Here is a 288,358-nt window from a genome sequence, read left to right on the forward strand (position 1 = left end):
CACCACAGGAATTATGCCAACTACACTTGAGCTTGTTGGAGCCATCAATGTGTCCATGATCTTTGTGGGTCCCTTCCAACTCAGGATATTCTGATTCTACACGGCAAATCTCAAGGTGTGCAATGGCACTGCTGCAACGTGGACATCATGTCTCCCATGCTGCCATGCCCAGGCTTACAAGATGCATGTGTGTAACAGTTCCAGCCCATCCACTCACAGAGATGGATTCTAAATAATGATTTAGGATGATTTCCTAAATACTTCCTACAAAAACTACAGGAACTGAAACAGAGATTCATGACTTGACCAGATCACCAGCATGTGTGACTCACAGCATATAACAGACTTATACTTCAAGTACTTCCATCAGAACATTTTAAACTTGATTTACATTAATTGAAGGCACAAGCCAGATTATTTTGGTGGCAAATCATACCAAAAAGGTTTCTTCCACAACATTCAGGGCCACCTAACCAGGATGTACAAAAGATCAATGTCCTCATAGAAAGCAAGAAAAGGTTGCATGTTTATATCAGAAAGCAAGAAGGAAATAAAATTTATGAAACCAGTATGAAACCACAGTTAACAAGTTGCTGCCTGTTGGGGTCTCCCCCCCTGCCATGTGGTCCTGGGAGAGGGGCCCCGGGGGGGGGAGACACGGGGTTTCCCTGCCCCTGGTCAGCCTCGTTCCCCATGGGTTGTTTTGTGTTCCCCTGCGTGGGTAAGGACCCTCGGGTCCCGGGATTGCCTCAGTTCCTCAGCAGAGCTCCGGCCATGCAGCTGGAGAAATAAACATCTCTCTGAAACATCTATCAAGAATCACTCCATATATATTTCTTTTCCCTGGGCCTCATTGTCTGATACGCGTGTTGCAGTATCCCCACTGTAACAAATGGTGGTCAACGCGAGCAGAGCAATCCCCGATCCCGAAGGACAGCGATTGATTTGTGAGTAAACTCTGGATTTCTCCTCCTGTTTTTGTTTTGCTGTTCCATCTCTAAACTATGGAGAAACCGTGGAAAGACTCTTGGCTCTCCAAGCTGCAGATGGACATTTATCTTAAACTTGAAAAGATTCTTGAACAACGATTTGTAAATGTTAGCTTAATTCAAGCTCAAAAGGAACGGAACCATCTCCTTTCATGGTTAAGAACTTTTTCTACGTTTCTTGGGATTTGATTCTTACCAAAGACTTTTGGAAGACCGTGTGGACACAGTTGATTTCTGAGTCAAAATATATGCCAATGGAAGAATATTTTTGTGAATATTATTTAATTACTGTTGAGCAATGTCAGCTGTGTCCTGGTGAAGGGAAGCCTGGCTCAGGGACCGTGCAGCCTCGCCCACGTGCGCCGAGCGCTCTCCGAGCAGCAGCGAGGCAGTTCCCGCGCGCGGGTGGAGCGATGCAAGCTGCAGTGTCGGCAACGGAGGGAGGCACAGCGGGAGCCCGCCCGGCCCTGCACAGCACGTGGTGGAGCGAGCCCTGTGAGAGGAGCGGCGCACGGGCAGCGGCTGATGGCGGAGCTGAAACGCACGCTGGAGCAGGGCACGGGGGGGGCATCGCTCGGGGGCCCAGCCGAGACGTGGGCGCGGCCCCAGGCAGTGGCAGTGCAGCTGAGAGCAGAGGCAGCGGCATGTGGGGAGCTGAGCGGTGCTGCCCAGCCCAGCCCACGTGGCCCCAGGAAGAGCGCACAGGCACGTTCAGCCCCGATGGCCCCCGCAGCCCTGGCAGTTCCAACACGGGAGCAAGCAAAAGCAAAAGCAAAAACACAGTGAGACAGAAAACAGCAGCCACTCGGAAAAAGGAAAAAATCATCCTAGCTAAGGTTTTAGGAATAGTAAAATGGTATAATGTTAAACAAAATTACAGTTTTATAACAAGATGTGACAATCAAGCTATTAAAAGAATAACCCTGAAAAATCCAAGTTTAGGATTATAAACAGTCCCTACAGTCTCCCTTTCCTAATCCCACCTTTCCCTTTTACCCTATATCCTATTACCCCCAGTGTATTCCCAATCTGTTTTTTCACCCGTGGTTTCCCTCACAAAACCATGCCTTTGCCAATTGTTTCCCCAAAAATCCCTTTCCAATGCCGAGTGGGGGATGAAGAGGGGGAGGGAAGAATTTAATTATTGTTGTTTAGAGTTCCAACAGGTACAAATGGAAGAAACCCTCTCCTGCCTCAGTTTCCCCACAAAGCATGCTCAGAGAGTCCTGTCTCCCTTCTGTCAGCCTTAAGATGTTCCAGAGAATCTGTTTGGACATTTAAAGACTCAGGAGGGTGGCTTGTTTTGTTTTGAAACTGTCCTTGTTATCTCATATTTATCCAGTTGTTTTCAATATTAAGTTTTAAATCTATTTTTGTTAAAAATAAACAGGTGAAATGTTGGGGTCTCCCCCCCCCTGCCATGGGGTCCTGGGAGAGGGGCCCTGGGGGGGAGGCACGGGGTTTCCCTGCCCCTGGTCAGCCTCGTTCCCCATTGGTTGTTTTGTGTCCCCCCGGGGTCCCGGGATTGAGCAGTTCTTTGGCAGGGCCCCGGCCATGCAGCTGAGAAAATAAACATCTCTCTGAAACATCTATCAAGAATCGGTCCATTATATATTTCTTTTCCCTGGGCCTCGTTGATTGATACACGTGTTGCAGTATCCCCGCTGTAACAGCTGCCATTGTATCTTCCATCATGGCTGGAAAGGTCTTTTAAGGGAAACAGTCAAATCATAAAGCACACTAGTAATTGCCATCACCTACCTAATCAAAGTGAAGCACAGATTGCCATTAATGGAGAAAAGGAAGTACATCCTAACAACTATTCCCTTTTTAGATTCAGAGTGGTTTATGTGTGACACCATCTTAACAACATTTATCCAACTAGGAACCATACAACAATTTTTAAGTATGCTGGGTATTATGTTATCATATAGGGAAAAACCCTACCCTCTATTGTACCCAACAGTCATTTACAATACCAAGCACAAAGCAGAAATGGCAACTCTTACACTTTCACAGGCTGCTTTTACATATGAGAAGCATGCTAACTACATAATGTGAAAACAGAAGGATTTAAAAATAAACCATGCAAAATCCACAATTTCTCTTTACTAGAACTCAGTTTAAATCAGAATCAGGTCAATACAGGACCTGCAGCAAGGGGGTTTTCATCATCTAGAACTCTGAAACCTTCTACTTTTGCAACTATCAGTAGTAGCTGGTTTAGACTGAAACACTGCTAGTGTTGTTTTTTAAAGTATTTTAATGAAATTAATAATTTGTTTGCATTTCTTTGAAGGGAGGGTTTATTTCCTTTCTACGTTCTCTTCTTTTGCAATTATATTTTAATGTTTCATGATGTGCCTCCCATGCTAACATCAGAACCACAAGTCACTCAAGAAAAAAAAAGGAAACCCAGCACTTAGAGGGAACAGCTGCAGAATGTTAATGAAAATCACCGTAACTTTTTGTAGGACATAATTCTCTTAATGATTCATCAGTGACACTTTTTGATACATCACACCATTGGCCTACCTTGTGTTATACCAACTTTCAACAACACCAAGATGACAGATTTTAGCAGAAGGTTAATTGTAAGTAGACTTTAAGTTCCTTTTTGTTGGACAATCTGTTTATTTTAGCAGACTTCATTTTTCAAGCAGAGTAATTTCCTACAGAGATCCCTGCTGCTGCATTACACAGAACACTGGCATCACTTGTCACAGCAGCTGAAATGAAAACCAAAAAAAAATTGTAATTTGCTGCCGACACAGAGTGTCAGAGAGAACAGCCATCAAGAAAGGAGCAGCTCTTCCCCGCTGGAAAGTTTTAAAGAAGTAATTTGTTTCCCTGTCACCCCTCTTTGCTACCAAGCTGCTCCACTCACAAGGCTGGTTTGCTTTACAACAGTCAGCAGTTTCCATCCAATGAACCAGTTATTTCATGGGGAAATAAACTCTTCCACTTCATGGAACAAGCTAACTTGCACAATTCATAATTTCACTGACCAAAAGCAACATGGCACAGGTCAGGTCAATCAAAACCTGTACAAACTCTGGACAAAAGGCACAGCTGAAACTCCACTACACTCCACACACTCACCATGGCTTAAAGAATATTAGAAGACTGTAAAAATTAACATCAGCACTGTATTTTTGGTGCAGAGGCTGTAAGCCAGTACCCTCCTGCCAGCAGCACATAAGCAATCCCACCCTCAACTGCAACATCTATATCAGACAAAATACACCCTACAGGACTGGTTCTGCCATACACAAAGGGGTCATGAGGTGTGTAACACAGACGGAGTGGCCCAGTCGCAACATGGAAAGTCTACATTTAGGCAGGGAAATCCCATTTCAAGAATCTCCCAAACACGAAAACTGAGCCTTAAAGCCTCAAGGATATCCACATGTGACTGAGTTCACAAGTACCTAAACCCCTCACATGTCATCTTAGTGACCTGTAGAAAAATGACATGTAACTGCATTTTGGCTTTCCCAGGGCTTTATAATCTGCCAAAACATACAGCCAGGCCATTCATCTAGTGCAGAGGTAAGGAGAGGAGACGTTCAGGATTCCAATGGAGGTCAAGAGGAACCTCTTATTTTTTCAATATCCACATGAAGGACTGCCCTGTTCCTCAGCATGTCAGCACAATAACCCTTGCCATAAATGAATACAATCCAAGAAAAACATTTCTTTTCCCAGAGAAACTATTCCACTGTCTGCCTGCCTTTACAAGGCAAATGAGGACTACAAATGAAGATGAAACTGCCTATCACAGCATGGGCTCTTCTTGGGATGTTTTCCTACAAACAATGGCTCTGGTTGCAGACCCATCCCCAGTCCTGACATTCCTTACAGGTTGTGGGGCTCTCAGGGAACAAAGTGTGTAGAGGGAAAATGTTACCCTTCAGTGTTCCTACACAAAAGGGGGCAAGTAACTAACAGGGGAAACCATGCAGAGAAAAAAATCACTCACAGATCTGCATCAAAGCTTACCTGAAACTTCACCAAAATAAGTTGTTCCCTTTAATATCCAACTGGCTTTTGGTGTGGCCTTTGGTAGCCTGACACTTGTATTGCAAAGGTAAATCACCTGTAAACATTCTCCTCTTCCTGTTCAAGGACCCCTGTCCTTTTCTATCATTTTTCCTTTAATGGTTCCTTCTACGATTCAATAGCTGAAATATGCAGAGAAGCCAGTCTGGGGGAAGGAAACCTCATCAGCTCTTTGGAATCTTCCAATATTCCAGCATGTGTCAATTTGTGTTATGAGAGCTCTAGCTATTTTCTTAATATTTTAGACTGAAAAATTCCAGAGGCATAGGACTCTCAGAGCAGGGTGATAATTCCTCCTTTATTAAAGCCTTCCATTTATAAACTGCTGCTCTGTCAGCTTGTCACGCGACCATGTAAAACATCAGACCAAGAAGAGGGAAATCTTGGGTAGAAGTGTGACAGAGTCTCTGAACAGCATTAATGAAGAGTTCAAGTACACAATGCAACCAGAATAGAGTAAAATAACAGCCAACCTGTACAGATTCTCAAAATTAAATGAGACCATCCTTACAGTACAGATGTTCTACTCACAGCACTTCTTCTTGCACAGACATCCACAAAAGGGACTGACCAATGAGTAAAAAAAAATAACTGAAGATCTCCAAAGTCCAGGAAAGTTCAAAAAGGTTTAGCTTACATACAAAAAACCTCAGTTAATTCCAAAAGTTCAAGTGCAAGTGAACTTCTGATTAATATTAATCACAAACACCACCAGTTTACCATGCAAATATTTTAATTATTTAAATTGCTCTCTTCCAAGCATGAAGAGACAGAAGTACCACTCCATGGTGGTATTTCCTATGACAGTGACAAAGGACCACTTGCATATAACTTAACTATAATAAATTCCTGTTTTGTATAACTGAGGCTGAATACCCACAGGATATTATTAACATTTCCCCTCCAGCATCTGGTCTAATAAAGAAACACAGAACAGCTTTGCTGTAGTACAAAAGTTTACAGAAAGTTCAACAATTTAATTAAAGACAATACAAAATATGTTGTCTGAATTCAAATAATTTATGTAAAAGTACATGCATGAGAAAATACTGGCAAGAGGATTTGGGTAACCCTATTATCAGATGCATGTTCTTTGTTACTAGAGGTAACATACAGTCAAAAATACATTTATAATTTAAGTGACAACAGGAGACAGTATTTCAAAAACAATTTTGAGTCTACCAGTCCTTCAATGCAAAAAAAAAAAATTCCTGTTAACACAGGACAAACTGATAGAACACAAAAATAGAGCAATACTGAAGTCTCTGAACAAGCCTGCAGTGTTTTGGTTTTCCTTGTATCAAGGAGGGAGAAGATACCAGAAAATAAAAGGGACTCTGTCTTCTCATTTAAGTTTTTAGAAACTGTGATCAGAGCATCAGGGATTACTTTCATCCATACACCCCACAAAAACCCACTCTCCTTGTGGAGAGACAGGGCACCGATCAGGCACAAATCTTCCCTTCCACACGAAGCAGTGCCATGTCCACTCAAGTGTGGATCCTGTAGCCAAAGAAACTACCCCATGGTTCTCAGGGGGGCCGCTTGACCCCAATAAGCACCTTCTCTCAGCCTCCAGCAGCACTGGATTAGCACCACTAATCCTCTCAAATCACAAGCTATCCTTCACCTTTGTCAAATATTAAGACCCCAGAAGTCACCTTCTTCATTATGGTATCAGACTGAAATACCCAAGATTTCTTACCATGTGTCACTTGCCCTCCACATTTTTGTGGTCAGCTAAACATTTTAACAAGACGACACATGATTAACTTCTTTCAAGACATTTTAGTTCATTGATTCTCAATAAAAGCACTGGTTGCAGTACAATAGTTTGACATACAGCAACAAAAGGTACTCAATTTACATGCACAAGCTATTTAACAATAGTACACAGTCTTTCCTATTGCCATCATAAACAATCAGTACTGTGACAGCTGGCACAACCTTCCAGTTGTTCTCATGAGCTGTAAAAGAGTGATGAAAACAGTGTTCCAATGGTACAATGCCAAAGAACAGAGATTTGGCGACTGCTGGAAGATTCCAATTACAATGCCAGTATCATAGTGGTAAACAGTGTTGAAATCATTATAAAAACAGCTACAAAAGAAGCTATGCAAAATTGCTTTGACTTGTACTTCAGTTTAAGAAAAACATGGGAAATACATACAGCTTTGTATAGAAACAAAAGTGCATGCAGAGGCAGAACAGTTAAAAGTTTAAAGCAAGACAAATGTGTGGATGAGTAAAAAAACCTCTGAACACAGAAGTACTGTAAACCAGCAGCAGTGTGTTGGGGAAAGAGTGCATAATTGGTTTTCTGGATTGTTTTTGTGGCTTGGGGTTTTTTTTGGGTTTTTTTTTTTTTGTTAGAGTTGTGGGGTTTTTTGTTATTGTTGTTATTTTATTTAATTTTATTTCAATAAAGCTTCCATCTTTGAAGTGCAAGCAGAAACTCCCCTGCATTTGTATTTGATACTTGGCTGAACTTTCATTTAGTTTTATAGCTTGGTCCAGATTTTTAAGGTTTAATGTGCCAAGTACAGCACATACTACTAGAACTCCTCAGTCTAAGCTTCCCAAATCTGCTTTTCAAGAAACAGATACAACAGTATCACCTTCATTAAAGTCAAAGTTTCAGTATTGCTGTTGAAGGGCTTCTAGAAATCAGAACACAGAAGTCAGATTTATGACAATGAGATAAGTAATGAGCTTTGTAAAACACACATGTTACAGTAAGACTTTTCCTAGAGCAAATAAAAATCATCAGGGGACTTAATTTTTTTTTTTTTTAACATTTCTTTCTAGGTTTGTGAAGTGCTAGCAATTTCAGCAATAAAACTTTCAAAGTGCCCTGGCTGTGCCACTTTTTAGTGGCTTTTCCGAATAGTATTCAAACAAGTAAGAACCCTTCTCTAAGGGAAAATTAGAAGTTTAGCATTATGCTATTTGCAAGTCAGATCTTGAAATATTATGAATATTCAATACCTGTCATCATTTTATTCATAACCATATAAAAAAGCAGTTACATGATACTGCACTGTCAGGTCTATAATACATCAAGTAAGACTGCAAAAATAAAAGTCAGCAAAGTAAAAAGGCCTCAATTCTCATATTTTTCTTGCTTGGTTTTTTTTACTAATTGTCTCACACAAAAAAAAGTAGCAAAGGCTTAATCTTAAATACAAAGGTATTATCATCAAACCAGGTCCTCTAATCCAGACTGATGGTACGCTTATCATTTCAACTGAACCACTCATTACAAACTTGCAACACTAGCACTCATTCATACCCTGAACTACTCCCTGGCCTCATCCCAATCAACTATTCACACCTTATTTTAAGCAGAACAATTAAAAAATTTGTTTGTGGTTTTGAAACAGTCATTTTGAATTCTTCAATACCACACTCAAAATACAGGAAGACAAATTTAAGGATATTTCAACTGAATTCTCAAAACACTGTTTAGAAAGGAAAAAAGAGGCATGAATATGCAAAGACAGAAGGTGTTAAAACACTACTTTTAAAGTGGACTTGGTGGAGAGCCTACACTGGAAACACTTACCTTGTCAAAACATCAACATGATCATCTCAGAAGACAATTCAGAGACACTTAAGTCAGAATTGTGAAAAAAATGAAACTATACTGTCAAAGTTCACTGAAATATCTAATCTAAGGCAGTGCAAAATGATGGCTGGTGAGGGGCAACCAGTCACCTTGCAAAATGAGGGACTTCAAATTATTCATCACTGACCTTCTTAATAATCTGCACTGAAGGACCTGATGAACACCAGTGATATATATCTGTCATGCAATTACAACTGTTAAGCAACCAATATGCAACTCAAGAGTGATACTGTCATCCATGGTGGATTATTGAAGTAATAATCCATTAAAGAATAAGTTCAAAGGGGAAAGTGGTAAACATCTTGCCATAAGTGAAAACACTTTAAAAATTTACAATTAAATAAAAACCTAGATGGTATCTTATAAAAAGAAGTACTGAACACAACAAGGCCACAATAAATTAGTGTTTCCATAAAATGACATGCTGAAGGTTTTGTTCCCAAGTCTATACATTTTTTACTGTCTGTTAATTCCTAAATATTGACAGCATAATTGAATAATTGAGGTACAGTAGTTTACATTTGTATATGTCTTGTAAAAAGATTATTATTTTTCTTCCAGTTTTTCTTCCTCCTCGCCAAAGAACAACAAAGGAAACATTCCTAAAATGCAGCCAATGGTCACTCCAATAGCTTTACCCTAAAGAAAGGGGGGAAAAAAATTTAGGTTTTCAATGATCAGTTGTTACTCATTTCCCATGTACCACCACAACCAGGAACACACACCCCTCGTTCTAGTTTTCAGTTAGGAGTCGTATTTTTTCTTAGCATGCAGACTAGAAACACAGTCTATGAGAGAGACAGATATGACAAGGTTAGAAACAGTGTTTGCTGTGATAAAAGACAATTCTGAAGAAAGAGGAGAGCAATGCTCATGAAGAGCTGCACAAGTGGCAAGAGAGAAAACAGACACTCAAAGGATTAGCAAAATGGCCAGGAAGACAGGAAAGGAAAAAAAAACAAAACAACAAACCACTGAACAACACCTACACACATTTTAGGTTCAATTATAAATGTATTTGCTTGTATCTGCTGCAAATCATAGAAGTCAGAAATGAGTGGCTCCTTGCAAACATGATGGCTTTCAAAGGCACAAGGCAAAACCAATAAAAATTGAAAAACATTTCAGAGTTGACCTGAATGTATAAGTCAAGAGGAGAGGAAATAAAGACAAGCAGCCTCCAAACCACATCACCAGCAGTAGGTGGATAGTGCTGAAACACTTGAGACAGCAGGTAAAAAAGAAAAAATGCTACCATACAGGCAAAGGTGCACAGAAGTCTTCACAGAAAAAGGATGTGAACAAACTGAGTGCAATGAAAGGGTTTTTCCACAGGCTTAGCTTTTACTGAGAAGACTCTTAGAACGGACAGACCATAGGGCAATATGCCAACCCTTCACTGCTCAGTGCTTTGATCTATCACTGCTAAACCTAACTTTCTCCCACAGCTTTTCCTCAGTAAGTGCTATTTCTCTTCCCTTAAATCTGCGAAAGTATTTTTCCCAGTGAAGGCTCATTCTGACAAAGTGAAATAAGTATCTGTTTCTTTACTCAGTTTCTGATAATCTATTTCTTTAATCATTGCTCTCAGTGTTGAAGTGGGACCACTTCAAATGTTTAAATGTCAAGTAAGTAATCACAAGAAATGAAAATGAATCTGCAAGATGAGTATCCTGTAACCATAAACGCAGGCAGTGATTACTACGCAAATGCTAAAAGTTTGGCCAGAGTAAAGCTAATTTCATATCCAAGCTAATTATAGAATATTAGAAATTACTACATACCAGCACAGGTATATAAATAGCATGCACTTGACAAAGAATGTATAGGAGTAAACTACTAAGGAGTCACAACTTCCAAGTAAACTGTCACCATAGCCAGAGCTCAACCCAGGTATCTGCACAGCATACACAAAGTTACTGCAGAGACTATCCACGCCACTAGTTACTTGGGGCTTGCTACATACAAAAAACCACTCAAGCCCAAAAAAATCCAGTCTCATGATTCTCCCTGACATGGGATCATGACTAGATCTTCTGGGGAACAGGCACGATGTTGGTGGTCATTAAGGAATAAATAGAAAAAGTGACAAAAAGCATTTATCAGCTAGTTTAAACAGAAAACCCTCCATGCCAGCAGTGCCGCCCACAGGATACTCACCAAGTGTGCACTGAGACGCGTCTGCCACATGTCAGCTTGTTTGGGCGTCAGGTCAGGGATTGACAAACCCAGTCGTGAAGCCAAAGCTTCTACATAACCTGCAAGACTGGAAGAACCACAAGACAAGAACAAACTATTTTGAATCTCACAGTATCGTCTAGTGAGGGTTTTGAAATACTTGAACTTAAAATCAAGAGCTTTTCCTTCAGCATACCGATAAAGTGATTGAAAGAAAACTATGGCAGAGTTTAGACTTCCAAAGGTCACATTTTCCAATGTAAGTTAATTATCTCACTGATTTAATATACAGTATTTCCAGAAAAACTTTATGCAGTACAGCACAACTGGGACGAATGTTAATGCATTTTTGCAGAGCTTTTTAAGTAACCTTTACTGGAGGAAAGGTCACACACAGACTAGTTAGTGGTAAGCCTTGTAATTTGCAGAAAACAAAACAGAGGCAAAGTGGGAAAAACAGGCATAACAAACAGCTTTACTTTCTGCAGCTATGCAAAAATTTCCTTTATAAACTAAAATAAGCTGTATCTCTTTTTATCAGAAATAGGTGTGCCTAGACCTGAAGACATTGCCAAGATATTGTTTTAGCTGAGGAGAAAGAAAATCTCTTCAGATGTGGGGATAACAATCTGAGAACGTATATTAGGCAGAGCTGTATTATGTTACCAAAAAAATTATTTTCTCACTTTGCATCTCAATGAATGCACTTAATATTCCTACTAGAAGTTCATACATACCCCAGTCCAGCTAAATCTGAAACAAGGTTTCCCAAAGCTGCAGCTGGAGGGAGGAAGAGGGAAGAGAAAAAGGTATTATTCTAGTTACGAACAAAACCTACCAGCTCCCAGCCCCCAGTGACCCTCGCTTATTATCAATTTATATAGAATTAAAGACTAAGGAACTAAGTTCCTTTTATTATAATGTTTTTATTCTGACCTTATTACAGTTTAATAACAGTGGCAGACTAAAATAGGAGGTGCAAGTATTTTTCTCAATTTACACGGAGAAAACTTGACAAATACAAAAAGACAACACTAACACCTGGAAATCAACATAAGTTTCGAGATCAAGGTTAAGAACAGCTGTGCGTGGTTGCCAGCTCCATGCAGCTAATGCTGGACACCAAGCAAAGCCTTCCAGCGCCTGAAGAGGCACAGGAGCACTGGAAATAGAAGGAGCTGTCACTCAGATATGCAGCTTTGATAAACAATGTCAACATATCCATGAACTGTGTCAATTTAAGAAGAAATACTGTGAATGAAGTTACACACAAAATACATGATTTCACAGCAGGCCTTACTGAGATAAGCTTGCCTGTGACTCTCTCACATTGAACCAAGGACTGCAAATTCCCAAATCTTTAACTCGCTCTGCTGTAACATTTTCAGTTAAGCTCTCCCTCCATGTGCTTTCGAGCAATGCTGCACCTGCAGCTGGTGGATCCATGAGCAGCTTTGTACCCTCTGACACTGCAGAGGCACCAAAGCTGTCAAGCAGAGCTTATCAGTTTTGGCCCAGGGCAGGAGCAGGGTGGCTGCTTGGCCTTCCTGTGGTATCTCACCAAGGCAGAGGAGCCACCAAGAACTGCAGTAGAAAGACACCAACACTGATCTCCACTTAGCACTGCAAGCAAACAGCAACGTACAAATACATATATCCACAAACATCAATACTGGGCCCTGGGGAATTTAGAGCAGTTCCATTACAGAAATGCAAATATACTTTCCCAATTGACCCAGGATTTGAATTATTAGGTTGAAACCAACAACAAGCATTTCAAAAGCTATTTGAACTGAAATTCCATTTCTGGAAATGGAATATGTCCTTGCTTCACCCAGAGGTTGTTTCTTTATTAGGAAAGGCAGCTGCAAGACTGAGGAAGTGCCATTTCCAGCCCTGTGTGCTACTTTCAGCCTAAAATATAGGAATGTGCCGTATTAGTCTAAATGTGCTGCATTTTTAATACTTGCCTGCCATAGTTGAAATTCCTAAGACAACTCCAATTGACAATTCTATTTGGGTACCCTGAAAAATAAACAGTTTTCTCATTATTTGAGGGATCTGGAATTAAAATAAATTATAGTGATACAACTGACAGAATTATTGCTTACTGCTTGTCTATGTTAAAAGTGAAAGGATAAATGGACATTTAGGATCACACAGATCCTACCTTCCTGGCATATATATTTCCCCCTAAGGCAAGAGCCTACTTCTGAAATTCTTTTAATATTTCATACTCTTGTAAGCAGGCAGCTGGTGGACAAACCTGCAACCTCTATCCCTGCACACTACCTTCTCCACTCCAATTCTTAGCTGAATGTACAGCACTGAATGAAAACTTCTACAAATACTGAGCAAACAAATAAAACACAATATCACAGCTCCTTATGTTTTCAGCTGAAGAAACAAAATCACATGGACTGCACTATGAAACAGCACGACGTGGTCCGAAGATGAGAGACAATGTGCATGAACTAAAACAAGACGTGTTCCAGTCGGATAAAGCAAAACATGTTCCACCATGAGCACAACTGAGCCTTGGAACAAGTTGCTCAGACAGGCTGCCCTTGGATTTCTCAAGTCCCACAGGATAAAACCAGGAACAACTTGGTCTCATCTTACAGCTGGTTCTGCTTTGGGCAGGGAGTTAGACTAGAGATCCTGAGACAGTCCTGAGCAGGGGGACCTTCTAGACTAGACCTCACAGGCCAGTCTATTCTGTTCTCTTGAAAAACACTTGAAAATCACTTGAATCTTACAGACTCGATCACGGAATTAAACAATGAACTTACCGCAGCAATCATAATTGCGTTATCCAAAAATCCAAACCCTACAAAAGGTAATGCATTGTGGAAGAACACTAAAAGAAACAAGTAAAAGAGAAAATAAATAACTATAAGAGAGTTCACTCATGCACAGGAACAACTGAAATGTCTAATACTGGTTTTAAGAGAAACAAAGGCAACATACACAAAATTCATTTCCTACTAATTCTGCTGGTGACCTTTTTGTTGCTGGCAGGTGTGGTAAAACCCTTGGCTACAGAGAAATGTTACTAATGGCTTGTGAAGAACCAGCTAAACAATTTACTCTGCAAATAGTTATACAATTTCACATGGAAGCCTACTAGTTCACAAGAGAAATATTTAAAGCTACACAAACTCTGGTATTATTTAGAGACCTTCCAATGATGTTGCAGTATCACTGAAGATCACCAAACTGTCTCACCAGACTCCCCGCATGCTTCTCTTGCTTGAAATAAAGGCCCTTTCTCTGCAAGTCTCTCACTACTTCTGTGCAAGAGCTCCATCTTCTTCATACATTCCTAAAAATTTGTATTTTAAAAGCATTGTCTGGAGCTAGACAATTCTTGTGAACACTCCTTCAGCCAAATTGGCAAATGCTAAGGTAGTTTTCACTAGTGTGTCATATACTGTTAATTATCTCACTGATTCAACCCAAACTTGTGTCTTGATTTTGTTTGTGCACTGTCCTCAGAACAAGTTAGATTTGTAGCTGCTCCTTAATACAGTGCTTAAGAAACCAAGTTCCACCTTTTGTTTCATGCATTTTCTTCTTTTTTACTTCTGAAACCCATTAAATCCTTTTTGAAAATATTTTCTATTGCAGAAGCTTGGAACATGCTGCTCTGGTTAATTTCTAAGAATGAGTACAGTGCTACTGTATCATTCCTTTTTGTCCTGCTTCATTTTCTCTCCCAGGTTTTAGCTTGTAAGCTTCTGATGGGTGTGGGATTGAATTTGCACAGCGTCGCCTCCAGCTGAGTTTCAAGGCGCTCACTTCGTAAGACTAAACACAGCTCGAGGACATGCTACTTGACAAAAACACAGCTGAAAGTTGAAAATTTTCATTTTCTTTAACATTCATAATGCAGCAGATATTTATTTTGGATTTGGTTGGAGTTTGGGGGTTTTTTCCACTTCAGATTGGACTATAATTCCTACATTTTATAAACTTAAAGAGATGCAAACCTACGAAGAGGGAAGAAAGAAGAGTACATGACCCTCACAATCATGTGAAAAGAAACTGGTACCAGTACCTTTTGGGTTTCCTTCCTGCAGACAGTATGAATCCATGACCACACAAAAAACCAAACCCACACTCAAGATCTTTCATGTTTCGGTACTAGAATGTGAATGGACAGTTGCAACTACTTTGTGGGAATACACCTATCTTCCAAACTGCACAGGTAAAAGACAGCACAAAATGTATGAAACTTTCAATTTTTTTTTAAGCTATCACAAGACAAACCCACCAAAATATAAATAACAAAAAAAGCACACAGATATACCCAGTATTTTCAAATGTGTGTACCAAACTCCGGAGCTAAAAAGGGAGCTCAAATTCTTAGTGAAAAGGACAGAATTTTGGAATTCATGGAGCAAACAGAACCCCAGGGACAAAGGGAGGAAAAAAACCCCCAAATGAGAATAAATGTAGATACTTAGAAAAGGAGAATGTTTGCCTAAATAAATTGCCCACTGGAGAGTATAAAATCACAAAAATACACTAATTCGGAAACTAAATCAGAATTTGAATCATCACGGTATTATAAATATTCCAATTTCTCTGCAATTTTATACCACTTCTCAGTCCTTTTAAAACACAAAACCTCCACAAGGTACTGAAGCATCAACACTGCTTGGCTTAGAAAAACAGTGCTTTCAGCTGGCTTTGAACAGCATGCTCTCATTTGGGCTTTCTGTCCTACTTTCACTAAGTGCTGCACATTCTCCAGCCGAGGTGTTACGAAACAAAGGCAGCAGGGTGAGTGTTGGTGCTTGCTTTGGTTTTCTCTTACTCCATACAACAGGGATGAGGACAGACAAGCACTTGTACAACAAAGATGACACCAATTCAAAGAGAGACTCCACAAATACTGAACCATATTCAACATTCTTCTTTTACCATGTCTCAGTTGTCCTGGAGATGGTGGTGCAACCTCCAACTTCTCTAGAGAAGCCAAAATGAAATGAGAAAGTTAGCTGCTTCATCACAAATTTGGTTTACTATAAAGTCTTTACCAAATTACTAGCAGGCAAAAAAGCAGTTATGTTATTTAACAGCTTTCAAATTGGAAAGAAAAATACTTCACACCTACATTTTTACTATTTTTACAAAAGAAAACATGGTATTAAAGCCAAAAAATCTTAGAATATTACAAGCTTAAACTGGCACAAGTGATTATGCAAAGTAACAGCATACTTCAGAAGCAGTCCAACAGCCATCTTCATTTGAAAATTAAAAAAACACACTAAAATTAGAAAAATCAAATCTTCTAGAGACAATTGTATGCTATTAATTTTTAGAGGTCCTATAAACATGCAGCTGACAACCTTCTTTCCCCCATAGAGAGTATACAAAAAAAAAAAACCCTACCATTTATATTCTCACAAAAGGCATCTTTTCACAGCATTATAAGAATAAAAGGAAAAGAGAGACCACTGATTTCAGTAACAGCAGATTAAGTTTGGTCATTTGGTGCATGTTGCAGGTATCCTGGCCTCAAATCACTAAGAGTCTGCAAGGACCAGGACATCACTCCTGAACCTGACAGAGTACTTTCTGTACACAAAATCAATGCAGTCATGACTAGAGATGCTGTGCAGAATGCAGCAGCAAGTTACTCATTTAACAGCAAGGGAAAGAAACCTACCTACTTTTTTAGGTTTCTCTTGTTTTGTGTATTTTTTCGTGTCAATATTGAGAATAAGACCTCCTTTTTAAAACAAAAGAAGTCATTCCCGCAATATTTTCCAATATTATGAACCCTGAGATTCTGACAAGTTGCTTCCATACTTCTGCTGAAGTAACTTCTACAGAAGAAGCTTAAAAATGGTAAAATGCAGAACCTACAACACTCAAGTATTCAAATTTTACTTGGGGAAGCCAAGTACATGGAAAGACAATGCTGCAAACAGACTGTGATTCATTTGAGCACATATCTGAGCAGTAGAGACTAGAGTGAGTATTCTTGCATCCAAGTCACTCTTATATTCAATACTATTGTAAAGAAGAAACTAAAATACTCACTTAAAGTAGCTTTGAGGAAAAGAGTGAGATCATAATACCAGTATTCAGCCAACCAGGACACTGACTTCCAAAAAAGTTTCATTAATTGAAGGTCTTTAACAACTTTCAAGCTATAGCAGTTACTGAAGAGGTGCTTCTTCCCTCTGCCCGATGTAAACACTACCTAAGGTCTAGAAACAGCAGTTGTACTTACCATGCAAATGGGACAAGTACAGCCCAAATACTACAGAAATAAAGATTATTTTGCTTTCCCCTAGAAAATGCCAAGAAATTCACAGATTCAAAGCTCAGAGGAACATGGAAGAGGAACATGATAAATAGAGGGGAGCCCTGTGAGAGTCAATCTTCTGAAGCCTCGAGTATTGACAACAAGAAAACGCCAGACCAAAATTTTCAGCTTGTGTTCAAGAAGGATGAGATTGAGGATGGGACCCATTTTCATATGGTCTCCTTCTGTCCTCACAGGTTAAGCAAATCTTTTATAGAAGCATGGACAAAGAAAGATCTATATACACCAGTACTGCTCTTTGGGCAGCTTTTCTCAGAGACCGTAAATTCTTACAACACTGGGGAAAATCAGAACCACCTTGAAACAAAGAGAGTAGCTGAGGCCACGGTTTCCTAAAGCTACAGATGCCCTGAGGGTGGCCAAGCAACCTAAGTCAACACCCTCACATTCCTGATGAAGCTTCCCTAAACTCATCTGCTCCATCCTGCTGAATGCCAGGGAGAGAATAAAAACCCAAAACCGAACACAAGCACAGGAGGTCACAGAGTGCTGCCCTCCATGGCTTTCTGCTCTGATGGGAAGCCATCACACCAACCACTGTGGTTCCTAGGCTTCCTTTGGCACTGCCACTGAAACCATCCCTGCTACAGTGCCATCTAGTCTCTAGATCTAGGTCTCCATATGCAAGCATTTTGTGATAAGAAACTGTAACAACAAATTTCCAGGAAACACTCTACCTCTGAGGAAGACATCTTTTCATAGCTTTCCCTGGTTATGACAGCCAGTTAGGTTATATAGTTTCCATCTATTCTGGGTACCAATACAGAATACAAAAAACTATTCAGCTTGTCACAAAATAACTACAGTGCTCTAGAACATCAGTTCTCTGGATTTAACTACAAATGAGTTTGCTAGCACCCCTCAGCCTACACAATTACATTCTATTCAGTCTAGCTAGACAACTATTAAAAAAAGCTAAAAAAACCCAGTGCATAACTGACTTTAGAAACTTAGTACCAAAAGGAAGAATTAAAAGTGTTTGGTAGAAGGAAAAAGAAATAAAAATGTCTTGCGTCTAGGAATAATGGGAGTTCCGAGTCTAACTAAATAACTAAAAAGAACATAAACTTGTCCTTCAGAACATACATCAAGGACTACCTTGGGATGTTTCTAAAAGAAGGGAGGCTGGGGGACACAACTTTGAGGTTAGAGGAAAGACAAGTTAGTACAAGATAGAGGGAAATACCAGGGGATCAAATATAAGCAAAAATAACTTAATCATTGACATAATCTGTTTCAGTAGTGTGGGATTCCTCCTAAATAGGCATTTTATGAAGCAGTACTTCAACACTACCAGGACAAAAGTTGCAAGAGAGGCCACTAGGGACAGCATGGTGGCACCATGCTCTGGAGACCAGACTGCTCCTGATCAGCCACAGGGAGCTCATGTCAGTAATGGGTCTTTGTGCTGCACATGCAAGAACTTTATTTTATTAAAGGGAGTCTTGTCAACTCATCTGGAAGTGTGCCTAGCTTACAGCTTCCCTCATCATTAAGATAAAAATTAATCTGTGAACAAAATCAGTGGTTACACATATTAATGAGACAGGGATTGGACAAGTCTGCCAGATGAAGTTCAGATAACTGGGGCTGGTGAACCCTGCACACACGCCGGACAGGGAAGCTCCCTCTCTGTCTGAGCCAGGACAGAGCCTGAGAGAGCATCTCATCCCACCCCAGCACAAGCAGGGCCAAGTCAGACCAGGGGACTCAGCATTTTGTCACGTTGTACCTGCAGGACCAGGCTCATGGGAAAAGCTGTCCCCTATGGAGCACCAAAACAAGGCTTTAAAGCACAAAGGAGACTTCCCTGAAAACTGATGCTCTGCCTCTGCCAGGTGCAGAGCACTGCCTGCTGCAGGGAAAGGGCTGGTGCAGCTCAGCTCTACTTGCAGAGGCCAAAGATTAGTTTAATGCTGGGCCATGGAGAAGGAAAAAAAATTAAAGCAGAAAAAAAACCCCAACCACTGTGGCTGGAAAGCCAAAAACCTTTTTACAGAATCACTTCCAACACCACCTCTTTAAAGCATAACATACTTTAAAACTCCACAAGATATGCACGGACTGAGAGCCAAAAAAATTCTCTAAACCAATTTTTTAAAACTCTAGATAGAAAAATATATTTCAGAATAGGGTATTTATTCATAGGAAGTTGTTCTGACTATTTGAATTTTCAAGACTCAGCAAAAAACAAGAATAAAAATATTCAGAGAGTACAGCAAAGGAAACATGCCCTTTGCTTGTTTTACCAGAGGGAAAACAAGAATCCAAATTGCAAAACCCTCTTTGAAGAGCTCAATTCAGTCAGAATCAAACAATTCAGAGTTTAAATGTCTGGGGGAAAAAGAAAACAACTCTAAAGTACTCCAGAATTGCATTTCACGATGGCCATTCACCAGCTCATCCTGCGCCACAGTGCTCAGTAAGACACAGAATTCATCTTACTGCAGAAGGAATAAAATGAAATGGTGGAGTAAGGAATATTGCTACTTTCTGACATTCATTACCATAAGTGAGGTTATAAACCAAGGTTCAAGTGCAATACATGTCATGAGCCCTGAATTAGTAAAGTCTGGGAAGCAGAAAAACATTTACTGCTTCTTAAATATGTTCTTGAAATTTTTTAAATTTATAGTAATCATCTTTTTTTCTAACTATTTTAAGAAATAGTTAGAACCTGGGGGGAGCACAGGGGGTAAAGGAGTGAAATATAAAACCATCATCATAAATAATATCATCCACAACTTGGCCCAAACCCAGCAAGTTAAAGTCACTCTGCCAATTGTAGCCAAGTACTTGCAATTTAGTTTTAGAATTATTATTCTTAGCTGACAAACTCACCACAACTAACAGGTAATGGGAGTGCATTTATTTAAAAAAAACCCCAACCAAAACCTAGTAAGTTGTCATCACAGGTTTCTGAATTACCAATTTTTTAAGAACTGGCATACAAGAGAACTTGCAAGCCTAAAGGCATGTATTATGTTTTATTCGAATTGCAGCTAACATCACCATAAATTTTATAGCTGAATCTGTTACTGTCACCCAGGGGCAGGAAACACTAACACTGAATGCTGGTACTACTGCCAGAGCTACCCTAGGAAAATACTTGCTACTGCTGAGTGTTGTTAAATCTGAGACAAAAATATGACCAGTGTTTCATAGATTTTTAAATGGTGACTGAATTGTTTAATTATTAAACAACAAATATCAAGAAAGAAGAGGAGTATAAAAAATATTAATAATCTAGATCTATTATAACATCATTTTAGGCTCCGAAGGCATCTAATCTGGAAGTTACAGAGGGTGTTTTGTCTTGAATTCATCAATCTGTTTCCTCCAAAAAGCCTGTCCAGATCATTTCAGCAAATCATTCAGATATCTATCACTGAAACAGCAAAAGCATCACTAGCACAGAACAAGAAATCAGAGCAATTGTTTTGTCTACTAAAAAGAGGTACTCCTTTGCACGTGAGTTCACAAGAGGATCTTTACCCCCAAAATTCTGGATTGGAGCCTAAAAATGAGATGTGTTATTGCTTTGTTCAGAGGTGAATCCTCAAAAGCAAATTCTGACTCTGATGTATGAGTTCATTCATGGAATAAACTCGTAAGATGCTTCCTCATTGTCCTTTGTTCCTCCTCTGCTCTTCTTCAATGTTTTCACCAAAACTGCAATCTAGCAAAATTAAAAAACCTTGTCCCATTGATCTTCAGTTGGGTTCCCTTAATATTCCAGACGGGTAAACAACAATCCATGAGTTGACAGTAAAGAAAAATTCTCCATTATTTGTTATAACTCACAAATGGTTTCCTGTTACTACAGCAATTAAGGCATGAAAGGATGCTGACTCCTGCAATGCTAAATATAAACCTGGCTGTCGGCCCCTTCAGTCACACGCCCAGCAGAGGGAAAGCTGGGTGAAGCTCTGGTACAAACAGACAGAGGAAAATATAGAAAAATAGATAGAAAAATTCTCTACTGCTCTGGAAAAGGTAACTATGTCCAAAGAGATATTCTGCATAAATACAAGTAGAACAGTATTTTTTTAATATTCTCTGTAACACTGTAGAGAATTACACAGTGATCATGTTGCATCACCCTCCCTGAAAAACCTTGAAGTAGCAGGAGATTATCACCTCTATTTGAAACTTTTGCTACAACTACTGGACAAAGATCTGAACAAGCTTTGCAGGAATGCAGTGTGCTCCCTGGCCAATCAATTCCCTTCAGAACAAACCCCAGTAGTGACTTCAGGCTTAGGTTATTCCTGTGATCACCTGTAGTGAGTACAAAATACACTTATCCTATTATCCCTTCCAAAAATGTGACACAGCATTCATACCCTTTTAAGGATGTTTGACAAAACAGAGAGACCTAAGGTGGAAACACTGACTGGAAATCTAGGAGAAAGCATAAAATGCAAACAGGTATCCAGAGGCTCAAATCACTGTCCTCATCATTAAGAGGGTTTTATCCCTGATCTCTATCAATGCCTTATAAATGTAAAGGTCAGCATTTCCGCTCGAGCAAGTTCATGCCAAAATAGTAGTGGTTTGTTTAAAAAGGTCTCAAACCACAGCTGGAAAAAAAAATTATAAGTAAGATGCTTGCCTTGGGATTCAAGGGGGTTAATCACATAAAATGATGACAACACAGAAAGGACCTGCAGCTCGTAATAGAGATGCAGCATAAGGATAGAAATACAGAGTTCGAGCTGTCTCCTTCAGAAAGAAATGGAAAATGTCAGAAAAACAGCTGAAGTGTTTGTATAAAAGCACCAGCAACATAGTAACACTGACAGGAGAGCAAACAAGAACAATAATGAGATATTCTAATCTGTGTTCCACAAGTAAATGGTTGTATTATTATTTAATGAAAAAAAAAAAAAAAAAGAAGGTACTTGAGAGTTGCCAGGAAATAAACTTGCTATAGCAATTCCCTGACTGGAAAGAACTAATCTTCAGAGTTAAAATTCTCTGCCTTATAAAACCAAATACTAGTCCCCCAAGAGGAGGTTGGCTCTGCCTTCCCTCCTCATCCTCTCCATTTCAACGCCTGAGGACTGCAGGGAGTTCCCAGGAGCGACAGGAGGGACACCTCCCAGTGGCATAGCAAACTCTTCCATCTTTGGATGAATGAATCTTCCCCTGGGATTATTTGCAATGTCTCCACTAGATTTGGAAAAAGACCAGATGAGTCCTTCTGACTAACAAGAGTGGAATTAATTTCATCCAAATATATTCATTTAACTGTTTCGGCATTTCTCTGTCAGTACTGATCTTCTTGGGCCCCTCTCATTCGAGGCAGGGATCTATCCAACATTTCATGGGTTTGCAGTTGAACGGAGTAGCAGCACAGCAACAGTGCTGAACTGGAAACAAGACCGTGGTATCTGTGTATTATCAGGGCATGACATGTTCCTGTAAAAGGACAAGCAAAGCAATTCTGTGGGACACCACAGAAGATTTGTTAACAAAAATTATCAGCATTCTGTGCACAGAGATCTGATCTATTGGAGGACTTTCATCACCTTTAAATAGAGTTGTGTTAGACATCACTGATGTCTAAACATGAGAGCTCATGAAATATCTAGGGAGTTATATATACACAATTATAATATCGTTTATTCATTTACGTTCCCCCAGGCCCTGTTTTAACAAGAAATCTGAGAAGCTGGTGAGAGACAAGCTTGGTTTATTCCTGACCCTCCTCTCACTTATGCCCTTTCCCCTCCTGCACAAAACTATACTTGTTTCCCCAGGAAAGAAAGCAAGTGGGAAAATAGTTTTAAGAACAGGGAGCAGCACTGGCTTTCAGGCCCAGGTCTGGTACCTGCAGCCAGCAGCAGAACCCCTTAGAGGAGACAGCTCACTGACAACAGCCTGTGCAGAACCCAGGGGAACCAGGACACTCCTTCCTCCACTGCCCTGGCACGAAACTGAGAGTATTAACAACACAGGGGGCTTGTGCCTCGGGCAACAGCAACAGCCATGCTTCCCACAGCCCCCTGGTACCAGCAGCACCTGCACTCAGACAGCAACAACCCTTCCCACAGCCACCACCACCCGCAGGCAGCTGCAGCAGTGCACGAGCACCAGATGGGGGGCTGGCACATTAAATGTGTTTGGTGGGATTATCCTTTTCCTTTAAGAGAACTCGACTACAATCTTTACAGAGACCTGAAGAAAAACTGCTATTAAAACACACACCACTAAGTACCAGCCTTCTTGTAAGCAGAAAGTTCCATTCCCTGCCTGAGGACAACCTTGGAAGCAAGTACGACCACAAAAATAAGCTTCTGTCTGAAATAATTTTAAATGCATGTAGAGTTTAATGCTTTTCATCTGTCTCAGACTTTAATATAGCTACCCAAAATAAGACAGACAGAGAGGCCAGATAAACTGAATGATCATCAAACATTTTGTTACAGACTCATACTAAGTGTAATGACATTCCTTCTAATTTTTCATTGTATTGGGGCATTAAAGACAAAAGTATCAGCTGCCTTGAAGTTCTTAAGACTCTATTCAATCCTGTCAGCAAAAGGAACACCATAAGAAACCACTGACAATTTAAGTTCCAGCCATAAATTACACGCAAGTAATTTGTGCCTCTCTCTATAAATGCCTAATGAATACAGAATGCAGTAAGCAATGAAGCTATTCTTAACTCTTCACCTGCTGCTAGAGGTAATGCAGTAGATTCATGACTTTGATACTCCCTTCCCTTCCCCATGTAACTTAGCAAAGCCTCATTTGTGAAATTAGTCCTACTTCCCCATCTGACTCCCTGCATAATCAAATTCAAGCTGCAATGACAGTTTTCTCTGGAAAACAGCTGAAGGAATGATTATAATATAAAAACAGATAAAATCACTTCACATGCAACTGTACCTTAAAATATTTTCTTTTGGCTTTTATGTTACAAGAATATGGAATATCTACAGGGCTGTTATGCAGTTGCATTATGTAATAATTTATTCTGCACATGAATTTTAAGTTCTAATAAAAAATTCACTCTGTTCAAAATTATCTGAAATATTAAGATTGCTGGTTTTGTAAATAAAGTCATATAAATAAGGAGAAACAGAAGACAAAGGCTACTGTGCTCTTCTCTTCCTAAAAGTGAACAGTTCTGACTAAGCTCACTTTTAGTTCTTTCAACCAATTGCCTTTATTCTGCAAAACAAAAAAAAAACCAAGAACATCCTTCTCCTGGTCGGTGTTTCTCCAGCCTCTGGCAAGCATGAGGCCTCTCTCAGGAGGATTCAGTGCATCCCTGCAGCTTCTAGCTGCAGAGCCACTGCAAGCTTCGGTTCCTGTCACATCCCTGCAAGTGCCAGCTGCGCACACACTCCCTCTAAAGCTGCTTCAGGACCTCTGCTCTATGAAGAGCTGCACATCTGGTCCATCTATTTAATCCCAACGCTTCTTAACTTTCCCAGAAACTATCCAATGCCAGGTTATGAAACACACAGTTCTGCTACTTAAGAAAGTTTTGTTTTTCAACTTTATGCACTTTCCCTTTTCCACCATTATTTTTAACTTGTTCTTCTGTCATTGCTTTACTGTAAGCAGGCAGCAGACTCCTGTGAATGCTGAAATTACACCCTTCACCTCCAGTTCTCCTAATCATCTTGAAAATTAGTGAAATACAAACACAAATCCTCAGTTCAAAGTTTTCTGCATGCATAAGCCTGTTTTGTTTTCCACAGGGGAGGAAATATGGAATCTAATGTATTTAACACTTCTCCCCCTGGCAATGGAAAGTATGCTGTGGCACTGCCTGCATCAGTGACATACCCGCAACGCCACTGTTTACTGGAGATCTTAATGAAATATGCACCCCTATAGTTTTTCACGCTGTGCAATGGAGACTGATCACAGTCTGCCTCCAGCATCCTTCCCTCCCTCTGCTTCTCCAAAATCTGTGCAATGTTTACACAGCCCCTTTTCCAGCAGCAAGGAAGGGGATGGATTCAGGCTGAGGCTGCCTTTTGCAGTGCTGAAGCAAAGTACTGTGTGATGTGGGGGGGCAGCCACTCACACCACAATAAATAATCCTGAATAGAGAGCCAGAGGAAGGGAGAGGAGAGACAGCTCCCTTCCTAGCTACAAGACAATGTTGAGGTAAAAACTAAAATTGCAAGTAGTTGACAAAACTGCAAAGGTAACCTGGGAGATCAAGCCAGTATTGCTCACTAGTGCAAGTCACTGTGTGCTGTTAGCAACACAGAGATCCCAGAACAGACTCCTGCCTGAGGCACAAAAATGCTCCTGGCACTTCCCATCAGAAAACAGAAAGACAGAACCTTAGGTGAAACAGAAAACTGCACCTTGAAGTGATCTAAAGTCATGTTGTTACTGCAAGGGGTGATTTGATACTTTTCCTCTTGCCCCTAAATTCCCTCCTGATCATGTATTTGGGACTTGTCCTTTACTCTGGCACTTGTTCTTAGTCAGGTACACAGCCAGGCCCAGAGAAGAACAGCAGTGCTAGCATGGGAAGCAGAATTGAGACTTTCATACCCAGAGGTTCTGGGAGCAGGGAAAGAACAGAACACTGTTTACAACAACACAGGTGAAGCCAGCAGTAAATCCACACCCATATGGCCAAGTCACATCTACTACACATCACCTCATCCACAGCTCATGCGGGCCTGCCCTTACCCACTGTGGGAAACCCAGGAAAATGGTTTTCCTCTATGGCTGGGAAAAAGAAATTAAAGTGAGCTCTTTTTTTTAAGCTGAGCTTTTAACACAGGGTCAGATACAAACCACAGTAAAACTCAGCAATATTAGTGTGCAACTGCAAAAACTGATATAAGCATGGAAACCAGGTAGATACAATAGGTTCCTAGCATCCAACCCTGAGATGTAATCCAACAGTGAAAACTTTACAAATCCAAAGACTTTTTTTTTTGTTTTGATAAACCAGATCCAATAAATGAGTAAAAAACTTATACGAGGTCACATATAATTTCCCATGGGAGCAGTCTTTTTCAACCTGGGCCATTTGTCATTTATCAGAACTCAACTGCACCTTTGGTACATTTCTTCTGTTGAGAGAGAGGGACACTGAATCAGAATTTGTCTGTCAGATATTTGCAAGAGGAAAAGGTCACCAGGATGATTATTTGTAATAGCACTGTCACTTTTGCAGCTACCTATTTACTTTATTTACTTTACTCCATAAAATAATATAAGTAGATAATAAAACTGGGGAAGGAGCAGTGGATTTCAAGCTGTTCTCCCATCCCTTCTTTATGGCAAAAAACTTTATTAGGCAAGAAGGCTGTGAATCTAGCTAGAAATTCTTACATCTCACAATCTTGAGCAAAACAGTTAATTTTACATTTGTAACATCACAGCTTTACTTGCACTTTGTGAAAATCAGCCTGTTGCCAGAACTGAAGCAAAGAAACAACTGGATCAAAAAGGTTATCTGTAATCTGAAAACACAAGTTGATGGTATTTGAAAGAGCAGCTGGCTAAAGAAATTGGTTTGTTCCATGCACATTTTTCTCTAGTCTTCCACAAAATTAAACAAAGCCAATAAAACACAATTTCTACCAATTCAGGTTGTTATGGAAGATGGGATAATATCCTCATGGAGACCAATGATTCACACTCTTAGAATAAGATAAGTTACAGCAAACCTGACAGCACTAAGGGATAGATCACTGCACAAAGTCAAATGCCATCAAGTGCAAATAATTAAAAGCCATGGAAGAAAAGTTACTCTAACAGTAGAATAACCAGAAACTGATAATGCCTAAAAGAAAAATGTAGCAGGTGAAAGTGCAGCAGTTACTTGTTGGTTCCCAGTACGCATTTGGACCTGAGCTTTGTGGCAATACAACTTTACATACAACAACACAACCCAAAGCACAGACCTCTGTCCATGGCACAGATAAGAATCACATACCAGGGACTGTCCCCTCCTAAACCTGCCTCAAGGCTTCCCAGAAAGTTTTGAAAGAAGTGCTGGTGCCCAGACAACACATCCCAGACTATCTCCAAGAAGTGAGCTTTGGGAACCTAAGGCTGGGCCACTGTGGACCCTGTATCTGGCTCCTCTCAGTTGAAATTGGTCTCACTGTAGAAGCCTTTTTGTCTCAAACTTTTCAATTTTTCCTGAAATTAGAAAGATTTTTCAAAGCTGTGTTCTTTCCCCACATCATGCAGGAGCCTTTCACTAGGATCACTGCCAAACAGTAAGGCATGTTTTAATTCTGGAAATGCCTAAAAGCCATGAAGTATTTAAGAGCATTGAGGAAAGGTTTTAACCCTAGATACAGTAGGAGATAATAAAACAAACCACCTGCTTCTTATGACTGCTTTAAGCCAATAGGAGAGTTGATACAGAATATGATCCATCTCAAAATACAGAGTCTTAAATATGTTCCTATTTCCCCTTTTTATTATCTAGAGAAAATAATGTGATTTAAAAAAAAAGTATAGCAAGTATCACTAAGTATTATGGCTGCTAGGGAGGGTATTTTATTAACAATTAACATATAAATATCTAAGAATCCTAAGTAAATGAACACTGGAATAAAAAACCTATGGTTTCCTATTCCATAGTTTTGAACGAAACATGCACTCAGCTGGGTTGAAAAAAGGATTTTGTGGGCTTTGTCTTAAAATGCTCCCCAAGTTTCAGAGGAAGCATGTGTTTCAGGCATGGGTTAGTCACATCCCAGAAATTCCAAGGGGCTCATTCACTGTTAAAGGAACTTCTCACACACAGCAACAAAACAGAAACAAAAAGGCATGCTTTCAGATATTTGAAATATCACCATGCTAATTTAAGGATAAAGTAGAAGGGGGGCACAAGGCAGCTCACATATTCATGTCCAGCTTTCCCCAAAATGAGTCGTTTTTGTAGAAAAATCTAAACAACAGCACAGGGAGCCAAGACAGCTTCTTTAAGTACTCTGCTCGCATGATATCTTATTTTTCCACTTACTTGTTGTTTTTACAAAGGATTTTTTTCTGGAGACACCAGATACCTCTGTAGTTTCATATTTGGATTGATTTAATAATAAATAAGGCTGATTAAAGCTAAGAGTTTTCAGTTGAATGAGTCAGCTTTAAATAATTTCTTTCTTAGAGAAACTGGAAGACTTCCTTTTCTTTTCATTGAGGTTACACACTGGAACTTCTGTGTTCACAGAATGAACATGATCTATTTCATTCATGCCTGTTGCAGGGAGATCTGAGTGTTTTGAATCTATCACTCTCAAAGGTTTCAGCTGCACTCTAAGTAAAAGCTACATTTCAAGTGATCTTCCCTGAAAAGCCCTAAATCAAAAGCAGTCTTTGTACTGGACAAGAGTTATTGGGAGACAAATTTTCCTTTTAGCTCTAAAATGTGCTATTTTACAAAAGAAGCAGCTGAAGAACACTGGCTTAAGATTCAGGTATTTTTTCTGATTTGTGATTTAAAAGACATTTGTGCATGACACCTATTTTGTACTCATCACATGTTTAAACACATGCAAAAGACAAAACAAATTTTAATTGGAGAAATCTTATCTTACCTTTTGCAGGAAAAAGCAAAGGCAGCTAACTAAGTAATATTTTTCAACAATAGTATTATTTCTGCATTATATTTGGACCATGTGATTTTACGCACATCGCTTTCCGAGAAAAAAACATAAGGTAGCTGACACTGAGCTATTTCATAAAAATGTTGTTTCATAGTCTGAAATCTCTGGTCAAGTATTAACTAGAAATTATGGTATAGTGCAGCAGTTTCCACAAGACCTATGCTTGAATACCTTGGTCAAATTAAGAGTAAGTACCTGAAGATGCAGATCACTGAAATTCTTGAGACTGAAGGCTTTATATGAATATGAACAAAAACTGTGTACTTTTATTTCCTGCAGCAATACATGCCAAATGCATCAAAACAAGCATGCGGGAAGTCTGTCAAACCAGCAGCCTGCTGGCCTTCTGCAATGCACATCTCAGCAAACACACTCTTCTGTTCGGTTTTTTTTTACTGTACCAAAAGCACTGGTCGTCTCTGGTGACTCTACCTCCTCTGCTGGCTTCTCAAGTGGTACCAGTGGTTTAGGATACCGGCATGCTACAATGAGTTTTCAAAAGCAAAACAGCAATCAGTCATTATTTAAAATCTTTTTATCAATATTGGAGCATCCACCAGCAAGAAAAAGATCCTTTATAAATATTAAGACTGGATTTCTGTGGGTTTTACACCAATTCCACTTGATTGTTTCCAGGGTTTTCTCTGCAAAAACGTAAGACAAAGTTTCTGCATTTAAGCAGACTAGAACCTGCTTTAAGTTACATGAGAAGGTGAAATTTCAGAATATGGAAGCAAATCAAACCACCATAGCAAAAACAATATGAACTTCAGAAAACATTACCTTGCTGCAAGAGGTTCAAAGGCAGACAGATACAGCTGACATTTTCAGAGAGCAGTTTCAGAATTGTTTTACCATGAGTGACCATGCACGAATTTTCTTGTTTATGACATTAAACCTCATCCCCTAAATTACCTAGTAGTTTGGGTTCGAAGCAATTTAATGATCATCTAGCTCCAACACCATGGAACACCTTCCACTAGATCTGGTTGCTTAAAGCCCCATCCAACCTGGACTTGTAGGAAAGGGGCACTCACAGCTCCTCCAGACAACTTATGCCATTGTCTCACCAGTCTCATAGTAAAGAATTTCTTTCCAATAGCTAATCTAAACCTACCCTCCTCCACTTTAAAGCCATTCCCTCTTGACCTATGACTCTATGTCTTCATGAAAAGTCCTCTCCAGCGCACTTGTAAACCCTGCTAACATGCTGGAATGTACTGTAAGGCATCCCCAGAGCCTTCTCTTCTCCAGGCTGAATAGCCCAAACTTATTCAGCCTGGAGGAGACTGAGGGGAGACCTCACTGCAGTCTGCAGCTTCCTCACAAAGAGATGCAGAGGAGCAGACACTGATCTTTTGTCTGTTACAGGGCCCAAGGGAAAGGCCTGAAGTTTTGTCAGGGAAGGTTGAGGTTCGATATTAGGAAAAGGTTCTACACCCAGAGGGTGGTTGGGCCCTCAAACAGGCTCCCCAGGGAAGTGGTCACAGCACCAAGCCTCACAGAGTTCAAGAAGTGTCTGGAAAATGCTCTCAGGCACATGGTGAGGTTCTTGGGGATGTCCAGTGCAAGCGCAGGACTTGGTTTCGATGAATCTTGTGGGTCCCTTTAAATTCAGGATATTCTATGATTCTGCTTCATGGGGTTCAGATGTTAATGAAAAGGATCAGTAGAGCCTAAGTAGGACTTTTCCTTCTGCACTCTGTTTTCATGAGAGGGCTCCAAGACTCAGGGCAGGAGGTAGAGAGTATATTAAAAAAAAAGAAGTTTCAAAAGCAAGAAGTAGCACATCTTTGCATCTCAAACACAATATTCCTTTCACCACCTAGTATTTTTGAGTCAGCAGTGAGATTAGCAACAGTCCTGAGGTAGGCTGCAACAGTCTAAGAACACAAAGGGACTCACACAGGCTGGCAAGAGTTTGTTATTTTACCAGCTTGACAGGGCACTTCAAACTTGTGAATTAGACACTTGCCAGCAGTCTGCCAGAAAACCTTTTCTTAGAATAGCAATCAAACACTAGAGTTAAAAAAATTTATTGACCTAGGTCACAGCAAAGAAAACAGAAGTAGATGACATTGCTCCACCACACACAGCGTGACATTCACCTGTATATGCTGGGTCTGTAAAGGAGAGAGGAAGAGAGAACTGTCCCCACCAGGTGCCATGGTACCTGTCAAAGCACAACAGCATAAATAGTTCCTCTTCTCCCAGCTCAGTGGGATGAGGGCAGTCCTCACCACAAACCACACTTGCACCATGAAATCATCAATCTTCAAACAAGACAAGACTTCCAGAAGGATGGAATAACACTTTGTTGTGTTAACACTGGACACCTTATTCATCATTCCAAGGTTCAAAAGGGAAAAAAAATACTTTAATGCAGAAGGAAAACTAAATCCAGATGAGAAGGATTTGCAGCTGTTTTCAGAAAGAACAGCTCAGTGATGTTTGGACTAAATTTTAAAATGGTAAGATACAGATTATAGTCTAACCCAGGACAGTTTTCAAAATATTTTCTGAGAACTATTCTATCAAGATTCAGTCTCACAGTCTTCCCCAGCTTCTACTATGCAAAACACATCTATGAATTTAAACTCAGGCTTTTAGCTCTCAGCCATCACATGCTCACAGATAGAGCTCTGTCTACTGAAGCACTAAAACAAACAACAGAATTTCAGTCAGTGTTTATTCATAAGCTACACTGCTTAACCAACTGCTAGCACCCAGCATCTGGAAGCTCCATAGACCTCCAGGTAAGACAGGTGACAAGGTGATGGCAGGAACATATTCACAAACCTCTCCCCACCTACAGTTTTCGTGACTACAGCACAAGCAGATGTTTTAAGTTTCAAAAATGCTTCAGAGACTCACCTAACTTACAGGTAACAGCTACAACTCACCTACCTGAGGACCGTCCTTCAGCGTAGCAGCCGCAGGAAAGGATGGGCTTCCCCACAGCCTCTGCCATTAGCGGAGGCCACAGATAGTGTGTCCTGTCATATTTCGTGCTAGGGCAATTAGTTGGTGGAACTGCATCCTTCTGGTGGTAGGCCTGGGAATGGGCTGAGGAACTTGCCCCATTTGGTTCTTGATGTGCCCAGGTCTCCCCATATTGCTGACAGCCTCCCCTAGCTGATATGGGGTCTGTTAGGGCACAGAAGAGGTAGTGAAGGAAGAAGGTCAAAACTCAACCCAATAAGGACTGTGTTAAGAAGGGTATGGACTAACACCTCCCTTTCCATAAAGAATTAAGAAAAGATCACTGGCACAAAACAAGCTTAAGCACAGTGGCAAAATGCACAGGCATGTCATGATTTTTCAGACTCAAACAGAACACAATTACTCAGGCAGTAAAGAAGAGAATTTGAAGGCTGCATTTGGATCACTTTCATTGGAAATCAACACAAAAGTACAAACAACAACCTCAGCTAAAGAATCAGCTGCTGGAAGCTACAGCATGCTGCCAATGAATGAGAAGATTGATAAGAAACCCAACATCCCTAAAACAGTTTTGTCTTGACTAAACTCATGAGTTGTAAAAATCAAAAGTGACACTAGTCGGTCGGAGAAAGTACTTTAAAAGCAAGTATCTCTCCCCTCATTTGCTACTCACTCACAAACGTATTCAGGTCATTGCTACACCATTTCAACAGCAGGAAAGAGCAATCATACAAAGTATTTTCTAAACATAATAAAGCATTTTAAGTACAGAATACAAACATGTAGCTCAAAAAAGTCTCCAATTTTCTTTCCAGTGCAGCCCTTCTATCCACCTTGTCTTCTCCTTGCACTCCACAGTGTTGAGAGTGATAATACCTACCTGACACCCCTTCGCCCTTCTTCACGCAAAATTTGAATTCTTTCAATATCAATCCTCTGCAGAAAACAGCTATGGGTAATTGTGGATACAAATATGCAGCTAGCAAGAATTTCTCTTGCTTCTTTCCAGTCCCGTGAGATACGTTTCTCTCTCACAAAGATATTTGCAGAGTTCTATAAACTATGAACATCTGCAACCCTGCAGAGCTTTGTTTATGGTACAGTAGAAAAGTATTTTGACAATGATGTTTTAGGATTTTAGCCAATCACCCCAAGGGGTGGCTGATCCTTTGACCAATTAGACTATGAAGAAAAAAAGTCTATTAAAGAGTTGTAAAATAATTAAATAAATCAATCTTGCTGCACAATTCCTGCCTGCTGGATCTCTCTTCTCCTCCCTATTACTGCGGGATACCGTGATAGGCTTTTTCTCCAATTTCTATTTAACAGACTTACTAGAGGCCTTTTTCAGTTATGATTTTTCTTTTTTTGTAACACATGAAGAAACAGAATTTCTTATAGGTAAAAGCTGACCGCTGTTACCATGCTGCAGTCTGGTAAAAATATCACATCAACAGAACTAGCTAAAGGAAAAGGTTATCTACAAAAAAAGTCTTATCAAGCTACTAGGTCGGCAGATCAAGAATCTGACTCCAAGGATGAGGTCTGATGGCATTACAACACTTTATGCAGCCCTTACCTGTGAGACTACTAAGCCCACAAGTGAGATTTTGCTGAAATAATCTCTCCAGCAAGATTAATGATTACAGTTTCAGGCACAAGTGAACTGCAATTTCCAGCAGTGGAATAAATTTAAAACCAACTAATAATGTCCCATGCAGTAAAGTGTCTAAATTCAAACTAATGCTTTTGTTACTTTGCTTCTAAATCCCGAATCATCAGAAAGTCACACTATTTTACACAATAGACTTTCATATTATAACTAGCAGCATCTGAGCAACAAGATATTAAATACAACCATCTGTTGATTTATATCTGTGTAAACGCTGAGACACTATACTGAAATTTTAAAGTCTCACTTTGATATCCACCACATGATTCTCCAGGCACACAGCTCCATTATGTTTAACCTGCCCAATAAGTGATGGGATAGAAACTCACATAAAAACCTCGTGGCAAGAACCCTTCAGAAGCTGAGAAGGATTTATGTGGGAAGAGTATTAGTTGTTAGTATTCAAAAGTTAGTGTCAACTTCCAGTTCAAAGCATACTACCTTCTATGTTGTAAAACAAATACAACTGATTCACTGTCTGCAAAACAGAAGCACTGCTGCTCCTGAAATGAGGCGTATAAGTGCACTACTCTCACTCTGACTAGAAACACGAGAGTTTATATGCAAGTATGCTACAAACAAAACCAAAGAGACACCTGAAAGGGTTCTGTCTCTTCACAAAAGCAGCACTTCTACAGCTGACCCTCAAACTTGTTCTCTGCCCACCCAAAATTTTTCCAGACATCTACAGAGGAGCCACAAGGCACAGAAATGCCCTTTCCAAGGGCACGCTACTATCAAAGTCACAAAGAGGCCTAGATCAAATGCACACTGATCTCTTAAGCACCCGTTATCATCTTCGCTGCAATAGGGATTGTAAATTACAGCTGAGGATCAGAACTAGAAGTAAGGAGGTTGTAATTAAGAGGATTTGGTTTTGTCAGGTTTTGATTTGTTTAAGGAACAGTGTCAAGTTGGCAAGAACAGTTGGATCAGACGAGAAAAATCACTGTGAATTACTTTAATTAGCGTTGCACAGCCCTGTATTCAGAGATACATCTATAAACCTCCCCAACACATACACCTTCCCGAATGAGAACCAACCGGCAGCTCTCCGTGCAGGGAAGTGTAACTCATGAATGAGCTCCCAGAGCAGCAGCAGCCTGGCGTCTCTTAACAGGTCTGAAATCAATTTACTGCTGCCCTAGTGTCAGGAGGATTTTATGAGACACACTTTCCTACTCTCATTGGGAAAAATGGCCACCCGTGGCTGTCTGAAACACCCGGTGAGATGACAGACCCACCGAGAATTTGGCACACTGGGTCGATTTACGTTCCGAAGGTGCTGCGGATGCTTCTGGAAACTACATTTCAGGTCGTGTGCCTCATTTACACCCGATTACGCGAACACACAGGGACGAGCACCTCTCGATGCCTCGTCCTGCTGGAGTTTCCTACTCGCCCGAAGGAGTCGCTTGGGCGAGAGCGTGAGGACCCCCAAACTTCGGAGCCTCAGCCCCCGTTCCGGCCGGGCCCTCCCACCCCCAGCCGGGCTCGGGGCGGGTCGCGGCTCACCTTGGGCGATGGCGATGGACTCGAAGCGGTGGAGCTCCCGCAGCAGGCAGCTCCGCTCGGTGGAGTGCAGGCTGTAGATGAAGTCGCGGGCCCCCTGCGCCGTGTTCAGCGCCTCCATCGGCTCCTTCTTGGGGTGCGTGCCGAGCGCCCGCGACCCTCGCGGGAGGAGCAGCCCCTCGGCGCCGCCCCGCAGGCTGCCCAGGCGGCGACGGCAGCAGCACCGCGGGCCCCGCAGCGAGCCCAGGCAGGACGAAGGGACGGCGGCGGGGCCCCCCGGCCGCCCCAGCAGCAGCGCCGCCCGGCCGAGCCACGCCGACATGGAGCCGGGGAAGGGCGCGGCGCTCGGGCCGCCAGAACCGCCCGCGGCCGAGTCGCCCGGGCCGCGCTCCCACGGCTGCTCCGCCGGTGGGGCCGGGCGGTCCGCGCCAGGCACCGCCCCGCCGAGCTCCCGCCAACAGCGGCGGCAGCGCCGCCCCGCCCCGGCCCCAGCCCAGCCCCGCTCCGCTCCGCTCCGCTCGGGGAGCCTCGGCTGCAGGGCGGGGCGCAGGGGCCTGAGGGGCGGCCCCGCGCAGGCGCCCGCCCGGCCGCTCTGAGGGGAGCGGGTCGGCCGCGCCCGGCGACTCCGAGCCTCGGCCCTGAGGAGCGCTGCTTCCCAAATCCTTTACGTTACACCCACTGTTATGGTGCCTGAGAGCCCACAGGGCTTCTCGCAGCGCCAGGTTCCAGCAGCTCAGCAGGGCAACAGAAATGAGGTTTTGCTTGTCTTTCCCGTTTTCCAGGCCCTTGCTTTACAGTATTGTGGTGTTGCATCATCCAGTTTTAGGTTTAGTACACTTTGTTTGCATATAGCGTTTGTATTCTTTTTAATTAATTGGCAGGTATTCTACCCGACACACCCGGAACAGTTAAAAAAAAAAAAAAAAAACAAACCAAACACATTCAGGACAGAATTTATGTCTTGAGGGAACAGAGGATGCTTTAAAACCACGTTTGGTTTTAAACCTCACTTGGCTTCGCTGCTACAAATACCGTCCTTGTGGGATAATCCACAATTGTTCACTGTTTTGTGAAAACTGTATTCAAATTGTATTAGATACTGTAATTAGACTGCAAAGAACCTAAATAACCACAAGGGACTCACATATTTTATGCCTAGCTCATTTAATACTAGGGTAAGTGGCTTCAGAAGGTACTCAAAATTTACTGCTATATCTCTAGCTCTTTAACACCAAAGGTAGCAGACCTATTGATGTCCATCCAGGTGGTTTCTTCAGCCAGGGGGATCTGCTGCCTTCTTGGAGGAAGGTAAACAGAAAGTTTAAACTTTGCATGAAAAAGCAGCATTTTCTTTCCAGTTCCACTGCTGCAGAGTTAACATATGGTATAAAGACAAAGACCTCATGGTAAACAGAGGTGCCTGACCTAGATTATGCATTCAAAATTATGAGTATTTACATATAGTACATGTACAGTAGAGAGGGAGCAGAAAGTGAGTGCAGAAATGCAGAAAGTAAGTCATAAAGGCCTGAATATATAATATTTTAATTCTCACCCTGTTAATGAAACAGCAGAGATAGAGGAGTATAGGCTACTATTTTCATTTAAATGCATTTTTTCCATGCATCTAATAGAGCCTGCCTCTGAGAGATTTTTTTCAATTCTGTCTCTCTGCATACTCCTGATCCAGAGCTACTAAGCCTTTGATGGTGTTCAGAACTGTGCTTATCTTCCCAATTGTTTTATTTAAAAAGTGGAATCTTCTGCTACTCTTGGGGGGAAATGTGGAAATCAGTAATAGTTTTCAGAGAACTGTAACAACAATGTTTTTAAATCTGTTCAAAAATGCTGTTAAAATTTTGGTAACCAGATCACTTTTACAATAAAAATGCATGCTTCCACATGGAAAGGCAGGACATGCAATGGGGCTACAAAACCCTGAAAAAAATGCCACATTAAAAATATGGAAAAACCAGACTTTCCAGAGGCCAGACCTTTGATACTTCAGTTTGACATATTTCTGATTGTGGTATATATTCTATTTGATTTTACATTCACACAGCTGGATTGCACCAGACTACAGAGACAGAGCAAAGGAGGAACACTGGTATCTGGCAAGAAAGGAGACTTTCTCTCTTTCCCACCACCATAGCCCATGTCTCACTGTACAGATGTTACAAAAAGTGATTGCATCTGGAGTACCCTTGGGGTGTTTTGACAGAACTCAAAACATTGCAGGTCTTTTCAGACACTGAAGGACAATGAGCAGGAAGTTTCTAGCATAGCCTTTGGGTATTTGCTGTATAGGAATATTTGCTGTATAGAGAGGTACAAGGACATTATTTAAGTAGACAACATACAATACTGTTATGAAAATAAAAGTCATTACATGTCTGTCAAGATAGAGATCAGGGTTTAGCAGACAGTAACTTCTTCTGTGGCTATCAGCTGTGGTTTACACTTTCCAAGCCTTTAAACTGCATTGAACAAATTGGAATAAAAATGTCATTGGAGGGACTATTCTTCAAGGACAGGAAATTACCTAAATAATCGAATAGGTTTTTTCCATAATTTTTTGTTGGAGCTTTTATTTTGTGAAAAAGGGAAATTGGAACCATTGGCTGAACTGACACTTTAATTAATCAGACTATTTATTTAACTCTGTTCAGCAGGTGGTGTAGAATAACTTTCATTAGTCCCTGACACTCCAGCGGAGCTTGAGAACCTGCTGAAATTCATATTTCCCACAATGTTCTGAAAAATGGAGAAGTTTCACTGTATTTTCTTAGGCTTTTTGCTGATAGCCTAATTTTCTCCTAATATGATTTATCTTATGAGTGACCAAACTAATAGAGAATGCTTATACACAGACTGACAGAACTAGAAGGAAATTGTTAAAAATATTACACTGAAAGTTAGGTAAGTTCAGCCTTAAAAGCTGGAAGAAAGTTTATGTAGAAATCGGCAGAAAAATGCCATCCTTCTTTAAGAGAATTTCTGCAAGGCCTTCTAGGGACTGCAGGCTGAGAGACAAATATTTTTGTGGATATTGGCAGGAAATACTTTGCAGCCCTCATCCTATATAAATAATGGGTGCACATGTAATAATTATATTCTTATGTGGTCGAGTAATAGAATATTGATGAAGGAACTTTCTATTAAGGATGATTTCTCTGCCCAGTGTAAAGGCAAGTATTGTTACCTAAGGTGAGACCAAGATTTAAAGGTTGATAATTGATAACATAAATTCAAACTATGCCCAGTTCGTGCTTTACCAGTTAAGTACTATATTTTTATATGAAGTACTATATTTTGACCTATGCAGGTCAAAATTTCTAGGAGAGTTGCAGATAAATAGCCCCAGAGAGGACAAGCTACTTTTATTTTGCCTCACATTTCTGAAGAAGAAGTGGCTCTTCTGGTCCTGCTAGCCCAGCTAGGGGCTGACCCTACAACCCTTTGTGTGCTGGCAGGTGGAGGAATCCAGAGTATGAAACACAAAAGCTCACTCAGAAAAGGAGCCCTGAAATATATTGACCACTTGCTAAAATTCAAAATTCTATCTACAATCTAAAATATGAATGTAAGACAAGATCAGGAAGTTAAATTACTATTATTTATTGCAATAGTGCAAAAAAATGAGTAAGAGCTTATCATTTAGGGATAAAAGAAGAATTTACAGTAATCTTAGAATAGTAATCATAGAATCATAGGATCACAGAATATCTTGGGTTGAAGGGACCTGAAAGACATCTTATTCCAACTCCTCTGCCTTGGGCAGGGATGTCATTCACTAGACCAGGTTGCTCAAGGCTCCATCCAACTTGGCGTTGAACACTTCCAGGGATGGGGCATCCATAATTTTTCTGGGCAACCTGTGCCAGTTCCTCACCACCCTCTGAGTAAAGAACTTCTTCCTGACATCTAATCTAAATCTGTCCTCTTTTAAAAATTTAAAACCATTGCCCCTTTTACTATCCTGATCTGTCTGTGTAAAAAGTTGCTCTCCCAGCTTAAGAACTTGTAGGAGATCAAGTGCAACCAGAGGATCTTTCTGACCATCACCAATTCCCTCCTTGTAGAGCTGTGTACAATCATATGCATTATTATATTGATAAACACTTAAAATTTTTGGCTTGGACTCTACTGGCTTTGTTGGGGACAGTTAAAGTTCTTCACAGTAGCTGGTATGGGGAATTGTGTGGGGATTATTTGGCTCTGTTTGGGATTTGTACTGAAAACAGTGTTGATGACACAGGGATGTTTTAGTTACTGCTGAACAGTGCTTACACAGTGTCAGGGCCTTTTCTGCTTCTCATCTTGCTCATGTAAATTATTCCATGCTTTTAACATTCAGGAAGCAGAAGGCACAATGTGAGGTATGAACAAATCTGAAGATCATGGTAGGCAATCACTGAAGCAAGGTCCCCCTGGAACACTGTGCCTGAAAGGGATAGTAAGTGTTTTTGAATTATAAATATGGGGTTATCAAATACAAGATGTGATACATATTCTGTCTTTCAGGGTAAATGCTTTTAGAATATTGTATCCAGCTACAGTGTCCAGTCTAAGATAAATTGCACATAGTTCAAAAAAAATGTTGGGAAAATTATTAAAGATTTGGGAAAATGCTGGTTGAGACTTCAAAGATAATTTATTCACTTTATTAACTGGAAGTTTGTGAGTTTAACATAAACGTAGTATCTAAGACACTTTATAAAACAACATTTTCAGCACACAATAAAATTATACAGTACAGTCACAGCCATCAGTGTATATTGATGTATGGCAAATCTTGAAGCCAAAACTCGACAGAATTAGAGTTTTATTTTAGCAGTGAAAATAATAACAACTGGAACAACTTTCTGAAGGTTAATTTTCTAAAAGATGGGATCTGCTTCATATAATAATTAATTGAAGTCTTATCTTAGTCAAGCTCTTAGTTCTGCTTAGACAAGCTCTTAGTTCTTTTTTTTACTTTGAAGAGCCACATATAGGTGTTTACTGTAATTCCTCCCACAATTATAATATATGGTTCACAACATTTCTTCAAACTAGTCCTGGAGCTTTTCACACTAAACATGATAGAAAATTTTGCCCTTTGTTCTCCAGTATTGGTGTTCTACTTGGAAAAGATAAAGATCAGTACATTCTTTGAGATCAAAAAAATGATTCTGTTGGTAAATTGGGTAAGGTGAGAGCACTGAACTGTTTCATTTAGTGAACTGCATTAAAATGTGGCAGGAGGAATGTATGAAAGAAGAGAAATATTCCAAAAGAGGGTAGGGAATGTCAGAGGAAAGCAGCATATATAGCTTACATTTATTGGGCCAACTTAGCTGCTTTCTATTTTATCTCTCCCAAAAAAGGACTAGGTGGTCCAAAATTTTCTCTGGTAATTTCTGCTGTACAGAGGGTCTCCCACATCAGTGTAATGCTGTGACTGTCATCAGGGGGTGCTTAAGCATATTTCCAGTGTGTAAGATTGATTTTTGGGTCTATAAAAATGCTGAGCAGGGAGTGGGGTGGCTGATGTTCTGTGAGGAATGAGCAGCTCCTGCCCAGCTCTGGAGTCAGCTGAACACGTGGATGTTGTAAAGCACCTTTGCCCAGCACCTGCTTCTAGCTGCTAAGCCTTAGGGTGGTGTATCATGCCAAGGATATTGTACCATTGCCTTTCTTTGAAACATGAAAGAAAGACAAAGGTCTCAAAGGCTTACAACAAGCTGGGTTAGGGCCTTGGAGACACCCACCACTTTGTGGTGTAAAACGGCTGAGATGACCTATAGCGATCGCATCTTCATAATGTTTCGCTGTGTCTGAGGCTGCTGTTCCCTGACGCTTTATCAAACATCACCGCTACCATTATCCACATTGCCCCTTGATCCTGTTTACTTCTATTGAGCAAAGCTAATTAGTGACAAGAGATGAGAGTTAAGTACCACCGAAAGGGCAGCCCAAGCTGTTGTTCAGCCTGTTTACACATTCAGTGAAAGAGGTCATGAACAAAAGCTTTCTTACATCCCGCCAGAGGTTTTCAGGCAGTTTGACTTCACAGATTTCTCTGTTTTCCTTGTTTTTCCTTTTCATCAGTCTCTTACTTTCTTCTGCTCTCTCACTTTCTACTCTAGAAGTCTTCCACCCACACTACCCTGTTAACTCAGCCTGGCTGTGCCCAATCTGTTACTTTAGAAGGACCCATGGCTGCTTTTTGGAGGCTTTCTCCAGCCCAGTTGCTACTTGCTCGTCCCCTCTTTTTCCAGAAGTAACCATGACAGCTTGTGTTGAAGTCCTCAGTGCAATTTTCAATCTCTGTTCACTATTTTCTTCGTAATTAAGTTGCTGTTTGAAGCAAATACAATTATACACCAAGATAATGTGATGGCCCCTCTCAATAATTGTAAAATTTCATAGCGTAAACTCTTTTTTGAAAATTTCATTTAAAAAATCACATGGTGAGTTCTATGAGTAAAAATTAGGATGCCAATCAATTAACTGATTCTATCACATAGTTTTAAAGAAGGAAAGAAACAGGTGTGAGGTGCCAAAAAATCCAACGTCTTACTGTAAAATTATTTATATCCTCATTGTCTGGAAGCTTGAGAGTCATCACAGCAGTGAATGAACTCTTTTCTGAACAAGGTCACATGTGTATATACCCTCCAGTTAAAAAAATTACCAATACTCGAATAGAATCCACATTTAGAAGTTTCCTGTTGAATAGCTGCTGTGCGAATTTAACTGCTGGATTAATTCATTCTTAGAGTGGCAATGAATATTTAATTCCTATCTGTTTCAGTGAGATCATCAAAAGTTCTATTGCATACAAGATTTATTTAATTGTTTATAGAGGACATATAAATCTATTTAAAATAGAGAGATGTATGATCACAGAAAGATGAAAAGAGGAGCATAAACAGATGGTGTGTAAGATCATGATGATAGTTTGCACTAATATTTCATTCAGCAATGGAAAGAAAAAGCTATAGGCAGTTCATAATAACTACAGAGATAGAATCATCTCCAAATGTGCAAGTGACTGTCAGATGCTAAATCCACCATTAAATCAAATGGTGTTTTTAACATGTTATTTGTCATGGTGGTTTTGTTTTTAATTATCCACTTAATTTCTGTGGGGATTAATAAAGATAAAATTTTTCAAAGTCTTGATTCCTCTTGCCTTTAGCAAAAAGAAAATAACTTCTAGGGATAAGAGTTGCAAGGTAGAGAACTTTTATAGTAACTGGCCACTCAGAGCAAAGAATTGTAATATGCATGTTATGCCTGCATGACTGACTCCTGTGCAGGTAAATAATGATGAGTTACTCTGGCTAGCAGTTTCTAGTATTGTATTCAACCTAATATTGAAGTGGATATGAGAGGAGGCAAAGAGTTTGTTCGTAAAGAAAAACTTATTCACCCCCAGAAAACCAGATGCAAATGTAAAATAAATCAGTAATGACCAAAAGCCACTGGTTTGCAGTGTCTCAGGCAGTACAACACCCTGAGCTCCTTCCTGAACAACAGCATTTTGTGTCAAACTGGAAACAATCTTAATTGTCAGGGGCCGCTGACTGGGTACAAGGCACAGCCTGATGTGCTGCTTCACTGTCACTGAGGGTTCACTGCTGGCAACCCCTGAAGGTGCTTGCTGTACCAGGTGGGTGAATAGAGCTGTAGCACACGGAGAGAAGTCTTGCCTTGGCACTAAATTCCAAATGACCCAGTGAAGTTGACATCCAGCTGTTACAGGTAAGGAATGACTATTGCATGTAGGTTATAATATTAGCATGTATGCTGCAAAAGTTAGTATCTGTGATGGTTTAGTACTTTAGATGATAATTGTAACAAATTTTAGTATATTAAAAAAAAAAAGAAGAAGAAGAACCTGGTCATTCCCAAATTTTGGATACAGAGCCTTATCCAGGACACCTTGACAAGCAGCTGACAGAAGGAATTCTCCTAATCTCACAGGCAGGGGCAGAAAACTGTCCATATTCATTGTAACAAAGTATGAGGTTCTGGGCACTGTATCTTGGCTCCATTCTCTTTGATCTCTTGATGTCCTCACCCATTTTTTTCCAGGGCTGTTGCTGGGAGTGCTGTTATAAAACAAGATGCAGGGTATAAAATTTGTCCCGTGCAAACCCTTAAGAAAATGCTCTGAGCTAAAGAAGAGTCAGAACAATGGTTATCAAAATTAAATGTGAAAAGCTTGGAAAGAGAATGAACATTATCAGTCAGGAGTGAAGCCAAACTCTAGTTATGAGCCACTTTCTATGGAAAGCAGGTTATTCCATACTTACCCGCTGTGGGTTTCTTATATTCATGCAAAGGTTAGGTAGTAATCACTGTCAGAGGTGAGATTTGTGTAGAGGAGCAACAGGCTGCATGAACAATGTCAGAACCAATGCTTCTGGATTCTCTCACATCCTTAGCCATTTGTTTGGAAGATGTTAGAGTGGATACACAAGCAAACAGTTCTGTTAATAAAGGAGAATGCTCGCTGCCACTTGTGAAATCCAGGGATTTACCTTGCTTTTAAACTGCTTATATTTAATTTGAATTTTCCACCACCTTGGTAACCAATGGAAGAATACCTTGACCCATGTTCTCTCAAACAGAGCAGTCCCATTGTTAAGAGTGGCCAAATTGTTCATTGTGCTCTGATCTTTTTAAATGAAACAAAGGACAGTTCAGTCTTGAGTTTATTCATTACTAACACAATAGGCCACTACTGTACTCGTTTTTCTCTTTTGCTCTCAGTCTACAGCAAAGTCTCCTAGAATTAACTTCTTTACATATAGGGACAGAATAAATGTACAAAATTTGCATGTGGGCTTAAAAGATGCTAGAACAACTGAAAATATGTTTATTGATTTATTGACCTGTTTTCCTCAGGTTCTTTAATGCTATGCAGGAATTCTTTTCAAGATGATTTTTCTTCTAAAAGAAATAACAGATGGGGAGGGAATAAAGTGCCTATATGGAGATTTATGTACTACATAGATATTTGTATTCGATAAACAAACAGAGGATTTAAGCCAAACTTTTAGGTGCCCGGAGGTAAAGAGGGCCAGTGGAGCTATGACACTTCTATCACTCAATGTACCGCTCCATAACCATTCAGTTTATAGTCTAGTTTTAACAGCAAAATGAACTGCAAGTTTATATTTCTATTTTTATTTATTTGCTTTATTCCACTGTCTTTATATATGCTTGCACAACTACAAGAAATAAAGATCTTACGTTAAAAAAACTTTGCCCCCAACAATGCTCCTCTGTCGGCGATTGAATGACGGACTCAGGCCGGCAGGGAATCTGAGTCCTTTATTCAAAGGAGCGAGTTGGTTTTATACACTTTTCTAAGGCACAGTATTTCTTTATATGGCGTGACCTATCCCGTGTTGCCACATCAGTAACACACTTCCTTTTATGGGATGATCACTCGCTGTTCTCTCGTCTGTCAGTCTCCTCTCCGTAGGGGTCTGCCGTGTGACACCTCCTCCCCCCAGGGTCCGCTGGAGACAAGCTTCTCTGTGCCGCCAGGTGCTCCTTTGTTCTGTCATGTGCCTCTGCAGGCAGGTTTTACAGCTCACAACCTAATTCTCTCTTATAATTCCCCATACTCCTCAACATCTAAGACTGCTTGCCCATGGGAAGGATAGAGTCTGTCCTTCCTGGTTTCTTCACAACCGTGTAATCCAAGAAGCTATCGATTTTATTTTATTACTCTGCTTCAGTATTGCCTGACCTCAGTGATCTCTGCCAGGCACCTGTCTCTTGCGTTTCAGCTCTGTGCTGCCTCTTGGAAGTTCACCTCTTACTCCCTGCAGCCTACGTGATCTGGAGCAGCAACACAAATTTTTACAGTTTTGACCATGTGTCACCCTTGTATATTTTCTATCAGTCTCCTTTGTCTGGCCAATCTGCATTTCCCTCCTGGGCTTTACTGCCTGAACTTCAGGTTTCCACAGACTATAAAGAGAGAGTAGAGCAACCAGCTCAGATTTACACACCTAAATTTTCACCTAAATGTCCATGGTAGCATCTAAGTGCAGGTATCTGTGTGTAGGTGTCTGGCTTCCCAGTATTGGTGGGGAGGGATGCAGACACTTCGGGAAGACAATTCACTTGATTTAGTTTAGAGGCCTGTCCAATGAGGAGCTTAACCACCCTCTACTGGTGCCTGGTTATCTGCACAGACTGCAAAGAGAACTGCGAGTGACTGACTTAAATGCTTAACTTCCAGATGTATAAGCTTTAGCAGGTGAAGCTTATGCAAAACCACCTTTAAAGCACAAATACTACTTGTCCTCAGATGCTACTTTACTTTTATTTACTCTTTTTTTTTCTACTGCAAACCCTGGGTAGTAACCTGGTCAGCAGAGTGCTTGCTCTTCAGCAAGAAATAAACCCAAAGGACAACAGGACACGAGCTCAGTGCATGGAATCTCAGCTGGTCGGCTGATTTGTGCAGAATAAGGGATCCTGCATCTTCTACCAGATGTGTCAGAAGGTAAATCCCACAGTCTGGACTAACTTCATCCATATTTATGCCATTCTTTTACACTCTTCTCTCTCAAATTAATCCAGAATATAAACTTTTCTTGCCAGTACAAATTATTATCTGAAAAACAACTGATATTTTTCTAAAAACTATGTATTTTGGAGAGAAAAAAACCAAATAATCTTTGCACATGAACTGAGGGAGAAACAACTACTTTTCTAGAAGCTGCTTGTCATGATGCACCAGAGGAGCAATTTGTTGATACCAAGCATTGCTATTTTCTGATGTATTGCCAGTCATAAATGTGATTTTTAAGTGGTTTACAAAATTATTGCTGTGGAGGGCTCCAAAGCACATTGTCCTTGACAAATGTAAGTGGTAATTAGACACAGTGTTAAGGACTGGAGGTAAATGTTCATCTGTAGATGTATTGGGGATATGGTGTTCTCCAGAGAAGCAGACTCCAAACTGGAGATTGCAATGCCACTTAAAAGTACAAGTGGAATCATGAGCAGAAGTTTTTTTTGTGGAATTGCTACAAGCCAAGTAAATGATCAGTTACATAGCAGTGGTTATACCAAGTCACTGCAACACAATTTTTCCTGATTTCTGTCCCTCCCATATGCAAGATAATTGTGTGATTATATGAGGAGAAAGAACAAACTCTTCAATATGTATGACAGAAAGATGCACTGTCTTCACTTGTGTTGTGCATATTACCTCTTCCTCTTTGAAGTTCTATGAGCTTACTATACTCTCTTTTAAGTAAATATTTCCCAAGGCACAGAAACAAATGAACTTGCAATTTGAAAGTTTGCAGTTTAACATGGCATATAACCCATAAAACCAGGATATGAGATGATTTTTTAGAGTATGCAACCTGAGGTCTAGTAATAGAAAAGGCCCTTTTTTTGTTAAATTGACAGTGTATATCAGATGCTACGAAATGCATGTGAAGAGTTTCAGAACAGGAGAATGTTAGATTCTCAACAGTGGAAATTTCCTTTGGTTTTCCACAGCACAGAAAGTTGAAGTTGTTGCTTCCTTGGTTGTGTAGTTTCATTACCAAAGTGTGGTTGGCCAGAGCGATCCATAAAAAGAGATACAAGAAAAGCAATTTTTTAACACATCTATTAACTGGGAATAGCTTCAATTAGCATCAAAATAGTTCTATGGGTTTTTATTCCCATCCTGTCTCATTTTCTGCTTACCTATAGCTGTGCCTTACATTCACTAAATGGAAGACACTGGTCACTTTAAAATGAGCCTACAGACTGCAGAAGTCAGAAATTCCCTTAAAAAGCTGTACTGCTTCATCTTAACAAAACACCATTTAGGTTATGCTCCCACTTTTATTATTTCTGGGGAATTTGGGGCTGTTAAAGTACGTTCTTGTTGGGGTTTTAGGAGCTCTCCTGGTTTTTTTTTCTGTTAAAGGAATTTTCCCCATACATGTTGCTAGGGGGACAAATTGCTGGGTACTTCAGAAAAATAAAGACCTAGCCACTGAGGGTGGGGTGCATCTGGCTACTCTTTTGTTTCACCTGGGTGTGCGGTCAGTAGGTCCCGGCGGCATTTGGATGGAGAGAGAGGCTGCTTCTTCAGCTGCTTTTCCTTCTGCCAGACAAATCCCAGGATCCCCAGCCCGCCTTCCCTGCCCCACTGGGAGCCGGGCTGTGGCCGCGCTGCCCTCGCTGTTGCTTTGAGCCTTCACTACGTTGTAGCCGTGCTCACCCTGCCTGTCCAGACCTCTGGGGGTTCCCCGTTTGGATACATCTCGTCTGCCACCCGGGATTTGTGCTTGTCCCTGCCATTCCAGCCTGCTGTTCCTGAGGGTCCAGCCGGACACCGGGATCGGCTGCCCAGGGGTTTGTGAAGCTCCTTTGTTCCATCCCTTCCCGGGATCCCAGGGCACCGGTGCCGCGTGCTCCCCGAGCTCGCTCCGGAGCGCCCCCTGCAGCCGCGGGGGAACCATCGCACCTGCCCTGCCCACCGGGAGCCGCCAGCGCCCCTGCCGGCTGCGAGCGGAACTGCACCCGAGGGGAAAGGGCCCGACAGCCGAGAAGGCTGGGACTGGGTTTGTGATTGTTTGCTGTTACTGCCATAGTTATTGTTGTTTGTTTGACTGGTTATACACATATAGATATATAATAGTAAAGAACTGTTATTCCTATTTCCCACATCTTTGCCTAAAAGCCCCTTGATTTCAAAATTATAATAACTCGGAGGGAAGGGGGTTGCATCTGCCATTCCAAGGGAGGCTCCTGCCTTCCTTAGCAGACACCTGTCTTTCAAACCAAGACAATTCTGTCAATGTTTTAAAGGTTTTTATCATAGTCACAATGACAAGAAATTTACATGAAATGACAAAAAAAAAGAGAACTATTGTGTAAATTTTAGACTTGAGCTCTCAAAAGCCCCACTTGTTATCATGAGAATCATTGAAACTATTAATGATTGCCCAGATCAGAGTTTTACTATATGGAAGGGAGATTGAAACTGCTTGCGCATAGCTTTTAGGTTTGCTTACCTCATCAAATTAAATGACAGTAGGGGGATCCTCAGCACATCTAAGATCAGATGGCAACTGAGACACTGGAAATTTAGGGCTATGTGTACTGTAATTTGAAGGTCAGAGGTACTTACAGAGTAGCCTGGTGCCATGTGCCAATTTTGACTTTACATCTCTATTTGTAAATATTGTTTATAGTCAAATGAATAAATTAAGATTTCTAGGAGTGTTTTGAACAAACTGTGCCAGATTTCCAAACTGTCTAGATAATTAAACTTCCCATGTTAATGGATTTCTGCGTGCATTTAATCTAAAATACAGCTCTAAGACAGATCTAATGAAATCTCCATAAGCTCTTACAAGAGCTCTGTGCAACTGAAGCACAAGGAACCAAGATTATCCAGAAATTTGCATTTCTCATACAGAATATGAAATTATGCCTAAAATATGTTACAGAACTTGTTTCAAATTCTACTTGTGCATGCACTTTACCTCTGGGCGTGTTCTGTCTTGTTTTGAAAGATCTGATTGAAACTTCTCTTTTTCCATCATCTTCTCAGCAAATCATCAGGAAGGGAATAGCTCAATAGCAGACTTAACAATCAAAGAAAAATTACAGCCTGTGTAGGATTGCTTTATAGTCATAAAATGAAAGAGGAAAAACTTGGCTCAAGAAAAATATTCTATAAGGATCCAATTACACAGATGTATAGAATTAATGCAAAATAGGTAAAATTCTGTAGGCTGAAGTATTGGAGAACATACATATATCCATGAGTATTTAATACATAATCATCTGTGTGGATTAAATTACAAGAAGTGTTTTTCGTTTGTGTTACTAGTTCAAAGTCTCCACAGAGGTCTCCCTGCTGCAAATATTGTGAGGAAATAAGAGAATAGGGCCCTGAGTTGGAGAGCTTTGTGTCAAACCAGTCTGGCACTGACCATCCTATCAATAACCTCGATACCAAACCATTATGAAATGGTAGTGACAAGAATACACAGCAATCAAGGAGTCACAGGTAAATTCTCCTGCCATTCTGGCAACATATTTGTATAGCACTTTATACTTCTGAAGAGGCAGATAAACACCAGTGGATTAATTCTCTCTGGAACAAGGTTCCTCCACTTTATTTTACACACAGTGAAAACACATCACAGTGAGTCACTGATTTAAGACCTACCCAGTCTCATCCACTGCATGTGAGACTTGACTCATTTGATTCCCTTTCATCATCCTCTGCTGTGGCACTTCCAAGTCACGAGGTTGCTGTGCAGCCACATTGCTCACTCCTGCTCTCCATGCTGGGTGCTGTGGTCTGTTTGCCAGTGGCATCCTAGAGCCCTTTCCCAGCTGCAGCTGCTGTGAGGGGCAGGTGAGCTGCTCTCTGCAGCTGAGGGCTGTACCCAGCAGTGCCTGCTGCCATCCAGCCCTTCCAGAAGCCAAAGCCCTCAGCTGTAGATTTGCACTGTGATCTGTGATGCAGCCTGACCTTGTTGTGTGATCTGACACACAGGCATACAGCCCAGAGTGGGACAAGTTAATCGTGCTTTTAAAACCATTGAAGTCCCACTGTAGGTCATGTGCCAAGCAGCCTGAATTGGCTTTAAAACCTTTCTAGAAATGGCTGTTAAAAATTCAATTTAAAAAGTCCAAGGCACTAAAGCTTTGTCCATCCAATAGCCCCAGCTGAGTTTAAAATTGACAAAGCACCTCCCCAGTTTGCAGTAGGTTTTAAAAAGTTAATACTAGCAATTATATCTACCCTGAAGCCTCAGCTTTGCTGTAGTCCTATACAGAGTTCACTAGAGACCATCACCTCTCTGTACTAACAAAAAGAGATGTTGAGCACAAACATACAGCATCTTGTTTTGGGTAGATTTTAAAATATTTCCATTACTTAAGTGTGCTTGAAACTATGTATCAATATAAATGATGTAGGTTAGTAATGAATTGCTACACTATGCACATCTTCTTTTATCTTATTTATAGATATAATTATATATTTTATGTATTTACCAATTAAACTACTTCCTAAGATAATGATCAACTCACATAAAGGTTTTTTTTTACCATCCTTAGAGAAGGTCAGATTTCTTCTGGTCATGCAGACATTCTCTGTGCATGCTGAGTGTAGTCTTGTTAGCAATGTGATCTCTACCTCATTGCTGAAATCATCCCTTTCACCTGGTTACTCAGAATCCTGTAGCAAATTTAGTTCTAGCACCCATCTCCAGGCAGCCACCCAACTAAAACTCAGAGGGGATTTCCTCAAAACTGCTGCAGGTTACAGCACAGCTCCTTTTTGGAGGTGATAAAGGGCAGCTCTCCTGCAGAGCCTAGCAAGGGAAAGCAGAGTTGAATGTGTTTTAATGATTTCATTCATTTTTTGAGTCCTTATGGTTTCCATTGTGGAGTACACAAAATCAATCACATGCAAGACAGATACAGGCAAAGTAGAAGCACCTTCTGTAAGTGTTTTTCAGTACAGAAAAATCATGATCTTAAAAGCTGTCAACCCTGTCCAAAGAAAATACATATTCACAAACACAAACAAAAGGGGTGCAGCATGCCTTACAGTGACATGCAGAGCCAGGCCTTCTGATGAAAGTTTGGAAAATCCCCTCTTCTTTTCCCCATTTACTTTAAAAATCTTTTCTTTATCTGTCATATGCCTGTGATAATAATGAGGGAGATTTTGAGACAAAGAACATGTTCTCTTAACTCTTAATAGAGATTTTTCCACTGGTTATTTTTCTGCAGTCATGTGATGTTATTTGTAGACCATGAAGCTTGGAAGATCATATCCTCAACAAATGAGGGAGAAATCTGTATTATTTCACAAGGACCAAATGCTTCTACATGCTGATACTGGTATTTCACTACAACTAAAGAAGCGCAAGCTCAGAACTGTTTGTCGAATTTTGTTTCTAAACTAGCTTGTCTCTCTATTCCTCTTTAATTTCAAATAAAAGCAACATTTGACCATTAAACACCTAGACCTTTATGCAATCATTCAAAATAGAAAGTTTGAAAGTTGCATTACTTGATAAACTTGCAAAAATAAAAGTAATTTCAATGAAAAATCAGTTATATGAATTTAAAAAATTTCTTCTCGATCCCAAGAGAATTATCTTACCAAATTAGTCTATACCAGTCAGATACTTGATTAACTTGTCCAGCAAAAATATACTGATATCATATAATATACTATAATTGCAGTGGAATGGAAATTAACAAGTCCAAATGCAAGATTCTGCACATACGATGTAATAACACCAGATACAAGTATAGATGGGAGATCAGCCATGAAGAAAGGGATCCAGGGGTGCTGGTCAGCAGTAGCTCAAAAGGAGCAGTGTGCCCTGGCTGTCAAGAGGGCAAACCCCATGCTGTCGCAAACACAGCAGGACCAGCCAGGAAAAAAAGGTGATTATCCTGGTGTGTTCAGCCTTGGTGCAGCCTCAGCTGGAGCTCTATGTCCAGTGCTGAGACCTACCAGTTAAGAAAGAGTGAAGGTCCTTGAATGCATGCAGGGGAGGGTAACAAAGTTGGTGGAAGGGCTAGAGGGCATGTCCTGTGAGGTGTTACAGTGGGGATACTGCAACACACGTATCAGACAACGAGGCCCAGGCAAAAGAAATATCTATCGACCGATTCTTGATAGATGTTTCAGAGATGTTTATTTCTTCAGCCGGATGGCCGGGATCTGCCAAAGAACTGCTCAATCACAGGACCCGAGGGTCCTTGCCCGCACAGGGGAACACAAAACAACCAATGGGGAATGAGGCTGACCAGGAGCAGGGAAACCCCGTGCCTCCCCGCCCCGGGGCCCCTCTCCCAGGACCACATGGCAGGGGGGGACGAACCCCAACATTTCACCCGTTTATTTTTAACAAAAAGAGATTTTAAACTTAACATTGAAAACAACTGGATAAATATAACAAGAACAGTTTCAAAATAAAACAAGCCACCCTCCTGAGTCTTTAAATGTCCAAACAGATTCTGTGGAACATCTTAAGGCTGACAGAAGGGAGACAGGACTCTCTGAGCATGCTTTGTGGGGAAACTGAGGCAGGAGAGGGTTTCTTCCATTTGTATCTGTTGGAACTCTAAACAACAATAATTTAATTTCTTCCCTCCCCCTCTTCATCCCCCATTCGGCATTGGAAAGGGATTTTTGGGGAAACAATTGGCAAAGGCGTGGTTTTGTGAGGGAAACCACGGGTGAAAAAACAGATTGGGAATACACTGGGGGTAATAGGATATAGGGTAAAAGGGAAAGGTGGGATTAGGAAAGGGAGACTGTAGGGACTGTTTATAATGCAGATATTGTCTAACATGACTACGATTTTTAGCATATATACTGCCTTTCACAAAAAACACTATCAGGCCCAGTGACCTCTGTTGCTTGTGACCCTTTACTACCTTGCACAATTTTGAACTCTACTACTTCTCCATCTCCTAAGATTGGGATGTATTTTTCAGGATTATTCTTTTTAATAGCAGTTCTATGAACGAATATGTCTTCCTGGTTGTCACATCTTGTTACAAAACCATAATTTTGTTTAACATTATACCATTTTACTATTCCTAAAACCTTAGCTACGGTGATCTTTTCCTTTTTCCGAGTGGCTGCTGTTTTCTGTCTCGCTGTGTTTTTGCTTTCTCTTTCGTTTTCACTCGCTCCCGTGTTGGAACTGCCAGGGCTGCTGGGGCCATCGGGGCTGCTCGTGCCTGCGCGCTCTTCCTGGGGTCGCATTTGGGGCCGCGTGGGCTGGGCTGGGCAGCGCTGCTCAGCTCCCCGCATGCCGCCGCCTCTGCTCTCAGCTGCACTGCCACTGCCTGGGGCCACGCCCATGTCTTGGGTGGGCCCCTGAGCAATGGCCCCCCCGTGCCCTGCTCCAGTGTGTTTTGGCTAGGCTCCGCTCCACCGCCATCACTGCCAGCCACCGCCTGCACGCCGCTCTTCTCACGGGGCTTGCTGCACCATGCACTGTGTGGAGCCAGGTGGGCTCCCGCCAGGCCTCGCTCTGCTGCCGACACTGCAGCTCGCGTCGCTCTGCCCGCGCATGGGAACTGCCTTACTGCTGCTCGGAGAGCGCTCGGCGCACGTGGCCGAGGCCGCACGGTCCCTGAGGCAGTTTTAACTTTGCAAGGACACAGCTGACATTGTTCAACAGTCTCGGTAATTAAATAATATTCACAAAAATATTCTTCCATTGGCATATATTTTGACTCAGAAATTAACTGTGTCCACACGGTCTTCCAAAAGTCTTTGGTAAGAATCAAATCCCAAGAAACATAGAAAAAGTTCTTAAACAACCATGCCAGGAAGTGTTTCAGTTCCTTTTGAGCTTGAATTATGATAACATTTACAAATCGTTGTTCAAGAATCTTTTCAAGTTTAAGATAAATGTCCATCTGCAGCTTGGAGAGCCAAGAGTCTTTCCACGGTTTCTCCATAGTTTAGAGATGGAACAGCAAAACAAAAACAGGAAGAGAAATCCAGAGTTTACTCACAAATCAATCACTGTCCTTAGGGATCGGGGATTGTTCTGCTCGTGTTAACCACCATTTGTTACAGTGGGGATACTGCAACACGTGTATCAGACAATGAGGCCCAGGGAAAAGAAATATATATGGAGTGATTCTTGATAGATGTTTCAGAGAGATGTTTATTTCTCCAGCTGCATGGCCGGAGCTCTGCTGAGGAACTGAGGCAATCACGGGACCCGAGGGTCCTTACCCACGCAAGGGAACACAAAACAACCCATGGGGAACGAGGCTGACCAGGGGCTAGGGAAACCCCGTGTCTCCCCCCCGGGGCCCCTCTCCCAGGACCACATGGCAGGGGGAACAAACCCCAACAGTGAGGAGTGGCTGAAGGCTCTGGGTTTGTCTGATTTGGAGAAGTGGAGGCTGAGGAGCAACCTCATTGCTCCCTAACAGCTTCCTGAGGAAGGGAGGGGGTGAGGGAGCTGCTGAGCTCCTCTCCCTGGGATCAGGTGGTAGAATGCATGGCAGTGGCTCAAAGCTGCCTCACAGGAGGAAAAGACTGGATATTAGGAAGCCTCTCAACACCAAGAAAGTGGTCAAACACTGGAACAGACTTCCTGGGGAGGTGGTCAATGCCCCAAGCCTGTCAGTCTTAAAGAGGTATCTGGATAAAGCCCTTAACAGGCCTTAACTCTTGGTCAGCCCTGACATGGTCAGGCAGTTGGACTAGATGAACATTCTAGGTCCTTTCCAAATGAAATGGTCTATTCTACCCTATTCTACTCTGCTCTACTCTACTTTATTCTTCAATATGATATAATGTAATATTTACTTTTCTTTGGCCTTATCCCAGATTCATCTGTTCCTATGTAACTGCTATGTAACTCCATCTCGCACGTATAAACAATAGGGAAACTTTTTTCCAAAACCTCTGAAGTCTATGAATGAAGACAGTTATCTCTCCTTGACATACAAGAAGATCCTTTCACTGACTGGTTTTTACACAACTGCACAGTCGCAGTGCAGTAGTGTTTGAACTCAGCATCTTTCTTAGCATTCCTGTCCCCTCACTTCTTTTATCTGTGACTAATGGTGTCACTGTTCTTCCTGCCACCCACACTTTCTAAACTGGGTGTCATTTGTTTCTTCCTTTTTTGAGTACTTCTTTTCGCCATCAACTTCATTAATATAACATTTCTCATTCTCAGTTTCACACTCTTGCAGGAAGCCCCATTAGCTTCCTTTTCCCCTTCTTCCTGCATTCACTGCCTTTGCCAATTATCTTGTGTCTTTTCATTCTCACAATTCAAGCCTCAGTATTGAATATGAAGAAAATAACTCTACCAGCACACCAGGTCCTTTCTCTGATGACCCCCTCCATTCACACTTCTGGCCCGCAGCATCAAGAGAAACAGCTGGATTTAGGAATATGCTTTGGCTTGCATTGTCTTGCATTGTCACCCCAAGACAGCATTCACAGTTAGCCAGATACATGTGCGGGCAATAATATGTAAATTGATGGTTTATGTGGCTACAAATATTTTAGGAACAGCAAATCACCCTTGAATTATTTTGATGTTGTGCTTGACATTTCATGTTATTTTTGCCAGTTCTGGAGGAGGGAAAATGGTGAGGGGGAGTGAAACCTACTGTCAATATTTTTCCTGTGAAGATTCATGGTATCTTTACCATTAACTGTCTTAAAAGAGCCTTAATTTTAAAATAATCACTTTACTGTGCATATATCTTTATGCAGATTTGATTAGTTATTATGAATCTCTGAAGTTTATTATTTATTGTGTGGTGGATTCAAACTTGCTACGTTCTAAATTTCCTTGCCCTGGAATATATTCTAACTTTGGACTGACATTGCCAATTTTTTTGCTTTCTCTCATCAGAGTCAGAAAGATCCCACTCAAATGCAGTTGTTCAGACTTAATTTTTGATGTTATGGAGGAATTCGTTAGTGCCTCAGGTGCATTAAATCCCAGAAGAGGAATTTTGGTTATACGTGAAAATGATACTGTTACTTTTCATCATAGTTATGTTAGTTTTTAGGACACCCTTGTGGGGAAAGAAGAAAGCAGTTTTCTCAGCCTTTGCTGTAGACATTCAGTTTTACAAATTATAAATTGGTGGAATGTTCTTCTGCTTGTTTACTGACAGAAACATCCCATACTAAATTAGTTCACTCCAAATTTCTTTTCTATTACCAGCAATGAAGTTCATGTCCAAGTTATGTCCATATCATATTAGCAACTCAGATGGTTTAAAAGCAATCTGAAAATGTGGGATTTTATACAAATTCATTCTTACTTCTTAAAGTGGTTTCCACTTAAGCAGTGTTTCTGGGAAAGCAACAGAGGAACTGAAATACGTTACATTAAAGAGGTTAATGTCTGTGGCAGAGATGAAGCTGTCGGGTGATTTTCTGTAACAGCTTTATCCACAGTGTTAAGGTCAGCCACGTGTTACTGGGGAGAAAGACCAACCTCCTCTGTTCAGTCATCTCAGGAGGCTGAGGCTCTTGTGTTCAATTGCTTCAGTTCTGATCCTGGATGGGCACTGGAGAAACAAGAGCAAAGAGGATTCCAGCCAGAGGCCTTTCAGATCTCAGTCCAAGCCTGCAGGAGCTGAGACAAAGAGGCTGGGCAAGGACTATGATGCAGAGGCTTGTGTGGGACATATCTAAAGGTGACCAGTGCAGGCAGGTGACTGCTCTTCAGAAGCCATCCAACAGAGCAGTGTGGACACAATTCATGACATGACTCTCACATGTGCTTCTCTCCCCAGCCTCCAAAGCCCACACAGTTGGTGCAGCTGCTGTGCCTGTACCTGCACCCATTAACAGCTGGAGACAGCACCTTGCAGCCTCAGTACCCACCACTTGGGAGCCACTGGGCATGTTCCCCTGCCTTTGTTTTACTTTAAATCAAGTAAAGCCTCAGTAGGAGCTTGGTTTTCTCTCATGTCAACAATCCTCAGCCATCACAGTTTTTGAAACACCTGAGAAGTTAACAAAGACAATCGATGAGAGGCATTAGAATCATAGATTAATCTGATTTGGAAGGGACCCACAAGGATCATTGTGTCCAGCTCCTGGCCCTTCACAGGACAACCTCAAGAGTCCCACCATGTATCCAAGGGTATTGTCCAAAGGCTTCTTGAACTCAGACAAGCTTGGTGCTGTGACCAAGGGGAGCCTGTTCCAGTGCCCAAGCACCTGCTGGGTTAAGAACCTTTTCCTGATATCCAGCCTAAACCTCCCCTGACACTGATCTGTGTGCAGCCATTATGCTGTGGAGAAGAGGAGCAGGGCTCTGGAGACCCGCATCCATCAAGTGACATGGAACCACACTGCAGGAGTCAGCACTACAGGAGAACCACCATCCCAGAAAATACGTGCCATCCTGGAGCTGGCTCCAGCAGGCAAAACAAGTGGTAGGAATGGAGACATTAACACAAAGTCCTTCCCCAGTGAATTCAGTTGCAAAATTGTCATAACTTCAAGGGACCAAGATGTCATACATTGCACTTGACTATGGGACCATGTCTTTTTCAAGTGATTAGGAGAGGCCCAGCATTTGCTTTGAACAGCCCATTATGGGATAAGTTAATCCTAAAACTCTGCTGGCTCCCATCTCTTGCTGTAACTGCTTGCTTAAGGTAATCTTCCACCTTTACATGTGAAGATTGAAGATGTTGGTAAAAAGCAGCTAATAGGACAGGAAGGAGGCTTTCTTTCTCTTCCTGGTTACAGTTCAGCTTATTTCATTACATTATTTTCCATCTCTATTGATGTCTAAGCACATAGGGAAGTGGGGGACATTTAGAAAACAGCAAATTCGTCCTTGCTCCAACCACCTCTCTGTGTACACAGCAGCAGAGGTGATAATGTGTCCCAGAATGGGGACTTAATGGGCTTGTCTGGTGGAATATTGTATTTTGGGACCAGAGAACTGAGAACAAGATGTTTCATATGGTTAATTGCTTAAGTAATGTGAAAACTAGATGAGTTTGAAAACAGCCTGAATGAGAAAATGTGCAGTCAAGGAGAGTAAATGACTCACTTTGCTGCTGTCACATCATAGTGAAAAGCTGCCAGGTATTTGGTGCTAGTGAAAGTAACATTGTATTAAACTTTGTCGCAGTGGTTGATTAGAGCTAAAACCAAGTCTGTGTAACACAACATTTACTGTTGTATTCTGAATTCTTGCACAGAGTGTTTGGCTGTGTAGAGAACAAATTCATACTTATCCTGTATTTATCATATAAAGCAGGTATCTTTCTGGGAAATGAAGGGTGAAATATCTCTCCATATAAACCACTAGGAATTTTTCTTTCAACTTCAGTGAAGAAATCCAAAGACATTAGGAGATGAAGAAAATTAGCATAATCAGCTCATGTTGTTTAATCCTCCTAGTCCAACCCAGGAATGTTCTCTATGTGCTACTGGTTAACAGTTTTATCCCAGCCAGGTTTAGCTGACCCGTAATTCCCCACTCCGCTGCCTCTTGTAACTGTCAGAGAGCTCACAAAGTGCCTCTTGGACCTCACAGAAGGACATCCTGCACATAATTTATTTCAAAAGTGTAGTTATATTAAGTATAATAAGAAGGAGCACAGGGAAATATGGGAGCTACAAAAGAAAATGCTTTCAAATCTGATTCTTTTATATGGCATGATACATGAATATTTTTGATTTCTTCCTTTAAAAGAGCTTTTAAGATTTGATAGCGACTGGAATTATGAATGCAACAAGAGAAGAAGGGGTTGTAGTAGGAGATTTCCCAGAAAATGGAGGAATCTGTTGAAAGCTGTGGAGTTTCCATTGGACAGCACAAGCACTGGGGTCTCAGACCTGCCACAGGTAAGAAAAACAGCTTCTGTTAAGCACATATTTGTATCTCTCTAAAGTAATGCTTGTCACCTGTCTCTATAATGTTTATACTAGAAACATAAAGTCCTGTCAGGCTTCATTTCAAATAAAAGAGCTTCAAATCCTATCCCTCGGATCACTCAATTTTCATCAACTAAGGTGAAATCACCCCCAAGTACCTTCCATCCAAAATGAACTGAATATGCACTGATTGCAGACCATGAAGTGCTTGCCTCAGTATTGCTGGAATTTATACAAATTGCTGTTATTAATGCAATGCCTGCTGTTACAGTAGAAGAAACAAGGTAAATGGCTGTAGTTCTAATCATTTTCTCTTGAGAGTTGAAGAAAAACATTTAGATTTAGACACCTCTGCTTGATTTTTTGTGTCATTAAACAGAAATAATGCCAGTTCTGTAGGAACTTTCCCCATTTTTCACAAACTCAGCTGGTTTCCATAATTCCACTGAGCCCAATAATCTGAGAATAGTTGACAAATTGTCCTTATGGCTAAATGTTATTCCATTATATAAATCCTGGGTGTTATTCCAATACACAGAATCTAAAAGAAGAAAAGTTAAACACCAGTGTATTAGGTTGGTTGCTGAGACAAAAATCTTGACAGAAATGAAATGATTGATTAAATCTGGCAACATAACTTGGTGGGAACAGGAATGGGTGGTTCAATATGTCTTTAAAAACGTTTAACAAAGATGAAACTATACCAACACTTATAGGTGGTCCCTGTATAACAGACTTTGGGCAACAGCCACAATTATTTTGTATTTTCTAGAGATTAATTTGACTTTGGAAAATGCAAAGTTCATAAACACACATACCTATAAATCATTTTCCAGTGCCACATTTATAATTCTTACAGTTGTTGTCTTCCAACACAAGAAGAAAAGCATTCCAGTTATGACAGTTTCTATTTTTAAAATGGCTTAAGAATAAACAAAGAGACAAAGTGCTACAATACTCTGCAGCAAGAGAGGGAATAATAATGGGATGGACCACTCAGCCCTGATAGTTAGAAGCATTACTTTGAGGTCTAATGTACTAAGCTCTTCCCATGGCTTTCTCCTCCCTCCCACAATTACCACAGGCCACTTACTTTTTCCTGTGAAGAGCCTCAGCAAAAGAGATTACTGGGGATTTTCAGGGTTGGGTTTGGTTTTGTTTTTTGTTTTTTTTTTAATTTATTTCAATCTTTTGCTTTTGTTAAAAAGTCCAGTTCTGACTCCCAAGAGATATTCCTTCCAGTCCAGGAATGATAATGAAAAAGCTACTGAAGCTGTTAGTTCCTCTAGTTACAATCTTTACCATATGTGAACTGCAAGGTTTTGGGACACTGATGATGATAAAGAGTATAAACAGGTTTTCAAAGGGTGTTCACTCATATTCAGTGAGGTAGATCTGTCATAGATGGATCTGTCCTTATCCCTTCTTTTTGTGTGTGATCCCATCCGCTTCCTCAGGCCAGAATTGCAGTCGCGTGTTCATGGGATAATGCAAATCAGGGAACTAATCTGGGGCTGGGAAAAAAGAATGCTCAGTCCATAGTCTGGTTCATTGTGGGGCCACATAAGCTCCATGCTGGGATGAAGGGAGGACAGGGATTAAACCAGGGACCACCCATTTCACCAGCGACACAGAAGTCCATTGGTTCAAAAAGATCAACAAAGTTTAGCCAGATGGCCTGATCCAAATCCTGCTAAAGCCACTGTGAGCCCTCCACATTATCTCCTCTTGGAAGGATTTCAGAGATGGGTGAGCAGAGAGAGAGCGACTCATAGCAGCACTATGGACACCCTGGCCAAAACATCTGGGAATCATCCATTGCAACTTTGCAAAGGTTTCTCACAGCACTGAGCTGTAGGGAGTGAATCCTGTCTAATAAGATCCTGTGTAAAGACCAAGAATTTGGCTCTCAGAAAGCAGAATATACCATACTTTTTTGTTGACAGTGCAAATAAATCCTTTTGTAAGAATTGCCAGACTGGGGAAAACTAATGCAGTTCTTGTGCTCGAGGCATGAGCTCTGGCGTGCCCCAGGTCAGAGAGAGTCCAGCTGCGTTACGTCTGTGCATCACTGAAGTGACTTCAGCATCAGGAAAAGAGCTGCTGGCTGAGCTAGCTAGCTGGCTTCTTTGCAGAGGGAACATGGCAGGAGCCGATGGTATCAGCTCACGTTAGCTCGGAGACAAAGGAAGAGAGAGGCTGTTCTGGTCTGGCTCCTGACAGGTTTTATTGTTAGAAGTTTCACAACCCGAACAAGCTTGGAAGGGATGGAATGCGATGGGATCCTCCCCCGAGGCTTGTCCTCAGTTTTATAGAGAATTTGAAAACCGTGGTGAAAGGGGAAAACCACCAATGAGTTACAAGCCAGGGGAGGATACAATTTAACAAGAACCACTGGAGGAAACTGAGAGGCGGGAGTTATAACAGAGAACCAATGAACAACCGAGTTAACTGAGAATTTTCCCGAACCGGGGGAGGTGGCTTGTACCCGGGCACAGCCCAGGGGGTGCAGTTTAGGCTTCTGAGCCGCCCCTCGACCCACCCTCTGAGTCTGCCTCTTCGGGAAACTCGATCCAGAGGATGGGCTGGGATTGATTGGCATCATGCTGCCCCAGCCCCGCAGTGAGCTGGGTCACCGCAACAGAAAACTACGAGTTCAATTCCAGGAACATTTCTTCAAAAGCAGTCCTGGAATTTGGCTTGTGTGGAAACACTGAGCTGGACAGAGGAACTGCCCAGCCAGTAGAAGAGAAGAATTTTTTCCTTCCAAATTTTTTCTTCCCAGCAGGATGCCTTTTAAAGTTCAGTGCACCTTAAAGTGATGCTGTGAAGCTAAATAGAATAGAATAGAACAGAGCACATCACCGTGGCACAATGCAGACAGTAGAAACATTCCAACATTTACTATATAGATGTTAATTATGAATGTTCTGTAAATCAATACACTGATAGGAGGCATTAAAATAAATCTTCATAGCTACTTCTCTGCCCTCCTGTTATAAAACCCATCAATAGTAGAATTTCCACAGCTCACTAGGAAGCTCAGCATTGTGCTGAACTGCCTTTGGAGATGGAAAGCTTTCTGTAATACCTAATTGAATAATCTTTTGGTGCATATTATGCCATCCACTTTTTTTCTGCCCTCAAAAGTGATGCAGAGGATGTGATCACCACTGGACATTTTGTCCTCAAAAAATCAACTGGCGTATGGATATGTTTTGGTTTTAAGGCTGCAATGCTTTTAACTAGAAGAAATACATCTTATCTAGAAGAAATACATCTTATCTTAAATGAAATAATGGAGATGAGGGGGTAACTCCTTCTTCCTCAACTTCATATATAACATCATCCTTGGCAGGAATATTTGAAATTTCTGGCAAAGCTACAGTATTTTCAAATAAGGAGAAGAAATCTATCTTTCCTGTATCATTTCCAAATGATTTCCACTTTTGATTACTGAAACATCTAAAATTTCTGTTTCATTCCTTGTTCATGACATTCCTAGCTGCTCAGAATGTGCATATGGAAATCAGCTTAACAAAAGTCAACCATAATGGAAATGCATGGGGGAAAAGCCTTCTCCTCTTTGTGGTATGTTCTATTTTGTTTGCATCAGCCTTCTTTCCCAAAAATTCTTTTCCACTCCTTAGGTCCACTGCAAGCAAAGTCATAGAATCATAGAATTGTAAAGGTAGGATCATTGAGTCCATCTGTGTCCAAAGTGACTGGACTGCTTGGACAGCATTAGTGTTTGAACCCATCCTGTGCAATGACAGAAAATAGAACATTTTACAGAGGATTCATTTTCTCTCTGGTTCATAAGTGAATTCAGCCCCTCATGACCCGGTCTAAGGAATCCAATTCAAGTATTATCAATACTCAAACCCCACCTGTCTGAGCCATCATGTCCAGCCACTTCTGTGGACTAAAATGTTGTCTGAGGCCCCCAATAGCACCCCTAAAACAGACTGTAGCAGTGGGAAACATTTTTTGCCTTTGCATCAGCTGGACCACAGCAATACAACACATCTGGCCCTAAAACTTTTGACAAATGTCTATGTAACATTGCCCTATCTCTTCACAACCCAGTCCTTTGCTCCCTATGACAGTTCATATTACAAAGTGTAATTAAGTTCAAGGCCTCTGTCCTGACCCCTAGGGGAACCAGTGACCTGTGCCCTGGATATCTGATAGATTAGCTAAAGGCTACAAATGAAAATTAGTGTCAGCAATTCGGCCCTCTACTAGAGCAGAGTATCTTACAGCTACACTAAAGCTCCTTGGTCTAGAAAGTCACACTTCTTGCAGTCCTGGTCCAAAACTGTGACATGATCTCCCCTAAGTTCAGGGGCATTATGAGCATCATGACATTTTGCCCTAAGTGGTAAATGTATCCCTTCAATTTAGTCTTCCCTATTTCCACACTGGGAAATGCCAGGTCAATGAATAGGAGCTTTGTAGAAACTGAATGTTCAGCCCCTAATGGGAGGCACGTACTTTGCTTTCTCCAATTTGCACTTCCAGCCAACTCAAAAATGAGTTGATAAACAAAGAGCTTTATCCAGTTACCAGTGGCTGGAACACTAGACAGAATTATTCTACTTCTAAGGAGGTAAAGGACTGCTTGCCATTCTGGAAAGGATTCAGGAATTGCCAGTCTTTGATAGCTGAAAGAGAGAAGTGCCAGGCTGTAAAGCAGTATCTAAATTCACTGCATGCCTGTCCTTGCCATTCCCCATGCCAAAGGTATAGAAGAAAGAAACAGCCGAACAAAGCAAATAATTAACTGAGGATTGTAGTTCACTGTCATTTCATAAGGCAAGAAAAGACATCTCCTGTCTGTTGCGAGGGCAGATGCTGGGTCAGAAAGCCCAGAGCTGGGAGGAGATGCTGGGTACTATTTGTAACCTGTGTGGGATTCTTCCATGGCTGCTTCAAAACTGCTTGTACAGAGACACACTAAATGGGGGGTAGCAGAGGTGCAAGACTGGCACCTGCTGCATCCCTCGGGAGCACATCCCATGTCAGTGGGGTCGGAGGTATTTGCCTCCCCAAGCACTTCCTCACTCCCCCTGTGCATATGCAGCTGTAAATTATCACAGGTTTTGTCTCTTTTATTATCTCACAGTTCAAGCATTACAAGGATCATGTAAATAATGTTAACATTTCTAGTCTTGACTGTGAATTGTTTGATTCTTATACCACCAGAACTGTGTCTGCCTGGCACAGTTCTCTTCTCCCACAAAACACGCTTGCCATCTTCTGGCCAGGCCACCAAGCATCACGAAGACAGCTGGAAGTGCACTCTCAAGTGTCTGTACCATGGGTTTTCCCAGCTGTTAACAAAATCAACCAAGCAAAGAGTTTGAAGTTAAATTTTGTTTTGGAAAGTTCCCCTATAACAGAAGTATTTATCTTTCAAGCTGTGCAAAACTCATCTTTCTTGGTTCATAAAGATTTGCATGAGTTTTTTGCTTTTGTCTTCATACCTGCAAATATCCTGAGTTTCATTTACTCAGAGCCTAAAAGAGACATTTGGCCAAAAGTCTGGATTATTATGCTGCTTTTACATTTAAACCACAGGTTTCAGAGGCTTTTATAGGAAACTAGTGTTTCTCAAAACTGGAATTACAGTTTTCATTAACAGTTACTAAACACCAACCTTGCAGTGGAAGGTGAGTCTGAACAAAGTTCATATGGTATCAGGTTCCAACACAAATATTTGATGTGGCTGTAATTAATGCCAATGCCAGAGTTTGATATCACCTTGATATCCTCCTCAGCTAGGGAGGATCTTTCAGGAAGATCACATCTTCTGCCATGGCAGATCTACTTTCCTGTATAACTCTGTATTCTCTCTACTTTTGTGTCTCTCATGTTTTCTGTGAACACATATCTCCCAGATCAACTCTTCTGAAGACTGAAATCATCCTGAGAAGTGTATAATTTCAGACAAAAGTATAAAAAACATTCTTTCCATTATATAATAATAATAATAATAATAATAATAATAATAATAATATTACCATTACTATTATTTTAATGCTACAATAGAGAGCAGCTGACACAGTCGATTGTTTTCACCTAGTTTTATATCAGCTAGCTGGTGTTATCTGGCTACAGGTGCTGGTGACCAGCAGTACAATCCAGTCTGTGAGCTGTTTTCAGCTATCAGGAACCAGCTAAATTTAGTAGCCCACGGATCAGCAAACAGCTCCTGTTTGGGACTGCATAGGCAGAGGACAGGGGAACTAGGGACAGCGTTGTCCTGTATGCGACTTTGGAAAGTTGAGGTTTTCCGCTATGATTTTTTCTGCCAAGTCTTTGTACTGACAGTGGAGTTCAGCAAGACTTTGCAGCATGAACATCAAGGCAGAGGCAAGCTCTGGCAGGCAAGGCTCAGCTCGGGGGTGACAGGGAGACTGGTGTCATTTCCAGATGACATTTCCTCTACAAGGCAGGATTTTTCAGCAAGACCACATTTTCTGCTGTGGTATGGCTAGTTTCCAGTAAAAAACAGATCCTGTCCACTTCTGTCTTTCACAAAACAAGTAGCACAAATGGTAAAATGAATGTCGAACCCCAAGCTAAAGGAACTTGCCTTGCCCTCTGTTACTTTACTTTGTAACTCAGGAGTTCTGTAACTGCATTCCAGATGTTACTAAATAACTGAGCACATATTGAATGGGAATAGTCAGATCTTGCCTTTCAGTGGTACAATCTCCCCACATGCAGCCACGCATCACCTTGTAAGGGGAAAAAATGTTGAGTGTAATGCATAATTAATTTCCTTAATTACAAAAACCGACATATAGTGCAAGGTTCTATATGTGCAGCTGTTATTTAATTTGTCATTTCAAAGGAAAAATTTTCATTAATGAATTTTAAAATTAACACTAGATCTGCATTTTATTTCTTACATGTACAGCTGCCTAACACAAAGCATGGCTGAGGTCAGAGAAACTGCTATGATGGCAGCATGTGCTTTTCCATGTGCTCCACACAAAATATCCCAATCATTTCCATTTCTCCCTCTCAGGCACACCATTTCTGAGCTGCTGTCTGACAATTGAAAAAATGAGCTGCACCAGCTGTCTGGGTGTTCCAGCTTCCTGTCAGTTTTAGCAGACACATTTTTCTTTGAACAAATAGATACTGAACTTCTATAAGAAGTAATAGCCAAGAACAGCTACAGAACAGAAATTAATATTAAAATACAGAAATATTAGAATTATAATGAATATTAATTCCTAGGACAAATTTCTAGCATCTAGTCTGATATACTTTTAATATATTTTACTACTTTAACATTCTAGACTTGTTTTTACTGAGCATGCAATTTGTAGGAAAGCATGCTGTCTGTGGATTAATAACAGGATTAGGGGGCTGGGAAAACCACTAAGAAAGGGGATGATACCCAACAGGCAAGCACATAATACTGCCTGTCTCAAGCAAGATGCACTCAAACACTCAAAAACCATGGCAGAAGACAAAGGAATACATGACAATAATGAAAAAAATAAAAAGGATCTTCATTTATTCTTTTGTTTTTTGCTTGCTTAGTTATGCCTTCAAATCAGGCCTGGAATAGGGAGTCAGCAGCTCTCGGAAGGAAGGCAAATCTCTGCAGCAGGAGCTGCAATGTGTGTGTGTAAACTTAGGAAAGACAGACATTTCTCCATTTAGTGCTTGGAAAACAAAAGAACAACGACAACACGGATCAGGAGGGATCTGGGAGGAACGATCTTAAGTGGTGCATCTCCCAGAGCCCCAGCAGAGAGGGGACGTGGAGCCGAGGAAGCCAGAGGGGAGTGCTGCCCTGAGCATGGTGCCTCGGGCAGGAGCTGAGCAAAGCCCTGAGCAATGTCCACCAGTACATCCCTTCCAGAGTAGGACAGATGCGGGAAGGGGGCTGCAGTCCTGAGACATATTCCTTGTCTCTCTCTTTCTTGTCTCCTTGCTAAGTATGCTGGTCAGAGTTAGGAAATGAGACAAATGTGCCAACGAGCAACAGTTAATACAATTTGTTCTCTTAGCCCCTTTTTATTTTCACAGAAGGTAAAAGCCAAAGGCTCTTTGTCTGTGCAGTTCTGTTCAGTAAAAAATTGTAAAGCCATAACCAGCAAGGTCTAACACATTTCTTAGCAATCATTTACTTTAATGAGAATGAAAAATTTGTTATTCTAGGACTATGAGAAAATTACAGAATTAAGAGGTTCTTCACATTGGCTTGCAGATAATGCACTTGTAGGTTATTCTTTTCTCCTGTCAGCAATGACCCAAGGCTTGTCCATGTACTTTGACTCTCCAGCACCCGCCTTGCTTTGTCAAGGCAGAAAAATCTTTGGGCACTTCGAGCTTTCCAAATGAGCACTCTCTTCAAATAACATACATAATAACACCATGCTCCACTAAGGGGAATAGAGTCATAGAATCATGGAATCACAGAATGGCCTGAGTTGGAAGGGACCTTAAAGCTCACCCGAGTTCCAATTTCCCTGCTGCAGACAGGAATACCTTTCACTAGGCCAGGTTGCTCAGAGCCCCAACCAACCTGGCCTTGAACACTTCCAGGGATGGGGCATCCACAATTTCTCTGGGCAACCTGTGCCAGTGCCTCACCACCCTCAAAGTAGAGAATTTCTTCCTATTACCTTATCTAAACCCACCTTCTTTCAGATTGAAGCCACTCCCCTTTGTCCTGTCACTGGATGCCCTTTCAAAAAGTCCCTCTCCATCTTTTCTGTAGTTCCTTTCAGGTATTGCAAGGCCACAGTCAGGTCACCCCAAAGCCTTCTTTTTTCCAGACTGAACAAAACCAACTCCCTCAAGCTTTCCTCGTAGGAGAGGTACTCCATGCCTTGGATCATCTTGGTGGCCTCCTCTGGACTCACTCCAACAGGTCCATGTCATTCTTGTGTTGCAGACCCCAGAGCCTGATGCAGTGCTCATATGTTACAGACATTGTCACATCACACAGATGAGAAATTAAAATCAATCCTTCACACAAACAAGTTATTACAATTTGGTTAGCTAAATATTAACTATAAGTAAATTTCTTTCTTCTTAGCATCTTTTAAGAAATGCTATCTAAGCCCATGGCATTTAGCTGTAGAGAAGGAATAAAACCTAAACTTAATAACTACTCCTAACCATGTTAATTTTTGCAGGGAAATTATTAATATATTCAAAAGGTCCCTAAGTCAATAACTATATTTACAGGTTTTAGCTTAGCTTTTCACATGCTACCTTGATTTGCTTTTTTCTCTTCAGAAGAAGACACAGATATAGACTATTCTTGGGTAAAGACTATTGGTGTCTCCAATAATAATATTAAAAATACTCACATGAGTGTAAATCATTTCCATTGAACTTTAATATGTTACAGCAATATGTTAATCTTTAAATGTTTTGCCATTACTGCATTGGCAGTGCCACACATGCAAGTCTGTCTACACCGAACACGAGATGCAGGAGAGCCTGTGCATCTTTATGCCTGAGCTGGCACTTTGCTGTCCCAGTGCTCACGTCGACAGTGCCAGGACGCTGCTGCAGCCGGGCAGAGCTGAGGGCATGGCTGTTCTCTGTCAGAGACAAAGAGCTGCTCCACCAAGGCACAGCTGCCTGCTGAATCCACCAAAGCCTACATTAATAAAACATTGATATTTGGCTTTTAAAAAATGCAGATCAGTCTATTTAATGCAAGAATATCATCCTAGGAGAAGAAAATCCACATTATGTTCCTTTCATGAGTCTCTGGGTTTTGTTTCAGTCCAAAATACAGACATTCTTAGTGATGGTAATGAAAAACTATTACAACAAAATGAAAGATACATTGTACAGGGCTTTATTCTTACATGAGGAATCCAGTATGATATCAGGGAATTCACCACAAAAGGTCTCTGGGAAGGAGAAATGGAATTTGGGAATAGTTAATGGATTGCTACACACACTGTAAACTAAAACACAGTTTTGACATGCATGTTTGCACTGTTTTCCTTAGGAGCCAACTGTTTTCATTCTTACAAAAATTACAGTTACTAAATCAGGCTAAATTTACACAGGGTATTTCAAGGCAAAGGTATCATGTGTATTTAGCTTTTCAGGATCTTGTAGTTAGAAAAAAAGCGCCAATCCTCTTAAAACCTTCCCTGCATTTTTATTCTTTTTTAATTATGAAAATGTGATTTTTGCAAGACCATGTGATTTTTCACTATCTGATGTGAGCTGTTGCACTAATCCAATAAAACCTTCGGCTCGAAGGGATAAGGAGAGCATTTAAGCAAATGGGGGAGTTTTAAGAAATCTAAAGTTTAGCTAAAAGATGGGTTTAGATTTGGCCATAATATATGGGCACAGCCCCTAAGCATGGTCTCAGCACACTGATATAGAAAATAGGCTGTTCTACCATTCCTGAAGATAATAAAGATTCTTTTATGTCCAGTTAATTCAAGGCATGTGACATATGCAGCTGATAATCTGTATTTATGCAGTTCCTCTTGTTCTAAAAATCTCAGACGGAAAAATGTTAACAGCTTTTGAAAAAAATCATAGGAATTCTGACCTATCAAAAATGCCCCAAAAATAATTTTTACATGACAGAGTAAAATCCAGCCTTCTGCCACATACGGTAAAGAAGGTCAAAGAATTCCAGTGACTTGTTATTGAAATAGAATGATCTGCATCTGTCTGACTCAGCCTCATACAGGAAGTGTATTAAGTTATTCTGAAAATATTTTTGAATTTTAAGTTCTAATTTATTATGAAACAGCTCCCCAGGGCTTGTTCTTTTGTGCTGCCATGTCGTGGGTGTGGGCCTCATGCCTGACACCAAGTCAGGGCAGGTACCCCCGGTCCCGGTGATACTAGGGGGAACAACCTTCATCTGGAGCCAGGACTATTTCCCCTTAGCAATTCACATATACAGACAAATAAAGCAGCTTTCTTCTTAATTTGTATGGTAGTTATGAATGAGAAATTGAAGAATTCCTCAACCAAGGAATTGTTTTTGTGTGCGTGAATTAATATAAATGTACTGGGAACAGTATTTCACCCCCAAATATACAAAGAAGTTGAGACTGCATTTAACTCTCAAAATGTTTTGCCAAATTTTCCTGCACTTGTGTCTTTGAAGTGAATTCAGGAGAGGTTCGCTTGTGTAACAACGCTGAATTTGGTTTATTATTCCACATTTGAAACTAGGTAGCACAAATTGCAAAATGAAACATATCCAGTAGATGTCATCATCCTGCATCCCATGTGCCTGATAATCAAGTTTAGATTTATTTTTTAAAACTGAACTGAAATCAAAAGTAGGAGTCCTAACAGAAAGAAGTTTTCTGAAAAACTTGTGTAAAACATGTACTCATTTGATCTGATACACCTTATTAACACTCGGATTTCTGGAATGTTTGCAACCTGGAAGTGTTCGTGCACAAAGTAATTTGCAGATATCTGTGCCCAAATAATATCTGTAAAATATGCCAGTAAATGCATGTATTTAAACCTGAAAATCCACTTAATGGGTTCCATTTAATCCACATGTCCTTAAAGCAATATAAATATGTACTACAGCATTGCCTCTGATCCTGAAGCCTGTACTGCAAAAATAGATTTAAGATCCTCTTTACAGATGAGAATATTAAATGAAGTTGAAAGGGCTTTGGGAGGTCAGGGAATTCCATTTCCATAAGTATTGCTTTAAGTTGTTTATTTCTTGACATAACACCTCACATAAATTAATATTTTCATATGGATTACTGGGAATTATCAAGTACTCTGATGTGCTTGATTTACATTGCTTTTCATTTCAAATCAAATATTGTTATTTGCATTCAGCAGCTTTATACTTAGTTGAGCAGTAAAATGATTCAGGCAAGTCTGAATTACTGTGATTCAGCCATATTCAAATGTTTTCACATTTTAAAACCTGACCTCTATTATTTGGCGTGGGGAGACTTACTAGGTCAGAGTTATGCCTTTCAGCATGTGATTAAAACATGCACTTCGTCAATGTCCATGGATTTTGTAATACAATCCTTTAGCAATCTGGCCACATTTCTGGCTTTGTTAGCTGGGGCATTGCTTAGAAAATTCCTGTGCAATACAGTTATGGTCTGATCCAAACCCTTTTGGAAACAATAGAAAGGCTTCCAAGGGCTTAAGCCATGGATGAATGAGGTTCATGCAAATGCTGAGCCCCAGCAGGTGAAGCAGGAGGCAGACACTGGTGGGAAATTGCAGCGTGGCAGATGCCAACAGGTTCACAAGCCCATCTTGGTTGTGTCCTGGAACTTGCTTTTAATTCCCACAGGGGGATGAAGTGGGAAATGTCCCAGTTTCAGACAGGCTAACTCTGTTACACATTGCTTTCAGTTTAGTAATCTTTTTTTTATTTTGTAAAAATCATGCAATCATAGAATGTTAAGGGGTTGGAATGGACCTTAAAGATCATCTAGTTCCAACCTGCCCTGCCATGGACAGGGACACCTTCCACTAGACCAGGTTGCTCAGAGCCCCAACCAACCTGGCTTTGAACACTGACAGGGTTGGGGCAGCCACAACCTCCCTGGGAAACCTGTTCCAGTGTTTCACCCTCACAGTGAAAAATTTCTTCTTAATGTCTACCCTAAATTGTTCCTCTTTCAATTCGTACCCATTACTCCTTGTCCCATTGCTACAGTTCTTGATGAAAAATCAAGGCAGATCGAAGTTTCCAAATGTCCTTGTATCTGTGGCTTCTGTGATAATGCATGAGGAAGGAGAAAGCATTTGAAAGGAAAATGCCTTTTTTCCTCTGACCCTTACCTCTGGTTATGCGTTGGCTAAGACAGGTCTTGTGCATCTCACTCAAGAGAACTGGGAATTCTGATTAAAGCCCATTAGTCCTTCAGGCTGCACAACTCCCTGACAGCCCTGGACAGTACCGAGTGCTCCAACATCCCCAGAGAGCACAGGGCAAAGCTGCAGTCATGAGAAGTGCTGCGGGATGGGGGACACGGAGCTGACCCCTCCCGAGGGGCTGCAGCACGAATGCAGCTCTTTGTGGCTGGCAGAGGATTCCAGTGATGCGGTTGGGCTTTAGGGGCACTTTGGGGAAATGAGGGACCAAAGCGCTCATGGGACCAGGCCCACTGCCATCCCACCATTTGAGCCAGCGTGTGCCCAGGTGGGCAAGGAGGCCAATGGCATCCTGGATTGTATCAGGAACAGTGTGACCAGCAGGACCAGGGCAGTGACTGTCCTTTGGTACTCAGTGGTGCAGTCACAACATCACTGCTGTGTCCAGCTCTGGCCCCTCAATTCAAGAAGGACATTGCGGGGCTGGAGTGTGTCCAGATCAGGGCAACAGAGCTGGTGAAGGGTCCGGAGCACCAGGAGCAGCTGAGGTTGCTGCGGGTGTTTAGCCTGGAGAAAAGGAGATCCCAGGGGGATCTTATAGCTTTCTAAAACTCCCTAAAAGGAGGTTACAGCCAGGTGCGGGTCGGTCTTTTCTCCGTGGCAACCAGCGACAGGATGAGAGGAAATGGCCTCAAGCTGCGCCAGGGGAGGTTTAGGTTGGACATTAGTTTTTCAGAGACAGGTTGATTAGGCGTTGGAATGGGCTGCTCAGGGAGGTGCTGGCGTCCCTGGCGGTGCTTAAGGAAAGACTGGACGCGGCCCTCAGTGCCGTGCTGCAGCGGACGCGGCGCTGTCCAGCCCCGGCCTGGCCTCCGCGCTTTTCCCGAACCCAATCGATCCTGGAACTCCCAGGGCGGGGCCGCGCGCCCGCGCGGGGCAGGGGTGGGGCTGCGCATGCGCCTCCCTCGGCGTGGCCCCGCCCCCGGGCCGGCGGGTGGCGCTGCCGCGGGCGCGCGCAGGATCATGGAGGCGGCGGCGCGGGAGAGCCGGGCGGGCCGGGCGGCGGGCGCGGGGCGGTAGCGGCTCCCGGCCCGCCCTCCCTCCCTTCCTTCATCCCTCCCTCCCTCCCTTCCTTCGCTCCCGCCCCTCCGCTCCTCCAGCGGCGGGAGAGGCGGCCCGCCTGCCCCTCCCGCGCAGGGCATGGCGGCCCCGGGCCCTCCGCGGCTGCCCCGGCTGCGGCTTGGGCCCGCGGCTGCGGGCCGGGCTGGAGGTCGCGCTGCGGGTGCCGAGCTTGTTCCTCATCGACGCCATTTTCAACTCGGCCCCGCTGCCGGGCGGCTCCGTGAGCGCCGCGCTGCTGGGCGCGCTGCTGCGGCTGCTGGGTGAGACACCTTCCCTTCCTCCCCCTCCCGAGAGACACGGACCGTGCCCCGCCGGCCCCGCTCACAGCCGCGGGCACGGCGCGGCCGCCGCCGCCCCCGCCCCTCACCCGCCGCCTGGCTGTTGCTACTGTCGCGGCCCGTCTCTCCCCTTCCCCCGTCCCTGATTTCCGTCCGCACTGGTTCTTCTCTGCCACCCCCGAGCCCCTGCTCGACTGCCCGGGCTGGATCGTCACCTCGCTCCCTCTCCGGTCCCGATTCACCCACCCGATCCATCCCCGGCTCCTTCCGCCTCTTCCCGTCCCCGTAACGGTGCAAGGACCCGGAGAGGGCTCGGGGCTGTGACTCCCCCTCCTACTCTGGGGGCTTCCAAGGCGGAAAACATGTAACTTAGTGGGTATAGGGGGTTTATGTGTTTTTTTAAAAACACTTTGTATAGTGTGATGTCTTCCTGAAATACGTTGTTAAAGCCTTATTTTTGCAACAGCAGTTCAGAAATGCAGGGAATTTGGTTCCCAGGGGAAAGGGAAGCCTTCTGAACCTTGCCAATGGTTAATTTCAAGCTTTATTTTGTTTCCCGGCATGAAGGATGAAAGTGACAGGTATAACTAGGCGATACTGTTTTCAATATCGTTTTCTTGGGTTCTTACATAGCCTCGGCTTAGTGGGAGTCCCGTTTCTGAACTGTTGTACAGGTGATATTGTGCTGTGTTTCACATTTTGGAGCTGGCGATCCTGAGGCAGGAAGGAAAACACAAAACACATCAAGTTGTTGTTTTGTTTGGGTTTTTTTGCAGGCCTAAGACAGATGGATTTTAAGTTCTATTTGATGTTTATAGTAGAAGAAAAACAGGAAGGAAATAGGCGGTACAGCTTTTGAGGCAGGAAGCAGAGGAGAGCAGGTTAAAGGAAATGTGCATAGTGAGAAGTGTGGTGTGACTGCATCAAACAAGTCGAGGAGCAGAGGGGAAAAAGTAAAAAATAATCTATAGCAAGACAACAGGTCAGAGTAGAACAAAGGGAGGAGGTAACAAAACGCAGTGTTTTATTTTGGTTTTTTACATTTATTATATTTTTATGTTTTTTATTTTTATTGCTTTGGTAAAGAGTGCCAGGAGAAGTCGCTGCTCACATGAGAAGCAAAGCTGAGGAGGCCCTAAGTTGTCTTCTTTGCCTGCCGTGCCACGGGTATCGGCAGCTCCGGGATGGGGAGCAGGGGTTCTTCCTCCCTGCTTCCCATTTTCTTGACCTTTTGTTCAACACTTACGGAATTGCTAAGAGTAATTAATCCCACTGATAATTCCTTTTTTAAAAAATGACATTGCAGTGCCTCACCAACTTCATTTTAGGAGTTCTTCATCATATGATCCAGGTGCTGTAGGAAGAGCCTTAAATTTAATCCCACCTGTGTAAATGAGTGGTGGATGTGTTATTCAATGATGTCCCTTAAGTGTGCGATACTGGGATTAACAGATTAAGCCACTTTTGAGGTTTGCATTTATATGAACACTTTTCTAAGAAGTGGGTAATTTTTGCCTTCTGCAAAAAAGCTTTGGGAATGTTTTATGCCAAGAAACTTACCTTGAACATTTAGAAAACGGGTTGGTGGTTCTTGGCTTTCCAAAACTGAAGAAAAGATAAAAATGTAGCCACTTGAAGATGATCTTAAACACCTTCCATGTGGTTCAGATAACAGTGCTTTTGCATCTATTTTTTTTCTCATCTGAATTTAAGGATTGCAGGGTTGGGTTTTTGCTGCTGTTAGGAAAGTGATAGTTATTTTGGATCATTCTGTGTTTAAATAGTGGGAAAATGTCCTTTGACTTACCATTTGCAGACTTTGAAGTACGGTTCCAAACTTTTCCCATAGCACAGGAGAAATGGACAACCTGTCCACCAGATATGAAGATTGGAGCTCTGGAGAGACTGATGACTTTTGGGGGTGATGTTAAACAATTCTGAAATATTCTGGAAGTACAGCTCTTCAGGAATGTTAATACAGATCTGTGTGGGTGTTACAAAGTTTTACAGCAGGATTCCTTGGTCTGGTTCTTCCATCACTTTCTACAGAAGTAAATAGTTATACAGAGCACAGAACCAACTTCCACAGCTGGAGCATGTTTTCCCTTTCATCTTTTTGATTAACCTCGCTTTGTCCCCAGTGCAATGTTTACTTTTCGTATCTTTGCATTGGGTTTAAGTATCTCAATTCCAGCAGAACTACCACCCCCAGGAGTGACTGTCACCTCAGACAGCAGTCCCTCCTCATTGAGGACACTGAGTTTTGAGAAGGGTACTATAAATACTTGAGTCTGCAGAAAGATGTGGAAGTAAATAGAATTACTGGAGCTAGGGAGCAATAGTTTGGCAGTTCCACATGAATGAAATGCTGATGTGTAAAAGTGATTGTTCCCTGCAAGGGATTGAAAGTCAAATCCTTAGTAGTGGGTTACTATAAAGATACTGACAAAACTCAGGATTTAAAGGAAAAAAAATGAGAGGGAGACATTCATTTTAACACAATAAATTATTTTAAAAGTAAGCGCAGCATGGTTTGGTTCAGTGCTGTGTTTGGAGGCCATACTGGGACAGTTGGCAATGGGGTGGCACAGGTGGAAACAGTAAAGATGAGTGGAAAGACAAACCTTACCAAACGAGGAACTGCAGCATTTCCTAGCAGAGAGAAAATGGAAAAAGACTTACTGTTTTGGAGGGAAAGGGGGGATGGGCAGGGGGCAAGGGCAAAGTCTTCTGTTGAGGTGGACTAAGTGACATAAATGGAGATGGGGGAAAGGAGTGGTCACTGCCCCTTCTGAGATTTGTTACCTCTTACAGTCTTTTGAGACTCCTTCAGTGAGTCTTGACTTTTCCCCACAAGTGTTAACAGAGGTATGATGTACTTTTTGTTAGTCCCTCTTCAGAGGAACCAGTAGGACAAGCTCTATTGACTCACTGTTGTACTGTTTTTAGAGATGTGTCTTGCATGTGAAACGTCAGTGTTTTAAGATGACCTGCAGTATCTAAATACAGGCCTGTTACTGCCACTGCAAGACACAAAAATAGGTTTTGTTAAGGCGTGTTTCAGAGCAGCCTGCTTAGTGCAAAATGCATCTCCTTTGGCTCAAATGATCAGAATTACATAAATAACGTCCTTGTACAGGCATGTGAGCCTTTTCTGTGACTTCTGAGAAAAGACAACGGCTACAAACTCGTCAGCAGTACTGGCTCTCCTAAAGATGTTTGTGGTGGTTAAGATGACAAGGCAACTGTCAAGCTTATTTTTTAAGAAGTGCTGCATGTAACAAATACTCAGCTTTTCCTAGAAGAACTGAGCTACAATGCAAGGGGATTTCTGAAAACTGACAGAGGCTTTTCCTCAGTCCATTTCACAAGGTTACCAGATTAATGATTAATCAGGGAGAATGTGTTTGTATCAGCCAGTGCTGCTGGCAAGGAATATTGTTAAGGTGTATTAATAACTTTATTTGTAGCCTGCCTTTTGTAGTTGATTCATGTTGATCCTCTCTCTTCTTCTCAGTTCTCCAGGCTTTGGAGGGGTTTTTTTGTATATTTGTGTGTGTTTAGTTGCTGTTGTTGTTTTTCGTTATACAAGCAGTGGTCACACTATTGGTAGAATCAAATGCTGTTTCAAAGAATTTATTCTCATGATCAAGAGACTATGGCTTAAATATTTTTTAAACACTTGATTATGGTGGATTTAGAACAACCTAAACTACAATCATCAGAAAAGACCAATGCTGTCCTCCAGCAGAAAGAGGATTACTGGTGATTGCACTGGTTTTAGTACAGAGACTGAAAGCAACTTAGAATCAAATATAAATTGTAGAGATTGAAATGTCTCCAATCTGGTTTGGATAAGAAAGCAGTTGAATAGAGTGGAAACTGATTGAGAAGGCCAAAATAAAGGCAGTGTGTTTCCTGAAAAAGAAACTGTTTAAGGAAATGGATCTAGTGCTAAGTGCCATTTAATTTAACACCTCTTAGGGTACAGCCCTTACCTATGTAGGACACAGCGATGGGATTCATAAATTACACTACAGAAGTTTACTGCAGGGACATATAATCCCAAACTCCCAGTACTGCAGTTGCTCTGATAGGATTTCTCATAGGAAGGTGCAAACTTCCCAGTCACGGTCAAGATGTGGTCATGGTCAGTATGAGGGAGAGGTTAGCAAACAGGAATTTCAAGGCCTAAATCTGACTTCTAACAAGACAGACAAGTTTGCACTGGCATTGGCAAAGAGGCAGTTGGTGCAGTTTTGGATTCTGTGCACAAAAGGTGTATGCTGTGGAAGGTCTTCCCCGTGTGACCTTTGTTGCCACTGTGACCAGAAATAAAAGCAAACTGAAGGGAAATAGAAGGAATGCCTTCCCCACAGCAAACTACAGCAATTTTTCACTATTTTCCCATTGAAGAGTGTAACTGAAGTGTTTTGGTTACTTATCTTTAGTACTCCATCTTGGAGAGCTGTAGTTGAGTGCCTTGTTCAAGTGAATTAGGGGACTTACAAAATTTTACTCATTTATTTTTTATTAGCTTTGCTTATAAAGGTGATGCTGTATCTGTCGGGGGTTTATTTTTAGAACTTGTCTACCCTTGGATTTCAGGACTAAGGCTGAAAGGCTGGGAGTTGTCACTGTTCTAGTCTGAAACTGCAACAAACTTCATAGTAATTGTGACTTAGGGCTTGCACTGGCTTTGCATCACAGCTGTAGTGCACAGCTATTAAATGCAGAGATTAACTTGTCCTCTTGCCTGTTCTCTGAAAAGGGCACCATTGGTAATGCAAAGTTACAAGTGACTAATGGGGAAGTGATACATTAAATAAATGTAGCTCCAAAGCTAATAGGTTAAAATCTGTTGTTGAACTTCTGTTGAGAACTAAATGATTTCAATCTGGTTTTAGGTGTCTTTGTATCCAGTGTTGTTCTGGTCTTACAACAGCGAGCACTTTTCAAGTTCTACATGATCGCCTCGGCATTTCTGCTGGCTGCAACTTCAGTGTTGGTGAATTACTATGCTGCTTTGCACATAAACTTCTACAGTGCCTACTACACAGCTGCATTTGGAATTCAGATCTTCCCACATAAAGGACCTTCGCTATGGATGGCACTTTCCATCCTTCAGCTTACCTTTGGAATCGGATATGTTACATTGCTAAACATGCAGTCCATATACTCTCAACTCATCATCCTGGATATACTGATTCCTGTAATTGGCTTGGTTGTTGAATTACCTTTAAATGTCCGGCAAGTACTTGTTTTTATTTCAGGCCTAGTTCTGACACTAAATACCACAGCCATTTTAGTTACGAAAATTAAGTGGTTCTATTATTCGGTACGATACGTTTATCTGCTGGTGAGGCACATGTATCGTATTTACGGATTACAGCTATTGATGGAAGATACATGGAAAAGGATCCGGTTTCCAGCTGTACTGCGTGTCTTCTGGCTAACAAGACTTACAGCACAAGCTGTGGTATTAACATATGTTGTAAAGATGGCTGAAAATAACACGGAAGAAAAATTCTTCTTGATATCGTGGGATAACTGTTGGGAACTGATTTGCAGCCTGATCATAAGTGGGTGTGACTCTACTTTAACTGTGTTGGGCATGAGTGCTGTCATTTCTTCAATAGCGCATTATCTGGGACTTGGTATCCTGGCCTTCATTGGATCAACTGATGAGGATGACAAAAGGCTTGGGTTTGTAGCACCCGTCTTGTTTTTCATTTTGGCTCTGCAGACTGGTTTAAGTGGACTGAAACCAGAGGAACGATTAGTTCGCCTGAGTCGAAACATGTGCCTTTTGTTGACTGCAGTCCTGCATTTTATCCATGGAATGACAGACCCTGTGCTGATGTCTCTCAGTGCCTCCCATGTGTCATCGTTCCGCAGACACTTTCCTGTACTGTTTGTCTCCGCTTGCCTTTTCATTCTTCCGGTTCTGCTCAGTTACATCCTCTGGCACCACTATGCACTAAATACTTGGCTTTTTGCAGTCACAGCATTCTGTGTAGAGCTTTGCCTAAAAGTAATAGTTTCTATCACTGTTTATATATTGTTTATGATTGATGGCTACTATAATGTGCTATGGGAAAAACTTGATGATTATGTCTATTATGTTCGCTCAACTGGCAATATTATTGAATTTATATTTGGAGTAATCATGTTTGGAAATGGAGCTTACACAATGGTTTTTGAATCGGGAAGCAAGATTCGTGCTTGCATGATGTGTCTGCACGCATACTTCAACATCTACCTGCAAGCCAAGAATGGCTGGAAGACTTTTATAAACCGCCGAACTGCTGTGAAGAAAATCAACTCACTTCCAGAGGTAAAAGGAGCTCGGTTACATGAAATCGATGATGTCTGTGCAATTTGCTACCACGAGTTCACCACCTCTGCGCGCATTACTCCATGCAACCATTATTTTCATGCACTTTGTCTTCGGAAGTGGCTGTACATTCAGGACACATGCCCGATGTGCCATCAGAAAGTGTACATTGAGGACAAAGAAAATGCCAATATCTCTAACAACAACGGGTTTGTAGCACCAAATGAAAATCCTGTACGGGTTGCAGAAGAAGCTGCTGATGCTGAAAATGAATTAAATGAAGATAATGACAGTTCTGATAGTGATGAGGAAGATGGCGACTGTGTGGCACAGCACTTGAATGAGACTCTTAATGTTGACTCTAACTCTCTTGGTGATTAAGATGTCCTTTACTAAGCCGTGAGGTATTTGTTTAAGATTGACTTCAACAGAATAAAAGTATCACTTTGTAGTTATTGTACTTAAGCACAACAGCAGTATCTCAGTGTTGAGTCTGTGAATGGTGGTTGTTTACTGTGGTGTGTGCTACTGTAAATATACCTCTAATTTTTGCTGGTCTCTTTCATGACCACCTTAAAATTATGTACATTATTGTACATGGAATAAAATGTTTTCACATTTTTAAGATGGTTGGAAAAACACTCTTTAATTGATGTAGTGATAATGTTGTGCCAAAGACTGTAATACCAGTAATCCCCAATCAATGTCTTCTGGATGCAAATGAAAAATACTGGTGAAAACAGACTCTTCAGCCGGTCAACTCGGAAACGAACGCCTGAGCCAAAGCAGCTTTACTTACAAATTCAGTATTAGCAGAGCTTTATCGCAAAAAAATAGTGAGTTGCGTTTTTAAAAAATAAATAAAAATTTAGGTTGGTAGGCTTAATGCTACAGCATTTGCGTATGTGGAACAAAAGGCGACACTGCTCAGCTTTCTGGTGAAGCAGCAAGGCGCATGCCATGGATGTGTCCCACCCTCCTGAACTGCCAGCAGTAGCTTGAAGTGCTTTACATGTGAATGCAGCAGCCTGGTGCTCATCCTGTGCCTCCACTGCTCACTGGAGTTACAGGTGTGGGCTGGCCTTGAAGTCGATCTTGAATCTTGATGAAAGGGGAACAGGGCTGAGAAACTGCACAAATGCAGACCACCTTTTCAAAAGCAGCTTTAATCTTGTACCATAAAAAACCCAAAACCCACTACATACTGGCTTCCATTGATTAGAACTTGCAGGTATGATGATTTTAAAGTTTTTGCAATATATTTACTGAAGTTATGCTGAATAAATGTAAGAAAAACAACTTTACATATTTGGAAAGAAGACTTTAATGGTGTTGTTATATAGAGTATTGGCCAACTCAAGTGGGTCATCTTCTCTTACTGCCGCCATTATTTCCAGAATTTGACTAAAAAAGAAAGATTTATATTAGAAGACTGAAACCCAGTACTTCAGAATGTACTTCAGATTGCTGCATGTGTATGTACAAGTCACTAAGATTAGCCTGGAATAAAAACCTATGCTAAGAGCAATAGGGCAGGGTGCTCAAATATGCAAATAGCTTCACTTTTAATTTACTAACTGCCATTTTCTTTACACTGAACACTGGTTTGCTCACTGGTACAGATTCATCTTTGGTCTTTCAACTCTTGTTTGGAGGTAATTAAACAGCTTTCTGATTTGAAGGAAGTGTCATTTTGTGGGTGTCTTTATCAATGATCTTCATTTTTCAAACTAAAACTCATTAGCCTTTCAAGGCTAAAGCTGCACTATGAATAGACTGGTCTATGGGAAGCTTAAATTCCAGATACAGCTTTATCTGAGCACAGTGCTGTCAAAGTAACTTGCTCCTACTTCCCAGTTCTTTAGCTTAATTGTGATTAATGTGGTTGGATATTTGCAATAAATATTAAATGAGCAATTTCAAAAGGCCCAGGGTCTTGATACAAGCCAGGAAAAGGAGGCAAAAGAAATGGGATAGACATGATTAAAATCAAGCCACAACCTTTTCTCTGCACTTGCTTTCTTGATTTTGTATCAGTCATTCTTAAAAAAAAAAAAAAAAGTAATATTCTGTACACTTCCTGAGATGTGTCATACTTTGATTTTTCCACTAGTAGCATAAAACTTCACCATGAAGAGTAAGAAGCTTAAGCTTGGTGGTAGGGTTTGGTGGATTTTGGATCTTGCCTTTAAACTGAGGCAATAGCTAAACTTCTTTTTGAGAAAGAGTAGGAAATTAATAATTACTGTATAATTACTTAATTACTGTATTGCAAATATTTTCCTAGATGCAGAATCAGCCAAACACCTTCTTGATTTAAGAGGATATTCCAGATGAGATGGGGTGAGATCAGGCCTACAGAGAAAGAAGTAACAAATACCAAAGAATTTCACCCTTGAAGACTTAGGGCTTACTTCTCTCTCCTCACTTGGATGCAGTAGAAGGCTCTATGTTACTGTAACACTGTGTATGTGAAACTGAAGGAGAAAAAAGAAGCCTCTGGTGGCTAAATTTTTTAAAAATAGCTTCAAAGGGGAGTAGTTCCTAAATTATATATATATGAAGCAGAAATATCACCATCAAAACTGAAAGGTGTCCAGTACCACCAAAAACAAACAAATGGAGACCTCCTCCTGCCAATTGAGCTGTATTAAACAGTATATATACCCTAAACATTAAAACCACTTTGTGGAGTAACATTCCCTCACACCAGATTTTGCTACTTGAGAAGTCACAAAATACCAATTCTCAATTACCATTCTTCATTTTTCTTAAACCTTAAGAGGTTCTCAAATTACAACTGGTTATAATGAACATTATTGGGATGATAATTTTGAAATAAGGTAGAGCCAAGAAAAATTTTGTTTTATAAAAGAAGGCAAAAGCCAAAGCGCAGCATTTGTGTAATGACCTAGAACAGACTGTGCATTTTGAGTTTGGGGGGTTTCTGAAACATTTCTGTAAACTACAATTAAACCAGCAGACAAAGATGTGGGGGTGTTGTTAACATACAGGCTGGTTGAAATAGTAACAGTAGAGGCCCTTCACTTGTGATCAGAAAACTTTTCAGTTGATCTCTTCCCTACTCCAAAATTATAGAAAGTCTTAAAATACTGAAGGAACCCTTCTGTGCTAATGTGTCCACTTCACATTTAAAATGAAAAAAAAAAAAAAAAAAAGAACTTCAAAGAGTATTACAATTGACCCAATTGCATAAGATATATCCGAACACTAGGAGATGTCACCATCTAAGCTCTAAGCTGCAACTGTACTTTTAGCATCATCAGTGGTTTTCTAAGTTCCTTCATGTCTCAAAAAGCAGCAGAATTCCCTTTAGTTCTCAAATAAATTCTTGTTTAGACACCTTGCTGCATACCTGGATCTTTAGTACTATCTTGAGCAGTGTTTCTAAATCTAGACAGGGCATTCTGAAAACTCGGCTTTTCATCTATTAGTGGTATTTAATGCAAATAACATTTTCACTAAAACAATTACACATTTTCCTGCTTTTTACACTTCTGTGAGGGACTGTGTGTAAAAGAGGCAGAAAACAGTGTCTGTGCTTACCAATTCTGTCCATAAGCCCCTGGAGTTTTCTTTCACTACTCTGTATCTTGGCTGCTGTCATTCATATCTAAATTTCATAGGATCAGATTCTTTGAAGCACAACAGCAGAAGGAAGACATGTCCCTGACAAAATGCATTTTGTGGCAGTTCATGTCACAGGCCTGTGACAGGAGCAATGTCACAGGCACTGCTGGTGTCTCGGCACTGTCCCAGCTGTGGGGCTGTCCCCTGATCCCCAGGGCTGGATCAGTTTTAAAAACTACCTGAACAACAACTGAGTGAAATGAATATTCAAGTCAGGTTACTTTACAGGGTTTAACCTCTTCTACAATGTATCAAGTGAAAAAATAAAAACAGTACTTGTTTCAGGGAGCATTGTACATCCAGAATTGCTGATGTAGGAAAATTAGGACTTCTAATTTTTTCCACAGCCTATAAAGCAAAACCTTGCACAAGTTTCAGTACAATTAGAATTAATTTCTATTTTATACATTACTAGTGAACTGGGATTTTTCTATTTTTTTTCATGTGAGATTTGAAGTATTTAAAATAAGAGTACAGTGGTACACTTACATTATATGGCAGGGTTCATTTCTGTCCTTCAAGCAGTGCCCTTTTTCCCATTTCTTTTTTGTAGGAAATGTAGTTTTAATATATTTTGATCCAGCATGAGTATTTTTCACTCCACACCAAGGTGCATCTAGTTTAATTAAAAAAAATAGGAGTGCAATTGTTTGAGAATAGCATGAGATAGTTTAATCAACTACTTCTACAGACGAAAGTTCCTGCAGTCTCTTTCTAGCAGTGACCTCCAACTCAAAAGGAAATTTAAGAGGTCTGGGCAATTTAACATCTTGGATTTTTATGCCATTTTCTTCAGGATTTTACACTTGAAAAAATCAGCAGTAATACACAACACTAATTTCTTCTGACATGATAAAGACAGCCAGATATACTGCATGCATTCCACAGAAACTTCCTGTGTAACAGGTCTGTAGTTCATGTGCAAGTAAATTTAAGGATTTAGCAGTTTGTGATTTCCTTTCTCAGATTCAGAAATTAAAGTAAATACTGTATTTGTGACTGTCAGTTATTGATAATTGAACATGAAAAAGAAAACATCCCTAGTCAGTCTATTAAAATGACTGCTCAGTGGGCTAAGGGAATTCAAGCATTCTTCCACCTATTCCATTTAAAGAGCAGTTGTTGCCAAATGCCATTACTGCTGCCAGCAGCTAACTCATAGCCATTGCCCGGTGCTTGGCACATCTCCAGCAAGCTACATTTTAAAAGATACTCAAGCAGGATTCTGGTACATTTAAAAATCTGGGTTGTCAATTTGTGCTTTTCATCTTCCCCTGCAATGTCAGGAACTGACACAGCAGCTTATTTCTTCCAGCAGAAAGCTGGAAAGGAATATTTCTGTACACTGCTTTCTCAAGTGGAGAAAACAGCCAGTCCTTTTCCTGGTCTGAATTCTTTAGGTCTTGATTCTGCTTTATGACTGTCACACCAGCAGATCTCATTGCCCATTGTCACAAACTGACCAAGATATAAAATCTTACCAGTCTCTATCATTAATCGTTCACTGGGAATTGACTTCAGTGTCTCCAAGTTAGCTTCTGTTTTCAGTGAACTAGAAAATTTAGAGTTTGTTTAGTTAAAAAACCAACATAAAAAGTGTATAAGAGTAATTACTGTGCCTGTTGAAGTGTTTTGTACCAAAGGCAGCTTCCTAAATAATGTTATTAATGAATAAAATTTGCTTCCTTTTTTAACAATACTGCCTGCAAATTAAAATTTTGCAGAAAACAGCAAATTCAGAGTTACTGGGAGAAGCCATCTCACCCCAGTAAGCTGCAGAACCCCTCTCTGGCTGCCCTTGCTTGCCTGGTAACAGGCTCTGTGCCTTACAAAGTGGTGCTGGCTGGCATTTGGCCAGGTGACTGCTGAGAATTCAGACTGCATAACCAGGAGATGAGGTACTCAGGTTACATTTGCATTACTCCAGCATTTGACAGGCAGCTTAAAATGAGGCTGTTTTTTAAACACTCCTCAAAAGGAATCTTTCCACGCTCAACAGCCTTATTTATTTACAAACAAGGATTGACCTGTGGGTAGTAGAGTGGACCTAGATTAGCTCACTGAGCTGCATGGCAAGAACTTTGATGGCTAACAGACAGAGAGCAGTTCTAAATCTGTCAGATGATTAAGGGTCTAGCAAGCTTTGAAAACTTGACCTCATTGTTTAAAAGAAAGCAATGAGTTCACTACAGCTGCCATTTTAAAGCAGTTACATTTCTTGTAAAGAACTTACCAGCCATTTATTCCAATATAAAGATCCAAATCTATTAGTGCTGCTGCTTGTTCCTTTGTGCCATCAAAAGAATGTACCTAGAACACAAATAAAAATATAAATGTATTTTTATTAAAACCCCAATCATTCAAAAGTATGTATTATCTTTTATTAGCATCACATACCTTTGACAGTATGCATTACACATCATTACAAACATCAGGACAGGACACGGCTCAGTTGATTCTGAATTTGAGCAAAGTTCAGGCTGAAGTCACCTGAATGCTGCACTACAACTGGTTACCACACTTTAACAGTGATAAATACGTGTAGAAAAGGCCTATCCAGTGATACTCTTCTGGCCCTGGAACTCCCTCTAAGTGATAGCTGGGAGATCATACTCAGGAAGTAATCCTGTGCACACTGAATTTTTGTATTCTTTCCTCAGTATTCCCTACAGGGCACTGTCAGGGACACCACAGGAGTAGCATTCTCTCCACAGATGTTAGGCCAATGGAACTAGCAAGACAGACTGCTTGGTCATTCCAGGGACCGGAGAGGAAGCGGAGGGTCGCAAGTTACAAACAGTGTAATGCAGCTGGGAACTGCATCTTCTCAGCCTGAGTGGAGTAAAGAGACTGCTCTGCTTCCCTGTGCTGGGACAGGCACAGGCAGTTGCAGAGGATACCTGCTTGTTTCTCCCCTGGTTCCTGGCTGTGCAGGAAAAAAGAAAGGGAGGAAAGAAGAAGAGCCTTCACAGCATTACATAAGAGTGGAACATGCAAAGCACTGAGTGTGGGGAAGGGTTTTGTGGTAACAAAGGACAAACCTGGGGACTGCAATATTCTTGTAGGAGGTGTGGTCTCATGTTAGAATAATCTGAGTATTCATCCCTTTTGAAAAATCCAGTCATAATCAAAACCTGAAAAAGCAATGCTGGACTTCTCCAACCATTTCACCCACAGCTTTTCCTGTTAGGCTTTTGAATTTAAAATGTGATCTGAGTATCTAAAGACATAAAGTAATCAAAAATTCCATCTGGATCTAATTTGAAAACGACGTCTTAACATCAGAAGCAAATGTCTGAGGTTATGGCTTCCATTGGGAACATGCATCTAAATTATTTGCGGTCTGAATGCATTGCAGTTACAGACACTGACGAATTGGGAAAAGGCCAATGGCAATGATGAGGTGCTTTAACTGTCCTTCTAGCAGGCCAAGAAAAACTCTTCACATCAGCTGCAGAGCTTTTTCTCAGCCTATCTTCTTACCTTACAAAAATTCTGTCAAATAAGCAATGAAAATAAAAATAATAAAAGCGACTGGAAAACGCACTGATTAATAACAGCTTAAATCATATAACAGGAAGCCTACCCAGATTCCATGACAAACAAGAAATTGCATATTAAGCAACAATATTCACACACATGCATGGAAAAATGAATGCTACACTGAAGTCCACACTTACCACCCCTCCTACAACTCTATCTCGGTTTCTTCTCATTATGTCTATGAAATGAAATAAATAAAAATGTAAGATAGCTTTATAACAGACAAATATGAAAGATTATCATATTCAGAATTTACTCTGGATATGAAATTCTCAAACAAAACCCACCTAAAAATTCAGTGTGTGAATTTCTACAGTGGAGAAACATGGGCAGCTGCATCTGTTCTGACAAGTCAAACTGTTTTTCAAAATACCTGTAAAATAAAATTCACCTTTAGAGAAACTCAGTGTAAGAACAAATAAAGACAGTAAAAGATTTTTTTCCCCAAGCTTCTGTCCTCCAGAGCTAAAGAGAGAATTAATGGATTTGCCATGGAAAAGTTCTTATTTGTGCAAGGATTTAAAAGAACCTCGTTCCCATGTGTATTGCCATAGCCGTCATCTATGCTTGAAGACAGGTAAGTGGCCAAGAGCATCAGTACTGCAGAATGTATATATGTATATGCTGAGCATGTACTCCTATGTAGTGTGGGTGCTGGAGTTCATTTGTATTTATTTATTTATTTTTAATGGAAGAGGAACTGACTGTTCTTTCCACAAAGTTCTGAAATGTCAGGAATGGAGAGTGTGGATGACACAGAGGCCACTATTTCAAGAAGCACTCATAAACAGTGAGGGTGAGCAGCGGAGCGTTGTACAGGCTTCTACAGCCTCCAATGGCCAAACTGCATCAGAGCTGCTGACCTGTGAATAACAATCCATGGAGGTCAGCCTTGCCTCTCTTGGGATGGAACAAATACCAGATTAGACATCATACTTCTGCCCCATTCTGCCCATTGTCTTCACCTGTTTTTCCTCCCCTCCTCTATGTTCCTTCATCCTTTCCTTTTCACTCATTTTTATCCCTCTCCTACTTTGTACTCCCAGAGTTGCCCTCGATGGGGCGGTAACAGCGAGGCTGCACCCTGTGAAGAGACACTGGAATGTGGACAGAGGGAAGGTAAGGAGGTAGCCAGGTTCCCCAATGCAATTGAATGCAAAGGAAACTACTTAGCACTGAACTAACGTGCGCTTGTCATTAGCAGCGAGCTCTGCAATTACCATTCCACATCTCTGCTGCCCCACTCCACCCAGGCAGGGAAATCATGCTCAGGGAACACAGCAGAGGAACCTAAGCATGGCGGAAGGCCAGCAGTGCATGGATGACTCAGTGTCCACCCACAGTTTGAAAGGTGACGTTATTTGGGCGAAACAGGAGAACAACACTGCCCATCCCAACAGGCTGGGGCTCTATGCACATACTGGATTTCTTGAGGTGTTGCTGTTAAAAAACAGACCAGGGCACTGTGAAATTCCCATCAGTTATCATGCCATTTCAAAGGCAAACTCCAGTGATCACATGCTGTTGTGTATGAGTCATATATCAATCAGGGGAAAGTGGCAGCAAACCATCAGTTTGATTTACATTTTCCTAAAAAAATCAACCAAACAAAAACCCCAAAACAAATATGCAACTGATAATTTAATTTCATGTAATTTTCACTATTTTCTGTATATTACAGGTTGATATTTCTCAGATCAAAGTTACCTTCCCTGTTAATCAGTGCAAATCTTTGCTATAAAACAGGTTAAACAAATCAGCTGTAACATTGAAAACTGACATGAAAATTCATGAGAATGCATTAGACCTACTCTGAATCTTCTTTGTCTAGATATTGTGCTTAGTTTAGCTTGTTTGACTCAATATAAATTAATTGCAACTCATGATTGCTCTTGTGGTTAAATAGCCACAATTGCTTGATTTTTGGTCTGGGTTTTTTTTTTAACAGAATACTTGTTTCATATGGGAAAGAGGTTTTAGAGACAGAACTGCAAATAAGCTCCCTAAGTAACCTACTGGCCAAGTTCAATTTAATTTTGAGAAGGGTAGTGCCTTGAAAGTACAAAGTTTACTGCCTCTACAAATGGAAATGTAACTCAAGCTTCTTCCATTTCTAGCAACAATGAAGCCAAACACGTTGCTCCTTGGCCTGTCAAAGAGAAAGGGGAGCTGGATGGGGAAGTTATTGAAAAGAAAAAAAAATAATTAAAAAAAATTTTAAAAACCCAAACCATGGAAAAGCATGAAGAAACCAGACATACAGTGATTGGAATGGTAACAAAATAACTCAGTAGGAAACTAACCCTAATGAGTTCCAGTGCTTAAGGAACAACCTGTTCCTTTGAGCAAGCAGACTGTCATTCAATATATGCCAATTTTGTGTTACTTCACCATTTCCCTCATAGTCTGAAAATACTTCTGCATGGTTGTTTGCAGGCTTAGTTTTGACCATCATACTTTTGACCATCATGTTCAAATGCTACAGGATCAAGACACTAAAGGAGCTAAAGCAAACTGGCCTTGCTCAGGTGGATCTCCAGATAAACTCTTCTGAATTAATTTGAGTAATGGTGCATGTGATATTGTTCACTTCACCCAGTTTGGCTGAGAAAACTCCTGGCTTTGTGTTGCTACACCCCACAAACCCCTCCCAGTAGTACAGCAGATATGAAACTTCTACATGCTTACCAGTGCATTTATAATACAACTTTCACCATAATATGAAGGCAGTACCTTCATCTTACTACCATTCAAATCACCACTTTCTGTTGGAAAAGTTTTGAGAATGGGGAAAATTTTTGAAATAAAAAGTTCTTAGGAATGCTACAACAAAGGAATTTAATTTTTATTAGATTCTCATCTTTATTAACTTTTTTTTTTTTTAACTGAAGAAAAAGGGTCAAAAATAATGTTCATTTTTTACAGGTGAAAATTATCCAAAAGAAAACACAGCATAACTAACCAGAAAAATAATGATTAAATAATGAAACAGAGGTCATGCTCTGATACTGCCTGGGAAACAAACATGCTGCTCTTCTGCGGGGGAACTGTGCAGCTGCTTGCCAGCCCTCCCTGTGAGTGCTGCACCTGAACTATAGAGCAGCTGAAAACCAGTGAACTGTCTCCATGTATTTCACACTCTGCCTTCCTTTGTTTAGTTCACTGATCAGGCCTGTCATCTCTTTCCTCACAATTCAATTTCAGTGCACCCAATTAGAAGCCACTGCAGCTCTTCAGCTGCAGTCCATTGGACAGTGAAATGAGATATGTATTTTTTTCTCTCTATAACACCAAGGCAGTTAAGGATCTTAAAATCTGATACTCCATCAGTGTTTTAGTTTGCCACAGAAAAGAAACAGCTTCTGCTCCAAGGTGTGCTTTGCTGAACTTCATGTACACTGAATTCTACTGGGAAAAAAAGTCCTGTCCCCTTTGCTGAGTATTTAACTGCAGGTCTGTAGCATTATGAAGAAATTCACTCCTCCTACTGCTAACATGTAGCAATTAGAAAAAACGCATCCAACCACTGCCCCCCAGTGACTAATTTACTCAAAACAGTAACATGCAAGCATAAGTCATAGATCACCCATCTTATTTGAATTTATCACCTGTATCTTTCAGTCAGTTCCCTCTGCAGAGGTAAGTTCTCAATGCAAGAATGCAGGCTGATTTTAGGGACTGTAGTAGCTTCTTTCCATTCTTAGCATCTATGCTGCACGTTACTTCTCCACCTGCTGAGATTACCTTTACCATCAGCTCTCCATCATTGGCTCCCAGCTAACACCTTCCTTACTAAAAGCTCTTTTTTCCCCACTGCTGATAGTTCTGTTCCCTTCCCCATGACTTTCACTCAACAACCCAATTCTTTCACATACTACATTTATGTTATTTTCCCCATGAGCCTCTTAGAGCACTTAACTAAGCTCTAACTCAAGAATGAACATCTGTCACACCAGAAATTGACAATTTCTGATCAATTTTACAGAAAAAGACATGCTGACATAACACATGTTGACATAAGTCAACACCAGGCAGGTAGCAAAATATAGCACATTGCACTACTTGAATGTAGGCATGTTTCCTTAAATTCCCATTTCTGCCAAAAAAACCCTGGGCCCAATCCTGCAAATTTTAGGGCTGGACCTGACAGTATGTTATACGGCAGAACACAAATAGATAGGAAACACTCCTGTAAATTGCTACAAGTCAATTCACAGTCATCAAAAGTTTCTTACTTGAGTTGGATGTCCTTTGGGCAAAATTCTAACCTATCGAAATCTACAAACAGAAAGAACAAAAAACCCATTTAGTATTTTAGGAGTTTTTCAGTACATGTCTAGAAAAAGTAAATATTGAAGTACTAAGAGAACACTTACCTAAGCCACATTCTCCAACTGCTATTACCTTTGTCCTATTTTTTTCAATCAGATTTTTTAATTCAGATAAATACTGTTCAGGGCTACTCTGCTCAAATTCTCCACAGCGAGTAGGATGACAGCCAACTGTACTGAAAAACATGTCTAAAGCAAGAGAGTATTAGGAGGTTTTAAGAAAAACAAAAAGAAAATTTATTCAAGGTATAGACAGTATCTGCCTCTGGAGGATTATTTTTAGTTGGTCATAATTTTAAAAGAAAACTACCTTTGAACATCTTTATCTTAGTGATAATTTCATTAGACAGACATTTTCTGCCTTAAAAATATCAGACAATATCTCCAATGGGGGCTTGTGCACGTGTCTCTTTTTAGTACACTTTATTTGGTGTCCTCCAAAACTGCAACTCAGAGCTGAACTGTTCTGGTGGAGCAGCCCTCAATAAATCATACAACTGCTGAGGCTAGAAGAGACCACTTGAGATCATTTAGAAATACATCTTGTTCAAAGTGCATCAGGTTAGCCCAGCTGTAAGATCTGCAGAGAGCATTCCCCCATGTGCCCCTGTGTAAGCTGTCAAAGAATTTCACAGGTCAAATCTGCCTGATTTCCCAAGTATCTAATCTAAATTACCTTGCCAAAATTAACATTTCTGCTAAGTGTAAAAGCACTGGGGAAGGAAAAAAAACAGATAAGGCCCTGAGCAACTTGCCCTAATGTTCAAGCCAGTCCTCCTTCAATGGGAACTGGGGAGGTGGACTGGGTCAAACCAAATTACCTCCCTGGGTTCGTTCAAACCAAAATTATTTTATATTTCTGTTAGCAAATAGTATAATGTGTTTTAGTTCAAATACATATTTAAATAATTAGTAGATTGAAATTTGCTTAAAGATAAAAGAAGAGCCATTTTTCTTTCACAGAAAGAAAGGCAAAGCCAGGAGAAGGATCAAAAGAAAGATACCTCTCTTGATTAAGCTAGTCATGACAGATTGGTGAGTAAAAAACAAACAAAAAGTCAGAAAAACCCCATATATTTCTCAACATATTAGCATTTTACCTTATTTCTAGAACAGAAACTTGTATCAATATCTTTATTCCAGAAATTTCTTATAATTTTAATTTTTATTTAGAAATAGAACACCCAGGAAAAGAGTGATTCCTTCCAACATCAGGGATCTAAAGAGCAACACACAGAAACTCATACACAATGCACTCATCCCACTCTGAAATGTAATTTCTCATTTTAATCTGGGATTCTGTAAACACCTCTGGGGCAGGTCCTTTTGAACTCAATTCTGAGAGCAGAGAATGTTACATTTTTGACTGACAATGTAAATTTAAAGTGAAAATACCATTTGTCTGTGCCAGCTGCAATGCATCTTTACTATCTTCTAGACTCGCACCTGTAATCAAAAACTTGAAACAAGAAAAGTACTGTCAGTTGGATGTTCTTTGAACATCAAACAGGATGTTTAAGAAAACAGATATGAGAAAGAATCTCAACAGAAAACATCAGAATACAATTACTAATATATATAAAACAAGATTTCATAAATCAGCAATAAACCTTGATGGTCCTCAGGAGCTAGTAAATACACTAGGCAGCAAAACATGATTTTTTTTCCCTTCATCAAGTATCTTTTATGCTAAGCATTTAAATCACTACAGGAATAAAATACTTCTATTTGCAGCAATATTCACTTCATTAGACAGTGACTAAAGACACTGTATTAGCACTCAAGAAACAATACTTGGAAACATTCTCCTTGTCTTAGAGCTGGGGAAAGTAAAGAATCCCAAAGATCCAAAACAAGATAAGAATAAGTAGTTAAACCAAAAAAAGTCTGTATATCAGAGCTGGGATTATAAATTTAAGAATTTCCATCTCTGATCTTTTATTTTACCTTAAACTCAAAGTCACCACACCAGAATTGTTGCCTACAGTGTACTTTTTTGAACTACCACTTGCAGAATATTTCACCCTAGGTTGTAACATCCATGACTACAGTGCTTTTGGACAACTCTTCTCTCTACAGGTGCTATCCACCAGGCTCTGTCAGCACCAGCTCAGACATTCCTGCAGTGAGCTCATGACAGACAGGCACATCCCAACGATACCATTAAGAAATGTTAAGCTGAAAATGGCTCAGTGTGTACACAACACAGGGCAAAACTTCACAAAAAATTACCATAAAGCAGCAGCTATACAGAAAAATAAAAGTATTTTCTAATAAGCAGATTCAGCTTCTATGCAAGTAGGAACAATCTGTGATGGAATAGGTTTCTGACACTGTACAGGCCAGTAGAAAGACTGAGAACAGCTAAGGACAGGAACTCCTGATTAACATGTCTCAATCCACTGTGCATCTTGAAAAAGTTATGCAGCTAATCTATTTTTGGTGATAAGATAAAAAAATGCTACTTATTTTCAGAGGCTGGTATAAAGATTAAATAGCACTTCTATAGCACATATAAATGTGACCTCAATCCTGTATTTGCTGCAGTAGGGTAACTTCTCCATCACTAGTTTTCTTTTTTTGTCTCCCGGTGCATTTCACACTCTTTTCAGATGAGAGTTTTTCAACAAACTCTGAAGATGCCTGTTCCTCTAGCTGCTAGAGGAGCGTTTATTTCTTTATTTCTAATCTGGTAGCCTTATGAGTGCAGTAGAACAGTTTGTACCAGTATACATTGTATTCTATGTTAATTCATATTTTTGTCAAAAATGTATTAGTTTAAAGAGAGAGAGGCAAGTTAAACTACTGTATCTAAAGGAATGTGATGCACTGCTGAAAACATCAATTTCAAGTTCAGTTACAAATTCTCTCATAATGATGCTGTTTTAATACATGTAAGCCAGTATTTACCAGCAAACATTCAGATGTCTCAACTCTAAGAGTTTGTGGGCACTCCCAGCTCTTCTGTAGTTACCAATTTCCTTTACATATAGAAATATCTGAAGAGCCTCAGTCAGGAGAGTTTGATCTTCAGCAGTAATTGTTAATTACTAATCACAGAATCATTAAAGTTGGAAAAGACCTCCAATATCACTGAGTCCCACCTCTGACAGATCACTATTACCTTGTCAACTAAACCATAGTACTGAGTGCCACATCCAGTCATTTCTTGAACACTCCCATGGAACGATGACCACCACTTCCCTGAGCAGCCTGTTCCAATGCCTGACCACCCCTTCCATGAAGATACTCTTCCTTGATGTCCAGCCTGAACCTCCACTGGCAGAGCCTGAGGCCATTTCCTCTTGTCCTGTCACTGGTTGCCTGGGAAAAGAGACCAACCCCCACCTGGCTACAGTCTCCTTTCAGGAGTTGTAGAGAGTGATAAGGTCTCCTCTGAGCCTCCTTTTCTTCAGGTTAAAAAACCCCCAGCCCCCTCAGCTGCTCCTCATAGGATTTATTCTCTAAGAGCCTCACAAGATACAAGAAGAAAGGAATGGTTGCCTATAATACAACATCGAAAATTATGTACCACTTCACTGCAGCAGGTCAGAGAATCTCTTTCTGTCAAAACTGTACAAAATAACTTCTACATCCACATCACCTACAATATCACTGAACTTCAATAATCATCTGTCCAAAAGGAAAGACAATGCTCTGCACAGAATACTTTTATTTTGTGCTATTGAAGGAAGTTACTGCATTTTCCATTGCAAGTCCCAGAAACATTGTTTTAGTAGGAGAGCACTAAAAACCCCAAATATTAGAAAGCAGCTTAAAATTTTAAAGCAATTTCATTGTAAGAAATTACCTTTTTAATGCCAACTTTGACTGCTCTCTCTATTACATCCAGAAAGTCATCTGCAAAAGTTCGTAAGAATGTCATAAATTGAACTTGAGATTTTACAGCATAATTTAACTACTTTTCAATTTTCATGCAGTCAAAATTCTTATCATTAAATCTTTAAACCATACTTAATTAATTTTTATAAGACAGTAACAAAATACAATAACTGAAGATCCAATTTAAATCCAAGAAGTCAATGGAAGTTTTTGCACATACTTTAGGAGGCTCTCCATTTTTACATCCATATCTCAAGGCCATAAGAGTAAAAAAAAGCCCCACATTATAATTAGTAACTATGATTCAGCAATGCAATACTTTTGACAGACTACTGTTCATAACTCTCATATCAGTTTTTCAATGTAGATCAGCAATTGTCCATTTTGCTCTAGATGCAGAGTTACCTGCATGACAACAGCAATTAAGACAATGCATTTGGTTAGGGTATCCAACTTATTTAGTCAGGTTTTCTTCTTTAAGCCTAAATACATAAGGAGGATGTCTCGGTTTTTGACACAAAACTTCAGGAGGAAACACTCTGGAGTGAGGGTCTCCTCTAAAGGGGAAAGGGCCTCCCATTTTCCTCTGTCAATGAGACAAATGGGTCACAAGAAGTGAAAGTGGGAAAAAGAAACCAAACTGTTTATTAACACGCTAACAAAACAGGGTAGAACAGGATTAAAAAAACCCCTCAAAATACAACAAATTCCCGGAGAGGGAACAGACACGCAGGCTCGGACAAGCCGGGGCCACCCCGCGGGCCAGCTGGGGCCACTGGCCCTGCAGGCTCCGAAGACCGGCGAGGAGGGAAGGAAGGCAGCGAGGCAAGGGGACGGGGAAAAAGAACAAGAAAAAAACCAACAGAACCTTTTCCCAGCTAGCTGGAACACGCAGGAAACCCAGAAAAGCAGCACAGTGCTCCCAGCGCTCCCTCCCGAGCCCCACCGAGCTCCCCAAGCCCCCGAGCTGAGCCGCTGAACCGCCCCGCACTCGGGTCCTGCGGCTCCGGCCCCGCCCCCGGGTCCATCCTGAAGGCACAGCGTCCTTGGGCATTGAGCGGATGGTTAAGGAATGAAGGGACTTCATAACATCACCCCAGGACAGAGGAGAAGAAAGACACTCTAACATCATGTTCTGACATGCATGAGGGTTCTAATTTAGACAAAGGGATACTGTCTTCCAGCAGATACAAAGAAACATTTACCTTGATGTTTCTGTGTTCCCCTGTAGATTCCTCTGAACATAGGATCTGTCAGGTTAATACCAATATCTATGGAAAACCAAAGTAAAAATTAGAAGTTATAGTTGTTTTACATTTTATTCTGAGCATTAGTTAACTAGAGAAGACAAGAGAAACCCTAAATTAATAGCCACTGGACCAGCACATTGGTAAATCATAAAATGCTTAAGCATAAGTTTATTTGCATAACTTGAGAACTTACTCCTTACTAGAAGTGACAGAAAATTTAAACTTTTGCCTCTGTGCAACTTCAGACTTTCTGTGAGTGTATTATGCACACCCTCATAGCTGCCAAAGCAAATACACATACACTTTTTATTGCAAGCAAATCCGCTTTTCACATGAAAACACAAATTTATGCAAACAACCATAAAGGAAGGGAAAATGCGGCATTTTCCACACAGCCTTTACACGGGTGGGAGCAGCAGCAGCAGAATGCCTCCCAAGAGCTGCCTGTTCTCCCTCCTGCTGCCATCCCTGGGCTATCCCACCCGCCCGGCAGCACTGACAGGACGCTGACAGGACACCTGCAATGCAGGTACCGGCCGGAGCTGCCCAGCCCAGCCCTCCTCACTCGGCTCCCACGGCTTTCCCTGCGCCGCAGCCTTGCAGCCAAGGCCTGAAGCACCGGCTGCAGGAACAGCAGCGCTGCAGCTGCCAGACCCCGCGCTTCCAGCGGGGATTCTAGCGGGAAGGGAGATTTTCCAAGGAAATATTAAGCTGCTCTACCACACACAGGGTTTCCATATGAACCGACCTTTTAAAGTTATTTACATGCTTTCCGTTGAATTTCCTAAAAATACTAACATTTTCATCCAAGCCAGGTCCATACAATCAGAAACAACCACGACTAATGCGCCAATGCAGGACAGGGAACGAGAGGCGGCCGAACCCCCTGAGCTGGGGGGTAACTGAGGAACAGCAGCCCCAGTGCCAGACACAGCACAAACATTCCCAAACGCTTCCTGGGGGCTCCGAGGCCGCCAAACCTCGGCCCGGGACACCGAGACGCACCGCAGGAGGCGACAAGCCCTGGCAGAGGGGCTGGGGCGGGACGTGACAAGCCCTAGCAGAGGAGCTGGGACGAGCCCAAGAGACTGTAACAAGCCTAAGAGCCTGTGACAAGCCTGAGGAACTGGGAGAAGCCCTGGATGAGGGACTGCAGCAGGAGGCGATAAACACTGGATGAAGAGCTAGGACAAGCCCTACTACAGCACAGCCCGAGCCTCCGTCTGCTGCGCACGGACCCTCAAGGAGCGGGGTAGCGGCGGTCGCCTCGGCCCGGCACCGGGCGAGGAGCAGGGAGCCTAGGTCGGGGACACGGGGACAGAAACCCCCCGCCCGCCCCGCCACCTCCTCACCGATGAACTTGGCGCGGCTCATGGCGGCTCCCGGCGCGCTCCGGCGGCAGCGCGGGCGGGGCCGCGCCGCCCTCCCGACATCCCCCGCGCGGAGGGGAAGGTGCCGTGAGGGCCGGGCGCCATGGCCGCGTACTTGACTCACCAGCAGAAGGTGCTGCGGCTGTACAAGAAATCCCTGCGGCACCTCGAGTCCTGGTGCATCCAGCGGTGAGGGCGAGGGGAGTTGGGCGTGGGGAGCGCTGGCCGCTCTCACATCGGGGCGCTTAGCCCCGCGCTTTGCTGGGCCTGGGGTGTGGTGGGGGGGTGGTTGTTTTCCTCCTTACTGTGCATGACCTCTGTCTGTAGGGACAAGTACCGCTACTTCGCCTGCCTCCTGAGGGACCGGTTCGATAAGAACAAGGATGTGAAGGACATGGTGAAAGCCACCGCGCTGCTGAAGGCCGGCGAGGAAGAGTTCTGGGCCAGCCAGCACCCGCAGCCGTACATCTTGCCCGACTCCCCCGGGGGCACTTCCTACGAGAGATACGAGTGCTACAAGGTGAGGAGCCGGTAGTGCTGTGGATTGCTGCGCTTGCTTTGCGCTTGTTTTGCGCTTGTTTTATGTAACATTGACTTGGACAGGGCCGCAGCTTGGCTCAGCAGTGTCACTTCATAGCTCGCTGAACATCTTGCCGCTTGTGTGGGAGGAGCTGCTGTGGTCCTTGAAAATGGAGTTTCTTGATCAGTCTGAACACCGCTAGTTGGTTTGTTGGGCTTTTTTCCCCCGGGATAATAATCTGCTCTTTTGCCAAACGCAGTCCGCCCGCTGACAGTGGCGGGTCAGGCTGGAAAAGGGGAGGCCTGAGCTGAGCTGGGGGAGTGAGCAGCGCCGAGGAAGCTCTGCTGCCTCCCGAGCACAGCCTTGGTTCCTCTGGTGAGGTCAGGTGTCACCTTGGCTGTCGAGGACTTCCCTTCACTCCGTCCTATGGTGCTTCCATCATTTTGAGTAATGGTACAAGTTATCATTTCACTTCATATGCTGCAGTGCCAGATTGTGTAGATTGTGCCACTGTGTGAAAGGAGCAGTGCCTGGAAATAGAAGCCTTATTTTTAGACTTTTTAAGGCACTTCTACAGGCTTTGACCATCGAGATTGCTTTATTTAGGAGCAAAAGTTTTCATCGAAAAGCATGGAAAAACACAGGGACTTTGCTTTCTTGGCATCATCTTTTTCATGCATTAGAAGTTAATACTGACCTAGAGACTGCATGCAGCCATTTTCTGATGAGTTTGAAAAAAGTGCTGGCACAAGACTGGATCTGATTGGATCTTTTTGCATAATTATCCACAGAAAAGGAAAAATATGACATAGATTTATCAGGGGCAGAATAAAGAACATAGGAGTGAAAGGAGAAGGACTTAAGCTTATGCTAAGGTCAAGGGCCTGAGCAGTAGTGGAGATAATAGTGACAGAGAATCTGAACAGAAAAAAGGCCAGCTGAGCAATCAAATGGTCAAGATTAGTGTTCATACAGAAACACAAACTGGGTTATGCTCTCTTTTCCCAGTTAGGCTAAAACTGTGCTCACAAAATGGCTGTCACCAGGATTTGGCTGGTTTGTGTATCAGTGACTGTCCATTGTGGAATGCTGCTGCAAAATGTAATTTTTAGATCTCAGACTGTGTGGTGGTTTTAACTGGAGTTTGCTGTGTGTAGATATTTTTTTACTTCATCAGCTGTGCTATTTCTGTTCAATCAAAGGTTTGTTCTGTGATCAGAATCACAGCAGGAAACCAAAAGTGTGAGTATCTCTGAATGAATGATGGTACTGGAGCAACTTTTTCTTTTTTTCTTTTTTTTTAAGGATTGGGAGCTTTGGTGTGATTTTTTCAGTGTTCCTCTCTTTAAAATGTAAACAATTAATTATTCTTAAATGGCTGCAAAATTTTAAATTTTGGTTTTTTCTCTTGTCAGAAGGTCTTAGAGGTCAGACCATCCTCAAGATCTTAAAGGCCTAAGAAACTGCTCATTTCTTGGTAGTTGTAAATAAGAAGAAATGAGCTGTTATGCTCTGTCTCTGTCAAGTAAAATAAATTAGTAATTGGAGAGAAGGATTCCTTGAACCTGCTGCCTTTGAGAGAAGGAAGGGAAGAAATCAGATCTTCTCCTCCACCAGATGGAATTATTTTGAGAAGTTTAGAATAATCTAAGATGACCTGGGACTTGTTTTGGAATGCTGTGATTTAAGCAAGTCACTGTGATATCTTCCTATGGGTTAGGATAATGTGTGAAAAGTCCTGACCTCTGTCACTTGCCTTGAGATAGTCAGGCAGCTCTTAAATGTTGTTTTTATGTAGTACTTCAAAATAGAAAAAAACCTAGGGAGTAACACTGGCTTCAGCCTTTGTGTTTTGTTCTTCTGTGTACAAATGTGATTTCATATATAAAAATAGTATTTTAAATTATATTTTTCTTCAACAGCATCCTGAATGGTGCTTGGATTTCTGGCACCCTTCTGAGAAGGCAATGTATCCTGATTACTTTGCCAAACGAGAGCAATGGAAGAAGCTGCAGCAGGAAAGCTGGGAAAGAGAGGTCAGTGCTTGCTCTATGCGAAGGAAAGTCTCTTTAGCACACAGGTATCCTGTGTGACACAGATGTGTTCTTGGAAGAATTACTGAATATTTACTGCAGTCTCAGTTAGACTCTTCAGTACTGGAGCCCTTGCCAGTGTGAAACACTGACTTGACCTAAAATGCCTACACATTTGTTACAGCTTCTGAAAGGTTGTGAAGGGAATTTGAAGTTAAAGCTGAACCTGCAGCCTTGTGTCAGTTAGTGAGATCTGTTGTAGCAGTTTTGTGAAAAAAAAATTCCAAAGTGGGATGAAAGGAGACTAATGACCAGAGAATTCCTGTTCTGCTGCTGTGGAGCTCTGACACTTCCTGGTTACACCTTTGAAAGTGATTTGCTGCAGTGGTCATCAGTTGGGCATTGAGACTTAATTTCTGGCCATCCTAAACGGAGAGTTGGTTGGAAGAAGTTGGTGTTCCTAGAACAGTTCTTTGATTCAGTTGGATTGTATGGAGTGTGGCACTGAGCAGAATTAACACAGGGGCAGCCGGCACTTGTGCTGCTTCAAGGAGTGGGTACTGAAAGCATGTGAGGGGCTGTTGGTGACATGCAGGAACAGAAGTCTCCTACTGACTGCAGGGAAACTTGGTCTGGACTTGGAATTATCTGGCAGCTTCCACAGCAGCACAATTCAGCCTTTTTAATATAGTAATGGTAGACATGAATTACATGGAAATAATGACCTTTTAAGTGAAATTTCCCTTGTAATTCACTTCTTGCTCTTAGAAATTCCTTCTTAATTAGGTAATATGAACCTACAGTGGTTACTGAGTAGAAGTTAATGTTAGGAAACATGAAACCTGTCAGCCAAAGGTGTTACCACTGGTTCTTCCCTGTGGAAGTAGGGCTCATTTTGCTCACTGCCCGGGCACTGAAAATCACATTATGGCAAAGTATGTTAATATGTTAAAGCAGTTCTTTGTCTTGTCTTCTAGATTAAGCAGTTAAAAGATGAAACTCCAGCTGATGGCCCAAGAACTGAAGCTTTGCCTCCAGCTCGTAAGGAAGGGCATCTGCCCCCCATGTGGTGGCATCACGTCACTCGACCTCGTGAACAGCCCATGTGAGAGCACGTCGGGTGTGAAGGGCAGCAGTCTGTGCTGCAGGCAGGTGGCACCTCAGTGACCACTTGCTTCTCAAAATAATACAGAATAAAGCCAAATAAAGTAACAGAGAAGGTGTTTTACTGGCATACTGCTCTTCTCTGGCACACTCACACTTAAGTGCCAGCTTGTGCAGGCAGTTCATATCAGCCCCATAACTTGGAATGTGGTACTAAATACAGGCAAGGTGTTAAAACTGGAGTTAAAGATACTGACAGCAGCAGAGATGGGCTTTGGGTGCTCCTGTAATGAGGGTATTTCTGACCTTGCTGCAGGATCAAGACATCTTCCCTCCCTTCCCTCCTTGTTAGGCTCTTTGCTGAATTTTTCACTTTGGTAACAAATCTCACAAGACACAAACCTTCCTTACACCATGGTGTGTTCCTCATGGCACGGATAGCAGTGCTGTAGAGCACCAGAGGAAAGCTGACCCCCATATAAACTGAATCCCAGATAACCACTGAGCTGCATCAGGTAACACGGGTGGGCTGCTGAGGATTGTGGCTGTTGTGTCCCCATTCATGGGTAACAAAGGGCTCTGGTAGTGTGACACACTGAACTGGGGACAAAAAGCTGTTTGTTTCTGGCCAAGTTCCCAGAGTATTGGTACAAGACACAGAAAGTTCTGCTAACACTTTCACCAACTGCCTTGTGAGAGAACAGATGGGATACAGCCACTGAACAAAAGCTCATAGGAAAACCTGCCTCTTCAGCTGATTTCCTATTTTTAGGGCTAGAAGAGGAGATGTAGGTTGCCTAATCTTACTTCCATTCTACAGAAGTTTCTTGACTGTGCCCATATTTTAACCTAAGGCTTAGTATTTCTGTGAACCCCAATTGAACAAAAGATGGCAAGGCATGAACTTCAGCTCTTTTAAGGACTAAACATATTTAGCTCAGGAATCAGGCTTTAATCTGGCTGATTTTTAGAAAGTTTTAATGTGCTCCTTTTCAGTAAGTCTACATGCTAAAATAGGTCTGAATTTTGGAAAAAAAAAAGAAAAAGCCAGAAAAACGGCTTTACATATTCCATAGCTGAAATTTTCAATCCTGCCAGGAAGCAGGATCTGTTCTCTGTGCTCACTTAGTCCAAAGGTAGTGGGAGAACTGAGGCATGCCCTCTGCCAGCACGGCTGTTCAGCACATGCCACACCTCGGGTTGGAGCTCTCCCTCGGAACAAGTGCCTTCCGTATTGAAACAGCTGAGCAAAAGCCCTGACACCCAAGTGAGACAAGATGCTCAGCAGTACTTGAGGTACAGCCATAGAGAGATGGGGCAATGAAACCATGATGCTTTTGGAGACATTTCCAGCCAGACCACCTTGGCTTTTCCTTTAACATCTTCCTGACTGTATTGGGACAGGATGGATAGGAGTTTACTTTCTCCATAGCAGCCCTCATAGTCCTGGGAAGGTGTTAAGAGCACACCAGTGCTCTGGCTACTGCTGAGCAGTGCTCCACAGCATCCAGGGTGTCCGCTTGGCATTCCCCCTCACCAGTGGACTGGGGGTGGGAAAGATCTTGGGAGGGGCCATAGTCAGGACTCAGGATAGCTGACCCAAACTGACCTAAGGGCATGGGCTCCTGTCTCCACGGGTCCACAGGTTCTGCCAGGGGTGTGCCCCAGCACAGGCTTCCCACAGGCTCTCAGCCTCCTTTGAGCATGCACCTGTTCCAGCATAGGCTGCAGGTGGATCTCTGTTCCTCCGTGGACCTCCATGAGCTGCAGGGGCACAGCTGCATCAGCTGCAGGGAAATGTCTGCTCTGGCACCTGGAGCACCTCCTGCCCCTCCTTCCTCACTGACCACGGTGTCTGCAGGGCTGTTTCCCTCCCATATTCTCACTCCTCTCTCCGCCTGCTATTGCTGTCACACAGCAACTTTTTCCCCTTCTTAAATTTTCTATCCCAGAGGCATTACCACCATCACTGTTGGGCTCGGCTGTGGCCAGTGGTGGGTCTGTCCTGGAGCCAGCTGGCATTGGCTCTGTTGGACATGGGGGAAGCTTCTCGCAGCTTCTCAGAGAAGCCACCCCTGTAGCCCCCAGCTACCTAAACCTGGCCTCATAAACCCAGGGCAGTGACAAATGGAAACCTTTAGACAAAAATGCAATCATTGCAGCAGCAAGCAAATAAACGGAGCTATTGTATGGCAGCTCCAAGAGGGAGCAGTATCTCCCCCCTCTGCCTTCAATGCTGAGAAAGCTGAAAGTCTTCAGTCACCTGGGGAACTGTGGGAGATGGTGCTGGTGTTGTGCTTGATATATTCTGGCTGTAGCACGAGCAGTGTTGACAGCAGCAATTTTCCTCCTCTGGCCTAAGGAACTGTGGTCCAGCACTGAGGTAGATGCACAAAAATGCAGTTACCAGTGCTTCCTGGCCAGGTAACAGCGAGGTGCAGGGAAATGTCATCAGTTACTATTTAATGGGAATTTCCATCGTTAGCAGTGCACTTCTGCTCCACTGCTACCCTGCTGGTGCCCATCAGTAAAACACAGCTATATGCAATTTTATTTACTTGCTTTTTAATTCTCTCTTGCTTCTATTACACACAGATGAAACCTGCATGATCTTGAGATGTCTGATGAAGGCCACCATTGATATCCAATGCTCTGGAAGCAGAAAGTCTTTAAGAAGCAAAATACAGAAGTTTTTCAGCAGTTCTTTATTTATAATGTAGGCTTAAGCAATCATTACAATGTAGAAGGGAGACACACTTACAGCAATTATTTATACCAGTTTAGAACAAAAAACTGCACAGGGAGAGATCAACTCTCAGTACAAACTAGCAACTAAACCACAATAATTTACCATTAGAAACATTTTATTTTTCAGCTGTGACACTGCTTTTACAATATGCAAAAACACAAACAATAGAACTATCCAAAGTGTTTTGTCACATTCTTTCTACATTGAATTTGGCAACATTTTATATTAAATTTTACTGATTATACTAACGTTTAAGAACTAAACAAGTGAAAAGCTGTACTTGGGTACAGTTACATCCATTTATTTCAAAGGTTTAAATAACACTTTTAACTATTGAGATTATCTCCTAGCGGTTTTTGTTTATGCAAAAACCATCTCAAAGCCTCATTTGCACAATGCATCAGCTACTGTATCAAGATTGGTGGGCTACACCACAGGCACTACTGTTTATTATATTCTGTAATAAGGAGCTTGTTTTTCAAAGAAAGGTTTAATATTTTCTAAGGATCATGCTTTTTTTTTTCTTTTTGCTTTTAAGCCATAACAAAAAAAAAAGTTTAGCAAGCACAGCAGTGTAAAATGTCATATAGAACACAGTGACTACACAGTTACTAGAAGTTTCACATCCAATGCAGTTATGTATTAAAGGATAAGAGGTCATGTAGGCAAGTCTGGAGCCAACAGAAATCTGCAGTGTGTGGTAGAAACCAGCCCCTTATGTGTGTTATTTGGTGCATTTTTAGACAATCCTGGATCCACAAGTCTGGTGTCCCTCCACATGTGGGTCTGCAGTAGGTGGGCAGACAGCATCCTTCTGGACTGTGTGATTGGAACACGTGTCATGCCAAGGGGTCTGCACATTCCTGTCAGCTTTAGGAGACGGGTATTGCAGCAACAATTTACTTTAAGGAAAAAATCCAACTCTTAATGATTCTATCAATAGCGTGCCAAAAAACATTACTTAAAAGTACAAAAAAAGATTACAGTGATCAGACTCCCGGTATTATCAAAAAACCAGTATCTCCCCCCACCCCCCACCCACCCCTCACCCCTTTCTTTTCGGTATTTAAGAAAAGCCAATCAACTGCCATTTAAAAGAAGTTAAGAAAAACAAGCCCCTGTATTGGAAAGAAACATTCGCAGTTTATTGGATCACAAGCTGGTTTCATCGGTCAAATTTTTAAGTGTTTTCTCAAAATAGTTGGGCTTTCTAAGGTGCCCAGCCTGCTGGGCACAGTCAGAAAAAGGCATTTTGATAACATCTAAGAACTCCCTGCTTGCATTTTAAGAACGTTTTCACATTTATAACTGCCTTAAGCCTGTTGTCCTTGTTTGCATTCAGCGGAAGGATGAGCGGAACAAAACGTGAAGGTGGAAGAACCAAGCCTACACAGTTAAGGCTGCATGCATGTGACTGAGAGTTGGTGCTGTGCAGTCAAAAAAGAAATGTGGAAAAACCCAGTTTTTAAAACACCCTACAGAAACAAAACACTGCAATCCAATATGGCTTATTCTGATATCCTACTAGGCTACTTTTGTGCAACAGCATCTGCTATTTTGATGGCATCTCCCTCCCCCCACTACCCCCAATAACTCTACTGACTGCAGGTTTCTTCCTTGCATTATATATTGCTTTATTGTCAATTTTTATTCCTGCTTTTCAAACTTTTTTTTAATACTTAAATGAGGATCTGTTCCATATCGCTTGACTTAAACTGTAGTAAGTCCCATTGTTCTATTTTTTAATCTCACTATTACAAGGCGCACTACAAAAGCTTGCAAAAAAGCCAAATTTTCATTAAATCCCTTTGCTGAAGTTAACTACTCGACATTTTTTTTTCTCCTATGATTTAAAACTTTACAAAGAGAGTTATAAAAAAGGTAAATGGGATTTGGCACCTTCAGAAAAAATTAAAAGTGTAACTTAGATCAAAAAAATGCAGAAACAAAATCATTGATATTTACAAATTAAAACACCACTGAAGATTATGTCTTACTATGCTCTTTCATTTGTTTTCTCTTTCGGAGTACTTTCAGACTGTCTGTTACCGAGTATCTTAAAAAAATCATTGATTACAGATTGGAATGGATAGAGACAGATTAGTTTTCTCACAGTTCCTTCTCGGTGTTCAGCAGTCTGGCAGCTCCTCTGCTCCTAGGAAATACGAGGTGCTGAGCGATCATTCGTGGTCGTCTTCTTCAGCTTGACCCCGCGCCGGATGGCGTTGAGCATATCCTCCCCCTGTGGGACATCGCTGGGGCTCAGCTCACTGGGCTCCAGCTCCGCCTGCCCCGCGGGTGCCAGGCTGCCGACCCCATCCCGCTCGCTCTCCTCCCCCTCGCTCTCGGGGACCGCCTGCCTCTGCTCCTCGGCAGCACCCAGTTTCTGGCCTGGCGCCGGAGGGTTGACAGACGCTTGCCCGCTCCATGAGGGCATGCTGGTGACACCTTGCCCACCATCTCCTGCTGCTGGAGATTCCGGATTTTGCTCGGGACACTCTTCTGTGCCAGCAAGGGCACCAGGCAGCCCCCCTGGTATGTCAGGGACAGTCGGTGTTTTGACAGGAATCACCGGTGTCTTGATGGGAATCGGGCCTCCGCCGATGGTCCCGCGCCGGACGGAAGGCTTGGTCGAAGGGGTCCGTCGGATGGTGGCGACGCCCGGGGTGACGATGACTGGTCCCAGTGTGGTTGGCAGACCTGCAGTGGAAGCAGGACGCTTGGTTTGAAACATTCTGCGATAGGACTGGCTAATGTCACTGTTTCTTGGGATGGTGGAAGATTTGTCAAACTCCTGTTGTTCTGCCTCCTGGTCACCACTCACAGAGAAATAATCATAGTCTGAAACTGATGCCAAAAGACAGAGTTAGGATCAAGTTGGAGCAGACAGCTGAGTCACATCGGTAAGTCTGAAGTATGTACAGATAACCTAAAATCCTGGGAGTCCGTAAGAATTAAGGGAGTTTCCACCTTCAGAAGGAAGAAAGTCCGAGGTTCTGTGACCAAGATTTGAGGACTGCGTGGTTGAAGGCATCACAGCAGACCAATCCTACAGCTGCAGGGGGCCCATGGCTCTTGTGAAAGAGAATGAGCTCAATATTTGTCATCAATGTGAAGATACCAAAACTGGCATCCTACAAGCCATATGCCATGACTTGTAGATAGGAACACTTGAAAAATGTACTTTAGATTAGGTAAGTGGGTTCAGGGGACCATGTACCAGTGATTTCAGCAGCAAATCTGCTTATTTTGTAAACAAAGTAAAACCCAGCTGTCAGCTCTGAAAACTCAGCCTCAGCTTTAGTAATTGCACTGGGTTCCTTCCTCTCCACCTAAGTGCTGAGCCAAGCTTGGCCCACCACAAGCCCTGCTGCCTCCTGTGACTGCAGAACACAACCACCCCAGCTGAGCAAACAAGGCTTGAACTGCAAATACCAAACTTGGTCCCTCCCAGCTTGCTGCTGGTTCTGAAACAGGGTACAAAACCCAACACCTCATTGCAGCTTCCCAGATATGCCCAAGTTGAAGTCTCCAATGGATTCTTTTTCCAATTACAAAGTTTCTGCTTAGGCAGGAAATAAAAGATCACCAAGGGAAACCAAGAGCAGACTGAGAGTGCTGATGGAACACAGCAAAGCTTGTGAGTGTGTATTTGCTGAGACAATAGCTCAGAAAGGACCCAAGAAGTACTGGATGCAATACCAGTGTCATTTATAATTCCAGGATGATGCCTTGAGAGCCTAAGGTATCAGGACCCTCTTCAAAATGGTGGCCTCCTTAAGGTGAAACTCATTGGAGTGATGCACACAAAAATACAATTGTTCAGTACACTACACAGCAATGCAGATTTCTACGTAGTTAAAAAATCCAGGCTGCATTCCAAGCTGGAAAAAGCTTCCCAACAGCAATGCCAGTCTTCCTCCCCAGCTGACTACAAAGCCAGCAAGCAATAGCTGCTCCTTGGCACCATGGTGTGAATGTGGCCAGGGTGGGAATGTTCTAAAAAGGAACATCTCCTGGATGCATACCTTGAGATGGAATCGTGTCCTCTGAACAGCACGGAGTTGTTGTCTGGGTGCTGTAGCCACTGGAGCACTGCAAGGAATCCCGACTGCTCCTCTGGGTGTCCAACTGCAGCCCTCGGGACAGAGCGAGCGCCAGCTCCTCGCAGGCCTCCATCTCCTCACCCTGCTGCTTACACACAGGAAAGAGACTTGTTACACCTGCAAGGGTCAGTCACCTTCACCCACTTTTAGCTGTCTCTCCTCCCCAGCAGAGCTTGTCACCATCATAATCCAACAGGATTGTGCCCGACCATTTACTTGGGCTTAGGAACAGATGCTTCTTTGGAGTCCATTGCTCTATAAAAGTCAATACCCAATGGTGCATTCCCTCCTGCCCACACGATTCCCACTGACCACAGCACCACCACACCAGTAGCACTTCCCAGATGAACACAACATAAAGTGCATCAGAAGTACTGGCAGGAGACAGCATGGCCATCTCCTTTACACCAAACAGCGTGTTTGAAATGAGAGCTTCACCCGTGTGGCAGCTGACACCGTCATGCTCCGAGGCCTCTGGGTGTCCTCGGGGGGCGCGGGGGGTCCGCTCTGAGCTGCTCCATTGAGATCTGGCTCACGCTTTTCTTTGCGACGTTGCAATGTGTTCACCATGGGCTGATCGTACGGGCCTGGCTTGGCCCAGTCCTAAGGAAATGAGCTTGTTAGGGACAGCTTTCATCAGGAACTGTGCTTTAATTACAGGCAAACTATGCAAAAGGGCAATTTTAATGCAACAGATCGTGTATCAAACTGGATATGCCTTTCTGAATAAGGCGAGAAATAAATTAATTTTGAAGATATTAAAAATCTGCACTTATTAAACCTATTTCCTTTATTAAAAGGAATCTACATTTCCCATTCTACCCAAGCATTCTTATATGAAGGTATTTAACATTTTGATACTATAGGTTATCTAAATGAAATTCCATGGTGTTAAAGCCTATATTTTCAGAATTTCAAGCACAAAAATCACTGTCACACAGCAGAAGATATGCATAAATGTCCAATCAGTGATGTAACTGTTCCAGATGTACACAGGTTCTAGTATTATGTGCTGTTACAGATGTCCTCAGTTCTGAAAAATTAGGCTTGAACAGATTTTTCATACACATTAGTGGAGCAAGTTACTCTGAGTAATCTCTCAGTTTACTTACTAATTGAAGTCTAGTTTATAATGATAATCTGTACTGCACAAAGACTAACCTCACTCTGAATTACTGGTGCTAAATTTGAAACAGAAATTCCTCAGGCCCTGAGGGCTGTATTCACTAGGGGCTCTATTAAGGAAAATCCTGAGGGTGTCTAGAACCCACACACTGCACACAAAGAGCTGGACTGATCTGTGACCTGTGCTGGGATGCAGAACCAGTGCTAAGCAGCAGCTCCCCCAGTGCCAGCTGCTTCAGGGGCAATCCCAGTCCTAAAACAGTTTTCCTTCACTGAGACAAAGGCTGCTTTAAAAATGAAAGAAAAAATTTGTACATGAGAATGGGCCCCACACCCTCCCAGCTGCCTGCTGGGCAGCCTCCCATAGCCTTCTGATAGACAATTAATGACGGGCTAAAACCACACTGTGGGCTCTTGATGTGTCTCAGTCCAAGGAACGAGAAGTGCAAGGCAGTTGAACTGACATACCCCCTTGTACGGACAGGTATTTTGGTTTTTTTAACACATCTGAAACTCTGCTTTGCCTTGACAACTGTGTCTCTGCTCTAAGTGTTTTGCTGTGAAATATATTGGGAAAGTGCTTCTAACAGAGACACAACAAATGACTCTGAAGCCCCAGGACCACTGTGGCCACCCTGTGTGTGTGTACCGCAACAGTCTCCAGCTGCTGGAGAGAGAGATTAGGGGGATCTGTAACAAGGTATCTCAATTCAGACATATATACATGGGTCCCGTGGTGCATAAGCAGTATTATATAACCATCCACAGGCACTTAAAATCTGCACAGCTACGGCTGACTGCACATCAGCCTTGCTGAAGATGCAAAGCAACAGACAAGAAGACCTTTTCCCTTGCTCTAGGGCAGAGTCTCCCAGGGGAACCTCCTGGCAGGGATGAACTTTGAGGCTCTAGTAGAGCAGACGTGTTCTGATGCCAAGTAAGATCCCTGCAGATCCAGCTGGAGCAACTGGAAGATGTTACTGCACTCTTTTTTGGTGGTCTCCCCAAGAGAGCAAAACGAGCTGGGTGAGCACTTCTAGTCTGTGGCAGTAAATCATCAGTCACCACTTGGGTTCACCTGGTGCTGAGCACCTTCTTAAACCACTCCAGCTGGATCTAGGAGATTGTGCCTGCCTATAGCCATGGGCCCAGCCACAGGGAGAAGGTTGGGGCGTCCAATGTATGGTCCTACTAAGACAACTGGATGCCCCTCCCTGCTCAAGTGAGTGCTTTGATAGTGCTAAATAAGCTCTTTTCCCCCTGAACAGAGCACAAGAGTGCTTTCACCAGTGTTCCCAATCTAAACTATTCCTTCCTACCTAGGTGTTGTCAGCTTTGATATCTTTTAATTGGTGCCAGAACACACAAGGTCATTCAGAAATACCCACAACCGGATTTTAGGTCTGATTTTCACCATGCAGTGCCCATTCAGAGTGATACCAAACAGAGCAAATCAACCAGTAATTACATGGACTGAAAGGGAGCAACAACTGCCGTTGTGCATGCTGTTGGTATGAGAAGGTGAGGACTGCCGCAACAAAAGGAACACAAACCTTCCAGCTAGGGATCTTAGATGATGGTAACATGCCTGGCCCAATGGTGTAATAATGAACGTAGTCTGGAAGGAGGGCTGAGGGAGCCCGAGTCCACGCGCGGGAGACAGGCGGGAAATGAGGGAAAGGACCTGCACCAACTGAAGCTACGGATGGGTCACTTGATAAACTACAGTGATAAAACCCATTAGACAACTGGAAATGAAACAAATAAAAACAAAAACAGAGAAATTAATATAAACAGAATGAATACGAAAATACACTGTGACTGATGTTCTAGGGAGAAAATCTCTATCTTAAAACAAAAGAAAGGAAGCTCTTCAATTCACTGTGAATAAAAACCAGAAAATTGATACAACGTTTGGTTCAGAAGTGAGATTGCCTGAAAATTGTTATCTATAACAAATTTCAGGCATCAATCTAGCGGTCATTGTTTCCAGGCTGAGCAGCTTTGCCTTCTGTCCATGAAAGCAGCACACTGTGAAAAAGCCTTTGTAATTTAGGTACCCTGCAGACTGCTGAAATAAAACCAGAACTTTTCCAATCCTGAAGGCATTTGCATTAGTGGTATTTAGTCTGTGTAGCTGGACAGAGGGGAAAAGCATACAGCCTTCAAACATGACGTGTTCTGGCTGTGTGATGATATGGAAGAAAAAAAACAACTAAAACCAACAGCAAGGATTTATCAGATGAGAAAGGAGACTGCTATCACTTCCTCCCCCAATTCAGTGTATCCCATGTAATTTGTTCCAACCATGTGTATTTTGCTTTCCTTTTTGGCCAAAAAACAACCTCCCATTACTCAGTGTAACGTGTGCTACCTAAGGGGAGAGAGGGGAGAAGCCACAAACAGCACAACCTGGGGAAGGTGCTTTTTGTCAGGCAAACAGCTGGGTCTGGGCAGCATTCCACAATCTCTCTGAGTAGAAAAAGTGGAGAATGAGCTTTTCTTAGAAAATTACTTCTGTAAAATGCCCAATTTGTAGCTTCTCCTAGTAGCTAGTTTAAAGGCAATTGTGGTTTTTATTCAAACAGATTAATTTCCAAGGGAGTGTGCAACAGTTCCTATTCTCATCTTCACCAAGAGGAATCCTGACTGCAACCCATGCACAGAGTTTTTTTTTGTCCAAATGTTGCAGAGTTTGGATAATGAGCTAATAGGTTTGTACGTCTTGGAGATGAAGTTTTTCACCTTATCTGTGGAGGCCCAAGCCCCCATGGTGGAGCCTGAGCTGACTGAGGTGGGGGAACTGCACTCGCTCACTGACTGGCAGGTTTCAGAGGCTTCTGAAGAGGCAGAGCTGGACGAATTCTGCAGCATAAAACAGCACCGCAACGCAGGGAAAGGTATACACAAGCCACCAGAAAAGAAAAAAAAAATCACAAACAAAAAGACAAAAAGCACATACACAGAGACACACAGGAGAGAGGGAAGGATGAGAAAAGCAAAGGGTTAGGATTTAAAAATCAATTAGAAACTGCTCAAAACTATTGCTAATGTTCAGGAAATCTACGAAAAAAAATAAGCCATTTGTTTAATGCGAGAACTTGCCACACTACTTAGGAATGAGGGAATTGAGGCAGTGATCTCAACTCCTCATTACAATTTCAGTGTCTCAATTCTGCTGCTGTCTCAGAGCGAGAAGCTGGGGGAGCTTAGGGCACCTGTGGTCCAAACATGCAATGTACTGAGACAACTGATTTATACAGAAAAGCAGATCATCAGTACGTCAAAGACACAAACTTTAGATTTAAAACATGGAGTAGCAAATGTCACTTATATTCACAAGTTCTCATATATTCTGATCTGCCAAGTGCTTGTGAAAAGCTCGTCTGAGTTCAAGTATTATGGAACAGAGAAAGAAGTGATACTTACCAAAACTGGAGGTTTCCAAAGTGCATGACCTGTATGCATGTGCCTCTGCAGGTAGGATGCATACACCAAAAGCACTCTGACTAAAACCCTCCTACCCAGCAGCCAGCAGGAAGGCACATGCACTCTGCTGAGTGCAGAAGTGGTGACATGTGCTTGCCACCTGCTTTCTCCTAGCAGCAGAGACAGAAAATACCAGGGGCTTCGATGGAGAGTGAAGGAAAATGCAGGACATAAAATGTCCACTGAACACATCAAACATTTTGCTCCTATCTAGGAACTTCTCCAATTTTCAGTGCACACCTTTATGTACCTTTGCTGCTGCCAGACCTCTACAACAGCATCTAATCCAACTACACAAAGGCCAAGTGGAATAACCACATGGACCATTTTACCAGCTACAATGCTCTTCCACATCTCCCCCTTGGAAGTGGCATCCTACTCTGTAGGGATGTGCATCCAGGTCTCATCGAGACCTTGGAAATGGTCAAGAATACTGGCCAAGTTGTCAGCGCAGTACTGAGCTCTGTTCACTGTCAGAAATTCAATAGTAGCAAGACCAATTCACCGTTTAGTACCCAAGGACCTGTGAAACAAGTCTATCCAAGGTGTTTTATGACAGCAGAGAGAATGTGCTCTTTTATCAAGTTTGTGTAGCAAAGACAGAGATTTCAAGGAATAACATGTTGAAAAGGAAGGGAAATCTCACCTGAAATAAAATTTCACGAGTTAACCTTAGGTAAAATCTGGGGTGAGTTTGCAATGGAAGGACAGCTGGATATGAGGCAGTGCAGAGAAGCAAATACTCCTAACACCCACAAATTGTCTCACTGCTCACCAGGAGCTACATATGGGTAATGTACAGCCAAGCTGCCTGAGTAAAAGGAGATGTAGGTCTCGCAGGATAGAACACTGTCACCATAAGGATTTTGGTGAAGAGTACTGGGGCAGCTGAGAAGTCAACATGGTATCAGCATCTTGAGCTTACTGATAAACTGATTTAAGTGAAATTTTTCAAAGGCTGTTAAAATTTTTTAAAGCATGTAGAGTGACAGAGTATTTTATATAAATAACACTGATCCCACCCTATGCTGACATGAGATCAGATCTGCAGGTGACCTGTCAAACATGTTTAGGGTACAAGTATGTCACCTAACAAGGCTTATATTCAAAGTGCAGTAAGAGTTGAGGTAAAGGTAAGAACAGAGGGAACAGCAACAAATGACACATGGCTGTTAAGGAGAGCACTGAAAGTGGGGTACCTGATGAGGCAGTGGCTTGATATCTAGAGGAACTTGTCACATTCTTGATTTATCCAAGTCCTTTTACAGGAGAAAAGCCTCTAAAAATAACAATACTGACAAAGATGAGCTGCAGAGGACTGCCATCAGACATAAGCAAGGTGCACTAAATGGAGATGAGACTATTGCCTCTGTCCCTAGAGAAAAATTCATTATAGAAAACTAGCTTTTACACTAAATTCCAGAGTTCTGCCTGACATTCCAGGTACCTCAGCAAAAGAAGCCTCATGAGAATACTCACACTAGTGTTATGGTCTGGCCAGGAAAAAACCAAGAGAGAAAAATGTAATTACAGAAAATGCTGTCTGAAACCTCCTACTTACGGCTCAAATGACCCTCCTGGGTCTGCATACTCTGCACATGGCAGGACGGACAGTTAAGGGTCTGAGTTCCAAGCATGGCATCTCCCATGCTACCTTGTTTTCTACAGATGCCCCAAGGGCGACAACTAAGAACTTGGGAGTTTGCATCTAATACACTATTTGTGTCTACAAGACAGAAATTTCACAAGATTGTGTCAAGTAATGGTAGAAATAGCTCACAGATGGGGTTTATTACCAAGATGCATGTAGCAAATAGATAAAAAAGGTCAAAAATGCAGATTCTAAAGATGCAAAGAATTGTTCCATTTACTTGGTGTACGGGGAAAAAAACACTGGAATTGATGAACTTATTTTTGCAATAAAGTGACTCCTCCAAAGCAAAAGAAGATGACAAAAAGGACTCTCCCATTAATTCAGTGTGTCCATTTTCAGCAAGAAAAGCTAGAAAAAGGCGGAACCAAGATGTCATGGGGAAAACATCCTGAAAGGTGAAGGAAATGCAAGAGGTCATGGTACAGAAACAGGCTCTCCTTGTCTTCAGACACTTGCAAAGCACAGAGAAAGGGAACCCCTGGTCTTGCTACAAAAGGATTCCAACAGCGAGAAAACAATGGAGAGGGAGGCAGAAGAAACTGAACTCCTGAAGGAAAAGCATAAGGAAAACATGACTGGCAGCAGGTCAAAGGATGCTTGGATCAGACTGGAGAGGCAGTCCTGAATGGCTGGACCCAGGTGTGGGAAGCACAGACCACCCATCACTTCTTAGCATAAAGTACATGAGGGAGTGAAAACAGAAACTGCACAGCTACTGCTTGGACAAAGAATCCTTAGACTCTGCAGTGCTTGTTCTAGATGCACATTCCCTGGCACAACCTCTCCTGGGACCACACACACAGAGCAGAGCAATTTCTGCTCTACAGAGTAATTTCTACAAATTCTGCAATTTCCCCACCCCATGGTGAGAGAAATTTGACAAGCAGATGTTTTCAACTTGTTTTAGTAGATTCCTTTTTAAAAATTTTGTTTGAATAGTTTTTAAAATCAGTTCTTCCACTTTAGCCATTTTTTTCCCACAGCTGAAATAATGGCAGTCCTGCTCTGTTCTAAAACCATCTCTTCTGCGAAAAGCTTAAAGTTAACACTATAAAGCTAAAACTGTGCTTTGCAGTGACAAGCAGTGTCCCAAATGTACATTTGTACAAGTGCAGCTTGGTGTCTGGTCTCTCAGATGAGCCATGGCTTGGTCTTGGATAGTGGCCTGCTACTTGGTGTGGTATGCATGAGTTCCAGCAGGGATATAAAAGATTTTTTGGGCTACTGGACTGTACAATTACATTTTCCATCTGCTGTCCAACTAACCTATAAAAGGACCATGGTTATCTTGGATTACTTGCATCTTTTGTTTGCTATGTTTTCCATTCAAACATAGCACTGCTTTCTTAACCCTCTCCCTTTCTCAAATAGGAGAAAGAGCTTCCTGGACAAGGGTTTCCAGGGAGACCAAATCCTAATGATGAGCATGGTCCAATGTCCCTCTAGAGTCACTGGAAGATGGTCTCAGCTACTTTTCAAAAAGCTCTGGGTAGTAACTCAAGGTCACCTCCTCAAATTGTCTCATTTCCAGGAATCTGTCTCTACTGACCCTTCTTTCTAGTCAGGGACAAACTGTGGGGAAACAACTTGGAATTTTAGGAGAAACTAATATCTGGTGGTAACTTACAGATGCATTTCAGTTTGGAGTTGATTTTGGTTTTTGTTCTGTTTGTTTGCTTTTGGTGGGGTTTTTTTTAATTTGTTTGTTTTTGGGAGTGGTTTTTTTAAGGTCTGATCTGGAAGCATTTCTTAATTTAAATGGAAAACAGAATAGCTGTAACAATTTATTTCCCCTATTCTAACTTGCAGCTATTTCAAGCAATGGAATCTCCTCAAAAGCAAAATTTTTCCAGCTTTGTAACCTGTACATGCAGAAGCAACTTCACACTCAGTTTCCCCCTACTTCACTGTTTAGTGAAAGTGCTTTCCAGAGCATTCTAACAATACTTATCTCTCTGCTGTCTGACAGCACATCTACTTTTTTATCTTCACCTGCTTCTTTGTCTCCCTTTGGTTTCATCTCCATGAAGTCACAAGCAGCCTATAAAATCCAACTGTTCACTTCAAATCCAGCGGATCCTACTACTATCATCCCCAGAATCAAACATCACTATACTACTATCACATCATTTGATCACAGATACTCCCAGGCCTCAGTTTGTCTACTACACAGGGCATGAGTGGGTTTAGCAGCACCAGTCACATCCAGCATCCATCCAAAAGCCACTCTGTGCTCCCAGCAGGTCTGTCAGAAGGGCTTTGCATGAGGTCACTGCGTGCCAAGGGCAATGTTGGCCATGGCTGACCTTACATCTGGCACTTAAAGAAACTGCTCCACTCCTGAAAGAGACCTGTGATGCTTTTCCAGCTGTTCAGCTAAGCCCAAATGTCCCTCTTTAATTATGATTAAAGCCTTTTACAGTGACCTTCCCACAGGTACAGCCACATGCTACAGGATAACACTTTTATTCCCAGCAATGCTGCAGAAAGGTGATCCTCACACACCAGTGAAAGGGCAGAGTCTGTTTTTATAACTGCTTTTTTTCCTATCTTCTATGCAAAGTGTGATAATTGTAAAGACTTACTACTCTTACTAACAACTACAGGCTGGAAAGCAGTCTTCATTTTGTCAGAGATCTCTCCTCTGGTATAGTCTGTATCTTGTTTCAATCGCCAGTTACTCTTTGTTTGAGATTCCCACCAACTCCCCACCCCCCAATACGTGATTTTGAGGAAATTCAGTTTAATTTTCAGTAACGCTTGTCTAAAATGTAGGTGAGCTTATATATGTAATAGCTTCACATAGCTCATATACTCACATTCCTATAATATGGGAATTTTACATAGCCCCCTTCTACTTTTTTTTTTCTAGAATTCATTATTAAACAAAAAGGGCTTTGTTGATCCAGCATATGCCACAGCATGTAGCTAGGAAACATCATCAAAGTGTCCACCTGCACAAGATATACAGCTTTTAATTTCCTTTGTTGGTTCCAGAGCTTGCTTTTCTGCCTCCTCAGTGTCACTACTAGAAACAACAACATCAGTGTTTGAGACAGAGCAGCAGCCTCCTCCCCACCCAGCACCGATGCTCCAAGCACAGCCCCACAGGGAGATCTGTCAGTTGGTTAGAGACACACAACACGGGGTAACGCTGCCTACTGAACAGCTGCTGGTCAGCTCACAGTCACAGTTATCTGTCAGCACAACACACACAATTTACTTAGTGCTGAACATAGAAAGCAAGACACTTAAGCAAAGATGAAGCGGCCAGGCAATGATCTGTTACCTTTTCCTCTGCGTAAAGGTAAACAGAACCAGAGACATACAGAGCACATACCCATTTGTTATACCAACACACTACACTTGTCACACTGCTGCAGCCTTCCACAGCTCATGAATAGCTCAAGTGATGCTTGGATCAGTTTGCAACCTTATGGACAGCTTCTAAAATGAAGTGAAAGCATATGAACTTAGCTGGTGTAAATCAGCATGACTCCCATCAACTTTCAGGATGTTCTGCCACCTGATACCAGCCTAAGTTCTCTCCTCTGCTTAACAAGGGAATTTGCAAAGAGAGGTGTTGGTTTTTTTCATGCTAAGAGCAATTGCAAAGTTACATCCTTGTCTGCAAACACAGCATCATCATGTGGATTACTGCCCTTTTATGCAGTGAATATTATGAAAACCAAAGATGATGCTAGCACGTGTAACTGATGTATCTATCTTAAAAGTCAACTTCCTTACCTTGTTACTATTCCAGTTTACTTTATTATTGCTCATTTACTTTTTTGCATTTCACTTAGGTTAGCCATAGCCAATCTAAACAAAACATTCATTTTATTAGTGTGCACAAAGTTCTTCAGGATGTAATCTATAAAAAAAAGCTGATGTGTCCAGACTGGGGACAGAAAAGGTATCATTTGAAAAGAAAGCATTTCTATTAAAATGAGTAAAGTAAATGTATTTAAAAACCATTGAACTTCCCTTGAGAATGTCTTCCAAGCCTACATGAACCAGTGTTGTTTTGGATGATACCTTAAAAATTTCTCTAAGGGTACTACTTATTAAATGTTCTGCAGAAGGCAAGGATCTGTGTGCTATCAAAGGTGGTCTAGGGTAGTTTACGCGGGCAGGTGACACTTGATAACCACTAACACTTGCTGACTATGAGGATTAACACTCCCCAACCATGCCTACAGAACTACCTACTCTCTAACATGTGAAAAGGAGTGCAACTACATTTTAAAAGTAAAAGACAATCTTCTCCAGTGACCTCAGGGTGTATTAAAGTGAGTAACACCCAGGACATTAGGTTCACTTCAGTTTGCAGCTAAGATTTTCAAAGGGATTTATAATGTGAGAAGGCAATTCAGCCTTGTTTAAAAATATTACAGTCGCTGTGTGATTTCTTAAAAAAAAAAAAAAAGCAGCAAAGAGAATTCAGGTGCTGGAAGATACAGGCCATGGAGCATTGCAAACCTCTGCCTGCAGATGGCCAGCGAGTTTTTAGAGGAACGATGTAATGAACAAATAGAGTGGCAATTTCCTTCTGCAGACCCAAAAATGCTCAGGAGAAGTTTTGCTTATATTTGTAGTGAAATCCTCTTAGTTTGACTGGCTTCAGGATGTTATCATATATTACTATACAAATACTCCTTTCTTGTGAGTTCCAAAAAGAATTAAGAACACCTCTCATTTTCATGCAGAAACCTTATTTCTGCAAGGTGCTTAACTGAGAGTCCAAAATGCAAGTCTATCCATAGAAATGGGTGTCATAAAAAATGGCAAAACCAATTCCATATGATAATGCTGGTAGCATTTAGAGTATCCCAGATCCTCTGCAGGGGAGGAATGAAGTTAAGTCTCTCTGACACCAAAGCCACCAGTATCAGTACTATGGCTGTCAAAAGGCTGTTCTGACATCAGTATGTCCCCATTAAAGAGCAAAGAGCCACCAGATATCAACCACTTGCAACCTGTGCAGCATATTAAGTGGTAATCTCAGTGGGTAAAGTGAATATTATTCCCTCCTACAAGGTGGGACTTCTTGCCCTTTGTTGCCTGTATTTATCTAAAAGTTAGGCATCGAGGCTCCCTCCAGGGCCAGAGAGAAAACTACATCATCCAAGAGTGACTCATCCCTTTCTTCAGTGCTAACTGCAAAAGCAGCGTAAATCACTCCTGCTAGAGGCCCAGCTTTTGGATAAATGAAATGCACTGAGACAAACCTTACCCTCAATGTTTAAACTGACTCCAAGGTACCCCAAAACCACATCAGATCCTGTTTCTGAAAGGTGAGCCAAGTTACAGAGTCCAGCTCACACTCAGGTTTTTGTTCTCATGCTTGCACGTACCTGGTTAGGTGCTTCTGGTGGCATGGGGGATGGCGATTTGGACTGGAAAGCATCCTGGGACATGAATCCAGAATCATGGGAGGACACACTGGACAGCCTCATGGGTGCCTGCTGAGGCAGATTGGAGCTGCGATAGCGATAGTGTGAACTAGGTGAGTGCGAGTGCGAGCCACTGGACCGGGAATCACTACTGTTAACGCTGTTCAGACTGCTGTGAGAGACAAAAGGAACAGAGAAAGGAAAGGGGAGAGGAAAAGACACAAGGGAGGGGTGGGGAGAGACCCATATACAGTACAATTAACATTCCACATGTCTCTAGCAACAGGCAGCATAAACCAGAAAAGAAAAATGTTGACAAATTAAAAAAATATATATATATGCACATATATATCAGTAAAGAACCATAAGCAGCTGCAGTATCCCTGGCGACCAGAGAGAAAATGGCATTTTATCTTCAGTGTCACTCAAATGATCAAATCTTAATCACTTAGACTTCAAACTCAGGCTAGGGATGAAGGAATCACTACATGCCCTCCCTACGATTCGCACAGCACTTGCTCAAAAACTGTCTGCTGATGGTTCTCTCCTGTTCCTGACTTACATTTGGCCCAGATATCCAATGTGATTTCTAGCAGGAGGACCAAAGACACTGGAGTGCATCTAAAAGTCTGCCCCTAGACATGCTGCTGGAGACAGCCAGCAGGACAAAGTGTGAGACTTCTGAAAGTATCACCAACCCCCCACACTTCAGAGTACCTGGGACTCATTTTGCTCACTTGAAGGCTTCCTACCAGATAAAAACATGTGACAGCACACAGAATGAAGCCAAGCTGCTGGGTATGGAGCTTTAGTTAATAGGACAACCATAGAATTAAACCCCCAAATTAATAACCATGAAAAAAAACCAATGTGATTTTTCAAAGAAAGAGATTGATTTTTAATCCTCAGAATCCATTCATGACAGTAAGGACATGCCAGCCACACTGTGGGAGCTTTTGGAATCTCCTGCCGGGGTGGCTGAGCAGGACTAGCAGGATGCACCAACCTGAAGGCAGCTTCCTGCTCCATTGGCAGGAGCCTGGCCTGAGGGATGGCTCTGAAGGATACATGGGTAAGGCCTGCACCTCCTGTACACAAATGGCACATACAAAGGAGATGCACAAGGAAGCGTGGAGCAGAGGAAGAGGAGCTCTGCTGTATTTTACCCACACACACCAGTCTGTGCCATACAGGTTTTTACCATACGAAAAGATTAAATTGATTAGGAAGACATGATGAATTTTTGAGGTATTTTTTGCCATTTTCTTTTACAGCTTCAGGATATTGCATCTTTAAGCCTGTGCTCATTGCTCTAAATATGCACATTTTCACATATATATATATATAAAAGTTCTGACTTTTTTATATATATCTGCATGCAGAGACAAGTAGGTACATGGAACTTGTGTTCACTTGCTCTGACATGCTGTAGGTAACTTTGCTCATACACAGGGAACCTGTAGTACATTATTCATAAAGCAAACTGAAAGGTAATCATTTGAGAGCAGCTAGAGACGTGTTGAGCAGAATACACAACAGGGCATCTTCCTTTTCAGTAAAAGGAAAGAGTAAATGTAGACACCAGGATATGGGGGCAACATGCTAATAAACTGTTTTTATGAGAGAAAACAGTTTTTACAGAGAAAGCACAGACAGAATCCAGTGTTTCAACATATTTCAGGACAGCATTAGACAGCATTAAACAGTCAAAAAAACTTGTATCAAAAAAGCATTTCCATCTACCAGACTGATAGGGCAATTGCCAAGGATGTTTTCCCTTTCTAACAGTTTAACTTACTGACTAGTAACAGCTACTTAGAATAATCTAAAAAGCCATCACATGAAAAACAGAAAAGGAAATTATGAATGAACAATCTCAGAGTTTAGATCAGTACAGTCTGCTCGTTGACCCAAAATGGATTCAAGAGAACTGAATCAAAAGCATCTTCGAGTTGTTTTGAGTTCAAAAGTTGTTCAGTCATGCCCATCCTTTTTAATATTCCCAGCACACACTTAAATGAATAAAGACCATGAGGGACTGTTTCAGTAAGACTTGTTATTTAAGATTTAAGAATGTATACAAATCCGTATCACAGTCTGAACCTGCCTCCCTTTGCCCCCAAACAGGTTAAAAACCAGGTATTACCAATTGACTTACCTGCAAACACTAGATTTTCTGGACATGGTAGTACTGGGAGAGGATGGAGGAGTCTGGTAAGACCAGCTGTAATCAGAACCTTTCAAATCTAAAATTACCTGATGAAAGATAATCAATAGCATCAAGGATGTGGAAATATTTTCCCTCTATTAATAGAAAGCATCTGTTTGTCATACAACATTCATCCTTGCTACAAACGATCAGTGCCAATTGACTCAATCTCAGTTCTCTCGCAAAATTACGCTGTATCACACTGGAGAGTCGGTTTCATCCTTGGCCCTCCTGGTACTACGATAATTCAATACTAAGCCTTCTGCCACCACAGAGGGAAAGTTCAGGTTTGAATGGAAAAAAATCTTTAAAAAGTAAATTGGAGATTTATTTTTTGCATTAAGGAAGTTTTTCTGGTTTTTGTCTGTTTTGTTTGTTTTGACTTAAAAAATTATTACAGCCTTTGAGTTGAAGTACTGTAACATTTTAAACAATTAATTGAAGATCTAGTATTCAACCACAACACTTTGCACTTCTAGGTCAATGACAAGGTGATTAAAGTATGACAAAAAAGCTGAGTTCACACAGCAGGGTTGGAGAAAAATGTCCTATTTGGATTCATTTAATGACACACATTTTCCTATCCATTTTAAGGACAGCATGGAAAAATGCTCATATGTCAGACTCCATCAAGCTACACAACCCCACCAATTTTGTGACTACAAAAAGACAGGGATGCTCAAACGTAGGACAAGGAGATGACACTCATTTCTCATACACTCTCCGCAGAAATCAGGCATCCTCATACCTTCAGAGTGTTACTGCTACCACTTCATTCTGGTCTCACCAAGTATTTCAGGGGCACTCAGCCCCTAAACACAAATTTTCAAAACAAAATGGTTTTTAAAAAATTGCTCATGTTAAAAATGACCTTGCTGCAGTAAAGCTTCTACAAAACATCACATTAAGCCACTAAACACTAGTAGTCAATATTCCTCACAACACAAAAGGAAAAGTGGTGCAAGCCACAAATAAAATGTTTGCCAGGTAACAAGAGCTAACCTGTTCACTCGAGGATGGCAATTTGTGTGGATCCATGGTGAGACTTTTCAGGTCATCTGATATGGTTTGTAAATGGGTTATTTCTCCTAACATTGATATTTCTTCTTCCTGAAAAGAAAAAATGAGCAAGGCTAACCAGAGCCTTGGTTTTAAAAATCAGACCTGTAACACAATGTATGACCTTTTTCATTTTGCTGATGACTGGGGAGATGCCCAGTGGAGCTGCTTTTTCTTTGCATATTAAGAAATTACAAAAGGTTGAAATATTAATTTAGGATTCTGTAACTACTTTAAGATTGCTATAAATTCTGAGGCCCAGAAATTTTTTCTCTTATTAACAAGATAAGTAAGTCTCAGCCTTCTTTTTGTGACATCTTCAGAAAAAGTGTCAGTTTTGCTGCACTTGACAAATATGTATCTCTTCTATGTATACTCACTAACGTGCCCTAACAATTTTAAGCTTGAGTGTAAACAGGGGTTAAATTCATAGTTTTTGATAAAGGAATTATACAGGTACAGAGCATTAATACAGAGATTGATTATGGATCAAATTATATCGACAGCTAACTCAGATGATGATTTCTGCACTGTAAACTACCACAGTAATTCCTTAGTTACCATTTCTTCCAGGTCCTCTGAGTCTGGAATCCACCTCCTCCTGCTCAGCCATGACTTTCCTACTTCTCTAACTATGGTTTTCTGTTGAGACTGATGCTCTTTGTAAACAAGCACTGGGAACATTTTCCCAGTACACTGGTGACCCTTCAGAAATGCACCTCGCTTGTGCAGAGCCACGAATAATTCCTTGTCAGGCTTCAGACAACCTGAGATGATGAAAATTTACTCAAACCTTTCCAACGAGCTGAAAAACAGTCATGTAGAAGGAAAGGAGCTATCAGAAAACTGCATGGAAGCAGCCTGCAATTTGTCAGGTAATGTCATTATATACACAGGGGAGGTCTTGAAACATTTATCAGTCCTAGCACTGGAGTAGGAGTAAGAAGGATTTATATTAAAATGTGATGTTAGAAGAAAAACAGTGGAAAAAACTGCATTTGCAATGTCTCAGGCTGGAATGCATAGAGAACACAAACTGACTTCAGTCTTTGTGCCCATTGTTTACCCGTCAGTCACCTTGAAGGTATTCAGTGTTTCCCATTGCTGAATTACTCCGAGTGCCTACACGAAAGGTCCCAACTCTCACCACTTGCTAGACAGAGACACAGGCTAAATTTTGGCTCTAGAAACTCATTCCTAAGACACAATGAGATGCTCTCTTCAGAGGCTTTTGGCCACTTATCTAATCTGTGAATTGTACTGACTGAAAATGAAGAGCTCTTACGATCACAGGGCGCAGCATCGAGATGAAAGCACAGAATCGACCACGCTCCTCGATCAGAGCCTTTCTGACAGCTTGCTTCTCGGTTTCTTCAAGCAGCAGGTACTTATCATTGACATCTTGTAAAGCACTATCCAGCTGGGGCTGAATGTCACCCCGTCCTGTATGCAGGAAACAATCAAGAGTACATTTTGTCAAAACTGTGCCTCTCCACAGAAGATGACATTATTTTCAGCCAGCACTGCTGCTGGATTGTGCTTCTGCAATTCAAATCTTAACCAGCATTTTCCCTTAATTCAAATTAGTAAGGATTCCCCCCCCAATTAAATCAAGCATTTCAAAGCATTTATTACTTCTCCTTTTACATAGAATAGAAATCCAGCTCAATTCAAAAGGTTTCAACAAGCCAAAGACAGCATTTTAAGTAAGGACTTTCTCAAAGCATTAGCTGTAGAAACTCTTCACATCCTCCTTGCTGAAAACCAACATCTTACTAACTGGGAGAGTATTAATCACTCATCCAGATGTGTTCCTCTTCCTTCTTGCATTTGTGCTTAACAAGGTCCTAATGAGAATTTTGTGGAGCCACTAAATGAATGAATCAATCTCCTATACAAGATGCTATTAAGGACATGTTACTGATCATTGGACCACTGAGTCCAGTACTCTGCACAAACCAACTGCTGAAACAGTTTTCTTCATTCCAGAGTCCAACTAAACCAAACCTCTCAACACAGGTTATTAATATATATATATATAAATGTCCAATATATGTCAATGGAAATAATAAAATTTCAGTGTTTTGAAATTAAAAAGCTTCACTGTGCTAATTACAGTCAACTCATAATACCAAAACTTTCTGTGACAGCTAAGTAACCTTATTCTGCATTGACTGCTTACACTGCATCATGCCAAAAAAAATATTCCTCTAGGAATGAAGAGCTGCTGCTTAGACATACTAAAACCAATAATGTTGCAGTTGCAAGATGTTTTCATGCAGCTTACGCCCCTAAATATTTTAAAGGACCTCAGTTGTATAAATTTGTTGCAAATCTCCCAGAAATCCCATCACATGCAATTTAACTACCAGGAAGATAACACTGAAAAAATGGTGGGTGAGTTACAAGCAGCTACCCAAAATCAATCTTTTTGGACAATAACCTTTCTGCATGGAGAATTTAAAGCTATGAGCAAGAGGAAGAAAAATGTCTCTTGATGTGTGTAGTACACAATGCAGATGACTCAATGTCAGGGTTACAAAGGAAAAACCTTTGCCTTACTATCACATGTATTTCCTTAATACTCCAGAGCAAGGCAAAGCCATCACCTCCCCTGCACAGCCAAGAGCCGCAGGAAAAGAGAGCAGTGATGGAAGCAAAGAGAATCACGCTGGCTTAGTGGCATTACAGGCTGGATATACCCAAATCTCCTCTGTACAGAGTTAGACACAGTCGAGATAAAACTGCACTGACACCCACATGCAGAGCTCTACACTGGATTCTGGAAGAATCACATGCAGTGCAACATGGACACGGCCACCGCCAAGGCCACTGGTACCAAACTTCCAGCAGTGTCTGATCCTGCAGATCAGTCTGGCTGCTCTAATGTGGTCATAAAACTGTTTGGAAGTAAATAATTTTAAGAATAACAGACTCTGAAGGTCCAGTCATCTGCCTCCTCCATCAAAATTAGCATCTACCAGAAACAAGTTATAGGAGAGCCTTGAGGTCTTGTGCCTTTTTGTCTGCCACCCTCAGGAGACAAACTGGGCCTTCCTGCTTCAAGGCCATTCTGTACATTTCAGGCCCTCCCCACACTCTGCCATATCAGATGCAGTGGTTAAACATTTTATACTTCTCTGGAGTTCTTCTTTCAAATACTTTATGAGATAGAAACTTGCATCATTGCTCAGCCCCTTTTTGAGTGCTGCCTGGAACTACAGTGGGTAAAATAATCTCCTGTTGTTCAAGCCTAGATACTGGCTCACTACCATGGATGTACCAAATGCAAACTATATTAGCTGCAAACTAAATCACATACTCATTAGTTCAGCACTGGAGAACTGCTATAAACATTCAGCTGCTCCACCATACGATCATGCACATAATGCAATAAATCCTTGTTAAATGCATTTGCCTATGCAGTGAGAGAACACACACTTTAAAAGCAACTGGACTCCATTGACAAAGTGGGTTCAATTACAGTGAGTTTTGGTACTTTATGTAGACCTCAGAACACCACATCTTGGACCAGAGAAACAAGAGCAGCCAAAACCTGGGGCAAGAATAAAACACATTTGCACCTGTGTAATCCACTCAATTCAACAAAGTTATGAGGGTAAGGTTCAGGGCTGCTATTTTAACCCTTTGGCCAAAGCAAGTGTAAAACTGCACCACTCTCCAGCATCCTCTGTACCTCTACAAAATTCCCATTTTACTTCTTCCAGTGAGTCAGTACAGTAACAGACACACCACCTCCTCACCAGTATTTTCACAGACCCGTTTTTATACTCAGGGGCATTGGGGTAGTCTGTGAAAACACAGAAGCTGTCTTGGGTATAATTCAGAGCAGGAAACAAGCTCAGGTGAATCATTTAGATGAGGCTCTGAAGTCAGATGTTTACAGATGAATACAGCTCTCTCCTGGTGACTTCTCATAACTCATCTTTTAGGAGGAGGAAAGCTTTATCAACATCCTTTGAAAGCTCCACAATGCAGACATCAATCTAGCAAATTGTTTGAAAGTAGGCATAGCTCTTCCCACTCCCTGAATCACCAGCTGCACTCAACTCAGGAATTTGAGGGATGAGAACTCTCTGTCAGTTTCTTTTGCTAAGCAGAGCAGAGCATAACCCCCCTCGACAGCACTGCTACACCCAGAGAACACCAAAGGTGTGAAGGCCAACTGCTGACCACCTTTCCACCTCAGCCACCTTGGGTCTCCACTGATTTGAATCTGCTACTTATCTCAGAAGGGAATATTGACCACGGGAGAGCAATGCAGTTCTTTTCCCCTTGAACCATAAGGAGAAGGTTAATTGGCCAAGGCAGTATTTCTGATTGCAGCATTTTTGCTGTGCTCGTAAGGCACATTTTCATAAGGAACATCAGCAAGTGATTATTTCCTCCAGCCCACATTCTCTGGCCTTTAGGTTATATATTCCAAAACACTTCCAAACCAACACAACTACTACAATGATATAAGATAGTTCCAGAACAATCTTATCATGGAGCAGCTGTAAAAGTGCACCTGGAAGGACACTCCTACTCCAGCTGCAGGCAGGTTTGAGTGACCCACCACAGCAATCAGCAACAGCTGACTGATGTCAAAAGCATCCATTGTAGTCACAGGTCGCTGGTCTGCAACCAGCCAGACATGAACAGGATGTAGGGATGGTTCTGCAGAGCATGTCTGGCTGCACCCAGAACAAGTCAACAATCTGAACACTGAAAAGGAATTCAAATCCAGCCTTTCTCAAAGTGGAGCTCTGGTGATGTAGAAAGGAGCAGAAATGCAAGATCAGAAGTTGTGGACTGAATTCTCCAACAGCACCCATGCTCCAACAGCCTGGTGACCTGCTGTTGGATACAGGCAAGTGAGAGCTAATCATGTGCAGGGAGCTGAACTGCTTCCCATCAAAAATAACATGAATCTGCTGCTACTTCAAGGACAGGCTTATTAATATGTTACCCTCAGAGCAGGTGCTTTACATCATTACCATGACATGCAAGGGCTTTAAAGGACCAACATGCAATAGAATTTGCATTTTAATTTTACAGTGTTTTGCGTGAATCCTGGCTGAAAGCCTCATACAATTCCTTAAATAACTATTGTTCAAACAGAACTTTAGTAAAGGAAAAATATTAGGGGAAAAAGGAAAAGGCAAATCTAATTTTCAACCCTATTTCATGCCTGTATTTTAAAAGACAATGTAAACTAGCAAAACTCTCAGCAACACCAAAGTAGAATAATTTTTAAATTCTCTCTGTGCAACTCAGACTGGTGAAGCTATTGTTGTTATTGACAATGCAGTGCAGCAAATATTGGTGAAATTACTATTTTCCATATTCTCACATAAAGACTTTTTTAAGCATCTGCACAGAACTTGAATATTCAATACTGGACACTTGACAGTGGCAGAATTTACACTGTATGAGACAATGCTGAGTACACCTCTACTTGTACAAACCAAAGCAGGCTCCGAGTCAGTCATTCCCAAACCACCTTCCTTACAAGAGCACACCTGCTTCAGCTGCCAGGATGAACAACTCCTTTAAGCTCTGCATAGTAAAGCTAACAAATTAACTGATATGGATTTGTGCTGAGAACAGAAGAATTCTGCCACCATTTATGGAAAGGTGAAAAACCTCATAACTGGGATTTAACTTCTGACTCCTTCAGAAACCAAATCTGAGCCTTTCTGTTGGCTACTGGAGATCTGAGTCAGCTGCTCATGTTCGAAAGTACAAAGTTTTGCCTTAACAGAAAAGCTACAAGTTGCCAAATGACATTTCTTGACTGAATTACAAACCAGGAAAACTACAATATGTGGTTTCAAAAACTGGGGACAAGCAGCAGGGCTCAACAAGGCCCAGCTCCAGGAGCCCAGCGGAGGTGCCTCGTTTGAGAGCTTCCCAATTTAATCAATCCAGGCTTCTCCCAAAGGCAACACCTACATCACTACACTTACAAGTGCAGGTATGAGTACTTTGCTCAGATTCAGAAACACCATGCTTCATTCACAATGAGATCTCAAGGCAGCCACTTTAAACTTGCAAAACAGCTGAAACAGCACCCCCCCAATTTAAACACATTTGAGATGTGATGAGGCAACAGGAGATAACTGTGATGCTGAATTCCAACCCTTTCCCCAGCATGAAGTAAATACAGTGTTTTCTTATCTATCAGGTAAGAAAGATGCATGCGATTTTCAAAAAAAAGGGAGTTTGGATCACAAGTTGCAAAAACCAACATTAAGGACTTCAGGCTCTAGACTTTAAAAGTCATATTAACAATAAGATACTCAATTATTTGAACATCACCTTGATGACATGTCTATTCCATTTAACTTCTCTCCCAACTGTGACAAGACTTATCTGTCCACGTTAATCCCTTTCTAAAATAAACCAGAGGTTTATCCACAATACTGTTTTTCTTCTTTTATAGTGTTCCAATTAGATACCAAAAGAAAATAAATCAAAAAATGGTTTGTTCATTAGGATTAGGCAATATTTTAGTTCCATTAGAAATTAAAGTCTAGGCAGTTAGTGGAGACCAGACACCATAAAAAGGCCACAGCAAGGGCTACAATAAACCAGCCACCAGGGTCACAGCATGGCAGAGACTTACCCAGAGCCTCAGCTGTCAGGCAGGTGCGCATGGTGAGAAATTGCAGGACACAAAATTGACACAGAAAGGAAAATAAAAAAAGTCAAACTGGTATTCCAGCATTCCTAGAATTTAGACATTATCATCAGCGCCAAGACAAGAGTGAGCAGTTTGGACTAGACTATTTTGACTTCTTCCGTTGCTGATAAAGACAAACGCATTAGTTTTGCATCCTGGTGAGCTGTCGCAAATTAAACCCCTGGTTATTAACCATACAGTTTTACTTTAAGAGACTTAAACCAGTTTAGACTCCTCAGTGAGAACACGTTAACCCGTGCTTCAGAAAAAGTGCACAACACAGACAACCAGACCCTGGTCAAGTGGCACAAAGCTCATTCCCTTGAAGGGAAGAGGGAACTCAAACCTGCAGAACTCTAGGCGGGTGCTGTATGAGTAACCACAGCACTTTTTGATGTCCTCTGCTGCAATTACATTAATAGATTGTTAATTAAATGAAAAGCTAATTGCTGATGCAATGTGGAAGAACATCAAAAAGATTAACTATGATACGTGTGTTTTAATTAAAAAAATTTATGTAATAAAGTTTTGTAATAAAACTGGCTTGCTGTCAAAAAGAGGGGAACTACCAAGAGGCCTTCAAAACTCAAGGAATGAAAGTGAATCGAAGAAATGTCTTCAGTCACCAAGTTACCAACATGTCTTCACTGCATTTTTATTAAGGAAAGCTTGCATTATAAACTTGCAGGGAAAAAAACCCCAAAACGCACCAAAAGAGCCCTGCAGGCATCATGGCCTCATCCACACAGGATTCTTTCCCTGCAACAGATAAGGATAATTTGCTCATTAGCTTTCCTCCTTCTGAGCTGTATCTTATTGACTCAACAGAGCTTTGGCTCTCACTTCAGTCACTGTGCCACACTTGATCAATTTAGAGGAATGAGGCTCCCTCCTGGGGGAGGAAGGCTCTGGCCAGGGATTCTCCCTCTCCAGCCTGCCACTATAGATGGGGAAAGTGCCACGTACAGAAAGAGTGCAAAGTGCTTGAATGAGAAGGTCAGCACTTGCTTTAAGAACTGAGACATTCTTCAGTTATAATTACATTGAAGAGCTTTATGCTTTTTAATTTAGAGTCACGGGGTTTGCATGACCATCCTTGAGAGCAGTAATACAATATTACAAAGACCAGAGGATAACACAAAAATAGCTAAAAAGGCTCTAAAACACAAAGAGGTCATATCTTTGCTAACCAGGAGGAGGAAGAAAATGCACTTTTGGCAGTATTACAGTAAATTAATAATCATGTTCTACAGTAAAATAAAAATCATGTTCTATTATCTCAATTTCATTAGAATCACAGAACACTTTCCAAAACTGCTGCATACTCAAAAGGAGAAAATGTCAGTTTGGTTACTCAACATTGATGGGACACAAGAAGAAATGTTGTACTGAATGTTAATGGAACTGCAGAAATTTCTACACATGTCTGACAGATAAAACTCAGTTTTCATATTAACATGTGTTATATTATTGGGAGCGTTACATTCAACAACTTCTTACATATCCACTTGGATTTAAACATTTTCCTCAAAGCTCACCCAGTGTCACATGAAGAACCTGAAAATGAAACCTACCAGTCATGTTATTATATGCAGAAGGGAAACCTGTCTATTTTTTCATTAATAGCCAAGCTGAAATACAGAAAATAGACCAAACGTGCACTCTGGATTTTATACATACATTTAGATATATTTTAATTTAGTCACTTGATCCTTTTTTCTTCAAGAATCATGCACTTTGTTAACCTTGCCAAATGGTTACGTGCAGAGCCACAGCTGCTGACTCTCTCCTGATTCAAGATAGCAACAACAGCTTCTAGCAGCTATGGATCCATGTATGAGGCCCTGACTCAGCAGAAACCTAAACATGGAATTTATTTTAAGTATATGCATAATAATTCTGCTGAGTCAGGTTAGCTGGGCTGACTTCTGATGGCCAATGTTTGCCTAAAGACAAAGAGAAATTTAGAAGGTGTCTGCAATCCCATGCACTACACAACTTCATCTGTTCAGCAAGAGATAAGTTTCAGTGCTGGGGTGGGCAACAAGCCCTAGGGGCCTGTTCCACATGGGAACAAGGGTGTAAGGAGAATGATGAACCTTGAAGATCACCATGACACCTTCAGGGACTGCATGGATCTGGGAGGTGCACCAGGATCTTATTTAAGACTACACAGATTTAGCTTCAGGTGGATTTTTTTTTTGGATATTTAAAGACAACAAATAGAGTGAAAATTTTCTCTGTGAGGTCTTTTGAAATGTAAGACCTTCATTTCACAGTCGTGTCACTTTACTAAAAATACCCTAGCAAACTTCCAAAAAGGACCCTGGACTTCCTTTTGTTTTGTTTGGAAAGCTTGGTGTTTTCCCCATCACTTCAAGCTTTGGAAACACCGTTATTCAATTAACATACTCCGCAAACGTAATTTCTAATACATGATCTTAAATTCCCAGCCTGAACTTTCAACTGGGCCACATGGTACAAGAACAAACAGACCACACACAAGCCACGGAAGAGGCAAACCCCCGTGTATTTGGCCCCTCAGACCAAGGTGGGGAGCCCAGCCTGCAGCACTCTTGCCAGGACAAGCCACGCAGCCCACAACCCTCCTTCCTAAATGTCCTCAGGATGCAGACAAGGAGCAAGGAGCTGCTGTGCATGCTGCAGCATCAGCTGTGAGATACAGCCTCTGCAGCCCAACATGTCAGGGCCAGGGGACACCACTTCCATGACACAAATGAGGAAAGTGGAGGGTTGTATTTGTTTCCTTCTGCCCAAAACAGAAGAAAAGCACTTTCCTGTAAGGTCAGATGGGAAATAGCAGAATAAGCCTAAAGGACCTTTTTAGTAGCATGCACAGTATTGAAGCAAATCCAGAATTTAGCAAACATCCTGTTTGCCCACAGATAATCATAAAGTTATTTCAAAAGTATTCTTACAAGAGCTAGGAAGGGGATGAATTGGTTGTTTTAGAGTTCCCATAGGTGAGTCAGTAACTTTACAGAAAAATCAAAGGGACAGGTCCTGATTGAAGAAGAACAGAACAAAAAAAGTATGTCTGAAAAACAGAGAAACAGGAGAGTTGAAGACACAGGAAGACATTCATGCACTCAGCCACATGCCTGCCAGCACAGTTGTCCCATAGTTCAAACCTCATTTGTGTCCTAAAGCAGAATCACTTCTGCAGCTTTATCATGATTTTTTTATTCCGCAGTAGCAGCAAGAACAACATACTTCACCTCACAGGACACTGAACAGATCTGTCAAGATGGGTACATACAAAAACATTTTCACAACAACATTTGACACTGCAGTCAGACCAAAGCTTTATTTCTTCAAGACAGGGATCAAAACAACAAAGAGGGGAAAAGGCATCTGCTCCTGTTTTTTCCTTCTACATTTAAGTGTTGTAGATAACTTGCAAGAAGGCAGGGAGACCCTCCTCCCACCTCCTGTCCACTCGTGCTGGGGCCAACAGCTTTGGGCATTCACATGCACAGCCATATGAGCGAAGGCCTCCCTGCATCTCTCCTCCCCAGTGGACATGAGAACAACTCTCAGCTCCTCAAAAATACTGCAGCTCCTGCTTTTCCCTGTACTGGCTACCTGTGAGACCTCAGCTCTTCCACCTGCCCCATACACTCAAACCCCTCCTGACTCCTATTGGTTTTGTGATCTGGACCAAACACCATGAGTCTGACAGCAATTCCAAGGGGGACAGCACAGAAATAAAGCACCTTCACCACAACTCCAAAAGAATATCCTAACAGCAAAATTAAGCAAGGGAATTACATAAAAAAAAAAAAAAAAAGAAACAAAACGTCAACTACATTATGACTGCTGTAATGATGGCAAAATGAGGCCTGTTCCACTCCTTGCTCAAGGATGTTTAATCCCGAAGGAGGACAAAACACCAGTTTCCTGACTCTCATCATGAGACTTGGCTCATATTTGAGGAGGGGGTATGAAACTAGAAAATCCAAGGACCAAGTCTGCTTGCTTTAACCACTGCTGACAGATGCAGGTGGCATCTGCAGTATGAGAACAGCGGGTTCGTTTTTTTCCAGCAGCTTTTAAGTACTTCTCCTTCCTCTTCACACTTTACAGAAAATGATGTCTCCTCCTTCAATACTGCAGACTGATTTACTGAACACTCAGAAGCAGAATAAAGAGGAGAGGGAGCCAGACAGCTGTCAATCCATAGAAACATGCTAAAAAATGGCTCGTTCTTCACAGATCCCAGACATCTACCCAAACCATTCCATGCTTTTTTCGCAGTGCTCACCTTCCCTGCACTGATGGGTTGTCTGTACCACACAAGGACAAGAAATAAGACTAGAAAAGGTGGGGAGACAGGAGGAGACATGGAAGGAATATCACAAACTCTCTAAACCTGTTGGTCTCAAGTCAGACATTTCATCACACAAAACGAGAAACATATTTATGCATTACCCAAAAATAAAATCTTATCTCAAAAAGTCATGTTCCCCTAATGATCACCATTCTGATTTTGAACACTAAACTGACAGACACACAGAACCTACTGAGCTAAGCTCCCTCTTGCTGGCTTTCATCTCTTCTCATCTCTTATCTAAAGTCAGCTAAAATTCAAGAGCAGTTTTCCAGTCATGTCGCTTTCTACCAGTGTAATTATTGACTCACCTATTAGGAGGGAAAGTTAGACAGCTCACCTGTTCTGGGTAACACTTATACAATTTCAAAATGTCAAGAAACTCCCCACCCCAGCGTTTATTTTGCTTGTCCCTGGGTTCAGTTTTTAGGCAGGAGGGGAAGGACAAGTTGCAACCTGCAGACTGAGAGCTGCTCAAACACTTCTGACCCAGCTGGGAAGAGCCCAGCGCAGGAAAGGGAACCAGGAAGTCTTTTGTACAAGCTCCCTATCATTCCAAAGCCTGGTGGGGTTTGCACATGGCCAAGTAAAACTCTTAGTGATGGCAAAGCTGCAGCTAGCAGTGCCGCATGTTTCCATCAAAACAGTGATGAAACCCCTGTGACAAGGTGGTGGTGGGAGAGCAACAGAGCTGCCAAAAGAAACAAACTGCCTTTCAGGAAAAGTCCCTTTCTCTTCTCACTCATCTTTAGTTTTCTATGATTGCCAAGTGCTCTCCCGCCCAGTAACAACCCATGCTTCTTCTCACACTCTGATCAATAAGGTAAGGTGTAGAAGATTACAGGCTGTTAAAAAAAAAGAAAAAAGAAGAAAAGTGGCAAAAAGGGAGAACAGTGAGAAATGTTAATAGTTAGGGAACATTTACATAATGGCTTTTTTAATATTATTCCAAAAGATTCTAGAAAATTTCACAAGTATCTGCACAAGTCATGTTAAGAGTGTCAATGTTCCTAAAAAGAAAAAGTTAGCAGTAAGGGCTCTATTTTAAAACATGATTGACTTTGCACAAACAGTTTTAAGGCTTTTGTGTAAGAACATTAGAGGCAGCTTCAGAACATGATTTAAATGACACATAGTAATTGTATCCTGGTACCCAAGTACGTACCAGGAATACATTAGAGTGGCAGAATTATTGCAGTAGAAAGTCCTATCACTGTTCAGTCTCTGTCAATGAGCACAGCTCAGAAGCTTGTTAACAGTAGAGTATGAAGCAAGTTACCTTTCTTTGCTTTCTTCTGTAGCTTCAGTGTATCAGACGATTTCTTTTTTATCTCTTGGCGGGCTTTTTTGTATTCTAAAAAAGACACAATCTCTATTATCAATATAATCAATTTCAGAATTAATGTTTTTCACAGAAAAGGCTACATTTAAAGACGTTAGACTACAAACTTTCAGAGAACAGCTACTGTTAAACAAAGCAGCTTAGAACTCACATTTTGTAAAGCCTATACATTTGGCTTAATGCAACATTTTAGGGTGTGAGCACATTCACATACTAAAATCTTTCCCAAATAAACAAAGCCTTTACAGAAATAACAACTGAGAACACAGTACAAAATCAGAGTGCTTTTCATTTCAAAGACTCATCCACTCTCAGGAATGGAAAACAGAGATGACAGGTTTCTCGAAACATCTGTGTTCAAAAAACAAGTATCCAGAAATGGCAAGGCTGAGAATATCCTGTGATCCCTCTCCAGCATGAGCGTCAGGCAGAGGAAGAGGGTGCTAAAACTCTGCCCAAGGAAGGGTCACATTGCCAGATCCTTCTGATGAAGTGGAGCACACTGCACTTGTCCTCATTTTCAGATGAGGTACAAATCCCAGGAGAATTAAAATCCCAGGACAAAATATTCAACTTCTAGTGCAGGAACACTAAAGGTACCAGATATGAAAACTCGTACTTAAAAAAAAAAGATAAAAGGCATGTATGCATGTATATACATATACACGTACACTTTAACAAAGGAGGTCAGTGTTACTACTTTTCTGTAGATGGAAAAACAGAAGCAGATTGATGGCAGGCACAGGAGCTGTACCGAGGCCAACTGCACTCCCAACACCCAAGTCTGCCCAGCAAACTCTAAATCTCACTGCCACTTTGGCCTGGGTCACCCCTACCTGCATGACCCCATGTGATTCCCCTCCCCTGCTCACTACATGCTTAACACTCTCTGCAGCACAAGGCAGGAAGTTTTTCAAGAGCTGCTGATTCAACTGCTTCTATCTGACCCCAGTAATAATGGGGGAAGAAGGAAATCCTCTTTTGGAGGTCAAGCCCACTCCTTCCCATCAGTTCTCACCCTCCCCAATATAAATTATGCTGCTGCTGCTTCTTTCAGATGTAACAAAAGTCTGAAATTTTCAAGGGTCAGTCAGTGGCAAACTGCAATCTGCTTTCAGTACCTGTGCTAGAAGGCCACCATTCCCAGTACAAATTTTACAAAGCCAAAGGCATCTACCAACATGCACCTGCTGTGCAAGACTTGGCTGCCTGATGCTCATTCCCCCGGGAAAGCCTCTGGAGCCATCATCACCACTGCAGCCCTGGGCATCCCATGTCCAACATCAGAGCTCTCCCGTTCCCCAGGTGCACTTTCTATATGGCATCAGGCATAAAATAACGATGCTCAATGTTTTACAGGGCTGTGCAGTCTCTGGAGGATGCTATGGCTGAGGCATAACATGATCTTACAAGCTGCTTTTAAATGACACCCCAGGGCTCTGCAGGGATACATGTGGCATCTCCAATCCTCAGCACATACAGGCAGAGTGGGCTAACAGAGTTAGACCCAGTCACTGCTTACCAGTCTAGAAAAACAACCCATCCCCAGGAGTCCTGCAAACTAAACCTTCAAAATGCATATGGGAAGGGTTAACACTTTGTTAAGCATTTTGGGAGAGGAGTGTTCTAAAAGAGAAAAACTGCTATACATATTTAAGCATGTCATTCAGTTCCCCAGTACAAACATAAAAAGAGGAAGAAAAACTGATATTACAATCTTACTCCTATTAAAGAATTCTTCCTCCGTAACTACCTTTTGCATGGTCTTTATCCAGCTGATTGGCCACTTTCTTCCACTCTTCCATCTGTTCTTGAAGTGGGTTTATCAGACAGTCAATTAAAGCACTAATTTTGTTGAAAAAACACAAAGAGCAATCAAATCCTGCAGATGCCCCTATTCTTACAGAGAGAGCCAAGGTCAATATTGGAGTATTTTTACTTTTTGCTGTGACAGCTACCAGTGTCATAATGTAAATATCAGAACATAAAACTGTTTACACTAGAGAAAGCAAAAGAAAGAAGTAGATTTAAAAAAAAAATCAAAAATCCACATCACAAGATAACCAGAATTACAGAAGGTCAGGACACTGAGGAACAGAGCGTAAAGCAAAGGAGTGACCCGAAACAATTCAGTGTAAACAGATCCTACTCAACCATCACACAATTTAAATGGATACTCTGGAGACCAGAAAGGTTCATGCAGCCATGGAGATTATAAACTTAAATAGCACATGTATGTACACAAGAAGACAGAGCAGTTGTACAAGAGAACAAAATCCTGCCCACTGATGTGCCTCACCTCACATTGGTGGAGTCCATGATACAGAACCAGTAATGCTCCACTAATTAATGAGACTGGGATCAAACCATTTAAACAGCTAATTCTGTGGTAACTGGAGACTAAAATTGTCTCCTCACAACCAATTTCATAAATAATTTTACTTTAAAATAATCACAGAATTATAACAGAATGTTTTGGATTGGAAGGGACCTTAAAGGTCATCTGGTTCCAGCCACCTTGCCGTGGTCAAGAATATCTTCCACTAGACCAGGCCGCGTATAGCCCCATCCAACCTGGCTTTGAAAACTTCCGAGGATGGGGGAAAAAGGGAAAAAACAAAGCAGGACATCAGGCAAGTGGTGAAGCATAGTTTCTGTTCCCCAAAGGTCAAATATAACTTTCAGGTCTGATTAAAAAAGGCATACATGCAAACTACTACTTACTACATAAGTAGGTTGTTTTTGTACAGCTCAGGTTTCACATGAGTTAATTCTCTCTCATTACCTCTACAGTCTAACTTCAATTTCAAAAACAGGATGTGAGAATTTGCATTTTGTATACTGCTCTGCTAAAGGTTTTTCTCTGAGCTGCAAGCTATTTGGGCTGTGCAGTAAGCTGAGGAAGCAGCACAACGCTGCTGCTGCTGCTGCTGCTTGTTTAAAACTTAAGAGACAAAGCTTAAAGGCCTGAAACAAAGACAGGTCAGTTGGTCACATCAGCAGCCGCCTGCTCAGCACTGAGCAACAGGAACTGACAGTGAGAATCTGCAGCATTTAGAGGTGATTTGAGGTGAACTGGCCCAGCCCCATGAATGTGCAGTGAAACCCTGCATGGTCACAGCACTGAACATGCTGCAGGGAGAAAACAACTCCTGCTCTCAGTGACATGGGCAGAAGCAACCAGAGAAGACAATGCTGGTGAACAGCTTTAGATGCTCCCTAGAAGCACATGAAGGAGGAACCTCCAGTGCTGGCCCAGGTACGGAGCCACTCACCTTGAGAACTGCCGGAGTTTGGACTCTATACTTCTGTGCCTCATACACATTCTGGTGAGAGCAGACCCAATCTCTCTGGTACCACCTGAAAAACAAAAAGGCAGGTGAGACCACTGATGAGATTCCTGCCTGTGGTGTAGAGGCATAACAACCAGGATGGAGGTGCCAAGTCTTCCACAGCAACTGTAAAACAAAGTAACTGTAGAATCAACCAGACTATTAACAGGGCAGATCTAAGTGGTATCTGTCGTCCCAGGAAGAGACTAATTCCTGCTCACCTGGAGACCAGAATCAAGCAACCAAACATGATTAAAAAGACAGTTCTTCCAGGCAGCTTTCTGTGCCATGAGGCCCAAGCCTGTGGCAGAAGACTTGAAAGAAAAGGGGTTGAGATGTCAAAAGCCAAGCAGCACAGCTGTCAAGGGAGCGGGCATTATTTCCACACCTAGGGGATTCGATGCAACTTTCCCATCCCCAGATTCTTTAGGCCCAATGCCTCAAACGCGTTTTGCTGCTCCAGGGCCGGGCCCGGCGTGCTCCCGGCATCGCCAGCAGGTGGCGCCGTTCGCCGCCACCACGGCCCGTCCCAGGGCGGCACAAACCCCCCGCTCCCCCCGGGCTCTCCCTCCTCACAACACACATCCCTTCCTTCCCCGCTTCAATCAGCAATACCAGCTCCCATCAGCCTATTAAATTTCCATATAAGTTGGTTTCGGTTAGCGTTAGTTTTGGTACTTGCTTAGTTCCCATTGGCAAATTAAATCTACTATTTCAGGATACAAACATCAACCTTCTTACGAAGCGTTTCCAAACTGTATTTGATTATTAAAATAACCTTAGACTTGTATCATAGAGCAAAATCTTCCCTAGGCTTTAAAAATAGCATTGCTCAAGTAGGAAAAAAAAAAATCTTCCTAAGAAACTGTAATATTTTGATTTTTTAAACATGGAAACAAGTCACCATCTTCCTGCATTCCTGCAGAATTAAGTCCTGTGCCCACGAAATGGCTCTGGAACAAAGACACCAAATAACTGGAACAAATTGTGGCTATTTGGTATTGTTCAAAAAGATAAACAGAAAGTCCTTTGTCACTTGCCTGATTACTCATGTTTTTATAAGGAGCTTTTGAAATAATATTATTTGGTAACATCAAAGAGCTGTAGACTCATTGCATACAGGTGGGAAAAGCACACAGACTCCAGGCTGGGTCTGGACCCATCTCTTCTGGCGATGCTGCACTTGCACAAGCTGAGACTGACTCCAGTAACTCAAAAAGCAGTACAGAAGATGGGGAGAGGTGTAACAGAGAGAAAGCAAGTGGAGAAAGGACAACATCCACAAGAAAGAGTGGATCTCTGTCCCAAAACATGGACATTTTTCTCTGGATCCACTGCCAAATAAAAGCAATTTTATTTCAGAGCCTAATGTGGCACAACTGCAATGGCAGAGAAGAACAAATGAACCAAAAATTTCCCTGGCTACCAGCAGAGCAATTCTGAATCAAGTTTAGGGAAAAGGTAGGTTTTTCAGGTTGAAAACTCACTGAAATGCTGGAATATTAAGGACCATCAATGGTTAAGTGACACTGCTTTCCTAAGTCTGTTATATGAAAAAAGGAAGGGTCGTATCAGAACAGTAAGAAGGAAATAAGGCACCATGTGTTTGGGGAGACTAGGAAATAAGGGTCAGTTACTATTAATATTAAATTCCAAGGTAACAGATTTTTACCTGAAACACAACCAACCAAAGTATAAACATATCCCCTCAACACATAATACAGATGGACGGGCAAGGTCAGCAGAACAGCCAAACAAAGTTCAGAGAAAAAAAAAACAAAATGACAAGCCACAACAGAATAAATTAAGCCTGGAATAAAGACACTTTCTCATGGAAAAAAACCAAATGCAACTGGTTGGTGATGAGTGGGCTACTGGTTCTTCCCACCTTTTGAAACCTCATGTTATCCGTAGTTTACAAGAATATCAAAGGATGAGGTGTTTATTTTGTTCTGCGAATGAAGACTACTCTAATGAAGTCAAGGTAAAAGGAAAACAAATGGTTTTGAGAAATTTTTGATGTCCCTTCTGGAAACAAGGTATTGCAAAAGATGGGTTTAGGATTCTGCTCAGGAAGAAGAAGGAGGGGTGCTGCTGAAAACTTTGGGAGGGCTGAGCCAGCACCTCTGCTTGGTCAGCATGGACCCAGGGAGGGATGCAGGGAGTGGGTTGAGGCTGGCAAGGCTCACCAGACTGAACAAAGGGCAGTGTCAGCGCATCTTCTCCCACACCTGAATCCCACTGCTTCTCCTCAATGTATGAAAGACTCCAACAGCACTGGAGTTAAAGAGAGCTTTACTTCCCTGTTGCCAACTATATTAACAGTCAAGAATACAAATGCTTCCTGAGAAAGAAAAAAAAAAATACAAGCCTCTCACCACCCCCTGATTTATTGAGCTGGAGGACCATGGCCATCACCAATGCATTCAGCTGTTCTTCCAGGAACACCCGCAGTGTAAAGGGTTTATCTCAGCTTTCGGCAGGTTATTGTAAAGGCTGGTTCCCACCAGCAGAACTGCACTGATGCTCCTGTTTCCAAAGGGTTGGGTTCAGCTGGCTACACAAACTGGCAGAAGGGAATCATTTTGTACCACTGCAGTGGTTTGAAAATATCCAAATGTAACAAGGGATGGTAATTCGGATTTCTTTTATCCAATCTCAGCTGCAGCGAACACGACCAACATATGTTTTATATAAATTACAGTTTGATGAGTGGTTTACTCACAGCCGGAGCGGGCGGCCAACACGTGCGCTCTGCACACAGAGATGGACCTTACAAGCAGCATTAATGTGTGTGCAAGTCCTGGTACTGGCTATGCACCTGAGTAATCAAAATCTAGTAAAAAGTTTATTGCAGTGAATGCCACAGTCATACAAAACCTGCTTCAGCTTCCAAATTAATTTATGGTTTATCTTTTCAAAAACCTGCTCTGTAAGTGACCAATTGCCTACTGACTCAAAGACAGAGCCATGAGCCAGGTAGGCAGAAGATCAGTGGAGATAGTTTCTTTTTCAGTGCTATCAACCCACAGATGTGGTGGCAAAAAGAGCATCTGACAGAGAACATGCTGAATGCACTGTCCCTCTCCACACTTCACTTACAAGCAGGTCCCTGGAAAAAATCCCTGACATGCTACAGCAGCTGTAATTTCCCAAACAGAAATACTGAGGCCCAACTAGCAAACTTTTCACCAAACCATAAGTATGTTGGGTGGGTGACCTGGGCTCCATTCACTGCCCTACAGTTATGCAAGTCAAACTGCTGTGCCTTGGGCTCTCAGTTTATAAAATGAGGCCGTGAATTATCTGCTTCTCTGACACACTATAATAACTCATCCATTAAGGGAAACAATGCCTGGGAACAGTTTAAAGTAATACTTTGAAACTGGAGACGAGAGGTGTATTCACCAGAATTCCCACTCAGAGAAAGTGGCTTAACAAAATGCTCCTGTTGAATTTGATTAGAAAGTGGGTGATAACATCAGCCTTATTTCTCGTAAGTAAAAGGCAACTCTGCAAGGCAAAATGTGCCTTTACTCTCACCTTCCCTGCTTTTCCCTTTCCTGCCTAAGCCTGTAAAAGACCACAAACTTTCTTCATGTGAGATAATTAAACAGAAGTCTGTGGACCATGACACTACAATGAGTCCACTATAAAGGCATAAATGATTTCTTTTGATGCTTGCTTGTCATTCAGCATCACAGAGAGACAACAGGGAGAGACTGTAGGAAAGAGACTCAATTGTTTTATGGGAGTCATGATGTTTGTATTTAGTGATGATCATATATCAAGGAAATGATTATTTGATGAAATGTGCAGCTGTACAACTGCATGGCCCTATATACTCAAAACAACTCACTACAATCAACCTCGTATCTTCCTTTTCTCAGTTCACTGTTGAGCAACCCCAGCAGGCTCAGAAGATGCTGCCTTTCAGGAAGTGCCTTTAAGGTTCCAACTTATTAACAAGCTCGTATTTTATCTTCAAGGACATAGTTCAAATGTGCAAGCCACTTTCCTCTTTCTCAAAAGGGAGAGAATGATGAAAAATGAGTGTAATATTTTTGTAATTTCAAAGTTATCAGAACAGGCTTCAAGCAGGAGCAGAATGGAGGCTGGATTATTAAATGAAGTTCTGAACATGGAGGCTATGACAAACGACTAACAGTAGGACATTTTAAGTTAATGGCCATTACTCAACCCTTATCCAAATTCATGCTGCTAGAAGAGCAAGCAGTTTCCATCACTGATTACCTGGGGCACGGACCTTGGTCTTGCCAAACTTTTTATGTGGATGTCTCCATGAAACTCAAGGATGATGGGATCAGTTCCAGGGTGTTACAGCAGACAGAGAAAAAAGGACAGATTTGCTTAGAAGTGACTAGCACAGGTATTACTACTGGGACAGAAACCTAAAAGTGGAGCTATGGCAGCTCTCTATGTTCAGGGTGTCAACAGTCTCCAGGTAAAGCTTGTAAGTTGGAAAAACACATCAAAAACTGCAGACAACAGACAAATGTTTTTCAGCATCCACCAGGCAGGAAAAGAGAACAGGACACCCTTACTCCTACAGCTGCTGTGAGCCTTTCTGAGCAGCACTTGGTAAAGTCTCTGAAAGCTGCTGCTCAAAACCAGAGAAAAAAATTCCTGAGGTTTTTTTTTTTTTTTAGATTTAATTTAGACATCTTTCAGTGAAGACTGGATCAACAAATGCAGATTCAAGGCCAAACTCACCTATGAATTTTGGATTAACCAAATTTAATAAAACAGCTCTGGCAGGCCATTGTCATATACCTCACCTCTGCAGTTGTCATCATTGCAAAGGAACAGATTGCTTGTAATGTTTGATCAGGTGCCCTTTTGGGCAAATTACTTAGAAAACACATTCACAGAGGCCTGCTATGAAGTTTTCTGTCCCATTTGCCAGAGCCCTCCACAGTCCAGCTGAGAGGAAAATGCAGTGGGTGGTTTATTTTCTCATTTGCAGAAGAAACTAGCATTTGTTTCTGGATGGAACTAGCAGGATCTCAAATTGCATTTTCACTGAACTTAGATGATGAAGGAGTTGAGGAGAAGAGTGGCAGTGGCAGCTAGTTAAAGCAGCAAAGAAGCCAAAGGAAGAGGAGACCTTAGACACCCCTAGCCCACAGCCTGCCCTGGCAACCACCAGCTTTCAGAAGTCCTTGGAACAGACTATGACCATGTTCCAGTCAGTTTGTTAAAGAATATGCAAGAAAGCTCTTGTGACTTCCTCTGATCTTGCTTATTCCTTCAGTGAGCAGCATTTTTGCTTACTTTAGCTGTTCTTCTAGTTTAGCACTGGGCAAAATCCTCACCCCATGGGAGTCAACACGAGCATTGCCATTAAAGCAACAGGGTCAGAAATTAACCCGTGCACACAGAGGTCTCTACACAGCCCATGCAATGTATAAATTCAGTCATGAACCAGTCCTGCTATGATCTCTGGACAGTTTGGGTTTAGTCAGCCTTCAGTGCATGAATGCAAAGTTCACCTGTGGCCCTCTGATTTGAAAGAGGATGTCACACACAGGTGGATAAAAGCGTTTTAATGTTTAAGTTATCACAGGATGCATCGGTTCATTCTGAGAACCTAAGTCTGTCATTAATTCATGAACTTGTAAAGAGACACAAAATGCATCACTGAACCACAATCCTGTCAGAGAGCAGCCAAAGTCCAGGCAGAAGTCTTTCCCAGGAACAAAATCCTTTAGTCTGAGGTGTTTGTGTCAGGAGTGCAAGCTGGCTTGCTCCCTCCTCCTCTTCCTTTCACAAACGGTGCTGCCAGCACAGACAGAATTTTGCTTCTGGTGATTTCCTGCAAGAATTAATATCCATCTCTCCTCACAGGTGCCTGTTGTTCATTTTTATGAACCTAGAATTCTGCATCAAGTTTTTAATGCCACAAAACCAAAGCATGATTAGAAACAGATTTGTTGAAAAGAGCAAATGCCACAATAGCGTTTTCCATTATTTATGTTTTATTCTATAGAATACAAAAAGTTTCAGTACTGAAAACACACAGGGTCTGCTAAATATCTGTACTCACAGTCAAGCTGTCCACTAACATTGCCCATACCTTCTCCCCATTTCTTTTCAGATTTATAGCAAAATATAGTTCCAGAAACAGTCTGTGCATAGCTCAGTAAACCTAACAGTCTTAAGCTGAGCAGATCCAACTGCTTTGCTCCAACTGCTACACCCATCAATGGCTCAAGGAAAGCAGGTGACAAGAGTCACCAAGCTCATGCTCTCAGTAAAAGTTGGAACATGCTAATAAAATGAACGCTGTAAGGAAAACAGAATTCCTGAAGCTGAAGAACGCCAGGCCAAGCCTGTGTGCTAATCTGGAGTAACCACTCACCTGTGCAGAATCCCAGAGCCAAGCTGCCAGCCAACACATATGTAAAGGCCAGCTCCACCAGCCAGGGACAGTTGCTGCACTGAGGACCACACTCCATTGCATGCTCCAGAGGGTGGAAAGATGGAGATCTGGTTCAGGCCTATTTAGATAGCCAGACTCATTGATCTCCATATCTCCATGAATCTGGCTCTAAATGAACACTTAACGTCAGCCCGATGTGTGAAGAGGCAGTAACTCAAGATACTTATGTTCTTCTGAAGTACCGCTCTTTATTTTGCCTGGGCCCAGCAATGAACTGCAATGTAATCTGATTAGATTACAGCAATATTCAATGAGGAGAAGGGATAATACACTTACAGCAAATGGCTTGGAACACCAACTGCAATTCCACTGCACGCTTGGCAAAACATACTTATTTTGAATTGACAACTTCCACAGAGGCTCTAAAAAGCCTACAAGGTCTTTCTCCTCTTTATGTTTAGATACTGGCCTTATGAACACCTCTGGCCCGAAAAGTCAAAAGCCCCTCAACTCAGGTCTCCCAATCACCTCGGCTGCTGATCCCAATCCAGCAAGGATTTCAGCTACTACTAAACGGCTGCTGCCTCCGAAGCACAAAATCAAGCACCGCCAGGACAAGCAGGTGCAAAAATCAGAAGAAAAGTTTATTTTTAAATCCAAGTCAGCAGATCTAACTGAAACCTCACAGCAAGCAGATCTGCAAAATAAGGCAGTGCTATTTTTACAGGCTGTCACTTCTTCCAGCAGAGCACACTTCCTCAGTGAACCAAGGCAAAGATCATGAAGGGACAAAGGGAAGTAAAATCATTCAAACCACCTTAAGAAATTACCAGTTCAAGAAATTTTGGATAATGTCTGTTATTTTTCAGTTAGTTATACAGAGATACATCATCATCAACCCACCAAAAAGGCTCCATGCACACCTAAACATTGAATGCAACATCTCAGGCCCTGGGCGCAAGGGAAAGCTCTGTCCCCGCCCCGGGGATTCAGGGACATGGTTTCTTCTCCTGGGGCAATCTCATGCCTTTGCTCAGGGTTAACAATCTCTAACTGCAACTCATCCATATGGGGGGATGCTGGTGGTGCTTCAAAAGGCAGTACATCCTCTTTTTGGTACTTTCTCAAGGCAGCTGCTCTGTGTGCTCCAAATGCCACTTAAAAATTGTCTCAAGTATGTATTGAAATACCCATTACTCAACTGCATCCCCACTGATTTATTTACTCTGACTCCAGACTCATTTCAACATGGCTTGGTAGAAGAGATTAGAAACACACTGACTATGCAGACTTCTCCTCTAAACCCCTAGAGAGTCTCTAGAGAGGAGACTCTGTGGCAGCCACATGGAGAACCTGTACACCTCTTTAACAAAGCAGCAGATAGCAAAAGTGTAGCAGGAATCCAGGCCAGTAGTATTTAGTTATCCAGATTGCCTCAAAGCTCATATTACCTGGTATGAAGACAGTTGCGCTGTTTATCAGGTCAGCTCTCAAACAGTTAACCAGTTTTGTCCTCACTGATAGGCTGCCTTTTTTTTTTTAAATTTGGCTGCATCCCACTCATTTTCAACTTCAGCTTCCTCAGCCTTACTAAAATATAATGAATTTTCAGAAAGGCAAATGAGAATGTGACTGCATAGGTTTGACACCAGCTGGCTGTTTGCGCCTGCATGTACAAAGGAATTTGATACACAACAGTGAACCCTGCTTAAAAAAAAGATACACTCCACCTGTTACAGAAAGTGAAATGAGGACAGCCATCTCCAAGCAGAGGAACTGGAGGTCTTTGTGCTTTTGGCCTGAAACTCAATAAACACACGCTCTTAAAAACACAGCAAACTCTGAACTTTTGAATTTAGAAAAGGTACAGACGCTTTCTCCTTGTAAGCAGCAAGTGAAGTTCATAGAAGGCTGCATGCAGATCAGGTGAGACATCTTACAAGCACAGGGCTGGGCTCACTAGATCTTTGGCTGCTTTGAATGCACAGATTCACATGCTCTGCAGGCAAACTCCTGTTTATCCCATGAACCCTTCCAAACAATCCACACTATCAGGCTGCATTTAAAGTGTGCCTGCTTAAACCATGAAGAGTGCAGCAGGAGAAAAGCTTCAATTCTCTGAGTCACAGAAAGAAAAAGGCACATCTTGCAGAAAAGATCAAATGAAGCTGTCTTGGTGTACGGCATTACAAGCACAGCGTACAGCATGACACTCAGCAACGCTGACTGGAATTCAAACACCAAGGATGTGCTTATCTCTTTCTGTGAGGACAGAATAACTGCATTTCTTCTTGCAAACAAGCTCTGTTGAACTGTATGCATCTAATCTGGCTGGACTTGCCTGCTGTGACCCACACACACGCAGTTCACACCAGGTTTGTAAGACCTGGACAGGAAGGCCAAGCTTTGAAGTATCACTCCACCACCCTGAGTAGTGAGAACAACTGCAAGAAGCCAGGATTTGAATCAAGGAGAAAGACTAGAAATCAAAAGGCAGAAAGAAAGCAATGATTAATTAAGAACAGGGCTTTGCAAATCCTGAAATTTAAACCTTGAAAGAGGAGCAGAAGCTATCCCTCTCCATCGCTTTATCCATTCTCTCACTGCAGTACAGAACACCTTTAGAACCTCCTCTCACTGACCAGCCCTCGGGTAGAGGAGCAGCACACCTTACACTCCACACAGGACAAATCTTCAGAGCACTGTTACTATTCTAGCCAAGTGCTGCTCATTTTATAATCCTTGATCAGCAAACCAGCTGGGGCTGGGCAGCTTTAAACAAGGCTACAATCCATATACAGAGTGCTGCTAAGGCTTTTGTAGCACTAACATGCAAAACTATGTTAATACCCTTCCTAGGGGATGCCTCTCTCTCCACAGGAGGGAAGTCTCTGCTCCCCTCCAAACACTGATGTAACACATTTGGTTATTAGTCCTTCCTTTCAGTATCTTACTCAGCAAAAACCAGAAAGACAAGACTGGAAGTGACCACAGGAGGCTGTTTGGTCTGCTCACTGCCCACTAAGGCAGGGCCAACTTTCATGAGGGTCCTGGGGGTCTGTCCAGTCCAGCTTTGAGTGTCTCTGGGGGTGGAGATTCCTTGGCTTCTCTTCCAGTTGCTGATTAGTGCCACTGTGAAAATTGTTTTCCTTACCTAAAATCCAGAGTCCACTGTCCCAGCAGTGCAAACATACAGTTTTCCAAGCACCGCTGGCACTGCTTTGTCAACATAACACAGCAAATACATGTGGAAAGTGTTTGTTTTATGCAAGTAAAAGCTTTGATATCAAAGGAATTTGAACATGCACCATATGTACAAAAACCAGCATTCTCCCAACCCAATCTATGAAAAAAGAAGTCTGTGGCATTTTGAAAATTACACAAAACCAATTACAGTTTACCTACATAAAGCAGCCAGACCAATTGCTAACTTGTTTCATTTCTTCAGGTTTCTCAAAGAAATAATGAACAGTGCTTTACAATTAAGTTGGTTTTAGCAAAGAAACATTCATCTGGTCATTTGACATCTCTGGTATTGCAGGAAATCCATCTAAACCTCACAGCTCCTCACATGCTCTGATGCTCCCTTGTTCTTCTAACAGACCTCATCAACCTGCACCTACAGAACAGCTGGCTGTGACCTACTGCTATTAATTTGGCCATTAAAGACAAGAGTAGGTGCCAAATTAGAATGGAGGACTTCTGACCTAGGCTTTAGGCATTGTAATACACAGGACTAGCATATAAATTACAAGTTTAGAGAAAGTGCTCAGAAAAGGTCACCTCCTATTTAGAATTTATTAACTATGTTAGCCCAGAGACTACCTTGATTTAGCACCATGTAACCAACATTCCAATATTTCACAGTGATATTGTTACATGAAAGGTTTCCCCTTCCTTGCATGCTGCTCAGCCATGTGAAGCAGGATCAATTCAACCAGCTATTCCCCCAAAGACAGTCAGCCTGAGGACAGGTCACTCAGAAATTACACACACAAACGTGCACATAGTCACACAGAGTCTGAGGAAACCCACATTTATATTACTGTGCTGGACATGCTGCGAAAAGTCTTGGATCACACAACTCTTGCCATGTGGTCTCAAATGCAGTTTGTAACACAGAGAGCCAACAGAGATGACGACATTTTATTTTGCTAACTGAAGTGAGAACTCCCAGGTTTTGAAAGCTTTAAGTCTTGGGCTCTAGTCCCAAATTACCAAGTGTAAGCTTGACTCAAATCCACCTGCTGCTTGCCAGTTCTGTCCTAAACTGAAAGGCTGAAATCTTGCAAGACAATGAAAAATACAGGCTGCAGAATAAGGATGCAGCTACTCTGAAAAGGTGTGCAGGAAAGAGGGAGTTACTGAATTGCCCACCCTCCCCTCATGGGCAGCAATGCCTTAAGGCACTGATTCATGAGCAGTGTTTTTCAAGACAATGGTGTGCACCCTACCACAAGTCCACAGGCCATGCAAAGCCCAGGCTGCAACACAACTGTGTCGAAATCATTGCAACCAAATGCTGTAGAGAGTAAAGCAATTTCGTGTGCCCAGCAACCTCCATGTGAGCTGCTCAACAACACTCCTGTGCCTGTATTCAGCATCTGCATTGAGAAGTAATTTATGGTTTTAGTTAAGGAGAGCTTCTCAAACAGGGCAAAGGTGCCTCAAATTGTTTTCCCCAGAGCGAAGTGCATTAGCAGACAGTTCTTGAGGAGCAGCTAACACCCGGGTGTCTAATAACACAATGCTGTTCTGGTTTCTCAACAGTCTTCTGGGCATTGCAGGGTCAACACAGGCCAAAACTTTTGCAGATTTAAAATTGCAGTTAAAAAGAAAAGCACACACACTTTTCACATCATTTATAGACTAGACACAACTTGTTCCAGAAAGAATCAGTCTGTTTCTCCTGCTTGTACAAATACTCACCAGCTTAACCATGCTGGACAGCCAAACACTTGTACTAGTAACTAGTTTTGTTACCACAACATGCCAAAGTGAAAAGAAACCTTAATAATGTGACAGAAGCAAGATTTAAAATATATATATATTTAATGTGCTTGTTTTTCATGTGGTCAACTTCTGCAGTTATGCTCTGGTAAGCATGTCGTATCATCAGTCTTAACAGACTTCCAATGCAACAGCAGTTTCTGATTTATTCGTCTCCATCCCACATCCTCTTCAGAGTCCATTTCTATTTCAAGCATCAGTACCCAATGCCTGCAACATCTGCAGGTTGCCAAGCCAGTTTAGCTATGGAAAAATGGTTACAAACTACTTGCCAACAGAAGAAAATACACTCTGCATGGCAAACTGGCTAGCTTGGGCTTTTTCCATCTATCTATAAATAGGGCAATGCCAACTGCTAATTAAAACAGGTTCAAATGGTGCAATGCTGTAATCACAGTATGACATGTGTAAGACTCTAAATATATATTAAAAAATGAGGCTAAAAAGCCCTCCAACCCAAATGCTGTAAATGGTAAGCACTCACAGCTTTTTACACTGCATTAAGGAGAAAAGCGAGCTGCTGATAGAGGCTTCCCTGCACAGAAGACACAAGATACGCACCAAGAAGCACAGAAAACACAGACCATGAGATCTGTTGTTACATGGTACTAAAGCCACGCTCTCCTCAGTCTCCCGACGAGCCCTTGGGCTGCCTGAGTATTACTCGTGACGTAAGCTGACAGCAACTGCAATGCAGCACTCACACGGGCCACGAGCATCTCTGAATTCCTCTTCTGCAGCAGCAGCACTGCCACTCATCCTGAGTGAACTCAAGGGCATGCCTTCCACAGAAGTAACTGCCACAGTTAATCTGTCCAGCTGCAATTCATTTCAGATACAACCACTTGCAATAGGCATTAGCCTAGATTTTTTGAACAGTTTGTTTAAAGTAGGTAAAATAAATGATTCAATTAAAAAGACAGACCCCAAAGAACTGGTTTTTGAAACTGGAATAAGGACAGTGTAACTGGGTCTTGATGGAAGGAGTGTTTCTCTACTTAAGAAAAAATTCTGTCCAAAGAAAGTAGTTAATCTCATTAATCTGCCATTCCCAACAGGATCAAAGGCCATGAAAGGCATCACTTGCAGGTCAGATAATAATAAAACAAGAAAAAGGTACCTCAGTTGTCAACCCAAGATAAACCACCAATACTCACAGGGCATGCAGTATTTTCCTCTATGGAAGATATGGCAAAACCCTACAGCAGCAGAGGTGGGAAGCACTAAAAAATTCTCTGGCAGACTCCTGAACCATAAACATTAGTAAGAACAGAATCACACTGAAGGAGGTCTGGTTTATCTATTAACAAAGCTTTATACCAGGTCTGCTAAAATGCAGGTGAGCTAAGGGCAGATCTAGGCATGAAGCAATTAAAATACGTATTGAGTTCCAAAGAGAGACATGGCCAGTTATCTATGAAAACAAAAGCAAACCTAATAACTATTTTTAAAGCACTTAAGAATGTGACTTAAGAGAAAACAGGTATAAATCAGCATCAGCAATTACCCATCCAATGACTGCCCGTTACTACAGGCAGCACTTGCAAGTCAAATCAGCAGTCACAATGGGCAGGAAGAGGGAGAGGATACCCATGGACACTTTTTTCTAGCTGTAACCAAATGTGTGAAGACTCCATTTTAAACCTAAAGTGCATGCAGAACATGGTATGATATGGTTTCCTTTGAAGTTTGACTGCCTTTTACAAAAGGAAAAAAAAAAACAACATCAAAAGAAATCAGTTTGCAAAAAAAGGGTGAAGAAACTTTTCAGCAGAAGCTATTTTCCAAGAAGGCACCACCTTCCTTCAGCATGATCCATGTCTGGAGTCACCTCCACAGAGTAATATGGACAGGTGCCCCTCAGCCAAATGTAGCTGTTGACTATTAAAAATGCATCTTTCCTTCAAGGTGCTGTTACCAGAGTTGCACTGGACACATTTCAAACAACTTTAATGCTCCCAGGCTTTGTCAGTGTGAAACACTGACCTATTTCTGAATTGGGGGTACCTTAAATGCTTGAGGCAGAGGTAAGCACCTACCTCAGTCATCTCTCTGCCAAGGCACACCTCAAGAAAAAATATCCTGACAAGCAGGCAAAGACCGAAAGTACAATCTGCTTATTTAAAAATACATCCACCATCAATTTATTCTGCCATCTGTTAGTGAGGTCAAAGGTCAACCCAAAATCTGCACAAGCCAGCAGCCCTCAAAAGTGAGGGGGCCTTTTCCCTGCAGCCAGCAGCACACATATTTCATGGGCTCGGGACCTCAGACAGCTCTTTGGCTAAAGTGACATGGTACATTTCAAGCAAGGCTGGCCAGGGACAGCCTCAGGCACAAATGAGGATCTCTGGATGTACAGCAGCATGCTGTTATCCACCCTATTCCTTTGGAAGTTTTGGGCCCTTCCGTCTCTTCGTTACTTGCATCAATGTCTCCCAACAGCAGTTCTGCAACCCTGGAAAAGGCCACTAGGGCATCCAAGGATCCCTCCTAAAAATAAGAACCACTATAGATGTGGACATGCACTAGAAAGATGGGCATAAAGACAGAAATCAACACAGAGTATCTCCCAACACCTCACCAGATGTCAGACCAAGGTCCATCTTCCCTCAGTTCACAAGACTGCTTCATATTGTTGTTGGCCACCAAGGCACCACAGAATCTTAGGTTGGAGAAGACCTCCAAGATCAAGTCCACCCTTAGACAAAACACCAAATTGGCAACAAAACCATAGCACTAAGTGCCATGTGCAGTTGTTTCTTGAACATTTCCAGGGATGGTAACTCCACTGGGCAGCCTGTATCAATGTTTAACCATCCTGATTCTTCCTGATGTCCAACCTGAACCTCCCCTGGCACAATCTGAGGTCATTTCCTCTTGTCCTTTCACTTGTTTGCTGGGAGAAGAAACCAGGAAGAAACCAAACCCCCACCTGGTTACAGCCACCTTTCAGTGAGCTCTCCTTTTAGAGAGCTATAAAGTCCCCCCAAGCCTCCTTTTCTCCAGGCTAAACACCACCTGCTCCCTCAGCCGCTCCTCTTAGGACTTGTGCTCCAGTCCCTTCCCCAGCTCCACTACCCTTCTCTGGACATGTTCCAGCACCTCAGTGTCTTTCTTGTAGTGAGGAGCCCAAAACTGGATACAGAACTCCAGGTGGGGCCTCACCAGTGCTAAGTACAAGGGGATGATCACTGCCCTGGTCCATAATCCCTAGGTCCATTTCTGCTGGGCAGCTTTCCAGCCACTCTTTTTCAAGCCTGTAGTGTTGCAAGGGGTTGTTGTGACCAAAACACAGGACCCAGCACTTCACCTTGTTGAACCTCATACCACTGGCATTGGCCCATTGATTCAGCTTGTCCAGATCATTCTACAAGAACAAAAACTTGGCAGCTGATAGGAAACATGTTTTTCTGACACCATGCTCTCCAGCCCAGTCCAAAAGTAAGGCAACGGTCAAGCTTAAAACATGCCAGTGGTCTATCAATTTAGTACAGCCAACAGTTCTGAAAGGAAAAACTTCCAGGCTTAAGTCACACACAATCTTTAATGCAGCCTCTCAAACAGAGTAATTTACAGCAGGATACGCTTCCTGCCATAAAACATCCATATGCAGAAAATATTACAAACTTCCTTCAAAATCTGTATTTAAATTGGAGTGCTAATATCGCTGGTGATAAAATAGCTGATATCGCTGGTGATATCCACTGCACTCACTGACTTTTGAAGTGACCTAGAGGTTTAGATTCTTCAGCATGGTTTGCTGTTATTTTATCTGCAAGATTTCCTCTACCACCATCTCAATGCTTCTCCAGGAGAGCCACCAAGGCAGACACCACCTGTCCTGGTGATTCATAGCAGTGAACTGGAAGCGATCTAAGGAGCATGAATCACTTAGAAGAGCTAGACCAGCATTTTGATAGAAAAGTGTACCACCTTCATCAACCTGAAAGGCTCTTTTACAGCAGAGAGTATTGGAAGATTCACTAGGCAAAGAGCCAAGTCCTCTCTCTACAGAACCTTCCTGACAATTGCTTCAATGACTGCTGCAACTGGGGACAACTGCAGGGAGAGTAATGACAGTTCTGTCCAAGAGACACAGTTCCTCTGCTCACCCACACAGACAAGTTAATGCCAGAAATAAACAGTCTGTTCTTTTCTCAGCCGACTAGAGAGGTCTACAGCCTCTTTAGGGAGAACCAAGAAAACTGTCTCCTTTAAGATGCTCTTGGTCCAATGAACAATAAAGCACTATTAATTTGAAAACACTGAACTTGCCTGGCTGTGGGAATAGAGACCTGAGCTCCAGTTTCACTCCTGGAATTCCCCATGATGAAGAAGAATGAACCCCATAATATCTATGATTTAAAATTTAGGGTAATTTCATTCTCCACAGAGCACCAATGCCATACTGGTGATGCTTTGGGAAATTTGTGGAGAGAAAATGTAATGTGTTCCAGCATGGCCTCTCTCATAAATGAATGCATAGAGGTTGTCAGCATGAGCCTGAAAGATAAGAATGCCAAGTCTCATCTTCAGAACACACATCTCCAGAGTATCTGCTTGATTTCCCGTAGTAAATCCAGGCATTACGGGGTTGGGGGAGCAAAGAGGGAAAGCAACACTAATACAGCTTCTAAGGCTATGACCTTTAAATGTTTAACTAGCAATCTATTCTTTGCAGTCAAGACAAAGCAGCAGGTGATTAGCTTCACTATGAGTCACTATGCTCCTGTAGCACCATAATTCAATGAGACTTTAACAGCCTTGAATTTTGTTTGGGATCTGCTTATTAGAGCTGTAGTCCCCTAGCTACAATTTTGTTTTGTCTCACAAGCTAAACAGGGTCAGTCCAGCTCAGTGCTGGATTGAAGAAGATGTCTTGTAGAAAATCCCAGATGCTCCAAGAAATGGGCCTGTTTCCGGAGGAGGCACTGTGAATCTGGGAGAAGGTCTTGAGCTTGTGCCTGGATACAAGCTGCAAACTTTCAGCAAGCAACAACTAAGAGCCTGACCTCTCTTCTTCACTGATCTCAGGATGCACCGTACTTCACTTGCTCAGGCTATCCAATATCCTCCAGATACATCGGACACACCATTCTTCCTTTTCTACTGTAGCTGCTGCAAGCAAATATACTCCTAAGGAGCTCTCTCACGTCTCCAGAAATGACTTCAGTGTGGCTGTGTAGGAACACCTACCCACCCTCACCTTCTGCCTGATCCTTTCCTCAGCTGCTGTTATGGTATCAGGAAATTGCTGGAGAAGCTGAATGAAAGTTTCCCATAGAATATGTAACACAGAACTTCACTGTCTTTCAATCACACCTGGATTTTAGAAATTAAACAGGAAAGGATCTGCAAGCTCAAACTGCCTTCTTGACAGACAAAGCTTTTTCCACTTCTCCAGAGTAGTTTCTTTTTCCCCACCAGCTTGATAAGCAATTCTGAAAACAAAAAACATACATCCCTCCTCCCCACAGCTGAGTCAGCAATGGCAACAGCAAACTCCCAAAGCATGCATGTACCCTGCTGGCCTCTGGGCCCTAGAATTGTTTCACTTTCCCTCAGCACCTGAGTTCACCACGCCCAAGCACAGCAGAGTGTGCTCGAGTTGCACTCATGCTTGCAGCCCCTATTTCTGCTCATAGTCCAGAGGGTTACCAAAACACAAATATAAATTAATGGGAAGGGTAAATGTTTCTTTCATCAACCTATGGTCGAACATGATTACCAAGAATTGAACTACACACAGTAGCTCCTGTTCCAAGCCTGTGCCACTGGGCACACAGGTTAAGCTTTTACTTAAAAACTACCTTTGGTCACCTGTTACTGAGCATAAGGCTTAAGAATCTCTTCTGGCTACAAACTAATACTAAGTGCTTAACCTTACAAAACATCTGCTCATGGGTCTTGATCCAGAAATCCTGGGTTCAAACCTCACTGCTGTGGTCTGTTCATTTGGGTTGTACAGTTGTAACAATTAAAAAAAAAACAAATTACAAGCTTTCACAGAGATCAATGAAATATTTTTGTTCCACAGCACATAGTTCAATCAAAGCCTGTTACTAAATATTCCTCCATTTCTTAAACCAAGTGTTCTGCATTATGGAAAGGTTTATTTTTACCTCATACCTACCCTGGTTGTATTTCTAAGGCCATACTGAATACGGTATGTTTTTTAAATCCAGGATTAGACTCACCAAGACTCTTACCAGCATATCACTCAGGGGTTTTGCACGGAAAATATCTGTACCATAAGCTCCAGCACGTATGAACATAGCTTCATTAACATAAACATTTTCATCCCAGGAAAACTGCATTTTCATCAGGCATTGCACTGCTATTCACAGAGGTGTCAAAGCAGGGTTACTGCTTAAAGGGCATAATATTACTGTGACACAGGGAAGCCCTAATGAGACTTTTGCAACACACTATTGCAAAAGAGCTCCAGAACCAGTTACAGCAGGAAGATTTATGTCTAAGACATCTATACCTACAGGAATGGGAGATGTTTAATTTTACAGGGGTAAAAAACTAACACTATGTCCCTCTAACAGAAAGTGAATCAAGAGAAAAGAAATTCATCTTACATAGCAAGAAAATAAGCTGGCAAAAAAAAAAAGCAGGTGAAGAGTGAAGTCATGTATCAACCTCATGACTAGAAAGCAAGAAAGATGCAATCTGTTTGGCTTATACTTAAATCCAAAATCTCGTATTTCTTTCTAAGAAGGCCTTGAACCGTGTCTCTGATGTGCCCTTATAATCTTGTACTTTGGTTCACACAGTAACTGTAAAGGTGCAGTATGTAGGCACCACGATCTTTGCTTTCAACTATTCTAAGATCACTTTCAGTGCTTCAACCCCTCAGCACTCCTCCAAGAAAAATCTTATGAGTCACCACAAGGAACCAAAATGCCCAAATACCTGCAACCTGTACAGAGCTGTGAAGCTCTTGTACCTATGAGATTTCATCTCCCCAACAGACCCTGGCCAATTCTGAGATGGTATAAATGCCTTCAAAACTTGAACTGGTGACTTAGAGAGCTTTCTGCTGAAACAAGGCATGCCATAAGCATCACAAGTGGAGGTTTAAGGGGGAAAATGCCTGGATAAAGCATATGCTTGGCAGCTAGGCTATGGAGGCCCTAAACCTTTCCATTTTAAAAGCAGTGCAATCTCTACACCACATCCCATGTCCCAGGAGCATGGGAGCAGATATATCCCTGGCCTGGCAGTCTGGGCTCTGCACACTATAACTTGAGCAGCTCCTGTCGCTTGTGGGTAAAACATAAAAAACACCATCAGCCTGAGAACAGGCATGGGTTGTGCTCATGTATGCCCAGCACAGGGAAGATGGTCCTTCCCTTCAAGGAGCACAAGTGACTGACATTTGGTCAATTAGTTCTCTATGAACATGCAGCCAGGGACCTGGTAACAAAAACATTATTTTTTTTCTTCTTGATTTGGTAGAAAAGACATTGAAACGTTTTAATCTGCAACACAGACTGATAAAACCAGCTGCCCAACAGACAGGCTTTATTCTCCTTGGAGGGCTTGAGAGCAACTTTACTGCCTGCCGGGTAAGTCATGTTTACAGCAGATCTTCTGAGCTGCTCAGCCTTCTGGATGAATTTAAAAATCAGACCAGAGGGTAGATTTGCAGAGCAGTAATTAGCACAGGAGATGGTGGAGAAGCGATTGAGAAGAATAATTTAGTCTGTGTCAACATGGAGGGCTTGTCCAAACTTCTGGGTTGCTCATGGAAGAAAGGCAGAGAAGGGGGATCTGCACTCCACAACTGCTTCCCACAGATCACCTTGAGAAGCCTTAATCAGCCTTGCAACATTTCCTCCTTCCCATTTCAGGGCTTTTAATTTTTTTTTTTAATATTAAAAAAAAAAAAAAAAAAAAAAAAAAAAAAAAAAAAAAAAAAAAGGCAGGCCATGGGTATCCCTGACAGACAGCACCACCATGTTGCCACAGTGACTGTAACAGTACACGGTCAGTTGGCAGGCAGAGGATTTCCTCACCACTGTACTTCTGCTAATGAGTCAGCAAGTGCCTTAACGTAAACACGCCACCAGCTTGACCAGGCTTGTTACTGTGCAACTGCACCCCAGAGCAGAGCAGATGGAAGAGCTCCTGCTGTACCAGCTGGATTTAACCCCACTACCCTCTAAACCACTTCCACAAAAAGCCAGCTTAATAGGGAACTTCAGCCACCATTTTCACAGAACTCAGCATCACTGTTTCCATCTCAGATGCACTGCATCAGCATCAAAACAAAACAGTCATCAGAAGTTAAAAAGACAATTATGAGCTCAAAACCAAAACTCAGGTCAGAGGAGGACCAGGAATCACCAGGCAGTGCACCTCCTTCTGGGTTCTCCTGATACAAAACTGAGCCATGGCAGCAAAACTCATACATTGCCTCTCATGCACAAAGAGAGCAGAGAACACATCAAACAAGCTTCTAAAGGAAGGGTTGGTTTATTTGTGCCTCTCTCCATTCTCAGGAACTACCAACCTTTTTTTCAAGCCAGTAAGAACCTGTCACTGACATTTCAGCAACAGCCAAAAGCAGTACCAGTAGTGTCAATCCCAACACATACTCCTCCAGTTACTCCTAATATGTTCGTTCTCCTGGAATTAAATTTGTGAACATGGGTCCCAGAGTACACACAATCACTGCAAACTCAAAAGCACAGAAACTAACAAAAACATTAATTTACCTTATGTAAATGGTTTAAGTACTCATATCCCTTAGACTTCAATATGTAAAACACCACAAGCAGATTCATACAAGAGTTAAATATGGAGTCATGGACAGATCAAGTAGGAGGTGGACAGGTCTTCTTGCCAAGGGGTATTTATTGACTTTCTTAAAATGGCAAATGGGCATTACCTCGGGAAGTAAAAAAGTGCTTCAAGAAGAGAAATAACACCACAAGTAAAATGAGATCAAATCCAGCCCTTTCCAACTTTCAACCCGACTCTGCCCTCTCTCTCATTTTCCAAGGCATTTCCCATCTCTATCTGTGCCTGGTCGAGAGAAACAAGTCTGACACAGCAGACAGTCTGCTCCTGTTTCATAAAGGAACAGCAATTCCTGAAAAAAAAAGCAGGGCTAAGAATAAATCCCAGTGGTCAGAATAAGTACATGAACTAAGTACAAGGCACTCATAAGAAGATTTATTAGGTCTCACGCTGTAACAGCACTATGAATCTTAGTGGTGCCCTATTTGCTATCCGTGTATGCCTTTAAATCAATGATAGAAGTTCACTTGGCACAGAACACATATCGTGAAGAGTTTCACCTGCAATGGTTTACTTCTAGCCCTTCCCAATTCATTTGTGTTAAGCCAAAAACTGGTGGCAAAAGATGGAGAAGTCCCACAGTGTCTACAAGCTGGTGAGCACATAGGGTTGCCAAGCAATTTGGCAGGATGGGACTGCTGCACTACAACCAGTAAGCTCAGAATGCACATTAGACATGTGAGTCAGTCAGTGATCATGGAACACTAACAGCAGGTAATTTTACCTCCAAGGACGGACTCCTTTTTATCTGGAACCTGTGATCTGAACCCTGAAAAATCAAGGTATTATGGAAATGGATGCTGGTGTTGCTGTTAGAGCCAGCCTGCAAATGTGGCTGGACAAGGTGCCTTGGAGGGAAACATGGGCTGTTCCAGGCGGTCCTGTTTGCAGGTGGGCCAAAAGGGCCATCAAAGAAGCCCACAGAGATGATGCCATGAAGGGCAGGACTGTTACCACTGATGGTTACTGACCAACAGAAACAACATGGAGCAAAAGGGGCAGTGAAAGAGGGGAAGGAAGAGCCTCCAGAGTACAAAGCCACCAATGGCAGGTCTCTTTTTCCTCCTGTTCTCCACATGAAATCACTACACATCTGCCATCACAACCAGACTCCTCTACATGGCAGGATCACCACCTCTTCTCTTGCGACTACGGAAGATTTTCGCATCTTACATCACAAAGCACATACGAGCCCTCTGGTGCTCAGTACATTCAGCACAGGGGACAGTGACCTTCTATGGAGGTCCCATAACCACTGCCCCACATCCTTTTGTACAACCTGGTTTTCAAGACTAAATCCAGGCAGTAGCACAAGCTTGTTTGCTGTGGTCCACAAACCTCTGTATTGCTCATTTGAACCAACACCACCAGATCATTTGACCTAAAATGATATCAACACCTTCAGTTCACAAGCAGACACTTCCATCTAACACTAACTTTGGTGGTGGCTTCTCTCCTGGGAGCATGTTTCCAGTGCAAAAAGCATAGTAAACAAATTTATTTGCAAAAGCCTTTGGAGAGCTTTGAAGGTAAAGAAATATTCAGTCACAACCAGCGTGCTCCCAGTTAAAGCACAGCTAAATGGCCCTGCAGCCACACATCATCTCTTAAATCACTAATTTCCTGATACATCGTTAATGTGAATACAACAAAAGAGAAGACATGAAGTCATAAAAATCCTGCCCTTTTAAACACACCCAGTATTTGCTGGTCCTGCATCCCAACTGCAGAAACTTGCCTGGGATTACTGGGGAAACAAATGGATGGAAATGTTAGTTCCAAGGTCTACGTATTTTTTCCAGGATGAAAAGGGTCCCTCCAGGGCTGGTTCAGACACAAACTACAGGAGATGAGGAACGTCCTGGCTAATGCCCAGGGGTCTGTTCACATTCACTGCATGCTCCTTAGTACGTTTGCCTACAGTATCTCTTATTTCACAATAGGTTATTCTATTTGTACAAACCTCACTCAACCTTCGTTTGCTAAGGACAAACAAAACTTAAAGGAACCCCTCAGTGTTCCCAACAAGCTACAGCACAGCTCTTCCTTTATTTCTCTTGTTGTACAAGAGACTTAAGGTGACCAGCTCACATGAGCTGTCTGGGAAAACAGTGATCTGCTCTGGCATGCAGTGCAGGCTGCAGGTCTTGGAGGGACCATTTCTGCCAGAAATCTCACAATCAACAGCGAGAGGCCTCATGGTGAGAGGCTGGAAGGTGGCAATGGGATTTTGCAGCAGCTCTGAGCCCTCACCACCAACAGTGGCTCTGCTGTGCATTGAGGATTATTGATTATCCTCTCCTAATCCCATGCTTGAATGCTCAGGGCAAAAGAAAAAAAAAAAATTGTATTATATATAGATAGATAGCTATTTAAAATCATTAACAGAGATTTATATCTCTGAGCTAGTCTTCTGTTCTCTGGGGAAACCAGACAGCTGCATAGTAAGAGACTGAATGTTACAATAAAATGAAAAAATGGGCTTCAGTAAATCATTAGGCTAAAGCTTATAATATTTATCTGTAATGTCACGTCCTCACAATCTACAAAAGCAAATGCATAACTTTTTGTTTTTCTTTTATCAACTGTTAAACTTTCATGTTACTACAGAAGATTGAAGCTTTTTTTTTTTAAAGCCCTGAACATCAGGGACTGCAGTTTCTTGTCATGGAAGTGATGGATACTTGAATGCCAATACATATTTTGCAAAAGGAACTGGAGATAAAATATATGCAAATAAAGTTTTGAGGGTGAGGCTGTTCACCTTTTGCTGATGATCCGGCAGCCAGATGTGCCCAAAACTTCATTAACAAGGCAGTTTTATGAGATTATTTTTACCAATTCTGCTCCATCTTCCCTCATCTAGTCTTCTACTGGTACACTCCATCCCTACATTTCCAAGTATATGATATATACAACAAGGTTAAGGCAGCAGCAGAGCCAGTTTGAGGCTCCTCCTGTGAGCTGTGGCACTCCTGCAATGGGAGGGGAGGACAGGCAGAAAGCCTGGAAGAAGGCAGACTCATTTCAAGAGCAGAAGGAGCTTTTTGGGGTCAGCAGTCGCTCTCCTACCCTCTCCCTTGTACGGTGCACTGCTCCTCCCCCAGCCAGCCTTGCTCTACCTCCCCAGCCCCAGAATGGGGAGATGGGAAGCCCAGGGCTGGGCACTGCTATGCAGGCACAACGGGTGGAGGAGGAAAAGGATGGCCCTGTAGACATCCCTCTGGGACACCAGCTGATGGCAGATACAGACAGCTGTGTCCCAATGTCCTCCCCAACAGGCTGGGGCAGGTGCACAGAGAGGGGCAGCTGCAGCCCAAGGGGACGTGTGGCCATGTCCCCAAGACTCAGTAGTGACCAAGACAAGGGGCAGCCAGTGTTGCATCAAGAGCAATGTGTCTGCATGATCTCTCTGTTAAAAGCTCAGCTCTTCCCGCTGTGGGTACAGCTGTCATTTTCCAGCCTTGCACTCTCACAATCTACAGGCACAGACACTTCACCTCTCCCTCTACGGCCTTCACCTCCCCTACTACGGCCACCAGCACAGGAAGGACTGTTGGGGAAGTGGGACGAATCAGTCTCAGGCATTTTAGGGATCCAAGTAATTACATGAAATCTTGTTTCCATTTTTTAGAAGAAGAATAGAGCAGTAAAGCTCTCTGCTCCCTCAGGCTTGACATTCAAAAATTAGCATTTGTTTGTTTTACAGAACAGAACTTGCTTTATCCAATTTAGACCCAATCCGTTAATCTAGAAACAAAAGCAAAAAAATAGTGAAATTACTACTAAGGGGGATTTCAAGAAGTCTACACTTTGCTGTGTTTTTCTGAGATATTAAGAATAGGGTCTTACATTTATTCTACTGTATTTCCTGCTGGCACAAATGCAAAATTCAAAGCTGCTGTGCTGCTTTTGTCTGCTGCTGCTGATGTACAGTGTAACTATGTGTTCAATCCAGCCTGGGAGGGCTGCTCTTTAAACTCTAATTTGAAGCATGATTTCCAAAATCTTGATCATACGAATCCATGAACAGATCTCTCAACTGCTCTATGCAAACCCTCAAATTACTGCTATGCTCAAGTCCTTGAAGTCCACCAAATTAGCAAGCTCTAGCCCACAGGACTAAGGTTCACAGAAGTTCAGCCCCAGCTTATATAAGGGACAGAATTGGTGTGTTTGCCTTTAAAAAAATTCACTAAGATAAATACTAAGGTCGGCAAACACGCTGTGCAATATTTAACAAGAAAAAGCTGTGACCTTAACAGGATTTGCAGCCTAAAACTGTTCCTGAAGGCAACAAACATGACATGATCATTCTGACAGCTGTGACAAATTAGGTTTCATTTGCCTGAGAGCCAGCCATGTTCATTTAACTGCAATTACGGGCACATCATGATCCCCATGCTGGGGAAATGCACCCAGCCATCCAGTCAGACAGCGGAACAAAGCATCTTCTACAGATCAACCTCTTCAAATGCTTCTTCTGTAACAACACCAAGTCTTCAAAAACAACCACTTGTTAACATGCACCAGTAGCTTCCCCAGGTGTTTATCATAGTCCCTCAGCTCTTTTTCAACTGGTGGAACAACAAAATCTGCTTCAGATGCATTAAATTCTGCATCCCTTCCCTGTATGCCTGGTTGTCAAATGCAGTGCTTGCAGGAGAACATGCTATTTATAGCTTTTTACTGTCTGGTCCAATCCAGGAGATTTGAAAATTGTCTCATCCAGCCTGAAATGCTATTTTGAAAGACTAAAAATATAAATTACTTCATTTTTAGTTTTGGTAACTTGCCTTTATGCCTGAGAACATATCTGGACCTTGTGATCTTAAGAGCAAAATTCTCCATACTTATCTATAATTTCATAAAAACCCTTTCCTTATCTGCTTATACTTCAGCCCCACCAAAGAAGAAAGCTTCAATCTATTATAGATTTTACCATATTTAGTTGGTAAGTTAATTTAAACGAAGAAAAAAAACCACCTCTGGGATGTGTCCATCAGCTTCCTTGAGAATTCCTAGATAAGACATCCACAGTGAGTCTAATCCATTTAGACTCAGAAAACATCATTAATTTTTTCTGTAAGACAACATTTCTTTATTCCCAAGCAGGACTTTACAAGCCTATGCATTCGGTAGGCAGGAATGCAGGAGCCCTGGTCTGTCTATCTGTTCGCTGTTAAGCACCAGCTGCCAACAGTAACAGGTGTTTTCTGGTTTTCTTCTCAAGAGAAAGTCCTAGGCGCTATCTCCAGTGGAATGCAAAACACCAGCGTGGCACGTAGGGCCCGGCACGGAGCCGCATTCCTCTCGGAACATGCAGGCAACACAACCTCCACTGCAGCACCACTATCTCAGATGCTTTCCTGGGGAGTGAGCCGAGTTTGGGTATATGCACTCAAAACATTCAGCCAAATCATCACCTCAAGACCACTTTTTTTTGCAAGGAAAAGCTTACTTATCAACAGCTGTGGAGCTGTACATTTGCACAGTACAACATTAATTAACAGGACACAGTCGGCTGTTAGTTCTCCGAGGCTGAAGGCTCTGTCCTGGCAGTACCTAGCTTCTATTCAATGTTTCTGTGCAGGGAAAATCTTCAGAATTTATTTTCAGTAGCAATTTGTTTCCCTTTCAAAGTCTTCAGTGAGGCAACTGAGCGAAAATTTCTGTAAATAAGATACGCAGGAGAAAAATGAAAACAGCAGAATTAAGAAAAACAAGTGGTAAAGATGAGGAAAAACGTGGAAATTGATTTGTGATAAAAAACTGCAAAATAACCCATGACCAAAACAAACAGCCATGCAACATGCCACCGGCATCTTCTGACAAATACTCAGCAGTGAGGCATCACACAATGTAACGCAAATTTCAAATTAAATCAAGTTTTCTTCTGGTCTTCAAAGTCTTGTAAATGCATTAACCTTTACTCACTCTGTGTAGTCCTACATATCTACAGCGAATTAAGCTAAATGTGGGCTTAAATAACTGTAAGATTCCATCTTAGACTGCATGTAGGAGTGATTTTTCTCATCCTGTTGTACACTGCGCATTTTTAGACAGCAGTTTTCTCATGGTAGAGACAGATGACAGCACCTAACATACTCCAAATGAGAATGTGAAACAAGCAATAAAGCAGCCACCCAAAATCTAGTCATGCTGCTCATGTTTACGATGTACAAAGTTATGTTTATACTGATAAACACAGCTTTTGAAAAGGTTATTTCCCTCCTCCTCTGCAAACAGAAAAGGTTAACTTCATCATCTGCTACACACACGTCAAACTATCATGCAAAGGAAGGAGCTGCATAGCAGAGCTTCACGTTCCTCTGCACCAAAACACCTCTCAGACGACCCCAGAAAAACACCCAGAAAACTATCCTAGTGTTGTACTAACCTGCCTCAAACTCCTCTGCCACAGACTGCTTCTTCAGTAGACTCAACTTTAACATCAAGCCTCCAAGTTACATTTTATGGACAACTCCTCAGACCAGTAAATTCAGAGGTAAAACCCAGCTTACCTTTTTGCTTAGTGGAGTCATTAAAAGTGAAATGAAAGGAGAGTTCCTTCCTCTGCCTGCTTTCAGATTAACCCCACTGACACAGTAAATCACAAAAATGTAGTTATTCAGTCATAAATGAGTGCTATACTGTTGAGAGCTGAGTCCAGCTCGGCTTTACCCCAATTCCTTGAATAACTTTTATATCTTTTTTAAAAATTATTATTATTTTTATTGATAACACAGGGACATCAGCACTGTAACAGTAAATACAGCAGCACTCACAAGCTCAACTGCTGCCTGTGAGGTGTATCAGCAAAGTTCAGAACAACCATTTCATCCAAGGGCAGGCAAGATGCTCAAAATGTAAGAGGTCATTTCAGCAAAGTCCAGAGATGCAGCAGCCACAGCTCCTTTGACAGTTGCCTGGGAACACTCTGTTATCTTTTATTAATTTATATTATTTTTAATACTTACCCCCAGGTCTCACCAAGGATTCACTCCAAAGTGAGTTCAGCATTTTCAGTCATTGGGGGCATCTGTTTGTTTACTACAGATTTTCTGGAAACAACTGAGTTCTGCCGAAAAGAGCACAGAATACGAGGGCTTTCCAAGGACAGATTCTGGAAAGGGCTGTTTGCTCCTTCCGGCCTCAGTTTTGCATCACATCATGCACTTTGTCAGGATGTTTCTCAACAAGTACCTCTTAGTACTGCTACCATTTGTCAGCATCCAGCCAGCCATTCAGTGCATGTCATGAAGACATGAGCTGCACAGATTCTGTGAGCTAAAAATACCAGTTAATGGGAAGCTACTGCAACATTAAAAGCATTTTTATTCTTAAAAAAATTCAAGTTTATTCCCTTGTCAATAAAAACAAGGCAAACATAGAATTCAAGAGGACCTTGATTTGCCACTAGGTTTTCCAAATGAAAGAAAAAAATAGTTCAATTATTTATTTCTGGAGAGAGAGATCTCCCCTTGTCCCACTTCCTCACTTAAAGAAAAAGAAAACATGACCAGTGTCCACACAGAAAACACCCTAAAGCCCTTTGGGCATGTTTTGAAGAAGCTATTTAGAGTAAGGAACATGGGCATTCTCTATCCTTCTATTAATAATGAAGCTCCACCATCCCCCAGGACCTAAAGCAGAATGAAAATGGGTCACATACCTAATTAGCACTACTGAAGCGTGATGCCTAAACATCCCTGAAATGTAATAGATTTCGGTTTTTTTAATAACTTCAGATTCATTAGAATATCCCACAGTAACCTATGTCAGAAGCCAAAAGCTTTAAGAAAGGGTACCATAAAGCAGGCACATACCGGGCATCATGCTGCTTTACTGCTGGGGGAGACACAGCTTTAGACAAAATCTAATCTGTTAACTAAAAAAATGAAGCAGTCAGTCAGTCTAGCACAGACTGTTCTTTAATCACTTTTTATTGTAAAAAAACCCCAAACAAAACAAACAAAATAACACAATCCTCTTGACTACAAAAACTATGCAGAACCACTAGCATGGATGTGGATGAAGCACATTCAAGGAGAGCAGCTTCTAAGGCAGCCAAATGGACAGAAACTGGTGGCTTCCAACTCTTTCTCCTACCAAAGATGCCATGCTGCCCCAAGCTTTGCCCCCTCCTGCATGTTTATGAGGAAGCCAGGGAGGGCTCCACAGCAAGTCCTCCCCAGCTCTGCTCTGGGCTCTGTTCCTCATCCACACCTCTCTGCCACATGGCACCGAGCGTCAGACAGCACCAGGCACATGGGGCTGTCACAGACAGCATGTTTGAAATACAGGTGTGTGCACTGGCAGAGAGCATTGGGGAGCTGCTCCTCCTGCTCGCCCAGAGCAGACACAGGGGATTGCATGGGTGGGTGGAGGGGAAGAGAAGCTAGCTGCAAACTTTTCCTCCATGTGTTCACAGCACATGCGGCTCAAACCGGCAACTGGGCTGTCATACTTTGCTTTCCCCTCTGCTTCCATATCCAGCTCCTTGGTTTCACCTCCCAGGGCTCACTTTAACTCCAGGCAGGCTCAGCTTCCTGCACTCAGCACCCAAAATTTCATTTGCTTTGGGCAAGACGGATGCCAGTGAAGCGGTGGGTACCCAGCAGCTCAGGCCATCCACCCGGAAAGACATCCAGTGAAGACTTTCACATGCAAACTCACTCTCATTGTGAACAGCACTCTGCACTTCAATCAAAGTCAACAAGCCATAAACACCACTCACCCGTGAGGGTTTGGAAGTCACTACAGCCTCCTGGGAAAAAAAAATACTATGAAAAAAAATCAGAGGGGTGAATTAATTGAGCCTGCAGCTGTCTGCTCTACATATCAGACGTCACAAAGTTCATGTTGCTGCACAGGAATTTCTTTTTTTTTTTTAAAGGGATGAGCAGGCGAGAGCAGTGCAAAAACCAGAACAAAGTGTATACTCTGCTCATCCATGACTATGCTTTCACCCCACAGGCAAGTATGTCTTTCACAGGACTTGGCACATGAACACTGTAATGCATCTTTTGCACCAATTCCGCAATTCTGTTCATTACAATAAAAAGTTTTTTCCTTTTATTCTTTTTGTTTAACTTCTTTTGTTGCAGTGGAGAACAAGGGACGCCACTGCATGGGATTGAAACACACAGTATATTATCTGGTTTTATCAAGTAACTTCTTGATCTACAAATGGAAACAAAATAGACTCAGATATAGAGACATATATACAAATGTGTATTTTTTTAATTGCGCGACATGTCATTCACAAACCACCAAGCTCTCCAAAAGTGCCCAGGTGCAACAGAAGTTATAGGTAAAGCGGAGCAAACAGTAATGGATGATCAGTATCAATGGTGGAGATCAGTAAAGGCTGGAGAACACGGGTCCAGTGTCTCCAGACCAGACCTTACATTATCACTTCTGGGGTAATAATCATCGTTTTTATCACTTGTTGTTGGTACAATTTCAATTACATTAGGAAAAATACAGCTTATACCAAAAGTTATTCTTCACAATTTCTTATAAAATGAGAACTTGCTCTGGCTGCAAGGAGACTCAGCCACTAGAAATCTCTAAGTGGTTCAAATTGCATAATGTTTGCTGTATCTTATTTTTTGCCCCAAAGTAAGTTGTCCAGCAATTTCCTCACATAGCTCCAGAAGTCCTGACACCGTTTTTTGTGAAGCTCAGCTTCCACCGAGGCTCTCCCTCAGCAGCCTCAGCAGCTCACTCCATACACAGTTCCCAAAATGTGGCCTTCTCCTTTAATAGCCAACTGGAAGACAACTGTGATGAGCTTCTCACTATGTTTGATACTGGGATCCCCAGGCTGTTACAAGTGCCTTTCAGGGGATCAAATCTATGCACCAAACCAGCCTCCCGCAGCCTGAATTGCACGTTTGAGGTTTCCCACACACGGCAATGGACACAGCCTGTGAGGAGCCAGGAACAGCATCCAGAGCCTCCACCACCAGAAAGCCCCATTTACTATGGAACTAGAAAGAGCAGAGAGGAGGCTTTCAGTGGAAAATGTGATGAGAATAGAAAGCAAGAGAGTAACAGCCCTGTCAGCACATTTCATAGACAGTCTTTTAAATGAGGAGATAAACAGATAAAGCTTTCAATCCATGTATGGAAGGGTTTTTTTTAATTTGAAAAGAAGCTAACCAAGCACACAGGATTCAATATAAAACAAAGGCAGAACAAAACATTTTTTCACAAGGCCTAAACAATATAAAAATTGTCAATTCTAGTGCCACAGAGGAACCAAAGGTCTCCTTCACTCCCTGCCCACTCTATTTATTTCCTTTAATTATCTTTTCCTTTCAGGTAGGTGACTGTGCAGTGAAGTTAACAAACACATTAAAAAAAAAATCTTCCAGTCCTGTGTGGGCCCCCCAGCTTTACTGCAGCAGCACTGGAAGTCAGGGCAAAGATTAGGAGGAAGCTAAGCTTCCCTGCTGGAGTCAGCTCCATACCACACAGTGTGGATCCAGACCTCCCCAGATGTCAGAGCTCCACCAGTGTGACAAAACTTTGTTCCTCTTACACAGTTCCCAACTACAGTATCTGCCACCCTCTACAAACATTTGATGTGCAAAGAAGCTGCCCTGTCAATAACATGCTAACTGTTCCTTAATCTGATGCAACACACTGAAATCTGGTGTGTAAGCAGAAAGTCAATGCTCAAAAACCAGCCTGAAGCTATTAAGAAACAAGAGAGATTTCTTCACATGAAGATGATTTTAAACACAGAATTTAAAAAACATGAGATGAGACCCAAAAAAGCAACTTTGCAAAGGAAAACCTTCTCTTTTCATGCCATGCAGCAAAAGCAGAATTCTCTCCCACCATGGTTTCTTCCATCATAACCTGGAATAGTAACCTCATACTGGAAAAGAGGGTCCGTGTGGCAGCTGCTCTCCAGTGGCCCCTTGAATGTCCCCTCCCCTTGCTGCTGACACTCATCCTTCAGGTGGAGTCTTCAAATGAGTTCTCTCCCATGCGCAGAGACATTGAAAGCCAGCAGCCTTCAGTGAAAGGCTTTATATCCTCTTTATATCTTCTATGCTGTTCTTTCCTGGGTAGCTTCCAATAACTTCACATTTCATACGTGGCATCTCCGAAGATAAATGATTAGAGGGGCTTTCTGCACAACCTGCAAGTATCACCACAGCTTTATCCCTGCCCTTCTAAGAAACTCCATGAAAACACATAGCTAAGGACTTTTCCCTAGACAGGTTATATATACCTACCCAAACCCCAAACTTAAAAACGGAAACAAACCAGTTTAATATACAAAATCCAACTGACAGTCATACTCAACAGAAGATAAATATTCTTTGGGGGGGTTATGTTTCAGAGACTGTATTTCAGGTTAGCAGAAGATGACTTCATCCTAAAGAATCAACCACAGAAACCCATTACAAACACATACACATTTAAATATGAGACTCTGCTCCCAGATAGTTTCAACAAACTGCAAATTTACTGCATATTCAGCCATCCTGAATAGTCCCTAGGGACCATTTTCTGTGTTAATATTCAGGATTTGGAAGCGTCAGCCTGTAGGAAGCAGCACAATCCTGTAACCTGTTACCCAGGTTGTACACAACATGCAATTTAAAGCATGTAGGTTTTTATTTTGAAGCAGTAAAGTAGGGCTAGAAACTGCGTCCTGCAGATAGCTATTAAAATAGAAAAGTAAAATTTAATCATTGACTACATTACAGATGAAATAAAGTCTAATGTGGTTTCTAATTTATAACAGCTGGGCCAAAATTATCTCCAGACATTAAGGGTCATGATCAGAGCAGTGACTACACCACTGCAGCCCTCCAGAGGGGTATTTCAGACTTCTGCACTGCAAGGCTGGTGGTCCCTGTCTCCCTGTACAGCAGAGCCTGTTTTCAGAGCTGCAGGTACAACAGTCTAACACAGTGCTGTGCCTGCAGCCTCAGTGTGCAGGAAGCCTGGGTTGCTCCTTGCTCTCCTGAATGAAGATGCCGTGGTACGTGACTTTGTGTGTCCTCCTCACTGTGCAGTGCAGTCTGAAGACATCCATCCCAACTCTCCCCCTCTCATCTGAGTTTGTTCAAATAGCTTGCTAGAACTGTGTTCTTCCCAAATGACAGTGTAAACAATCATCTGAGTTTGTTTTACAAATTCTTGCTTTCTCACTTCTATTTAGCAGAAGTGAGCCGGGTCAGATTAACCAGTGTAGCAAAGAAAGCAATAAATTCATCGCCACTCAGGCTTCCAAATCTGAGATTTGAACAGCCTGCCCAAATGTTCTAGGCACAAAAGCTTCCCATTCAAATCAGGGAGACCTCATTACAGGAATTCCTATGTGAAATTCTGGTTTGAAATGAGTAAGAGTTCAGGTAAGATAAAGAGACTGTGTGTTTTCAAAAACCTCCTCAAAATACACATGCTCTCTGAATAGATGCTAAAGTTAATATATCTACTTAGGACTATGGATGGATACATCCAGTGATTGCTCTTGAGATCCTGGAGTAAGCCCAGATGAAGACAAAACTGAAAAATGAAATAGAGCAAGGTCAACCATCCTAATTTATTGTAATAGCAGCCCAATCCAACATGAAGTATGATTGCTCCTTTTCTTGCATCTGAACCCTAACTTTCAAAATACACCCCGTTGCCTTCCTCCAACACCTTTTTTTAATTTGTACACTGACTTTCATATTGAAAGATCTGCATGCTACTTAATTTTTTAGGAAAGGAATTCAGCAGTTAAGCACATTTTTGAACTGCGTATTTCAACTGGTCCAGAGCATTCACCTCTTACTCCCATCAACAGAGGAATTTTTTAATGGACTTTGCTTCAGTCCCACTCACTTTCATGGTATACATCCACAGCAAAGAAGTTTCTACACAGATGGCAAATTTCCAGCATTTGCTTTCAGGCTGCTTATCATGAAAAATACAGATATATTCCTTAAATATTATGTGAATCAGAGCCAGAACTCAAAGTCAGAAATAATTACCTTCTCTGGACAACATTCAGCAACCCATTCCCTTCTTCCCCAGCCTTCCAGCTGTCTTCAGCACAAGCAGCCAAACTCCTTTTAATTACCCATTTGTTTGTTTCTTGTGGTTTAGTCTTTTCCCATTTTTCTCCTCATCTCTCCTGCTCCAGCTGTTTCCAGAAGTCATACATGGCTCCATCCCCCAGGCTTTTTGCTCTCTGCACTCTGCTCAGCTTCCTCCTGGGGGACCAAACTCCCACTGAAATACTTTTGTTGTGATCCGCTGGAGTGAAGCATCCTCAACCACTGAAGAAAGTATCTGTGTTTTCAGTATTCTCAAATGTAAACATAAAATAAACAACTTCATGTGGATGACTCGAATTAGCTCTTCTTTTCAGTCTTGTTTAACATCTTGGATTGCTTCCATTTTTTAATGAGGTTCAGGCATTACTTTAAGTGAACCACTGCTGAAAAAAGGTCACGAAGCCCCCTCTAGCCCCATTTCCTGATCACTGGAGACACGACCACCCAACTGAAAGACCCAGCCATAGGGGGGCTGCTTTCTGCTTCTCAAATCTTTCTCCAGATCCTTACTTTCCTTCTGCAAGCAGCAAAGATGGCTCTTCCCATCCGCCTTAGCACTGAAGCTCGTGACTAAGTTTGGGTTTTGGTAATGCTAATAGCTCCCTATTTGACATATGTGTCCTGTTGCTTTGTTCAGACTTTGCTTTCCTTCCACTAGTCTAACATCACCAATGACTCTTAAAATCATTGTTGGCATTCTGGTTTTCGACTTCTTCTTTCCTTTCATCAGGCTTACGCTATTTCAGCCTTCACAGACTGACTACACTGAGCTACTGAAGTGTCAGCTACGGTCTCAGGTTGTCCTGTCCAGCTGTCACAGCTAACCTGGTAAACCACAACATATACCATCATGATTTTTCTCTAATGAACTCACTGTTCATCTGTCACATACAAACACATATCTGTCTGTCCTCACAGCTTTTGCTGTGCTCAAGTCAGCTGTGGCCTATCATATTGATACTGTTATCATGGTTATATATATTGTATATATGGACTATTTCCACCATATACACTGCAAGTCTGTGGGGAAAAAAAGCTATTACTGGGTTCAGCTCTGTACAGTCTTGACTCAATACCAGCCACAAAGTAACCTTACATTTATTAAAAACTAGCCACAAAATAGCTCAAAATTATTCCCAAATATTATTATAACTGAGAATACTCCCAACTATTTCATAGAAAACAATCCCTAATTGCTGCTTTTTCTTTGGAAGGCAGTCACTAATAGCAACACTGATACTAGCATATGGAGCAGACTGCAGCATTTCAAAGCTGCCAGCAAGTTTAAACAAACAAATTGCAGAAATTAAAGTTTAAGCAGAACTTTCTTCCCAGAAACAAATACTGACACTGGATACAAAATATATACCAAGCCAATACAAACACCAAAGGAGACAAAACAAAACCAGGCAGGAATTCCATTTTGGCGTAAGTGACAGCAGTTTTGTGCCTGGATCACAAAGGAGCAGTTTCACTTCTGAAAAATTAAGTGTCTGTACCCTCAGGTAGGCAGTGAAGCACCTGGCAAGGCTGGGGAGGATGATGCAGAGCCCTGAGCTCCCTCTGCCCAGTGACTCACTAGGGAGACACTCGCCAGATCTTTTCAGTTTCTTAATTGTTTCACACAGGGCAGACTGGCAGCTCCCGGAGGTAGCTTTTCCTAGTAAATATTATGCCAGGAGATCACAGACTCCACGAGTGGACAAGCCTTGGAGGCAAAAACCTGGATATGCAACCTCAGTGACAGAGATTTCTTCTGATGTGACCTACAGGATTAACCATTATCCTGGTGTGACTATGTATGTTACTTGCCATCCCTACTGCCCAGGAAGGAAAATTTAAGGACACCCCTACTTGTTTCACTATTTCAGGCCAGCAAAAGACTGGACTGGAGATAATACACAATACATTTAGGCCCAATTTCACATTTTTTTCCCTTCTCTGGACAGATGCTGAAGTAAGTAACTGTCAAGACATTAATAAAAAGAGTAATCAAATTATCAAAAAATTAATAAAAAGCAATCCAGGCATCCTTAGTATTTCCTCCCAACAAAAGGCATTCTGTAGCCCTCAGCTCCAAGTGAACTGCTGCCACAGACTTAAAAAGTGTCTCCATTTGCTGATGCAGACACTGCATAGGCAGAAGGGAGCCCTCATTGCAAGGAGCCCTTTCAGTTACCTAACAGGAGCCATTCAAATTAAAGCACCCATAACGAAAGCACCCCAATCTCAAAACATTGTCATTAACGTTCCAAAAAAACGCGAAACAGCAGGTTCAGACTGAAGCAAACTATTGCTACAAAAGGCTGCTTTGAGAGCATGCTGAATATAACAGCAAATTTTTTGAAGTTATTTTGCTACAGGATACAATCACTTCAGACAGACATTAAATTTGACCACTGCAAATAAAGAAGCAAGCAATAACGCAGATCACAAATAACCAAATCTTATTGCATGACCTTTTCAATCAGATGCTACACAGCAACTTATCTCTGTGACAGATCATTGGTATCACCACGGTTGCTCCATCAGACACTTCCTACAGTCCAGTCTAATATTACATCAGCAAGTCAAGTGAGGACACAGACATTTGACTCTCTCCTTTAATTGAGATTTTGCAAAAGAGGAGCAATTCCTTAGGGCTTTTTTTCCCTGCTCAAAGGAGGCCACCATATTCACACTTAACTATCTGAAGCACTTAGAGCCCTAAGTGGTCCAGGACCAGGTTGTCTCAAAGACATTCCCTATGGGCAGTTCTATACTACCTGTGCAGAGTAGGGCCTGGGTATTCAGTGTGGAACCAGCAGCACCTCACCCAGATGTTTTCATTCTAACAGTCGGTACACAACAGTTTGGCTTCAGTTCCTTCCAGCCATATTTTCTAGAAGTAACTTTCCAGAACTTTACATGTACCCTGGCTCGGCCTCAGCCCGAATGCTACCGCCGAGAAGCTTTGGTTGCACGCAGCTAAGTGGTGGATGTGAAGCCAATCACTTCAGGCAGCACTCCACCATCCTGAGAAGCCATCCAGATAGCAGTGGAAACCAGGCTCCCGAGCCTGGGCAGATGCTTTTCAACTTAATTGCTTTCCCTGTTCTTCGCATTGCCCCAAAGCCATCTGTCCCAGCCTGCATTCCTTCAACTGCTTGCTCACGTTAAGTACCTGCTTACTTAGCTGTCCTCAGTCACGTATACAGCTTGCACAGCTCCCTGCCCACGCTCCGCCTTGCCTGAAAATAAAGCAGCTCCTTCTCGAGGTGAGTTTAGTAACATTACACTTCACCTCAGAGCTGAAAACAAACTCACACAGAAGGCCTGACAGGCCACAAGACAGTTAGTGGAGGGGAAAAGAGCACCCAGGGTAAAAAGGCTAAACTGCCCTATAAAACCACTTTGCAAACTTGTAGGAGGAAACTTCTGTTAAGTATTAGAGGATTTAAGCAATGAGAAGTCACATGCCTAAATAACCCTGTGGAGTTTTACCCTCATGCCGAGGCTTGATGGTTTTAGCCTTACACTGCAGCATAGTTGTCTTCTTGCATAACTGCAGGCTGAACCTGGGAAGGAAAATCAGCTGTGCTCTACCCATACCTAAAAGGACGAGATGCTGTGTTTACTCAGTTGGGTCCAAACAGCCTCATAGAAGTCCACATTGGTAGCTCCTATCAGAAGCCATAGGATTTCCTCAGTATACACTGGTCTATTATCTGTTATAATCAGTAACATCAAATTGGACACTCTGCTTACAGGACAGACACTGGCTGCACAGCAGGCTGCTCTCCAGTGTTCCCAGCGGTCTGAGCAAGGTATAAAGTATCAACTGCTACCCATTTCCGTCCCTGATAAAGCTCCCAAGGCAGGAAATCAGAGCATCCATGCCTTTGCACTTGAGGATGGTGGAGGAACGAAACATTCAAACACATGAGAAAAATTTTTTTTTTTTTTAATTATTAGCCTCACATGGCCATTTCTGCCAGAGAGACTGGAATAACCCAGATGCAGGAATTAAATGCAGTTTCACTTCTTCCTTGCTGTTACTCAACATTAAGTCCTGCTATTAGTCCTATGTAGAAACTTTATTTTTCGTAGAAATGCCTGGATCTCCATGGCCTTTCGTAGCACCCTAGTGGCCACAGCAGCTAAACAAAGGACCACCAAAGCAGAGAGAACATAAAACCTTGGTACTGCTAACATAGAGCACATCAGGCATTTTAACAAGACTAAACAATAGCTACAGCAAAACCCAATCTCGTGCCCATTCATCACTGCCTGCATTTAAGTCTGTTGCAGCCTGTCAAGTATCTGGAAGCTCTTCCTGCCATCTGTTTCCTTCTTCCAAGGGTGCTGCAGTTTTCCATGATTGCTCACTCCCTCTCTCTCTCTCTCACACACACACACACACACACACACACGTGTCTTTATTTCTGTGAATCATAACAATCATTTTTTAAGAGGGCTATGAATTTTGAACCTGCCTGTGCAAAGTGTCATTTGCTTGGATTGATAAAATTCATGGCTGCCTGTCTCCACCTCCTCAGAGTAACACCAAAATCTCTTTTCCCCACCCTTTCTCTGTGGACTGGTAAAGCCAGCCAGTTAAAATGGCAAGAACTTACCAAGCTGTTTCCAGAATGCAGTGGCTTGCTGCTCCCACAGAAAGCTGTCACAGCAATTACCAAACCAATTAACAACAACTAAGCAAAGGGACAGATTTGTAGAAAGACTTGCTTGAGTTTCAGTGCTGAGTGGGTGTCTTACTGCTGCTCTTTGAACACCAGAGTTTACAACAGATTGTAAATGGTACCTTTTCTGCAGCGCTGAGATTCCAGCAGATGAGCATCTGCCTCCTTTCTGTATGTAAATACTGCCCTTTTCCTCACTTCCTACAGAAGGCACCTATGGATTTTACTGTCTCAGGAAAAAGGTTGCCCTAAATATTTAAGGATCCTTTCAGAGTTTTACAGCAAATAGCCCTAAGTGTTCATAAACATCTATTTGTACTTCTAACAAAGTCTAGTTTTACCATAATGCAGAAGTTACATTACATAGTTATCTGTCCTTACACCAACAAAAAACCTAAGGACTTTAAATTGTAAGAAATACTCTAGCCAGAAACAGTGAATTACAATTAAAAATCCTTTAAACAATTTACTTTCTGCAGCTACTAGCTTTGATAACCACAAACCAGGGATGGGCTGGCTACCTAGCATTAATTTTACTTCTTGTTTTATACTGCAGCTCTCTTGCAGAAGGAGGGTGGGATTTCCCACAGGAAAGCATTTTCATTTTGAACCTGAGCCTAAACTTGGAGTGGAACAGTTACATTAAGAATACCACTGAAAAAGAGTCAGAAGAAATACTCCGGTGTTAATATCAAGTTTGGAAGTAAAGAGTAAAAATCTCTTTAGAGTATACTTTGCAATAGAACTTCAGGAAGCAAAGAGGAACACACACAAAAAATGTCCTGCACCAGGTGCATCTCCTGCACTTGAGAGTTTTAACAGTAATAATAATGTCTTTACATAATCGCACTGGAAAATACCACACCAATCTGACCTACATGTCTTAAATAACCGGTTGCTTCTACTTTATGAAGAAGCTGGTATTAAACCATTAAGCTAATAGTCAGAGCTGGCTACTGTTTGGGTTCTTCTAAGATCTGGTGCAGCTGATAAAACAAGTGAGAGAGTTTTGTAAATGGAAGCTTTGCATGAAAGCCTGGTCATGGTAACACCAACTCAATTTCCCCTCAGAAAAGAGCAGCCATAAAGCCAGCACATTAAGCTGATTTCCTCTATCTACAAAAAGATACCAATATCCATCTGTATTCCAACAGGTTGTGGGAGCAAAGGCATTTACTGAACAAAGATGTTTCTCAGAAGGGTGTATGCTTTGCTGTTCATTTAGAGATGAACCTTATCCCAATTCCGTATGTTTTGAATATTGAAGACCTATTCAGCATGAAGGACGATGGGCCATGCTAAAGTAAAAAACCAGCAACAGAATTCAGCACATCTGCCTCCAGAAACTGCAGAAGTGCATGTAGAAGCCAGTGCTGAAACATTTCTAATTGTGAAATTGTGCAGGAAAACTGGGACGAGGCTCTGTTGTCAGACAAAAGGGAAAAACAAAATCCAAGCATTCTCTGAATTAACTCCAAACTGCGAGGCACTGCTTGCCTCCCTTTTTTCCACCCTTACAAGCTCCCCACTACGAAAGAGTAGCTCCCATGCAGCCATCCCTCTGTGCCTCCCCTCATAGCAGTACCAAGGGTGTTTGTATCCTCCAGGCCATCACTCCAGCATTACTTCTTTCCCAAGAACAGAAAATAGCAGCAATTCACAAGATCACTAAATAGAACACTGGGATACGTTGGACAAATGAGCACTGTGAGACTGGGAGTGCTACAGAGTGCAAGATGACCCTCACAACTTGATCTGCAACCATGGGTCTGGCTGAAGCTACTGCCTCTGCTTATTCGAGGAAAGGGCTCTGTCTGCTCTGTTCTCAAATTCCCATCCATCTTCTAGCTGGTCTTTCTCCAAAGCCAACACAATTCTTTCTGGACAGCAATGCCTAAGATGCTTCCCAAGGGATTTGTTCCATAGCAATTCCTGTGTGCTGCATCTACCCAGAGAGAGCAAGGCCCAACCTTGCTTAATCCATCATTTCTACAGCAAAGGCTTACCTGTCTACCATGACAGCAGTACAGCCAACATCAATAGTAAAAAGGTACTACAAGTAAAGAAATTGAGCTATCTTCTAGCTTTTCAGTGTTTACAGCACATTCAGTTCATGTTTTCACGTTCTCCTGTACTGGAATTCTTTTAACCACTAATTTAATAAGATTCACCAAAAAAAATTGAAAAATGTGGAATACATGATTTGAATACAAGCCCAGTAACACTCCACATTTGCTACATCCCACAAAGGCCCCTTTAAAAAAAAGGACTCTCTAAAATAACAACCAAGTAGCATAGCACTTTTAACTCCTTCATTCTACATTTGCTTTGGGTTCAGATGTTTGGTGTGAGCTATGCTCTCTGCACAACCCTAACCATTGCTTGCTGCCTGCATTTCCCTTGAGGAATGTAATTAACATCAAGTTAAAACCCCGCCTCCAGCATCAGGGAGATAATTGAAACCTAGGCAGTCCCAAGACTCTTCTCAAATTGAGAAGTTGCTAAACCAAAATGTAAAGCTGCAGCAAGATGCTTATATTAATTATACTAACCAACCACCAAGGGGCTCCTATCTAAGGGCCGTTTTCCATGGATAATTCATGGCAGCTTTTGAATGATGGTCCATTCCTCAGCAACACAAACACACTGTTACAGCTACTTCAGGCTTCCAGTATGAAAGTGCAGTGGCTGCTGAACTCCCTGAAGGAACTAATCTCTCAAATACTATCTTTCAGTGACTCCTTTGTCAAGACGGGGGCATTTCATGGGTTAGTTTCCAGCAAAGTATTGCCGTGTAACACCCTTGAACTTCCACCATTCAATGAAGATACCTGTGAGCTGACAGTCTGAAATTTCAGGCAAAAACATTTCTGAACTTGTTTTTAAAAGACACCTGCTTTTTGCAATGCCTTCCCTATGAGGTTTTGAGTTTTCCCCTTGAGGTTCTGCCCAGCAAAGCTTTTCACAATTCCTCAACACAGAACTACACAGTGAGTTACACTGATACGACTAAATCAATTTAACTGACTAGCTACAAAGTTAATCAATTAGATTAATGGTTGACCTACTTAAAGAGAGGGAAAAGTATTTGATAGTTATCTTCTGGAAAATAACATGCAATAGAGCATCACGATCTAAACACTCAGTCCAGATAAAGCACGCTGAAGGCATGTGAAGGACATGCACAATACTGGAAGAACACTGGGCTCAATGGGAGGCAAAGGACTCCATTTTATATTGATGCATTTTCTTGATGTTTGCAGTCTTGGGGGAGAAGCAGCAGGACAAAGCTTCTCTGTGATTGATATACAAAAAGCTATCTTCTCAACAGACTGCAATTTTCCCAACAGGCGCAGCTCAATGATCAAAATGTCTCCTTTTGGACTTTTTCAGCCCTCTTCAAAGTAGAGAAGACAGGAAGAAAATGCTACAACTCCCTTTTCCATGGTACCTCTATCAGACAACTATATGAACTTCTGCAAGCCCACATTTCACACTGCTGCATCTATGCCCTAACAAGCCATTTATCCTGCAGAAAGCTACAGCAGGAGAGGTCTATCTGCATTCACCCTTAACTGCAGCCAGCAGTTATCTCACTGCATGTGCTCCTAAGAGCTCTTAGATCTATTCTGTCTAGAGATCAATTTACTGGACGTCTGATTTTTTAACACACTTCTTCCTGTTCAACTGATAGCATTTTGGGGACATACTTCATGAACAGCTGATTCACACCACTACTACAAACCACTGCTGTGGGGGAAAGGTGTGGAGCTTTCATTGTTGCCTTTTTTGGGTTTGGAATAAATAGCTTCACTGGGAAAAGCTTCACAGTGTTCAGATAAAGGTTACAAGTTCATGTTCCACAGTGGAGTGAGCAACAGCAGCTTAGTGGAATCAGCCTTCTCACAACACTAGAGCTCCTCAGCCTGCAGCGTGGTTTCACACCTGCATCACTGGATTAAGGCAGTGACTACAGAACAGAAAGCCCGTTCAAATAATTTGATGAAAGACTCCTGTGGCAGTGCCATGCTACTCAAAAAGACCTATTTGTACTGAATGCTGGAGCCACAGCAAACCTAGTAAGTAATTCCTTCAGCTATTCGTCAATCAATAGACGGGTACATTGACGAAGGCTGCACTGTCTCCTAATGAAATGTGCTTTCTTTCTGTGCAGCCAATCTGAAAGTTGTAATTCTAGCTCATATCAGACTGTGTGTAATGTCACTTACAATCAACAAACCTGAAAAGCAGAAAATAATTCTGAGAGAAAACTGAACAAATGATGTCAGGTTCTATGACAAGATGGTTGCAGCAGAGGCAATGCATCAAACAGCTACATAACATTAAACTTCCTTCTGAAGAAACGCTCACCTGCTCCCTATTAATTCACTTACTTGATATTTAAGGACTGACAGTGCTGAAAAACGTGTCATTCCATTAGATAGATAGCCTTCCTGCCTCAGGGGAAATGCCAATAGTGTAATGGAAAGAGTTCCAAGGCTGGTGTGTCATCAGCCCGGGTCTGCCCTGAGCAGCTGTTCAGAAACCCCACATAACCATTCCTCGGGCAACCACAGACACAACAGTACAGCCGTAAGTTTCCAAAAAACGAAAAGCATCTCTCATCCCTCAAGAGAACCTGGGTAAATGGAGAGAAGGACAAACAAGGAGGAGAGGCAGAGGGAGTAGCTGGGAGTCAAGGCCTGCTTCTGCTGAAATGTCCCTTGAATGAGGCAATTCCAGGCAGAGGACATAGGGAAAACAACTCTGCTTTGCAAGGTAAATTAGGAGAATTCACTCATTGTTCTTGCTTTGAAGGTAGTCCAACGTATTTCATTCAATATCTAATACACACAGAAAAAAAAAAAGTATTATTTGTATTCTTTCTTTCTTATTTTCTCACAAGAATATCCTTTCCTTCCAGTTATGCTGTGCTTTGCACTGGTAGCTGGAAAGGTGCTGATAACATACCAGTGTGTCATTTTGGTGACTTATTTTATTCTTTTTTTTTCCCACTTTTCCCAGAGGCTTTTCCTGAGAGACAGTCTTAAATGGCTCCAGCTGCATACTTGCTCTTCAGTCCTGATCTCCTTAGTAAGTTTTAGGGTCTCTTCATGAAATGTTGCCACACAATTAAGTTCCCAGTCATCTGAACAGCAGCATTGTGTAAGGACAGCAGCAGTCCTTGGGATGGATTAATTTCACCCTCCACCAACAGCAATTTTAATACTACAATGCAACATGAAAGGTAAGCAGCAGAAAAACAAACACTTAGGGAACCTGATTACAGAAGAGTCCAGCAGTAAAGGGAGTCTCCTGCCACTTCCCTTTGTCAGTATATTCAGTGATGGCAGATCTCCTCTCCTCCACAGCAAGGGTACTGCTACTCCCTGCTGAATGGGAAGCATGCAAGATACGAGATCCTGACTATTGGGTTGCAGGCTGTACATTACTCCCTAATCCTTTCAGACCAGGTCGCTGTTTTTCTGCTGCCTGGATATGTTTCCTGGCACATACCTATTTCCTAGCTTAGAGGCGTAAAGAAAGCTGGGTTTGATATCTTGAAAGCAGCATGCCAGTACTTCTCAGCCCTTCCCGACCCCTCTATCTCAAAAGCAGAGCATTGCTGGTGGAGTGCCATCCCAACCAGCTGGCCCTCTCAGCACTCTTTACAACTGTCTATTGTCTTTGTGTGACCTTCACAGCATTAACCAAGTGCAGAGAGGACCAGGCAAACAACTCAAGGAAGAACACTAAAAATATCCCAAACTTGCATAAGTCACAGGACTGAGGCCCTGCTGAGAGCACCAGTCACTGCTCAGTTGAGCCGCAGCCCTGCTTTTCCGGCTCAAACGGATCTGCACATCAAGTAAGCTCAAACTCTCATTTGGGTTATTTTAAAATGGCAGTGAAGAAACACAGATCTCTACTGCTGAGTTTTGTCCCATGACCAAACCAGAGTATTAGGAGGCAGCTCACTGATCCCAATCAGCAGTGGCATAATTTAATGTTCAATAGCTTCCTTGTGCCAGTGCACCACCACATCAAAGCTCTGTCACTGTGGGTCATTCTCCTGTGATTTAGTGAAACTAGCCTTCCTCTCACCAGTTTGTCAGAAGACTTGGCAGAGGAAACTGCTTGTTCAGTCCTTAACATGGAAAGAAATTCCCCGCAGACCCAGGAATCAAGCCTAGAACCTCAACACTGAGCTAGGGAATACCAGGAGCTATTGGGAACAGCCCTCATCAAGTGGATTCAGCTACTTAATTCCCACCTGGCTAAAATAAAATGCAGTATTTAGGATGGTTGGGGGTAAAAGGAACTTAAAAAAAAAAATTGTAAGTTCCCGGGTCAGGCAGGGTTCCAGGGATTAAAGAGCAAGCAAAGCATCTAAGACAGGCAGAATTTGACAAATGGATATGAAAGACAGCGTGAAAAACAGCTTTTCCACTAATGTGAATGGTCACCTGCAAATGAAACCCTTTCATCAGAAAAACACTCACAGAAAAGCTGGCTGTAATAAATAACGCATCTGTATTTTCTCCTCAATTTTAAAGCAACCACTCACAGAAACACCAGTGAATTTTGGGTGCTCTTTTAATAACCTGCAGCAAAGACTCCCAGCTGGCCAGCGACCCACAGGCAGTTCAGAAGAACAGGAATGTGTGGGTGCAGAGGCTTTTCTCTGTGGCTTCCCCACCAGCTGGTGCTGTGGAAGGGAGGGCTGAGGGCAGCTGCTGTAGGACGTAAATAGGCAACAGCTGTTTGGCCATATGCTCAGTGGGTTCCAAAGGGTTAAACTCTGTCACCACCCAGAATTACACAGGCCCAAAGCAATACCCTTGCCGCTGTCTGCAGGATCACTGCTTCCACCCTTTGGGGTATGGGAGGGGGAATGAGAAGGAGAAGCGCTGTGTCTCAATTTCTTAATATTTTATTTTGAAGAAAAAGGGAAACCTCTAAGGGAAGCGAAAACTATTAACCATTGCTCCATGCCATTTGTCATGTGAAGGCACTGATGCGATGCTGCTCACATCAGTACTCACGTCAGGAATTTGTTGCTATTTCAGACCAAATTCAAGTGCATTTCAGTGCACAGTGACAGTCATCTTCAAATACAAGAGACACTTTTTCTTGCCTATCACTGCACAGCTGTAAGCAGCTCCAAACCCCAGAGCAGCTTGCCGCTCCACTGCATGTTTACAGCACACAACTGAGCCTTGCAGGCTCAGCTACCCCACAGAGGTTTGGAGTTTTCCTTGGCACCCTTTTCCTTTCGGGGGGCTGGCAATGACCTTCCTCTGCCTCCCACCACTGTCCACAACACTCCAGTTTTGGTGGAAACAATCTCCTGACTGGGGCACACAAAGGCAGCAGCTCTTTTTGGAAACAAGCTGCTCAAGAGGAGTTGAGAGCAACCACAAACTGCAGCTTTACAACAAAACCTAAATCTCAGCCTGGCCTTCCTGTCAGCCACAAGCACAAAGAAAGAAGCATTTTGGGGGAATCCTCTCAGACTGGGATGAGACAGTCTGACCCACTGAGTACACAACTGTAGCACTGTATAGAGTGTTACACAGGGGCAGAATGGAGCCTAAAGTGGTTTTTAAACTGTGAACTTTAATCACTCTTCAAATCCTTCTAACCCTGTTGCAAGGATGGCTTATTTGCTGCTGTTTGTTGAAGGAACTTGTGAGCTTTGCCGTTCCCATGGGGCTGGAACAGGGCAGACTGAGCTGCTGCCACAGCACCCTGCATCCAGCCAAGGTCACTTAACTATCCCACATAATTTGCATTCTGCCTCTAATGCCAGGAACTCATTTCTCTCATCACAGCACTCATGCAAGATTTAATGAAGACACACATGACACCTGAAAAGAAGTGACTGAAAGAAAAGGATGAATTATTTAAACTCACAGTGTCTCCCTTTTCCCCATCAAGTGCAATCATACAAATGTCCTCCTCTGATACAAACCCTTACCAGTTAACGAAGTACCACCTTTCTGGAGCATAGACCAAGAGTGAATTCTGCTTCTCCCAAAACCAGTTCTGCTACAAACATTAAAAAAACAATCAACACAACCAGCTGCCTCCCAGAGTACTGGAGCAAGAGACACAGGCACAACAAACCACTGCACATTAACAAGAGCTGCTATTTCTGGTACAAGCCTGGGCCCCTCGTTTCCTTTGGCCAATTATGATAATAGTATTTGGCAACAATACCAGGACTAATACAAAAACAAGACCAAAATGTTTATATAGAGAATCTGCAGCACATTTGTAACCTCTGCAGATACTGATCTCACCAAGCCAGTAGCATCCCCACCAGGGCTGAGAAACACAGAGCACAGAAGAAAGGGAAGCAAAGTTAAGGGCTTGCTGGGGCAATGGGCATCACACCATAGGTTTACACCCAAGCAAAGCAACTTCATCCTGACATTCCCTTACATGCCAACTTCAGCTGCAGTGAAAATCTTAAGGATAAAACACCATGCAAAGAAGCACCTTGAATAACCAGGTGGGAAGTCTATTTTCCCTGTTTATCACCCCACTTTAACATAAACTCGGGTTTGTGGACCAAAACTTCCATTAAAAAAAGTGATGGTAAATAGTACTGTGATGTTTCTGTGAAAGAGGCCATGGGAAAATGGCACGTGTAATGGTTAGGATTTGACTAGGATTTTCCCATTTATTCCAATGATTTCACCTCTGTGAACAGGGATCCCATTTATTTCTTTGGGCTATATAGGGAACATCGTATCTTGTCATTTCTTATGACAAGTCATTTCTTATGACAAGCTGTAGTTATAGCGTTGAAGACCACAGAAGCCAAAATGGTGGTTCCTCCAGGAAAGATATAAGCAAGCTCCTATTTTCCAGGTACTGTATAGGAGATTTTAAAGTCACTGGTACAGAGAAACCGTTTGCTAAATCTGGTCAAGACAAACTACATCATTCATAAGTGTGGCTACAAGACAACTTTCAGTCTCAAAATTAATGCCTGGATGCAAATAAATGAATAAATGAATGAATGAAAACACATACTATAGCATGAGATGGGGTTCTCATGCAGCAAGTGCAGTAGTTGGGAGAAGAACAAGGGTAGTATTGTAGAAATCACCTAATTACATAAATACTCACTTCCCCATCACTACTCTTTCACACTACTTGCTGTGTTAGCACAACAAACAGAACACAAAGTTCTCCAATAAACACTGGTGCTATTTATTCTGGTGCTTTCTCTATTTTGGATGTAAATACATCCATGATAGCATGATCACATGAGAACTGTCCAGCTTTCTAAGCCTTTTCCCTGTCCCACTGAGGTTACGGGTACCTAGCACAAATCATTTTGAAAAAACTGGATTGTCAGTAAAGCCATGGCACCGAATCTGTTTATCTATAGCCAGGCACTCCATGGGTATTTTTCCCAAAGCCATATCCTTAATCAAGCGCAGCTCCTTTTTTTATCTTTTTCAACGTTAAAGGCAATGAAATTAACTGCTGTAAGTGCAAGCACCGGGCACACTCACCATCCCTGACAGAGCAGACAATTATCTTCAGCAAGCAAGTTAAGCAGTGCAAGAAAGAATACTGGGATACATAAATCTGTGTAAATCGCACCCTGCCAGTCTGTAGGAAGCAAACAAGATGGTTAGATACCAAAGCTGTACTTTTGCTATAATAGTGTGAGTTCATGCTCTCTCCAGTTTCACTACTCATGGTGTTGCTATATTTAAAAGAACTGGGAACTGTTTCACCAGCTAAGAGCCTCCCAGGAGGGGACAAGCCAGGCTGCAGACAGCTGGCATCAGCCACTTGGCAACTGCATATATGCATTTGGGGGAACCAAAGCTGAGCTTCTTGGAGATAGGCACAGATTTTCTATGGATTCTTCATAAAGTCATCAGTCTCAGCAAGTCAAGGATGATACACTTTCATGGAAGCCATACAGCCTATTTTAATCCTATTTTAAGAATCCAACAGTATTTCCTTACAGTTGGTTGACATCAACAGGATGCAGCTTTCTGCTAGCAAGTACAGGTTACTTCTATCTGAGGGATATGTTCCAGAACACGTTTTATGCCATTTATGCACTCACATTTAGATTAATGTATTCCGTGTGTCTCATTGTTTCTCCACAGCTTCCTTCCCAGGATTTCATTTTCCTCTTGGAAATAGTCACAGGAAAATAAATGGCTCTTTCAGAACTTTAGGGATATTCAGCCATTAATTCATTGAACAGGAGACCTATTTGAACCCTCCCTTTTCAGTTTCTGAAAATAGTTCCTTTCCTTTCACAAATTAACTAACTCAGCAGCAAAAAATAAATGGGGGGGTGTTTTGGTTTTTTTTCAGTAAACTACTACTAGAATAGTTAAAACTGTATCAATGGTTATCAAGTCTACCTTTTTAGGGCAGTAAAAAAACAGTTCGAAATTCCAGAATTAATGCTGTTATTAGACACTTGTTTGGCTTGAGAATTAAATAAGAAAATTTAAGCTTCCAAGTGGCTTTCTATTTGAGGCTTGGGTGACCAACTATGTATTCAGATGCTGCTTGTTTTAATATCTACTCGATTCCCATTCTCTTTCTGTGGGAAGAGATGCAAAATACTTTGGAAGAAAGTTTTCCTGACTGTGAAACAGAACTTTCTGATGCAGTATTTAAAAAGGAAAATTTAATTCCACAATTGGAGCAACATAAACTAATCTGCTTCTTTGCAGAGAAAGCCAAAACATTTCTGGTTGCAACATGTGAAAATGGACAATGACAGCAAAACCTCAACTGCACCCTAACCCCACCCCCCCTTCTTAATACCAACTATGCCACCTCAGCATTACCTCAGTTCTGATAAAGTGTGTATGAAGATCAGCAACTGAAAATCAGGTACCTCAAACGCCAAAGTTCCCCTTCACTGAAATATCAAGGATTTCAGATCCAACAGAATATTGAGGGGGAGGTTGGGAAGAGACGAAGTTCCATGGGAACCTTTAAATTAATCTGAGTTTACAACAAAGTAGAAGGATTGAACATTCCTTTTACGTGCCTGGGAAGCCTCCAAAGTAATCCCCCAAATTCTGATTCTTTGTCATACAGTATGGTAACAAATACACTCTGCCCTGCATGACTGATGTGAACCTTGGCCCCCACTTCAAGCTCTGGTTTTCAGACGTGTCAGAGGCTCCAAAAACCTATTTCTGGTTGTTCAACAAGTATTCGAAACTAAAAGCAGACAGCTATTATACCTATGTGGGTGTGCAAATATAGCAAATGCATTTTTTTGCAGAGACTTGTCTCTGGAAAAAATATAACTTAAACATGTCTGTTACTGGTTATTTCACTGCAAATAACTTTAATACACTGCTGTAATTAAATGAGTAAGGCAGAATAAACAAGCCGTTTAATTTTTTAAAAAACCTCTTACCACTAATTCACGTATCTGTTTAACCCTTAATTCTTCCATCCACACATGAGGGTACATGAAACTTTGCAATTCCTCTTTTCCTCCTGTTTAAAATGTTGATAGTTTTGAGCTTTTACTGTTGTGTGGATGTAGGGAATGAGAAGTCAAAAGAATTTGTGTAGTTTTAATTATGGAGTTACAGATCTACATTTTACTTCCACAAAGACTAAATTACAGCATTTCCTCCAAGACTAAAGATACAGGATGTTATACTGGGCATTCATGCTGCTTTACGGACTGTCATTTATTCTAAAAATGGCACCAGCAAACCCGGCTGTGGCACCAAGGCACGCTCTCAAGGGTCGCTTACTACAGCCACATCTCACATACAGTGAACTGCATCCACCGGCGACAGCTGGTGCTTAACCCAGGAAAAGGCAGGTTAAGGCTTCAATTTTAAATCTTTACTTGTAAACTTTTTAAAAACACATGTGAACCAATCGAGCCAGATTTGATTTTTACAGAATCATCAAAGTTGGAGAGATGCTCAAGATCATGTGCTCCAACCGTCAACCAGCACCACCATAATGACCCCCTAAACCAATGCTAAGTGTCACATCCAGATGCCTCTTGAGCACTTCCAGAGATGATGACTCCACATCCTCCCTGGGTAATTTATTCCAATGTCTGACCACTCTTCCAGTGAAAAAAAATTTTCTAATATGGAATCTGAACCTTCCCTGGCACAATTTAAGGCCATTTCCCCTCATCCTTTCACCTGAGACACGGCAGAAGAGACCAACCCCAATCTCACTATGAGGTTCCCCCTGAGCCTCGTTTTGTTCAGACTAAACACCACCAGCTCCCTCAGCCATTTCTCGTAAGATTTTTTCTCCAGACATTTCACCAGCTCCATTGCTCTTCTCTGGACACACTCCAGCACCTTCATGTCCTTTCTGAACTGAGGGGCCCAGAACAGGACACAGCACTCAAGGTGTGGCTTCACCCTGCCAAGTACGGGGAGACCATCCCTGCCCTGGTCCTGCTGGCCACACTATTCCTGATCCAGGACAGGATGCCATTGGCCTTCTTGGCCAGCTGGGCACACAGTGGCTCATGTTCAGCTGCTGTTTACCTGCACCCCCAAGTCCTGTTCTGCTGAGCAGCTCTCAAGCCACCTTTCCCCAAGCCTGTAGCAATGCACATGAACTTCCATGAATCTGAAGCTATGAATTTACTGTCACACTCGTCTGTTTTCAGTGCTGATAGGACTGTGTGATGTTAAATACTCCAGACCATCATAAGCATTGTCTATTCCAGTATTTCCCTTCTTGCAATTAAAAAAAAAAAAAAAACAAACAAAAAACCCCCCAACCCCACAACTGTAGAAGTGTAAAACATTCAAATCCAACTAGATTTTTTTTTTCTTCTTTCAGGTACCCAGGACTAACTTCACACTCAAGGCAAGTCAGTGTTGAGACCTGCAGTGAGGTTGCTGTCACCTTGACTTCTTCCAACTTTCATTCAAAAGTTCACTTGAATCTTGTTTCCTGTTCTGTTCCAACACTGGAAATCCTGAAGTCCTCCTCCCAGCCTCACCCTACCCTCTCAGACACTGGAAAGACCACAGCAACATTCATATGAATCCAAGACTCTCATGTCATCTCTTGGCACACGCTCCCAGGTCAGCTGTGCGATGCTGCTTCCTCTTAGAAGAACGAGGAAACGTTGCCAATCTCTTTTCCTCCTCTCATTTTTAGCCACTATTTCACAACTAAGCACAACCCTCATGACATTTAAAAATAAAAATGTCCAACCATCAATTTTCTCTTCCTCCCACCAGAAATGTATTTGATATGTTTACTCGAATATTTAAATTGTGAGGCTTTCCTGTGCCTGATGTAGTCATATTTAAGGTATTGCTGGTATTTTTACAAGATTCAGGTGTAGTCAAAGTAATTAGCAGTTAAAAACAGATTCATCTTTTGCCAGTTATTAAGAAACACTGAACAGCACTATTTAAATAGATAACATCCTGCTACCAAGAAAATACAATTAAAAATGTATGCTAGTGAAAAGGACCTAGTATGTTATTACAAAAAAGGAAACAATGGAAACAATAAGGTCTGCAAAATGCTCTTTTTTAAATAGAGCCTGTGCTGAATACAATGCAGATTTTCTGGGAGAATATGCAGATATCACAAAAGAAAGATGAGATAGGAATTTTCACTGTGACAGAGAGGATTTACCAAGAAGTTTAAAAATAAATTCTTTGTCAATTGAGAGAAAATTGCTTGTACAGCTCTGGCATCTGAGACCAGCTCAATGCTATTTGGATGCTCCGGATTCTCCTTTTTGTCTTAACTTGGTCTGTTTTAGAGACCACGCAAACATTCTTCTGCTAGAAGCATTTGTTCCTTTAAGTTATTATTAGCCATGAAGATCTAAAGCAGATCTGTTCTCAGCTACATTCATAGCCCAGATGTGGATATTGTGAAGACTCTGCATGAAGAATCAAAGCCAAGATTCTGGAGTCCCATACAAGAGACCCATAGGAGATGAAAAGAAGGCTGTCTTCAGCATTTTCATCCTACAGGCTATTTATGGGATGATGACTTCATACTTTTTTGTTCTCAAGTAGCACAGATGTGCTGTATCAATTCAAAGATTTGGAAAAAGACGTGTAGAGTAAGTGTAAAGAAAAAAAAAAATCACTTTTTGTATCCAAATTTGCAGCAGTACAAACATGGAACTGATAGGATGTGCTGTATTATTATTGGGGCAGATTGTTTCTTTACATAAATACTTACATTATATTTTGTCTGACCATCATTTGTCTGCAGAGATTCTGATGCCAACAACAATAAAAACCTTTTTTTATTAAACAAGCTGAATAACAAGTTATTTTGTCCCTGTTCTCAGCTTGCTTAATATGCAGGAACAAATCCTGTCTGAACTAGGAGAGCGCCTTGCTTTTGACTTGTATGTTATCTGCATGGTAGCCATTTTGTTGAAGGTTTGTTTTATTTTTAAATCAAGAACTGTCACTATTAAAAAACACATCCTGTCTTCAGAACTCAAGAGAGATAAAAATTTAAACAAAACCTGAACATTATGGTTGGACTAGATTATCTTAGGTCTTTTGCTGCTTAAATGATTGTGTGATTCTTTGATACTGTCCTCTGTAAGAGGGAAGATATTAGTAGGTCCAGAAAATTGACTTACTGTGCCATAAAACAACTTCCAAGTACGCTAAAGAGGATGTAGTAAAATTCCTTATTTTGGAGCTGTAAGTTTGCAATACCTTCTGCCAATAACGTTTATGGGGAAAACACTTTATAAAGCAACCAATAAAGTTTCCCTTCCTATAATTTTTCATTTACATACCACACTACTATCCTCCTTTGCACACATGAAAATTACATTTGCTACCGACTGAAAAACATACAACATCCAAGGACAAAGATCAAAATCTGTGATGAATTCAAGAATTTGCATTGGGATGTCCCTGAACACCAGGATGCTGCCTTAGAAACCCTCCTGATTCTTGAGTCTTCTATAGAATATCACACAGCATCAGAATATCACAGAGTCACAAACAGATCTGCAAAACTTTAAGGAATACATTTTCAATGCACAGCCCTTATTCCACTCAGTGGTACAAATTAGCAAGGGAGGTTCCTTACTTAGGAAGTGCTAAATTTAGGATTGCAATACTCTTCTCAAAGGGTCACAGCCATCTGTGTTTATGCCAGCAATTACAGAAACACATCTTATATATGTGCATTATAGTGTATGATTTACAGCACATAACTTTTAGGGTTTTGGAAAATACTGGCCTGACAAATGTGAACACTCTCCCATTTCTTTTTCCTCCCCCAGTCTCCCACTTTCACTCAAATGATGTTATCTAAGAAAAACCCTATTCATAGGAATTAGGAGCTAAATATCCAATCCACTCTCACAATTAACAAGTAGCCTCAGTCAGTGTCTTTGCCATAAACCTGGCTTTGGAGGTTTATAAACAGGCCCCTGTACATTTTAATTTGAATGAAATATGTCTGAGCTATTAGAGATGCTCATACCAGGAAGAGCTACTCAAAAACTGCAAGACACATGTTTTCATTACATTAACAGAAACGAAACAGTGATGCTTTAAAAGCCATGGATTAAAGGAAATCATCATGCTCTGGACTAAATTCCTATGCTTTTGATTACTTCTGTGGTGTAAATGTCTCAGGAACTGGAGGAGTTAAGAGCTCTCAAGCTGTTATTCTGATGGTACCAGGCACAAAAAGCTCTCCTTCCTCCAAGACAAGCCCAGTCACACACAGTGCTGAGGATGCAATCACAATGTTTCATAAGTCTTGCAATCAGAAAGTTCATTAAAAATACGTTAACTATTGACCTGCAGTTACTGACCTGCAATTGCATTGTCACTCAGTTTCCATGCTCCTCATCCAGCTCTGAATACAGTCTAAGGCTCATCTTGTTTTCAGGTCATTTAGCAATTGACAAGGTCAGTGCCTTGACAAAGCTCAAAGCAGGGCAGATGAATGGGTCTCGCACTAACTCTTCCTGCAAAGCATCCCATTTAAAGTAAAACACTGAGCCTTAATCCTGAGACATAAACCTCTGTAGATCTGTGCAATTCCATCTTTGACCAACCAGCTCCTCTAACTACTAGGATGACCACAGTTTACCGCCAAAGAGGTCCCTGTCTGCCAGAAGCAGCTTATTATGGAGGAGGACCATACTTCCTACTTGTCTCCTCAAACCTTGCACACAGAGAAAGACAACAGTTGGATAATGGGTATGCTGCAATCCTCCACATTTTACATACTGTCTTGGTCCACCATTTTTTCCTGCTTATTACAGTAATTAATCCAGCAGATCCATGAAGGCACCACACTGGTCATTTCCATCAGCTAACTTACAGGAGCTATACAGCCTTTCAACAAAGCCTTGGAATAGCTCATTTCCACTCCTTTTACAGCTGATGCCAGGTCATACGACCTGCAGGTTTATGACCCATTGGGAATGTATGACAGAACACACTTGAAGGTTGCAGCCCGTGGTTCAGACGAACGGCCCAGGTCACAGGAACTGGATACAAACCAGAGATCTACTGTTGAAGCTGTTATTGCTTTAACACCATAAATACCATGTTTACCACACAAAGACAGCCTCTAAAGAGAGTAACTGTGAGACTGATGTGCAGGAGAAACAAGTAACGTTAAGATATTATTGCAAATTTCATATAACAGAAGTATTCCCTGCCACTCTGGCAGCTGCATAGAAGCACTAGCAAATCAAATCTGCAAAGGCTAAGACTGTTTATTCCAGATATAGTGGACACATCCAACTGAAGTGGTCTAGCGTGCAAATCAAAATTCCAAACAACAAGCTGCTGGATAGCTGTTGCAAAATAATCTGTTAATTCTTTCAAGTCTTGTCAAACAGAAGATCTCTCAGCCTCCACCAAAAGAAAAATCATCCACCAGTAGTTGATATAATTAAATTTAATGCAATAAAAAAATTACCCAAACTCTAAGACCAGCTCATAAATATGTAGATTTCATTGTTATGAAAAGACTAGTCAATCAACTCCATGAAGCGATAGTGAGATATTAACTTCTTTATATTGTTAAGTGCCCATCACTTTTGCCCAGATAGGAGAAATTGCAATTTGCAAATACACAAAGCTAGCTGAATAAAGACCAGCATCTCATTTCTCTCCAGCTAAAAAAAGAAACTGCTGAATGTAATCAGCACATTTCTCTCTAGATGAGAATGACAAATACAGTTGCTAATGCATTGTGCTGCATTTCTGGTCTTACAGCTGCTTAAAGCCTCTACTTCCAGAGAAAAGTGTCTCAAAAGTAGACAGCTGTGAATGTAACTTGCCTTCACAAATATTTTCAACTTTAAAAGAAAACCAGTTTCCTCACTGCCTAACTCCTTCTTGTAGTGCAAATCAGGAGGAAAAGAGAGACAGAATGCTTAGATTCCTTCTTTCTGTTATTCCAGGAAGCTGTTTGGGGAAATAACTGCTCAGGCTCTGCATTTCAGAATAGCCTGAACTCCCCCGGTCATGAGCAAAGGGCTTCCCCTCAGCCAAAGATCATGCTGCACCCACGCACTCTTCAAAGCTCCTCCTGCTGATCCTCATGACCATTCCTGGAAACTGTTATTTGTGCACAGCTCCAAGTACATCTCCCTGGTCAGAACAACACATGCCTAACTGTTGTAAACCACTCTGCACACAGTGCGAGGGAATCCGTGGAGCTCCAAGGCATTTTGTAAACAAGCAGACGTGCTGCATACCAGACAAGAAAGTTTAACAGCATTGGGGGACTAGGAATTTAAAATGCATACAGGACACCACTGACTTAATTATGGCAACCATCACATTTTATTTTTCTTTTCTTAAATGCTTAGGGTGACTTACTGTACTACCTAACTTTAAAATGCCAGAGCACAGGCACAAAAATGGGTATTAACCACATAAGTAAGCAATGCAATATGCTGCTGGTTTTCTTCTCTTTATACATTTTATGCAAGTAACACCTGCAACTTTTCTTCTATTTTTCCAGATCTTGACACCAGAGAACAAACCTGCTTAAAGTAACATGGGAAGAAAGTAGCTAAAAGATTGAACATGCTGGCAGGGAACCATCTACATTCACCCCTTAAGCCTAATGCAATTTCAACTCTTACACTTTCACAGACTTCTGGCTAACCAGCAAGGTGGCAGAAACTGGAGGAAAGCTAGCTTCAGTTACTCCTGTTATTTTCTATTCTTGCTCTCATTTCTAGGCAAATGGCCTGCAAAAAAACCACTCCACAAAGCCTCACCACAGATGGCAGTTTGGCATTCTCCAGCCAAGCTCACACCTGCAGCTTCCATGACCGCTGCTGCAGCTGGGCTTTTTGTCTCTTCTCACTGACAAAAACTGCAAAATATGCAAGTGTTAAGTGACCCACTACCACCATCCATTTCATTAATGAAGTAAGTCCATAGGAAATCAAGATGCAAGCCTCCACTCCTGGCTCTGCTCCCACTGACACAGCTCCGCTTATTTCACAGGAAGGGGTAACCTTCAGGCAGTTTGAGCATAGAACCATTTGCCATGGGGAAATTTCAATCCACAAGAAGAAGGAAAAAAAAGAAAGCATATGAAACTGACAGTTCTGAAGAGGACTTCAGTCACCAATACCAGCATGAGCCACGGGAACTCTGTGCTGAACAGGTGTCATGAGCCCTGCAAGAGCAAAGGCAGATCTCTTCACGGCAGTTTCACTTGAATTCTCAGCTAACCACCCCCAAATGGGAGTCACCGGCCTCTCCACAGCACCTTCCTCTCTCCTAGCCATGACATTTCATTCCACGCCATGGCTTGATATAGTCCATGAGCACCAGGTCAGTGATGTTATAGAAGGCAGTATGTTTTCTTGCACACTCTTGAGTTGTGGCAAAACAATCTCTCCCTGGTCTGTGAATTTTATGCAAAATCCACAGATGACAGACACAACCGAACCCGAAGTCTGTACTTCCTTCAGAAATCCAAGCAAGACTTCTTATGGGTACTAGTTTGATTCATTTTTTTTCCTACATATACATTTATACAAAAAAGATGCACCCAGAGCATTTTCCAGCACACCTGCCACTCCAGAGACACTGCCTGTTCCCACGCCTCTCTGTGCTGGCGGGCTCCAGCCATGGCTGTGTCCAGCAAAAGGCCTGCAGCAGACTAAGCCCTGACCAGCCCTCCACAGATAATCAGGTTAGATGATCTAATGGTCCTCCTGGTCCTTAAAAAGAAAATTAGCTGTGAATCACTTTGATGCTTTGAAGTCCTGGTCCAGTTAGTCCCACAGACAGAGAGCAGCCACTGCAAGATGAAACTCAAATCAAAGCCAAGTTTTATTTCTGTGGTCAGCAGCACAGACATATTTCAAAACCAAGGTGAAGCAGATGACCAGGAAAGAGAGGTGAAGCCAGACAGGCTTCTCTCTGTCTGTGGGACAGAGAGGCATTCAGTTGACTAAGAAACAAAAAGGTAGGGTGACCAAGAGCCTGAGAGGCTTTCTGGCCTGATGCTTTCCATACGTAAATCCTAAAATGGCAGCCACTGGTCCCCACTGTTCATTCACTCACTCATACTTATCAAAGAACAGTTCTCACTCACATCAGCTTGCAAAACTTCGCACAGGTAACTGGAGTGAATAATCCTCTAGTCATGCTTCACCCTAATACTTTATAAAAGATTTAAAAAAAATTTCTGAATTATGCACTAGATGGCTATTAACAAGGATAACCCAAGAGGCTTTTTTCCAAGCTCAGAAGCTACTTTTTTCCAAGACTGACCTGTCCAGTTGTCCACACTAAAATAACTCACAGATATTTAAATCATGCAAGGCCATCAGTGGTTAGTGCTTTCACAGAAACCTTCCCAAACAGAATTAATTAACTGATAAATGATATTGAGAACATATCCATCAACCTCGCGATGCAGTTCCTCATGTTTGTGCCAAAGCAACTCTACTCCTACTCTTCCATCAGCATAAATGAGTCTAAAACCAGCCTTATAAAAATATTAAAATGGGTTTCATTATAGCTTAAACTAGTGAGAAGACTTTGACAACTATTCCCAAAAAACAAACTCCCCGTTGACCCTTTTTAAGTATCCTAAAAAGAGTTGCAGCTCTACCTACAGAATTGAAATCAAAAACAAGTTAACAGAAAACAAAAGAGAAGGCAAGGTATTACAAAGTGTTCATTGCTGCATGGAAAGGTCTTTGTTCAAATATACTGCATGTAAGAAATCTTATTATTGTATAATTAAATCCTGAACTAATATGGCCAGGAAGTGGAACTTTAAAAACAAGGCTTTCAGGATTGTCTAGTTTGACACCTTCTTTACATGGCAGAAACGGGTTTGTCTGCCTTAATCCTTCCTCTACAACCACTGAGAAAGGTCTGTATGTGCTGCAAGAAGAGCACTTTAAGTTTTCAGGAATCCAGAAAAGAGTAACAGAACTTCAGCTAGGCCTGATCCCATTCAACCAATCAATACTGCATCTTGCTCATCTTTTGTTATTACCAATCCTCTTGCAAAATGAGGCTGTTCTACATAAATATTTCCGAGTCATCCATATTAATGCAAATACATTGAAAATGCTGCAGGAAACATGCAGGGCCACAGTCAGAAAGGAAAAAGCACAGAAACCCACAGAAGCTGAAAACAAAAAACCACAGGTAAGCCTCTTTCCAATAAAAACAAACAATACCCTCTGTAAAGCAGAACTAAGTGAACCAGAAAGGGAAATCCAGACAAAGGCACAAAACACCAGGAAACAAGTTACCCCACACTTTTTTTTTTTTTTTTTTTGAAAAGGAAAAAAAAAAGCAAGTGGGAGGAGTGTGAAACTCTAGCTGCCCCCATATCCTGTGAACAGTTACCCACTGTTCAGTCCCGGTAATGCTCTGGGGTAGTTCTGGGCATACAAAGCAGCATATCTAGGATCTTAAGTAACATTACTGAAGGAATTAGATACCAGGAAATACAGACCCTACATTTTTGATGTAGTCACTTTACAGGAACTACATGGCATCTCACACTGATCTCCAAGTAACTTGAACAAACTTGGCAGGTCTTAGGACCAAAAGAAATTCTCATTGCTATAGATAGGTCATACAAAATAGATGTGCCTGGCAATGTATGACATCCAAGTCTTGGGGTCAAACTACCACTTCACACCTCCATCCTGGGGATGTCGAAACCTCTACAGCCCAGGATTATTCTTGGAAGTCTTTATTTCATTATCCCTTTAAACAGAACTAGATCTCCTTTTAACTAGGAATCATTGCAATTATGTAAATTGCTATTACTGCATTGCTTGCTTTTAAAAATTAAAAAAAATATATAAATTTTAGAAATTATAACTTTTGTTCTTCTACTTACTGAAACTATTGTTTGAGGCAAAATATGTCATTACAAGAAAAAGCTAAAGGAAGAGACTCCTGTTTGCCTTGTGTCCCTTCAACCTTTCCTAATGGTTGGAAGCAGTGAATCAAAGGTAAAATGAACTGACTTGCCCCAGTTTGTTTCCATGCAACTTAAAGCTGCATCATGAATGTTTAATGTTTACTCCCATTGGTCACAAAAAGCTTTTTACACACTGAGTATGTTTCATCTAAGAGACCTTTTCTCTTAAAGAAAGCTGTTCATACATCTTTCAGCTTACGGGTGCACCTGGAGGGCACAAGTTTTGAGTCCAGCTTCCTTTTTTGGCCAAAAAAAAAAAAAAAATCACATGTGAAAATAAGTTGGAACCAAACTGTGACTAACTTGAAGTAAACAAAAGTTAAGCATAAACAAGAAAATATATACTACTTTATCCATGACAATCATGACCTCAAAAATGGAACTCTAAAGAGGCTGGAATTCTGACCAATTTCAACAGATTAGGCAACAGTCAAAACATTGGAGACAAAGAGCTTTGGAAAGGCTGTTGAATAGATGATTTTTTTAACCTGACCAAGCTTTAGCCTTCATTAACCAACCTAAGAGGACAGGACAGACTTCTTGCCACTTAGGCTCAAAAATCCCTTAGCAATATTCATGATGGGCAGATGGGTGGTTGTATGCACTTCTGAAGACATTAGCTTTTTTCTTGTGAGAACCCATTAACCCTAACACAAAGCCTTAACAAGAAAGCTTTATTCTAACAAGTACATTTGTTTTAAAATACTCAAATCTAAACTTGAAGCTTAATTACACTGTGCATAAAGTCACCCTAGAGTAACATCTCAACCAGCTTCTTCATTGTCTTTATAGATGCACACCGCAAGTTCAGCACTTTCACCCTAGCTGGGAACATACATGAACAAGGCTTTTTCTCCTACTCCTAATTTTGAAAGCCATGTTAAATTAGTTAGATTGCCAACAAAGAGAACATGTTGGGAAGAACAAAGTGTCTCTGAAAACAGGCAGCCACTTCAGAGAGAACGGCTAAAACCCTTGCGGAAGTGCAGCTTGAGAAACATGGACTTTATAGCTCTGAGTGAAGCCGGCCTCAAGCTTACAATGAAAGATTAAAATCTGTTCGTCTAAATCAATTATCCGTCCTGAGCGCACGTCGTGCACTTGAGCCCAGCAGTCTGGGGAGGGCTTTGCATCACGGTACACACTCAGTGACAACATTCATTTCTCCAACATTTCAGCTTAATAACTAAAACATTTCCTTGACTATATTCATAACCAAGGCTCCTGCCTCTGCAGCAGCTCCAGAAGAGCTACACATGAACTCTTTACCTTTGAACCACAGCGACTAACACTCACACAGAGCTGCTATTCTCCCTGCAAGACAACCTAGATTTAAAATGGATACACATTCACAATAGCCTCCAACGGAAATGTGCTCTATTGGAATCCACTGATTTTGCAAACTAGCAGAAAATGAAAAAGCATTAAAAACAGGGGTAATCCATCACAATATGCACTTTAAGTATTTACTAAATGTACTTTGGATTTAATTTATTTATAACAACTCAGCATTCTGGACTTCCATCACTATATTGTGTAAATATAACAAAATCTTACTCTAAGATTCTCATTTCAGCACTCTACTTAATATCTGCTTGAAAGAAAGGGAGTTTTTTTTATTTCTACACAAGTACAAAGGTGAGGATGATTTCTCAGCAACATGAGTCATTATATTCTTAAATGACAGTTTCCAATCCTACTTCTGAAACTGTTAATCTGGTCATATCTCAGTGCCAAATTATCTCAGATTATTCAAATGCATCATTACTCTCTTGACGCAAATAGTTTAATCCAGTAATTTATCGGGTTTTTAAAAATCACTGTAATACTTTTACTATGGGTTTGCATACGTAAACAGTGAATATAAAAGATGACCCGGTCTGAACAATAAATAAAACCCCTTACTTTTTAAATTTTTTTTTTTAAATAAAATCCCTCACTTCTTCATGGATATGTACCAGATGTTCCCTAAATATGCCCAGCACAACACACCCAGCTCCTCTTTGTCCACCATACATTTCTTCCTCTCCACACTCACTCTCCTCAGCCCACTCTGGCATCCTCAAATACCAAATGAGTAAGAGGCTGCTCTGAGGGCGGCTAAGTCAAGGCTCCCCTTGCGCTGGCTGAGCAAATGGCACTCCTTGTGAGTCCACGTCTACAAGTACACAGGACATACAACTTCATCCTCTCCTCAGAGATGCTTGGCTTCTAGGGGGACAAGGCTTGGAAGACAAGCACATCTGATACACATCTCCTTTTCTTGCACAGCCAGGATAACCAACCTTCAGTCATACAAAATGACATCTTCACACTTTAGACTTTCATCAATGCTCCAAGTTTACTTTAGAGAGCTTGGCCTCATCACAATATGGGGAACTACTGGGGTGGGAAAAAAAGAGACCAAACCATTATTGCCTGCCTAAGTCCAATTTCTGTACTTAGAGGACTTGTCAGGACAGCAAGCACTGTTCTGCATTTCTTTCGCACCTCCATCACATGATTCAAGTTTTTAAAGTAACCCTAAATAAAAGATTCAGTTACATTTTCAAGTATCTGACCCCCCTATGCCTTTCTGGACTAATTACAAATTATGCAAACCAGGCTTTGCATATTGCCTGGCACCCTGAAAGCCTACAGTCTATACAAGCCAAGCTTCAACACTCCAACCCCTGCTTAACCCTGCAAAACCAAATACACTTAGCAGGTGTGTCTGGGCCTAAGTAAGGGCAGAAGCTGCTCCTGCAGATGAAAACACATTAACAATGCTATTTATCATGCTCAGCAGAACGAACACCAGCTCTGCTTCGAAACAGAACAGTGGCAACACCAATGGCTGTTACTCTCAGGAGAAAATGGACCCAGTTCTCAGGCATATCTTTCACTTTGGGGTGGGCTGAAGTGACTCCAGGACAAACACTCATTGATGTATTCTTTAGTGTTTCCATTTAGCAGCTCTACCAAGGGAGGAGACTGGTGTCAGAGAAAAAGACAACCCCCCTCCTCACCTCCAAATCTATTTTGCAAAAAGCCTATTTTTAGCTCTCAGCGAACATGCCGAGATGCACAGCACTGCTACTGGAGTAATGGCAGCCACAAACCCGACTGCTTGTTTGTCATCCATCAAGTACTCGCACAGGGCTGCATCGAGCTGCAAAACAGGCTCAAATACAGCTCCAAACTGAAGTCCCAGCCAGCTCCCTGATATTAGTTACTATAGAAACCAGTCCCTCGGCACAGGCGTTCACAGCAGGAAATCATGCAGATTTCAATTTTACATAGTAATAAATGCTGCGGGAGAGCAGAATTCCACAACAATTGCAGGGGCTGATTGTACAAACCCAGACCTCTTTTACCCCACGACACTGTGGATGAATGTGCCCACGCAGAAAATTGTCACTGCTCCTAGTTTTGAAGTGGTTTCCACAAAGCTTGAGTTGGGATGGCTGCTGAAAAGGTCATAGCATTTTTCAATGGCTTCATTAGATTGGAAAAGGTACTTTACACGCAAGAGGCCCATGTGAAAACAACAAAAAAAGCACCAACTGCAAAGCAGTAGGAGGATTTAAGCATATATGTAACTACAGAGAGTCCAAACATTTTACAGGAAGTACTATCAGGTCACAACCCAGGGCTCCTTTGGAAACAGCCCATCTTCGTTTCCTTCTCCACCCTGTCCAAAAAAATAAACCTGAATGGAGGGCAGGTCACAGATTTATTTGTAGAAAAAAACTGTTGTAGAAAGCACAAAGACAAGAGGGAGGACTCTGAGCCCTGAAATGAAACAGTGAGGTAACTATATTATTTTAACTTTTCAGAAGTAGTTCTACAGGTTGGACTCCATCATGTGTGGGAGTGGAAGAGGAAGACACACAGCGAAATGCACTTCTTGTCCTAGGCAGATGGGGACTCTACCCCACCTCTCTAAATGAGCCCATAGCCTGAACAGTGCAGGTTTTACTACATGAACCGGGGAAGAAAAGAGCAGGGAACTGCTTCACTGAAGAAAACTAACGTGAAGGGAGGAGGGAAGGGGTGAACAGCTTGCACAGCAACAGGGACAAACATTTGTGCTGGCAACACCCGAGAAATCATCAAGCAAACAGAAGGACAAGAAAATTAAGAAAGCTGGTCTATTTTTAAGCAAGACCTCATTATTACCATGAACATGCACTGCTTCCTGGGGAAGCAGCAGGTATGCAAACATGAGATGAATCATATCACCGAGTAAATCACCTGGCAGTATAACACTAGTTTGCATGGACACACACAGAGTGAACGTATACGATCTACGGTCCTGACACCTACAAAAATGTGTGGAAGAGCATTTTTCTGGGAGGCAGCCTGAATTAAGGAGAGCAAAAAAAAACCTGTTAGACAATGCAAATGTCACTGCTGCTGCTGAAAATTACTTTTGTTATTGCTTTTGTTAATGATTAGATGGAGCTCCGTTGTTATGGACACTCCACTCGCAATTAGTCTGCTGCAGCTCATAATTTCACTTTTTGTATAGGTCTCTTATGTCATTAGAAACAAACATAATTTTTTTCCAGTCAGGGTAGGAATAGACAGAGGGAACTGGAGAAGACATCCCAAGTGAAAGCACACATTTTATACTGCAGCCTTTGCACAAATTGTCTGATACAAAGGAACTTCACAAGTGGTTCAAGGATGTGTGGACTGGAATGCAATGAGATTGAGTAAACTGCAGGACTCTGGTCAGGTCTACACTCACACCCCTAGAGTCTGGTGAGTTTGCAAGAAGCCAGCTGACGGCACCAATCTGATACTTCACCAACCTGTGTCTTCTTGGAAGCCACCACTGAGGTGACCAACAAAAAGACAACCCCCAAACCTGCAGTTCCAGACAGCTGAGGCACAAAGCTTGAGGCTGCAGAAGCTCAGCAACTGCTCTGCAGCCGCCACAGTTTGTTATGGGCAAGGTCCAAGAGACAAGAAGCACCACCCTACTTCACAGAAACCTTGCTTAGTCTGAGCTGATTTTCTAATTCTCTTCCCACACCACACAGAACTTCCTTCTCTGTCGTATGGCAAATAAAAAAAGATACTAAATAAAACTCAGTGGGAACAGATCTTCAGCTACCTTTGCTACCCAACTGGTGACAGATTAAAACTAAGTAAGTAAGAGCTGCAACAACTCTCTTGTTGTGGTTACTACAGCATTTTAACTGTGTGCCAACTAGTAATTTATCACATCAAAAGGCTGCCTGAATTAGCCTGAAAGGGGATCTCCCACCACAGAAACACGTGCTACACTGGGAAAACCAACCACCAACCAAAACCTCAGCCTCCACTTTCAAATCCACATCCCATCATCAAAAGTATGTTTTTGCATCTTTGATTCTAACCTAATAAATTATCTGAAGGAAATCCTCAGAGCCATTTATGATTTATCCTCATTACTTCCCAAACTGGATGTTTAAGACATCGAAAGTCTGGTTCTGCTGCCACGACTTAGAAAATTCTTTACAGCTACAAAACCAGTACTTAGTTACAGAAGTGTAGGTGCTCTGCGTGAAGATGCCCCCAGAGATACAAATTCATCATGTAGCTGGAAACAACAATCCATCCATCCCAAGCCTGCAGAAAAAACAGGATCTGATATTCTATCCTCCTAAAAGCAACACAGCTGTATAAGTAAGAAGAGAGGAAGAACTACAACCAACTGTATGAAAAATTAACTCTGAGCTGTTCCCTATCCCCAAAATCCCAAAGATTTCCAATTCAGATTATAGTGAGCACACTTACACTTGGTCATGTGAAAAAAGTCCAGCCACTTCTTTCTTAACACACCTGCCCACTCCTTGGATGAAGTATTAAGCTTGTTTGCTTCTTTCTCCCTCACTCTTTTTTTTTCTCCCTCATAGAAGCTGGCTTTGTATTCAAGTTTTCTGTTTAGCACACACAATCACCTGGTAGCTTTACTCCCTTTCCTAACAACATTTCAGTCTCTTAGCAAGCACCTTAGCAAGCTCAAAAAAATACTGGGTCGTAGGGCAAATGCAAACTACACTCCTGCGTCACTCTCTGCACTGCACCAAGGGGCAGCTGGCTATGTAAGTTACTATAGCAATTATTTTTGTCTATTGCCCTGAATATTTCTCCTTAGGTAGGAGAAAGCAGCACAAATGTTGTCAATGACCCTGAGCTAGATTTCATCTTGACCTCAAGGGAAAAAATAAGGCATAAATAAATAATATTTCTTTATGCTGAAATGCCTGCACTCACCCGAAGAAAAGAAAATGGCCATGTTATTTTTTATCTGCAGAGCAGCCCTTCCAAGCCCCTAAGTATAAAATCTAGTAATTAATAACCAAACCACTTGTCTTGTGTTTGAGCATTTAAGATGCTCATCCCATTTTGACTGCTCCAGCCAAACAGGTTCACATCAGAAGCAGAGTTCTCAGGGCGACACACTTGTTGAAAGACATGGACCAACATTTGCTACTTGTCTAGAGAAAGATGGGAACACGGAAACAGAGAATAACACAGCACGGCCTTTGTGATCTGCAGTTTTAGCTGTTGTAAAACAGAATATCCAAGTTCCATTTCTCCAAATGCAACAGATATGTAATATGCATCCAGCTGCAAAATTATCTGCCAATGATTCTGAATTTGGTCCTGTGTTTTGCATCATCTTCATGAAAACATATTGGAAGACTGAATGGTTCATTTAAATACTTTTCTTCCTGATTATTTTATATATGAAAATCCACAAAGAAAAAATCTGGACTGTGTTATTTTACTTCAAAGACTCCATAGGAAGAGTAAGTACTTATTACAAAGTCATACCTTAACTGACAGGAAGCTCAAACAGAGGTTTTGCTATGAGTATGAGCATCTGAAATTAAAGAGGAGTCAGAAAGACAAAGGAATTGGACAATGAGAATGCCCTTCCTCTTGTGACCAGCTTTGTTTTCACTCTGAAATTAGGCACCGCTCACCATCACAACTCCCCAGTCCATAGCCAGGAGCAAAGCAGTTTATTTAAAAAATGTTATACAGCTTTTAGGTCTACTGCTGTAGATTATGGTGTCTTTCCCCTCCCCAGGCTTAACTTCTGTTTCATTTTTTTTTCCCCACCATGAAAATAAATAAATTTTTTAAAAACACCATTCAGTACTGTCCATTACATTTTGCTGTGGCACCAAGGATTTACCATGCCTTGGGTCACACTGTGCCATATTTGCACTGAGCAAGATACTGGTTCAGGAGGCCTAAGCACACTTACTTGGAAGATAACAGATGCTAATTCCAGCCCTGCGACACTTTGAGCAGCTTATCACCTTGTAAAACCACTTCAATACATACCATATAGATCCTGGCTAAAATAAAAATGTATCACCCAAACTACGGACTATTTGAAGGGGTACTCACACGGTACCTGGAGCAACACGGTTGTAGAGTCTGCCCTGGAACACTGATCTGCAGCAAAAGTACTATTTTAAGCAGCCTTACTAAACATGAAGAGCAGTCACTGAGTAGTGCCATGTAAGAGCTACCTGACGCAGATACTCACAAATATTAATCAAATTTAATTTTCTAAGTAAAAGTGTTAAGCCATATTTACATTTTTGTGTGCTGTTGAAGTTTAATGACGCCTGAAAAAAGTACAGGCACTTTAATGCAGCACTTCTTCTACACTGATAAATCCTGCCACTCAAAAGGATAACATTAAAATTACTATGCTGATTTTGGATGCCCTGCTGCTCCTGCATGCCATGCAGACATAGGCTGAGTTTTGCTTCCAAGTCTACTCAGTGTCCCTTGGTAGCTGGCTGACCATCCACAGTACTTCCCTCCCCGACCTCAGACCCCTCAGTACAGCAGAGAAGGTCTCCCTCTCAAGTGGAATTTCCTGCAACTCTTGTCAGTAGCTCTACATTGCCTTAAAATCCTCTCAGACGTCTGTAAAATGAAAGAGATGGAAAACATAATAGATGTCAGAGTTACCAAAGGCAGGGAACACATACCTCTAGTAGCACTTGCCAAGAGGGAACTTCAAACAGCACTACAATCCACGGAATCCAACTGGCCAGAGAAAGCTGTGTGATATGCTGACACCCTCTTGAAGTGATTTAACTAATCTGCTAATATCAAACACACCTATGTATATGCAAAACCCTTCAATATGAATGAAAAACAAAAAACCACAAGACTTGAGTATCAGCTGCCTCATTAACAATCTCACTTTGAAGATCAATTTTAAGCTTGGGTAAATCAAAGCTTTTAGATCATCTTTCCATAAATTTTAATTTACACCTGTGCAGATGCAGGCAGGCACGACTGGGGCAGGGTTTTATCCATGGAAGCTGCCAATGGTGTATTAAGTGGATACAGAAGAAGTGTGCATGTCTTCACATCAATCTCCCTCATAACACAAGGAGGATAGTTACTTTTCACACCTACTTTTTCAAGTTCCTGAGCTCTAGTACTTATCTACAAAGGACATTCAAATGCAGCAGAGGCAGAAGAAGACTAGCATACAAAAAGCAAAGCAATTTACACACATCCTTTTACATACTGTTGAAACCCACCTTATAATCATATATCACATTTAAACGTACAGTATGTGGGATGCGCAGTTCTTGCCTTCAAAGGAGACTATACTTGTATTGCACAAATAATCAGGTAAACAGCTATTAAATGAACTTAGGTTTAAATTTCTTCCATGTTTCAGAACTGATTCTGATTCAGAATTATTACTGATGCAGGTAAAAACATTAAGAATCTCAAATATTGACAGTAATAAGCCATGTGAGAAAAGCCTGAACTGAAACTCATGAGCATACATCTCCCCAAAAGGAAACTTCACTTTTAAGGTATTCCAGAGTTATTATTAATACTATTTAAGGTATATTAAGGATTTAAAGGTACCCTGAAGAACCTCATTCATTTAAGACTTTGTGAGCATTCTCTTTAATACTCATAGTGAGAGATAATACAGATTCCACTGGAGACTACTGAGTTCTGCTGGGCTTTATGCCAAACAGATGCAGCTTGAATAAAACAAACTGCTACATAGATGTCTCTATTTTGTCAGAGCTCAAAAATCAAAATATCTGAAGGAATTTTGTTTTCAAAAATCTCTGATACCAGCAAAAACAGCACACACTGCTATACAGCTAGCATTACTAGAGAATTAGCAACATAACTTGACAATCTCCCCCATTCAAATGATGTTTCTCAGATGACCAGACCCACAGAAACCCAACATTTTGGTGATACATGCATCAGAACCACTTTCCCTGTGTTTTCACTTGTCAGGCTAAAATCAAAAAGCACTGAACTGAGGGAACAGAACTGAGGAAAAAAGAGACTGAACTTTGCCTTGATACACATCTAAATGGAGAGACAGCAAAGGAGGAAGCAAAAGCTGAAATGAGCTGGTTGGGAAATTAATTTGTGTATTGAGTCACCACAAAACATCAGGTACTTCACGTTCAGGGCTTTTCCTACTTTAGAAGCTACAATGTGAAGAAAATACAGCAAAGTACAGGTTATCAGATTCATCCAGTCATAGGTTTTACCATAGGCAGAGCTCCAATTATGCCTTCTATCTGAGCTCCAGATGGGAACGTGAAGATTAACATCATTACCATTGCAGAAATAGAAGGAAGTAAATGGCATGGAGAGAACGATGCACCAAAAGAGGAAAGACAAAGCTTGGGAACAGCAGTAATGCCACACAAGGTAAAGATACCAGTTGGAACACGGACTGGCAGTGATGGATATAAGCTCCCATTCTTGAACGCTTGGTGACTGAAAAGGAGATTGTCTCCCCTTGTGTGTGTGTGGACATGTACATCCATGCAAACACTTTTTCTTCTTTCAAAGCTAATGCTGATGCAAACAGATTAAAGAGTAGCCAGAGTGCTTCTGTTGACTGATAAAACACTTTCATCAGCTAGATCAGTGAGTCTTAAAATAACAGGCCACTTTCTGTAGTATAAGCAATTACAAATTAAAGGCAGCACCCAGCTTCACAACACTTCAGTCATCCTAACAAGGAACTAACGTTGTCCCTCCAGAGCAGGCACCTGCTTCAACATTTGCATATACAGTTAGGTCCCAGAAGTAGTATTTGGCTCATGCAATGATAAACCAGCCTTATGATGTAAAATATACCAACCTCCCTGCCATTGTCATGGGAAGTGCTACATGAGTCTCATATATCCCCAGAAACTGAACATGAACTTGCCTGACTTTGGTTAATCTGTTAACTGTAAACTTTGGTTTATCTGTTAACCCTCTAAACAGTGTGAAACACAGCCAGGTGTTTGATAATTTTATAAACTGGGTAAGTAACAGGCAAAATTTAACAAAGAATTTTTCACATTAGGCAACCCCTCAGAGGGAAAACAGCCTGTCAAAATTGCCGCATCAGAGAAGGAAAATAGTAAGTTCGTTCTGTGTCAGTTTTGGAATACAACTCTTTATACTGATGGCAAATTACATTTTTACTGAATTGTGCCCTCATAAGTCATAGGGACTTCTGCCATCACCTTCCATAGGGTCAGGTGTTTATCCCTGTCCACAGCAAGGTAGAACCATCTGTATTTGTTAAAGGACCAAGGTGCAACCTCAAAGGTAAACTTGAATGGGCACAAATGGAAGTTAGGTTGGGAGGAAGATCAGAACCACCAGCTAACCCAGAGCTTTCATTCATTGCCCAGAACATCACTTTCTAAAAATAAAACCAAAATTCCTTTCTATCCTTTCAGTCAGGGAAGGCAGAAGACAGAACAGAGGAGCTATACAAATTTGGCATGCCTGGATTCACAGAGCTCCTTTTGTAAAGGATGTGTTCGAAGAGATAAGACACAACACTTGCTGGACATGGTCCAAATAATACAGCAGAAAGTGTAAAATACCCTTCAAAACCCCACACAAGCCATTTTTGTTTAAGAGTGGGAGAGTTTCAGTCATTCTGGTATCTCAAATGCAAGTCCTATAAGCCTGCCAGCATAGCTAGAAGACAAGTCTGAATCATTTTGGTAGTTTACTTTATTTCCCCTTGGGAAAGCAGAAGGAATAGAAGAGAACATGCTTGAAAGAAAGACATGTTAGCAATCCAAGTTCTGCCTTGGGTCTCATCCTCAGTTTATTCCACTTTCTGTCATGCTTACTATTTTATGTGAGTAGATTACCTATAATTTACAGTAGGTATGCATATAATGAGGAACTTCTTATCAGAATGTAAACATTAGCTTTAGACAGGAAAAAAAGAATTCTTCCCTCTTGTCATTCTCTTGGTACTCACTCCAGCAGCTGCTACTACTCCTGTTAGCCAGAAGTGAAGGGAAGAGGAAGTCTGGCTGAGCTTGCACTCTGCTAATGGGAATGAACACTCTTCACATCAGCAGTATTACTTTCTAACTCTCCAAGTCAAATGCCAAGGGCACACTAGGACTTTAAAAAAATGCTACAAAACCTTTAAGGTTAAAGGTGACAAAAAGTTGTTCCCTCAGCAGTGATTTATCTGCACTTTGGATTTACTCTTCAGCAGCAGTCCAAGGACAGTGACCATGGGGAATGCCCTACCACTGCAGGGACATCTGCACATGATGCTGTGGTCACCAGGCATCCAGCATCAGAGAGAAGCAGCCTTTTGTCTCCTTCCAACTCAGCAATCTGGACAGAATGCCAGCTGCACTATTTTGGCTCTCCATACTCTCCAACACGCTTAGACTGCTACCCAGAGAAGCCCACAGCCCAGGAAAACTCATTTTGACCAAGAATGTCAGACTTAAGGGGGAAGGACAAGCAAAGTCTTTGCTCAAAGATGTAAGTACAGGTCATGGTCATCATTACTGGCAGAACCCAAAGGCCACAGCATCAGCCAGTATCTGCTCTGTCTCCAGCAGCCCTACAGTTATTTATTCCAGCTGAGTATCAAGCCTTTTACATTTATACAAGGTACAGAAGCGACAGTGAATACAGATTTCTGTAAATCTTGCTTTCAAATATTATTCATCAACGTATAATTCAAATGGTAATTAAGAAGTGTTCACATGATTGATGACACATTTAAATTACAGGTTTCCAGCATTTTTTTTTTCAATAAAGACAACTTCCTTTTTCACGTGCCACTTTTTCAAAGTGCAAGTCCATCTAACAGATGTCTCACAGATCTGCTTGTCAATGTAACAAGTTAAAACTTCTTTTTATTACGACAAATGGTATAAACTGCACAGTGTTCTGTTAAACTCAATATTGACACATCTGCTTACCACGTGTATTAGTAGCCATGTCAGCCACTTTCTGAAAGGCATCCAAAAAGGCAGCAGCTGCTACTACTGTAGTCCTGAAATGCATACAGATAACAAAACATTAGCAGTGTCTCATTGATGCCTATTTAATTACTGCCAAAAACATTTAGGCTTATAAAGAATAACACTGTGAACTTGCAGAGGCCACAAAAAGTATTCTCTTTTATATCTGAACTTAGCCTTTTCCCTCCTTCATTTCTTAATCCCTTCCTCGCTTTGTGTTAGCACTATGGACTTGGAGGCAGCCACGCTAATTCCATGCTGAGAATTGCACAGGACAGGTGCTGTTTCAAAAGAGCACAGCCACCCTCCTTCTAGCTGATTTCCTCTGATGAACTAATATTAAGCAGTCAAACATGAAAAACAAATCTAACACACATTATACTTCACCCATTAGCGAACAAATTACAGCCACTGCTATTTTCAGGGAACATGCGTATTTTAAGAATAAACATGCACAAACTTCCTTTTATCTAGGATCCTGGCCAAACAATTTCCTGCATTTTTCATCTGTGGACCATGAGCATCCCTTGAAACAGAAAATTTCTTGGAAATCAGACTGATCTGGAGTTCTTTGACAAATGGAAAAGTGGGAAAGAAGAAAAAAACCCCTCCATTTCAAGAAAAAAAACCACAGAGCTCAAACCCACAGAAAACACCAATCCCCAAACCCCCAAAACAAACAAAACCCCTTTCTGATCCACTGCTCCTCCAAGCAGGACCCTTCCTGAGAGGTACACCAGCAATCTCAGACTTCACAATCCAAAGTGTCAACCTCACTAGTCCAATCTCCCTCCACGTCTGGAAAGCACACACAGACCACACATCTGTTCAAGTGGACAGCAAACGTGAGTTACAATTTTCCAGACACATTTGCTCCAGATAAGCAGGCCCCAGAGCCCTGAACACCTCAGGTCAGTCCAGATTTCTGAAGGTTTTTAGTCTGGTTGACCCAATTAAAGTGAAAGTAGGCCAGGGCTCTACAGGTAAAGCACAATTGTGCCCTCTCCACAGTTACCTCATGGTTCTGTTTCTGCACATCTTTTCTAACAGTAACTGATTTTCTCTCCTGATGGTGTCTGTCAGCCTTTTCAAGCGAAATCCAGAACAGGGACTATCAACTTCACTTTGTTTCAAGAGCTCCTTGCTTGCCTCAAAAACCCCGGCAGACCCGCAGGGAAGCTGATCCTCAGCCAGAAAGACCACAGGACTGCTTAATTAGGTCAGATTTTATGCAAGTCTCACTCCAAATATGCTCAAGGTACAGAGGATGTAACTGGCAGCGTAGTAAATGGCCTACTGACAGCACAAAAGATTTGAACACACACACACAGAAAAAACCACCCTATGCATGAGAGGACCAAGCAAATGCATAAGGACTCTCCACATGCTCAGTAGATTAAAGGAAGGGCAGACCCCACCAACCCTGACAGCTAGCTAGCAATATTGGGCCCTGGAACCAGAAAATCTTTTCTGGGATTTTCCTTAACAGTGTTTGTGATGTTCATCTTCCAAACTTGTGGGTCACACTGTTATTCATGTACCATGTTGTTAATTATTAATTATATTGCTAATAACAAAGTTCCATTTCCCCAGTAACAAGATCCAGGAAGACCTGGCTCCAGCTCAAATGACATCTGCTGTCCTTTATCAGAGCACACAGAAATGAAACAGCAGCAAAAGGCTCACATTTGCTAGAAACAAACAGCAAATCCTCGAACACGGGCTTTCAAGCTGCCTGCTTGCATGTTCCTGTAGCACTGCACTGATTGAATGCAACACCACAGGACCGGGAAATAAACAGAACTATCCCTCATGCCATCCCAGAAAGCCTGTGTTTGAAGAGTACAAAAGGCTAGGAAAGTTCTCCATTTCTCTTCTTTCTCTACTTCCTCTGCATCTTCCATACTCCACTGATAGCTGGGAAAAGAAAGAAACCACACGCAAGTGTGGCATTTTAGGCAGGGTGTAGCAGAACAGCATTTTCCAGCTGTTTAGGGCAAATGAAGCTAACTCCCAGCTTCTTTGGGAATGGTTCATAATGCAACACAGAACCACAAACCAGACTGTCAATAACCTGTTGCCACTACAGCTGCTGGGGAAAAAACCTGATGCTTTGGAGAACAGAGAGGAGACTGTGATTTGGAGAGTGTTGTGAGGAAATTGAGCTTGCATTCGTATTAACAGAAACAAATTTTACAAATGAATGAATTCTAGAGGTAGAATTGGTCTGAGTGTGATACTTACGCCATATACTAAAAAATCCAGAATGCCATTTTCAAAGTATACCCCAAGCCCTTAAGTTCTAATCATCACCAATGTATGATCCAGCTAAGCAATTTTTTTCATTTTTAAGTCAGAATAAAATGCTGTTAAGGCTACCAAAGATTTCTTAGTATTTCAAGCCATCTTCTAACATAACCCCTCTGTATTCTACACTAATAAAAGGGCAACACAGACCTAACTCCAAATGTGTGCTCACTAAAGAACAATAGACTATCTTTCCAATTTTCCATGAAAATCCATGAAACTTAGCTCATTTTATGTTTATTATGTATAGCTGGTGGTAGATTATGAATTTTCCTAAATATATTAAAACACCAGTAGTAGTATTTGAAAAATTACATGCAGGTATTGACTATGTAATATGCACAATTTTACTAGGACCTGCTTAGAAAATTATCCTTGCAAAAGCTGCATTTAATCTTAATGTTTGCAAATCCAAGGAACTGTAGGGGATCTTGACTGTGTAACGTAAAACTTACCGAAGCTGAGACTGCAGTTTCCCAGCTTTATTTATAAAATCTTCCCACACTGGGTAACTTCCCTGCAAGAAAAACAAAACACAATAATGAACACTTAATTTGAGCATTCTGATTTTAATACTATAGATCAAATTAAACTAGATGTAAAACAATAACTAAGACTACTAAATCCTAATCCGTGAACACCAAAATTGAATTCTGAATCCAGATGAAACAGCAGGTCCTCTGATGAGGCTTCAAAGTTTTTCTGAATAGAAACCCTGGGCAAGAGGGATTTCAACTGAAGCAGCAAAAATAAATGCCTTGCTTTGGATGGATACTGCAAAAACCAAGCCCACTGGAAGTGAGGTACTAGGATATTACAACAGCATGGAAAGAGAAGCTCCCAAAACTAAAGGCAGCATCACAGTTGTTGTCTACCAATGGATCATCTGTGTTTTTACCAGGTTCAAAGCCTGTATAATAAAAGTGTGATTTGACCAAGAGACAACCTCAAGCACTGCCTCAAGATAACTCTGTAATCGGACACAGAAAAGCACAGTGACAGCTCAAGACAACCAACTTTCCCAACAGCTGCCTTGTCACTGCAAGACCTGTTTCCAAAACAGTCAAAAGCCTTGGAGACAATCTCTGAATTGAAGCTGACAAAGCAGCATGGCACTGAGTGTATACAAAGTGCTTAAGAAGGTTTAATTCTTCTGGACCTCGAGTTTCCTGTAGAATTTTCCCCATTTTTTTTAAACTGGATTAAAAGCACAGGTTTTACTTAGAATATGGACACCAAGCATTCTTGCAAGTCGTGATGTTTATTTTCCAAAGTTAAAAAAAAAAACAAGATTATTTTTTAGACCAAAATTGCTTTCTGCAGAGCAAGTACAATTTTTCCACTAACAGCAAAAGTGTGGTAGAAAGAAACCTCAAAATTTCACTTTGATTGGAGTCTAGAGAGTAAAATAAAATATCCCTGCTTCCTTTAATAAAGGTATAAGACTTGCTGTTACCAGAGCAACAACACAATATAACCCAGATAAGGCAGATCCTCAAGGCTAACATTACCCCAGCTCTGACTGGCAGACGTTGCAAGCAAGTGCAGTTGCTTGTAGCAAACTCAATCCACCCTTATAAACTGGTCTGCTTTTTGTAAGTAAACCAAAATCTATTGCCCCCACTGCCGTGAGAGACAGTGTTTTGTTTTCAGGGCAAAGACAGGACCTTCCCCAAAAGCTGGCAGACAAATTCCCGCTCCTCAGTATACCCTGGTAAGGCAGCTCCCAGACACCTGCTCAGAAGCCTGCTGGTACTCTACTCTCTGTATTTTTCTGCAAGGCTTGTGGGTTTTTGCTAAAAGGAAAAGAAAAAGGGAAAAGACCCCAAACAATGCAAAGCAGGTGTTCATAAGCCTTGTTATACCTACACATGACAGAACCAGTGGCAAATACAGAAGGGGAAAGAGAAAATAGCAGTTATCTGGGTGGCAAGACCTAGAATATAAAGTGCTTTGTGCTAAGCAAAAAACTGTCAGACATTTTAAAAATGAAAGAAACCCACCAATTATTTAACAGAGGCAAAAAATGCTATTTCCTTAAACCTATTAGTCTTACTGCAATCCCTCCTCTGAACCCTGTCTCTCAATGTCACCTGCATGCTGTTCGTGCATTATGCACATGTATGCTAGGAGCCCTGAAAGCCCTGACAATCACCAGCAGGGCCCAAGGCTTTACGGGATACTCCAGCAAAATGCAAGCCGGCAAGCAGGCGATACCAAAGCAGCCTGATTATGTTTCCATCTCGCTGGTGTATTATCCAGCTAAATGCACCTGATGGCTCCCAGGAGATTGATACCAGCTCTGCGTTTAGCTGCTTTCCCAGGGAAGCTTAAGACACTCCTATCAAAACACAGCTCAGGAAGAAATTCCCCTTTTTTTTTATTTTGTGGTCAGCCTGGCAAGCAAAATTGGAGAAATCAAACATTTCCACAACTATTTAATTCTTGTCTATAAAAATGATGTTTTTTTCAAACCAAGCCTGCTCAAATAAGCTGTAACAGTTCATTTTATTAAATAGTTTGCTACATTTGTTGGGTTGAAATCAACGCAGTTTGTTTACCTGGGCTCCCCATATACTGGCCGATAGCACCTGATCTCATTTCGACAGTAGAAAAATGGAGCTTTTTGTGGTTCTAACGTCACTGAATTAATACCTTGGCTGGTGGATTTTGTTGGGGTTCTTTTTTTGCTTGTTGCTGCATTTTTAAAGAAAACCTTTCAGCAGTTTTACATCAGTGATATGAAGTCCTGCATTATCTGCTCAGCTTGCCATATCTTGTTATCTCTAATAAACTCAGCTGAAAATAAGAGGCATGTACTTCATCTGGGTTCCAGAATAATTTTCTCTCACTTTTCCCTGCTGAAGCCACATCCACAAGTTCATCTCTCCGTCAGATCATGAAGTCACGCTCTAAATTGTGTCATTCCTTTGAGCTTTTCCTAAGAACATTTCCACCACCCTATCTCTGCTGAAACCAAAACCCCCTTCATTCCTACCTACAGCAAAAGTGCAAAACACCTACCACTTCACAAGACCAAATAACCAAGGGTTTGTCCCATCTCCAGCACCTAGGAACCAAGGAAGCCATTTAGTGATGCCTGTGGGGACAAACCAGGGAGATGGCAGGAATAAAACTAGTGCTGTAAATCTGCACAGTGCCAGTGCCCTGGGCAGCAGCAACTCCTTCTCCAAGACCTCTTCGTGTGCCACCTGGAGCATGGCAGCCCCGCTGTGTCTCACCTCCAGCAACAGTTCTTGATTTTGTCAAAGCAGAGTCAAGAGAAATGTTAACAGTGGTGAAAAACACACACATCCTTGATTCAACATGTATTACTTTCTCAATTTAAACACAAAGAAACAGCAGGTGGAACTTGATATCTTTGTCCAAGATGTGCGTTTGCGACATAAAGCCACTTCTGAAGAATAATAACACAGTATTTTTAATGCTGCCTCTCCCAGAGCTTCCTCTGCTCCCTCTGCAATTTCCAATTTCAGCTGGCTGATGCAGAAAATAATTTTTCCCCCTTTTAAATGTCAGGGTTACTCAGGCCTGGTGTTATCTGTGAAAGCAGGAGGCCTCCCCCAGGTCCAGTCACGCTTAGGGAAGAGCCACAGCAGGATTCTGGGTTGCAAATTCCCATTTAGCTCTTCATGGATTGAAAAAGGGATCGATTACAGTGAGGGTTTGTCTTTTTTTCTTAAAAAATTGCTAAGGGATTAATCCAAGGATTATTTTCCCCAAAATAACTTTGTGCCCAATTATTTCTTCATCATCGAATGAAGAAATTTGACCTGTCCTCATCTGAATAGATGTTTCCCACTGCCATATGACACTCCATGGCGTCAGGGCCCCTGGAGCTCCTCAGTGGGGCTCTGCTGCCCGCCCAGCACGTCACCATAAGTAAGCTGCAGCATGCCATTATCCTACCCATTGCTTAATTAGTGGGCGTATAGGTGATTAGTCACCTGATCCCACGGCCCAGCTCCAGCTAATCTATACCAAACACAGGCAGGGAAAACACGGAAAACACCTTTCTGCCTCAGGGCTGAGAAACAAACTGCTGCCTCGTGCCTTGTCACTCAGGTAGCCAGTCCACAATTAGGGACATGAAACAACTTCCCCTCAGGGACAGAGAGTGTGTCTGGAAGTGCCAGACACCAACACCCAAACCTGGGCGGAGTCCTCGAAAGCCACAGCTCCTGGACTGCCACAGGGAAAAGGGTGGATCATCATCATACAGTGAAATCCCATCTGACACCCAGACGCATGGACATGGGCAGATGTCTTAATTTTTGTCCTACTTCCTCACCATTCAAATCTATTTTAATTGGCAATAAATTTCATCTTCTCCACTCAGGTCTGGTTTGCTTGTGACAATAACTAGTAAGTGATTTCCTTGTCTTTGTCTCAATCCTTGAGCTTTTTCTTACTATTTTCTCCTCCATCCCATTGAGGAAGAGGAGATAAAAAGCAGCTGGTCAAGGTCAGCCCACCACACCAGAAAAGAGCAGGCAATGATCACCAAGATGCAGCTTTGGAAAAAGAATTTAAGCCTTGGTTGGAAATTTTTTTCTTTTTGGTGAACCAGCACAACCGCCCTGCATAAACACAACACTACAAAAGATTTATGGAAGATAGTTTTTTCCTCTCTTTCAGTCCAGTGATCCCACAGCAGGAGTGAGAAGAGACACACATGAGAAACTCAGTGATTTCTCAATAAAGGAAGGGTAGATTTGCAGCAAAGTATCGTATTTACTGAAATTGTTATTGATGACATCTAATGGCAAGAAAGAACAGGTACCCAGATTGTTGTACCTAAGATTACAACTTGAGTATCAGCAGCCTTGAGTTTTAAAATGTTCTGTCACTCCTTCTGCCAAGAAGTTATGATTCTTCTTTTTCCACTAAGCAAAAGGATGCTTACTTTATTAATTTATTTACATGCACCCCAATTCCCATAGACAAGACTCATTCCATCTTCGAAAAACCCTTGACAGTGTTCTTTTAAGTGCTTTCATTTATCAGAAAGGCTTTTCAGCCTTATTACCAGTTCTTGCTGGGACATCAAGTACAAAGGCAGCAGTAACAGTTTGGAATCTTGTTCAGAGCAACAGCCCATCTAAATTTCTGGGGCAGGGGGAAAGAGACAAGGAAGTGCTCTTCAGTAAAGCAAATCCAGAATCTGATTTTGGCTGTTTCAGCTAGAGAGGTAAGAGAGAGAACTAGGAGAAAGCAGTGCCTTGTTTTTAGCTCAAGGGTTATCAAACCAAGACCTGTATGGCTTCCAGGAAAGTACTAACAATGACTAACTGCAAGACTTCAATGAAATGGGGAAAAAAACAACTACACAGGCTACAGGAGTTAGAACTTCTCCACCTCAGTGTCATTGTTCAGCTATGATAAGCTAAAAAGTGAGTCCCAAACACATAACAGTGTTACAGAGCTCCACACCCTAGTAACACATCCAAATGCCATACATCTATTTTTGGAACAAAAATTGTAACTTGGCTTGTGCATGTGTCCTCCTACCCCTCCAAAGTAAATTATGCTGAAAACAAAAGATTTCTTTTTATATTTTTACCAGTTAACAGAATCACAAGGATTATTATGAATGTCTCATTTCTGTGGCATTCACTACACTACCTCCAAGTAGCAAAGAGACTTTATTGTGCTAGACACCACACAAGGTCACAGATGTTACACACAAAGAATGGCAATCAGCAAGTATGGTTTGCACACAGAGACTACCACTTTTCCACAGTTCTTTAACAGACAAAACCAGGAAAGAGTGGAGGGGAAGAGGACAGGAAACAGTAATAGTCTGAAAAAAAAGAGGGAGGGGGAAAAAAAAAATAAAAGAGGGCTCCAGCCATAGATGTCTCAACACATTTGGAAGACACAATTGTTGACAGTCAGCTTTCCTTCTCAGGTAACATCTGGCACTGGAAGTTCTTCCTCTTTCCCAGAAGAATCAATAGTCAACTGGGTGAAAGAACACTCAGCCAGCCATAACTGCAAGAATTACAAAGTGCTACCAGACATTAATATACCCTCTATTCAATCCACTCATTTAGCCAAGTCCATGACTCATGGATAGGACTGCCTAGACCCTTAACAAGTGACAAAAGGTCTTGCAAAATACAGGTGAGAATACAGAATTAGCATCATTGTGCCTGAAGTTCATAATTGCTCTTCTCCATCCAAAAAACTTCTGCTTGTTGGCTTTTCCTCTTTCTAGTGTGAAAAGCATCAAGGGCCTGTCTCATGAATATTTCTAGGCTGCATCTAAAGTCTCAAATCTTTCAACGCACTGAAACAGGAATTTTGCTGGCAAGAGAGACTTCACCCTTTATAATGACACAGATATATACACACCACCTATTCTATTACTCCTTGGTATTACCCACCTCATTTCGAATACACAGAATCACAGAACGGTTTAAGTTAGAAGGGACATTTAAAGAACATCTAGTCCATGCCCCCTGCCAGGAGCAGGCCTATCTTTCACTAAATCAGGTCATTCTCAGCCCCATCCAAACTGAACATGAACACTTCCAATAATGGAGAATCCACAATTTCTCTGGGCAACCTTTTTCACTGTCTCACCACCCACACTGCAAAATAAATCAATTTGTGTCTAATCTAAATCTCCCCTACCTACTCCCTCTTTCTTGTATTCAAAACCAGAACTCAATCAGCCAAGTCCCAATACTGATTTCAAGAGCATCCCATGGCCCGATGTTGTCCATCATCTGTTTTCCAGGGGTGCAGGACAAGAAACAATCAGTTTTGCTTCAGCAGAGAAGTTTCAGATTGCACAACCCATTCAACTATAAGACCAGGTAACAGGCAACTCTGAAAGGTCAGGCAGCTTCCTTTCACTAGAACTCTTTCAGGAAGAGTAACACATTTATATAGAGGTCTTGCAGAAATACTCCCACAAGACAAGGAAAGAGACCACCTGACTTCAAAGTCTCATCTGTCTTTCTAAGATAAAGATACTGCCGTGCACAGAGGAAGTTTGAGCTTAGCTCCATCAGCAAAAGGGACTCTCAATTTGTGCTAAACCCTCACTGGGCCAGGAATGAAACAGCATCAACAGCAAAAGACATGAACTTCACAGGATTTCACAGCAAGAGCTGAACACAGACATTACTGAACGGAGGAGCAGACAGGTACAGATACAGGTCTGAGAGATTATACTGCATGCAGGTGAAAGTAAAGGCACATCAAGGATCAGAATAAGATGTCATTTAACCAGTAACTACCCTTCAGGAAAGAAAGCAGGGGTAATTAAAATCAGAGTCTTATATCCATACATTTACTTCCATCATTTCTGCCTCTTGTTTAGGGAACGGCAGGATTAGGAACTAGTTTCCCTCAGCATGCACAGTATAAATAGGCATGCCAAGCTTTGCTTTTCAAGGTGATACATTATCACAACATTGAAAATTATGCCACAAAACACTACTGAAGACATCTTATATGCTATTAAAAAACCTGTCAACTGGATACTTCTATGTATCACAGAACCACTTGTTTAGTATTTTCAAAACTGTTTAGTTTTTAGTGTTTAGACGTTAGGACAATAAAGAAAACAGATAATGGCATGAAAAAAATCAAGTCTAAATCTTACACAAGGAAAGTCCAGAAAAGGGTATTCACACCACTGGGGTAAAAAACCCAAACAACAACACCACCACAGATACCCATTTTTTCTACATTCCTAAACCATCTGAAGAACTCTAAAGAATGCCCACTTCCCTTAGTAGCAGCGCTGAAATGCAGCACTACTTTGCAAGAACACACATATTTATTACACCATTTAAAGGGGGAGGGAACCTAAGTCTGGTACCATTCTGTTGTCAGAGCTCTGGAGCCTTTAATTTGTATTATAATAACGCCTGCACTGCATTAGTCTATGTTTAAACATCTCCAGTGGAGGATACCAGTTGCCCTATGGTTGTGACTTTAATTTGTAGTACAGCAAGGACCCATGAAAACTCATCCTGGCTTACAAATCCAACTTAGGAGCCTCCTTCTTTGTCAACAGGGACCACGTCAAATCTGTACTGTCCACAGCTCAGCTTCATGGTTTGTAAGATGAAAAAACTCAGCTCCAAAGCAGTCACTTCACAGTTTAAATCCAAGACTGGGTAATTAGCAAACAAAAGTTAGACTCATACTGTGAGAAAATACATCATGCATAAACAGTCTCTCCCTCTCTAAACATAGGAAGTTATTCACAAGATGGGGGGGCGGTAGGAAACAACTAGCCACAGCTTCTGAAGACCTTTTATCCCATGCCACATTAAAAAAGCTGGACATTAAGTAGTCTTCCAGAGGAAGCATATAGTTCCACATTCTTCCCTACAGGTCTGAACAAGTTTGCAAGCCTGAATAGCAAATTTCTCCTCAGAGACTCATCAATACTGCCTTGGATCCACTCAATCATTAAGTGGCCACTGTTCACACTCAGCAGCTATTTTCTAAACCCACAATATTTCAGCTGGATGAAAACAAAGATAATTAAAATATCAGGAGGCAGTCATTCAAGTTAATACCTACACAGGATAGCCTCAAGCCAACAGCCCTGTGTTTGTAACAACACCAACCCCACTGGGGTCTCATCACTTCTTCCCAAGCAAGCAGAAACCCTAATTTCTGACCACCCACTCAACACAACCTCCATTCCACAAGCAGTAATGTCAATCTCCAGGAACCAAAGTACTAACAAGCATTTGAGTTGACAACAAAAGTATCTCACTGGGAGAAAGGCAGCAGCCAGGTACCCAAGTTTTCAATGCTTAATTAACTTTGCCTCTTGACAGACAGTGAAGTGCAAGTACACTATTGCAGGCTACCTTCTCTCCATTTCACTCATGAGAAGATAAATAATCCCTTTCAATCTCCAAATCAGACCCCTGGTTTGCTCATGCATCCATGAGCATCCATGTGGCGTGCTCACAGATGGTACATGGATGTTCTGAGACATCACCAATACAGCTTTATTAACAAAAAATCCCAAATTATGCCTCTACACAGAGGGCTTCAGAGACACTACACAGCATACATGTGACTTTTGTGGCAAAAAAAAAAAAATATATATCTTATGCTTGGGTGAGAAGCACGGTGGTAGTTTATGTGGAAGACAAAACGAGAACAAATGTGAACCTTTCTGTACCATGAACCAAGTGTCTCTAGTTATACACTCATCAGTAGCATTGTACACACCAACACAAGCTCATTCCCGCAAGAGTGGTTTGTTAAAGGATGACCGTACTCCAGCTAGCATCCTAGGATTAAAACCAACTACACATCACTTATGGTTGTTGACCAGAAGAGTGTAAAGTACAGAGCTCACACAAAACCCCACAAAACAGACAAATTATTCATGATCAGCTTATGGTTAAGATGTTCCAGTCAGGCTTCTCCACTAAAAACTGAGAGAGGTTCTGTAGTTTCAGTTACAGAAGAGGAGTTCAGGACACTTTTGTTCAGAATTTATAGTAATTTGTAGATGTCATCTCTTCTGCCTACAAACACCGGGTTATCACAGTGGTGAACAGCAACACATCTTTATCAGTAAAAACAAAGTGTTAGGTATGTGAGAATAGAAACCTATTATACTGGGAGCTTAAAAAACATCCCCTCATTAACTCCATGTTGTAGATGCACCCAATTTCTTCTTGTCCTAGGGGGAGGGAGTAGAAGTCACTAAACCTGCAGCCATAGCTTGCCTTTCTGTAAAACGGGAGCCATTCTTTGGAGCCAAGTCACACAGAGAGCACTTTGAAGATGAAAGCTGCTATGGTCTTAGCCACAAAACTACTAGACATTTTGTCTCCAATCCTTCCAAACATCTTAGCATCCAAGCTATCTCAGCCCAGCAGGAAGAATTCCATCAATGTCCTTAAAGGTCAGCACAGATCCCAGCAAACAAAGTAGTGCTTGGCACCTTACAGTATCAAGGTAGACATAATTTTCAAATTGAAAACATACCCTTGAAGATATATGTAGCCTAAAGAGACTACTTCATTCTGAAGAGTAGCCTCTTTATGATACTAACTCAAACTTCTCTGTAGTCATCTTCGCATGCTCTAAAGTAGACCAAAAAGCCTTTTTAGATTTAGTTCCTATTTTGCTCTCTGCTTATCTTCAAGACCACACTGTCTTTGGGTAGACCATGAACCTTAAAAATGTTCTTCAGAAGTTGAAAACACATAGCATGCTGCTATGCACAAGTTTCCATTCAGAGATTCATCAAGAATACTCCACCAACTCTTGCAACTCCTGTACTTCAAAAAAAAAAAAAGGCAAAAAAAAGTTGAGCTTTTCAGGTATTTTACAACAAATATTTGGGTTCAGTTCATGCAAACTCAGAGCTCAGGAAGGAAGCAGTAACCTCCACTGAATATGACCCTCTGTTAGGTATTAACCAGCACTAAGCCTGTAATTACGCAGACTTCTTGTTCTCCAACATTTGTTCAGTCAATTGTGTTTCATGCAGCACTGCACAATTCCTTCCACACTTACAACCTCACAAACCTTACTATGTGGTTCTTGGCATCCTGCCAGGTCTAAAAGGCATACTCTTAAGAGATATTAAAAATCCTTGCCCTGGGTGTATGTCACAGGATAAGCCAGCCCCATACACACTTATGTAGCAAATGTTCAGCAGTTGTATAAATTGTTAACATTCACACGAGTATTTGGATCAAGCAAACATGTGTTCCTAAAAAATAAACTACTCGTGAGTAAGTATGTTCCCAGCTATGCCCTGTTCCTTGAACCCCAGCGTTTAGGCAGGCATGCAGTGGCTCTCTTCCTGCACCATCTTCAGACTTTGCTGCATGTCAATCCCTCCCCCTCCAAGATGTTTACAGAAAGATACTGCAGCTGCTTGGAAAAGGCAAGAAACCCAGTGTATGCAAACCAACGGCCTGAGCAAGCAGGTTGTTGAGAGGCAGAGGGGGTAAGAAACCAGAGCAGCCAGCTACGCTCCAAATGCCTCAGTGGTAAAACCTTTAAGGAACAAAAAAAAGCGGCAAGAAAAGCAGCAAATTAACTCATTTAAGATTTTTTGTGAAGGGGAAGAAACACTAGTTTGCTAGGTTTGAGATAGATAGTTGTCCTAAAGACTGTTGTGTAAGGGACATGAGAGTGCAACATGGCAGGTGTGCTTCCTCTCCAAGCCTGTCTGTTGCACACAAAACCATAGAATGGTTTGGGTTGCAAGGGACCTTACAGATCATCTGTCCCAACTCCCCTGCCATGGGCAGGGACACCTTCCAGTAGACCAGGTTGCTCAGGGCTCCATCCAACCTGCCCCTGAACTCTTCCAGGAACAGGCACCCACCCACAACTTCTCTGGATAACCTGTTCTCAATACACTCACAGTAAAAAAATTTCTTGTTTATATCTAACTGAACACTGCCATCTTTATTGAAGCCATTCTCCCTTGTCCTGTCACTCACTACACGCCCTTGTCAAAAGTCCTCCTCCAAGCCTCTTGTAGACCCCTTTTGGTACTCAAGGTGTAATAAGATCTCCCTGGTTCACAGAGACCTGCCTCTCAAGCCTGTCAAAGTCCCTCTGGATGGCATTGCTCCCCTCCAGCATGGTGACTGCACCACACAGCTGGATGACATCATCAAACCTGCTGAGGAAACACTCAATCCCACTGTTAATGTCACCAACGAAGATGTTAAACAGTGCCGGTCACAATACATGACACATTCATTTTTCCTTACAATAGTTATCATCCTTAACAGCTGGATTGAAACAAGCCCTTAAAATCATTCAACTGAACATTCCTAACCTCCACAGAGATCTCAAGCTTCAAATAAAGCACAGCTGGGGAAGAGCTGTTGCACTACAACATGTCACACTAAAATAAATTTGCCCAGGTTCTCTGCTACGTGTGTGCTGTCCCTTGGATTAACACAAAGGCTGAGGACTTGCAGCTGTACTTGATGTAGTAACTTGTCTCAGCAGTTCTATTTGTTCCATCAAATACTTTTTTCCACTGAGTTTATATTATTTGTGTGAATATCACAAGGCATTCACAAGCAATCAGGGATACTTAACAAACAACTCTTAATTATTGATGTGGCCACCCCTGGGTCCCAGCTTCTACAAAAGCAAGATTAAAATGCTGCTTCTCACTGGTCACTTCCTGAAAGGAGATAAGAGGCTGCAAAAACATAAATGTTTCTCATGCCCATATGTTCATGTCTCTCTCTTCTGCTTTGACCAAGAACTGCAGGACTGAAGGCAAAGGTGCACCACTGCCTAGGCTGGGAGTCCCAGCAGCAGCAATGGAGTTAAGGGTTCACCTCCTCTAGAGTATTAAAGCAGAGGTTACTGCCAGAAGCAAAAAGTTTATTTTATTGCGCTTTCAGCTAAACAAATATAAATAAGGCACATACACATATAATAAAAGAGTTTCTAAAATTTTCCAAAAATTCACACCTCCTTTGGGAACCTGATTTTTGTTGATTATCAGGACAATACCTGCACATCCCTCACATGCAGGGAGATGAATGAGACTAAGTGGTAACACCCACTTGACCCATAAAAATTTAGTAAATCCTGTGACTTGGTATAAATGAAGCCACAGACAACCTGTGTTCATCCAAATGCTCATTACTCATCTTCCTCCCATGCCCACCGCACAGGTGTCAGGTGCTGTGCATACACAGCAAGCCCCTGCTCTGTCAAAACACATGTTGGCAGAAGAGGCAAGACAAATAAACAACAAGCTAAAAGCCAAAGAAACACCATCAAGCAGGTGATGAACTACAAACACAGCCAATTTCAATGTTTTCAGAGGTGTTGTCTTTTTTCTTCAGGATGGCGGAGAACAATGTGATTAAAAGGAATGTAAAATCAACTCAGAAGGAAAAGCAGCATTAAAGAAAATCTGCTCTGCATGAGAAGACAAGTTCTTTTGAAACCCATCCGCAACAGGCCCTCCCAAAAATTAACTGCAATGATTTGCTTTTCACTAAAAGAGATATTGAAATTAACAGCACATTGCAGAATCTCATTTCTCAATTGCCAGAAAAGAGTTACCATTCAGATCAAATACTCCCTTCCCACAGGGAGCTACAGAAAACTCAGCATTCAAAAACAAGCTGCAGAGCGTTTGCACGTAGCACACAGGACTACTCCTCTGAGGGGACATGCATTTTATTTTTGCTTTTATAAACTTTGATTGCTTTGAAAAACATCTTGCATAAGAGTATAACAAATCCTAAGTGCCACATACTCAGTGATGTATCGTAGGAAACACCAGGGCTGTGACAATGGATCAAAATAAGGATGGGATGGGCAGACACGCTCCCACCTTTATGATTCTTTAATCAGATCCTGAAATCTCAAAGCATAGAAACCCAATTCTAGAGCACAACAGCCAAGTACAATTCCCATTGTGGACTTTTCATAAACAACCCTGTCATCATGTACACCACCATATTACTCAACAAATCTGACCCTTGTTTTGTATGGAAAAAATGGACTTCCCTTGTCAGGGGATTGAAGTTCCAGATGTTCTGTTCAGCCTGGAGGAGACTGAGAGGAGACCTCATTGCAGTCTACAGCTTCCTCACGAGGGGAGGTGGAGGGGCAGGCACTGATCTCTTCTCTCTGGTGACCAGTCACAGGACCCGAGGAACCAGCATGAAGCTGTGTCAGGGTTGGACATCAGAAGTTCCGTCACCCAGGGGGTGTCTGGGCACTGAAACAGCCTCCCCAGGGAAGTGGTCACAGCACCTGAGAGATTTTAAGAAGCGTTTGGATGAATCTCTCAGGCAGATGGTGGGATTGTTGGGGGAGTCCTGTGCAGTGCTAAGAGCTGGACTCAATGATCCATGTGAGTCCCTTCCAACTCAGAATATCCTGTGACTCTATGATGTACAATAATGTGCTGTATAAACAGGATGTTTACTAACTGTTGTTATATTTACTCAATAACATCATTTCTCCAAATCACTTAACTTTATGCTGAGTTGTTTTGGAGCAGGTTTTGTTGAGTATTAGCCACAAAAATATTTTTGGTAGAGAGTGGAGAGAAAGTTGTGGTATATGGAGAAAACATTAAAGGCCATTCCACAGACCTCAGCCAGCAAGAGACAATCTTGCTGTCACAAAATGTGATGTGTTAGTCACACTGACATATATTACCCTTATGAAGTTTCAAATCTAACACAGTATACAGAGACAAACGGAAACAATCACATTGCTCAGAATTATAATCCCAGCTTCTGTACCCTTGTCAAGATCAGGCAGAGCTCAAAATTAACAACAGGTACACCTGAGCTAGTTCTGTGTTACTGTGAACAAAGAGAAAAATTAGTCCACATGTACTGCATCTTCATCACCTCAGCTGCAGCACCCATCTGCATCCACTGGCAAGACTTCAGAGTAATTTAAGCTGTTCATTAACCCTACCATCTTTACAACAAAGTTTAAGGTAGAGCAATACATACGATAAAAGAACCTGTGAACCATTTAGTTAAAAAAAAGGCGGATGCTGCATCAAATCCCTCAGCACTGCAGGGCATGTGGGGCCTTGATCACAGCCTGCGATGAGAAATAGGCACAGATAATGCACTTGGGTATGCGTGGGCAGACCCCTACGCAACATCTCCAAGATCCTGCCAGAAACCTGCCCACACAGATCTGACTACGTGAAACAGCACTTAAAATGCTAATTTTCACTTTACTACTAAAGGTATGATTAGTTGAAAGGTTCTGGTTAACTATCAGAAAATAGCTACTTTTCCTTAGAAATTGTTGTGTTCCTTTGTGCACAATTCACAAAGAATCCTAGTGCATCTCATGAGCAGTACAGCATCAGCTGCATCAAACCAAACTACAGGTAAAAATTCTTTGTTCTACTCATGCTAAATAATGAGCAGTTTTTTTAAACCATAACAACTACCATGCTGCTAAAGATCTGCAGTGATTTCTTCCAAACCTCCCCCCTCAGTTCACAAAACAGGTTCCACTACTACAGAGCATTAAGAAAAAAATATTCACACCTGTGCCCATCTTCATAAGCTCATGTCAACATGTTTTCTGATGAGCAGCATTCCCATGCAAGTAGCAATGTGTAGAAGAAAAAAAATGAATCCACAGAGGCCCACTGGCTTAAGAGTAAGAAAAACCAAATGCACCACTTATGGAAAGAAGGAAAGAATAAACATACTCAGTGTCCCTCTGTGATGAAACCCAAAACCACACTTCATCTGGAACAGAACATCTCCTGCGTGTTCCATGCACTGCCCACTAAAGTGATTCCAGGATTTGTGATCGTTTCCTGCTTTTGGGGGGGTTTCTTTCATTTTAAAGTGCAGTCATTATTAAAAATCCAAGGGGGTTGAGAGCCTGAGGACCACCACTGCCAGGTCTGCAGCACTATCCTGACAGATATACACAGACTCCCCCCTCCTCTCTGCAATCTACCTGCTCTTGACAAGCCACGCTTTTAATTAAATGTCTCCTAAGATCTGTTGAGAGGAAAGTGCATATGAACACTTGCCAAAAAAAAACTTCTAGTGCAAACAGCTTCTCCACACCCTCCCTCCCCCCCCCCCCGCAAAAAATACACTAGAAGCCATTAACCTCTGCCAGGCTCCCTCCTAGAGCAGACCCTGTCCTCCAACACTACTCGGCAGCTCTTTCTCCCGCAGCCCTCGCTGCTCACCAGCCCTGCATGGATTAAAACACCCAGAGAAATCCCGTGCCCCTGCTGGGAGAAGCACAGCACGCACGGTTGCCGCCTTTAAATTACGGCAGTCCCCCATTATTTGACACGTCTCTCAACATCTCCCACAACGGCATCCTTCCCAGTCGGCCCAGGCAGGAAGACAAGCTGCCCTTGTCCAGGGGAACACTGCAGTATTCTGCAGTACGGCCGTATGCCGGAGGCTGGGCGCCTCGAGCCCTGGGGTTTGGGGGAGACATGACGGGCAGAACACAGCAGCGCTTTTACGCTCTTTATTTCCACGAGAGAAGGGTGGGAGGCACCCGCTCACCCAAATAAAACCCTGCAGAAGTGCCCTTGGCTGCCAAGGATAGGTTGGGAGCGCCTCTCTCAAAGGGACCCTTTGGCAGAGACGGGATCAGCACAGTCAGGCTTCTGGTGGCTGGTGGAGGGACCATTCACAGAAAGAAGGAAATGCCACCTCCACGAGCATATACAGCGTGAAAATAATACCACATAAACGACTGAGCTGCAATTTTAATTCAGGCACACATCAACTTTTGAACATCTCCAGGCAGAGATTTTTTTGCCATCGCGCCCATCACCCTGGCACCGAAATGCTCACACTGCCCTTCCCAGCCCCACCCCACGGCTGACATGCTCCGTGCCCGGCTCCGCCGCACCACGCTCCCGCCCCGCTGCATTCATTCTGCTACCGATCTGACAGCCCACACCAGGGGAGAAAAAAGGAGAAGAAAAATATTTGTAAAATAAAGAGGCAGGCTTGGAAATCGCTGACCCTGGTGCAAGGTAACAGCTTGCATATTTGAGCAGGACAAATAGAGAAAAGAGGGAAGGAGGAGGGAGGTAGAGGTGGTGTCCTGCAACCAACTCGCAAGCCCCAAACCCTGGGTGTGAAGCCAAGGAGCCCCTCTACCGGGCTGGTCCGCCGGCGGGGACGCGGACCCAGCCCGGGCAGCGTCCCCCCAGCGCCCCGGGGGAGGTCGAGGCCGCCGCCAGCCCCCGATGCGGCTGCACCGCCCGGGGCGAAGTTTCGCCGGGCCAGGTGGGAAGAGGCTTCCCCTCCCCTGTGCTCCCCCACACCCCTTACCCCTCAGCCTCTTACCTTCATGTCGCTTATGATGGTCTGGAAGAGCCCTCCGAGAGCACTACATTCCTTCTCTATCACAGCCTCCATTTTCCTGGCTCGAGCTCACTGGAGGAGCAGGATTTCACCGCTACCGCTGCAACTGCACTGCTCAGCTGGAGGAAAATCAGATACCCCGGGCTCCCACCTCACCCAAAAAAAAAAAAAAAAAAAAAAAAAAAAAAAAAAATCACCACCAAAACGGAGGGGGGGTGGAGGGGGGAAGGGGCAAACAAGCTAATGTAGGCAATGAGAGGGAAAAAAACAAAACACCCCAACACACCTGAACCCCTGTCTGCCTGCACCTCTACAACGGGATAAAATCCAGCGCTACTGGCGCTTCTCTACTACACGCACCTCCCCGGCACCCGGGCACTCAGCGCCGAGCGGGCACTACGAGCCCATGCGGGAGCAGCCACAGGCCCCATCTCAGCGCATCGCGGCCCCAGCCCCCCGCGCCTCCCGGCACGGCAGCGCTCAGGGCAGCAGGCGCCCGCGGCGCTGGGCGAAGCACACTCCGAAAAGGGGCAAAAAAAAATTGTTCTCTATAAAACAGGCTCGAGCGTCAGCCGGTCCTCGTGGAGCAGCCTGGAGGAGTCTCTGCCAACCCCAGCGGACCAGGCTACAGCCAAAGCACCCAACCCCGCTGCCTGCCCTTCTCCGAGAGCAGCCCGCTCCGCCCGCCCGTGCCGCTCCCGCGGCGGCAGCGCCCGCCCCCGCCCGGCCCCGCGCCGAGCACCCCGCCCGCCCCGCCGCGTCACCAGCGCGGCCTCCGATTGGCCGCGCCGCGGGTCTGGGGACCGCGGGTTCGCGCCCCGCTGCCGACGGGGCGGCCCGAGGGCTCCGTCGGTCCCGGTCCCGGTCCCGGTCCCATCCGTCAGGGCAGGAACTGACTTGCATGTTTAGGATTCGGCGAAGAAACTGGTTTTTTCTGTTGACGTTCGCCGAAATGGCCGACGTTCGGCTGTTTCTGATGACAGGCGTCTGCCTGAGCCCCCCGATACCGAGCTGAGAGCCCTCAGCAAAGCTACAGCCTGGGGAGTACAGCCGGCAGCAGCTGTGGGGCTGCTCAGTCATCCTCTCCCACAAATGCCAGACGATAGGCAGGACTGTGAGAGTGGGTTGTATGAAACGTGGGGGTTTAAAGTAATTCAGTTTTCACATTTCGCCAGATTTTGCAAAACACTGTGGTCGAAATCTTTTTCTGCACGCAGACAGGCGGTGGCTCACAACCTGCACGTGTGCGACACCGGCACGTGGCAGCACACGCCAAACACACCGAGGGTGAGATGGAAATGTAGGAATTCGAGTTATTAAAATTTATCCTACAAACTCTGCCTGAGAAGAGCCAGTGTCTGTGCCAATGTATTTTGCTTCATTTCAGCCAGTACCGAGGTAGGGGCATATGAGGGATTGCATCCTCCGTGTTAATTTATCTCTGAGGGGAAAGGCTGGACAGGTGCCCTGTCTCCAACAGGGCCATAGCAGCACAGGCTGCAGCAGCAATTTTCCTCTGCTTTGACCCGCATGGGTCTGACCAGGCGCTTAATTTTGAGCTCTGCATGACCCTCACTCCCAAAGACAAGCCCAATAAATGTCCCTATGGGCTTGTGAGAATGACACCTGCTCATCTCATGCTGAGCTTCAGGTGCTGTCGCATAACCAGCATGACAGCGTTCCTCTGGGATACAGTCACAGCCAGCTATCCGGCAGGGAAAGTTGGTGGCCTACTTTGCTTTCTTCAGCCACCCCATTTCTGGGATGATCCTTCTTTTAGTGCAAACAGTGGCTTGGCTAACCTCATTTCTGGAAAGGTTTCAGAATGCAACAATGCGTGTGGGAGAGGAGGGTGAAAAATCTTCTGTAAGAAAAGCTGTTGTTTAAGGACTGCACTGATACTATAGTAAATAAAACAGGGCTGCTTGCTCTGTAGCATGCAACAAGTCTCATACAGCGATGAAAGAATATGCAGGTATACAACAGAAAAATGAAGTAATAATTTCACATCTCAATCAATTATAACAAGTAGGTTAGGCATACAATGTAAGAAAATGGGTTTTACCTTGCAAATAAGAAAGTGCACCTCACTGGTTATGATGAGTAACTTTTTAAACCACTGTAACTCAAGCATAGCCAGTCACAACCTAGAGAGACCTAATCAAAACTGTTCAGTGTGGGAACTCATGCCTTCTGATCAACGAATCAGTATGATTTCACAGAAGCTTCTTATTGTTTGAAATATACTCCACTCACACATCTCACAACTTTGACATCATACCCTACTTAAACACTTTGCTTAGTTATACATTCTACCTACTTATCTTAACACATATCACTCTACTTATACATTTTCTTACTTACTTACACTTTTTACAAGTTCTACATAACACAGTACTTACGCACTTCACCTACTTCTACATCTTACAACCTTTATATGATACTCTACTTATACATTTTACAACTTATCCATAATACTTATCCATAATACATATCCATAATACAGTACATACACATTTTGCAACTGCTGTGTATGAGATTTCACATTGCTTGATTGGTTTCTCTATTCTGTCCATGAGCTCCACACACACTTTTCTGATAATAGGAGTGGTTTTAATCAAGTGCAGCACAGTCCTTTTTATCTATTCCTTGCTGTCTTGGTATTTAGTGTTTCAGCTTCTTCTTTCTCAATTCTTTTCCAATTTAGCACAGTTTCCCTTTCAGTCCTTGGTGAATTCCTGAGGGCTCTCACAGGTGGGGCTTCTGATCCAGGCAAGCAGCATTGACATGATGACAGCAACAAAACCCATCCATTGATCAGCAGCCAAGTTAGTCCAGAAAACCCAAACAACAAAACAGCAAAGACCAATAAGCAACTATAGACCTATCCCTCTCCTCTCACTTTCCCCCCGTGAACCTTCAGACTGGAGCTTAAAAACCCTCTTGCTGTGCTGCAGCTGAAGGTGGAAAGGCCAGGTGAAGCCAGTGAGGGTAATTCCAGCCTGGTCCCACTCTGAGGGCTCTGATAAGAATAGCTAAAGATGGTTTGGCTGGGGCACACTATCAAGGTTCAAATACCTTACAACAGTTCAGGTGGAATATTCTTCTGTCAGAAGGTGCTAGGGCATGAAAAATGGAGACATGATGATTTCAACAAATTTTTGTATTCATAGGACAAAAAATCAAAGGGCAAAGAGAAAGGTGTTTGTTCTTTCCAGCATTTTCTTTTTCAAATCTATTTTGTTAAATTTTCTTCATATATATCACTTAGAACAAAGATTGTGTTAATTTTATATTTTAAAATTTTTGTTTGTAGCCTAACACAGCTAAAAATAAAGAACGGGCACATAGCCTGAAGGCATCAAAATAGAGTCTTGATAACTGAATTCTTTTTTCTTTTTCATTGAAGGACATTTCAGATTTTTAATTTTATTCTGCCTTTTAGTGACTTCTAAGGATAGAATTTTTTGTGGGGTGACAATTCAGTTTCAACCAGCTGTAGAGTGAGAGTGAACATTTTTCTTTGAAGACCTGAGTCCAAATGGTTGCTTAAAGTGCGAGTAAGAAGTAGTTTGGTGATGTTGCAGTAATGTCGGGTTACCATCTGCCACATTATTTCTGGGATCTGCTTGATTGATTCCTAGCAAATCACTTCCTGCAAGCATTATTTGCAAAACTTTATTATGGGCAAAGGCTATTTCTGTGTTCGTAAGCCATCATTACTGGGGAGCATTTCATTACCAAGTGATGACATTCTGTAAAATATCCTGGTGCATGGACAAATGCCAGCACCACTTCTTGACAATGGGTCAGCTGAGTGCATCTTGCTCAGCAGCCCCCAACAGATGTCAACCCTAAATTTGTCAATGGTGCAATAGTAGCCCATGTTCTGACATCCTTCAACACATTGGGTGCTCTCCTGACAAAAATTCCACTGAAACCCCAAGAAAGCTGATGGTTAGGAAGGAATTTCTTCAAACATCAGTGGGCAGGTTGAGCAATGACTTGGTCACTTTGCCTGGCCTCGATGGTTCCTTCTGCTCCTCCCATGCTGAGCACCAAGGCAAAAAGTACAGCCAGAGTGAAGCTGGACACAAATGCATGAGGGCCAGGAGTCCACAGCGTGTTCCCAGGTGTTCCAGCAGACTTGCCTTATGACCAGAATGTATCCATTCACATTCCTGTTCCTTGCTTTTTCCTTCTGTAAAATGAAAATCCCAATTTTTAAAAGAATTCCTACTGTTTATGCACCAAGCACAACTGTGAAATGTCATTGGAATCAGAACAAATGTATGCTCTGTCAATGTGCCACAAAAGGTTTAACTGTGGTACTTATTTAGGTCCTGATCTTAAAAGGATTTAAGACCACTTATGAATGAGAGTAGCCCTGTGGAAGACTAGATTACACATGCACTTAAGTGTTATCAGATTGAAGTTGTAAAACAACAATCACAAAAGGTACTTAATCACCTTTAAATTACAGTCTTCCTAATTTAGCTAATGTTATTCCCCAAGGAAAAATTGCCTCATCTAGCATACAATCAAGAAAGAATCAAGGGCTGTTTCTCCAAGTGGTTGACAGTTCAAAAAGAGATACGATTTTAAACGAATAGGTTGCTAAAGGCTGAACTATGTAATTGAATTATGTCTTTAAGAAATTGATGCAAATTAATATTATAATACTCCATTATAGTGCCACAGAATCTTTCATTCTTGAGCCGTCATAAAATATGTCAATAAACTTGAGAAGCAAATGAATACTTTCTTTTTCTGAAACCAGTATATTCTGTCCCCATTCGAGGCTTTCTAATAATGATTTACATTTTGAAGGATGATGATGTTTTCCTATTTATAGATTAAGAAAAAAGAGCCCAAGAGCTTCCAAGAGATGGAGTCTCTCACATACCTCCAGTCCTCAAGGTGCTCACAGGGTACAATCTTGCTCAGTCCATGGAAGCAGATGAGCTCACTTTGCAGTGCCTAATGGGACAGAGAGGTAGGATAGCAGGCAACACAGAAAGATGACAAAAGGAATTGATAAAAAATGGAGCAAACCAAACAGAATCCATTTCACACAGCTGTCCCAACAGCATTATAAATATTATATGACTCACTGGCCATACATAGAGGCGAAGAAGAATTCCCTTTTTTTCATGAGTGTGTGTTTACAGTCTGCGGTTTCAGAACAGGAAAAATAGCTTTATCCAGGTTATTTTATGTCTTGCACTGTTTTTAAATTACCAAGTAGCATTGCTGTAGTGGGGGTACCTCTGCAATTGTTTCTGCTTGCTGTGTGCTGGCAAAATAACAGCTGTTATTGCTGTACCAGGATTGATTTCCATAGAACGGCTCCATCTAAAGCCTACCTACAGGCAACAACGCTGCAGCAAAATATCAATGCAGTCTCATTTTCAGCTTCTCTCAGAAGGAAAAAAAAAGCATTTTCAGCAAAGTTCAACACAGGATGTCATTTATTCAGGGCACATAGAGGACAAGATGATTATTTTTAAGGGACTAAACTTGTCTTCTATTTCCCCCTCACAAACAAATAGGGGAAAAAAGTCCTGCCCCCAGGTATCTCCATGCACAAGGCACAAAATCTGAAAATTGGGGTTTGTGTATTCTATCAAGGGCTTTACAGAGGGACCACATTTTTCAGTAGTGGGAAGGTGGGATGTCCTTGCTCACATGTGCCATCTGAGGCTGGTAGATTCGGAAAAGGAGCTCAGGTCTATTGCCTCCTTCCAAGCAATGTTCCTGTCATTGCTTTTAAAACTCCTCCATGATCAACCTCAGTAAATGGTCAAGGGGGTCCTGTGGCCAGGGTTATGTGGGCGCTTTCATCCAATGCAAGTCCACAGTAGCACTGACTGTATTTCCACAGTCACCTCCCACCCACGGCCTCCTTGCTGCCCCATCCCACGTCACCAGCACCAACTCAGGCACCCATGGGATGGGTCACACAGGGACCTGATTTGGCCGAAAACTAAGCCTACAAGGAAAGATTATTTTGGCCCAGAGGAGGATCCTGCCTCTTTGTGTTTCACAAAGAAGGGGCAGCTTGTATAACCCTTCCCATGCTCATTCCCCAGTAGATACCTTCTGTTTCTCATCTGCAGCTGACATGGGTTTAGAAACAGAACTGTTGATTTGAACCCTTGTTCAAACTGGCTTCATTACCTTGTATCAGGAATGTGGACACATTTCACTCCACAAAACCAGGCCTCACTTTTACATTCTAAAGCTGTTCAGCTGACGCGTCTTGAAGTCATACCTTAAATTAACTTGGATAAAATTTCCTGAGTGCACCTGTGTAGTCAAGCAATAAGTTTAAAAAAAAAAAAAAATCAGGTTATACTTGCAGTTACATACATGATTAAATGCTCTGAAGAAATAAAGCCTATAATAAGTGTCACTTTTGCAAATATCTCATGTTCTCATCTTCAGAGCAACATTAACTTTGACTTCAGTATAATTACATGTATGGATCAAAGTTGCCTGTTGGGCTTTATCACCAGCACGTATTAGTCCAAGCCTTTGTTGGCCATTTCTCCCTTTAGGTGTTACGTAAATGAATCTGAGCTCTTCTGTACTTCCCATCAAGCAATAATTTTTAGTAAATCACTATTCCTGAAATCTCTGAGATCTGTATTTATTGGTATGCACAGAACTCAGTATGTTGAACCACCTCAGGACATAGTCATGTGAAACATAATGCAACACTTTCTCCTACAAAAGAAAATATTATTTTTTGCCAGTTCATAAATCCAGCTTTTAAAACAAGTACTACATTCACAAAGAAATGGCGTAGAAAAAAAATAAAACTTATTTCAATGGGCAGACTCCCAATTCTGTGTGACTGGGGAATAGTCAGGCTTTTTTTCCTCCTATCTCTGTAGTTCTGTTTACTTTTTGAAATTCTGAGGAAAAGAACACTAATCCTCTTTTCCAGACCTAGACAGTTGGGATGTCAGTAAGGTGAAATTGTTAGGCAGAGGTCTCTGCTGTGAGTCAAAGGTAAAGTTCTACTGCAAACTCTGTGGCCAGAAAGCATTTTGGGGACATCAGATCATGCCAAGAGACTGCTAGTGTACAGTTTCTTAAAAGAAAAAAAAAACCAAAACCAGAAGGATTAGAAACAAGAGGAGATTTTCCAATGAATCAAAGAAGATGGACAAAAAGAAAAATCTAGTCTACTGATCCAGATAATACAGGCAGACTAGCACGTACTGGAATTTGGGACTAAAACCAAAGAGAGCTGACAGGAGGACATACTGCAGGGAGGGACAAGCACAGCCATGAATGGTGCCATTGTGTGACTATTTTAATTAATTTTTGTAATGAAGCCAAAGCTCTAATTTACCACATCCCAAAAGTAAATAGAAAAGGTTATGACCTTAATTTCAGAGGTGGGGAAGGAAAACTTAATTGTTGAGTAGTGAGCTATCACTCATTACTGCAATTGGATAGATACAGTTGGTGTGTTACTATGAATAGTCCAGATTCAACTGTCCAAATAGTGGGTAATTACAGCTTCATTCCCTCTTCCCTTCATCTTCTTTTCAAGCATTTGATTAGCAACACTTTGTACCAGTTTTACCACATGGATTGAAATACTTCTGACTCCACAAGACTCTGAGTTAACCTGTCTGGAAATATAATAGCCTTTATTTTCTTAGTAAGCAGATGTGTAAAGCCTCAGCAGGATGCAGAGATTATAGGAGGTCCTTCCTGCCTTCTTATTTTCTGCTAACGCCTCATGAGTATATACCTAAGCAAGAGCTAGTGATGGACAGACAGTTTTTCAATGTAACATGTCTACAATGTGAAAAAAGTGCAAAAGTCACATACCTGTATCCATGGCCACTAAATAAATACAATTAAATGTGCATTATGTGCTGTTCAGAACATGTCTCTGCATCACTCAGACTGTGAACAACCATCCCTGCGCTTAATTTATGAGGTCATCTCCATGGACCAAGGCAAAAGTGCATGGACAGGTCTGAGTTTGGTGTGAATCCTTATGTCTTGTCAAATGCTGTACCTCTATGTGTCCACATAAAAAAAGTACAATACTATTTACTCAGTAAATTAAGTGTTCTCTGCCCCAGATTGTTTTGTTCTTTGCCCTGTATTGTCAGTGTGAAGTGGAAATTATCCAGCATCAGAACATGAAGGATTTAAGGAGAAATATTCATAATAAAAAATGCTGTTCTAGCGAGTTCTGCTATGGCAGAAACAAAGGAATGACCTGCATTAGTCTGACTAGTTCAGTCAAAGCATACTGGTATTAGGATGAATATTATTAGATAAACACCTATAATGTGGTAGCTGTCATCCAAAATTCCCGTAGTAAATAGCTACTGCCTCAAAATCCTTGTGTTATTATCCACCCTTCTTTCAAGCATTTGCAGAAGCATCTGCCTTTATTCTAGAAACACAAACATTTCTTCTGGTCTTGACCTTTCCTCAATATTACTGCTGAAAATCGGGCACTTCATCTATTTTGTGTCTTTAAGCATTCAGTGGCAAGGCAGGTTAGTTAGCTGGTTGGCATCACATTTTACCAGTTCAGGTCCTGAGCACAAAACTTGATGCATTCTGCCAGGAATCAAGATCATTAGAAAAATTCTCCTGGTGCTTTCAACATCTGAGAAAAAAAATCCCTGAATTACTTTCTAAACTTTGGTCAGTACAGGGAAATAACAGATCTTCCCTCTCTATGGCTGTCAAATCAAGAGTGGACTACCCTTTTTTGAAGGACATGTTTTAACAAACATAAATCAGCACAAATCCCGATGGCCCGTGTGACCCAACAGGATGATCTAACAGTACCATTTGACTTTGAAGGTTATGGCTGTGTGAATCAACTTCTAACAAAGGGTTTAGCACAAATCTTGAGAGACAGCTGCCAGTCCTACTGACGATCAGGGATGATATATGAGGAAAGCACTTATCCTTTCATGCTCCTGTCCCAGTGGGTTGAGGCATAGAAGCAGAAAGGAGAAAGATCCCATGATACATGATCTGTGTATGCCCAGTGGGCAGCGTGCTGGTCTCCAGAGCTGTATCTCTTCTGAGGGCACTACAACTGTCAGCAAAGGTAATATCTTTCACTAGGCCAAGCAGGATATTTGGAAAAAGTAGCCAAATGTTTGAATGTATGAGCTTTTCCTAAAACCTGCCTGAAACACAAAGATCTTCAAAGCTAAATGAGGATGTTTAAAATACAAAAAATTGTCTCTGGGTGACATTGCTCTCCTGAGTGAGAAAGCAAAATGTTGTTTCTTAGAGAAGAGCTTCCACATCAGTTTTAGAGTGGAAAATACCCTCCCTGTATATCTGGATACTTGGTTGACATCCACATCTTTTGGCCTTTTGTAGCCGAATCCCATGGCAACGCAGATTTCCCAGCCTGTGCTCTGCTGAGCAGGGATGGGTGAGCGGAGCCGATGGGCGTTAGTTCCAGCTGATGGAGGCTGCAGCATGGGGTTCCCTCCTGCAAATGCTGCTTGAAATGGGGGAGCAGATTTTACATCCCTTCAGTTACAAAAGGAGCCCTTGGCTCTACTGCCAAGGCTGGCCTTTGGCTCTGTAGATCTCAGTCATCTGCGAAGAGTTGCTGCACGCTGACCCAGATATTCCATCAGCTCTGCTGCAGCGCTGGCTCGGCGACGAGGCTGCCATTTCCCTGGTCTCTGTTCTGCCCTATATCCTGCCTCAGAGATTAAATTTAAAAAAAAAAAAAAAAAAAAAAAAAAAAAGAGGGACAAATTAATGTTAATCAATATAGAATTTTCCTCCAATGATTTTTCTGCAAAACAGAGTTTCCCAGGGAAATCTGTTGCCTTAATTTTCCCCTTCTGTTCGCCTTCCCTGACATCTCATTATGCTGCTTTAACTCAGAAATCCTGACACATTTCTAACATATGCTGTCCTTAAGAGAAGAGAAATGTGCCATCTCCATTCTCTGCTTTCCTTGCATCTCCTCCGTGTGTGCCATGCTATGTCAACAGAGAGTAGGGAAGGCAATTTATGAGCTAAAGAGGGGAGCCCAGAGCGAGGGCAAGCCTGGGCCCCTGACAGCAGCCACCTGAGGTATTCATGTTGAAATACTCAGTCCAGCATGTGCAGCTGCACCTTGAATCCTGTGTCCAGTTCTGGGCCCCTCACTTTGATGCCTTTTCCTGGTCTTAAAATCAAGAGTCAAATGCAGTTAGAAGGGAAAAAGGGATTTTACCTTGGTATTTATTTTAAGGATCCTTCGGTGCACTACGTCCAGGTCGAATGCACTGAAATGCACACTGCAATGCCTCCCAAAAGATTTGGTATAACATTATAGGTCTTACTAATTAGCATATCTATCAAAAATTCCCCAATGAGAGGCTTGAATGAGCCCCTCCACTCCCCAAGGAACCTTCCCCTGGATGGTTCTATCTTAGTTTACAGAATGTGTTCTGGAGAGGACCTTGGGGTCTGGGGCACACTGATCCCTACCTACAAAGCTTCTAAAATGTTTAGTCTCTTAGCTGAACAAACAAGTCCAAGAATGTAGGCAAAAAGCACTAAGAATACAGAAGTTGTAAAAAGGTATAACAGGGGTATAAAAGAAAAGGCAAAAAATCATCATGGCATCAGCTTCAGGAAGGACACTGAGGTGCTGGAGTGTGTCAAGAAAAGGGCAACAGAGCTGGTGAAGGGTCTGGAGAGCAAGTCACACCAGGAGCAGCTGAGGGAGCTGGGGGTGTTTGGCCTGGATAAAGGGAGGCTCAGTGGAGACCTTATTGCTACAACTACCTGTAGAAGTAGCCAGGTGGGGGTCACACTCTTCTCCCAGGCAAAAAGGGACAGAATAAGAGGACATAGTCTCAAGCTGTGCCACGGGACATTCAGGTTGAACAGCAGGAAGAACTTAATGGAAAGGATTGTTAAGCATTGGAATAGGATTCCCTGGGAAGTGGTGGAGGCACCATTGCTGCAGGTGTTCAATAAATGACTGGACGTGGCACTTAGTGCTATGGTTTAGTTGACAAGGTGGTGATTAGTCAAAGGTTGGACCCAATGATCTTGGAGGTCTTTTCCAACTTAATTCTGTCATTCTAAGAAGTATAGTGGATAATATGAAAGTGTCTTTGTAGCTGCTGGTCTCTACTAGAGAGGAATTGAAAAAAAAGCCAAAAAGAAAACCCTTAATTGCCTCTAAAATGACAATTACATTGTCAAATCTAATTTTTTTCTCTAAGAAATTTAACAGGTATAAAGGTGTATCTGGAAACATCGGTAAAGGGGAATGTTTATCTTTGCAGTCTTCCTGTAGAGGACTACAGGGCAACACTAGCAGAAGATCCCAGAATGCAAACTTCCTCCTCCTGTTCTTCTTTGTGTGACAGCACAAGGCCTTGAGAAGACACAGCATCCTGCAGCAGGATGAAGCATAGTGCTGTACTCCCTTGCCATCTTGGTAGTACAAGGAGAAGAGCTGCCTGGACCTGGAGACTCCTTGGTTGAACCTGGTGCACTACTGACTGCTCTGAATAAAATCCCTGTGCTCCTTTCTGCTCTGAACCAGGGGCCACAGGCTTGGTTCCCTGCTTCTCCATGCCACTTCTGTGTGTCCTGAAATTAATCACTCAGACCAGAGTGCTCAAACTCCATGCTTTGGTTTCCTATCTTCATTAGAGTGTGGCTGCAGCCTCAGAGGGACTGGCTGCCCGTGTGCTGCACCAGAGCTGTGGTGGTGTCTGTCCAGCGGGATGGATGATGTGGTTTTGGCTTGGTGCTTGGTGGGATGAGCGATGGACTGATCATTCAGACACATATGACAGAAGAGACCACTACTGACAGGTTTTCTTGCAGATTTTTCAGATAAGTGGGAAGAAAATACCGCAAGACACAGCAATAAACATTGTAATTCACTCAGCAGGATTTGCAGGGCAAAGTGAATAGCACAGAAGCCAGGGGAAACAATGCGGCCTTATTCCAAGATATATAAAAATACAACTTTGGAGCCTGACAATTTCTTAGAATTTAAAAACCCCAATGCTGTAAAGATGAGCATCTCAAGAGAATTGAGGGATTTCCTGAATTCAGGAGACATCTTTTCCTAAAGAAGGGGGAAGCCAAAAGGAGATGAGTTCTGAGAGCCCTGCGATCTTTGTCTGCTGCTTTTCTTCTTGAGATAATAAAAATAACAGTGTTTCCTGAAGTGCTCTTGCCAATGGAGGGACTGTGACAAGGGCTGGTCTGGGGAAATGTCAGCCCCATTTTTACCTCAAGCCACTTCTTTTTCCTCCTTCACTAACCTCTGATTAACCTCTGATCTTTCTTCTACATCCTCAGACTTGCTAGGCCCAAATCCTCAAATGCACAATGAAGTCAGAGTAACAAAGCTGGGTGGCAGGAGAGAATGATGGAGAAGCTGTGTGGCTACAGAACTTGGGTTTTGAGAATAGATCCCCAAGGAACAAGTGTTTACAGGATGTTTTCTCACTCTCTGAAGACTTCAGGGCACACGGGTGGTTAGGAATAGAGGCTGGACTTCATCAAAGGAAGACTGCCAGCCTTGGAAGCCAGCGCCCAGCTGACTTGCGTGGAGATTATCAGGTGGCAGAGGACACAACGCCCTAAAAGTTTGGTGCTCCACTACCGTGGGGAAGGCTTCATGTTGCCCAGTGCCACACAAATTTATTTCAGCTGAGCAGAACCAAACTGAGGTGAAGCTTGCCCCAGGACAAACAAGTTGAGTCTTTTGTTTCCATCTTTCCCACAAAGGGCTCCTGAAGCTGGGAATTTACGTGCCTTCCCCACCTCTTGGTGCATATTGCAAGGCCCATCTCCCCCAGCCTGCAAAGGCAGACAGTGTGATGTGATCAGAGATATAGGTCTGGAGACTGTTTTAAGCAGACATATATGATTTGACTGTGTAGACTATACTTGGGATTTTTTTTTTTTAAGAACAGGCTGTTATTAGAAACTGTTGTACTCAAATTGTTGAATTAATTTGAGTACCTGATACAAAAGTATAGATGGTTTATTTCTTTATACAAAATACACTGCATAGCATTGCACAGGCACCAGTGGATTACAAATAAGGTAATATGAGAGTCAGTGAGCTGATTTGTCTGTCACCTGCCAAGATCTTAACTTTCAGTTGAATTCAGCAACTTTACTCTTAAAGGTACTGAGCTTTCCAAGTAATAAAGTAAATGCAGAGATGGCAAGCATTGCATTTAAAATATTTATCCAGTCTAGCACAACAGATATATTCCATTCCACCATTTTTATTTATGAATTTACTTTAATGCAGCTAGATGAAGTAATTTTACAAGGAGCACAATAATATTCCCTTGCATTAATCACTCATTGATTGCCAATGCAATCTGAGATAGTGGTACCAAATAGGAAATATGCTTCCAGCTTTTGTTCCTTCTCTCCCGCTGTGATCACTCATTGGGCTTGTTTTCTTTCTCCATCCCATGCCTCCATCACAGGCAAGAAGCTGAGTGTGCCAAGGAGGAGCGATGATTTGTGTCTGTGTTGTGAAACCTGGTCCTTCTGCTCCCACGTGGACCAAACATAGAGAGCACATTACGTGCACAGCTGCTGCAGCATAAGCTCTTTGAAACACTGTGTCAGCTTGTCTCTCTGATATCCCAATAAAACAGGGCTTTTGGAGCATTAATTTTTCAAGATATGGGTGTTTATTTATACCATTGCAGTCTACGTAATGCCTGATCCTTATTTTGCCAGGTTGCTATTTTATTTTTTTGGTATTCAGTGCACTTTCTATTGATGCTAATGGCAAGTCTCCCACTTACAATGCTGGGAGGAGGAACTGTCTGTTGTGATAACAGCATATTGTATGTGAAATCTGATAATGAGGATTTTGTAGATATGGCACTGCATTATTGAATTGATTTCATGTCCATGCCTTGTCTGGAGCGGGACTCTGAACTTAACTTAGTCCTTGAAATGAAAGCAAGCTTTTATAAAATTATTTTCTGCAATGGTCAAAATAGAGAAAGAAAAAAGAAAGAGGGATGGTTTATATGCCAGGGGCTCCTGCATTTCACAAGTGATAGGAAAATTTCTGTCTCAAGGGACACTGATGGTTTTATCTCCAGGTGGGAGCTGGGAGGCAGGAGCAGGTGTCTCTCACATCGGCAAGCTCTGTCAAAGCCTGCATCCACCTCTGAGCAGAGCTCTGCAGGCGTTCCTGTGGTCCACAAATTGTTGCCAGCTGTCAAAGTGAAATGGTTCAGTAGTGAGTCTCCCGGTCTGCGTTCTGGCCAAAATTCAATTGGATTACAAACCAATTGCTCCAGCCTGTCCCAGAAGCAGGAAATCACCATCAGCTGGCTGGTGGGATCTGCTCACAGTGACAGACAGTGCTGCTCCTCACCTGCTGCAATGTGTTTGTAGGAGCTCACTGGGAGCAGTGGCTCTTTTGGCTGGTCTTATGAATGCAGCACTCCCTCCTTCCCCAGGCTGGGGGAATGATGATTTCCTGGAAAAAAAATCGATTTAAAAAAGATAAGAAGGGAGGAGAGGCAAGGTCTACTGTTGCAAGCAGCTTTCTCCAAGGGATGATTTCTTGGCAAAACATCTTTTGAAACTCCAGCCGCCACATCTTCCCAAAGCACTACCACTCATGTGACTGAAATAGCAAGTAGCTTTCACCAAAATAAGAAAATCGCTTTTATTTCACATACAATTTGGCTGTGGACAGCTTGGCTGTAGGTTGACTCTGGAGTAAAATCAGAGACCTCGCCAATTCTATAAGTAGCAAGGCCATCTAATGACAGTTTGTAATCAATAACATTTTGAAAAGGAGAAAAAGGTTTCTTGTTTGGGGACTAAGTCAGGCTCTGATTATTTGTAATTAAGACATTAGTGAGAAACAGACTGTCATACATACAGCTTGTCATGTTTCTTCCCTCTTCAGCACTGACTGCCTACAACACACTGAGGGATTTGGTGATGAGTCTTGGTCAGGTGCCTCAGCTAAAGTCCCACTTCAGCCCATTTGTAAGCTGGACCTTCAGCAGGACTCACTTGAAAGAAGACATGATTGTCTTTTCTTCACTTGTGGGTGCAGTGAAGGCATCACATTTCTGTCTTGTCAACCTTTTATGACTGAGTATAAAGGTGAATAAGAAAGCAGGATGCTGTTAAGCTGTTGGCTGATCATATGGATCATAAGTGCCAGCAGTGGAGCATTACCAGGCTCAGGCTGCCCATGGGCTCCTTTGCTTTGAAGGGATGAGACCTGTAGGAGCAAAAGGTAGAGGAGAGCAGAGAGGTGTGGACATCTGAGGGTAATCAGGATCATCTTCCCAAAAAAGAGATGGGGGAGGGAAGCTTTGATTCCCCTTTCTCCCACATGCCTTCACTTCCCTTTTTTTCCTCTCTATTTCTGTGGTTCCATGGGGAAAACGTTGCTATTAAAGTAAAGCTCCAGGGACTTAAAATATTCATAGGGATTCTTTTGAGGAAAACTTGGCTCTGGTGAAGTCAACAGGAGTTTTGGAATCAACTTCAATGGTGTCTGAATTTCACCTTGCTGTGGTACTGCCCTAAAACATTTCCAGAGCTGTACAAAAAACAGTGCCTGCTCCATGCTGACATTTCTGTCACAGCTGAACGGAGCCTGGTACCCTCCTGTGAAATTCACCATTCTTTTGTGATAAATCACATCCTTCTCTCAAGGGGTAACAACAAATAAATACCCCCTAATGATCCTGAAAATGGGATCAACAGTGTCATATATCACTGGACACCATGACCAGACCTTTGTAGTTTCAATGGGAATTTGTTGGAAATCACATGTTACTACAGAGCTTGTTTATTTGAGGGACAACTGGAATATTCCAGGGATCCAGATTTAGTTATTTTTGGTGTCCCTTTCCATAGGGAGCTGACAACCTATTTAAATCCAGGGCATCATGAGTAGCTATTCAAGTGTTGCTCTGCTGGATTTGTGCTCTGTATATTTTGGAAACACTGTCGTCTGCTCTGAGCAGCAGATAGGACAATGCCACAGCCCACATCAGTGAAAAACTCTTGTGATTTTTTTTTTTTTTTGGTCTTCCATTTTCGATGAAGGCTGTGCTCTTTTCTCCCTCTTTCTGTATTTTATTGCCAATGTGGAATGCTTTAAAAAAACCATTAAGGAATGTGTTACCCAGTGGGATCTACGCTATATTTCACTTTCTATGCTCTTTCCAACAGCACTGTAGCTTTGAATCTTCAATAAAATTCTGATGATTGAAAAAGCACAAACATTTTCTTTTTGGTAAGTGTAAGTCTGGGGCTATTGACAACAGGCTTCTAATGTAATGTGCAGAGCCCATGTTTCCATAAATGCACAGCGATTTTGATGTGATTGGCCTGATTTTCCAAGGTACTTGAACATCGGAGGATCTTAAGCTGGTGGTCTTCAACCAGCAGATGAGACCAGACACTGGTGATTCAAAAGATAGATGCAAAGAAGGAGCCACTCAAATTTGTGAAGTCCAATGGCTTTATCTTTTTCCTGCCCCTCCCTCCCCCCACCCCCCACTCCCCTCCCCTTTTCTTTTCCCATTCCGAGAAGAACTCAGACTGATTTCTTCACTTGCACTCTACCTTTCAAAAGCACTTCTGGAGCCTTTGTTTCACCATCCTCAAAGGGGCCTGGGATCGGGGAGCGTATCAGCAGCAAGGGGTGACTCAGCAGTGAGAAGTGGTTTCCAGCCAAACCTGCCTCCCACGACGACTCTGAGAGGGAGTAAGCAGACCGTGTGTGCAAACACGTCGGCTCGGCGAGAGGGGATGGCAGCCACTCCTCACACAACATCTGCCTCCACTGTCAGTCTCTCATGTGTGCCCACGTAGAACCAGCCTCAGCAGCCAGGCACCCAGAGTGGATCTCCCCTTGCAATCCTTTCCCAGCCTGCAGCAGAGGATCCCTTGCCTGCCGCTTTCCTGTCTCACAGCTTGCCTGGCACCTGTGTCTCTCTGCAGACCTCAGCTCTAGTAGGGGACAGCAGCACTTTGAGAAGCCCCAGAGAGAAGATGGGATTGTAGCTTTTTATACATTTTATACACAAAGATGATGTGATGAGGTTGCCCTCTGCACTGCTTTGTCACCCCCAAACCCAGCCTCAGGTTGGTTTGGCTGTGTCCTGTGGGACAAGACCAGAGTGGGACTGGGAACAGACTGGCTGTGCAGGAGCAGGATGCTCAGAGACATCCCCACCTCTGCTGTGGACTCAATGCATGAGGCTATAAGGGCAGGTATCTTCTCTGTTCTCTGTATTCAAAGGCTGAAAAAGCAACTCTGACCCACCAAGATTAAAATAATTCAAGAGCCTGGTCTGTGTCTTATTAACTGAACATTGCCGGAAAGGAAGAGAAAAAATAAACCGGGAAAAAACTCTTTCACTTGCTTCGTCCCACTGCTGTCTAATTCCCACAAGCTCTACCTGCCTCCCTGGGCCCTTGTATATCTCTTAGCACAAGCAACAAACTTGGTTGTCCCACTGAGAGACAGAATCCTGGTGCAATGCACAGGGAACCCTATCATGTAGCTGGTAGTTAAGTGCAAATTTCATTAAAAATACTGTTGAAAGACAGGGAAGGTGGATGATGAACCAAAAGCTAGAACTGAGGGGCTCCTGCTGACATCACAACAGCTACTTTGGTGTCTTCAACAGGAGTCAGACTGGGTGTGGAGTCTGGGACATTTTGTAGACCTCAGCCCTCCACTGTTGTGAGCAGTGGTGGAGGAGGATGGTTTTGAAGTCCCTTTCAGACAATTTTTAGCCAGGGAAATGTATGCATCCAAGATGCCAGAGATGATTAGAGTTATTTTTGCTAGCACAGTTCATTAAAAAACGTCCTTGGTGATACAGTTACTCAGTTCTTTGTTCTGTGAGTTACAACATGAGAATAAAACATTTCCATGCATAGGGAAAGGCTGATTAGTCTCTACTAAATTTACAGTGAGTCGCACCAAAATAGTGGCCTTGAGAAGCTACAAAGCTTTTGTCAAATAGGGGTAAAATGGTCCAAAGCCTAAAGCCTGGCTTCCACTCCTGGGAGAAGCACCAGTAGTATGCTGAATGCTTCAGGATTCTGCTGTGTTCCTTCCAGGTGCTGGCTTGCTCCAGCAGATGATGTCCTGAGTTCAGTACCTGGAGTCTGTGGAGCTGGCAAGGTAAGCAGAGCACTTGCAAATTGTTGGAGAGGGAAGAGATCCTTCAGCAGATCCTCTTCCCCTGATTTCCATCACAGCCACTCACTTCTCACGTGCTGCTGCTGCTTGGCCACACTGGCCCATTATTGCAAAGACAGTGTCTGGTGGTGTAACGTTTTTTTAGCTGTGAGAAACACAATCCCTTGCCACTTGCATCAAGTAATTCCTACAGCATGTCTATGTGCTTGTGTTTTTCCTCTGTTTACATAACCTATAACTATTTTTAGCTAAGCAAGGACTTTTCATTATCTCTGCTTATTTTCAAAAACTTTAACGTGTAGTATCATATTAGTCCCAATTATTTTGTGTTACTTTTCTTCCCTATTCCCTTCATTCCTTGCCCCCTCTCCTCAGTGGATCCTAGCCCACGGTCTCCTTCCCAACAGGCACAGGCTGGTTTCAGCATGTCTGCTCCACTCTGATTTAGCCTAGCCCCTTCCCCCAACACAAAATTAAGAAACCCTTCTCGCAATACCCAGTCACAGTTGCTGGTGGCTTATTTCCAGCTCTTAAACTTACAAACCTATTTATAGCTCAAAAGGCTTGGAAAGAGATCATTAAGGGAATACATTTGTGAATGTAGAACAAAGATCCGATTCTGGGATTTTCTTTACACAATTACTTGGTGTAAATAACAATGTTTGACACCTGCTTTCCTCTCCCATTGAAATCTCAAAGCAGTTTACATCTATGAATCCATTGAGCCTGAGTGCTGCAGAGAGAGCAGCTGTTCATGAGGGTCTTAGACTGACACCATGTTCTGATCTACTGATGTTATTTTTCTTTTAAATTCGCTGACTTGCTCTTAACTCTGTCTGGGACCCCACTCACGCCCCTCCTCACTTCAGAGGCTAAAGCATGGGTGAATTAGACCTTCACAAATTCAAATTATATCAAAAATATAGCACTACAGCCCTAAATGGTGACATTCAATGGAGACCCTGAGCTCCTTGCTTTATTCTAAGCCATTAACCGTCATCATTCATCTATAAAATACAGCACAGTTACACACTGGTGCGGAGAGATTATTTTTTCCCCTATTTCTTAATTTCCCTTCACTAAGAATGTAATGTAAATATCATTCACATTGTGAGTGTGGGGCTAAGGAGTTCCATCCTAGTCTGCCCTACTGTGACAGCCTGAATGCATTTTTCGTGCAAATTATGTTTTGCTGTTTTCCTTTGGTTCTGATGGAAAACTGCAAACTTGCAGTTATTGTTTGAAAACCAGTGCTAAGTTGAAAAGTTCATGCATTACTCATGGGACTGAACTTCAAAACCAGGGTTTCTCTTCTGGATCATATTTCTACACAGGGAAATCAGGACTCAAGTTAACAATGACAAACCCCAAACAGGACTCAAACTAAGAACACAGCCACATGAACTTATCTGGACTTTTTATCCTCAAATTCATATTTTTCCATTTCCCTGTCCCCCTTCAGACCAAAGTGTCACTTTGCTGCAGTTCACGAAAGCTCAGCTCTGTTGTGGACCTGTTTGCAAGTTCTTTCCATGCAGGCCACTGTTACTAGAACAGGTATGTTGATTTAACCAAGCAAAACCATCCACCTGCACCTGATATAGCCCAGCAGTTGGTGAAAGTACAGCAAGGCCAGATATTTCAAGCACTAGATGAGTCCTTTCATAACTGTTTTTTGCAAGATATTTTGTTCAAACTTCAAGTCCATGTTCCCAAAAAGTGTCTTTTGGTGGAAGGGTTGATTTGCTTGGGAAAATTTATTTTTGCCGTGAATCATCCTTTTCCTTGAATCTTTACTGTGAGCCTTGACAAATGTTTCAAACTCCATTCAATTTTCCCTGGGCAATCATCAACATGCAGATCAGAGGCTTCATTCTGAAGACTGCTGGCCATGCTCAGGCAGTGCTGTGAGTTCAGAACTCCTCTATTACAGAGATTATTACATTACATCCCTTGTACCCAGAGGTGTGCCTAAAAGATACACCTCGGTCATATGTCTGCTGGAAAATAAGTCAAAAATTAGCTCTATTTATGAAGTACATTTTAATATAAGCCAAAATATTAGGCCTCAGCTATGAGAATTCAAGTGTATTGCTGTTTTTAGGTACCTTCTGGGCAAGGGGTGTAACATAGTGATAAAGGGGGGACACAGGGAGTGAGGTGGGGATATGAGCTAGAACCACAATTCTTTAGTGCATCACAAGGTATGATTTGGGGTGAGACCAGAAATGCCTCTGTAGACATCAAGTGCATGTCTAAACCTCGTCAGATTCCAAAGATTTTCTTCTACTTGCGTGCAAAGCTTGACCTGGTTGGTCTTCTCACAGCTCATGTAATGAGATGCATTAAAAACCCTCTTATCTTTCACTCCTTCAGTCTATTTGTGCAGGGCACAGTCACTTTGAAACCATGATGGACTTGGCAAAAAGTCTTACTGAGATTCTTTAATATTCTTCCTTGTAATGTTCATTGGTCTGTGTTTACATGTTTTTGCCCACAGCATGTGCACCGTCACTTTTTATTCACCTGAGATATGTGTGCACTTAGACTGAGCATTCAGAGCTTTGTGATATCCTTCTATGTCTCCTCCTCCATCCTTGGCCCAGATACATTTCCTTTACACCTTAACAGATATTTGTTGGAGCAGAAACCTGTTGGGTCTGTGGAGGTGCCAGCTGCTCTTTAGGGCATAAAAAAATTATGGCCCAGAACGGGGCCAAGTAGCTGATGAATAGCAGTGGCAGGTGCCAAGTTGCTGATGACTGTGGGGCCTGTTGGCCTCTCCTGGCTACACCTGTGCTGAGGAACTGGTGCCAGTGCCCACCCTTGGGTCCCAGGGCCAGCTGGCATCGTCTGGCCATCTCCCTACTTTTAGCTTAATTTCCAAAACAAGTTTGCAAACTTCCTACTATTACTATGAGTCCCTGGTCCAGGCTAACTCCTGAACCTTTGTTGAGGAGACTGCTGCTTACCCTGGGCCATGGTCATGAGCTCCAGAGCTTCACAGTGTTGATGTTCCAGTACTTGACCCTGCTCCCCAGTACTCTTTATGCCAAATGAGTGCTAATTTGCTTTGTGGTTTAGCAATATCTTATTTCCAGACATGAAGGATTTTTTTCCCTGCTTGGTTGGTGCTGATTTCTGTGAATCCCCTGATTCTAGCCCAGTTTTCAGTGCATGTCTCCCTTGGCATATTTGCAGCAACATTATGTGTGTGTCTTCTCTACAATTAAAAAGTGGCAGCAGTGTTGTAGAGATAAAACCAAAATCTCTGGTTTAAAGTAATCATAAACCATAGTTCACAATTTCCCTTACTTTTTTGCAGCAAGATAAACCAATCCCTACTGAGTCCCAGGCTGCACATCCAGCTAGTATTTCTGCAAGATAGACACATCCTATGCCCCAGACCTTTCAAGATTTGAAGAGCTTGGAGGATCAGGTCCTAAATAGCTCACTAAAGGTCATGAGGAAAATCTGAACAGGACATGGAAACAGGTCTTCCAAGAGACAAGCCAGCATAGCAGCCCCTGGAGCACATTTTTCTCAAATTTAATAGATGATGGGACCTCATGAGATGATGGCCTCATGAGATCCCAGCCGGAGTACTGCATCCAGCTCTGGGTCCTTCAGCACAAGAAGGACATGGACCTGTTGCAGTGAGTTCAGAGGAGGGTCATGAAGATGGTCAGTGGGCTTGAGCTCCTCTGGTATGAAGAAAGGCTGAGAGAGTTGGGGTTGTACAGCCTGGAGAAGTGAAGGCTGCAGGGAGACCTTAGAGCACCTTCCAGTATGTAAGGGGGCTACAAGAGGGCTGGAGAAGGACTTTTTAACAAAGGCACAGGGCAAGGGGGAATGGCTTTAAACTGCAAGAGGGTAGATCCAGATTAGATATTAGTAAGAAATTCTTTACTGTGAGAGTGGTGAGGCACTGGCACAGGTTGCCCAGAGAAGCTGTGGATACTCCATCCCTGGCAGTGTTCAAGGCCAGGTTGGATGGGGCTCGGAGCAACCTGGTCCAGTGGAAGGTGTCCCTGCCCATGTCAGGGGAGTTGGAACTAGATGATCTTTGAGGTCCCTTCTGACCCAAACCGTTCCATGTTTATGTCCCTTAACTTTTTTTCCCTCTATAAAAACATGTGGAAGCAACCTTAGTTCATATAGGCCAGAGTCATAGCTCCAAAAGTAGTCAGAAAGCAAATCCCAAGGGAAAAGAAAGAGCCCCATAGGGCAGAAGAATAGTAATTCAATGGTCCAAAGGTCTTAGTTGTATGTGTGTTCATATACTACAACTCAAAGGTGAGTAAAACAACTTCCATGACAGTGATATACTGGAGGAGGCTGAAAAAAGAAAATAAAAACAGTATAAAACAGAAAGAATGAATGGAAAAGATCAAGGAAGGGCTGTGCACCATGCTGTCTGTGAAAAGCTGCTACAAAAGGAAGTCCAACTAATCTTTGCTAACTCTAGTCTGGTTGGTTGGTAGGTAGGTACTCCTCGTGAAGACGAGAAGTAGCATACATAGCTCCAGACACAAGAGCACACTCTGCACCAACTGTGGGTGGCTCTCCAGCATCCACAGGGGACAGACACACTCAAGGGCAAATCACGGACAGCCCTGGTGAGTCCTGGAGGAAATCCTGTCAGATGCTTATCACATTCAGAATGTGGTGGTTCAATCTGCCTGTATTAAAACTGGGGAAAAATTAGGGTAAGGTTATGGTAAGGCAATCACCTTTTTAATAACACAGGGTTCACCCCTCACTTCCCTATTTATTAAAACAGCAATGTTTTAAAATAACATTTTTATTTTTAGCATGCTTGGATCCTGGGGTCTTATTTCTGCTGTCACATCCAGTCTGCTAAGAGAGGTAGGTTCTGTATCTTAGTCTGAGGTATGATTTTCTGTTTGTTCTTTTGAATGACTTTGCCCAAAGGGGTGATAATAAAAAAATGTGAAAGCTGGTGTCAAAATAATTTCTCTGAGCCTGGAACACATTTTTTTCATTATTCTTGACATTCTCTTTTATTTGTATTTTTTTCCCTTCTCCACTTACATTCAGTATTAAAGCAAAGTGAAACACATAGTGCAGATAATTCTCCTTTCATATTTCTTTGCTAACATTGGCCCGTTCTCATGTGAATATGTGGGAGCTCTGAACATCACATCTGGTCTTTATATTCCTGTGATTTATGAAGACACATGATTTTCCATTCACAAGTGCACAAGAGCATGGTCATATGACTCCTGCTATTGGGAGCTCTTCTGCTATTTAGCCAGAGCCAAAAGCTACAGAAGCATCCCAGAAGCAATCTCACCCAGCACCAAACAGAAAAAAAAAAAAAAAGGAAAAAGAAAAAAGAAATGCTTGATATTGTCATACAGATCATCCAGAATAGATCTTATTGTTTCCTCCCATTCTGCTGGCCAAGTGGGGTGATGCTTCCAAGAGGAGGGGGCTAACCCAGTTGCTTGTTATTCATTTGTTTGGAAAGATGGGATCTGGACGGGCTTTAGGAACCCGTCCCTCCATGATATTTAGAAGGGTGTTAGGCATGTCTGATGTTTTCTTGGTTCATACTGGTGAAGAACTGAGGGGAAGAGGGCCCACGTTGCTGTGAGGCTGCTGATATGTGCTGTCAGGCCTTCACTGCCCCTGTAACATGGTCTATAAAGAGGTGCCAGTGTCAGTGCTCCCACTCCATCTGTGTGGCTCTTGGATGCCCTCACCATGGAGGGAGCAGGAGCCAAATGGCAGCTACGTGATGTTGGAAAGGATCGAGAACAGATGATGCTGTTCCAGAGCTAATCCTCAAATAAGGCTGCTTTAGGAAGAGAGTTCATCTCCTGGTGATACCATATTGACACACAGCCACTGGCACAGCTGGCAGGGGGCCTCTCCCTGTCTCAGTCCTCTTCACCTCTTTCTAAGTTGTTTCCTCCCTACCCCAGATTTTCTGTTTCACAGCCTGCTGTAAGGGACCTGGCCTGCTTCTAAACACATTCACAGCTATTTCATACAGTCAACAAAAGCAGGGGGCTGATTTTTGAACCTGTGCCACCCTTTTGACATTTGCATTTGGGAAATAGCATCTCCAAACCTGTATGTCAGGGGTGACATCTCAGGATCAGCAGAGGTTTGGCTGGCACCACGGTTTTGGTCCCAGGCATGGCCACTTCTCCCAAAGGCAATGCAGGGTAAACATTTGTACTCTCAGTCTAAATAAAACATAAGCTGACATGTTTTCACTCTTTAGTATGGACATTTCAGCAACCCTTTAAACAATGTATTAGATGATGTAGTGACATGGAGGACACAGTGGTGTAGCTCCCACATCAAAGACAATGAAAAAGGTGGAAAAAAGATGCTCCATGTGCAGTTATTTCCATCCACCTATGTCTTTAATATTCACAGCTGAAAAATGGTTCAAATGAAAATTATTGTTCACTCTGGATTCCTTGGCAAACTGTAGTGCCACAAAGCTTGTAAAAATGAATTGGATGCTACAGTCAATTGGTCTTAGTGAGCTACGGATGTCACTGCAAAAATAGGATTTGCCTTGTGGCTGAAACAAGGGACTGGGATTTTCCTGGCATTTGTTAGTTTCCACCACTGATTTGAAATGGTGGCTTAGGGCAAGGCTTTGTTTTTCTTGCTGTTCTCCTGCCTGCACCAAACAGTATTTCCTGCCTTGCAGAAATGCTGGTTCTGGAAAATTAGCAAGGTGTACCAAGAGCCTGGCATGAAGTGGCCACTGCTGGAAATTCCAGGGACTGCAAGGACATGGGTTAAGTAAAAGCACTTTTTGTTTCATTGTGGTTGTTGCTGTCTGTCAGCAGCACTGGGAGCACAGCAGTGAGCGCATCATCACTGTCGTCTGGTGTAATGGAGGAGTTGGGCCACAGGCTGAGCATGGGAAGTTTATGAAGGTAGGGTGCAGAGTTTGTTTTTACATGGAGACACATATTTTCCTGGCATGGGTGATGCACACAATGTGAACAGTTCAGAGAATTGCTTTGAGCAGACACACTTTGCAAATAATGTTTGTTTTGTTTTGAAACAAACACGGAGTGATTGAAAAGCACAAAGATATTGGCAGTGCCACAATGAGAAAATTATAAAGGCAGTCACACGTGACGTGTTGACTGAGTTCACATACCGGTACGCCTCTGAAGCTCGGATTTGCAGAAGAACAGAAGAGAGCTGGGTCTTCAGATCCTACAGTTTTTCAGTGGGTTTTGAGTGCCCAGCACCCGTCAGCATTTAAAATAACAAACACTTGATACTTGAATTTAATACAAAAACGGGCATTAATGCACTTTTCTCAGTTCAGACCAGTGATTCCTGGCTTGGGCTGCAGTGCTGAGGAGATGCTGTCACTGAAAGTCAAAGGCTGATGTCAGTAGATGCAGCGTGGCAGTGGCCTGTCTGGCTCCCAGATGGTGGGGTGTCAGGTGTGGTCAGGGATGGATTACACCAGAGCAATGGACCAGGAGTGCTCCAGAGGAGAATAAATCAGCCACTGTAATTACCCATGGGCAATCAAGGAAGGACAGAGACTGTTTCCCTATTGCAAAGCACACATTTTTACAGTTTGGGTTGGTTAGATTCTTTCTCAATATACAGAATTTCCTTTTTTTTTGTTCCAGTCCTGTAGTTCACCAGACAATTCTTCCCAGCAGGTATTTCTGAGCAATAGAAAGTGCTGTGAGGTCTCTTCAGGACACAAGGATGACTAACCCTGCAGCAAGTATCTCCAGCATAGATCAAGAAATGAGATGCAACCAAAGGACCTAGAAGCAGGTTCTAACCTCCTTTACACCAGCTGGATTCTCAAGTAACTCCAGGAGCATCAAAGGCTTTATCTGTATTGTTTTAATATAAATAATCCAAAATCTGAGCTGACCTCCCTGCTGTCAGCAGCAATGATTTCATATGGGCAAGGGTGGATCCTGCCCCAGCTGGTTTTGGAATGATCTCTGGTTTTTACACTACTCTGGCAAATGAGGTCTAATCTGGGGTAACCTGACCCACTTTGTGTTGTGTCTTACCCTAAGATCAGCTTCTTGAGCATGCAAAGTATGAGGTTCTCCTAGGTGGGCTGCCATCACCTTTCTCTCAGTGTGGTGAGTCAGAATAAGACCTGGCCTGTCCCTTGTTGGCACACAGGTGGAGAGACCAGTAACTGAGATCATCGGATAGAATGACTTGAATTCTGTCCTTCATTGGCTCTTCACTGAAATAGTGACTTGGATAAAGGAGGAAGAGGAGGAGAGCAAGTGGGGGAAAGATTTAAGGAACAGATTTAGGTAATTTCAATATGTAAGTTAGAGTTTCTTACTGTTATATATATTTTAGATTGGAGACACGCTACTTGGATCCGTGACTACTACAGTCTGGAAATGTGAGGAGCTATCTTGGCACTTTGGAGAGGGACACAGTGATATTGCTGCATTATTTTTTAGAACAAACATGATCTTTTCTCTTCTCCTCCAGCATTGCCTGCAGGAAGACTTTGACCATCCATGGGTTTTATATTGCCTGTAAAATGAATCTCATTTTCCACCCCATGCCTTACATGTCAGGATGTGATTGTCAGACACTGCTCTACTTGCTCCATGCACATGCTCTGACAGCACTGACATGTTTATTATGATTAATAAACATTATTATTCATAGCACAGTGGCAGCTAGAGATTCTAATGATACATTAGGGCCCTGTTACTCTAAGCCTAGTAGAAACTCATAGGAAGAACAAGTAATTTAAATAGACAAAGAATGTTATTACTGTTTTACAGGTGAGACCCAGAGAGATTTCAAAATTCATCCTATGCCTCATGGGCAGCTGTGCAGAATCAAAAGCTGAGCTCACATCCCCCACGCTCTAACCTCTAATTTTACTGAGATGAAAACACAGGAGGAAAACCACTTGCATACAGCCAAGTGCATCACAAGATACACACTCATTCTCTCAGCCCCACAGAGCTGAAGAACTTCTGGGGTTTTTTTGTTTTGTTTTTGTGTTCCCCTTCCCTGGTGATTAATTCTTCTTTTCTTCTTGACTTGCAGCTTGTGAGTCATTGCTGTAGCGACAAAATTTTCATTCAAAACAAATGGAGCTCAGTTTTAATCAGGAAATCAAACATTTTTTTTTCTTTTTTTTCTTTGCCTCCTTGTTTTATATTAAGCAGTATGAGAGCAGGCCCTGCATAAAGAAACCCAAGTTCCATTTGGATTATTATTTGATTGCATTTTACTGCACCAAATACCAGTTTACTTCCACAGAGGCTGGTGTGGAGCATTTCAACACCTCTTTACTGCTGGTTTCCTCATCCTGCTAGCAGTGGGGTTTTCTTATAATGTCCAGGACATTTGGCATGATCACATACAAATAACTCAGTAAGTTCTCTCTAGTTCACTTGGAGCATGAAATGATGTCTCCATGACCTCTGCCACAAAAACTTTGTTGAGATTCAAATTCATCTTGGAATCTTAGTCCTGTCTTGTTGTCCCTGAGAATTTGCTGACCACTGTCCTGCCTGGGCAGCAGCTCGAAAGACACCTCTATATTCTGGCCTATATCTGACCATGACTGTGCCATCCTGGTTTTCCCCATTCTCCCTCTGCTTCAATTTACATTTTCAGCCCCCTCAGTGCATGTGGTTTGTTTTCTACCGGAAATCCCCTTGGTGTTGTAATTTGGGTGAGGAAGGAGGTGGTGAAGGGTTATTTCCACATTGGCATCTGCTTTCCTCTTTCTCTTGCTTCCATGCTTCATTTCACATCATCCTCAGCCAAACAGATGTGGTTATAACTTGCCAGTCTACACCATACTGTGGGTCCTGTCCCAAATACCACTAAGATACAGCCTCTTTAAAACCTTCAGCAGACCTGTGGGCCAGATGGGGACATCCAGGCATTCAGCACATAATCTGGGACTGTTCCTGGTGGGATTTCCATGGATGGAGAGGAGTCATCCCTTCTTCCTCTTTAGGAAGGGGCAGCAGCTTTAGGATATCAAATACAATGGCAATGGCTTGAGATAGAACATTGTGCAGTTATTAATGTTCCCACACTACAAGCACAGTACTGGCTCCCTGCAGAGAGATGACCCTTCAGCACAGAGAGGTGGCTTTCTCGCACTGCTGCTCCAGCCCACTTATCACTTGGCATGGATACCTTTTAGAGGTTATAAATACATCCATGCCAAGATACTATAAATTTGGTCAAGGATATGGACTTGTGGTCATTTTGTCTCCTGGTGTACTGCAACCCAGTACAGCAAAACGCATTCCTCTTTATGATGTTAACTTTTAAGGGAGGTAAAATGAAGCAGACTTTTCCTTGAGGAAACAGAGCAGATAGCAAGATCTCAAGGCATGCTGCATTTAAAGTAAAAAGGCATCATGAATGGCTGGATTTGAAGGCAAAGACTAGATATGAGATATGATTTAGTCTGTTCTCTCCTATTCCTTTTATGTAAGGACAATGGCTACTCTCTTTCCACTGTGTTTCAAAGGACTGCCCCAAACGGTGTGTTTTAACTCCAGGCATCTGCTTCTTCTCAAACACTGAACCACCATGGTGCTTCATAACACTTTTTATAGTTGTGAAGTTCAGGGGCACTAAGTGCCTGACCAAAACCAGACTTCTCAGTTGATATTCAAGTATGGAGGCACTGGAAACTATATGATGCCTTGAAGACAAGGGACTTTGTTGGGGTTCCCCCCTGCTGCCGTGGGGTCCAGGGGAGGGGACCCTGGAGTAGAGGCATGGCCTAGGCATGGGGTCTCCCTGCTCCCTGGTCACATGTACCCTAATCCTGTTACCCATCAGTTGTTTTGTGTTCCCCTGCCCGGGAAGGACCCTGCTGGTCCCCTGATTGCCAGAGTTCTTTGGGAAGACCCCGGCCATGCAGCTGGAGAAGAAAGATCTCTGAAACATCTATCAAGAACCGGTCCCTATTTATTTCCACGGGCCTTGCTGTCCAATACATGTTGCAGGAGACCCCACTGCAACAGGACTTCTTGTTTTCCTTGGAGAAATGAGACTCTTCCTGATCAGTACTATGCATGTCAAACAACCATGGATTTAACCGTAGATGCCAGGTAGCAGGAGAATACAGTGGCTGTAAGGAAGAATGTTCAATAAAAATGTTGAAAGACTTCAAGCCTGCACATCTGTCCCGAGGACCTGTTTGACAGAGAGCTTGACATTATTCCTGCACCTTCCATCTCTCTTGGGGATGATAGACACATCTCCTCCTGAGAGCAAGAGACACGGCTCTTGCTGGCCCATTCACTGGGTACACACAAGGAAGGGAATTCTTGTGCCATTTCCCCTCCAGCGTCCTCATGAAGATAAGTTGTGATAGACTGTAAGGAAAAACTGAGCTTGTAAACCCCATGCTTTTGATTTACCTTGACAACAGTTGTGTTCAAGTTCCTCTATCTTTGTGGGTTTGCTTTCTCTGTGCTTTGGCATTTTAAACCAACAGCTGATGTCAAAACAGAGCTGGGCTTCCCTGAACTTTCCACTTTTGATGGCAGACTTGTCAGACCTCTCAAACCACAAAGACGTATGAGTGGTGAGGAGTTCTCTGAATGGCCAGACACTGCAGGGAGCGGCGCTGGCTGTTCATGGTGTGTCACTCTGAGTCACCACTGAACCCATCACAAGGATGGGAAAACAGTGCTCGTCAAGGTACTGTGTTCTGAATGAAACAGAAAAAAACACTTTGTATTGTGGATACTAAGACTTCCATGGAGAACGGATTGCTATTTGAAATGAAAAGTAGTGAAGAGCATGTGTAACAGGATCAAGGAGTCCTCTGGGGAGAAAGGCTGAAACATTACATGGTGCCAGATCCCTTAAAACACTAAATGAGGAGTTCACCAATTAGCAGTGTATGTGACCAGCTCTCTGACCTAAGTTTGCTTTACTCAACACACATTATCTGATGGCTTGGAAGTGAGAGGGAAGTTGTTCCCAGGAGGCGGAGGGTCACTGTGATCTAATGTCTGCATTTGCAAAGCCAAGACTTGTTACTCATCCTTTAAATATCTATTTTAAATAGCATTATTTTTAAAAGTAGCCACAAGACAGACTTATAAAGCAATTTCTCATACAAAATCACTGGTTCAAAGACTAGTATCCAAGTAGCCTTTTCGCATTCTTAATATGTTCTGTGCATTTCAGATTCTCCCTGCAGTAAATAATGGATTAAGTAATGAAAATCCCATTATAATGAGAATGACATGAGGCTTAAATGAGACCAGAGCTAGGAAAATTAAGCCAATTTTCTGTTTTCCTCTGAAATCAGGTTAAGGTTTATCATTAACATATCATGACTAGCTTTAATTAGGTAATTAATGACAGTAACAAGATAATAACAAGGTGCTTGGCAATGGTATTCTATCTGATTTATAGACACATCACAAAAAATCTGAGCTTTGCCTAGAAAAATTTACACCTGAAGAGTGAAGACTGTAACAGAAAATCCAAAGCTGCCAACTTTGGGAGCACCCCAGCAACAGGGCAATAACAAGGTGGACTCTTCCCTTCTGTTGGAGCTGAACCCTACACAAAGAAAGACCAAGATAGACCACCTAGAATTAGGGATGTGAAGTGTACAGAGCACTTCCTTCTCTCACTGATTTTCAGAAAGCATGTGAAGATTCTCAAGTGGAAAGGGAAGCAGAAGCACTGAAATCTCTCAGGCTGAGGGTGAAACCCAGGTCTCGCCATTTCTGGGCAAGTGCTTGAATTAGCAGGTTTTTGTACAAATAGAAGGAATTAGCGGTTTCCAGTGTATTCAGGAAGAAAAAAAAAAGAGCTAACTGGTAATCTCCACCCAAGGGGAGGATTATGGTGATGTATGGGAGTGCTCTGCAAATCCCAGCCTGGATGATTGCCCTTGCCACGTCCTGACTGTGCCATGGGGACACCAAGGTGTGTAGTAACCTTCCATTCTCTTCCACTCTTTGGATTTCACAGGAAGAAGATGTGGGTGTATGGGTTGGAAGTGATGACCTGCCCCAGCTGGTTCCTGGCTCGTCTGTGTGGAGGACTACGGGGTGAACTGTGGATCATCAGTGTTCTGCAGCCACACAGTTGCATGTCCCGAGCTGACCTAATCTGGGCTTTCAGATAAATACCTAAGTCAAAACAGCATTTTCAGGATTGACTTCTTCACATTTCAGTCTCTGTTAGCAACGTCCCGGTCAGAACCCTCGATGCTGTGGGCTGGGCTACCAGACCCCTCATTGTGGCAGTGCTGTAGGTGCCTTAGCCCATGTCATCTTCAGAGCCTTCTGGCTGCCATTCCATAGCCTGCCTTTCACCTCCAGCTTTGTACCCTTTCTCCTAAGATGCCACAGAAGTGTGTCCCAGCACTTCTGGGACTGTTGTTTCCTCTGTTGTCAGTTGTTCTCACTGCTGTTGTTCTCATGCTGTTACTCTTAAGGTCTTGAACCTGCAAGCTTGATACTTTTCTTCAGGTGTGTTCCCAAGGGGAGCAAGTACCACTGGGGTGAGAGTCATGCTCACCCTTTCTCTTCCTCTTGGTGGTATTTTTCAATGAAGGGACCCAAAAATACTCATATTAACAACCAGCAGGCCTGTAATACCCACCCTGGTCAAACTGTTCTCCCAACAGCATCATGATCAGGAATAAAGCACAAATCCTTCAAAACAGTTCCTGCTGAAAACTGTTTGGTTAATATGGGACATTATGATGGGGGGACCCTCTACACAGAGAGAACACCCAACTATGGGGCCCCATTATTTGTCTTCCCAGCTGGCTGCTCATTTTTCCTTATCTCCCTCTCTACTTCAACACTCATGCCTTGCTGTCACTGATGGGCTGATAACAGCAAGGGTTGTTTGATAAGATGTCTGCAAACATGGTGCCCTAACTCAGGATGTGGTTATGGCTGTATCTGAGAAAACTTATACATCCAGGCACTTGTCTTCATAATACATCGTTCTTTCAGACAGCTGATTCAGAAATGTACTGAGCTCCTTCCAGGAAAGGACTTATGAGATGTTCAGTTCAACTTAAGATAAGGTCTTTAAAAGAATTCTTGTTTCATATTTATTATAGAAAAGACCATCAGCATCACCAGTTCTACAGTGATGGCTTGTGTTAAGCTTTCATGATGTTATAGAAGTGTGGTCCTACTTCTTTGATGCAAAGAAGGATGTCAGTTCATGACTGATGAACTTTTAAAATCACCTTTATTTTTAGGTCCACCCAGTCATTAAGACTCAGAAAGGGACAGTACAAATATGTTTACATGCAAAAGATGATGCTCTGTGTGGACTAACTGATTATATTAGCAGCTTCAACACTGGCTGAAGAGCTCCTTAGTCCTGCCAAAACTCAGGAGTCACTCCAGCTAAGAAAGATATGTTTTCTTTGTATCTTTTCCAACTGCTGTAGGAGATTCACTTCAGCCAGAGTCCTAACCCTCACAAATACAAAGCACTGGGAACACACAGGGATAGAGAAGGCTCAAACTGAGAGAGCCTAACTTCCCAGCATCCTGAATGGCAGCTGCGAGAGGTTTATTACTGTGATGATACATGAGATAGAAGGAAAGATGACTAACAAGCCTTTTGCTTGAAGTTGTGTCTGAGTCTCTCATAACTAGCAACACTCAGCTCCCTCTAGGCAAAACTCTCCATCAGACCCAAGGAGTAGACTGTGCACTGAATGAGTAAACTGAAGTCAGGACACAGCGATTTCTCAAATCACTTGCCACTGCTGATTTCCACCCCTGGTGCTTTGAGCTCTAGTACACAGCTCGCAATGCCCTGGCTCCAGATCATTGTTGGCTCGACAATGTCTAACATAACTCACCCATTACACATTGTCTAGGGTTCAGCTGTCATGGCTATAAACAGCAAAGTAAGACGAGATAAGAGATTACCCAGATTACTGGCAGCAGTAGAAGCTGTAGAGCAACCTTGGCAAAGCTGCTTTTGCTATGTGGAAGAAAGCTGAGTAGAGAGGAAAACAAGGCTCTGCCCATACTGGGACATGGTCCTTGGTATCCTGCTAGGAGTGCATGACACAGGCTGCCCTCACCCAGGATTTAGGACAAGCCACCCTGTCAGCTCAACAAGGCTCTGTACAGCCTTCGGACATCTCCCCAAGAGCAACGTTTGTCAACAGCATGGCCCTGCTAAAGGCTCAGACAAGGAAGGGAATTTCTATGGAGTCCCCACATGGTGTCAAGGACAATTTTCTCCATCATAGGCTTACCCTGAGCAGGCAGCAGAAGGGGTTTATGCTAATGTGCTCCACAGCCCCTATTTGCAGCAGCCTAAGCCTCGTTTCCTCCCTCGGTCATTTCCGAATGGGAGCCATGGATGCTCAGTGCAGTGTTGGGTGCCCACATTAGATGAATTGCAGGAACTCATGCAGGAGCTCATGGTCATGCTTTCACCCCTTTACAAGAATCAAGGAGCGCACATTCATCCAACCCTCTTTCACTGAGGCTTAGCATAATGTGTTTCACCTCCCAGCTGCCGTAGGCGGAGTGTATGAATCAGTCAGCTCTTGCAGCACAGTTGACATGTAGGAACTCAGCCATGTGTCTCAGCCCTCCAGGCTAACTATTGTCACAGTGTCCTTCCTCCTGTATTTATCTCGGCATGTTTATGACCCTGCGTGGTTGGGTCACATCAGATTTACTTTGTGCCTTCCCTTGGCAGGGGACAGGTTCCCGTTTCATTTTTGCCATGCAGTTTTCCCTTTTCTGGGCTGCCATGGTTTAGGCTCTTTTCCCTCTATGCAGGGGGGTGGGTTGCTGAGCTTCAGAAGTATTTTTTATGATTTTACTTAAACCCACCATTTCTGAGCCTCTCTGTTAATATTCAGATATGTTACTCTATTGCTCTCCATGCAAGTAATAAAGCTCTCTTCATAAGAAAGCAAACAAACAAAAAACTCAGCGCCAAAAGCTGTTTAAAACAGATAAAGTTTAAAGCCTTACATAAAAAGTGGGGCTGATTTTTGCAGTCCTCACTGTACCCAACAGAGCATTTTGTCATTATAACTTTGGACTACAGCAAAAGAATCTTGCAATAAAAGGCTGCCATAAATTGACCTTTTGTTGCAAAATCTGCCATTCAAGCATAAAGCAGCAAGAAAGGCTACATAAGCTGTGTTAAAAGTAGGTCACTGTACATCCGCTGTTACCACGGCTGGGCCTGGCTGTGTGTTGCTAACAGGGTCTCTTGGTTTGAGCAGCAATACATACACAGGAGAGATGTGAACTTGCCATACCTCCTCATATGGTGCAGAAAGGCCAGAGTGGTGTCAGGGGGAATTGAAAGCCTTGTTCCTAGGTAGGGCAGGACTCCTGTGGACCATCTATACAGCTGCCTTCTGAGAAGCAGGGCATCCTGGTAGCAGGGATGGTGTTTCTGCGAAGAGCCTGGGGACTGGCACTGCCACCCCTTAGGTAGGTTCTAGGCCTCCCCTTCCTCAGCAAAGACCTTGCTCTGTTATGGTCTGGCAGGTACCAGCTAGAGGGAAACAGAGAGGGGTGAAGAAATGACTATTCTGGAGGTCTCATCTCTTCCAGTCTCATGGTTTAGACTCCACAGTCACGTAAAGTCACCTGGACCACTATAATATTAGCTGTCTCTCAGCTAGAGGGCAGAGAGAAAGAGACTTACCTCCTCCACAGGTGTCTGAACTGTCATTGAATCTTCACTGTTGGTCCTCTGAAACGTTCAAATGGTATCAATCTCTGCAGCTCCAGGACAGACCAAGTTAAAACAACAGTGGTGACTTAACTCAACCTGTCCCCTTCTAGGGCTACATACTATGGATGATCCCTGGATTTTCTCTGCATTGTCAACATTACTAAAGAGAAAGTTGATTCCAAGAGTCAATAGGATCTTTCTCCATTATCTCCACTGAGATGGCTACAGACATTACCTCAGGAAACCATCACACTCCAGAAAAATATTTAAGTTCACAAAGCTCCAAAATGCCCTTCTGAATTTGAATGAACAAAGCTCAGGGTCATATGTTTTCTTGACTCAGACCCTAACTAGCATCCTACACACAATACGGACTCCTCGAGACAACAATTATAACATCCATGTTTCCCCTGACTGTCCAAGCTTATCTGGCTCAGCTGCACTAACTGGTTCAAAACAAGACTGGATTCAAGATCCAAACTCCTCCTGGAGATTGACAGAAGACTCTGGCAGGTGATGGAGAGTAAGAGCACTTCCCCAGAACTGTTCTGCCTTGTCCTCAGCTCAAGGATTTCCTGTTAAATATTTTACTCAGCATCAGGGAAGAGCCTTCATTTACTATCCTTGACATACAATGACATGATAGACAGAACAGGAAAAATTGTTTTCCTTTGTATCTCAATTATAGACTTACACAGTGTAATTATATGCAGCCTTTGATCTTGCTTTGTTTGTGTTCTGCATCATTTTTGCAGCTGATTGGAAAATAAAGTATAGAATGTGTTGATTTAAAGACATTCAAAGTAACAGACTAGCTAGACTTTATGATTTGTGCTGAATTTTTTATTGCACAATAAATAACTTACCTGTTTTAGTAGGCAATCTGTCCACCCATCGCCCTCCATGGGCTGCTGTTCAAAAGAGCTTAAACACTGTCAGAGGAGAGAAGAAGTGATGGAAGTAAGATGCTGGTGCCTGGCTACCCAAGGAAGGAACAAAATGTGGAAGTTGTTTGGGTGTTTTTAATTATACCACTGGATAGTTATTAAGGAGGAAGGTCCTTCCCAATATTTGTGTGGCAGTTGTGGGTGGTCCCAAATTGATGTGTGGTTCCCTATACTGAATAAACACAGGCTAGGCAGACTGGGCAGCCCAAGACCCCACAGAGCTAGAACATGATGTCTTGGTGAGGGACATTGTATGGCAGCCAAAATCTGGTCCAACTGGCTTATCTGACACACAAGGTGTTGCATTTAATATGCATTTTCCACTAGTTTTGAAGGATTTGCATTGAAATATATTAAATACACTTCTGGGTGTATTATATGCTAAAAAGTCTGTGGCCTGTATTGCACAAAATACCCAAACCTAAACACAGACTGATTAAAATAGTGCTCTGCATATGAGTGGCAAAATTTTAACTGCCCCTGGAACAAACCTCACAGAATTTCTGTTATCTTTGTAAGCCTGCTTTTCTGAAGAGTTTATGCAGTCATACTGTGTGTTCACACATGTATAAATGTACAGATGTGCCCATCCGACAGAATCACAAAACAGTTGAGCGTTTTTGGGGACCATCTGGTCTGATGCCTGGTCAAAGCAGGGGCAATTAAAACAGCTTGCTCAGGGCTGCATCCAGTCAGGCTTTTAATATCTCCAAGGATGGAGACTTCCACAAACTCTCTGGGAAACCTACTCCAGTGTTTGACCACTGAACAGTAAAAAAGTTATTTCTTTGATTCACGCAGAATTTCCTGTATTTCTCCATGCACGTTGCCTCTCTGGTGGTGTCACTTGGTACCACCATGTGAAGTGTCCATGGGAAGTGTCTGGCCCATCTTCCTTACTGCCCTCTCCCCTCCAGTCAGATATTTTAAAATATTGGTAAGATCCTCTGTAGCTTTTTCTTCTCCAGGCTGCACAATCACAACTCAACCTCTGCTTATATGGCTCCGAACCACCTTTGTGACCTTTTTCTTGGACTCTTTCCAGCAGGTCCATGTCTGTCTTGCACTGGGGAGCCCAGAACACACCACTCCAGAGTTGTCTCACCAGGGCGGAGCAGAGGGGCAGAGTCACCTGCCCTGACCTGCTGGCAACGCTCAGCCTGATGCAGCCCAGGAGGCTGCTGGCCACCTTTGCCACAAGGACACATTGTGGCTCTTGCATCACTCCTCCCAGTTCTTTATCATCTGCAAACATGCTGAGGGTGCATTTAGCCCCATTTTCCAGGTCACTAATGAAGAGAATTAACACTACTGGCCCGGTAGCAACCCCTGGAGTACTTCAGTGGTAACTGGCCTCCAGCTGGACTTTGAGCTGCTGATCTCCACCCTCTGAGCCCAGCAGTTCTGCCAGTTTTCAATCCATCTCACTGTCCACTTATCTAGTCTGTACTTCAACATTTTGTCTTGAGGGTGTTACGGCAGACAGTGTCAAAAGCCTTGCAAAATAAACAGCATCCACTGCTCTCCTTTCACCCCGCTGAGCCAGTCATCTCATTGAGAAAAGCTGTTGGGTTGGTCAAGCATGATTTGACTTTCATAAATTTGTGAAATTGGGATTATTTCCTCCATACCCTTGGGATTGTGGTGAGGCTAATCAGCCTGTAGTTCCTCAAATTCTCCTTGTCTGTGTTTAACAAGCAACATTTACTTTCTACCAGGCCTCAGGAACTTCCTCAAGTTACCACAACCTTTCAAAGACAACTGAGAGTGGCCTTGCAATAACATTGACCAGGTCCCTCAGTACTAATGGGTGCATCCCATCAGATTCCAGGGACTTGTATATGTCTAGTCTGGCTAAATGTTCCTTAAATTAATCCTTATCCATCAAGAGCAAGTCTTCCTTGCTTCAAACTTTCCTACTGGTTTCAGGCACCTGGGATTCCTGTACTCAAATCTTACCTGAAAAAACAAGGGAAAGAAGGAACTGACTTTGACCTTTTCCATGTCCTTTGTCACCAATTTCCCTGCCCCATTCTCATCTCATCATCACTGCAACCAAGGCTACCCCTGACTTTCCCACTGCTGAGCAGTTTTTACACATTGTTAAGTGTCAGACAGAGCAGATCCTTTTTTCTGACTCCTCTGTCACCTGTCTCAAAGAGAGTTATCCTCAATGCACTCCAGAAACAGCCTTGGTTGCTTGTGCCCTGCTGAGTTGTTCTCCCAGCAGCTACCAGGGTGGTTGAAGAACCAGACCTGCAAACATGAGACTTCTCCCAGTTGCCTGCTGCGTTTTCCCAATCAGATGATCTGTAGCAGACACCCACCACAGTTGCTCACACTGGTCTGCCCTTTTATCCTCACCCATAAGCTCCCAGCTTGCTCATCACCCCTCCCTAGGTAAAGCTACAGGCACTGCCACTGCTCTTTCACATGAAGCTCTCTTCTGAATCTTCTAGTTGATTTCAGAGAAATATCTATATCAAGCATGCAAAGTTCCTACTACATTTTTCATGGAAAAATATATCCATGAGGGGAGCAGAGTGAACGGACAGACACATGACAGGACAATGGGATACAGGAGATACTCAACCCTTCTTAGACAATGGAAATCCAGTTACAGGACTCAAATACAGGGGAAAATCAGACTACATTATTTCTACTGTGTACAGAGCAATTTTGTATTTTTCATAGAGGCATTGCAAGGCTTTGGACCTCCTAAAATAGAAAAAAAAATCTTAATGTTATTCACAGAAAAAAGGAACAGCTACATCATAGGGCATCCTATGTGAGATCATCCTTACACAGCAGGAGTCCAGATCACAAAGTCATTATCCAGTCCTATCATTGCCTGTACTTTCCTCAAGAATTTTAACTTAGCTACAGCCTCTTAAAAATAATGTATGAACTTAAGCATTTTGTACTATCAGGGAAAATATGAAATATCGTTCCTTGGGTCATTCACATTGGGGCTCACATTTCTAAGTATCTCACAAGCACTGGAAGCTCCCACTAATGTCAGTTGTTTTATAGTTTTGGCACCACACAAGCTATTGCTGCATATTTGTTCTTTACTGAAGGCCAGTGACAGGCTCATACAAAGCTCATAGAGAAGAATGAAATGAAAATCCCTAGGAGTCCAAATGCAGACACAGGGCCCACTTGCTGTTCCAGAGCCCTTTGTCTCTCAGATTTACTCAGGAGGGAGAGGGAATGAAGTTACAAACTGCCCTTCAAATCCTAAAGAATGAATCTGATGGCTCTTGTTGACACTATGTTTATTAGCTTCCTGGTGTAAAAAGATGTATGTTCTGTGGAAAAACAAAAAATTTGATTTAAATCAGAGTTCCCACAGCCTGTTTGCAATTGCAAACTTCTTGGAATTGTTTTAAAGCTTATCTCTATTTGCCTGCTTTCTAAATAAGCAGGAATGAGGAACAAAAACATCAGTTGTTACCTCAGGCAGGTATATCCTTCAACAGGGCTACTCTAGTGCCAAAATCCAACCTTAATTCACCATCCTGCTAAATGGAGCTTGGTGCTGCTCCCAGCGAAGCAAGAGCAGCCCTAACCCCAGGGAATGATGGCACAGCTGGCCTCATGCTATGGAATTAGAAGCTTCTCTTTTGAAAGGGTTCTTTGTTTCCGGAAATAATGGGTAAAATTCTGCAAATCTTCTTCTCAGAAGTGATAGGAAGCCCTTGAGCTCGAGTCTCCAAGGCAGCTGCAGCTGAGTTACCTGATCACAGGACTCCGTAGGACTCAACATGCCACAATACGTTTGGGACTCTGCGCCAAAAGCTTGAGTTTCACAAATAAGAAATGGAACAAAGACTCCAAAGTGCTGAGTTTTTGGAGTCCTTAGCTGTCCTAATATGGCCTTGTGAAACACATCAGCAGGAGCAAAGAACAACTAAGAAATTTTTTTTTGTCTGGCTTTTGCTGGTTTTGAAAAGTTTACCTCAACCCCGAAGCTACTTGCACATCTGTCCAAAAGCCCAACCATTCTTGAGAAAGATCTGCTGTCCGTACCACCCTGCAGATCATCTGGGCAGAACTGTGGTGGCTGGATGGCTCCCTCAGGCCAGGGGGGCCCAGGATGAAGTGAGGTTGCACAGGGGCCATACTGCATAACCATGTGGGCTCTCCCCTCTCTGTTACTGTGTGACCAGCACTAAATATCACTGCAGGCAGAAATAAGAGTGTGCCAGATGGACGATGAAAAACGCCTTCTAGGTTTTGTGAATCTGTCTTGTGGATGCAAGTTAGTGTCCCAAAGGACTTTTATGTTACCTGCAAAGGAACCACTCCAGTGTCAATGTCAGGAGATTTGGTCATTACAGACTGTCCTCCTGAGGTGATTTTCTGCAGCTCTCAATTGTTTGTAATGAATTATTGCCACCACAGTCACAGGATGTCTGACATACAGATGTCGTTTCTCTTCTTACTGCTGACATTCAGGATGTCAGTTTGTTTTTCTATAAACCTGTTTTTCTCTCACATGCAAACAAACATTTCAGGTAATAACCTTGCCTCCAGTAGAATATTGCATTTTGTCCTTCAAAGAGTTCTTTTGATATGAAATCCCCGAACCATTCAAAAGGCATTGACTATAAAACCAGAAGTTCTTGAATTAGTTATAAATACAAATGGCAGACAATATTAAAAAAATATAAATTAGGAAAAGCCCCGTGGAGCTGTTCTTTTCATTCATGTGCACCTGCCCATGCTGCTTCCAGATGACAAGACTGTAGAATTAAATACAAAAGTGATATAAAAAAATGTCATCCGTGTTGAACCATTTTTAGTAGACCCAAAGCTGACCTGGTCTTTCTGGTTTCTTTTGCTAAATCAGGGGTGTTGTTTTTATTGCTGCTGTGTCCGTGTCCAGCAGAAACTTACAGTGTCTGCATTCCATCCCTCCACAGTGACATGCTGGAGACCGTTCTGCGGGAATGCCCTGTGTTAGCATTACTGCAAATGACATGTGTGCTACCACAGATGTCAGGTGAGAATTTCACAGCTATGATAAAAATCAGTACAAAGCCTGGCCAGCATGCTAGAAAACCTCTGCAGACTTATGCAATCCTGTTTGTTCCAGTTACATCAGTCAAAGTTGCCCTGGCTCAAGAAAAATAAAGCAACTACAAACAATTATTTTCAAATAACAAAACTCCCAAAATGTAATTGAAGAAACTCTGAACTCTGCTTTATTCCCATATAAAAAAAACATTCCATACATATCAGGGATTTGTCAGAATTCCCCTTCCTCCATCTTGCCTTCTTGTAAAATTTACTTTTAATAACTGTCAGCTTCCTGAACCACAAAGCTCTCTCTTCTGTTTTGCTGTTATTCACTGGGGCAAAATAAAATGCTAAGGCAAGAAGAGAACACTGTTGTGTTTATCCTGGGTCAGGGCAAAAGGAATTTCCACTCCAGCATTAGCAAGAGGCTAATGGGTTGTTTCCAGCCTTTGCCTGCTGCAGTGGGAGGTCTCCTAGAGGGACTAGCTAAAGGACAGGAGCCAAAACTACACCTCCTACTCCCACGTGCCCACTGTGATGGTTGACCTTGGAGGGAATGTGATCATCATCTTCCTGCTCTAGGAAGTCCCAAACTTGCAGAGAGCAGAGGGGTTGGAGACACCTTAAGCACCGCGGTTTCCCTCGTGTAACCATCCCACTTCCCTCAAAACCTTATCATTACAATCAGGGAGTGAGCGCCAGGGAGAGGCTTCAGTGCCTTTCATCCCTCCGGTGCCTGCGAACTGGAAGCTTGGAAATAACATAATCCAGGGCAGCTCCCTCTTACTGCAGTGCTTTTCTGATGAGGCCAGAAACCTGCCCTGTGCCTGAATTGAAATACCCTTAAGGAAGAATACGACAGCCCTGAGCAGAGGTGACTGGCCACGTTTCACAAAGCATTGAGCTCACTGCATAGGTAGACAGATCTTGGGGAGAGATTTTCCAATTGGTTAAATCCCATTGATTTCCATGGCAATGCGGTGTTAGTCACCTTTCAAAAATCCTACTAACCACCACTGCTTCATACCCTGGCTCTTACTTACTGAAGGACAGTGCCTAAAAAACCACGTTTCCTGTCAGTGGAGGGAGTGTGTTGACGCAATTAATTTGCTGAGACAGTACAGGGAGAAAAGAAGCTTAAGAAACTGAAGCAAAAACAATTACACTTTGAACCTACCATATAAAATTCTATATAAAACATATGAAAATACTGCAAACATAGTTCAAATTATTAGCTTTTTTTTTTTTTTTGCTATACTTTAAAGACCTTGCTATAAAACTCTAGTACAATTGCATTTAACATCCAACAGAAATGCTTCCCAGACCCAGCTCTCTCTTTCTTCAACACACACATTGTGTGCAGTGCAATTCCTGCTGCAGGATGATGAGAAGATCATACCTAGTGTTATATTGACTTGGAGTACTGGTTACAGCCACTCATCCCATCATGCCAGGACCTGCACAAAGGGTAGAAAGAACTGCAACTTACTTGCTAAGGATATTCTTGCCCATGGATTTGTTTGTCAGGAATATGCACAAAAAGTTTTCCGCATATATTGCAGAGCATTACAAAACCAAAAGCCAGCATCCTGCCAAAGCAGACACCAGAAAACGTCATTCTCTGTATATACATGGGGATAGTTAAGACACTTTTGGAGGAAGTGGAAGCAATGGGATCATACCCTGTCAGTTGCCATTAGGCTGAAGGGGAGAATCTTTCTCCTCTCCTATAGATTTCACTGCTGCCCAGGTTCATGAGACATAGATTTCAATGTATTTGGATTCCTACCAATACCTCTGGGAATGAACAGGAGCACTGACCTAGGCTCCCAGGCAACTTAATGCCTCTATTTTCAACCATCAGTTGATTTTAAGGTTTGCTTAAACTTCTTAGACCACATGATCAGCCTGAATAAAGAGTCAAATTAAGTGTCTCAAGTCATGACTAGGTGAAATTTAAATCTTATGTATCTCTATATACTCAATAGTAGCAGCTCAAATGTTAACTACTACATGTTTGTAGTCAATCTTTCACAAACATAAAGGAGAGAATTGGCAGAGAATACACAAACCAAAGTGTAAAAAAAACCCCAACAAAACAACCCCAACCCCCCAAAAAACAACCAATAAACCAAGTGCATAAAAATGTAGTCTACTCATGAACAACTTACAAGAAGTGAAGTTACTGTGTAAAAACGTTAGCAGGAGCTATAGCTTAAATTATGCCAAACATGCCTTCAAATGCTTGATTTTTTTCCCCAGCTACAGCAAAGCCTTCCCTGATCCTTTAATGCAAAGGGACATGGGGGTGCTCTGTATGTAGAAGTGAGCTGTACCATCAAGAAAAATTAGAGACTGCAAGGGAAGCAGAGAATGCAAAGTTTTGATTCTTTTCCTCCCTGTCCATCTGCAAGCTGCTGGGCTCAAAGGGACATGCAGCAGCCACTGAACTGGAGCCCCATGAGTTGCCCTCCCCTGAAAGCCAGGGTGCAGAGGGCTTCTGCCTGCTGGGGAAGGTCCAGGCACTTCTCCCTCCTTCTCCCATGTCACCAGGAAGTCCCATGAAATCTTTTTTTCCTGTCCCTTTTGTGAGGCAGGAAAGCCCTGAAGAAACCCAAGCCTCAACCTCCGACTATAAAACAGGGACCAAGACATCTGGCACACCTGAGTGGGTGTATGTGTGACAGGAGAAGACAGCTCGGAGACAGGGGAGGTGAGGACTGGAACAAAGGCCAGATGAGGAGGCTGGCAGCAGCAAGACAGGACAGGCCCTGCTGCAGCAGGGATGTGAAGTTCGAACAGAGTGATGAACAGAGAGATGTAGGTCCTGGTCTCCTATACCCACTGCATGGTGGCACCAGGGAAGAGCGAGGCCTCCTGAGATACAGCAGAGAGAGGAAGGCCAAATCAAATGAGAGCAAATACATTCTAAAGGTTTGTGCTTTGACAAGAGGAGGGTGATCTGGCAGCTGTGGTGGTTGATGGGGAGCAAAGTAGACTAGAAATCTCTTTTTATACCTTGCTATGAAAGTATCAACAGTTAAACTACAGACCATGTCTCAGACGCCACTTCCCAGGCATTATCCTTTATAGACATTTGAGAAAAATACCCTCAGGTTCCATCACATTATCTATTGGGCTATAAGGAAGCACAGAGAGGGTTCCATCATTTCCCTGCCTACACAAGGCTTACCCGTGAACAGAAGTATTAACTCAATCTGTCTAAATGATCCCTGAGTCTCCAAAGAATATTTCTCCCTCCCTTAAAAGAGTTAGGTAGTCAAATGGCAAACCCCTGAAATCCATTAATATAGAAGCAAGCTTTTCAGAGGGTGCCTTGGGTCTCAGCTGTTTTACTAAATTAGTCATTAATATAAGAGAGATGCAAAACTAAAACTGCCCAGACAATGGTAACATGGCTGTCTCCTTCTCTGCCTCACACCTGTGCTGACCAGCAGCAGCAACCCCCTGCCACCCAGACAGCAGGGCCACTTCTGTGACCCCTGCAGTCTGCACCTGCACAGCATTCTGCTTCCAGCTCCCAAGCAGTGAGGCCACGGGGGGGGCCTTTCCTACTTCATACCCCATGCAACAAGGCAACTGCTGGCTCATGCTCTTTTCTCTCTTTATTTCCTGCATTTTCAGCAGTTTGCAAAGTTGAAACATACTCATTTGCTTAACCAGGGCCATCACCTGGAACACGATCAAGATTACTAAATTTGCATTTTGAGTCTTTCTGAACAAAGTGCCTCTAGGTGAGATAACACACTCATTTCCAGCTCTGTGTCAGCAACAATTTTGTCTCACTTCTCTATATTTTTTTTGTTTTAATATGAAATGCATTGAAACAGAACCCAAATCTTTCCAAAGCTAACAAGGAAAGGATTTCTTCCTCTGATTGAAGTTGAGTTAGTAAGACTGTCATGAAGCACAGCGTGCTGAGACCTGTACGATGCCGGCAATGAGCACACATTGAGATGAGAGGAGTCATTGTCAAACTCTGGGCAAAGGGGTTGGGCCCATCTCTCTACAGCCCAGTGTCTACCTCATCGTTTCAACAGCAGGCAAACAGCAAGATTGTTTACAAGAGTGTGGAGGTCAACCTTGATAGTATTTTGTTTTTTCTGTAGTTAGTGATGACAGAACCAGTGATTATGAAAAGCAATTGAAGTATTTCTTCCCAGATTGGATGATTCATAATTACTTGTCGAAGCTGTTGTCAACCAAAGGCTGAGGATGGTGAGAGAAGGAAGAAAGAAGACACAAAGAAGTAATACAGTGCACTTACAGCAATCTCTCTGCAATCCTCAGCCACCCCTATGTGCATTCCTTAAGTTGCACACACAAATGAGCACACAGTCCAACACACAGGCAGGAACAGGAGTAAAATGTCAAACAGTGCACAAAAGCAATGCCTACATGGAAGGTAGAAGATTAAGTGCCAGCAATAGTCTAGACACTGGGTCATGCACTTAAATCCCATTCCTAATTTCTCCCATTAAACCATCACTCAGAATACTCCAAAATGAATAAGCCTGAGTAAAGCTCAGAAAAGTCTTTGTCAGAGCACCGGGAACAAGAAGGGCCTGGTTAACATGTGCTCCATCCCCACCTGCCTTAGTCAGGATAACTAGAACAAAGCCAGTGCAGCTGTGCCAGTTTGCACCAGCTTAAGCTATGACCTGTTTTAACATTTTTGGATGGAGTCCAGCAATAGTGTCTAGACATTGTTATTCAGAAATAACTTGATCTTCATCTTTTGCTTTTGTACAGAAAGGAAGAGGAAATGTATGTCACAAAGCAACATTTCATGCAGAACAGCAGGGAAAGACAGGATGGTAACCCAATTAAAGGCAGATCAGTAATCTTTCAAAGCTGTTTATAAAGAAACATACTATCTCCAACCTCCTGTGACTGAATGAAAAGAGATTGCATGGAGCAGGGAATCAGGTGATCTGCCTTGCAAAATTTTCTTTGCTTCAGAGAACAAAATCCAAGAACCCATTTCATCAGCCTTGCCCCTTTGGTCACTGTTACAATCTTCTGCTTTTATATTCCTCAGTTCCTGACCTGGCAGACCCAGCACCCAAGAAAAGTCTTGCTATGTCATGTTAGTGAGGAAAAATCTAAGGAGTTTGCAAGGTCTTCTGTGTTTAGGGGCTATGTCAAACAGCATTACTTTTTTTGTCCCTAGTTGCTTACTAGAAAGATTGTCTGAAGCAAATTACCTTCTTTAATTCTAATGTTTTGTATCTTTCTGTTCTCCATTGCCTCTAGGTCTCCTGGTCAAAAAATGTTATTTTTAGATTACTTCTCTTTATGTAACTTCCATGGAAGAATTCAGCATGCTTCCATGGAAGAATTCAGCATATCTGCACTCAGAGCAGGCAGATGAGGGATAATTTGAAAGGAACTTCTGTGAAGTCTTTGTGCTAGAGCTTCCCGAAGGCTCTGACTTTCTGTCTTTTCCTTTGCTTCTACATCAGCGTCTTGTCTCCTCATATGCAGCTTTTAAGTATATTTTTAGACAGTTGAACAATTCAAACAGTTTGCCTGGAGCCAGCATTTAAACTTAGACCTGTATTTTCAGAAAAAAATAGATTAAAAGTTAAAATGGCTATTTAGAAGTTTCAAAAAGGTCAATCTCCTGCTGACATTTTTACATACCTTATTTTTGTAACTGCCTATATTTCAGATGAAAAAACCTGTACATTATAAAGAAACATATGTTTCAAGAGAAAGAAAAAGAGCTCACTAAATTCTGTCATAAAATGCAGATTTTTATTTATTTACCTTTACTTCTCAGATTAGCTCAGTTGTCTGCTCTAGTACAACCCAGACAACGATTTGATGAGATGCTGAAGTCTGTATTCAAGGCCCTTGTACTGCGTCTCAAACATCATGATAAGGACTGGTTCAATTAATATCTTCTACATTTGCTAGCTCTTTTTTACCAAAATCATTTTTGTAGATTAGGCAGAGTACCCAGTATCGTGTTGCTGTGTTTTATGCTGCCTGTTCTCCTGTAGCTGGCCAAAACCAGCATAAACCTCCTCTCAGGTGTCTTTGTGAGGTAACAAAAGCACATTCACAGCCCACACATTAATTTCATCCAACAGGACACAGGTTCTGCTTGCAAGTGGGGAACCACAGCCTTAGGAGGAACATGGAGATGCAAACCAACTGATCTCAGCAGCTGCCAGAGTATATACAATGGTCAGCTATTCAGGAATAGAAATACTGAGACGGGCCCTCATCTCACAGGTCCCAGACCACAGGATTCATTGGAACACATCAATTGAGCTTGACACACAGATCATCGCTCCTTTAAGAAAACTCCAGCTATCTCCACCACAGCCTCTCTTCCACTTGAGGTATCTCTTTGGAAATTGTCTCCAGCAGGAGTATGAAGATGCTACAGAGAGATGACAGATGCTGAACTCCAACAGATTTTGCCAGGAAAAGAAATCAGTGGTTCCAAAGACATCACTTCTTCCTTGCCAGTAAAACCTGTCTTAGGTACCCAGCTGGCCTCTGATGACACAAACCTTGGCAGCTGAAGACTTGCTTGATCCCACAGGTGAGGTCTATGACCACAGCAAGGCCTGAGATGCTGTGGAACAGGAGTTACATTGGAACTGGTGGAAATCCATGTGTGGCTCCTGGGTCTGAGCACGGTTACTGCTGGCTTAGCCATATTTGCTTACTTTTGGGATTGCTGCTATCACCTGCCTGTCTGTGCCCTTCCATTGCTGCTATTTCATTAGTATAAAACCAAACATTGCAGTTCTTGCTTTTTTCCAGCACCACTCTTGGTCCGACTCATCCACCAGTCACCTCCTCACTTTATATTTGCTATTTCTGCTGCCACTGCATGTCCCTCTCATGCCTCCCATACAAATGACACCAGCAACCATGAAAACATCAGCATGTTCAAAGACTGCCACAACTGCAGCCTTGATACTGGGATACTTCCCTTTCCCACACTGTTAGCAGCATAGTTCTTCCTGGTAATTACTTTGGACATATCCTGGGATGTTGAATTAGAGGACACTGAGCAGAAGGAAGATCAGAATGCCAGTGGTATGACTTGACCTTGACAGTCAAAGAAAATAGTATTCAGGTGACTAGAAGAATGGATGGAAAGGTTCCAACAAAATGGGACTACATAAAGAAAAAGCAGTTGTGATGGGGCTGTACTGGATGGACAATTTACTACTTTTCAGCTCATCTGTTTTCTCTCCATGGTGATATGTTCTTATATACAGCACATGTAAAGTATTCCAAAGAAACTTGAAATTCTCATGACCCCAAAATGGAAATCCAAAACAACTGGATATCTTTGGTATTTCCTTAACTGGGCTTCAGCTCTGCCTTAGTAAAACAAGGAATTATATTCATCTCTAGAAAGGTATGAAAATGAATTCAATATTGGTGATAGTTCCAAGAACCACAGAGGAGGCTGTGAGGAAATTAACATTTGTGACTTTGGTGTAGTATTAAACAGAACACATTTGAACATGGTCTGAAGATGCACAGTGAAATTGTTGAAGCTGATCATTCAGCAGAAATCACCCCTCCTTAACACTAAGCAAAGCAAGCATCATATGGAATACATGGCACACAGTGATGCAATGAAAACCTGTATCATAACACACAGACAGGTAATAAACTAAGGAATGTGGTAAATGTTAATTTTAGCACATCATCAGAGTTACTGCATTTGTAACCAATTTTTTTCCTAATACAGCTTCTTGGATGAAATATTGGTATTTGCTAGCAAAAAAGAAATTCAAACACAACAGCTGGATGTCATTTTTTCCCCTCTAAGGAATGTCACGTTTGGAATGGCCCAGTGGGCAAAGGCGAATACATAATGGTTATTCAGAAAGCAATTAGATTCTGACCGCAGGGAAATGTTTTCTGAATGGAGTGAGCTTTAATAGAATAGACCCAATAGTTTTTTTTATTCCTCTATTTCTTATATAAGAATCTTTTTTCCCTTAGAGTTAAGATCTGGGTTAAGGATGAACACATAATTATACTCTTCACACAGTTTTTCACTGTGAACTCAAATATATCTTAATAGTTAAAACAGCTGCATTTTAAGATAGATATAACTAATAAAAAAAAAGATGGTTTGAGGTAAATTTAATACATGACCTTCACGACAAGAACAGTTATGCTAGTGAATTTTTTGCCTTTTCATTTACAGAGGTAGGGTATCCCAGGAGTAGTCAGTGTTTTGGGCGGATACAAACAACAGAAGTAGTAACCCAAGGCAAACTCAAACCAAAATTAAATTAAATTTTGCCTTTAGGCAAATTCTAACAATTTAGAAATCTCACATCTTCTGCTGTTTCTTTCAGTTCTAAGACAAGAGAAGTCCTAATTCTGCTGTCAACAAACAGGCAAATTGCAAAGCAAAGGCAAGAGGGTTCAAGTAGTTTATGTGTAAGCCACCACTGCTATCAGACCTCATCAAAGGCTAATCAGCAATGGAAAGCAATAAGACTGCTACAAATCAGTATTTGATAATATAAGAAAAGTTAAGTCTTTACAATATCTAATCTTACACCTCTGTAATGACAAACTGTAAATGTCTACGTTACCCAAATAACCAGCAGTAGGTAAGATTACACAGTAACACAGCACAGGCAGAACACTGAAAGAGGGTGGAAGGAATAAAAAACCCCATTCTTTCTTTGTTTTTCTTGAAGCCACACTCGTATGAAGGGCAGGCTGACAATTTGCCCCAACCTAAGTGCAAGGCAGAAAAGAAATAGATTTGCTGAGTAGCTACTGAGCAAAACATGCCCTTCTAAGCAGTGAAGTCTCATCAGAGTAGCTATGGTTATTTTCTGCATAAATTGCTATTACTCTTTTTTCACTATTTCCAGTAACACTCAAAGGCTCCCCAAAAACGGCACAATACTGTACCAGGTCGGAAAGAACTAATACCTGAAGACTCATTTTTCTGGGGGGGGGAGGGGGGTGTTGACAGTTCTCAGTTGCAGCAGTTAGTACATCAGAGCTGCTTCTGCCGATTTGAAAGCACCAGCTGTTGCTGGCCCTCAGAAAGAATCAATTTCAAGTGTTTCTAATTAGCCAGTGAGATTAGGTGCTGCAGTGTTGGATCAGCTTCTTGGTGTATTAAAGCCAGTCCTCTGTGTTTGGTAGTGATCAACAGCTGAGATGTGAGTGAAAATGCCTGAGGTTACATCATCTGCTTTTCTGACACCAGGTATAACATAAGGTGGGCAAATTGCTTCATGTCCTGTTTAATTATTTTTATATTTTTATGGTTGTGGTGAAGATTTTGTCGTTCAATACATTTCCATGTCTGAGCAGATAGAATACTTGTGGTACAACTCAGTTTTGATGTCTGTGACTATTTAAAAGGAAAAAAAATTACTTCTTTGATTTGGTAATGGTATCTATAATATTCGTTCTCCAGTGAACAGTATCCAGCTATTAAGTAGAAGAAGGGGCTTTCTTTTGTTATTACTGACATGCAAATAGGGAATGAATTCTAATCATGAAGGCTGTTCATAAGAAAGATAAAACACCTGCTTGGATAGGCACCAAAGTTAAAACACATGAATGATATCAAGAGTCATCAAGTGATAAGATCTTGCTCTTATGAAGTGCTTTTAGCTGGTATATTCAGGTTGTAAAGCATAATTAAGGGAAAATCAATACTACGGGAAAACATATTGGGAGAGTGAATGAGGGACATATTCTGCTAGCCAAGAGGGCAGTGGGAAGAAAATCCTTGTCTCTCAATTCCATGATCAGGCTCATTTCCCTGCAGACTGCTGTTGTGTTATTTTAAGATACGCATTATAAAGATGTGTAAAAAGACCAAGAGAAAAACGGTCTTTGTGGACCACTACTGTAATTTAACCCCAGTTGGCAACTCAGCCCCACACAGCCACTCACTCGCTCCCCTGTGGTGGAACGGGGGAGAGAATTGAAAGAGTAAAAGTGAGAAAATTTGTGGGCTGAGATAGACAGTTTAATAGGCAAAGCAAAAGCTGTGTACACAAGCAAAGCCAAACAAGGAATTCATTCACCACTTCCCATGGGCAAGCAGGTGTTCAGCCACCCCCAGGAAAGTAGGGCTCCATCACACATAACAGTGACTTTGGAAAACAAATACCATCACTTGGAATGTTCTCCCTTCCTCCTTCTTTCCCAGCTTTATGAGCTGAGCATGATGCCATATGGTGTGGGATGTCCCTTGGGTCAGTTGGGGTCAGCCATCCTGGCTGTGTCCCTTCCCAACTCATTGTGTACCCTTGGCCTCCTCACTGGTGGGGTGAGGAGCAGAAAAGGCCTTGGCACTATGTCAGCACTGCTCCTCAGTAATGAAAATCCCTGTATTACCACACTGTTTCCAGCACAAATCCAAAACACAGCCCCATACAGATACTATGAAGAAGATTAACTCTACCCCAGCCAAAACCACTTTAATAGTCCTTCCAAATTATCACAGTATTATAATGGGAGTTTGTCCACTGAAACCCAACACCCTCCGTATCACCAGTTTGGACTCCCAGAACACATGGGAGAACAGTGTTTTATAATGTTCAAATAATATGTGAAAAAAAAGTATACTTTTAATATTTTTACAGTCATTTTTCAGCATATGACCCCTTAAAAAGAATTATCTGGATTATGTTCTGCTGTTTTTGGGAATTATAAAATAAATCTTCTTCTATACAAGTAATTTTTAAGAAATATTGGAAGAACTGTTTTCATTTATTTTCTATCTCTCTGTGAAACTCCCTTCTTTCTCTATAATTGAGCCTTTAGACTGAAGCTGATAGTTTAGTGGATGAAAATGTATAAAAGTCCACAGTCAGTCTCCTGTCTTTCGTAAGCAACAATAAAATCAGTGGTGATGATGTGAGGGCACTACTCCAGAACTGGAAAGATTGAATTTCTTGAATACTTTGGTATACCAAATATCTGTTTATTACAGATGTTGATGTTTACTTGGTTTATGATCTTTCCTCTACATCTCTCTGAGCCCACTGTTGGATCTGTGAAGGGCTGTGAATGATTGAGGTTAGGCTTTGGTTGTGTTTAGGTACTCACTTTAAAATACACAAATCTCAAAATTTTCACTTAGCACTGCATGATGTCTGTAGAGATCTAAACTTTCCCTCATAAATTTTTCCAGCAACCTACAATTCTGCTTTTGGGCCTGCTCAGAAGCACCAATCAAGCTTCACAGTCAGGTCATCTGCTACCCACATCACCTGAAGGTCCTGATCTCGTCGTTGTGCTCAGTGAACACCTATAACATCCTTTTCCTCCTACGACAACTGCCACTTTTGGAAACATGGCTAGGACAAGTCTCCCAGCCATCATACAGTTTGTCCTGTAGTTTAGGTGCTCTCAGGGTAGGACAGCAAGGACTTGAACCATTTCCTGTCTCCCCTAAAGTACATTGCTCTATTTTTTTTCTTTCTTTCATTTTTTTTTTAAGCTTGGTTGCAGAATTAGTAATTTCCTTGTTTCTTTATAAGAAGAAAAGAACAATATTTCTATGTGAATTTTTTCACATTTCCTGGGCACAATAACACAATAGGGATTAGCAACCATGTTACAAAACCTGGGGTCCTCCAAACTTCACAGAGCTGCTTATTAGAGAGAATAGCAGAGAAGGCAATAGCATATCATCCACAGGACATAGCTACAGAGCAGATTTTTTTTTTTTAAAGTGCTCTATATCAGATAAAACAATACGTTTAAAATCTGTCTGTAAGAAGTACATGAAGCTCCTAAACCAGCATCCTCTCTTTGTCCCTATTCCAGCCTCTGTCTCAGTTCTTCTTGGATGTCCCAGGATATGAGTCAAGAATGACGCTTGAAGACAAGGGAAATCTGCAGCAACCAACTAGCCTATTGTCTCATGATATGTAAATGCATTAGGTGAGTATATCATCAGCCTTGGCATAAATCCTGCTTGTTGATCCTGACTCTTCTTTATCTAATCTTCCTTACTTTTACTGTGTCTTATTCTTAGATACAATCTGAAAATTCATGGGTTCTTCTGGTATACTCATGTGTCCAAATTCAAAGCCAGAGTTTGTGAGTAGGTTCTTAGCAGATTATAAAGTGCCTGTCACCATTTTACACATGGTAAAATATTGAATTGATTTATTGTAAGAATATATTACTACAAGAGTTAGTCTTGAAATCATGGATCATCAACCAGGGGTCACAAATTAACCATCTAATGTACTCTGTGGGCTTTATCTTCTGTGACAACCCTGGAAAATATTTTATGGTGAATTTTAATGCTTCCTTAGGTCAATGTTGAGCTGCAATTTGTAATGTATCATTAATTTAAAAATCTAAACAAAACCTGATATTAATTATTGCTTTGTATTAGCCAAACATTTTATAAAGCTGTAGTAATATTCCTGTTCTTAATCTCTACCTACAGGCTTCTGGCTACTGAGTATTTAGTACTTGGTGCTTATTTTGTTTCATGGGTTGGATTTGCACTTACTAGGAAAAACACTACAATATAAAGCATGAGATTATGGCATTCATTTTTTAACCTTCTGTGCGGTATTTGACACCCACAGAGATTTTCTCAGCTCTAGAAATCGAGTCAATGTTGTCTCAGACCAGCAACCACAGCTAATGTTTTCAAAGCTGTCAGAAGCTGCATTCTTTTTTATACCCTTAGATAAAAGTGATCAGATTTTTAGAAACATAAAAAGACCAATAAAATCCTAGCTGAAATCAATGAAGTGTAATTATTAGTATGTCTAATTAGCAGTATTCTATATTGACTGTCATGTGTTTGTGTCTAGTTATATCTCTTTTACCAGGGCCACCTCTTTAACCCAGGTAGTCCCATTAAACAGCCTGTTATATTAGAAAAGTAGTTCCTGAATTTGATATTAATGTTTCACAGAAATGACTATGGCACAAAGGGACCCCATAACACAGGGGATACCAATATGCTGATTGCAAAAAGTGTCTCAGCGAACAGATTTCTAATAGTTTGGAAATTACTGTGAGTGGATAAAAATAACAAAGTGTAACATGAATCTAAAAACTTGTCTTTACATACTTAAAGAATTTGAGAATGTTTTAATTCCAGAGCTAATCAATAGTTTTGCAAAGGCTGATAAACAAAAGAAAGAGGGGGAGCACTGTTGTCGAAGGGTTTTCCCTTAGAGAATTGCCTGGAGGACATGGTGGGAGAGGTGAAGATTCCTTCCCGTCAGGCAACTAAAAGGCAGAGGTTTCTTCCGTCAATCCAGTGACTCCTTGGCCTTTCCTGCCACCTTGCCCCTCCTTCCTGCAGGGACACCGAAATGAAGGCTGCAGATACAGCCCTGAGCTCCCAGCCCTGTGAGCACAGAGTGGCTCAGGCCACTGCTGATACTGAAAGAGAAGGGAAGGGAGGGGGAGCAGGAAAGCGCCCTGATGTCAGGGAAGAAATAACCTTCCTCGCCCTTCATCCGAGCGGCAGTTTGAAGGAGGTGCCTCCATCCTGCCCTGGAATGAGGGCTCTGATTTAGCCTACCCCACCTTGTGGAGCCGCCGAGGTTTGTTTCCTTGGCAGCAGCAATGCAGCCGGGCCAGTCCAGCTGACCTCAGCAGGCAGCCCCGCAGCTGGGAGGAGCGCTGCGGCTCGCGGTGATACGCTGGACTTTCATATCAAGAGCTGAAATAACAAACTCGGTTCATGCAGGGGGCAGAGCTTTGGACTCATCTCTCCTTGAGAGGCCTGGTTATTTATTAATTATATTTAAAGTTTTATAACAGCTTAAAAGGAATGCGAGCCAGAGGCAACACTTCCAGTGAAGCCTCCCTTGTGCAATGCTTGTGTAATTCTCTTGGTTTAGTGCTGGTTTGTGCAGCTACGACGGGCTTCAGACTGTTCCCTTCTCTAATGCCTCCACTGGCCCTGGTGATTTCGTCATTCTTTGACATGGGAATGTTCTGACAGACAGACCCCCCCCAAAAGTGCTACTGTGTTTTGAAATCCCAGTACATGGGAGTCCAGCATTCAGACCACTACAAAATCTTTCCCAATCTCTTTCTAAGGAAAATCTGTAAGATTAGTGCTTTTTGATACCCATTTGGTGAGACTAGAGAGAATATTTTGCAAGCCACTTTCCTTCTCCTTAAAGTTCCACTTGCCATAACAAGATGAGTGTGGCTGATAGATTGCAGGATCCAAACTTCTGATAAAGAGCCTGACAAAATTAGGGTATCAAGGAGTGTTGTAAGTGAACGAGTTCAGGTGAGTTCAGAATTGATGTATACTGGCTTGTTGAGTTGGGAAACACTTTGATAAATGTATTTATGATTTGCCACTACCTTTTACTTAGTGCAAAGCAACCATTCATTCAGTAGTAGGCACTTCTGAAGTAGAAATTCCCTGGTGTGAGTGGTTTGACTTCAAAACACTGGGAACAGGAGAAATTGATTTTGGCTGAGCTTTGGGTAACTAAAGACCGGACTCTGCCAAAAGACTACTTGTATTAACCACTCCAGTGAGCCTTCTCCGGGTTTCCTCTGGCACCTTGGAACCTGCCCCATTCCAGGCAGCCGCTGCCATCTACAGCCACCTGCTGGCTCGTCCCTGCATCCTGAAGGTTCTGCACAAGGTCCTGCAAGGCATAAGAAGACAGGGTGTCTGTATTTCATACCACCAATGTATTTTTAAACAAATGTCACCTATTTAATCTGAGCACGGCTTCTCATTCTGGAGAGACCTTTTGAGACTTTTACTGCCTTTGTGCTCTTTCTCTTTTTCTATACATTCCCTCATTGTACATGAGCCCAGTTTCTTCCAGACACTTAGGACATCTTAGCTAATGAAAACATTGTCGGTTTGCATAGCAGATGAGTATAATTATGACCATCTTGCAGCAGAGAGTACTGAGAATTAAGCCAGGTGAAGCTCCAAGGTCTCTCAGAACCATCATTGGTAGGGGCCCTTGTCTGACCATTCCTGCTTGCACAGTTTGATACTTGCTGGTGTTTCTTGAGATGCTGGCCCCAAGGAAGGAGAGACTGGGAGATAAGATCTGCTGCACCTTGTTAGAAGATATGTGAGGAGTCCCTGGAAATCTTTTCACCCTCTGTCCTTCCCTACTGCTGAGTTTAGCTTTGCAGAATGCAAGGAGGGAAAGACAGGCCTGAAAAACACAATGCAAATTCAATGTATTGCAGATGAGCTGTGGGTTGTACTTTGATTTACCAAATTTGCATAGCCAGTATTAGCTATATCCTAATGTACTTAAAAATATGTTAATCAATTAAGAAGTGCTTAGAAAATGATATGCAAACTAAATAAAATAAGGCAGTGGAAGGTGTGCTTAAGGAAGTGGTTCCTGAGAGGTTTCTTCAGCTTGATGTCTGTGGAGAAGATGCCACCCCACTTCAGTGAGGCCTTATTGAGATAAGCTACTAAGTGACTACTTTGATTTTAGCAATAAACAATATTATCTGTCTTTCTTGATTTCTTTTAAATTAACATGCAACTTTCTGTAATAGTTGCAGGTTTCATAAACAAACCCAGTAAAGGTAACAAATGTTAATTTGACCCACTAACCGCAATTTAATATGATAATCAACAGCTTTTGTTCTTTCCATTCCTGTGTTGCTGACTGTGCTATTTCTTCCTTAATCCCTTGTTCAGTGCATTAATCCTTCAGTTACCCTGTTGACTTACTTTTTCCTAGGAAATAAAATCTTCCTGGCCCATTGTGCATCCCTTCACATCTCTGACCTTTGGTGCTATCCAAATTAATAGAGACAGAACACTTGGTTCTAGAGCTCTTGATGTTTACAACTGTTACAAAAAACAAAGTGGATGAAGGAAGTGACTGTGGGGCAATAAGGAAATAAACAGTTGTGATCTGAGTCCTAGGCCAGTTTCAGTTTGTTCCTGATGGCTCCTCTTTGCGGACATCCTCTTTGTACCATCACTGAAAGTGTATTTCCTAACCAAGGTTCAAGCCTGCACATCATCCTCTCTGATGTATTTGTTGCCTGTGACACCACTATTAAATGCCTGTCCTTTGATACCTTGTAGCATTGGGTGTGAGGACTTTTCTATGCTCTTTTTCTTTTAGTCTAGACTCCCTCAAGTGTCTTTCCCCAAAACATTTCCTCCCACCTCAAGGTGTAGCCTCCTCAAAAGGTACTCCACCCTCAGTCCTCTGTCCTTGGGTGACCTCTCCTGCTGATGTGTATGTAATTATTACCTCTATCTAATTACCTTTAAAATACTTATCTATTGGTTTCACATGTCACTGCCTCCCTAGTGCTACATCCTGACAGACAGCTTGCTACCAAGCTCCCTGAAATCCAAAAAAGGAACTCATTAAAAAACAAACCCAACAACACAGCCTTCCTTAGCTCTCTGGCCAGCAGCCAGTGTGTGTGTCAATTTAAATGCCTTTGATATTTAAATTTAGCTCCCTCTTGCTGCTGATGCCATTTGGCAGAAGGTGTGCTTACAATATTATTCCCAAAGCTATTCACCAGACATCTCTGGGCTACACTCAAAACTTCCCAGGAATTCACATTTTTGAATAACAAAAATGTAGGAATGAGTAAACTATCAATGCTACCCTAATTGGCTAAAGGGATGATTTTCTTGTTTTCACTCTCTTCTTTCTGCTCTCTGTATGTTTTTATGCTGTACCAAATCTTCTAGTCAAGGAATGTCTTTAATTGTTCATGACATATCTTAAGGTTTCTTGGAAAATTAATATGTGTTTTTAATGGCTTTTTTTAAATAGAATTGCAGGGAAGTAAAAAAGTGGTTTATTAACAGTACAGTATGTCTATAGATCTGCAATGCTGATATGTGGGATCAGAGGCAGATATATTATCTGATTGAAAATGTTTTACTTCTAGGTCCCAGATTTGACATAGTGCAGATCAAACTAGAGCTTTTCACACATTGAATGTCTTGGTTTAACAAGAGGAAGGAAATAAGTTGCCTGGCAGCTAGACTCAGTAGGATCCTTCAACTAGGTTAGTTTATGGCTTTTTTTCAGAAAACTTCAACACTTCAGAGTTGTGCAAGTATTACCTTCATATATTTCTTAACTTATTAATTCTTTTTCATTGAGGTTCCTAGTTTCTCTTTTGAGAGGTGGTGTAACCACTGGACTCTGCCTAGCAGGCTGCTGCTCCCTGTGAGCACAGCGGGGGTTTCCTAGGGCCATGCCATTAATCGCATCCCGGAGTCCATTTCGGACAGCCCTGCCATCTGGCTCCGGCAGCCAGCAGCGTTACAATGCAGTGAATGGTAAAGAAGGCAGAGAAGAGTCTCTCATGAGGGTTTGAGATGGCTTTAATCACATCTTGTGACCACAATGTTCAGAGGTAGAGTGACAACGTGGTCTGGGTGCGGGGTGGTTTTGTCAGGGGCCATGGGGCGGTCCCTGGGCAGGGTTGGGGTACAGGAGCAAATAGGGAGAAACCGAGGGAGTGGCCAGGGCTGGGGCAAGGAAGAGGGGGAACATGTGAAACAGGAAAAGCAATGGATTAGCAGATCCCCGCAGAGAGGGACTGTTGAGTACTCTGGGTTTATTAGTATTCAAATCTGTAAATTTTTAAAACATTACAGGATGAAGTTACAAAAGTAGGATTCAAGTGATTCTATGTCATTTTGGATGGTTTTGACCAAAGTATAGGTGCTATTAGTTGTAATAAATCAGTAAATACATTTTTTTAAAAAGGGAAAATTAGTGACAGTTACTTAGATGTTGCCATAACCTGATGGTACCAATACCTATGTCCTTACAGGACCTGGATACTTTGAATTTAGACAGAAATCCCACTGAGATTCAGGGGGCAATTTTTTTGCCCCTCCTATTTCATCTGCAGGATTTTATATGATATATATGCTGACATATAATTCTATACAGCCATGGCTGGAGGCATCTGCTTTTTATCCATAATAGCTCAGAAGTTAAGCATTTACCTAGACCTAAATCACCTCCAGTTTTTATCCTGGGGCATTGGAACTGGCTAGGTAATTGCTATAGTCACCCAGCTGTTCAGGTGAGAAGTTCTAAATTGTGTATTCCATAAAATGATTAAATACCAGGAAGAGTTGGGTAAAACACCCACTTCTTGAATGCTTTAACGACCATAGTGTAGTATACTTATTTGCTTTCCTTGTCCTGCTTTGTATGACACACCTGAATATTCAGTAGAACTTCTCAGAATATCCTGCAGCAGATGGGTAGAGTGACAGCAAAGAGGAAGGAGCTATGGATTAAAACCTTCTCCAGAGTAATGGCACTTGGACTTTGTTGTCCCACATCCTGAGTGCCTTACATGGGCAGCCAGATAATTGCCCTGAGCTTTTAGGTAAATTGTCAAGCCCTGGCTATCTTTTGAAAGGGCTGTTGACCTTCATCTTACTTTTCTTCCTAAGAGGACAA

The 288,358-nt window shown here is 42.1% G+C and overlaps 5 protein-coding genes across 28 annotated transcripts; 2 read left to right on the top strand and 3 right to left on the bottom strand.

The window, feature by feature from the left end:
- Window positions 1–5,330: 5,330 nt before the first annotated feature.
- On the bottom strand, window positions 5,331–35,317 carry TMEM65 (transmembrane protein 65). 2 transcript variants are annotated; one of them, XM_019289057.3, is made up of 8 exons: window positions 34,949–35,317; window positions 31,726–31,965; window positions 15,787–15,831; window positions 13,650–13,717; window positions 12,828–12,882; window positions 11,595–11,637; window positions 10,840–10,945; window positions 5,331–9,318 (listed from the first exon to the last, which is right to left on the bottom strand). In XM_019289057.3, the coding sequence occupies exons 1-8, from the start codon at window positions 35,265–35,267 to the stop codon at window positions 9,226–9,228; spliced, it is 969 nt and encodes a 322-aa protein (XP_019144602.2). In that variant the 5' UTR covers window positions 35,268–35,317; the 3' UTR covers window positions 5,331–9,225. The 2 variants fall into 2 exon arrangements, with proteins under 2 accessions (XP_019144602.2, XP_039404852.1); XM_039548918.1 differs by lacking the exon at window positions 31,726–31,965 and having other exon boundaries at window positions 34,949–35,305.
- Window positions 35,318–72,407: 37,090 nt separating this feature from the next.
- On the top strand, window positions 72,408–80,248 carry RNF139 (ring finger protein 139). Its single transcript, XM_039550252.1, is given in 3 exon segments — window positions 72,408–72,451; window positions 72,453–72,589; window positions 77,515–80,248. Coding segments are annotated over 3 exon segments (1,992 nt in total). The 3' UTR covers window positions 79,326–80,248.
- TATDN1 (TatD DNase domain containing 1) lies at window positions 80,091–96,974 on the bottom strand. Of its 3 annotated transcripts, none has more exons than XM_019289088.1 (12): window positions 96,915–96,974; window positions 95,518–95,583; window positions 94,281–94,330; window positions 91,916–91,928; window positions 90,515–90,658; window positions 90,374–90,416; window positions 86,426–86,511; window positions 86,276–86,316; window positions 84,829–84,905; window positions 84,077–84,147; window positions 83,085–83,211; window positions 80,091–80,348 (listed from the first exon to the last, which is right to left on the bottom strand). In XM_019289088.1, exons 1-12 carry the CDS (start codon window positions 96,934–96,936, stop codon window positions 80,246–80,248), a joined length of 843 nt encoding a protein of 280 aa, XP_019144633.1. In that variant the 5' UTR covers window positions 96,937–96,974; the 3' UTR covers window positions 80,091–80,245. The 3 variants fall into 3 exon arrangements, with proteins under 3 accessions (XP_019144633.1, XP_010403096.1, XP_019144634.1); XM_010404794.2 differs by having other exon boundaries at window positions 91,865–91,928; XM_019289089.2 differs by lacking the exons at window positions 90,374–90,416; window positions 90,515–90,658; window positions 91,916–91,928; window positions 94,281–94,330; window positions 96,915–96,974 and having other exon boundaries at window positions 95,518–95,576.
- Window positions 96,746–100,709, top strand: NDUFB9 (NADH:ubiquinone oxidoreductase subunit B9). The gene is given in 5 exon segments (XM_010404791.4): window positions 96,746–97,019; window positions 97,022–97,121; window positions 97,260–97,452; window positions 99,375–99,488; window positions 100,463–100,709. Coding segments are annotated over 5 exon segments (642 nt in total). The 5' UTR covers window positions 96,746–96,916; the 3' UTR covers window positions 100,595–100,709.
- A 2,562-nt stretch (window positions 100,710–103,271) lies between these two features.
- On the bottom strand, window positions 103,272–229,696 carry MTSS1 (MTSS I-BAR domain containing 1). 21 transcript variants are annotated; one of them, XM_039550242.1, is made up of 17 exons: window positions 229,285–229,696; window positions 228,981–229,149; window positions 212,595–212,656; window positions 209,791–209,864; window positions 138,033–138,117; window positions 136,511–136,602; window positions 134,695–134,769; window positions 129,008–129,019; window positions 123,662–123,819; window positions 122,320–122,427; window positions 121,267–121,364; window positions 119,070–119,280; window positions 111,315–111,434; window positions 110,123–110,317; window positions 107,883–108,047; window positions 107,367–107,529; window positions 103,272–106,038 (listed from the first exon to the last, which is right to left on the bottom strand). In XM_039550242.1, exons 2-17 carry the CDS (start codon window positions 229,050–229,052, stop codon window positions 105,494–105,496), a joined length of 2,235 nt encoding a protein of 744 aa, XP_039406176.1. In that variant the 5' UTR covers window positions 229,053–229,149; window positions 229,285–229,696; the 3' UTR covers window positions 103,272–105,493. The 21 variants fall into 21 exon arrangements, with proteins under 21 accessions (XP_039406176.1, XP_039406168.1, XP_039406167.1 ...); XM_039550234.1 differs by having other exon boundaries at window positions 103,272–106,185; window positions 228,981–229,117; window positions 229,359–229,695; XM_039550233.1 differs by having other exon boundaries at window positions 103,272–106,185; window positions 229,359–229,695.
- Between the last annotated feature and the right edge of the window lie 58,662 nt (window positions 229,697–288,358).

This window comes from Corvus cornix, chromosome 2 (assembly GCF_000738735.6).
Source record: "Corvus cornix cornix isolate S_Up_H32 chromosome 2, ASM73873v5, whole genome shotgun sequence".
NCBI lineage: Eukaryota > Metazoa > Chordata > Aves > Passeriformes > Corvidae > Corvus > Corvus cornix.

Excerpts from the sequence above, each read along its gene's own strand:
- TATDN1 (XM_010404794.2), bottom strand. The coding sequence starts at position 96,936 with ATGAGCCGCGCCAAGTTCATCG. Across the intron at positions 95,584-96,914 it reads GAGCCGCGCCAAGTTCATCG|ATATTGGTATTAACCTGACA; the intron begins GTGAGGAGGTGG and ends GGTTTTCCATAG. Across the intron at positions 91,929-94,280 it reads TCAAAGTTGGCATTAAAAAG|TTTTTGATTACAGGTGCGAG; the intron begins GTAATTTCTTAC and ends TCTTGTTTCAAG.
- MTSS1 (XM_039550234.1), bottom strand. The coding sequence starts at position 229,052 with ATGGAGGCTGTGATAGAGAAGGAATGTAGTGCTCTCGGAGGGCTCTTC. Across the intron at positions 134,770-136,510 it reads GGATAAAGACCATGCAAAAG|AATACAAAAAAGCCCGCCAA; the intron begins GTAGTTACGGAG and ends TGTCTTTTTTAG. Across the intron at positions 106,186-107,366 it reads GGACACGATTCCATCTCAAG|TTTCAGACTATGATTATTTC; the intron begins GTATGCATCCAG and ends TTTTGGCATCAG.
- TMEM65 (XM_019289057.3), bottom strand. The coding sequence starts at position 35,267 with ATGTCGGCGTGGCTCGGCCGGGCGGCGCTGCTGCTGGGGCGGCCGGGG. Across the intron at positions 10,946-11,594 it reads TCAGATTTAGCTGGACTGGG|TCTTGCAGGTTATGTAGAAG; the intron begins GTATGTATGAAC and ends TGGTTCTTCCAG. Across the intron at positions 9,319-10,839 it reads CGCGTCTCAGTGCACACTTG|GGTAAAGCTATTGGAGTGAC; the intron begins GTGAGTATCCTG and ends CCCTTTCTTTAG.